Here is a 226,959-nt window from a genome sequence, read left to right on the forward strand (position 1 = left end):
TTTCAACATAATGCACTGCAATTTAGCTTGACCAAAGGCTCATCCATGAATAGTAGCTATTTTTCTGCAATTCTTCACCTCCTGCAGTTTCTAAAGGAGCAAGTTGAAATTTACAAGGTATTTTAAGTTGTTCATCACTGAGGGAGATATGCTCCCACTCCAATAGATGGCAGTATATATATTACACTCCAGGCTGACTTTGACAAACAATGTTAAAAATCACACACCACTAGGTTATAGTCCAACAGGTTTATTTGGAAACACTAGCTTTAGGAGTGCTGCTCCTTCATCAGGTGGTTGGAGTATAGCGAAAGCTAGTGCTTCCAAATAAACTTGTTGGACTATAACCTGGTGTTGTGAGATTTTTAAATTTTTGTACACCCCAGTCCAACAGTGGCATCTCTGAATCTTGACAAACAATAACCATTATTACAAAAGGAACTCAAGATCACAACAGCTAGTTCAATAAAGATTTCTTTTAAAAAAAAAAAGAATTCTGTTAACTGGACATATAATTGCACCGTGTTTCTTAAGGCATATCATCCAAAAAGCCCCTGAATCACTTGGGCTCTGTCAACTTTCCCCGACTGCATAGACAACTGACCTCAGTTGCACCAAGAATTGAAATTGGAGAAACATCTGCTCATCAACTCATACCTCTCCCTCTCAGTAATAGGCCATGCATTGTTTCTTGCTAAATGCTCATAATAAAAACTGTTCTGACCAGAGGATTGGATAGATACCTGAATGAACAAAGACTTGCTGATTTGTGGGGCATATCCCTAAGATAGAAACAAGAGGAACATGGTGCATTCCAAAATAGGGAATCCATAAATGCTTTGTCCCTCACTTGAAAGCAAGACTTGGGATGTATGTAGTGATTCTCCCTTCCAGGAAGATTTTACAATTATGTTGCAGATCTTATAGAAAAGGTTTGTCAAGTTAGCAAATTCAGTTCATCTGAAGTGGGAGTACCAACTCTTCACCATTACATCAAAAGAGCCAGCAAAAGTCCAGAAAAAAAAAGTGCCCAATTCCTTTCACCACTCTGCTTGTGCTACATGACTTGGCACGCAAGTCATCTGACCTCCAAACCTTAAGTTTTGCCAGCCTTTTCAAATGGCTTTTGAATCTGACCAGCTAGAATGTAGACAGCATATTTGGTACTGTGCATAATCTTGAACAAACCTTTTACAAGGGCTCATGTTTGTTGAAATTATACCTCAACAGTCAAGTATCTATAAGTCTAACAATAAAATGGACAGTAAAGTTTTTAATGTTGACACTTAAATACACAATTAAAGTCAAAACTTTCACCTCAATTCTTTAATAAGGTCTCAGTGAAGTCTGTAGTAATTGGAGATGTGCATTTTAATGAAGCAATTTCCTTACAGGAGTTGCTATGAAAATTAAATTTCAGAAGTCATGTTTCAGGAACATAGGATTGTACAAATGCTAATATAGCTGTTTATCCATCTAGCTGGTTTTAGCATTGAGCTAAGTTTAAACCCATTGAAGTGTTCCTTTGAAGTTTGAGATTAAATGCATGACCTGTTGTAAATCACAAAGATGGTACCAACATCCTAAACTATGCAAGTTATCCCATTTCTGCTGTAGTACTTATCCTTATTCCCATTTGTTTAAGATTTTACAGCATTGGAGGCCATTTACCCACAGCGTGCCTTCTCTTCAAAGAGCTAATTAGTCTCAACTTTCTACCCCCATTCTTAGTCAGTGACGCAACATTTCTCTCCGACATGCCCAATCATTCTCGAACACCAACAAATCTACTTGCCTAGCCTTTCATATTACATCATATTCATGCCTTTTCATTCAGATCAAACTGTTGAACAAATGCCCTGTCTAGATATTTTCACCAATCTTTGATCTCTGGCCTTTGGTTACTCACTATTCTACTAGCACAAACAATTCACTGGTCAAAACCCCTCACAAACAAATCTCCCCTCAACTTCTCTCTGAAGAGCAACAATTCCAGTTTCTCTAATCACTCCACAAAGAACAGCCACATGGATGGAGCATGAGGTGACTGCTAGCACCCATGACATTAGACTGGAATTGAATAGTGCTGTATGAGGTGGTTATTAACTTTCTCAAAAATATGGCTGATACTGTTGTAAAAGCCAGCATAACTCAAGGTTTTGACTGCAGTGTCACCACTGCTGTGACACAACCTGAACTGACGCTTTCAGTGTGCTTTAAGCAGTGGATATCTTACCAGTTATGAAAGACAACAGATAGATACTTTGGTCATCATATTCAAATATACAACTTAAGGCACATCATCCCAAGGTATGAAAAACAGTTCCCATTTAAGACAAGCTAGGAATTATTCCCCAATAAACATTTATTCATTCATTCTTTTTGTATCCGTTCCCATTCGTGCTACATAACCATAGACCATTACTTCATTCTACCTGACTGCAAATGAATCCTACCAGATTTTATTGAAGGCAATGCCAACTGCAACAGATAGCAAGAAATAGTGAATTTCTGTACAAAATTTTCTGTTCTGAGTCTTCAAACTCTTGGGCATGACAAATCAGAAGCTCGCTCAACTGTAGTTTGATACAGGAGGTTGTCATTTAGTTCATGGTGCCTGTATCTCCAATTAAAAAAGCTAAATAGTTCCACAATCCCTCCTCTCTCCTTGGAGGCCTGCAAGTTTGCTCCTTTTCCAAGTTATTAAATCTGCTTCCGCTAACTTTTCAAGCAGTGCATTTCAGATCATAACTCAAGCGGTTTACCCTAAAATTGGATCCCAATTTACACAGAAATATTTAAGATGCTCTAAATATTGCAAACTTGCATTCAATTACTAATGATACACAAAAGAAAGTTTACCCTTTATTACGTCTAATTACATCCAGCCTCAAAAAAAATTAAATTCTTTATTTAAACATCTGAATAGCGTTGTCCAATTCAGCGACAGCCAAGGAAATAAAAACACTTCAAGACAGTGTGAAGAATTTACAAAAATACATTGCACAAAGTCCTATGTTACTCTTGAAAAATAAATAGTTATTCACAAAGTCCCTTCCCAAAATCCCTAATTTTGCTTTACAGGAGGAAATATGCCTTGTTTTGTTTTATATCATAGTTTGAAATATACGATTGCATTTCATATTCGAAGTCTTTCTACATAGGCCACAGGTCTAATGTTAATATTTAAATATATGGATTATATTGGTTAATATAGTTTATATTCCGAAGTATTCTCTTTACAAATGAGGACTGTTGTGCAATATACAAATAAACATTATCAAATGTCCAATAAAATAGTCTGTACATCAATTTCTTTCCATTTTTCCAAGTGGAAAGGCATTCAGTGTTCCTGTTGCGCAAAGCAAATACGAGCCATTTACCAAAATAAAAACAAGACAAAAGGTTTTCTAAAAACACGAGGAAGCCATTAACCAATCAGTAGGCAGTGTTCTTAAAGCATCCGATAGGTGATTCAGCAGTACGTTATTCATGCCACAATCGAAGAACAAATTCCAGTGTCCAGAATTAGTCCCAGTTCTTCCAGTATTTACAACTTTTTACAATATTAGTACAGTCCATGATTCATTGTTTTCTCGGGTTGCCGTGCACTCTGAACCGATAGAGACAAGTGTACTCTGGGTGACCCCAGTTGGAGAATATCCGGAGTTCGACTATTTGGTAGCTTTTCAAGCTTTCATTCTAAAGTTTGGATAGAGAAGGGTAGAGCACAAAGAGAGGAACAATTACATACTCAAAAGACTAATGATTATCTGATAGTATTACCTTGAATCATGTCACTCATGAATTAACTTGTATTTATACAGAACCTTGAATGTCATGAAGGCTATTTCAGGCTATTTCACAGAAGCAAATAAAATGAACTCTCAGGACAGGTGACCAAAAGGAACAGTTTAGAAGAAGAAATTGCAGAGCTTAGACCCCAAATGAGCTGATGAATTAACGGATCAAAATCATTTAACTTAATTTTACAACTAATACTGTTACTATCAGTTTATCAGTTTATGGGTGGGATTGATAACATTCCAAATAACCTGTATATACATTCTACAGTTTTCAGAAAAAAACTGGAATAAACTATAAATTGAATATAAAATAAATCAGCAAAACTGTATTAGAACAATCTAAAATATGTCCAGAAAAGTTTAAAATAACTAAACTGACAAATATTAATTTGAAACTAAATTACCCTGACGTGGAAAGTCTGTATTGCTTCTCCTTCTTGGTCGTATGTGTACTTGCCAAAATTGGTGCCTTCTTCTTGGTACTCATCATCAAGACCCTGAAAGGAAGATGCAAGTCATTGTTATTGAAAATTTATCAAAAACCTCTTAAAATGTTATTATTCAGTTTATTTTTAAATGTGATTTCTTTTCTTAAAAAGGTTTTATAAATGCAGAGAAAGTCTGTGTAGAGCTAACTTCAGCAGCAGTTTCCATGTCTACACATACTGCCAGATGAGCATTTCTAACATTATTTATCTCAGAATACCAACATGCAGTTTTTTTTTACATTCTCACTTTCAATAAAGGTATTGCTTTTCAATGGTGTGGAAGCAGTCAGCAAAAAAGCCACAAAGCTCTAACAGTAGGTACACACGTCCCCAAAAGACTTGCGTATCTCCCCAATTGTAAACCTAATTTTTCTCATTTCATGAATGGACATGGCGAATGAGATCAGCTCACTTCAGCTGAGCATCACTGTCCATCCCTTTATTCTCCAACAGTCTGCTGCTGACACTTACATAAACACCAAAGTCCTTTGGCGCACTGCTGATATTGCCTGCTGGAGAGAGAGACTTTGGTACATGCTCCAAGGTGAAAGCTGAAGGATAAATCTCCACAGAAAGGCGAATAACCAGATATCCTTGGGATCCTTTGAATGCCCAGCAATTTCCAGGGTAAACATCTGGCTGTAACAGAAAAAGAATAAGAAACATTATAATAACATCACAATATTTCTTAAACTATAGCAATTTTAAGATGAAGAATTTCTGAATTTTCCACTTTCAGATCCAAAGTTTTGACACTCAAATCACAGATTTCACAATATCTGGTCACATCACCTCATGGATTCTTAGAATAGTTATAACATAGTAAATGGTCATTCAATGGATGAGTGCACAATGTTCCTTAGAGGAATAATTCAGTGCCACCTACTTGCTTTTCCCTTTACTCGTGCAAAAATCTCAGCAAGTCAAACCTCTGTCAAACTGATAACTTTTGGACAGAGGTTTTGCTTGTTTTTAATACCAGAATATTTTAACTAGTCATAATCTGAACTATTCAAGGGAGATACAGGACATAAAATTGACTACCTCAGTAACTCATTTTTTAAACTCAGTTTTATTTGGGAATGGTAGACTGAAGAATCTGGTTACACAGAGTCTGGGAATACATCGTACAATGTTCCTTCTGCCTCAACAAATATTCCACTCCTGTAGCATCTATGAATGGAGATAGCTGCTGTTCAGATTGCTCAGGAGGTTAACCATTGTGTGTGTGATAATGAGACACAGAGGGGTGACTTTCCCGGTCTGTATCAAGTCAGACGGTCTCGGCTGGGATGGTTGTAAAAACTGTACAAATGGGCTCATTGCCCAGGTGGTGATAGCCTGGCTAAAAATTCTACTTTCAATTGCTATGCAACTACCCCAGCTGGAAAGAGTTATTTATCTTGGGCCATCATAGGCCTGAGCCAGACTGGACTACAATTACTATTCAAATAGGCTATTGGTAGTCTCTGCTGAGATTCAGAACTGAATGGCCACTCAACTAGAACGCTGTTTACACCAGTGGAATTGCTCCAAGTCGAAACCTTGAATGGAGAAAGGTAAAGTGGGGAAAAAATTGGGACAGAAAGGGAAAAATTTAAGAATTGCAAGCAGATCACTTCACAAAATACCTATGCAAGCCAGCCATTTCAGAGCACTAAACACAAAAGAGATCATAATGTTCAGACTTAACATCTAACAGAGGCTAGCCACGTATTTAAAAAGATAAGAGTCACTGCACACTATTTAATAGTCACTCTCATACCTGCATTACCAAAGGAAATTTGGGAACATGGCACAGTTTCAGATATTGTCTTGAGCAACAAGTACTTAAACTGAATTGTCATAACTTTACTTTTGCAGTATGGGGCAAAAACAGAAATTTCAGAATTTTTTTGCAAACAGTGAAGCCTCAAATCTTTGCCAATGAATAATGAAGCATTAATTGGTGATTGATACAATTGGGAGTACATCTAGATGGCTGAAGTAAAAACACTTGGGATTGCTGTGCTGCAATTTGAGAACTATGGCCAAGATGCAAGGTGAATTTTCTTATAATTCATTCATGATAGAGGTATTGCCTGAATCTCATTGCCAGAGGGCAGTTAAGAATCAACCACATTGTTGTGGGTCTGGGGTCACATGAATCCAGACAAGGATGATGAATATTCCTTTAGGAAAAGAGCCTGCGAACCAGGTGATTGGTCATCAGATGCTTAATTCCAGTTGTTTTCACCCCAACTTAAGTAGACTTGAACTGAGAATTGAAACAAATAATTTGCTTTTGTTACATTTGAAAACCACCAGAAGTCACGTGGTCTAGTAGTCACTGTTTCTATATAGGAAATGCATCAGACAGTTTCACAATGCAAACTCCCACAGATAGTAATGTGATGATAAATGATCAAATAAATGCTTTTAATGATCCTGATCAAGGGATTAAAAATTGGCCAGGACACTAGGGTTAACTTATTCAAAATCCTGCCACAGGACCAAGCTGATGGTCTTGGTTTAATATGCTATGAGATATGTACTGCACACGTATTCAAGTGTCAGTCTTGATTTTGGGACTTATAACTCCGAGGACTGAATGCTACCAACCTGAGCTTGCATGAGACAGAGCAAGCAACAAATGTAGATAAGAAATTCAACATCTGAACATAAAATCAAAAGGCACCAGCTTAAAATAGCGAGCAAGTGAGGGTGATCAAGCACACATGCTCATTAGTTCCTTTATTGTGGTGTAATAAAAGGAATGTAACCACAGTCCCACAGGGACACAGGGCTGCTTTAGCTCTAGTCCACTGGTGAGCTTAACCAGAGGGTTATCACACCTCAAGTGAGGGGGAGATTCAGAAAACAGGACCTCAGCCAGTGCAGACATTGAACCTACACTCTTGGCATCACAGAAAAACAAAACCAACAATTTAGCAAACTTAACAAACCTGAATCACGTGCTCACGTACACACGCCAGGTTATTATTCAGCTAAGTTTTCCGTATGTTTTTTAAATATATATTACGATAATATTTTCAAACCCATCTTTTTTGAAAGACCCAGTTATCCTGTAGAGCTTGCATGTAAAAACAAAATTGCTTCAAAGTCAGGCAGAAAAGAAAATAAAAGCAACAAGGCAGATTCTGCCACCAGGGGGAAGAAGTCAACAGAGTCAATGGGTGGTTTGGTGATCAATAATAATATTAATAAAATAACAGATTCTGTGTAAAAGTAGTAATCAAACATCAGACTAGCAAATAAAGCCAAGATTCTTTGGGTGTGTATTTGCAACATCTCCGACTCCTTCCACAGAACAACTGTCCTATAACAGTAGACTGAGGAAGAATGACGGGTGACCTCTGAAACACAAGATTTTAAGGGCTTGACAGAGTAGATTATTTCCCTCAAATCCGAAAGCAAAACATAGGCGAAAGATATCAATCATTTCGGACAGAAGGGAAAAAAATCAGAACAAAGGTGGTTGAAGGTGCCATGATTTACTCCTGCTTCAGTCAAAATTTCAAGCAGACTTTTAAGGATGAATATTTAAGTCTTGTCTGTGGAAGACGGCTGATGGGAAGTTTCTCTTATGCAGCAGATACTGATTTGAAACAGCTTGGCAAATAGCCCACTTTATGTACAGGGTTCAATGTAATACTATGAATGGCAAGCAATTAACCCCAGAACGAACACCTTTTTTCAATATGTTGAAATTGTAGATTGAGCTTAGTTCCGCTGCTGGTCTACTCAAAATTTGCTTCCTATCATGGGTAATGGGTTTCCATCTGAAAACAGGCTTAAAAAGCCACCTTTTCAATTACCAAACAATGATGGAGCTTCAACCAAAATTTTAAAAAGAGTTGAGTAAATAAATGCATCATTATGTGTTTAATACAACTAACTTAGGAGTAAACTCTTCTGAATTGGATATGAACCTCAATACAAACAAAAAAGGACTTAATTTGTGATCAATTGGGCTGAATAGTTTTGTGTTCCAAGTTTCTTTTTAAATGATACTGTTCTTCAGAACAGAAACGTTTGTGATGTGATAAATTTGCTTACAGTTCAAGTTCTCCTTTCTAAGAACTTGCGGTTCTACTCGATCCAATACAGACAGGCATTGGAAATTAAAAGCTGGAATGGTTTTGTTTTAATGAGAATTTTTTTTGTATTTTGAAAGGCATGGAGAAATTACACTCCTTAAAAATAAACCTATGCAAGATGAACATGGCACAGCATTATAACTCCATGAGGATGATGGATTTTCATTCTTTCAAAACCGCTTTGAAAAGCATTTCACGAGAAGAGAAATTTTCGTGTGTTCCTGAGTTGAGATACGAGTTCACTTGGAAGAATTTTACCAGTGAAGAAAGCTTTTGAGTGATTTGGTTTTTTTTTTATTTATTTATTGTCACATGTACCTAATAACAGTAAAAAGCTTTGTTTATTAGTACAGGCAGATCATAACAAGGATCATAGGGTGGAAAAAACTTACAGGCACACACAGCTTACATTGTGCAGGGAATGCACTAAGCAAGATCATCAGCAACATCAACAACATTATTTGAAATTCATCATTCTAACAACAACTGGGAATAAGCTTTTCATGAACCTGCTGGTGCAATTCTTCAAGCTTCTATTAGTTCGTACAACTCTGAACACACAAATAGAATATTTGGCCTTAGTGGAAGGTGTCTGCACTTCCACATAAAACTATCTCACTGAATTTTCCAACTCCCTTCTGACCCAATGCAATTATACAGCTTTCCATTCAAGGTCACCAGAACTGTTCACCTCAACAGGATCTACCAACCTGAATTACCACTCTGGGAGATTGCGAGAAATACCAAAGTGGAATTCCAAAGAGACTCATCACAGCTGTTGCAGTTTCGTAGGTTTCAGAACAACGAGTGCTCAAGATGCTACCACCTGGAAAGAGAAGGCAGATGAAGTACTCAGTGGAGAATCCAACAGCACACAAAGTTTAATCCATTCTGACAATTTTTTGCCCAAGAACACCAAAGATATCAAATAGGACAACCAAGATAGCCATCTGCTAGGTCATCACATTCAACCTGCCAGCACTAATTGAAAGTAGCCTGAAACATTTAGAATCCTGTCTCGTGGAACTGAGTTTCAGATGAGCAGAGCTTACTGTAGGTAAAGTTGCGGAGACCTCTGAATAGAAACAATAAACATGTACTTTTTCAGCAACAGGTGGAAACGGGCAACATTATTAGAAAGTCAGATCAGAGTGAAACAGGACAATGGATGTTGAGATTAACAACAAGATGTGCCTGGGGAGAAGCAAGGGCTGAAATCACAGAATTGTATTACTGTAGGAGATAGCTGTTTGCCCCCTTGTTTCAGCACCAGTTGCCAAATGAGCAACTGATGAGCAGCATTCCCATCTTCTCCCCATAATCCTTATACTGTTCATTTTCAGACAACAGAAATTCCCTTTTGAATGCCTCAAGTGATCTTGCCTCAACCACAGTTTCCAGTGGCAAATTCCAGAACATGTTGCGTGAAAAAGATTTTCCCTCACATTGCTTTTAATCTATGCTCTTCCAATCTTTTCATGAGTGGGAACAGTTCCTCCTGATCCATTCTGTCCAGTCCTATAAAGATCGTTAATCCTTCTATCAAATTTCCTCTGCCTTTTCTTCTCCCAATACTCCAAATTTCCTAACAAACATTCCTCATTCATGGAACCACTCATGAATCTTATTTGCACTTACTATAACGCTTCAAAAATGTTTCCTGAAGTGCACCCACAACTGGATAAAATAATCCATTTGAGGATTATACAAATTTAACATAACCTCTTGTACCTTACATAATTAATCAAACTCTTTAAACTTTATTATTTGCACACACAACCTGTCCTGACATTTTCAATAACTTGGACACAGATACACTCTGGTTCCTGTACACTTGCAGTTCCTTTACAATTGTACCCTATTTCATTGTTTAGGTTCTTCCTACCATAATTATTCACTTTACATTTCTCCACATTGAACTTAACATATGCCATTCTAGCAATCAGTCTTTCAACTCACTTATTCTTTTATGGGATGTGAGGGTCGCTGGCAGGGGTGATAGTTCTTGCCCATCCTACTTACCTTTGGACTAAGTCACTTCCTGGGTCACCTCAAAAGGGAATTGAGAGTCAACCAAGTTGGTGTGGGTCTGGAAACACATGGAGCCCAGATCAGGTAAGGTCAGCAAATTTCCTTTCCAAAAAGGAAATGAACTAAAGGATGATAACTGATGATTTGTTTCATGGTCACTACTGGAATCCAGCTTTAAATTCCAGATTTTATTAATTAAATTTAAATACCACCAGCTGCCATGATGGCATTTGAAGTCATGTCCTTCGGTTATTAGTGCAGAGACATTATTAATGCACTAACATCTTCCTGGGGGAATTTACCTTTGAACTTGTCTTATAGGACATCAAAGGTCAAGTGACTGAAATCTACATTCTATTTACAGACAGCCAGATTAGAAGTGATTGGCTCAACCACTAATGCTATTCAAGCCAGTAAATGGTGATCACGTGAATCTTTCCTAATCTGCCTGAGCAACCATGATTTCAGATTATAGACAACCTGACCACCGTCCATGTGGAACATTTTAAATTATGCTTGTTGAGATGAATTTCTATCTCAATAAGTCAACCATAACAATTCCACAACCTGCTCTAAAAACAGTTTGATTAGCTCATACAAAAAATCCTGAGACCAAGGTGCATCACCCACTGCCCCCTTACCAGCGTCACCATAAATAGCTTTTGACATTATGCATTAGATCAATTCTCTCAAAACACCCCTTCTCTATTGTTTCAAACTAGAATGCTTCTGTTGGGTCCCACTCAACTATGCCATTGAAAACATCAATTCCAGAAATGGTTTCCATTCCCAAATCCTTCAAAGGATTTAATTATCCTCAATCAACCCTTTCCCCAGTAATATCCCTAATGTTCTAAAACAGACTTTTCATTCAGGTTGAATATATTTAGACTGCATTTATTTGCAACTCCTTTCTATTTCTTGCTGAACTCACTAAGGCAACCCATAGCTCAGTGGTTAGCGTTGCTGCCTCACAGCATCAGGGACCCGGGTTCAATTCCAATCTTGGGTGATTGCATGGAGTTTACACATTCTCCGTGTCTATGTGGGTTTCCTCCGGGTGCTCTGGCTTCCTCCCACAATCCAAAGATGTGCAGGTTAGGTTGACTGGCCATTTGAAGTTGCCCATAGTGTTCAGGATGTGTAGTTAGGTGCATTAGTTAGGGGTAAATATAGGGTAAGGGTATGGGTTTGGATGGATTACTCTTCAGAGGATCAGTGTGGACTTGTTGGGCCGAAGGATCTGTTTCCACACTAAGGATTCTATTCTATTCATAACCTTTTCTATTGTCGTGTCCCTATTGAAAATATCCAAATTTTAAAGAGAAACGAATACACGATTTAGGAAAATGGCACCTGCTGCACAGATGTCATGTGGCAATAAGACCTGTTCAACAGCAGTACAGGAAATACCTGTAACATTCATAACGTGTCATTGTTGTGACTATTTATGATCAACACTTCTCCAAAATAGATTAAGAAATTTTATATATGCAATCTGGAGTCATCCAAATGTTCATGTCTCTTCCTCTGCACAGGTTAAATTACTAAAATGATCGCGTTACAACTGATGACAAATCATTTGTTTTCCTTGTAAGTTGGTATGGTTGTGCAGATTGAATGAAATTTGAGTCAAAGTTAAAAGTGATGCATCAATTTCTTTTGCCAAAATGTCACCTTGCCAGAAAATTGCTGATTAAATTACTTAAAATCTCAAGCCATAAAGAACTACTCAAGTCTTAGCTAATTTTAAATCATGGCACAGTCAAAGCAAGTTTTAAGGAGTTGGGTCACAAATGTTTTGATTTACTAGCATCATTTCCAAATTAAAAGTTTGTACTCAAATATTTATTGAGCGATATTCTGTCATGAAATGCTTTATATTGTTAGTTCTTTCCATCAGAAAGTGATCAATTCTTTGTGCACTTTGTCGGTTGAAATCATGCTACTCAAAGAGCAAAGAAAATTTACAGCCCAGGAAAAAGGCCCTTCGGGCCTCCAAGCCAGAGCCAATCCAAATGTACTATCTGAACCTGTCAGTCAATTCCTAAGCATCTGTATCCCTCTGCTTTCCACCTTCTCATGCATCTGTCCAGACGCATCTTAAATTAATCTACCATACCTGCCTCTACCACCTCTGCTGGTAACGCGTCCAGACGGCCACCATCCTCTAAATTACTTGTCGTGTATCCCCCTTAAAAACTTTCCACCCCTCACCTGAAAAGCGTGCCCTCTCGTTATTGAATCCGTCACCCTGGGAAAAAGCTGGTCTCTATCTACCCTGTCTATACTCTTCATGATTTTGTAAACCTCAGTCAGGTCCCCCCTCAATTTCCTTTTTTTCTAATGAAAATAAACCTAACCCACTCAACCTCTCTTCATAGATAGCACCTTCCATACTCGGCAACATTCTCGTAAACATTCTCTGCACTCTCTCCAAAGCGTCCACTTCCTTCTGGTAATGTGGCAACCAAAACTGTACACAGTATTCCAAATGCGGCCAAACCAATGTCCTTCTACAATGTTAACATGACTTGTAGCTTTTATACTTAATACTCCATCCAATGAAGGTAAGCATACTATATGCCTTCTTGACCACTTTATTCAGCTGTGCAGCAACCTTCAAGGTACAATGGACCAGCACTCTCAGATCTCTCTGCGCATCAACTTTTCCCAAGGCTCTTCCATTCATTGTATAATTCGCTCTAGTATTAGTCTTGCCTAAATGCATCACCTCACATTCGCCTGGATTGAAATCCATCTGCCACTTTTCCACCCAACTCTCCAGTCCATCTATATCCTCCTGTATTCTTTAACAGTCCCTTATGCTTACTGCTACTCTACCAATCTTCGTGTCATCTGCAAACTTGCTGATCATACCAACAGTGCCCTCTTCCAGATCATTTATGTATATTACAAACCGTGGCCCCAACATTGACCCCTGCGGAACACCAATGGTCACGTTTCTCCATTTCGAGAAACTCCCTTCAACTACTACCGCCTTCTGTTGCTCAACCAGTTCTTTATCCACCTAGTTTAGAATACCCTGCACACCATGTGACTTCACTTTCATCATTACTCAGAATCTTGAATATTGAATTAATAGTTTATTGTAAGCAAGTGCGTACAAGTCCAGAAATATGAACTGCACAGATTTTAATAAAGAAATATTTCAGTACAGATGCTTAATTTGGGACTGAATTTAACTCGGAAGTTCCATTTGTCGGACCTGAAAAGCTAGAGGTTGGAATTACTAAGCAGCTTCCTGCCTTGATACTTCATGAAACTGTGGGAACTATTATTTAATTGCGCTGCTCAAGATCGATACAAAACGTACATAACTTGCCAGTCAGTCAGATATAGAAATTTGATGAGTTTCCCAGAAACCATTTTGTTATCAACGATAATAGATTTGCAACTTTCTAATCCACATGCTTGAAGAGTAAGTCTGCAAATTAAAAGTTTATTAGAGATTGTAATGGTAAACTCGCCATTGCCCTATCAGACCATAAGGCTGCTGTCTCATTAGAGACCACTGGTGATTTAACCAGATAGTCACGATTCCTCAGAAGGTGGGAGCGGTTAAGCAGTAGAGTCCTTCATGGTACATCACAAACATAGTAAATAAATAGCAATATCCCTTGAGTAACGAAACTATCAAAGATGGTTTCTAATAGCAGCCAGATCATTGTATCAAGCTTCATTTTACCCTGGGATGGGGGAAGTCCAGAACTACATGTTTAGGGAGCGAGGGAAAAGATATAAAAGGGACCTAAGGGGCAACTTTTTCATGCAGAGGGTGGTCAGTGTATGGAATGAGATGCCAGAGGAAGTGGTGGAGACTGGTACAATTACAATTACAACATTTAAAAGGCATCTGGATGGGTATATGTATAGGAAGGGTTTAGAGGGGTAAGGCCCAAACACTGGCAAACGTGACTACAATAGGTTGGGATATCTGGTCGGCATGGACAGGTTGGACAAAGGGTCTGCTTCTGTGCTGTACATCTGACTCTAAAATGTTCAGCAAGAACACAATGTAGATGAAACATATTAAAAATTTCCTCCAATCAGAAAATAAGTTTCCATTGCAGAAACTTAAAGGGCACCATTTTTAAAAAAACTCAAACACACCAGCTTTTAAACACAAATTGAAATTCACATATTTCTTACATCTGACTTTTCACAGGTCCCACTCTTGCTTCTTCATAGTATTTAATGCTTTAAAATACACGTTTGTTCACATAAATGTGCATTTTCATGTTCAATCCTCCCCCCACATACCCTGAAGTAATGCTGTAGTTACTTACCTCCAGATTCCAAAGCAAAATCCACCATTCCAGTTTTATCTTCATTGTACAATTTCAAAGCATTATTCACAATGACATGCACTTGCTGCATCGCAAGTAACCAGGGACAAAGAAAACAAAAGTAACATATTTATAGACTTATGAAGCCATACTTGCTTATGACATATTAATAATGACTACTAATAAGAGTAAGAAATTCAAACGAGACAAGTGCATCTTCTCTCTCCAGCATATCACCACTAAGTCTGGAGGGAAACTCTTCCACGAGCAGTCAAAAGGTTCTAAGCACAATGTCATTACATACCACAGGAATATAAATTCCTCAACAATTTGTTATAGCACAAGCACAGTTTTAAGAACTTTATTCTGCATAAAATATGATAGCTCAGCAACAATTGAGAGACCATCAAACCACGATTCCAAAGTATTCAATATTCATCTTGCGTATGCCCATGTGCATGGCATGATGATGTCAGCAAACAGAATTGCACTAAAAACGTGCTTCTGCAGAGACAGTTCTGTTGCATTGATCAGGAAGATAAATACTGGCTTGGATCACCTCAATCGCCACAGATCAAATACCATGCATTGTAAGTCAGTCTAAGGGTCCGTGCGTGTCAATTGGTGCACCAATGCCATTTGCAGCATTGACTTCCAGTTCAACAAGTTGCTGCAGCACAAGGACCTTGGAAGAATGCATGGAAGGAAAACATAATGGGAATGCTCATGCAATGTTACTTCAACTCTGACGATAATGGCATTTAATAGAGCAGGGACACAATACAAGGAGAGTAATGTGTAGGAAATACATACTGGAGCAACAACTTCAAGTGAACTTACCTCCTCTGAAATGCCACTTAACCCAGCATTAGTGACTGCACATGCAGCTACCTGCGCATCTGGCAGTTTTTTTGTTTCAATCCAATGTTGAGTGAGATTTTTCAGGATTTTCATTTCCAAATCTTTTAATAGGATCTGGAGCTCAGTTTGGCTGGCAAACTGAGAGGACAGCCAGTCCTTGAAAGAGGAGAGTGAAGTTTGCTTGCTTCCAAAAATCAGCAAGTTGACCAATTCTCTGACTTGACTGTCAACCTGAAAAAGCAAAAAAGGAAATAAATTGCTGGTTTGATTGTGCTAGTAACCAGACAAAGTAATCAACCAATTTTGAACAGATTGTCCTACAAATCACAACAATATTTTCACAATGAACAAAAAATTATGCCTACATTTCCTTGTAACCCATCAATTTTTGCACAAGATGTCTTTAGCTCCTGCATGCTTGACAATTCTGATTTGACTGTGGACAATTCTATATCAAGTCTCTGGAGTTCAGCCATAAGGTGCCGGTACTGTTCATTTTCATTGCTTAGGGAAGAAAAAAATTAAAAGTCAACACCAATGAGGAATTAATGAACTTCACAAAAAGCATGAACAAAATGGTGTATCATACCTCTCAGACTTCGACTTGGCAGATTCAACCTCTTTGTAAACTTCCTATGGAGAGAAAAACATTATTTTGACACTGCTTTCAGTCATGAATATTATCCGTAACAGATCATTTGCTTTCATAAATATATAAACAAAGCAATTTACCTTCAAAGTAGAGACAAACTTGTTAAATGTATTCAGACACAATATTCCTAAAACTAGGATTGAGGAAGTTGCAAACTTCTTGGCTTGGTCACAGTCACAAGGGACTTCAGTTAGATAGAGAAGGCAGAAGAATTTAGTTTATTCATGTTTTGATCAGAGATCATTTGGGGATTTTAGAAAGATTCAAAATTATGATTGTGACAGTTTCTCCTTATTTTCTGACTCCAGTGTAAGAAGCAGAAAAACCAGGAGAGATTTAAGCTCATGGACAAAACAGATGCAAGAGGTGGGGTTATTTTTTAAAACAGAAGTTGATTATGGTCATCAAGAATTCATGCCTGAAACGGCGGTGGAATTATTTCAAAAGCCCTTTCAAAAGGGAATTCAGCAAAATTGCTGGGTGATGGGACAAATGCAATGGCTTTGAGAGAACTAGTACACCTCTCTTCCTGTGCAACACTTCATATAATGATTCATTCTAACCAATTATTATCATTGTTACACAAGCATTATTGAAAAATCATTTTCTGTAAACTCCACTAAGTAACAGATTGTTTAAGGCAGGTCAGGCATGTGAGCTACTATCTCACACACACAAGTACAATCATAGCTTGCTTCACACACTTAGATGGCATAAGCTTTTCAATCACATATGGCCAAGCTTACATTCTCCACCTGGCAAATTACAGAAGCACAGCTGCCAATTTCAGCTACAACTGAAGCTACATGAAACCACTATTCAGGGCTTTGATGTACAAGCAAGCTTACATTTCAGCATCTTATAACAAACCTGCTGCACCAGCCTGAATAATTACAGTGAAATCTGATGACATGTTGTTTAAATCATGATCATAGCAGACGGCAAAGCCAAACATACAAGCTTTCTAACATGCATAACAATAATATTGTTGTTTGGTAATGCTTCACCAAGATGTGAAGCAAGCAATTAGAGTGCACATAAGATGTCACCAGATTGTCAAAGTTGAGTCACTAGAATACAAAGAAGTTTGCAAAACAATTAATGAATTTTATTTGGCATATGGGAATTGTGGAATGAGGGCAGAAGAGACAGAAAGCAAGAGATAACCTTTGGAGTAGCCAAATGTTAAACAAATGGGCCAATGATTAGAATAAGCACTTCATTTCAATGGCCCACTGGCTCCAAACCAGAACAAAATTACCTATAATTTCTGCATCGGTAATTAAAAATTACATTGAAGCTAGGAGGTAACAAAGATATTGGGGTAAAAGGCATATTCAAGTCAGGACACTCCTACGAAAGAAATAAAATGTTGGGGCTATAGTTTTCAAAAACGTCATTGAGTCAGCAATGGTTTCCAAGAATACACATGGACTGATTGATTTGGTCTTTTTTTCCAAGGAGATTTGCAATGGAAGCAGTTTAATTGACTCCTGTAATGAAGCAGGCTTAAGACTGAACAGGTCAGGCAGATATCCATTGGAGTTTAGAAAGTGGTGACCTTATTCTAGATTCTAACGGTAGATACAAAGAGAAAGTAGTCTTTGATTTCCCTTGATGAGAAGCAAAGGTACATAGTCTGACAATAAGTGGCCATCTATTTAAGATGGATACATGGAAAAAATTCTTAGGGTTACAAATCTTTGGAAATTTCTACCCCATTATGATCCAGAGTCTGAGCCACTAAATATATTCAATACCAGAGTAGGCAGGTTTTTCAAGCACAAGCAGCTATGTGGTAGGAACAAAGAACAAACTAAGGTCAAAATCAAATCAGTAATTATGTTGTGGAATTGTAGAGCAAACTGGACAGGCAAAATAGCCACTCCTGCTCCTATAGGAAATAATTACTTTTGCAAAATAGTGTTTTGTTTTCAAAGAGTAAAATGTATTTCAAATCATTTAAGCATACAGAGGGAAAAAAACCAAAGCCCAACATACAATACATATCTATACTTGACAATCTTATGTTACTTGGGTAACAAGAGAGCTCTGTTAAATTTCAAAGCTGCATTTTATTTCTGTGCCTAAAATCCCTTTTTGCTGATTTCATGAAACCCACAACAAAAGAACTTGTTTGACAGTTGCAGCTCAGATTGAGTTTGAACAGGGGTGTGGACAAGCTAAAATACCACTGTGCTCAAACAGTTAAAAAGTATCACATTATAGGAAATTATAGTGATAATTATACCCTATGTGGCTTTATTACCGGTAACTGAACACCATAATTTCAATCAGCTTTAATCTTGTGCACTGATCAAATGTACAATTCTTACCCCTGTTCATACACACTTAATTGGCAAGTAACATGCCTTTTAGACTTTGTTCATTGTAGCTCCACCATAATGTTAACATAAATAATCAAGTACATAACACTGCATATCATTTATGATAATTACTTGAAGAGTTTTCAGATTCTCTTCCTTTGCTCAAACCTAGCCCTCAGGATGAAGATGTTCATCTAAACAGACTCAAAGTAATGCAACAAAAACAAATTGTTTGCAAAATTCAACAGATCTGGTAGCATTTGTGAAGAGAAAGATAGATTTTGGGTCCAGCGACCCTTCTTCAGAACAACAATTTGTTTTCACTTGATTTCCAGCATCCACAGTTATTTGATTTTTTTTCCCACCAAAAGAATGCTTGTATACATCCATTCTCTCTCAAATGCATGCAGAACATGCCTCATGCTGCAGTATAAATGACAAAATAAAACAAGTTTACTTTAGTAAAGCATTTAAACACTAAGGGCACCCAAGTTCAGTAACCTGTGCCATCAGTTTAAAAACACAAGCAAGCAGCTCTCAATAACTCAATGAACATGGTTTTTGAAAACTAAACAAATTATTGCCAGAAACAAACTTCCTCAAGCAATGTAGTGCAAGTAATAAATCATCTTTTACAAGTCATAAGCCACTACAGACCTAACAATTGTCACTGCGTAGCAAGCAGTGCACCAAGTAATCGTTTTAACAAGCATTTACAGCCAGTTCCCTTTGATAGCATGCCTACTCTGCTAGCACCTCAGTAGTCTGTTTGACAGATAAAAAAAAGTCTCATATTTCCCATGTCAGGAGGAAAACACATCTATATTGCAAACTTATAGTCTGCTATCCTCAGCCAGTAGTTGGTATCTCATTCATTAGTTTAACTTCTCACTTTACAACATATTTCATTCACCTAAATGACCATAGATCACGAAATACAAAAATGGTATCACCTTGCAGATTAACTACATAGTTAAACTAATAACTGTGTAAGTGAACCGCCTCAAATTTTGAGCCCCCTCCTCTGAATGATTTACTTTTGATGGGTACTGTGCCTTGTTCAAGTCCTGACTTGCAGGTGAAACTCAACGTTCTGCATTTATTAATAATCTGATCAACACATCACTGCCAAGTCTAGCCAAGCCATGACTAGGTTACTAAAGAAATCTTCAATTATAAATGAGAACTGGGATTGATTACTTTGCTCCCCAAGACACACTCATTTGGTTAAACCTTGCATCCATGCTGTCACCATTGTAGAGACAGCAACCAGTGCAAACTGTGGCTTGGAACTAATCAACTTGTCTGGATTGCAACAAATTGTTGGCTAGGTACTTAACTGTTTATGGAGCTGAAAATAACCAAAGTGCATCAAACCACAATTAAGCTGCTGCAGCACTGCATTATGGAACATAAGAGGTTTTGACATCGTGAACCACCAGAATGAACCCAAGTGCTTTAGTAATATTTAAAACTCTATTTGCTATTTATCTGGTCGCCTAATTCAGATTTTGTTTTGTGCTGCCTCAGAGTAATATCAGCTGAATTTCACATTTTCATAAATTCTAATAGTTCTGTGCACCAACCCCATCTATTTGAGACTTTCTAATGACAAGTCACTACTTTATCGTTATAAGTTATAATAAAAATTAAACTCGCAGATGCATAGTGATATTACCACACCTCTGATCTGCTGGACAAACTCTGTAGCAGTAATTCCAGTTCAGTGATACGCAATTCATGCTTTTGTTGCAAAGCCATAAACTGATTCTAAGGGAAAAAAAAGGAAAAAATATTTTCAAGACCAATTTTGAAAATAAGTTCTGACAAGATTACACACGTGAAGGTAAACATATGTAAAACATGCAACATCAAAGCTTTACAGTCACTCTGCAATCTGACGCTAGATACAGAACAAACATTGCAAGGTGTAAAAGCTACTATTTAAATGAGTTAGCTTTCTTAAGCGTTAAGTAGAAAAGTTTCAACTGTTCAGCTCAGCTATAAATAAATTATTTCACAGTTGCAGAACAAAAATTTAAGGTTGTTAACTTAAAGGAACGAGTCCAGTGAATTCAAGTGGATCAAATCCAAAGTCAATCCTTTGATCAGTAACAGCTATTTTTCAAACAGTCAGCATGCAGATTGATTAAGCTATTCAGTTTTTTTTTAAAAAGTGAAAAATGATGAGTGTGGAAAATAAATTTCCTTTTGCCAAACCGAAAGCAAACCACTGAATTTGTATTCAAATATGGTGAGGAAGTAGTAAAAATAGTCAGAAACAAAGTAGGCAAGTGGTTTTCCTCCTCAAAACGTCCTTCTGTGATCAAAGATAATACAGTGAAGGATCATCAAATTTGAACATCTTTCTTCATCATTCCACACGTACTGTCATTTAATGTGCATCATTTAGATTTAAACCTAGGGGCTATGTATTTCATTTGGTGAGAACATTGAGGTTACCCAGGTGAATTGACAACTTTTGAACTAGACCAACTGGCAGATACTGAAAGGTAATTTTGGTTGGATTACAGTCATGTCATAGCCACGCAACACGGTGGCACAGTGGTTAGCACTGCTGAGACCCAGGTTCAATTCCTGCCTCAGGCGACTGACTGTGTGGAGTTTGCATTCTCCATGTCTGTGTGGGTTTCCTCCAGGTGCTCCGGTTTCCTGCCACACTCCAAAAATGTGTAGGTTAGATAAATTGGCCATGCTAAATTGCCTGTAGCGTTAGGTGAAGGGGTAAATGCAGGGGAATGGGTCTGGGTGGGTTGCACTTCGGCGGGTCTGTGCGGACTTGTTGGGCCGAAGGGCCTGTTTCCACACTAAGTAATCTTACTCTAAATTTTCGATGTTATTAGACCTGGTTTACATTGTGACCATTTTCTATCATCAAGACAAATGCAACTGCAGAAAAACAGCCCTCAACATTATCAGACATAACTGTGTTTTGCCACCTGGAATGGGTGCAATCCCAATTTAACAATGGGGAATTTCAAAAAGCCAAAGCATTAAAATGGGCAACATTGGTCTCATTTTTGAAATTAGCATGTTGGACATTTTCAAGGTTTTTGGGTTTCAATGAAGGATATTGTTCCTTTGCATGAACTTGCATTGTTGTAAAATGGACAATTCAATGTTCTGTCTCCTCAGAGTTGCAGCAATATTTTGAAAATGCATGAGAATTTCCAAATTACTTCTTGGCATATTGAGCCTTAAATCCCAAAACTTGTTTTTTCCTTAAAGGAATGCAAAGCATAAAAGGTGACTGAGGATGTGAATTCAGTGACCGTCTGGCAAGGTCCTCTGTAAATCCATGGAACAACCAAAGGGTGTCTGGGCAATTTCAAGCACAGATTTAAGAGGAACAGGTAAGAGGCTAACTAACTCTTTCAGTTAAAGGCTAATCACTGTGGATTATGTCCCAAACTGCAGACATATTTGAGGTTTACACTGAGGAAAGGGCAAATAAAAAAGGTTAAAGCCACAAACAATATAGTGTGTCAGAGAGTTGACACACTTGGGTGAAATGAAGGTCACAGCTTGAGGTCCAAAATTGAACATTTGATTTAGTTTTCAAGTACCATATATACCTGTATAGATTGATTTTGTGCATAATTTAACCCATATTTTGGCCAAGAATTTATTTTTCATATGTCTTACGTATAAGTCAACCCTACTATATTGCATTTATTCATTCCAGTAACTCTGTTCATCACTCAATTTACTATATCACTTCTCTATTCATTCATTACTCCACTTTGTTTACTACAGCATGTTTTGATTCATTCATTTAGACCGGTACTTATTGCACTTGATTCACTATAAATCCAAAAGTTAATATTGTTAAAAAGTTAATCATTTTAATTATGCCATTATATCTGAATAAAATGGAGATTTATTAGCTACATACTGGTGTATCTTTAAATTTTTGACAGATGTGTTAATGGTGCTGAGGTTCATAACATACAAGAGTAAATGGGAGGGAAACTGAAGAATTTGGCGGGAAAGAATGAGCAAGTGAATGACCGAGTGTAGTTTAATGTTTTGAATGAACGAATCAAGTTTGATGCATTGAACGAGTGAATGCAGTTTCATCCATAGATTGAATAAACGCATGAAGTTTGATCATTCAAGACGCTTACAAATTCAGAATTTAATAAATGTTTCATTTTAAGTGTACCATTATACCAGGCCATGACGATATTGAACAGTGCGATTTTGCAGAATTTCAATGAATCTTTGACTTTAAATTTTCATACTGGTCTCTTGCTTTTATCCGGCTATTACCTTAACCATTATTTATTGTTTTTCTTCTTTAACTTGGATCAGTCGTGCAATCAAATTGACTTTTGTTAATATGGTATTTCGAACTGCAGCATGAATATCAACCCCTCAAAACTTGTGTCCACCTATTAGTCGAGCACCGAATTTCAGCTTTAACAAACCATCTTCAAAATTCAACCTATGCACAAGTATATACGGTAAAATATATCGTCTCACAGCAGCACAGTGGCTCAGTAGTTAGTACTGCTGCCTCACAGCACCAGGGATCAGAATTCAATTCCACCCTTGTGCATCAGTCTGTGTGGAGTTTGCACATGCTCCCCATGTCTGCGTGGGTTTCCTCCCACAATCCAAAGATGTGCAGGTTAGGTGGACTAGCCATGCTAAATTGCCCAGTATCCCATGTCTGGGTGAGATGCTGCTCAAAGGGATGGTGTGGACCCAATGGGTCGAACGGCCTGGTTCCAACTATAGAGACTCTATGATTCATTGAGTAACCGGAAACTAGCCCATCTAATGGGATCACCATTAAGGAAACAGGAAGAGAAAGTCTGTCAGTGACAATCCAAGAAACATGAAATCGACTGCTTCATAAACAGTGATATTAGAACAATCCAACTCAACTGCTGCTCAGTTCCACCATTGATTCCTCAGAACCAAGAGACCTGATTTGTATATCTTTTGTTCTAAACTGTTTGCTTTTTATTAACCCTCATTTCTTGTCACTGCACATATATCGTCACTTCTCATACTTAGTAGTGAATCCTCCCTGTTTTTTAAAACTCTAGAAAGCACACTACATTTGGCTTAGGGATAAAAGGGATCCACAAGGGAAGGAATCCTTTTTAAATTCATCTTTCTGCAACTAAGAGGGAGTGAATCAAGAGGAGCTAGTTAAGCCTTCCTCATCCTGGAGCACAATGGATACTTTTTGACAGGGATATTTGTTTATGCATTAAACACCCAAATTGTGGAGCTGCTCTCCCAAGACTTATACGTGTACAAGTGAGGTACCTGCACCTACGGCTGGACACGAACACTGACATCTATAGTTACACAATGCAAATGATCAGATTTTCTAAGAAAACAGCAATGAGCTCAATGATCCACACATCCAGGTGGGATTCTGATAGGATTTTGAACTGCTTCACATATCACCTGAACAACTTGCCATGTGGGTTATTGCTCAAAGATTACAACTTGTTAACATGTGCAGTTGATTGTAAGCATGCAGATAACTTAAAATTAAAATATGGTTATCACAAACTCAAATGAATCAAATCAGTATTTCAGAGCTGCTGCAATACTGATATGCCCAACATCCACATAATTAATGATAAATCTGATCACTGACTTGCTTTCTCTCATCACGTGTTTTAGACTTCAGCAGGTTACCTGGAGATCATCAGTTTCTTCTTGCTTCACTTCTTTTTGCAATAAACTTGACTGCTGGCTGATTAAGTTTCTGATAAGGACCACAAGTGCTTCTTTATCATTCATCTTCCCGACCTGTTCCTGCAGTTGCTGCAACAAACTAGCCAGCTGATCATAACGCTGGTTTGAAGCAAGGGAGCTCTGAGAACACTGGTCATTGAGTACAATAATCTGCTTTTCCAACTTTGTCACACGAGTCCAATCAAATGGATGCTCAGTACTCTGAAACAGATAGTCAAACATTGACAAAGTTGCACTTTAGGCCTAAAATCTCAATTTTCAAACACATGTACGCTGAAAACATTACCCGTGGAAATGGCAGTGAACCAGGAATCTCCCCATTTGTCTGGATAGTTGGTACAGTTTCTTTTGAACTCTGTACTGAAGTTCTATTAAAGGCTGGCAATAGTGACCACAAGCCTGCTGGACCCAAGTACCAGAGACCAACTTTTTAAAAAAAAGAGAAGAGGCAGGTTAGCATCAAATAGTGACTTTTTTCAAATTCCTAAATTCATTTGCAATAGATTTGCTAATCAAAACCTTGCTACAGGTAGAAATTTGACAGCTGTATACTCTGTCTAGGTGTCCAGCACTATTAATTTTTTTTAAATCATTGCAAATTTTGCTTTCATTCACAAGTTTGGATTTGATTTGTTGTTGCATGTACCTTAATAAAGTGAAAAGCTTTGTTATGAACACTACAGACAGATCATTGCAAACAAGGACTTAAAGATCATGTGGTGTTTAGACACAGCAAAGCATAGATTATGACTGCTACTGCAAGTGCACAAAAGCAAGGTCAAGATTTGATCTGAAATTAACAAGCTTACCAAATAAAAGAAGAAATGGAATCAACAGGAGTAACCATCTGAACAACCTGGGTAGACATCTGAAAGCAAAGAAACAATAAATCACCAAACCAGATGAAATCCATTTGATATTCTAAAAAAAGCCACCTTACAATTATATTTTTTACTGCTAAACAAATTGAAATTGTGTAATATATACCTTGTGAGCAAATATACATCAAGGAGGGACATTAAAGTGATTAGCTGGTACCACCCAGTCCCAAGCCACCAGAAAGCTCCAGAAGCAGCCTTTCCTGGGGGAAAAACAAATGCACAGAACTGATGCATAATCAAGTATTCAAATGCTCACCCTGGGAAGTGGTTCATGTAGATGGAAATCCTCTGAAAAAATGTGTAAACTAGCCCAACTATAAACACTGATATAATATCAACAAATTCATAAAACCAGAATGCAAATATATTACACTGAAGAAAATTAAGCCAGAGTGTATTATTAATGATGCCATTTGCTTGATGTCCAAAAACATTTGGGGTGAAACCCAAGCTTGCACTGTTCTACCACTGAGTATACATGCACAAACAGAGCAAAGCATGCAAAAAAATGGAGAGATGGAATAGATGAAGAACAAAAATGAAAAATAAAAATTAAATAACCTGGAGATACAATGGCCAACCACAGAATAGACAAGACCTTCCTGGATACAAACCAGGCAACAGCACCAGCAGCCTGAACCACTTGCAGCAACAAAGAGCCTACAAATACAAAACAGATCAATCTGCAACATGTCAACTTCAAATGTTCAGGTTTTTTTTAATGTAACTTTTACTTTACTCAATAGAGTGTATAAATGCCAGTGCACCAAATATCCCAAACAAGTTCTAATAGCATCAAATATCACCATTGTTCAAAGTTTTATAAAAGCATGTGGACAAAATAGAAATCTGAAAATCAACCTGCATAAGCAAAGACCAGCCAGATGGTCCGCGTGACTTGTGAAAACTTCGTGTACTTTGTGGACCCCACTTCAGTGGATTTATATGTATCGTGTTTCATCCCCTTACAGTCATCACCTGTTGGTTGCGGCAGTACAATACATTAGTGAACCGTGTCGACCCAATTTGTGGTTAAGTGCATTTTCCCCCCACAAGCAACTGTGGAATTAAGTGGCAACATCAGGTATCAAACCAAAATACTTACACAAAGATTCCCCATTTATATTCAGATGTCCATCCCCAGTAATCAACTCTTTTACATTCATTCTTCCACAGTAACTTGAATGGGCTGCAACACAGAAACTGATCCTTAACTATCTTAGATGGGAAAAAACACTGCAGAGAAAAATCTTGACTTCTCAAACCAATGAGTAGTGAAGTCACTGTATTTGCATGTAACCAGGACGACACTTCACTTGCATGCAAATGAGCTAGCTATTAAGCGTTTACCCAAACAAACAAGCATAAAGCTAGTTACACTTTGATACCATTTCCTACTCAATTAGAAGCTGACTTTGGCCAGCCCTGAAGCAGAAGGTGCAAATAGTGGTGACATGCTGCTAAATTTAAACAAATGAAGTGAACAATAGGCAAAATCGTATGATGTTAACAAAAAGATATTCCACATGTAATGATCAAAGCAATGATTTAAAAAATGAATTTTTCTGGTATGCATTTAAGAAAAGCCCCTGAGAATTAGTGAAGTGGTAAAGCTTTCTATAACAGGGGAATAGAAGTAATAGCCTCCATCACGTAGCAATAGATCGATCGAAGAACATGCAAGCACTTGGTTCACTCCACATTAGTTGGGTACCTTTGGAGTTAAACCCAGTCTTCAACAATATTGTGTGATAAAGTTGTAAAAACCATGCGACAGCAGCTGACACAACATTTTTTGTCATGTGGACTGTATGATTCATGAATAACTGCACTCCTGAAAGATACAAAATCAGATGCAACTAATTTACAATAAAAACTTCCAAGATAGAATTACGCTATCACACTTAGGCAGAGCTGTTACAACGTTTGTGAGAAGATTTGTAGCTCGGGTGCTCATTGTTGTGGTTCTGTTCGCCGAGCTGAGAATTTGTGTTGCAGACGTTTCGTCCCCTGTTTAGGTGACATCCTCAGTGCTTGGGAGCCTCCTATGAAGTGCTTCTGTGATCTTTCCTCCGGCATTTGTAGTGGTTTGAATATGCCGCTTCCAGTTGTCAGTTCCAGCTGTCCGTGCAGTGGCTGGTATATTGGGTCCAGATCAATGTGCTTATTGATTGAATCTGTGGATGAGTGCCATCCCTCTAGGAATTCCCTGGCTGTTGTGCGTTTGGCTTGTCCTATAATAGTGTTGTCCCAGTCGAATTCATGTTGCTTGTCATCTGCGTGTGGGGCTACTAAGGATAGCTGTAGTGTCATTTCATGGCTAGTTGGTGTTCATGGATGCAGGTTGTTAGCGGTCTTCCTGTTTGTCCTATGTAGTGTTTTGTGCAGTCCTTGCATAGGATTTTCTACACTACATTGGTTTTGCTCATGCTGGGTATCGGGTTCCTTTGTCCTGGTGAGTTGTTGTCTGAGAGTGGCTGTTGGTTTGTGCGCTGTTATGAGTCCTAGTGGTCGCAGTAGTCTGGCTGACAGTTCGGAAATGCTCTTGATGTATGGTAACGTGGCTAGTCCTTTAGGTTGTGGCATGTCCTCATTCCGTTGTCTTTCCCTTAGGCATCTGTTGATGAAATTGCGGGGGTATCAGTTTTTGGCGAATACGTTGTATAGGTGTTCTTCTTCCACTTTTTGCAGTTCTGATGTTCTGCAGTGTGTTGTGGCCCTTTTGAACATCGTCTTGATGCAACTACTTTTGTGTGTGTTGGGGTGGTTGCTTTCGTAGAGCAAAACCAATCTAGTGTACAAAATCCCATGCAAGTACTGCACAAAACACTACACAGGACAAACAGGAAGACTGCTAACAATCCGCATCCATGAACACTAACTAGCCACAAAACGACATGACCAGCTATCCTTAGTAGCCACACACGCAGATGACAAGCAACATGAATTCAACTGGGACAACGCTACTATTAAAGGACAAGCCAAACAGAACAGCCAGGGAATTCCTAGAGGCATGGCACTCGTCCACAGATTCAAATCAATAAGCACATCGACCTGGACCCAATATACCAGCCACTGCAATGGACAGCTGGAACTGACAACCGGAAGTGGCAGATTCAAACCACTACAAATGCCGAAGGAAAGATCACAGAAGCACTTCACAGGAGGCTCCCAAGCACTGAGGATGTCACCTAGACAGGGGACGAAACGTCTGCAACACAAATTCCCAGCTCGGCGAACAGAACCACAACAAAGAGCTGTTACAGCTAGGAGAAAATCATGCTGCAAAGTCAAGTGGTTAAGGGATTCAATTTTACTGATTAAACTATGAAAATTAAACTTTGGTAAACTGAATTCAAGCGACCAATACATTTATTTGAATTAAACAGTAAAAATACTTCAGAGTTTTAACTCTGCAGTACTGCACAATTCATAATTTTAGTTTTTCACATCCACCATACCAGTTTTTAAATCAAGGCTTTATAAATTTAAGTAATTTCAAAGACCTCCCTAAAAAGCAGCAAGGACTCCCATCTTAATTTGCAGTAACAGCCAACAAGTTGAAATAAGTTACTCACATTCAGGGTGCGCAACATTAAAACTCATACTTTGGGACATATTTCAAAGCAACAATACAACCAAAGGAGAGATGTACCATGCAAATTTCTCATATGCCAATGAGTCAGACTCACTGGATTCACTCGTAAGGAAGCTGTCCACGAATTGCTGACTTCAAATAAAATCAGGAATTAGGTTTATCCTTGGCCTTCTATTTTACATTTCTCCTTTTCATGCACTTTGCAATTCTTTAAGTTGGCTTCCTGGCTTTGAAATTAATGTGTGGCCAAGGGTAAATTGCATACACCTCAGGGTAACAAGCCCAAGCCCAACCCCCAACCCCAATCCCAATCCCAACCAATATATTATACACATTTTTTAAAAATATTAATTATGTTACCATTGGTTATTTTTCCCATTACTTCAAGTGTGATAGACATTTGGAAATCAAATTTATGTTGACAGATTTTTAATAATAGGTTGAAGGATTATGTAGAGTGGGCAAAAAAAATGGAATTTGAGTCAGAGATTAGATTAGACATGATTGCGTTAAATTATAGAGCAGGCTCAAGGTGCTGAATGGTCTACTCCTGTTCCTAGCTCTGGTCATGTTTAAGTCTGTGCTCTTTTGTAAACTATCACTTCTATTTAAATCTTTGGTCAATTTAAATAGCGCCATCAAATCTCCAACTTGCCACCTCATGATGCAAGTAAAATCATAACTTTTCCAAGCTATCCATACAAGTACACGCCCTTACCACTAGGATCAATGCAGTAAACCTTTTCTATGCCCTCTTGAAAGCCTTCATATGCCACTCAAGTGTGTGGTGCCCAAAATCAGAAAACACCTCAGCAGCACCTCAAATCTAAGTAGCACTCATTGTCACTGCCACGCTTGCGACAAAATACAGACAAGCTAATATCTTCATACAATTTCTCGAGGTACAGCAATAGTCACTATCAAACAAGTGTGCTTCTCAAAAGGAACATCACTCTTAGGTCTTGCAGCCACTACTTTGTATGGTTACATTTCAGCCAGGTAGTGTTGTAATTTAATTATGCTACCAAATGGAGTCTTCTATATGCCAGTCACTTACTTGACATATCTTTCTTGTTTCTGCTTCTGGAATACACGGTTGAAGAGGGTGCATGGGAGGCACAATATGCAGTGAGAACATCTTTTCGGTCAGAAAGGATGCTGCAGTCATTACAGGTGTAGCCATTGAATATGGTCGTCTGCATGTCCCCTGATATAATGTCCCCATTTGCTTGCAGAAATGTTGTACTTCCTCCTAAAGAACATAGCATCCAAGATTTGACATCCAAAATCAAACAAATGTAACTTATTAGAAATTTTGGTGAATGAGTCATAACAGCTGAGGATTTATTTACCTTTGCCATCTCCATCCTCATCATCTAGACCTGTTTTGTAAAAGCAAGCGAAACAAATTTCAATATCGTTCCATTTCACAATTAGCAAAATTGTGTCAAGCCACCTTATTCAGTGGATTGAAACAAAGCAGATACTCCTTAGCTTTGATATTTCAGGTTTAATTCTCAAACAAGAGTTGACTTGAATATCAGCAGAAACAGTTTAAATGCTGATTTATGCCGAACAAAACCATTACCAAAATACAATACCTCTAAAAAGTGATAAAACTTCAATAAGCTCTGTAAAGGGGTCATGAAAGACACTATATAAACATAAATTCTTTGTTTTACCGCAACTTATACTGTTCCATTACATCATTAAGAAATCACTAAGTAATACATGAAAAATGTAAATCAGGTGGTCAGTTGTTCTTGCAGTAGAATTTGTCAACAAAGCAACATCTATCACGTATGCAATGCTTCAACGAATCACAGCACAAACTTGAACAATGCCTTCAGACTACGCATTTTACAACCTTCTGGACTAAATATTGAATTCAACACCTTCAGATTGAGAACACTCTCCCATTCTCTCTTCTTTACCTTTACTTGTTGCGCTCTCTGTCACCATGTTCTCTCTTCTCTTCCCCATTCCAGTGGGCCTATCTCTTCAACACCCTCTGCCCCAAATTTGGTAGTGACACACTTGTATTGCCATCCTCACATTGTGATATGCCTAAATACTGTCCCTCTACACTTCATGTCAGCTCTGAAAAGTCATCTCGTCTCAAACGTTAGCTTGCTCTCTCTCCATTAATGCTGCCTTATGTGCTATCATTTCCAGCACAGATTCTAAGATCAATGCTTCTACATCAATAATTAATGTTGGAGATGGAAACCATTTCTTATGCCTATACAAGATTCAATTAGACTTGCAACATTAATGTTTTAGCACCTTTTTCTAAATTGTCTTGTCCACAGGTTTAGACAGCACATGAAAGCAGGTTATACATTCAAAAGTTATCACAGCACAGTTCTAACTAGTTCTCACTTCAGCCACCTGTACCCATCTTACAACAAAGTTCAATTAATAGCTCACAGCAGTCAAAAACATGTATATTTTCCACCCTTAAACCAAAATGTGTTAAAATCACTTCTGGTACTCCTTTGTTAAGTACCCATTAGCAGAATCAAAAGTGGGATTTTCTTAGACTGTGTAACAATTCTACGCTGGACCTATTTAAAAGGAATGATCTGATTAAAAAACAATTTAAGCTTCTATAAACACTTAATAGATAGCTATTGATAGCTTCATTTGATAAAACTTAAGTGTAATAAACACTCAAATACACTGAATTCAAATGTATCAGCTTACATTTGGGAGAACATAATAATTACTGTAGCTAGGATTTAATAGGTCCCCAGCTTTCAGGGTTGGATTACATTTCATTTCCACTACCAAAGGTTAAACATTATTCAAAGAAACCAACAAAATATCAGAGTATAATGACATATTTTAGAATTTTCCAATTCTGAAAACAAAAACAAAAAAAGTGTTTAAGACTTTTGCTCCTCTTCCCTCAAAAATGAAGAACTTTTTTGAAAGACTGTACACATGCACCTGTTTTGCTGTCTATATACTTCTTGCACTTGAAATATTTGTTCAAATGTATTTAAGGCAGAGCTCTCTGGACAAATGTAGGGACAATTCTGATAGAAGCACACATCTGCTGAAATTAATTCAAAATGTCTGAGCCAGGTATAATCTTGTTTGAACAGCACGCCACATAATACTGAACTTGAACACTATTATTTTGCCCTTACTTCCCTTTGTGCGGTTTAAGCGGTTTCCTAAAAGATCTTGCTGGTGGTTTTAAGATAACATCTTCTTGCATTATGGTTCATTTGTTAGAGTCTATGATACTCCACATGCAAATGAATTTCAAAAGCAAGCAAGCATTTGTTTCTAACACCTAAAGTTGAACTTTTTAAAAAAAAATTGACAAGTTTGTGCAGGGACACTTGAGTTAACATTCACAGATTTCCATGATTAGATTAGATTCCCTACAATGCAGAAACTGGCCCTTCAGCCCAAGAAGTCCACACCAACCCTCCGAAGAGTAACCCACCCCGCCCCGCCCCCTCTGACTAATGCACCTAGCACTATGGACAATTTAGCATGGCCAATTCACCTGAACTGCACATTTTTGGGTTGTGGGAGGAAACTGAAGCACCCGGAGGAAACCTACGCAGACATGGGGAGAATGTGCAAACTCCACATAGACAGTTGCCAGAGGCTGGAATCAAACCACTGAGCCACCATGCCGCCCTTGATGTTACTTCACTTCTGACAATCAGGTACTACACATAATCCCCCAGCTCAAGTCTGATAAACAGCAAATTAATGTTCAGAATTTCAAGAAAGTTCTGTTTACGTAAAATGTCCAACTCAAATGCGCTATGTTTAAATTTGTTCTCCTAAACTAGTGATCAGTTTTTCTTCATGAAGGCAAAAACTAATTTTACTTTAATTGGATTTTAAATACAGCAAGCTCCAGAAAGAAATTCAATTACTGTAATAAGGCTCAGAAATCAGCCACCTACAAGCATTAGTCACTTTTCAAGCCCAAAATGCTTAAAAATGTGACAAGTCATGGACACATGATGAAATGTAAAAATACTGCCCAAAGTGCATCAACATCACGAAGTCTAATTTCAATACAGTAATGCAGCAAATGAAGGGTTGTACATGCATTAAGAGTACTACTATAAAGAGAAGTGGAAAAAGAAACTTCAAGGAACTGTGATTATACTCAAAAATATACTCCAAACTATCTAGGCTCAAACAATAGGACTCAATAGTTTCTTTCCATGGAAAGTAGCCAGTGAAAAATAATCCAGTATGGCCTTCTTTTGGATTGACACTGACAAAATATTCAAATTAATTATGTAAATCTAAACAATAAGAAGCAGAAGTGGAACTGATTTGCTTTCAAAGACTATTATTCTCCAATGCAACCTGCAATAATCATGAAGATACAGCACAAACAGGCAATACATCCATGTCAACCAGATAACCTAACCTAATCTAGTCCCTTTTGCACTAATCCCTCTAAACCCTTCCTGATATACCCATTCAGATACCTTTTAAATGCTGTAATTATACCAGCCTCCACCACTTCCTTGGACAGCACGCACCACCCTCTGCATGAAAAGGATCCCCCGAGGACCCTTTTATGTCTTTCCCCTCTCACCCTAAACCTATGCCCTCCAGTTCTGTACTTGCCCAGCCCAGGGAAACGACTGTCTATTTATTCTATCCACACACCTCATGATTTTATAAATCTCTAGAAGGTCACCCCTCAGCCTCTAATGTTCCAGGGAAAAAAACCTCAGCCTATTCATCCTTTCCCTATAACTCAAACCCTCCAAACCCTGACAACATCCTTGTAAATCTTTTCTGAACCCTTTCAATTTTCACAACATCCTTCAGATAGGAAGGAGACCAGAACTGCATGCAATATTCCAACAGCAGCCTAACCAATATCCTGTACAGCTGCAACATGACCTTCCGACTCCTGTACTCAATACTCTGACCAAAAAAGGAAAGCATACCAAATGCCTTCTTCACTACCCTATCTACCTGCGACTCTACTTTCAAGGAACTATGAACCTGCACTCCAAGGTCTCTGTTTAGCAATACTCCCCAGGACCTTACCCGAAATAATCAAATTATGTTTAATTACTAGTTTGACAGGTTGCTTACCCCAGAAATGGCCCAACTCTGTTCTTTCTTGAATCGAAGACTCATCCAGTACTGTAGACACCATTGATGACTCTGTCCCATAGCTGAGGACACTGCTCTGACTGGAAACTGATGATTCAACCTTTGCTTTCCTTGGAGTATGAGACACAGAAACAGTTTGTTTGCTTGCACTTTTGTGTTTTTCTTGTTGCTGTTTTACGCTTCTGGGGGAAAAGAAAAACCTTTGTTGAAAGAACCATGACAAATGTTCAGGCTTCCCTCCAAAACAGTACACTGCAGTAGATTAGAGTTTGAGTATATATACAAATTCCCAAATAACATTTTTTTTTAGATTAGATTACTTACAGTGTGGAAACAGGCCCTTCGGCCCAACAAGTCCACACCGACCCGCTGAAGCACAACCCACCCATACCCCCTATATTTACCCCTTACCTAACACTACGGGAAATTTAGCATGGCCAATTCACCTGACCCGCACATCTTTGGACTGTGGGAGGAAACCAGAGCACCCGGGAGGAAACCCACGCAGACACGGGGAGAACGTGCAAACTCCACAGTCGCCTGAGTCGGGAATTGAACCTGGGTCTCAGGCGCTGTGAGGCAGCAGTGCTAACCACTGTGCCACTGAGAAACGTTAACCATAAAAGGGGCATGGTCACCTCAAGATTACCTTCAAAATGTGGAAACTAATAATAGGAAGAGCAGAAATCAGCTCAGTTATGAAGACAGATTAAACAAGTTCTGACCGTCTCCTAAGCGAGAAGCTGGCTAAGAGAAATTTGATGGACGTTTTCAAAATAAGTGGTCTGCTTACAGTAGATTAGGAGAAGCTATTTCCCACTCAAAAGGAAGAACTAGAGGGCACAGATTTGAAATGATATGAAGAAACAAGGATGATGAGAGGAAAAATCTCTCACATAGCAAGTCATTAACATACGAAATGCACTGCTTGGAAATTTAGTAGAGACAGATTCAATTGAGGCATTCAAGAGGGCCTTTGGTAATTACTTGGATTATAACAGTGTGCAAGGCTACAGGTAAAAAGCATGAGATTGACACTAGGCAATGACACTCATTTGAAGAGACTGCAGGTGTGATAGGACAAATGGCCTCCGTGGGCATCATAATAGTTGAGATCGAGAGATCGTGAAGCAGATTTCCTGTGTCTCTTAACTTTTACATAGTTTCACAGGCTAAGAATGGTGAAGAAATCCAATTAAAAGGAAACATTGTCCATTGGAATAATTTGATGTTACATAGACAGAAGAACAAACTATAAGTATTATAGATGCACGATTAAGCAACAGAAATAATTCATGGTCAGTATCTCTCAATAGTCCCAATATAGAGTTTTTGATCTGGTCAGAAACTTTCAAATTGTAGGCACAAATGACAGATATTCACAATCATGCTGTCCCTACCTCTCCAACTCAGATTGGAAGATCATGCAAGTGAATATCAGGTGTTGACAGATGCAGTTTCTTACATCTTTTACTTTTTGATAAAGGGTCTGTGTCTAAAAAAATCCATTTACTTAATTTACTCGAAATTTTCATTAACTAACAACTTTATACTTGTCATTGTTTCATTGTCAGAGCTTGCCTTGTATCTCAGGTATCCGCAATCTTGATTAAAAAAGGATTGAACCATGACTACTGACCTAAATCAAATGCTGAAGTGCTTTGATTTTGGTTTTGGGGGAGAAGAGAAAAAAAATCAAAATATAATGATTTATCAGAAAAGGATTCTTGATGCTCAACAAGATGAGCACTTGTGGAGACATCTGATCAGCATTGTCAATTTGAAAAAAATTGCTTTGCTGATAAGCATTGCAAGGAGCAAGTGAGGACTGCAATTGCTGGAGATCAGAGGCGAGTGTATGGTGCTGGAAAAGCATAGCAGGTCAGGCAACACCGGAGGAGCAAGAGAATCGACGTTTCGGGCATAAGCCCCTCATCAGTAGTTCATTCTTGAAGGGGTTATGCCCGAAACGTCGATTCACTTGCTCTTCTGATGCTGCCTGACCTGCTATGCTTTGCCAGTACCACATTCTCAACTCTGACAAGCATTGCTGTCCTGCATTTACTGCTCACCTCCAACTGCATTTATTGGGCGGGGGGGGCCACAAACAAAAGGTGGCACAGTGGTTAGCACTGCTGCCTCACAGCGCCAGGGACCTGGGTTCAATTCCCACCTCAGGCGACTGACTGTGTGGAGTTTGCACGTTCTCCCCGTGTCTGCGTGGGTTTCCTCCGGGTGCTCCGGTTTCCTCCCACAGTCCAAAGATATGCGGGTCAGGTGAATTGGCCATGTTAAATTGCCCGTAGTGTTAGGTAAGGGGTATATGTAGGGGTATGGGTGGGTTGCGCATCGGCGGGTCGGTGTGGACTTGTTGGGCCGAAGGGCCTGTTTCCACACTGTACAAAATCTAATCTAATCAAACACCTTGGATGGCTGCAGTCAATATAGGTGCACTACATGATTATTAGAGGAGGAGTTACAGAATTTTGACCTTGTGTGAGCAAAGAAACTACAATATAATTTGCAGTCAGAATATTGCGTGACTTTCAGAGGCATTTACAGGTGGCCTTGTTCCCAAGTTCTCCTGCCCTTGTTGGTTCTCGAAGAAAGAATTTCAGAGTCTGAAGGAACCTTAAGTTGCTGCAATGCACTTCAAAGAGAGGTGTTGTACATTGCTATTACAATGCACATGGGGAATATTTTAGATAGTGGATTCAATATCATCAAATCATTTTAAATGGTGTTAAGCTTCAAGTTTTGCTGGAGCTGCAAAGTTCCAGGCAATTTTAAAACTTTCCAACACGTTTCTTATGGTGGACAGGCTTTGGAAAGTCAGCAGTCGAATTACTTGCCAAAACTCCAGCCTATTTTGTTTGTGTATTTAACAGGTTCAGTTAAGGTGCTGGTCAGTGGTAATTTAAAAGACATTGACAGTTGTTGAAGGGGAAAGCAGAGAAAAAGAATAAGGCATTGAAAGTCACCGGTAGACTGTTAAGATGGTCTTCTGAGATGCCCTTGTCAGACAAGTCACAAGTAACATTTGCACAAGTTATCAGCCCAAGCCTAACTGTTGCCCATCACACCAAATAAATCCTTACCTTGATGACAATTCCTTGTAGGATAAGAGGCTTCCAGTGAAAGAATGGTTGCTACCAATGCTCTCATTGTGCACACACTCTGTAGAATAATACTCAGTGCTAACAGGACGCAATCTGCGTCGTGACATCCTTGGTGAGTCGTATACTGGATGCAAGTGATGCCTGCTTTCAAAATCCACGGCCTCTGTAGAATAGCTAGAACTGTAACAAAATATACTTGATGAGCATTTCACTCCACTATTAATATGAACAAATGGTAACACTATTGTCCACACAGTCGCTCAAATTTAAGGAACTGCACATTATTCTCAGAATAGTTAACTAGTCACCAATAAAGTTTTACTAAAAACATGCAATGGGTACATGCAGGGTTGAGAAAATTTCAACTTCATGTCATCTTTCATCACAAATTTAATACCCAAGTAGGTTTTCTAGAATCATACCCTTTTTAAAAAATGATACAAATTCCAGTTTTACAAGAATGCAAAGATTCAGATATCACCATTAGAAAAATATGATCAGATTAGCAATATCAACAATCACGAAAACTTGAACTTGCATCAAATCATGCACTTTCCCATCCTAGTTTGTGACGCCCATCTTTTAAAACTCATCATTTCAGAATCCAGAGGGACAACGAACTTGCAAGCAATTACAGGAAATACCATTCACAAAAGAATCATTCCAAATCATTTTGGCACAAAAGTTACTTCAATTAGTTTTATTTTCCTGCTCTTTCCACCTCAACTGACAGTCAGGCAATTAGTCCCAGGCCATTCCCAAACAATGTTCTATAGCTTAAAAATGTGTTGCTGGAAAAGCACAGCAGGTCAGCCAGCATCAAAGGAACAGGAGAATCAACGTTTCGGACATAACCCTTCTTTAGGGATGAGGAGGGTGTGCCAAGCAGGCTAAGATAAAATGTAGGAGGAGGGACTTGGGGAGGGGCATTGGGAATACGATAGGTGGAAAGAGGTTAATAGGTGATAGGCCGGACAGGGGTGGGGGCAGAGGGGTCCGGAAGAAGATTGCAGGTCAAGAAGGCGGTGCTGAGTCAGAGTTGGGACTGAGAAAAAGTGGGGGGGGGGGGGGGGGGGGGGGGGAAAGAGGGGAAATGGAAAAAGCTGGAGAAATCTGCATTCATCCCTTGTGGTTGGAGGGTTCCCAGGCAGAAGATGAGGCACTCTTCCTCCAGGCGTCGAGTTGCCATGGTCTGGCAATGGATACCGGACAAGGACCTGCACGTCCTTGGCGGAGTGGGAGGGCGAGTTAAAGTGTTCAGCCACAGGGCAGTTGGGTTGGTTGGTGCGGGTGTCCCAGAGGTGTTCTCAGAACTGTTACCCAAGTAGGTGGCCTGCCTCCCCAATGTATAGGAGACCACATCGGGTGCAGCAGATGCAGTAAATGATGTGTGTGAAGGTGCAGGTGCATTTATGACAGATATGCAAGGATCCCTTGGGGTGAGTGTGAGTGTGAGTGTGTAAGTGTGTAAATTTTGCATTTCTTGCAGTTGCAGCGGAAGGTGCCAGGAGTGGAGGTTGGGTTGGTGGGGGGTGTGGGTCTGACAAGGGAGTCGCGGAGGGAGTGGTCTTTCTGGAACACTGATAGGGGAGGGGAAGGAAATATATCTCTGGTGGTGGGGTCTGTTTGAAGGTGGCGGAAATGACGAAAGATGATATGATGTATATGGAGGTTGGTGGAGTGATAGGTGAGGACCAGTGGGATTCTGTCCTAATGGTGATTGGAGGGGCAGGGTTCAAGGGTGGAGGAGCGGGAAGTGGAGGAGATGCAGTGGAGAGCATCATCAACCACGTCTGAGGGGAAATTGTGGTCTTTGAAGGAGGCGGCCAAATGGGTTGTTCGATATTGGAATTGGTCCTCCTGGGAGCAGATGTGGCGAAGGCGAAGGAACTGGGAATATGGGATGGCATTTTTACAGGGGGCAGGATGGGAGGTGGTGTAATCCAGGTAGCTGTGGGAGTCAGTCAGTTTATAGTAAATGTCCGTGTTGAGTTGGTCGTCCAAGATAGAAATGGAGGTACCTAGGAAGGGGAGGGAGGAGTCTGAGATGGTCCAGGTAAATTTGAGGTCGGGTAGAAGGTGTTAGTAAAGTGGATGAACTGTTCAATCTCCTCATGGGAGTACGAGGTAGCACCAATACAGTCACCGATGTACCAGAGGAAAAGGTGGGGGGTGGTGCCAGTGTAGCTGCGGAAGATGGACTGTTCCACATATCCAACAAAGAGGCAGGCATAGCTGGGGCCCATGGCTACTCCTTTGGTTTGGAGGAAGCGGGAGGATTAGAAAGAGAAGTTGTTCAGAGTGAAGGCCAGTTCAGTCAGTCGAAGGAGGGTGTCAGCGGAAGGGTACTAGTTGGTTCGGTGGAAAAGGAAGAAGTGGAGGGCTTTGAGGCCTTTGTGATGGGGGATGGAGGTGTATAGGGACTGGATGTCCATGGTGAAGATAAGCCGTTGGGGGCCGGGGAAGCGAAAATCGTGGAGGTAGTGGAAGGTGTGGGTGGTGACCCGAAAGTAGGTGGGGAGTTCTTGGACTAAGGGGGACATGCCCAAAACATAAGGTAATTGAGCTTTGTCAGATTTTATAATACATTTTGGGACAGGAAAGGCCAAGAGAAAGAAAATTAAGCAAAGGAAAAAATGTTAAAAATTAGTAATCAAAACAGCAGCTGCCATAGCATTCTACTACACAAGTACATATAAAGCAGGGGATTCTTGTTTATAGTTCATGTCCAAAGGAGCAATATATTCCATGGAAAAATTGGGCATGTTGGATTTTATTTCAATTTATCAAAAATTCTCAATTTAACAATTCATACCAGCTTATGATTGAAGAGCTGTTGGTTAAAATTATTTAGTTTCTTTATACGCAAAGCAGGTAATAAATAGTTTACAAAACAATGTTAACAAGGAGACATACTAGAAGATAACTGACAGCAGATTTTGTAAGTGTAGCCTCTAAATCAGTACAAAGGGCTGAATGTGTCCCTTCATACTGATGTATGTAGAAAGCAGTACAAATTGTCAGCATACTATTGGTGGAGAGAAGGGAAGATTTGTACTCCTGCCAAAGCTTATAAAGCTCCAAATCAAGTTATCAGAGCAGTATTTAATGACATTCAAACTAAAGACCAACTGGTTAAAACAGCTGGTGTTGTCTAAGACTTCCTTGATGAAGTGCTACCGAAAGCAAACTTTTGTAGTTATGCAATGAAAGTTACTTGCACTCAGCACTATTACAAAAATGGCACAAGCCCAGAGTAAAGACTGGACTGGCCAGAACACAGGTAGTTGGAATATAGGAATAGCTGTCAAGTTACTATGTAATTCATCCTTGCAAACTTGATTTGCTATTTGGTTGGATCATGACTTATTAGCTTTCTTATCCATCCACCTTGAAACTGTAACTGTTACTACTGACAAACCAGGCTACCAATCCGAATTTTGAAATCTTCAGTTAACTTAGACTCAGCTTTTTGTAGAGTTTCCAATTTCCTTAACTGCTGAGTCACCCCCGTCATCAGGTATTTCCTTTAATACTTCTTTGGACACCATTTTTATTCTGTGCAATGTAGTTTTTCCTGGCATGTACAAGAACAGTACTTATTATAGTGTTTTTGAAAAAGCAGTGAGCTCATGTTGAAAATAGTCAGGAGTTATTAGCTGGGCAAAGTAGTACCATGCCCACAGGCCAGCTTTCTTGTGAGCAGAAAATTATCTTTTGACTTAAAACTCTGGTCTGTTGACCAATAATAAACAATACAATCCTCAGATCTGTTTGCCTTTAGAAACTGCAACTTTTGAAAATGTTTCACATGCTGACATATTCGAATTCAAATACAACCCAACAAAATCCAAATGAATTTCTTGTCACAAAATTGCACATGCCATATCTCAACAGTTTAATTGACTACTGTTGTCCCGTTGCCCCTCCGTCAAAGCAAAACACTCAGACAGTTTAGTTTTACCTCCATCTTTATTCTGGGCCCTAGGAGAAGAGAGAATGATCACCCACATGTACAGGGACATGAGTTCTCGGCCTTCTCACATATCATACAGAAGTTGTGTAAGCTTTGTTGTCACAAGCCAATTAAACATAGGTATGCTTTGATAACTTTCTAAATGCTGCCAGACTTGAATGTTTTTTTTTAAATACTTGTTACTTTTATTTCTGGTTTTAGTTCTCATCTCCAACATTCACAATATCTTGCTTTCATTTAAATATTACTTAACCTAAGAAATTCTATTCATGAGCCACAGAGGATTAATCAATGCAATGTGTTTCACTCAAGGTCTCAAATGAAGAGACAGAATACTCATAACGTAAATATTTTACATATGTAAAACTCAAACCTAACAAGCAAAAAGACACGGTCAATGATTCCTGTGAGCAATGTAAATGCCTAGTTAATCTGCTTGTCCTTCTACAATACAAGACTGCAGCTTCAAATCTTTTACCCCTCCCTACTTACTACCAAACAATCCTCATTTTTATTTTCTGACTTTCATGTTTATAAAAAAACTATTTTCTAAATGTATGTGTACAGCATACTCTTAATTGTAAATGGAAGAAGTGTAGAAACAAAATTTAGGAACACATCACTGGTGGATATGCTGGAAGAAACTAAATGAGAAGTCAGCAAAGCAGAAACTAAATCAAAACAACAGGTAGTATTTTATCAAACTAGGAGGGATGATTTAAGATGAAGTAGCCTTCAGCCACAAATTAAAATACAGGAATGCCACAAAACATGGCAGACAAGCACGAAACATTACATTCACCTACTTAGGTATAAAAGGTACACAGTTTCCGTAGTCTCAGGACCAAAGAGCTGCTCTCTCAAAGACGACTGGTTAACTGGAGGGCAAGGGGTAACGGTTGAGAAGGGAACACCCTTCACAACCACCTCAGCTGGTGCAGGAACTGAACAGAGATTTGGCATCATTCTGTATTGCAAACCAACTATCCAGCCAACTCAGTTAATCAAACCTTCATTTCACAGCATCAACTATGCTAAAAAGTCAAATGCTAGTCCATTGACCAAGTCTTACACTTCAATTTCTACATGTGGCAGCTGACAGAATCTCAATGAATTGAGAAGTTGGCAAATGTAATACCAACAATTTTTTAACAATGTGAATAAAATGTTTTCATTCATGGCACTAACGAATATGCATTAGTCTGAATTAGAAGACCTAAACAACAAGCAGTTACTGACTGAAAAACATGCCTAATGCATTGATTCTAAATTAATCCAAATTCAAATTTTCCATTCATCTGTATACAGCTTTTACCAGTGGCAACTCAAATTGCACTTGGCTTCAAAGATTGAAGTGATAATTTGAAAGATAGTGCCACATATTCCACATAAAATTATAGAAGAATTTAAAGTTCGATTTCCCTGCACTTCGAACAACATAATTCAATTGCAGATCTTTTATAACAAGTGAGTAAGCAAGAACCCAGATAGCAACAAAAAATGGCTTGAGAGAACAGTGGTAACTAAAAAGTTTCACTTAACTGGCCTTTAACAAAGATAAGCAGCACTGACAATTAGTGAATTTGAAGGTAGACAGAATGGTGAAGGTAATGTTTTACTTTTAGAATACTACATACAATTCTCGTCACCTTTCTGTGGAATGAGGTCTTAAAATTTGAAAGGGTTCAGAAAACATTACAAGATGCTGCCAGGAATAGAGGGTTTGAGTTATAGGAAGAGGATGAATAAGCTGGGCTATTTTTCCCTGAACTGGAGGGTGAGGGATGATCTTCGAGATTTATAAAATCATGAGGGGCATAGAACATAACAGCGCAGTACAGGCCCTTCGGCCCTCTATGTTGTGCAAGGCCATCCCACCTACACTATTCCATGTACATCCATATGCCTGTCCAATGACGACTTAAGTGCACTTAAACTTGGCGAATCTACTACTGTTGCAGGTAAAGCATTTCATACCCTTACTACTGAATAAAGAAACTACCTCTGACATCTGTCTTATACCCATCTCCCCTCACTTTAAAGTTGTGCCCTCTAGTGTTTGCCATTCCCATACTTGGAAAAAAGTTCTCCCTGTCCACCCTATTTAACCCTCTGATTATCCTGTATGTGGCTATTAAGTCACCTCTCAACCTCCTTCTCTCTAATGAGAACAGCCTCAAGGCCCTCAGCTTTCCTTGTAAGACATTCCTTCTATACCAGGCAATATCCTAGTAAATCTCCTCTACACCCTTTCCAAAGCTTCCACATCCTTCTTATAATGCAGCGACCAGAACTGTACACAATACTCCAAGTGCGGCCGTACCAGAGCTTTGTACAGCTGCAGCATAACCTCCTGGTTCCGAACTCAAGCCCTCTATTAATAAAGGTCAAAACACTATGCCTTCTTAACAACCCTGTCAACGTGGGTGGCAACTTTCAGGGATCTGTGTACATGGGCACAGACATCTCTCTGCTCATCTGCACTCCCAAGAATCTTACCAGTAGCCCAGTACTTTGCATTCTGATTACTCCGTCCCAAGCGTATCACCTCACACTTGTCCACATTAAACTCCATTTGCCACCTCTCAGCCCAGCTCTGCATCCTATGTCTCTCTGCAACCTACTATATCTTTCGTCACTATCCACAACTCCACAGACCTTAGTGTCGTCTGCAAATTTACTAATCCACCCTCATCCAGGTCATTTTTAAAAATGACGAACAGCAGTGGACCCAACACTGACCTTTGCGGTACGCCGCTAGTAACTGGACACCAAGATGAACATGTTCCATCAACTACAACCCTCTGTTTTCTTTCATCAAGCCAATTATTGATCCAAACTGCTATGTATCCCACAATCCCATTCCTCCACAGTTTGTATAATAGCCTACTGTGGGGAACCTTATCGAACGCCTTGCTGAAATCCATACACACATCAACCGGTTTACTCTCATCTACCTGTTTGGTCACTTGGTCAAAAAACTCAATAAGATTAGTTAGGCAAGACCTACCCTTCACAAAACCGTGCTGACTGTCCCTGATCAGATTATTCTTTTCTAGATGGTTATAAATCCTATCTCTTATAACCTTTTCCAACACTTTACCAACAACTGAAGTGAGACTCATTGGTCTGTAATTACCAGGGTTGTCTCTACTACCCTTTTTGAAGGGAACCACATTTGCTATCCTCCAGTCCTCAGGCACTATCCCTTTAGACAATGATGATTTGAAGATCAATGCCAAAGGCTCTGCAATCTCTTCCCTTACTTCCCAGAGGATCCTAGGATAGATCCCATCCGGCCCAGAGGACTTGTCTATTTTCACACTCTGCAGTGTTTCTAATACCTCTTCCTTGTGAGCCTCAATCTCTTCTAGTCTAGATGCAAGTATCTCTATCTTCCTCGCCAACATTTTCATTTTCAAAAGTGAACAGTCGAAAAATATTTATTTAGTGCTTCCTCTATCTCCTCTGACTCCACACACAACTTCCCACTATTATCCTTGATTGGCCCTAATTTAACTCTCGTCATTCTTTTATTCCTGACATACCTATGGAAAGCCTTAGGGTTAACCCTGATCCTATCCACCAACAATTTCTCATGTCTCCTCCTGGCTCTTCTGAGCTCTCTTTTCAGGTCTTTCCTGACTTCCTTGTAACCCTCAAGCACCCTGAGTTTTCATATTTTGTCCTAACATAAGCCTCCTTCTTCTTGACCAGGGTTTCCACTTCCTTAGTAAACCACAGTTCACGCATTCTGTATCTTCCTCCCTGCCTGACAGGTACATACTTATCTAGGACACACAGGAGTTTTTCCTTGAATAAGCTCCACATTTTTAATGTGCTCATCCCCTGCAGTTTCCTTCCCCATTCTACGCTTGCTAAATCTTTCCTAATTGCATTGTAATTTCCCTCCCTCCAGCTGTAACTCTTGCTCGGTGGAGTACACCTATCCCTTTCCATCACTAAAGTAAACATAACAGAATTGTGATCGCTGTCTCCAAAGTGCTCACCTACTTCCAAATCTAACACCTGGCCAGGCTCATTACCCAGTACCAAATCTAAAGTGGCTTCGCCCCTTGTAGGCCCTGTCTACATACTGTGTTAGGAAGCCCTCCTACACACACTGACCAAATTCTGACCCATCTATGCTACTCATACTGTAGTAATCCCAGTCAATATTTGGATAGTTGAAGTCCCCCATGACAACTACCCTGCCTCTCACTCGATTGAGAATCATCTTTGCTCTCCTTTCCTCTACATCTCTGGGACTATTCGAAGGCCTATAGAAAACTCCCAGCATGGTGACTTCTCCTTTCCGGTTTCTAACCTCAGCCCATACTACCTCAGTTAACGAGTCCCCAAACATCCTTTCTACAACTGTAATATTGTCCCTAATCTACAATGCCACACCTCCCCCTCTTTTACCATCTTCTCTGTTCTTACTGAAACATCTGAATCCTGGAACCTGCAACAGCCATTCCTGTCCCTGTCTATCCATGTCTCCGCAATGGCTACAACATCGAAGTCCCAGGTACCAACCCACACTGCCAGTTCACCCACTTTATTTCGGATGCTCCTTGCGTTGAAGTACACACACTTCAATCCAGGTTTTCGCTTGCCAGCGTCAAATACTTTATTTTGGAACTCCCTACTCTCATCCTCTTCTGTACCTGTCCTACAATTCTGGTTCCCATCCCCCTGCTCTATTAGTTTAAATCCACCTTAATAGCTTTAGTGAATTTCCCAACCAGGATATTGGTACGCCTCTGGTTTAGATGAAGACCATTCTGCTTGTAGAGGTCCGACCTACCCCAAAAAGAGCTCCAATTATCCCAAAAACCAAAACCCTCCCTTCTGCACCACCCTGTAGCCATGTGTTCAACTCTTTTCTCTCCCTATACCTCACCTCACTAGCACGAGGCACGGGCAGCAAACCAGAGAAAACAACTGTTTGTCATAGTTCTAAGCTGTCATCCTAGCTTCCTGAATTTCTGCTTCAAGTCCCCATCTCTCTTCCGACCTATGTCTTTGGTGCCAATGTGGACCACGACTTGGGACTGCTCTCCCTCCCCCCGAAGGATCCCAAAAAGACGATCAGAGATATCACGGACCCTGGCACCTGGGAGGCAACATACCAACCATGAGTCGCTCTCGTACCCACAGAACCTCCTATCTGTCCCCCTAACTATTGAGTCCCCAATGACTACTACTCTGCTCCTCTTTCCCCTTCCCTTCTGAGCAGGTGCCCCACTGCTTTCCCCTGGTAAGTCATCCCCCCCCAACAGTATCCAAAACGGTACACTTATTGTTGAGGAGAATGGCCACAAGGGATCCCTGCACTACCCGCCGGTTCTCTTTCTGTCCCCTAACTGTCACCCATTTGTCTTTTTCTTTTATCTGGGGAGTGACTACCTCTCTAAGTCCTATCAATAACCCCCTCTCTGCCTCCCAAGTGATCCGAAGTTCATCGAACTCCAGCTCCAATTCCCTAACGCAGTTTGAGGACTGGGTTGGGTGCACTTCCCACAGATGTAGTCAGCAGGGACACTAGTGGTGATCCTTCCCACATTCTGCAGGAGGAACATTCCACTGCCCTAAACTCCATTCCCACTATTCTAACTCCTGAAGTGACTACTAAAAAAAATTAGGAAATAAACTAGTTACCTTACCTTGTCAATCTGGCTCCCACAACTTTTTTTTTTAATATGTTAGATGAGGAGGATGGGTGGGAGACACTACCCGAGTAGTGTCTCAGGTAACGCAACCACACAAATATAAACTGTTCTACTTACCCTTCCCAGAAGTCCTTTCTCGCTCCTCCTTCACTGGCCTGAAGCTAAGAAGTTTAAATATACTTACAGGCCTTCCCAACAATCACACGCTCCTCCCTCGCACCTACGTCACCTCCTACTGGCTCCCACCTCTCGCTGCTCCGAAGTGAATGGAATAGAATCAATAGCCAAGACCTTTTTCCTAGGGTGGGGGGAGTTCAAAGCTAGAGGGTATAGGTTTAAGTTGAGAGGGGAAAGATTTAAAAAGGACCTAAGGGGCAACTTTATCACAGAGGGTGATGCTTGTATGGAATGAACTCCCAAGGGAAGCAGTGGAGGCTGGTTCAAATACACCATTTAAAAGGCATCTGGATGGGTATATGAATAGGAAGGGTTTGGAGGGATATTGGCCAAATGCTGGCAAATAGGACGACATCAGATTAGGATATTTGATCAGCATGGTTGAAGGCGACAGAAGGGTACTCTATGACACTGACTATGATTATTGCTGCCCATCCTTCAGTATCTTCTCATTTACCTAACATTGTTGACAGCATCGTCAATTAACATGCACTGGTCCTCAATCCTCTACCAATAGAAATAATTTCTTTCAGTTACTTTGACAAGACCCCTCGATTTTGAGCATCTTCACTTACCCTTCTCTTCTGTGCTCAATAGTCTCAACTTCTCCAATATATCCACACAACTGAAGTTTCTCATTCCTGGATAAATACACTTTCTGCACCCTCTTGAACAATTTCGCATATTACCTGAAGTGAGATTCCCAGAAATTGTGACAACACTCTGGTTGAAGACAATAAGCATTTTATGTTGTTATGACTCACAGGAACAATGCACTGGAAATTAACCCCTGCTGTTCCCACAGTCATGACAAAAGTAAAGACTAAGTAATACATGGACAGGGTAAATAGATAAGGTCTCTTACCTGGGGTGGGGAAATCTCAAACTAGAAGACTAGGTTTAAGATGAGGGGCAAAATTTAAAAGGGACCTAAGGGACAACGTTTTCTCACAGAGGGAATTATGGGCATGGAATGAGCTGCCCGAGGAAATAGTGAAGGCTTGTACAATTACAACCTTTTAAAAGGCATTTGGATAGGTATATGAATAGGAAAGATTCAGAGGCATATGGGCCTAAGGCTGCCAAATGGAACGTCAGATTACTTTAAGATATCTGGTCAGCATGGCCAAGTTGGACTGAGGAGTTGGCTTCCATGGTGCGCAGCTCTACTCCTCTAAGTATGCAGAATTCCACAATTTACTGGACTTTCAGATCGATATTGCTGGAAAGCACAAACTAGACTTCTGTGCTCAGCACACTCACATTCAACACAAATTAGATTCTTGCTCCAGGTATCTGTTATTAAGCATGAGATACTAATTAAATCTCCTTGAAAACTCTTCCTTACACAAACAGAATGGGTACTGGAAAAACAGTTCACCAAAGTCTTGTTCACAATTAGTCTTGTCGAGATGGATATAATTTGTTCTGGCCAATACATTGTATCAGTCAGATTTCTCTGGTTGCTTCCACTGCTTGGTGAGACACAAAAGGTGGTTGGAAAAAGCCGACTTAGCAATTAAGTCACACCTGACAGCAACTGTTGCAGAAAAGGTTTTTTTTCATGTTTAGACCAAGTTTTGACTGCAAAGAACAAATCCTACAATATTTTTACTAATAGCTCAGACCCTTCAGCTCAGGTTCCACATTGAAATTTCCTATGGACCCCTTGGGTGCAATCACATTCTTCCTGTAATTTGTTGACCAGAACTGCTGTTAGGCTACAATTCATGTTTTATATAGCTCCTTGCTCTTGTCTTTATGCCACTGCTCAAATGCAAGTATCCCATATGCCTTAACCACCATATTTTCATGCCCTATCTTTAAGGATCTGTGCAAGTATACATGAAGGACCCTCTCATCTTCCGTAGTTCACTGTCCTACCAAGAGAACTCCTTGCCTCATTAGGCCTTTTCAAATTCATTACTCCAAATTTTCTGGGTTGAATTTTACTTGCCACTAATCTGCCCACTTGTGCAAACTGTTGACATCCTCCCACAGTCCAGGACTATCCTCACTATTTACCACCCAGAGCAATTTTTGTGTCATTCAAAAACTTCATTTGAACCAACACTTAGTGTGAGATTTACAGCACGGAAACAGACCTTTGGTCCAACTTGTCCAGTCCAACCAGATATCCAACCCAATCTAAGTTCCACGATTTGTCCTGAATAATTCCACATTTGCTAAACATGCTTAATTTAGGAAAGCCAAATGACTTAATTTTGGCCCCACACTAATTTCTGAAAATTTCTTCGCAACATGTGAATTATTTTCAGCGCTGGGCTTTGCCTTGTTCCTTTATTTAAAAAAAAAGGTGTAACAGAATGTGTCAAAACCAAAAAAGTTGCTTTAGTAACAGAAACATTTTAGCCAGAATACTGGCAGCCATCAATACCTTCCTCCACACCTCCTCAATCTAATCACCGTAAAAGTAACAGTGAAACTATTGTTATTCACTATAAAAAACCCACCTGGCTAACTAACATGAGAAATGTACTACCCTTACCTGGTTTGACTTGTATGTGACTCCAGAAACTGCAACATGAAGACTCTGAAAAAACTAATAAAGCTACTCCATTCAATTGGGGATCAACAACAAACGATGGCCTTGTAAGTGATACACACCCAATGAAAGAACAAATATTCCAAAAGAACAGAGGTGTGTTTTCTCAGCTGTGCTAAGAGTATTCTTTTGTGTGGCTCAAGAACATGTTGCCAAAAAGATTAACCACCATGCTTAATGTACGATGGTTTTAGGTCTTTTTAAGACATTTATATATGAGGTTAGTGAGCAAAATTAAGGTGCATGGTATTGGGGGCAAAGTACTAATTTGGATTGAAAGTTGGTTGGCTGACAGGAAACGAAGAGTAGTGATAAACGGCTCCATTTCGGAATGGCAGGCAGTGATCAGTGGGGTACCGCAGGGATCAGTGCTGGGACCGCAGCTTTTTACAATATATGTTAATGATATAGAAGATGGTATTAGCAATAACATTAGCAAATTTACTGATGATACAAAGTTGGGTGACAGGGTGAAATGTGATGAGGATGTTAGGCGATTACAGGGTGACCTGGACAGGTTAGGTGAGTGGTCAGATGCATGGCAGATGCAGTTTAATGTGGATAAATGTATGGTTATCCACTTTGGTGGCAAGAACAGAAAGGCAGATTCCTACCTAAATGGAATCAATTTAGGTAAAGGGGCAGTACAAAGCGACCTGGGTGTTCATGTACACCAGTCAATGAAGGTAAGCATGCAGGTACAGTGGGTAGTGAAGGCGGCTAATAGCATGCTGGCCTTCATAACGAGAGGGATTGAATATAGAAGCAAAGAGGTTCTTCTGCAGCTGTACAGACCGCATCTGGAATATTGTGTGCAGTTCTGGTCTCCAAATTTGAGGAAAGACATTCTGGCTATTGAGGGACTGCAGCATAGGTTCATGAGGTCAATTCCTGGAATGGCAGGAACTACCTTACGCTGAAAGACTGGAGTGACTGGGCTTATATACCCTTGAGGTTAGAAGACGGAGAGGGGATTTGATTGAGACATAAGATTATTAAAGGATTGGACACTCTGGAGGAAGGAAACATGTTTCCGCTGATGGGTGAGTGCCAAACCAGAGGACACAGCTTTAAAAATACAGGGTAGACCATTTAGGGCAGAGATGAGGAGAAACTTATTCACCCAGAGAGTGGTGGCTGTGTGGAATGCTCTGTCCAAGAGTGCAGTGGAGGCCCAGTCTCTGGATTCATTTAAGAAAGAGTTGGATAGAGCTCTCAAGGATAGTGGAATCAAGGATTATGGAGATAAGGCAGGAAGCGGATACTGATTAAGGATGATCAGCCATGATCATATTGAATGGGAGTGCAGGCTCGAAGGGCAGAATGGCCTACTCCTGCACCTATTATCTATTGAGGGGGGTTTCCACTGATTGGGCCAGCATTTATTACACATCCGTAACAGCTCTGAAGGCATTTAAGAGTCAATTGTTATTACTATGGGTCTGGAATCACGTGTTGGCCAAACCAGGTAATGACGGCTGTTTCCTTCCCTAAAGGAAGGAGTGAATCAGCTGTGTTTTCCTTTGACAAACAAAGGTTTCATGGTCATCACATACTTTTTGATTTCAGATTCCATCATTTACCATGGCAGGATTCGAACACAGGTTCCCAAAACATGATCAGGATCTCTGGATTAATAGTCTATTGATAAGATCACTCGGCTATTGCCTCCCTTTTAAAATATTTACTACAATAAAACATGAAATCTCATGCCATTCTTCCTGCCGTTAACCCAGATTTGAATTTGAGATTGTTACAATCTCCAGAGATGTTATACGATAATCAAGAGGCTGAAGTCAAAGGAATAAATGTTGGATCATGAGGAGTATGAAGATGCCGTAGATGTCAACACGTGGCAAGAGCTAGGACAATTTTTAATTTTAGGATGGAAAGTGGGATCTTGCTTGCCTAACATTTATATGTATTTCAGGTTTATTGCTTGGCAGTGAGTAATAAATCCCCAAAACCAGATACTTATGGTCACACAAGTAACATTACACCTTTCAGTTCTGTCAAGAACACTTTTTGAAAAGTGAATGATGTCACAGTTATTAAAAGTCCCACTGCCAGCATATCACTATTTCAGGCCAGACACGTTTCTTATCGAACTTTTCTGTTCAGGGATCGTCTGCTTTCCCCCCATAAAATCTACCCCTTAGCGATTCTTTTTAAAGGATACAACACTAATTCCATCTCTCCTGAGTGAAGCTGCTGAAAAAAGTATTTAATACAATGACAAATCACTTTCAAAAGGAAGTATTAAGCCTCATGCCAATCTCATATCCAAGTAACTAACTTCATTACATGATTTGTAGGTTCCGGTGTTATACTGGGAGTACAAAATTAAAAATCACAACACCAGATTATAGTCCAACAGGTTCTTTTGGAAGCACTAGCTTTCAGAGCACTGTTCCTTCATCAGATAATTGTGGAGTATAAGATCGTAAGACACAGAATTTATAGCAAAGATTTACAGTGTGATGTAACTGAAATTATATATTGAAAAAGACCTGGAATGTTTGTTAAGTCTCTCATCCTTTAGAATGACCATGCTGGGCTCATTTCTTCCATACGTAAATCCTAGAACATTTTCTTTTAAAGTTACATTCTCAATTGAACCTTAACAAGTGCCATGTCAGCTCAGGTAATGCACTGAAGGTATGAGGTGCCCTGTAAGAGGCTTTCAGACTGATTCGATTTCTAAAAAAGATACGTATACAATCTTAGATGGATTCATGCAGTTTTTGAGCAAAATAAAAAGCAATTCTGCAAGAACTGCACTTTCAATGCATTATTTGAGTTGACATGGCATCTATTATTAAAATTGACTTCAGAATGCAATTTTACAACAAGTTCGGGATTTACATAAGAACTGAAACCAACATGGTCATTCTAAAAGATGAAACTTAAACAATCCATAATTTTTCAATATATCATTCCAGTTGCATCACTAAACTTTTGCTATCTATTCTGTCTTATGATTTTATTCTCCACAACAATCTGAAGGAGCAACACTCCAAAACCGGCTGGGCGATAACCATTGTGATTTTTAACTTCATTACAACACTGATTGACAATTAGATACATGACAATTAGTACCAGACACTGACCCTGCCAGCTTACAGGCAAGTTAGCACAGTGGTAATAGCATTTTAGTAGCAAACCAAATGCGAGGGTTAATGCAGAGAGGATAGAGGTTCAAACTTTGTCATGGAAACTGACTGAATTTGAACTCAGTTAGTACACTATAGAAGGTCATCCAATTCATTAATGCATTCCCGGCTGTCTGTTGGTCAGGCTGAGGGATAGGATTTATCCACATTTGGAAAAATAAGGACTGATTAAATAGAGTCAACACGTACCTAGAAAATCCCCTCTCATGGATTTGATAGAGTCTTCTGAAGAGGAGACATAGAATGCTGATGAAGGCAGAGCAGTAGGCATTGTTTTTACCATATGGACAATGACTGCAAATGCTGGAAACCAGATTCTGGATTAGAGTGGTGCTGGAAAAGCACAGCAGTTCAGGCAGCATCCGAGGAGCAGGAAAATCAACGTTTCAGGAAACAGCCCTTCATCAGGAATATAGGCAGAGTGCCTGAAGGGTGGAGAGATAAATGAGAGGAGGGTGGCGGTGAGGGCAGGTAGCTAGAGTACAATGGGTGCATGGGGGTGGGGATGAAGGTGATAGATCGGGGAAGAGAGTGGAGTGGATAGGTGGAAAGGAAGATAGGCAGGTAGGACAAGTCATGGGGACAGTGCTGAACTGGAAGTTTGGAGCTGGGGTGAGGTTGGTGGGGAAAGAGAGGGAAATGAGGAAACTGGTGAAGTCCACATTGATGCCCTGGGGTTGAAGTGTTCCGAGGTGGAAGTTGAGGCGTTCTTCCTCCGGAGTTGGGTGGTGAGGGAGCGGCAGCGGTGGCGGCCCAGGACCTCCATGTCCTCTGCTGAGTGGGAGGGGGAGTTGAAATGTTGGGCCACAGGGCGGGGTGGTTGATTGGTGCGGGTGTCCCAGAGATGTTCCCTAAAACGTTCTGCTAGGAGGCGTCCAGTCTCCCCAATGTAGAGGAGACCGCATCGGGAGCAACGGATACAATAAATGATATTGATGGATGTGCAGGTAAAACTTTGATGGATGTGGAAAGCTCCTTTAGGACCTTGGATGGAGGTGAGGGAGCGCAGGTTTTGCAATTCCTGCGGTGACAGGGGAAGGTGCCAGGACGGGAGGGTGAGTTGTTGGGGGGTTGTGGACCTGGGGGGCTTTGCAAACTGTTCAGAAAAGGTTCCACTGGGTAGACTGGTTACTAATGTTAGAATACATTGGATCAAGGCTTTAGGAGGTAAAGCTGGTGGTACAGGGGTGTTCTTTTGGACTGGAGGCCTGCGACCAGTGTGCCACTGCGTCAGTGGTAAGTCAACTCCTTTTCACTTACATAAATGATTTGGATATGAATATAGGAGGCATGATTATTAAGTTTGCAGATTAACACCAAAATAGGTGGTGTAATGGACAAAGAAGATTATATCAGAGTACAACAGGACCTTGATCAGATGGACCAGTCAACTGAGGAGTGGCAGTTTAATTTAAATAAATTTGATATGCTGCATTTTGTAGTGCAAATCAGTGCAGGACTTGTACACTTAATTGTAAGGTCCTCGGGAGTGTTGCTGAACGAAGAGGTTGGAGCGCAGGTTCATAGTTCCCTCAAAGTGGAGTTGCAGGTATGCTTTCCTTTACTGGACACAGCACTGAGTTGGGATGTCATGTTGCAGCTGTAAAGTACATACGGGTGAGACCACTTTTAGAATACTGCATACAATTCCAATCGCTCTTCAATAGGAAATTTGTTATCCTCAAAGGTGCAGAGATTATTTATTTACAAGGATGTTGCTGAAAATGGAAGGCTTGAGTTGAAGAGAGAAACTGAATGGGCTGGGGCTTTTTTCCCCTGGAACAGAGACTGAGGGTTGACCATATAGAGGTTTATAAAATCATGAGGGGCACAAATAAAGTAAATAGTCAAGGTCTCTTTCCCAGGGTAGTGGATTCCAAAACCAAGGGCACAGATTGAAGATTGAGGGATAACTTGTTCATGCAGAGGCTGGTGTATAGAACAAACTGCCAGTGGAAATGGAGGAGGCATTTAAATTGCATCTGGATGGATATATGAATGGGAAAGGTTTGGAGGGGTATGGGTCCAGTGCTGGCAAATGGGACTAGGTCAGATTGAATTGTCTGTGTTGGCATGGACAGGTTGTACCAAAGAGGCTGTTCCATCCTCTATGAAACTATGACTAATTCAAAGTTTAAAATCACACAACACCAGGTTGTGATTTTTAACTTTGTACACCCCAGTCCAACACCGGCATCTCCAAATCATAATTCAAAGTTTGTCCACCTATTCATACAAAGTACCCTATCCTACCTGAACAATGGCAGGATTAACTAATATCAGTTCTTGTTCTAGTTTTGATGGATAAAAATACAATAAATATCCAATTTAAATGAAGAATGCTGATGTTTATCAGACCAACAATAGTCTTGCTATTTTTTTCTTCCAAGTGAAGCTTCATTTCGGTCCATGCTGTCACCTGCTACAATTCATTACAACTGAAATTATATTGAAAGAGACCTAGATTATCCATTTTATTTTGCTCAAAAACTGCATGAATCCATACAAGATTCTGTAAATCTTTTTTAGAAAGAGACTCAGTCTGAACATTGGGGCAAAGACAGCCACACACAGGGCACTTTACACCTTCAATGCACTATCTGGGCCAACGTGGCACTTGTTAAAGTTCACTTGAGAAAGTTCACTAATAAAAGTTCATATGCAAATCCTAGAAATAACTGAAACCAACATGGTCATTCTAAAAGATGAGAAACTTAAACAATCCAGGTCTGATTCAATATGTAGTTTTCAGTAACATCTCACAGTAAACTTTTGCTACAAATTCTGTGTCCTACGATCTTATACTCCACAACCACCTGAAGAAACTGCACTCCAAAAGCTAGTGCTTCTAAGTAAACTTGTTGGACTATAACCTGGTGTTGAGAGATTTTTAACTTTGTACACCCAGTTCAACACCAGCACCTCCAAATCAGGATTATCAATTTAGCTACTCAACAAAAAGCATACATAATCACAAGCCAGATGACAGCAACAGTCATTGTCCAATCTGTTCTATGTTCGCAGGACATTTAATATCAATTCTGCATCTAAGAAACGCAGACATTGATTGCTGCCAAAACAAACTGCATGTATTAACTCAATCAAATATTCTACTTCTCATATCTTAAGAGACACTCAAACATGTGGAACACTTTCCGTACACTGGTAGTTACAACTCCAAGAGGCACTTTTGAAAAGGAGCTGCAACACCGATCAGCTGCACTACCTCAAACGATAAAAGTGAATGTTTAGTGGTAAAGACCTCCATGTGTCAGCACAAGACCAAGCAGTTATCAACACCGCAGTCCTGCATTGTGCACCAACGACCAAAAGAAAAGAAATTCTACCATGAATGCCTGCACCATAACTGCGAGCTTCAAGGGGAGGACCAAACAAATGCTTGCTTGGAAAAAATCTTTCATGTTACACTCATCAGGACAATTCACAGGAAATACCAACACAAGGCAAACCCAGCATTTTGGGTTGCATAAGGCGGCACAAATGCGGTCTTTGTTGAAGCCAGCTCCTCAGGCCACATGAAAAACCAATTGAAAATCAAAAAAGAGTGAAGACTGTCATCAATCAAAAGACATTCCTTTTCCACTTCAGTTAGGTCCTGCTTCCTCAATTCTCAAACAGCTAATGTTCCAGGGAGAACAAAGAAAACACTACAGACATGTCGTCCAGCAACATGGACATTAATAATTGAGTGGACCTTCTTATAATCAAAAGAAAAAGGGACAGCTAGTCCAATAAGCTACATCATGCTCTAAGTCTACGTCTTCATACTGAGGCAAAGTGGTGGCACAGAAGGCAAGAAAACAATCCTACACCTTGGAGCAGAATACCTTTTTTGGACAGTGTTCCACGTCCCCAAGGTTTCATGTCTAGAATCAGACAAGAGTCACATGAAGACAACAGAAAAACATGACACGAAGTGAACATAATTCTCAAATGAAGGGACAAAATGTATTTGTTTCAAGATTACATTTCTCCACCATACTAGTCTGCAATAACAACTTGCAAGTGGTCAAATTAGTTTGCCTCCCACAATCAAATTTGTTTCTGCTTTACAAAAATATCATTTCAAACTGTTTCATTGGAATAAAGAGTAATAATGTTTGAAATTCAAAGTTGGTCTGCCTTGTGTTGTGCAAAGTTTTGAGGTTATGGGAATAAAAATTGGAAAAAGGCAATTCACTGTTCAAAAACTCAATGGAAGAGTGACCCTTGTTAAATCTTTGACCAGCTGGAACCTCTTATCCAGTCAGATTACTGTATTTCAAAAGCTAATTATCAGCTCAAAGGCTTTTCTGAATACACAACAGTGTGCTTTCCACATTAACTCTCCATGCACTTGTGATGTGCATCTGCCAGCCTTCATGCTCCTCACACTAAAATATTGACAGTGTTAGGTGCAACATTAGCACAAATCTAAAGAAGAAATGACAGCTGCAATCTTCTTGTAAACATGCACACCACAAGCACTCAATACAACTGGGACAGTCTTGCCAGGTCTCTTCAATCTTTACCAAAAGCAACAACTAGAAACAAAGCAGTGTTTGTGTTAACAGACTTGTGGCATCTGTTTCTGAATGTGCTTACCCATCCCAATTCCGTAACTTGCATTGCTCAAGTCAATGAATGCAGAGTTCGGACAGACTGAACAAACAACTGGTGGTTTAAGATACGATAATCAGGGTAGAGGATCCTTACAGATATAATGCCAATTATTGAAATTCTTGACAAGTGATCTTGAAAAAGGATTAAAGTAGGTCAGTACAGTATGATAATGAAAATAAACAAACTCACTAATATCAAAATCTCAAAAGAAAATTACTGACACTGTAGATCACACATCAACACTTCTACGATATAATTTGCAGAAGCCTGCACATATATAAAAAGATTAACACAAAAATCAAGAGAAACCTGGCCAAACAACACATTCAATGATATACAAGCTTTTGTTACACAAAGGGCAAATTACAAGTTCAATATTTATTCAATAAGATAGAGGTAAGTGAGGTTTGCAAGAGAACAGGAAGAAACAAAGATAATCAACATTAATGACTTTATCCAGTTTGAACAAGATCAGTTCAAGTTATTAAATCAAGCATTTATTGGTTTTCTTGCACTTGTTCAGAAGCTTAAACACAAGTGGATTTCACAGGCAAATAAAGGAAAACAGCAGAAAAAGCCAGTGTTAACGGTGCAATAAGCATAAAGTGCACTCCAAAACAAACGCATTTTAATTCACATTCAGATACTTTTTTTTATTAAACGGAAGTTCAATAAATAGTCTTACATTTACCCAAATGAATTCCAATTTTCAACACAATCATACTATACAATCCCAAGTTTGATTTAGGAAGTTGTCCTTTGACGACCAGCAAGATGCTTGCATAACAGAGATTTAAGGTTGCAAAATAAGAATTATACACAAGATTTTCTATTGGCCAAATATTTATCATTGAGAATTCAGAACATTTGTTAATTGAAAACACCAAAAACAAGTCAGTGTTTCACTCATTGTCTATGTTCCATTATCTGTGGTAACTGTAATAACAATTAATTAAATACTCAAGTCAGATGAAGTATTACTCCAAACTAGTTATAGCAAACACCATGCACTTTAGCTGGGAAAATCTCACCTGAGTGCATAGGTATAGCCAGTATTCTCTGGCACACGTTGAGGAGGAGTGTATGTGTGCAGTCGGGAAAAATCCATGCTCAACTGTTCTACTGAAAGGTGAATAATATTATGATGCAATACCTCCAAACAATACAAGACCAAGTACAGTTTACATTTTTACAGAATAAAAATCCACCTGTGTTCAACCAGTTTACCTGAGACAAGAAAACAAGGTTAAAATGCTCCGGTTAAAATTATTAAAGGTACTCATTTTGCCAATATTCTTGGGAGTACCTGTGCAGATATAACAGTCTGGATGAATCAAAGATTGAAAAGCATTTTACATCTTTTGGTCAAAGAACATCACCTAAAATATTAAGAAACTGGAAATCTTAACTTCAGCTCAGTACCTGTAGTGTGAAGCATATTCTATATCCGTAAAGCCCACATTTTACCTGCATCAGCTTTTGTTCAATTGAAGCCCATGGGCTAGACTATCTACAGGGGAATGCCAAACTCAGGATTTATGTCCATCAAAATTCTGCTTTCAACTTGAGTAATATTTGGTTTTACTAATGCAAATAAAAACTTTGACACATGATAGCCTAATGATCATTTAGGCGGTTGATGCGAACCCAAAGCTTCACAAGAAACTTTCAAATTCTAAATTTAAGATAACCAATATGATTTGAAAGGAAGTAGATTGAAAACTGATGAGCCCCTCAGCCTCCGACACTCCAGGGAAAACAGCACCAGCCTGTTCAGCCTCTCCCTATAGCTCAAATCCTCCAACCCTGGCAACATCCTTGTAAATCTTTCCAATAGGAAGGAGACCAGAATTGCACGCAATATTCCAACAGTGGCCTAACCAATGTCCTGTACAGCCGCAACATGACCTCCCAACTTCTGTACTCAATACTCTGACCAATAAAGAAAAGCATACCAAACACCTACTTTACTATCCTATCTACCTGCGACTCCACTTTCAAGGAGTTATGAAGCTGCACTCCAAGGTCTCTTTGTTCAGCAACACTCCTAAGACCTTACCATTAAGTGTGTAAGTCCTACTAAGATTTGCTTACCCAAAATGCAGCACCTCGCATTTATCTGAATTAAACTCCATTTGTCACTTCTCAGCCCATTGGCCCATCTGATCAAGATTCCCTGGTAATCTGTGATCACCTTCTTCACTGACCACTACACTTCCAATTTTGGTGTCATCTGCAAACTTACTAACATTACCTCTTATGCTCACATCCAAACCATTTATGTAAATGACAAAAAGAAGAGGACCCAGCACCAACCCTTGCGGCACTCCACTGGTCACAGGCCTCCAGTCTGAAAACACGCTTCCACCACCACCCTCTGTATTCTACCTTTGAGCCAGTTCGGTATTCAAATGGCTAGTTCTCCCTGTATTCCATGAAATACAACCTTGCTAACCAGTCTCCCATGGGGAAATCCATATAGATCACATCCACCGCTGTGCCCTCAATACTCTTTGTTACTTCTTCGAAAAACTCAATCAAGTTTGAGAGACATGATTTCCAAAGCACAAAGCCATGCTGATTATCCCTAATCACTCCTTGTCTTTCCAAATACATGTACATCTTGTCCCTCAGGATACCCTCCAACAACTTGCCCAACTGAGAAACTGAGAAATAAGAAAGGGATGATCATCTTATTGAGATTGCATTATAGACCCCGTAATAGTCAGAGGGAAATTGAGAAACAAAACTTAAGGAGATTTCCGTTATCTGTAAGAATAATAGTGGTTACGATAAGGGATTTTAACTTTACAAACAGACTGGGAGGAGGACATGGAAAATATAGACTGTAGGGAAATAAATGGTGACATCTTGCAAAATGTCCAGATTACAGAGGAGGAAGTGCTGGATTTCTTTAAATGGGTAAAAGATGGATAAATCCCCAGGACCTGATCAGGTGCACCCTAGAACTCAGTGGGAAGCTTGGGGAGTGATTGCTGGGCCTCTTTGTATCATCGGTAGTCACAGGAGAGGTGCCAGAAGACTAGGGGTTGGCTAATGTGGTGCCATTGTTTAAGAACAGTGGTACAGACAAGCCAGGGAACTATAGACTAGTAAGCCTGACATCTGTGGTGGCCAAGTTGTTGGAGGAAATCCTGAGGGACAGGATTTACATGTATTTAGAAAAGCAAGGACTGATCAGGGATAATCAACATGGCTTTGTGCGTCGGAAATCATGTCTGACGAATTTGATTGAGTTTTTTTGAAGTAGTAACAAAGAGGATTGACAAGGGCAGAGCAGTAGACAGGATCTACATGGACTTCAGTAAGGCGCTCGACAAGGTTCTTCATGGGAAACTGGGTAGCACGGTTAAGTCATGGAATACAGGGAGAACTAGCCACTCAGATACAAAACTGGCTTGAAGGTAGAAGACAAAGGATGATTGTGGAGGGTCACCTTTCAGACTACAGACCTGTGACCAGTGGTGTGCCACAAAGATTGGTGCTGGGTCCACTACTTACAGTCATTCACACAAGTGATTTGGAATGTGAACACTGGATGTATAGTTACTAAGTTTGCAGATGACACCAAAATTGGTGGTGTACAGGACAGTGAAGAAGGTTACCTCAGAATACAACGGAATCTTGATCAGATGGGTCAATGGGATGATGAGTGACAGACGGATTTTAAGTTAGATAAACGCAAGGTGCTGCACTTTGGAAAAGCAAATCAAAACAGGAATTATACAGTTAATGTTAAATGTCCTGGGGAGTGTTGCTGAAGAAAGAGACCTTGGGGTGCAGGTTCATAGTTCCTTGAAAGTAGAGTCACAGGTAGATAGGATAGTGAAAGTGCTTGGTATGCTTTCCTTTGTTGGTCAGAATATTGGGTACAGGAGTTGGGAGGTCATGTTGTAGCTGTACAGGACATTGGTTAGACCATTCTTGGCTGCAAATGTGTTGCTGGTCAAAGCACAGCAGGTTAGGCAGCATCTCAGGAATAGAGAATTCGACGTTTCGAGCATAAGCCCTTCATCAGGAAAATGCTTTATCTATTCCTGATGAAGGGCTTATGCTCGAAACGTCGAATTCTCTATTCCTGAGATGCTGCCTAACCTGCTGTGCTTTGACCAGCAACACATTTGCAGCTGTGATCTCCAGCATCTGCAGACCTCATTTTTTACTAGACCATTCTTGGAACAATTCTTTGCTTCTTCCTATTGGAAGGATGTTGTGAAACTTGAAAGGGTTGAGCAAAGAATCACAAGGGTGTCATCAGAGTTGGAGGATTTGAGTTATTGGGAGAGGTTCAACAGGCTGGGGCTGTTTTCCCTGAAGTGTCAGAGGCTGAGGGGGGACCTTGTAGAAGATTATAACACGAGGAGCATAGATAGGGTAAATAGATAAAGCATTTTCCCTGGGCCAGGGGAGCCCTGAATTAGAAGGCATAGATTTGGGGAAAGATTTAAAAGAGATCTAAGGGGCAACCTTTTCACAGAGGGTAGTGCATGTATGGAATGAGCTGCCAGAGGAAGTGGGAGGCTGATACAACTACAACATTTGAAAGATATCTGGATGAGTATATGAATAGGAAGGGGTTAAAGGGATATGGGCCAGGTGCTGGCAAATGGGACGAGATTAGGTTAGGATATCTAATCTGCATGGACGAGTTGGACCGAAGGATCTGTTTCTGTGCTGTACATCTCTATGACTGTATTTGGTCAATGTAGGGAAGATACCATCAGTAGTCAAGAGGCCCAATCGTTTAATCTGGTAGGGAAATAAGGAGAAACTTCAATGTATTGAGAACACAAAACAGGGATAGGGCAAGGGGCTGCATTTGGGTGGGATAATCTTCAAGTGTTGGTACTGACTTGACAGGCCCAATGGCCTCTTTCTGCACTGCAGTGATCTTAAGTCAAAACTACATTTCTGATTAGAACTGTTCGGTGTTTGGGGTAAGTATGCATAAGAATGGCTTTGGACTCAAAGAAAGTGTGGAAAACCTGTATTGTTATAGAATACCACCTTCTGCCTGTGCTCTTGTGCGCTTTTGGGCTTGGATGCTGCATTTTCTGAAGTCATGCATTACAAAATAGTAAAATCTTCTCTTGCCTCAGAACTGGTGGACTAAGTCCTAGGTCTAAATTACAACATGCTATCTATCTCCAACAGTGTCAAACTATTAGCTTTTATAAAATGCAACTGCATCTGATAGAAAATAATTCTCCAAATAATAATTACATCCTGGAAAAACAACATTTTAATGTAAAGTTGGCAGAAATCCTATTTGGGGCAGAGTCACGAGCATCCAATTGAAACTGAGAATAAACAATTGATCATTAAAACAGATGCAATTTTAAAAGGCACTATTTCACGTTACATGCATCATTCTAATCAAATCAAAAGACAAATTCATTTTGCAGAACAAACTTCGGCAGAAAGCCGCCCTCGGAGGTGCTTTTAAATCAGACACACCCAAACAAAACATTACTGTAACGCGAGCCTCCAGGGCATCACGTGATTTCAATGGGCAGCATTGCTTACGCTCAAGTTATATATTTATTACAAATCCCCACTACTTTCACAACAAAACCCAACCATCAGCTACTGCTTCTACTTCAACGTCTGATTTAAAAAAAACCAACTATCATTTGAGCTACATGCATTAAGCTGAACAGAAAACATCACAGCCGATTTATATTTACCCAGTCCACAGCTGAACAGGTTTAACACTTCATATGTTAAATTGTGCTTAATATTAAGACCAAACTTACATCTTCAAGCAACTTTCACCAGAAGAAAAGCAACATGTGTCCCTCAATAAGGATTAATTAGAATTAAGTTTTTCCAAGTGCTAAAAAAAGTCAAAAACCTCTTCAACAAGCTAAATTTCAACATTAGTTGAAACTTCAGTTTAAAGTACATCAGGCACAGACCATCAGTGCTGAAAGCTGTTCCCTGAAACGTACATAACCATGGCAGGTTTAGTTTAATCAGCTGGGAGGAAGTGTTTGGTTTATGACATGTTTGGTTTAGTTTAATGTCATGCTCCCTATGTGCCAAATGGCCAGAAAATGAAGTCCTTCCTTTTCCTTCATAGATGAAGGAATTCTAAGCAACGCATTCAGAATCCTGAACTGTGTGCATGTTTATCCTACCTCCCTATTTCAGATTTACCATTGGAGCACAGAAATCCTATTTTGGTGCAGACTCAAATTATCCAGCCCAACTGAAATAATTGACAGTAAAGAATTGATTATTACAAGTAATAGGATATTAAAAGGCATTAATTACTACATGCAACCATAATGCTATTGCCAATATTCTGTGTTCTTACTTTGCTTCCAAGTTAGAGAAAGCCCTTGTTCAGCAATTCAAATGGGATGAGGAATTGTCATGTGGCCAAAAAGTGCCATACCTTATTGTCAATTGTGCAATTTGTCACCAGTTTTCAGTTGTTTTCTTTTAATAACAGGCTATAATGTTTTACACAAGTAGAAGGAAGGAATTGTTTTTAAAATGGGCCATTTTCAGCATCTTTGTGTCATCAATCCTTGAAATGAAGTCCAGGTGGTTTCATCACATGTCCTCCAATCTCTGTGTCCAGCCCCAAAATACCTGCCTATGGTTGATTGGCATATGCATCCTGACTTCATGCATCTTTGTGTTGGCTTTCCAATTGACATACTTGTGTCATCACTCATCTGTGATGCTTGACTATAAAACAGCCTTTCTCCCAACTACAGTAAAATATTTTTAAGAGCAATAGCTTGAAGGAAAATAAAAATCTGTTTAATTTTTGCCTATTTCTGATATTTGAGAGATTTGACTCCAGAACAGTTTGCAAAGTCTGGCAATCCGAGAGCAATGTAAAACATGAAGTATCATATATGAGCTTCGGAGGGAGTCATTTTTCACAGGGACCAGAGATAGACAGATGTACAACATGGAAACAGAATCTTTGGTTCAACTCATTCAAGCTACCCAAATAACCTCAATTAATCTAGCCCCATTTGCTAGCACTTGGCCCATAGCTGGCCAAAGCGTTCCTATTCATGTATCCATCCAGATGCCTTTTAAATGTTGCAATTGTACAAGCCTCCACCACTTCCTCTGGCAGCTCATTCCATAGACATACCATCCTTTGTGAAAAAGTCACCCCATAAGCCCCTCTTAAATCTTTCTCCTCTCACCTTAAACCTATACCCTCTAGTTTTGAACTCCCCCATACCTGGGGGAAAAAGACCTTGTCGTCTCTTTACTCTATCCATGCGCCTCATAAGTTTATAAACCTCTAAGGTGACCCCTTGCTCTCCAATTCTCCAGCCTATTCAGCCTCTTCCTATAGCTCAATCCCTCCAATCCTGGTAACATCCTCATCAATCTTATCAAGTTTCACATTATCCTTCCTATAGCAGGGAGACCAGAACTGCATGCAGTATTCCAAAACTGGCCTAACCAATGTCCTACACAGGATCTCCCAACTCCTATACTCAATGCACTGACCAATAAAGGTAAGCATACCAAGCACCTTCTTCATTACCTTGTCTGTGACTCCACTTCCAAGGAACAAAGAAGTTGCACTCCAAGGTCTCTTTGCATGCTAACACACTCCATGATATTACCATTAAATCCTATCCTGATTTGCCCTACCAAAACGTAGCACCTCAAATTCGTCTAGATTAAACTCCAGTTGCTGTTCCTCACCCCACTGTTTTACTGAGCTAACTTTCTTTGCTGTCCACTACAGCAATTAGACCTCCTACATTCACATCCAAATCATTTATATAAATGACAAAGCAGTGGACCCAGCACCTATCCTCATGGCACACCATTGGTCACAGTCTCCAGACCGACAAGCAACATTCCACTTCCACACACTGTCTACTCTGAAAGCAATTTTGTATCCAAGTGGCTGGCTGACCCTGCATTCCATGTAATTAACCTTTAACCAATCTACCACACTGAACCTTGTGAAATGCCTTACTGAAGTCCATGTAGATAGCACCCACCATTCTGCTTTCAATCCTCTTCTTCACATCTTTGAAAAAAATTCAAGTTAGTGAGACACTATTTCCCCACACAAAACCATGCTGACTATCCGTTTGGAATACTGTGCACAATTCTAGTCTTGCTGCTATAGGAAGGATTTGTTAAACTTGGAAAGAGATCAGAAAAGATTTACTAGGATATTGCCAGGGTTGGAGGGATTGAGTAATATAGAGGTACAGCATAGTTGGAGCATCTGAGGCTGAGGGGTGAGCTTCATGAGGGGCATGGAAAGGGTAAATAGACAAGATCTTTTTCCCTGGGGTGGGCAAGTCCAAAAGTCAGGGGCATAGGTTTAAGTTGAGAGGGGGAAGATTTAAAAGGAACCTAAGGAGTAACTTTTTCACACAGAGAATACTGTGAACATGGAATGAGCTGCCAGAGGAAGTGGAGAAGGCTGGTACAATTACAACATTTAAAAGGCACCAGGATGGTATATGAATAGGAAGGGTTTGGATGGCTATGGCCCCAACACTGGCAAATGGGACTAGATTTATTTAGGATACCTGGTTGGCATGGAAGAGTTGGACTGAAGTGTCTATTTCCATTCTGTACACCTCGATGATGCTATGACTGTCATCAGTCCTTGCTTCTCCAAATACATGTAAATCCTGTTCCTCAGAATTCCCTTGATCAACTTGCCCACCACTGATGTCAAGTTCACTGGTGTGTAGTTCCCTGACTTTTCCTAACCATCTTAAATCATGGCACTATGTCAGCCAACCTCCAGTCTTCGGGCACCTAACCTGTAGCTATCAATGATACAAACACATCAGCAAGGAGCCCAATCCCTGCCCGAGTTTACCACAAAGTTCTAGGGTTCACCTGATCAGGTCCTGGGGATTTATCCAACTTTACATGTTTTCAGACACTCAGCATCATCTCCTCTGTAGTATGGAATCTTTTCAAGGTATCTCACCTCCTTCTCAGAGAGAGTGACCGCCAGGACGAAATATGCCACCTGTGCTTTTAACAGCTCAGTAGATGATCAAAATGGACACCCAGTTGCAATCGATTAAATCCAAAAATTCATACATTTTCATTGTACAATAATTGTATAACCATGCTGTGCACAATGTCATACAGCATAGAAACAGACCGCTCTGTCCAACTAGTCCATGCCAACCATAATTCCAAACTAAATTAATCCCACCTGCCTGCACTTGACCCATATCCCTCCACACATTTCTAATTCATAAGCTTATCCAAATGTCTTTGAAACATTGTAACTGTACATGTCCAACAGTTCCATTGGAAGTTCACTCAACACTAACCCACCCACCTGTGTTAAAAAGAAGTTACCCCTCGTCTTTTTCTCATCTCACCTTAAAATGTCACATTGTCTTGAAAGCCCCTATCTTGGGGAAAGGTCACATGCCATTCACCTTATCTATAGCCCTCATGATTTTATAAACTTCTAAACTCAACCCTCAACCTCCTACACTCCAGCGAAAAACACCCCAGCCTAAAACCTCTCCTTATAACTCAGCCTCCATTTTTGGCAACATTCTGATAAATCTATTCTGAACCCTCTCCAGCTGGATAATATCCTTCCTGTAGCAGTGAGGCCAAAACTGGGTACTCCAGAGAGGCCTCACCAACATCCTCCACAACCACAACAGCCAAACTCCTATTCTCAAAGGTTTGAACGATGAAGGTAAGCTTGTTAAATGCCTTCTTAACGACCTGATCTATGCAATGCAAACTTCAAAAGAATTATGTTTGTTTGGCAATTTTCAGAGTTCAGCTGCATTGCCTTTAAAGACTTTTATCTTAAAAAGTTATTTACAACATTCATCCTACCAATAAAATTACCATCAGCACCTCAGTAGTCAATGTTTTCGACATGTTTAAAATGAATAATACCAATACTCTTCCAGTACCTCAAAATTCATCTCAATGGCAATCTAAAATCTATTCTCTGCCATCACTATCACCAACATCTCAGCACATGATCAAATCCCAACACTATTTACAATCACTGAACAGGAAAGCTGAAACTGTTGGTACTTATTTACAGACTGCAACAATTAACGTGTTAGCTCATTCGAATGCTTCTCATGTTTAGTGCTAAGCAAATGGCAAAAACAAACTTCGATTTGTAACAGAGATAAACAAGCCATTATTGTACCTCATTTCAGAAACAATGTGTTGAAGTCAGTAAAAAAAATGCATTATCCTTAAGTGATATTAACATGTAGTCCAAAAACATCTTAAAAATTCATCCAATTACCCTGATTAAACGGGGAACTACACAAGTTTAAAATGGTCTTTACTGCTGTAATCCAAGGCATCGTTCACCACATTCTCAAGCTCCATGAATTGTCTGAAGATTCCAGTTCCTGTTTTACACAGGTTGAACAATATTTCAATGTTTCTATAGCCAGATACACAAAATTAATCATATGTTTTAACTCCATTTTCATTCAATTCATCTAGTGAAGTCAATCGTTATGTTTAATAAAAGCAGGTTAACAGGCTGAACACAGTACAACCACAGGCAGTGAAAAACCAAACCATGTGTAACAAATACTATACTGAAGCTAAACATTAACAGAAAAGTATACCAAGTAAATTTGTTTGTTTACGATAAACGCTATGCTCAAACAGTTTAGGCCTACAGCACAAGCAAATTACAAGTCGTATTAGTAATTTATTGACTTCTGGATATAAAATTATCTAAACACAACGTAAACGATAAGTCAGTTTTCAAAATGACTTGCCCATGCAGCTTTCGTGAAATTAGTCAGTATAATCGCCCTAACGTAAATCCATCAAGGCAGTCTACATTCCCTGTTCTGCTTTACATCTTTAGACACACTGGTGCCTTTCATTTAACACACTGAAAACAATTAATGCTGGCTGATGGCAGGCAAAGTTCTACAACTTGCCGAGGTATTTCTCAGTCAACAACAGTATTCCAAAATGGCCTCCCGTTTCCACAAAGCATGAAGGATTACGAATCCGGTCCACCTACTAACAAGTAATGCTGCCAGTCAAGAATAACCTTTGAAACTATTGGCCACTGCAGCTTCAATTCAGCCAACCATGAAGGCAGCTCACGCTTCCAGATTCCAACCTATTGCAGTAAACTGATCTCAACCAAAAGGAAAGAAAGGGAGAGAAGGAAAAGCAGGAGCAGGAGTCTCGTGCATGCTGCATTGAGAATGTTAACCATTTACACTGTTGTATACTAGTCAAAGCTGAGAGAATTAATACCTCTCTGCCAAACATATCAACTACATTTATGAATTATGCATTTGCGCTGAGCTCAAAAGCTCTAGAATTGTAGAGCTAGACAAGGGGTAATTTAATTTTAACTGAAGTTAGTCAATGACTTTCTACATTAATATCACTTTGTAAGTTCATGTTGAATAGCTGAATTTGCATGTTTGTCTTAATCAACTCGCTCCAACCTGTCATGACATTTTGGGGCAGTTAGGATCTGGTAGCTACAAGACACCCCACAAGTTGGTATATTGTAGCCATGATGTGGAGGAGCCAATGTTCAACTGGGTTGGAGAAAGCTGAAAAATCACAACACCTGGTTATAGTCCAACAGGTTTATTTGAAAGCATTAGCTTTCAGAGCGTCGCTCCTTCTTTGGGTGGTTGTGGAGTAGTAGGACCATAAGACACAAATTATAGCAAAACATTACACTGTCATGCAAGCAAAATGATATATTGAACAAACCTAGATTGTTGACTCTTTCATTTTTAAGAATGGGTTAAAGGTTTCGGTTCATTAATATATAAACCCCAGAACTCCTGTTAAGTCACACTCGCAAGATAAATTCAGGGATTCTGGGACTTACATATTAATGAACTGAAACCTGTAACCCATTCTAAAAGACAAAAGACTTAACAATGGAGATTTGTTCATTTTACTTGCATGACACTAACTTGTTGCTGTGATTTGTCTCTTATGGTCCTACTCCACAACCACCTGAAGGAGGAGTGGCACTCCGAAAGCTAGCGCTTACAAATACACCTGTAGGGCTATAACCTGGTGTTGTGTGATTTTTAACTTTGTATATTGTAAACAGACTTTTACTATGTACTTAAAGAAACATAAGTTCCAATCAGACAGCAAGTGAAACAGAATATTAAAATAGAGACGTCTTACTAAATCCCCTGTAGACATTAGACAGACCACAAATAACTCAAAACTGATTCAGAGTATGAAGGGATTGTCTTGAGAAGTTGAGTACATTAGACCTGTACTTATTGAAATGTAGAACAATGAAAAGAGACCTCATTGATGCATATCTTGGAGGAGTGACCAGCTAGAGGAGAGGTTGCTTCCTTGTGGGAGAGTGTAGGACCAGAGGGCATATTTTCAGAGTAAAGCGTCACCTATTTCAAACATGATGTGAAGTTTCTTCTAAGAGTGGATGACTTTGGTGCAGGGACATGTCAAGGCTGGGGTTTTTAAGAATATTCAGGGTCATGGAAGTCAGATTTTTAAATCAATACAGAAAAGGAAGAAAGGTGAAGTTGAGGATTACCTCCCGAGCCATAATTTCATTGAATGGCATAACAGGCTTAATGGACTGATTGGCCTACTTTCCTCCTTTGCCTTGTAAGATGAAGTTTGTTTTTCCTTAAACTTTGAAATGGTTGAGGCATTGTCACGGACATACAACAAATGTACCATTATATTCATTGTCACACAACATGTACAACTTCAAAATATATACTGTTCAATAAAAAGTGACAGGCTATCAATAACCCTTAGGATTTGTCTATGTACAAAAGTTGCAAATACCAAATCAAAACAACATTAATTTGGTATCTTCAACATTGGAAATATCCCAAAAATGCTTTATGGAGTGGAGGCAGGAATAAAAATCAGAGGACAATAAGCCACAGAGTTAGAAGAACTGAAATAGCATGATCAAAAGCATAGTTTTAGAAGTTTAAAGACAGTGGAAAACGTTAGTAGGATAAAGATACCAAATTTCTACCACGAGGAAAGCATGAACTGAGCAGATCCCTGCATAAAATCAAACATTTTCTGGATTTCCAGTGATGTTCAACTTAGATTCTAACTCACAGGTTAAATTTATTTGGTTTATAGCTTTTCCCTTGTTTTCCCCACAAAGAACTGACACAGCCACAGGTCAGATTTTTATAACACTAAACTGCAGTAGTAATGTAGATACAAACAAAACAACACTCCAACTACCTAACTTTCAGATTTAAAAGCAAAAGTAATAAAGACTTGCCTCAAAATGAAGAGATTCCATTTTCTAAGTATGCGCAGTAAAAACATTAAAGACTGCTTATTAGTATGTTAAATCATTGACTCCAAAGTTAAAGATCAGGTTTTAAGAAAAGATTCAAGATCATTCAATTCATCTCTACAGATTACAAAAAAAGGCTTTCAATGAAATATATTCTATAAATCTTTCAATTGTACATCAATGCTACTTTCCTTTATTGCTTTATGCTTTGCTGTCTTGAGTGACTCACACCGAAGAATGACAAGGCTCCCCCATCTTTTAGGAGCTTGGGTCAATTGATCCAAAAGCAAGCTGAGCCAAACCAAGCCAAATCAGTCACAGCTCAATGACCAAACTTAGCTGATTTCACTCAATCTGTAGTACAAGCACTACAATCAGCCTTAATGCCCATATTAAAATAAAGCCAACTAAGGCCCCCTGTTGTCTAGCCATCTCTCATGGAAAGGAGCTCATTACTGGTTGAGTGAAAAATCAAGGCATACTCAGCTGCGATGGATCTGGTGTCTCCAGACTCTGGCACCAACCAACATTGACAATGAGTGGGACCTTTCAGAACTTCTGCCATGACATACCATGATTCAGTTTGCTAACAGAACCCTTCGTAATATGCATCAGTTCTAACCAATTGTTCTTCATAGTAAACGTATGGTCCAATTTTTGTATTTCAATCGAGAAATGAAAGAGTGCAAATATTCAAGTGACAGTTTTGTTGTCCTTTCTGTAAACTGTCTTGTAAAGTTCCAATAATGTATGAATAAAGCATCTTTTAAAAAAGAATCGTCAAGCAGTTGAAAATGACCACATAGTGGTCAGTTCTGCTGTATACTGCCCATAACAGAGCCAACACTTCAAGAAAATGCTCAAAGGACGACCCAGTCAGTAGGGAATCAGCAAGTTCTGCTGTTGTTTTGGGGAAAAAAGCATGCTGTTTGGAACCTCAACTGCATGTAGAGCTGTTGCTATCATCACGTAGAACCAATGCCAAGATGACAACTTTGATACACTCTCTAGGCAAGTCAATAGTTGGTCACAGTGATTCACCAGGTACTGGCATCACAAACTAACAGAGCGCAACATCAGGATATCTGCCAATTCCATGTCACAATGCTCAAAAAAAAATGAAGCACCATATATTTTCACTTTGGCGCACCCGCTTCTAATGGCAACAGAGGCACTTAGGATTGAAAGTGGATATTTATGCAAAATTAAGTGACTTCGAGAGCTGCAGAAAAACCCATGATTTTGATTGAGGTTACTATGTACTCAGCAGTAACAAAATGATCAAGTGGTTCAAAGCATTACAACTGGTTTTCCTGATAACAGGTTCACAGAGCTTAATTTTCTTTGCTGCTGTCAGAACCTCCCCAGTTTTTTTGTTCTGAACACTAGAAATACGGTAAATAAGCAGGGTCCTTCCAGGCCCCCTGCCCTCATGAACTGTTGCCCATTGATGGGAAAGCCTGTCTGGTTCACTATTGTCTTGGAGGGAACAAACCTGCCATTCTTCCCTGGTCTGGACCACGTGATTCCAGACCCACAGCAATTTGGTTGACTCTGAACTGCTCTCTGGGATGGGCAATAAATTCTGAGTTGGCCAGCAATGCCATCATCCTGTGAATGCTTTTTTTTAAAAAATGAAAACAATTGGCAAGGTAGTATGTCTGGCTGTGACGGTCAGAGTTGAAGTTTCATCAATGCACGAGGTCAGTAACAAATCCAGTTTGAGGGGGCAATGGTTCGTTGCTTTGTATTCATCTTCAGACGATTGATTTCCAAATTTTTGATTTGTTCATAGAATATGGACGTTATCACCCCTACTTTCCCAGGCAGACACTTACAGAACAGAAAAAAAATAAAAATTGCTAAAGCTGGTCAGGTCTGGCAACATCCCTGGAGAGAGGTCAACATCACATTTCAAGTCCTGTGACTTCTTACAGAACTGCTTTGGCATTGTTCTCAGTACACCTGTGTCATTAGGAGACAAATTGGATTTTCGCAATTTTACCATTTTATCTGTCATCAAAGTAAACATTTACAAATTTCAAGATGTAATTCTTTCAGCCAGATTATCAATATAATTTCCATTGCATTTTCCACCCAACCTCAAGTTTGCCACTTAGACAATGTACAAACGCCAATAGCCAAATCATTATGCCACATCCTACAAAATAGTTTTAGAAGTTTTCTGCCAATACGAACTTTGTTTCAACTGAATTTGCTAGTACTGCGCAACCTTCAGGAAACTGGAAATAAAATGTCAACAACTGCATATGTCATAAATTTATGATTGACAAAGTTAGTAGATATTTTTTATTTTATTCCAAACAGTGTGCACACACTAAAATGAAATTCTTATTACAGTCCAGATTCACTGTTTGGCAGCATACTAGCTTTCATTCTAGTATTGTAAAACTAGACCTAGTGTGCAGCAGCCAAAAGTACACACGACCTGCCAGACAACCAAAAACTTCCAGTTGTAACAGCTGTCACTAAGACAGCTCATATATTGTCTCTTGCTTTCAAACAAACATCTAGTTAACAAATACTCTCATTCACTAGCAGTAACAGTTAATGTTATTTGAATCAGTCCTCCTTTTTGCCAAATACATGGAAAACATTCCAGCCACATGTTCCAACTTCTGTTCCCTTCTGCGAAACTAGAAAGAACAAAAGGTAAGTTCAAAAACTGGAAAAATCCTGAACTCCAATTTAGCAAAGGAATACTGCATGTTCCAAAAATGTTGACAACTGCTAAGCACAACACAGACCAAAAATAGCATCAACATTCAGGACCTAGCAAACAAAAAAATTTCTTGATTTGTGAAATTTGCAAGTAAAATAGTCAAGCAGCTAAAAAATTAATTCAACTAAACGAGAGTCTCATATCCCTAACTGTGGCTTCTACATGTAAGGGAAGAAAAAGGTAGCAACTTCACCAACCAACAAAAAATGTTTCATAACTTAAAATCATAGAAATCCTCAACAATTCAACTACTAAAAACATTCACAATCTGCATTTAGAAGAGTGTAGTTCTCAAATTGATAGAGGAGCGAGTGCATCTCATAAGTCCTTCAGCTACTAAACGTTGTACTGCTCCCAATTTAACGATTATATCCTAGGAGGGACAGTATGCCTCCCACAACCTTGGAACACTTGAAATATTTTTCTCCCCAGTTGCACCAGGATGAATCATAAGAGTAGCTAGCTCCCACATTGTAAAGTTGTGAGAATGGCTACACCCACGAAAAAGTGCTTTGGATATGAAGAATATCGCTTTTTTTCCAGTTGATCCCAGAAATAATATTTGAAAAATTTTTAAAGCATGAATAAAATAATTAAAACGACATTTAGCACAAGAGTTGCTGATATTCAGAGGCCAGTTGAAATAAGCTAATTGGTTCTGTTACACGTCAACAGCTTCAATACATATCTGCAATTTCCAGTTATCATCTGACTCTCCAGCTAAACTATGTTTGCTCAAAGATTGTCTGTTTCCACCGAATAGACAAGTCAAGAAACAATTTATTTTTCAAACTGTTACTAGAATACATCAGTTCAGAAATCATCAAAACTAAAATACTAAATACACATCTGGACAGTTTCAAGTTGACACATCAAGAACCCATCTTAAACACCCGTCAAACTAAAATCAGAAGGATCAGAACAGTTCAAGAGGTTTTTTTTCTCAAAAAGGTTTGTGCAAATGAATAACCCAGCCTGCCCTCAAAATTTGAGACTTACAGGGCATGGAGGGTGGGGGTGCAGAACTCACTCCTAAAGCTGTCACAACAGCAAAGGCATGATTCAGTACAGTCACACCCAAAAGTGACCAATTCTGAGATGTACAGGAAAAGCACCACTCCCAGCTTTAACCACTTCACTTTCCAGATATTTAGGATGCCCTATTACACTTAAGACATTCTGCAGCACTTTACAAGCGTAAATGAAATTTGATATCAAGCACCACAAGAATTCATCAGAAAAGATCACTTAAAAACTTGGTAACTAAATCAATTTACATTACATCTTCAAGACCATTAGAAAATACAAGATGAGGTGCCGGTGTTGGAATAGAGTGGACAAAGTTAAAAATCACAACACCAGGTTTAGTCCAACAGGTTTATTTGGAAGTACTAGCTTTCGTAGTGCTGCACCTTCATCAGGTTGCTCAAGGAGCGCTCCAAAAGCTAGCACTTCTCAATAAACCTGTTGGACTGTAGCCTGGTGTTGCACGATTTTTAACTTGGGAAAAACATAAGAGGATTGCATAGTTGAAGACTAGACATCAGACAAGAAGGTTATCAAGGACTGGGTTGCAATCAGAAGCGTACAAAAGACCAGTACTAAAAGTGTGCAAGAGATCTTGAAGGGTTTCAGGGCTGTAAGAGGTTACATAGATGACAAGGGATGAGAAATCTGAAAACAAGAATGAAAACTTTAAGATTGACAACTGTCAGGATTGGGAGTCAATGGATTGGGACCAGTGGATGGTGGGATTTATGACAAGTTATAATAGGGGCAAGAGTCAGATGTACAGCACGGAAACAGACCCTGCAGTCCAACTTGCCTATGCTGACCAGACATCCTAACATAATCTAGTCCCATTTGCCAGCACTTGGCCTATATCCCTCTATACCCCTCCTATTCATATATCCATTCAGATGTCTTTTAAATGTTGCAATTGTACCAGCCTTCACCACTTCCTCTGGCAGTTCATTCCATACTCGTACCACCCTCTGCATAAAAAATTACCCCTTAGGTCCCTTTTATATCTTTCCCCTCTTGTCCATACCTATGCCCTCTAGTTCTGGACTCCCCCACCCCAGGGAAAAGACTTGTCTGTTCACCCTATCGATGCCCCTTATGATTTTGTAAACCTCTATAAGGTCACCCCTCAGCCTCAGATGCTTCAGGGAAAACAGCCCCAGCCTATTCAACCTCTCCCTATAGCTCAAATCCTCCAACCCTGCAACATCCTTGAAAATCTTTTCTGAACCCTTTCAAATTTCACAACATTCTTCCGATAGGAAGACGACCAGAACTGCACGCAGTATTCCAACAGCGGCATCACCAATGTCCTATACAGCCGCAACATGACCTCCCAACTTCTGTACTCAATACTCTGACCAATAAAGGAAAGCATACCAAAGGCCTTCTTCACTATCCTATCCACGTGTGACTCTACTTGAGAACTATGAACCCATTAAATGTAGAAGTCCTGCTCTGATTTGTTTTTCCAAAATGCAACACCTCACATTTATCTAAATTAAATTCCATCTGCCACTCCTCAGGCCGTTGGCCCATCTGATCAAGGTCCAACTGTACTGAGGTAACCTTCTTCACTGTCCACTACACCTCTAATTTTGGTGTCAGCTTCAAACTTAAATTTTTCTTAAAGGTGCAAGAAAGAGACCAGGTAAGGGAGCATTAGAATAATCAAGTCTAGAAGAGAGGGGATAAGGATTTCAGCTGTAGCTAAGTGGAGACGAGTGTCCAAACAAATCCCATGCTTTGAAATGACCTCCTTAAATCTTTGACTCCTCTTTTGAGCTCAAAACCAACCTTTTTGTCCAAGGTTTTGGTTATTGCTTCTGGAGTCTCTTTGAACTAGAATCCAATTTTCTTTACACACCTGTGCTGCAATATTTGCTAATCCAAACATGCCAGCAGAAAATATACCACTGTCCACTCAGTATCTTTATTAAAAGAGAGGTTTCCAGCTAAGGGTCATAGAACGTCATGATGGCACCTCCAAAATTATTTCTTGACATGTATGAACAGCTGGCAGAGCAAGCTGGGCTTGCAAACCAGGCTGGAATAAAACTCTGGCCTGGAATCATGGTTAAAGCATTCTAAACCATTAGAATTAGAAATGTGGTGTATTGTCACATGTTCTCAAGTATAGGGATATAACCCTTATTATATAGATATATACATAATGATATTATGATACCCACTTCACTTCACTTCACATCAAAGCATTTGTTTGACTTGTGTATTGCATAATCATTTAATTTCATTTAAAGCAAAAACAAAGCATACATTTGCAATCCTAAATGCTACCAGTTTCCAGAGAGAACACACATTTAGATTGGAGGACTACGTTAGAGAGCACTAGGTACACTTTTCTCAGTTTAAGTGGCTTTACCCAAGTTATTCCAAATGATAATCACAAATGTAAAACATTTCTATATCGCTCTGTTTTCAAAATCTTCCATTTTCTAATTTATCAGTGCTGGCTCCCAAAGATGAGCTCCAAAGAAAAGTAATATCGACCTTGATATGTTAACCCCATTTCTCTCCAGATGCTGCCATATCTGCTGAGATTTGTCCAGCACTTATTGTGTTTATTTCATTTCCCCAGCATTTCATGCTTAGCTTTCATAATCATGGTCATCTCCTGTACATTGCACTTTCAAAATGGATCTTAAATAAATGTTCAAAAATAATTTGCCAAGGTATTCCTTCAAAATTCTAAGTTTGATCAAACAACACCAATGTTATACTGATCTTTGCAGCCCAGTTCAGAAACATTTCACATTTCCATTCAGATTCATTTTCCAAAATAAAGAACAGCTACTCACTAATCATTTTAGCAAATACAGGTATCATAGAAATTACAATGACAGAAAACTTTGCACTGTCACAGTCTAGTCTGTATGCTAAATACTAAGTATAGCAAGATCATAAAAAAAATAATGCAGGAGGCAATTTTCAACTGAATTACAAGATTGGGCTGGGAAAATTATTTATGAAGAACTCTTTAAAGCCAAATTTTAAACTACAACAATACATTAATTTCAAAGGCATTTTCCTAGTAGCGAAGTTCTTAGGAAGTCCAGAGATTATGAAGGACATTCTGTAGAAATGTAACTGAAAAATACTACTTTTCATCCTCACTAGGGCCACTGGTGCAGTTGACTACTCAATACTTGACAATTGCCTGCCTGCAATTTTCCACTGATCTGGGTTGCAAAAGAAAGAGTTAAAAAGTGAACAGCTCAAAATGAACACTTGGAAGCAAATTCGTGATGGAAAATAACGTATTAAAACAAGGAAACGGCCTAAATTCTGAGAGGGGTGGAGAAAATGAGAAATTAAACACACTGTAATAACGACGGTTAACAGGAGCTGAATGCCAACACCCAGAGTTTGGGGCTGGGGCTGGGGCTGGGGGAGGTTGGGAACTCCGGCGGGTGGACACAGTTCTGCTTCCCACCCTCGGGAACTCGGAGTGAGGGGAACAAGGGCGGCCAAGCAGAGAGGCCCCAAGGCCGGAGTCACTGACACTACCCCGCCCTCCTCCTCCGCCTTCACAATCACTGAGAACCCGCCATTTGTTGACAGTCTAACCGCATCGTGTCGGTTAGTCCCCTGAGACCTGATCCGGGGCGATGGGGGGGAAGGAGGAGGATTGGTGTGAAGCCGCTCACAGCGCCTGCCCCCACCGACCTACCCGAAGAGAGGTAACAACTGTCCTTCCCTCCTCCAGCGCCTCTGTCCCGCCGCCTCGGCCACTCCGTTTGAAAACTTCCCGCTCGAGCCCTCACGCTGTTCACGTGGTCGCGCGGACTGCACGTGCCGAGGGCGGGCCCTGCGGCTGTCAATCATCGCGAAAAGGCTGGGGACCCTACAGCTGTCAATCACCGCGGCCCGGGGACCCTGCAGCTGTCAATCATCGCAGCCCGATGACCCTGCAGCTATCGATCATTGCGGTCCGGTGACACTTCAGCTGTCAATCATCGCGGCCCGGGGACCCTGCAGGTGTCAATCACCGCAGCCCGGTGACACAGCAGCTGTCAATCATTGCGGCCCGGGGACCCTGCAGCTGTCAATCATCGCGGCCCGGGGACCCTGCAGCTGTCAATCACCGCAGCCCGGTGACACAGCAGCTGTCAATCATTGCGGCCCGGGGACCCTGCAGCTGTCAATCATCGCGGCCCGGGGACCCTGCAGCTGTCAATCATTGCGGCCCGGTGACACTTCAGCTGTCAATCATCGCGGCCCGGGGACCTTGAAACTGTTAATCATTGCGGTTCGGGGACCCTGCAGCTGTCAATCACCGCAATCCGGTGACACTGCAGCTGTCATTCATTGCGACCTGGGCACCCTGTAGCTGTCAATCATTGCGGCCCGGGGACCCTGAAGCTGTCAATCATTGCGGCCGGGGGACCCTGCAGCTGTCAATCTTCGCTGCCCGGGAACCCTGCAGCTGTCAATCATTGCGGCCCGGGAACCCTGCAGCTGTCGATCATCGCTGCCCGGGAACCCTACAGCTGTTCATCACCGAGAATCCAGCAGCTGTAGAATAACTGGGAGCAGGTTATTGTGTTGTGCAATGGCAGTGTCCTATCTCTGAGACGGATACGATGAGTTCATGTTCCACCTGTTCCAGAGGTCTCTGAACAGGTTGATCAGAAAATATCTTCCTTGTGAACATTGATTTTTGGCGATGACGAACCATATAAACAAGAAAACCAAGAGGAAAGTGTTGGAATAATCTGGGACGCAGGCCGTATACGGAAATTGACGCAGGGAGGTCACGCGGCCAGCTGTGAAAACATCCGCAAACCACCCAAAGGAAAGAAAGTGGTTTCTGCAGCTTCCTCTCGGTATCAATTGTAAACACTAGAAATTGCACCATCCGCAGCCTCTGCAAACCTTAAGGATCGGGGACAATGAAGTTTCTGCAACTGCCCTGCGAAAAAATCTGCGAACACCAGTGGGTGACAGATTCTTTAGACGTTTAGAGCAACATGTGTAAACATCAGAATCTGGAGCAATCCTATTAAAATGAACTGAAGCGCCCCGCGACACCACGCGTAAAAGGCAGGGTGTGATAAACCTGGAGGTTAGAGTAGGTGAACTTTCCAACATGCCCATGCAGGATTTGAACCTGGCTCTGTGGATAAATAGTCCAGCGATAAATTCGCTCGGCCATCGCGTGGGCCTGCAAGGGAGCGAACTTTAATCAGCGCCCCAATAAATGATCTGAGTTTAGCTGATATGCATTGCAGCAAATCCCTCCCAATCAATCAGCCCATCGCCAGCTTCATTAATAAGAACGACAATATAATAGCAACGTTATGTAGATATCCCCATCACCCCCCGATCACATATATTCTTGTATCCTTATTATTGGGCTGAAATTCGCAATCTTACATGAATTGCCACATACACTACAGCGGACCAATATCATCAATAAATACTGCTGTCACCAAAATCTTGGGGATTAAATACAGCGTCACGGAGGCTGGCACTATTGCCTGTGTGGAGTGTGCACATTCGCCCCGTGTCTGAGTGGATTTGCTCCGGTTTCCTCCCACCATCAGGTTGGGTGAATTGGCCATGCTAAATTGCCCGTAGTGTTAGGTTCATTAGTCAGAGGTGAATGTAGGGGAGTGGGTCGGTGTGGACTTGTTGGGCCGAAGGGTCTGTTTCGACACGATAAGGAATCTAATAAAAAAAGTGAAAGGCGGAAGCATATAATATTTTAAAACCTATTCACAAAACTGTCGACAGAAAAGATTAGACTAAAAAGTTGTTACTATCTTCACTGACAGTTAAAAAGGTTATAAAATTATATAAAACGTGATGTGGTTGTTTTGGGGTGGGCAAGTTAAATGGCGAGCTAAATAGAGAATTTAACAATGTTCATCCCTTTTGGACTAATGTTTGGTGTTCCATTTTTGTGCAGTACATTTTCTTTAAAATAAAGCATAATTCTTCAGGTGAAGTGAGAAAGGTTGCCATAATATTTTGGGGAGCTGATTTACACCACACAATGATCTGCAAATATATTTATCTTTCTCATGCAGAACAAAGTTCAATTGAAAATTGTGGAAACGCTGACTGCTGAGTGACAGCAACCCCACCCCCACAAACAGCCCAACAAAATGTTACCAATAAGAGGCAACAGGCAAAGAGACCCCAAATCTTAAATCACTGTCAACTGCATCATGTCAGCGAGCACAGCTTGAATGTTGTTGACGATGTATTGGGTTGCCTAGCAACCAGCAGAAACTAGTTCAGTGGTTGCTGTTTCAAAATGGTTTATTTTTGAACCTTGAGGTCATTGGCTGAGGTTCGAGTGTTTCCCTTGTGTGTGAAAAAAAAACTACAACATTTCGTAAGGGATTTTGTTTTGTGGCCGGCGGTCCTGAGATTCTCAAGCCTAAAAATAGAATGGTCAAGCAATTGAATTCGAGTCAATGTGCGAGAGGTTATTTTGCCCGTGCGGTTTGAATATTTATTCCACACAAGCCGGATGCATCAGTGCACGCTCTGAGAAGTGTATCCAAAGGAGGGGGCCTTAAACGCCAGCGCGTCCAGTATTATTTTAAAAAAAGCAGTTGTAATGACAGGCGGTCTGCACATAGAAAGCTCATACAAACATACTTGTGACTTCTTAAGGATAAATATTGGTCAGGACACACTCGGAATGGGACCATGGAATCTTCATCCACCTGGGTGTGGGCAGAGATGTGATTTTGCCTCCAACAAATGCTTATCTCTCCTAACATTAGAAACTATGACGGTGTTGAAGGATCCAACATTTATTACAGCTCGCTATTATATGTTTTATGGATAAAGTGAGGACTGCAGATGCTGGAGAGGCAGAGTCCAAACGCGTGGCGCTGGAAAAGTACAGAGGAACAGGATGCTTCGAGTATTAGACCTTCAGATAGGAACAGGGATAGAGAGATGGAATGATGGGAAACTGGGAGGGTTAGTAACAAGGAGACAGAGAGAGAGAGGAATAGTAACGGGGTTGGAGGGGTGGAGAGAGAGAGAGAGACAGGGTGGGAAAGAGAGAGAGGGATGGAAACAGATGAAGGGGTTTATGACCAAAACGTCGATTCTCCTGCTCCTGGGATGCTGCCTTACGTGCTGTGTTTATCCAGGGCCACACTTTTTGACTTCTATATTTTATACCTAGCAGAGATCTAAGTGTCTGGACTAACTACAAGCTATTGCTTTACTCAGAACACCACGCTTCCATTAGAATGTCATGTGGTCCAATGTAAAATGGAATATGTGATCTATATACCCTCAGGTCTTATTGCTGTGTTACAGTGATGATATCATAAGAATGTCTCATTCAGTGTACTAACTGTGAGACATAACACAAAACACAGTGCCCCAGTTAGCACCTCTGACAGTGCAGCATTCCCTGAGTACTGCCATGGAGTCTGAGCCTGGAATGTTTGCACTCAGGCCTCTGGAATGAGACTTGATACCTCAATCTACTGATTCCATGGCGAGAAAGCTACTCAGTGAGAAACATCTAAAGTTCTTGCTGCTGATCACTTTCAATGAATGACTCTGTGTGTGGACATTAACCAATGGAAAAATTGAACTCAACAACGATATCCTCCACAGTCAAATAGCATGTCCCACACCAAAATGAAAAGGAAGGATACCTGCTTGCTCTTCTTTGATCAGAAAATTGGGATCGTACATAGAAAGCACCTGGACACTTAATTCAACAATTCATCTGAAAGGTAGCATTACTGATAACAGAGCAAAATCATATTTGTGTATCTGCCACTGCTCTACATCGTGCAGGACTTGTGTGAAACACTGTCTCCTGTGGAGTCACATGCCACCAATGAAATCATCAGTTTTAGGAAAGGACTGATGACACAATAGAGTCATAGAGATGTACAGCACGGAAAAAGGCCCTTCGGTCCAACGCGTCCATGCCAACCAGATATCCCAACCCAATCTAGTCCCACCTGCCAGCATCTGGCCCATATCCCTCCAAACCCTGTACCAGCCTCCACCACTTGGTCTAGCAGCTCATTCCATACTCGTACCACCCTCTGTGTGAAAAAGTTGCCCCTTAGGTCTCTTTTATGTCTTTCCTCTCTCACCCTAAACCTATGCTCTCTAGTCATAGAAAGAAACTACTTGCATGTTTCATATTTATTCATGTGGTGCAGCAAACCCAGCATTATTACCCATTCCTAATTCCCTTCAACTACCTTCTAGAACTGCTGCAATCCCTGTGACATGCATACACCCACAATGCTAATGAGGGAGACTTTTTCAGGATTTTGACCCAGTAGCAGTAATGGACCAACAATGTATATGAAGCTTGGACTGACATTGATGATGTTCCCATTTTCTGGCTGCCTTTATTTTGCTATATGAGAAGGGTTGCGAGTTGGAAGATGCTGTCAAAGAAGTGAGTTTCTCCAATGGATGTTATAGATGGTACACACACTGCAACTGTTATGCACCAGTGAAGGATGTGGTATTGATCAATCAAGCTGAGTTGTTGTGGATGGTATTGAGCTTCTTGAATATTGTTTGAGCTGCATTTACATAGCCAAGTATTTGTTCACAGTCCTGGCTTTAGCTTTGTAGATAGTGGGCAGGCTTTAGAGAGACAGGAAGTGAGTTACTCATTGCAATTTTCTCAGGCCATGAAATGGTCTTGGAACTACAGTATTTATGTGACTCATTCAGTTAAGTGTTTGTTCACTGGTGACTGCCAGGACTCTGGTGCTGGCAGATAATAATGCCAGTGAATATTAAAGGGAAATGTTTAGACACTAAGAACATAGAACAATACAGCACAGGAACAGGGTCTTCAGCCCAGGATGTTGTGCCAAACATGATGCCAAATTAAACTAATCCCTTCTGCCTGCCCATGGTCCATATCCCTCCATTCCTTGCATATTCATGTGCTTATCTAAAAGCCCCTTAAATCCCCTTTTCGTCTCTGCCTCCACCACACCCCTGACAGTACATTCCAGACTCCTACCACTTGCTGTGTAAAAACCTTGCCCTGCATTTCTTATTTGAAATTGTCCCATCTCACCTTAAATACATGTCCCTAGGATCAGATATTTCAACCCTGGGAAAAAGATTCTGACCATCAGCCTTAGCTATGCATCTCATAACTTTGTAGACTTCTATCAAGTCTCCTTTCAGCCTCTGCTGCTCAAGAGAAAACAACCTGAGTTTTTCTAGCCTCTCCTTGTAGCTCATACCCTGTAATGCAGGCAGTATCCCAGTAAACCTCTTCTGCACCCTCTGCAAAACCTCCACATTCTTCTTGTAATGTGGCAAATGGAATTGAAAGCAGTACTCTAAGTGTGGCCTAACCAAAGTCTTACAAAGTTGCAACATGAAATCTTGAGTCTTGTACTTAAATCCCCCACCAATACTGTGGGTGGTCCGGTGGCGCAGTGATTAGCACTGCTGCCTCATAGTGCCAGGGACCAGGGTTCAAATCCTGCCTCAGGCAACTGTCTGTGTGGAGTTTGCACATTCTCCCTGTGTCTGCGTGGGTTTCCTCTGGGTGCTCTGGTTTCCTCCCATAGTCCAAAGGTGTGCAGGTCAGGTGAATTGGCCATGCTAAATTGTCCATAGTGTTAAGAGTATAATCAGGTGTAAGTGTGGTGGGTTTCGCTTCGGTGGGTCAGTGTGGAATTATTGGGCCGAAGGGCCTGTTTCCACACTGTAGGGAATCTAATCAATAGAGGCAAACATGCTATACACCTTCTTTACTACCCTATCTACTTGTGTGGCCACTTTCAGGGAGCTATGGACCCAAGATCCCACGATACATTAATGTACACATTAACTGTGTACTTTTTCTTAACATTTAATCTCCTAAAGTGAAGCGCCTGATGCATAATCAGATAAAACTTCAGCTGCCATTTTTCTGCCGATGTCTGCAACTGCTCCATATCCTGCTGTATCCTTTGACAACCTTCTACACTATCTACAGCATGACTGAGTTTTGTACCATCTGCAAACTTACTACCCACACATCTACATTTTCATCCAAGTCACTTAAATAAATCACAAATAGCAGAGGTCCCAGTACGTAACCCTGCAGAACCCCACTAGTCATGGACCTCAGTCTGAAAAACACCCTTCCATCAATATCCTCTGCTTTCTATGGGCAAGCCAATTCTGAATCCAAACGACCAAGTCACTGTTGATCCCATGCATCTTAATCATCCCTAATTAGCCCTTATTTTTCCAAATGTCTTATCCCCAACAATTCTCTCCAATAGCTTCCCAACCACTGATGTGAGACTCACCAGTCTATATTTTCCTGGATTATCCCTATTTCCCTTCTTGAACAGAGGAACAACATTAGCTACTTGCCAGTCCTCTGGGACCTCTCCAGTGGCTAGCAAAGATACAAAGTTCTTGATCCCAGCAATGTCTTCTCTTGCCTCTTTCAATGACGTGGGGTAAATACCATCAGTACCTGGGGACTTATCCACCTTAATGTTCTCCATGAGATCCAAGATCACTTCTTCCAATGTCTCAAAATGCCCCAGCATGCTCCACATAAATCTCACTATCTTCCATATCCTTCTCCTGAGTGAATACTGCTGCCAAATAGACATTTTGGATCTCGTCCACAACCTCACCCAAAATTGTTGTGGAAGGTCATTAATACCACATCAAATGTAGGGCAATGTTACTTACCAGTTTCCAACTCAAGCCTGAAACTTGCCCAGGATTTAGTATAATTACACATGGACTGCTTCAGTTCCTGAGAGTTGCAAATGGAACCAAAACTCTCCAATCGGCAAAAAAAATCAATTTTTAGATTATGATGGAGGAAAGATTATTGACAAAGCAGTTGAACTACCCCAATGAACTCCTGCAGAGATGTTCCAGGACTGAGAGGACTGATCTTCAACAACCACAACAGTTATGACTCTGAACAGTGGAGAGTTTTCCCTGTAATCTTCAAATATTTCAGTTTTGCTCCCTAATGCTACATTTAGTCATTTGCTGCCTTGGTGTCAAGGGTAATCAGCTCAGCTCTGGGGTGTAACTCTTCTGTCCTTCTTTGGACAAAGGCTACAATGAGGTCAGGAACTGGAAGATCTAGGTGGAACCTTAGCTTGATATCAGTTAAGTCTTCATCTCCTTGCTGATGTATATCTCCTTTGACAACCTCAGGCTGCAGTAAAGTGCTTTCCAGCCCACAAAATACTTCAAATCACAACGTAGGAAATACAGCAATCAATTATTGCAAATAATAAGACTTCAAGATATTGGAGCCATGATTACCTGCTTAATCATATTACGTATTTCTAAATGCTCTGCTATTACATCCCTTATAATAGACTGTAACATTTTCCCAATAATAGGCATTAAGCTAATTGTCCTAAAAGACCATAAGATACAGGAGCAGAATTAGACTATTCGGCCCATCAATGGTCTGCTCTGCCACTTGATCATGATTAATTTCTTTCTCACCTCCATTGCCCTGCATTCTCACTGTAACCTTTCACCCCCCTACTAATCAAGAACCTATCTACCTCTGTCTTAATTACACTCAATGACTTGGCCTTCACAGCTTTCAGCAGCAATGAATTTCACAGATCCACCACCCTCTGGTTGAAGAAATGCCTCCTCATCTCAGTTCTAAAGGGTTGTCCCTTCACTCAGAGGCTCTACCCTCAGGACACAGTTTTTGAAAAAATTGTTCATGGCATAAGGGTATCACTGACTAGGGCAGCATTTATTACTCTTCGTAGTTGCCCAGAGGGCAGGTAAGAGTCAACCACCTTGTTTTGGTCTGGAGGCATGTGTTGACCAAACCAGGTGAGGACAACAGTTTCTTTAAAGGATGTTAATGAACCAGATATTGATAACGGATTCATAGTCATCATTAGTTTGTTAATTCCTCATTTTTTAAGAATTTAATTCAAATTCCACCATCTGCTGTGAAAGGATTTGAACCCACATCCCCAGAACCTTACCTGGGTCTCTGGATTAACAGCCCAGCAATAATGCCACTAGGCCGTCATCTTCCCTTATCCTAGTCTCTCCTACAAGTGGAAATATTTTCTCCATAATCATTCTCTCCAGTTTCATTGAGATCCCTCCTTATCCTTCTAACTTCCACAGACCCAGAGTCCTCAACCGTGCCTCATGTGACAAGCCCTTCATCTCCAGGAGCATTCTTGTAAACTTCCTCTGGACTGTCTCCAATGCCAGCACATCCTTCCTTCGATGTGAGACCAAAAACTGCTCATAGTATTACAAATGCAGTCTGAACAGAGCCATTTGATGACCAGATAATCTGATTTTGTGATATTGGTTGAGACAAACAGCAGCCAGGTACCAGGGAGAATGCCCCTGTGCTCTTTGAAATTGTGACAGGGAATCATTTACGTTCACTTGAATGGACAGGCAGAGCCTCAATTTGACATTTCATCTGACGATGTGTTCCCTCAGTCCTGCACTGGGCATGTCAGCCTGGGTTAGATATTGGTGACAAAGACATAAGTAGATAAAATGGAAAGAAAGAAAAGTATAATTATCTACTTGGCTAAAGAACATAGGAAAAAAGGCACAATGCTTTTGATTATACAATTACATTGGCAGCAAAAAGAGACAACATTGGAAACACTCAATAGATAAAGCAGAAATGGACAATCTTCAGCCAGAATACTAAGTAGATAATCCCGTCTCAGCCTCCTCCAGTGTGTCCCAGCATTACAAATACTAGTCTTCAGCCAGTTGGATTCAATCCTCGTGATATCAAGTAATGTTTGGATGCACTGGATACTGCAAAGACTTTGGAACTGACACCATTCTGCCAATAGTACTGAGGACTTGTGTTCTGAAATGTGCTGCTCCCTGAACCAAGCTCTTCCCATGCAGTCACAACATTGGCTCCTATCCAACAATGTGGAAAATTGCACATGTATGTCCTCACAAAAAGCAGGACAATCCAAGGCCAATTACCGCCCCATCAGTTTACTCTTGATCATCTGTAAAGTGATGGAAAGGGTCATCGACAGTGCTATCAAGCAGCAACTGCTCAGCAACAACCTACTTGGGTTCCTCCAGGATCATTCGGCTTTTCACCTCATTACAGCTTCATTTCAAACATGGACAAAAGAGCTGAATTCCAGAGGGGAGGTGACAGTGCTGCATCAAGGCTGCATTCAACCAAGTGCAGCATCAAGGAGTCTGAGCAAAACTGGAATAGATTGATATTGGAGACAAACTCTTCACTGGTTGGAGTCATCCTGGAACACAGGAAGATGGTTGTGGCTGTTGGAGATCAGTCATCTCAGCTTCAGGATATCACTTCAGGAATTCCTCAGGTACTGTCCTAGATTGAACCATCTTTAACAACTTCATCAATGATCTTCCCTCCATCATTAGGACAGACGTGGGGATGTTCACTGATGATTACACAATATTCAACAGCATTTGCGACTCCTTAGATACTAAAACAGTTCCTGTTAAAATGATATGGACAATATCCAGGCTTCGACTGACAAGTGATATTCATGTCAGACAAATGCTAAGCATAAGACCATCTCAAATAAGAGACAATTTAAACAGCACCCCTTGACATTCAATGGGCTTAACATCAGAGAATCTCTCTCCCCCTCCACGCCCACCACCACCCCCCCCCCGCCCCCCACCGTGCACCACCCCCCCCCCCCCCACAACCCACTCTCAACATCCTGGAAGTTACCATTGACCAGAAATTCATCAGAACTCGCTACATCAAGACAGTAGCTACAAGAGCAGGCCAGAGGCTAGGGATATTGCAGTGAGCAACTCACCAAAGCCTGTCCACCATCTACAAGGCACAAGTCAGGAGTGTGATGGAATACTCCCCACTTGCCTGGATGGGTACAGCTCCAATAAAACTCAAAAAGGTTGACACCATCCACGGCAAAGAAGCCCACTTGATTGGCATCATATCCACAAGCATCCACTCCCTTCACACTCAGTAGCAGCAGTGTGTACTGTCTAAAAGATGCACTGCCAAACTCAGCAAAGATCTTCAGAAAGCACCTTCCAAACTCATGACCACTTCCATTCAGAAACACAACATCAGCAGATTTTCCTGTCTAAGAATTCTCTCCCTAAGGGCATTGTGGGTCAACCTACAGCCTGTGGACAGCAGTCGCTCAAAAAGCCATGTTATGGAGGACATGGTGTTGGACTGGGGTGTACAAATTTAAAAATCACACAACACCAGGTTATAGTCCAACAGGTTTATTTGGAAACACTAGCTTTCTGATGAAGGAGAAGTGCTACAAAAGCTAGTGCTTCCAAGTAAACCTGTTGTACTATAAACTGGTGTTGGTGTGAGTTTTATCTGTGGCTCAAGAAAGCAGCTCACAACCACCATTTCAAGGACAGATAGAGTTGGGAAATTAAATGCTGGCCAAATTCATGAACTGCAAGTGAATATTAAAACGGATACTTGGAACACCACTATCTGCAAACACCCCTCCAAGCCACTCACCATCCTGACTGGGAAATATATCTCCGTTCCTTCACTGTCACTGGGTCAAAATCCTGGAATTCCCTCCCCAATAGCATTCTGGGTCAACCTTAAGCGTGTGGACTGTAGCGGTTCGAGAAGGCAGCCCACCACCACCTTCTCAAGGGCAACTAGTGATGGGCAATAAATGGTGGCCCAGCCAGTGATGTCTTTATCCCACAAATGAATAATAAATAGAAAAACACAATAACTAATAACCTGAAATTTAAAAGCTGTAGCTTTCTCTCTTAGCTTCCAAAGTTAGAAGAAAGGCTAGTTTTAGTTAAGGGAAATTGATCTTCAGCCATTCGGTGAAAGGATCACATACCACAGAGTTATAGTGAAGGCTGACAGTGTGACTAAACCCAGGCCATGCAGTGTTAATTGGGTTGCTGCTAGTGGGTTGGGTTTAGCTAGACAAGTGTACACACTGAGTTCCTGTGCCATCAGAAGAAATTGCCAAAACAAACCCTGCAACTCCATTAAAGGTTGAGTCATCCCGGGCTGTTCTCAGATATCTCATCCTGAGACAAAGAAGCAGCTTGTCAGGGGTGTGACTGCAGACAGATGAAAGCAAGATAATTACATATAGCTAACAGTTCTCATTCTTTGAATTTCTGAATGCTTTCCTGCCTTTTCCATGTGTAACATTATTCCTGTGACATGCTGTGGAACAATAGACAGTAGTGTTCAAATTATACAGAAAAGTAACATTTCAAGTCAAATCTATCAGTCAAATAATATTATTTTCAATTCATTCACGGGTTATGGGTGTCTCACACCAAGCCACATTTATTACTCATCCCTAGTTGCCTCAGAGGGCAGTAAAGAGTCAACCCTATTGCTGTGGCTCTGGAGTCACAGGTAGACCAGACCAGGTAAGGATGGCAGATTTCTTCAAGGACATTTGTACTGGAACCTGCAACTGGCAGGAAAGAGAAATTTTCCAGAAATTGTTAAAGTGTTGCAATGTCCTTCAGACATGATTTGGACTATCTTCCAGCACTTTTTACAAATGAACTAATAATGGACTCTTTCTTTCATTAGATATACAGTGGAAATCATATGTGATAAAATTAAACTACAGCTACTTCGTAAATTGCACATACTTCTGATTAATGTAGATCACTTTCCAACTTTTGGATACTCATGTCTCCCTCTCAGGCAGATCATCAGGATTGACTGGTTTTCCAATGGGGGTCTAGATTAGAGTGGTGCTGGAAAAGCACAGCAGGTCAGGCAGCATCCGAGGAGCAGGAAAACCGACATTTCAGGCAAAAGCCCTTCATCAGAAATGATTCATTCCTGATGAAGGGCTTTTGCCCAAAATGACGATTTTCCTGCTCCTCGGATGCTGCCTGACCTGCTGTGCTTTTCCAGCACCACTCTAATCTAGACTCTGATTTCCAGCATCTGCAGTACCCACTTCTGCCTCGTTTTGCAATGGTTAAGTCCAAAGAGTGAACTACAGTCACAGCCAAATGCAGGGAAGTGTCACTTTGATAAATTAGAGATTTGTGTGTTCTCTCTAACACATAAGCTTCATCGCTGCCTGTTTCCAATGAAGACTCACTGTGTTTGATGCCTCCCTTAATTAACATTCCCCTTTTGGGTCAGTCACAAGTCAGGGACTCTGATTCGTCAGCTGTAATATTTAACCTCTTCACGATACCTTAGGGATATTCTTACAGTGTTTCTCTTGGGTGTGTTCTGCTACACAAAGTTCTGAGCTGAGCAATAAAAATAAAATACTATGGATGTTGAAAGTTTGAAATGCAAACAGAAAAGTTGGAGAAATTCAGCAGGTCTGGCAGCGTACATAGGGAAAGCTAGAGTTAATGATGAGTCAAAAGACCTTTCTTTGGAACTGAAGATGGTTGATAAAATATGTCTTTTATATTTTTAACAAAGGTGAAGGAGAAATAGGTGGAATAATTAGAGGAGGTCTAGAACAAAAGACAAATGGAATGCTAATGGTGGGAAGGGAAAGTTTGAGATGTAAAGTGAGTTTTATCGGTTGATGTGAATGGGAGAAAATAACTCAGTGACGTACAAATCGTCTCACACAGCTGTTCCCACCACATCCTGAGGAGTAGATTCAGTGCCATGTACCAGCACATGCACATTCTGCCAACACCGCCACCTGCTGTCTCAAAGCTGAGCTGGTCATTAAGTCAGAGAGTCAGACAGCATGGAAACAGATCCTTCGGTTCAACCAGTCCATGCTGACCATAATACCAAACGAAACTAGTCCCACCTGCCTGCTCCTGGCTTATATCCCTCCAAACCTTCCCTATTCATGTATTTATCTAAGTGTCTTTTAAACATTGTAACTGTGCCCACATCCACCACTTCCTCAGGAAATCCATTTCACACCCGAACCACCCTCCATATAAAAAGTTTGCCTCTCATGTCATTATGTGTCTCCTCTCACCTTAAAAATATGGCCCCTAATCTTGACATTCCCCACCCTAGGAGAAAGTGAGGACTGCAGATGCTGGAGATCAGAGCTGAAAATTCCTGAATTCCTGAATTCAGGAATTCCTGAAGAAGGGCTCATGCCCGAAATGTCAATTCTCCTGCTCCTTGGAAACTGCCTGACCTGCTGCGCTTTTCCAGCAACACATTTTCAGCTCCGATTCCCCACCCTAGGGAAACAATACCTACCATTATCCCTATCTATACCCCTCATGATTTTATAAACCTTGATGAGGTCACTTATTAGCGATCCTCAGTTTCATTTCATACTTTGTCTTATTCAATGCTTCTGAGAAGAGAAACATTTTCTCGTTGTTTCAAGGAAAAAGCTTCAAAAACTGTCAGGTACTGATGTCCCTCTGGATTCCTTCTCCCCTTCATTTCCATCTGACTCTATCCCTTCTCCCAACCCCACTTTTTATCGTATATTGAACTGTAGCCCTGATTTTCCCCTCTCTGACCAATCTATGCTCAGCAAAGGAGTCAGTTTTATCCCTTTATGGCTCCACCTGAATGAATTTTGGGTGCACGATGTCAAACTCTTCTTCCATCACCTTTTTTTTCACACATACTTTTTTCCATCACACTGACCCTTTCACCCATCTCTAGTACTTTTCCCTAACCTGGACTCCTGTCTCTGACCTCCTACCTGCGTTTGATCTCTTCATCAAGAAATGTCGACGTGACATGAACCACTCGAGTTGTCTGTTCCCTCATCCACTCTAAGCTACCTCCCTCTGAACTTGCTGCATTCTATTCCCTCACCCCAATCTTAATATCAAACTTACGGTTAAGGACAGTACAGTTGTCATCTGGTGTTCTGGCCTCTACCTGGCAGAGGCTGACTGAATACTCTTTGACACCAGAAGGGTAGCATTGTGGTTCAGTGGCTAGCACTGCTGCTTCACAACGCCAGGGACCTGGGATCGATTCCTGCTTGGGGCAACTGTCTGTGTTGAGTTTGCACAATTGCCCCACGTCTGTGTGGGTTTCTTCCGGGTGCTCTGGTTTCCTCCCATTCTCCAAAGGTATGCAGGTCAGGTGGATTGGCCATGCTAAGTTGTCCATAGTGTTAGGTGCATTAGTGAGGGGGAAATGGGTCTGGGTGGGTTACTCTTTGGAGGGTCAGTGGGGACTTGTTGGACCAAATGGCCTGTTTCTAAACTGTGGGAAATCTATTCTAAAAACCTTGTCATATCTCCCCTTGGATCATAAGGCCACCACTCAACATCTGGTTGAAACTTCCAGAACTGTCATTGACCTCATCTCCTCTAAAACCCTCCCTCCTAGTCCATTGGACTTACTTCTTTCTATCTTGACTCTATTTTCCTTCCAATATTCAGTTTCTTCCTATTTATATGGGTGATGCTTTTCACCAGCTCGATTCTTTCCAGTTTCCTGACCCCAGCCTCTCCTTCAGTGTGACACGCAATCTCTCTACTGAACGATGTCCCATTTTTCGTGATTGAAACAAGGTCAGCCAGCTGGATATGACAGATTATGAGTTCCTTAATTGGACCAGATTAGCAGCACGCCAACTGGGAGCACATGCTGATATATACAAAGGGGGGTTATACAACGGATGTCAAAGAGGTTGGCACTACGGTAGCTGACTCTGAATGAGGCAGGACTGAAGTCAAGGACTGTTCATGTATAAATAAAGGGTTACTTGGTGATATATATCAGCCTTTGTAGAGTTATTTCATCATCAACATGGTCTGAAGGTTCTCCATTTCTTCCTTGAAAGGACGCCTGAGTCGTCTCTGTTCACCACCAGCCTCCTTGGCCTGGCTGAGCCAGTTCTCACTTGGCACAACTTCTCATTTAACTCATTTCACTTTCTCCAGGGCAAAGGTGTGGCCATAGGCACCCACTCAGGTTCCAGCTATGCCTGTCTCTTTGTGGGGTCTGTGGAACATTTCTTGTTCCAGTCCTACTTGGGCCACAACTCTTTTTCTGACACATCAACGATGCCATCAATGTTTCTTCCTGCTTTCATCTGGAATTGGAAGAACGATTGACTTTTACTTTCAATTTCCATCTTTCTCTCTCTGAAGCAATATACACAATTGGGATGAGTTACATGTACAAACAAGAGTGGCAATCTCTCCCTGCCATTTCCATGAAACAATATGAATTCTCCAAGCACCAGCTGATCAGCACACCATGTTCAGTAGGAATGTGATTGTATTTTTTTACTTGTTAATTTTAATGTAAAGACCTGATCCATCTCTGACACTTTCCTTCCCCTCCTTGACTTCATTGCTTCCATTTCTGAGAATAGATTGGCCACCAGTATCCATCACAAGCCCACTGACACCTCATACCCTGCTTCCTGCAGGTACTCCATTCTATTCCCTGAGTTTCTCCATTTCTGTCATTTCTGTCCCAATGTTCCACAGAGTTGTCTCTGACATGTTCTCCTTTTTCTTCAGTTGAAAACCCTGCCCCACCGCCATGGTTAATAGAGCTGACAGCGGTGTCTAACCCACCTCCCATACTTTGGTCCTCACATCTTTCCCTTCCGCTCAGAACAACAATCAAGTTCTTCATATGGATAAGAATGGAATATTGTAGGTTAGAGGGGCAGCAGATTTATATCACAGGTCAGCACAACATCGAGGGCCATAGGGCCTGTATTATACTGTAATGTTCTATGTTCTACTTATCCTCACTTGCCGCCTACAAGTTACATTTTCAAAGAGTCTTCTTCCATCATTCTTCCAGCAGGATGCCACCACAACCCACATTCTCCCCTCCTGTGTCAGCATTCGCAGAGACAGTTCCCTCTGTGTCACTCCTCAATCACTCCTCACACTTCCTCATTCCCTCATGGCACCTGACTGAGCAATCACAGAAGGTGCAATACTTGGCCTTTGCGTCCTCCACTCCCGCATCAGAATTTTGCAGGGAACATTTTTTTTTAAATAGCTTGGTCCACTTCTCTGTCACTTCGAACACTTTCTCACTGCCCCATCCACCATGTCTTCTGAAGACTGTTCCATGTAATCTCAAAGGTGAAGTACTGATTTGCTTGTACTTCTTTGAATCTAGTCTACTCCATTCGCTGCTTCCAACATGGTCTGTTTGCGGTGGTCACTTTGTGGAATACCTCCACTATGTAAGTAAGAATGACCCCCACCTTTCACTTGCTTGTTATTTCAATACACCAGCTTGCTCCTTTGCTAATATTTGTGTTCTAAGCCTGTGGCAGTATTCCAGATATTTTGGGGCTGTTCCAGCTATATCTGGCTGGGTCATCCTCCAACTCCTTTTAAGCATCTAACAACTGTGGATACTCCAGGGCAAACATGGGCCCACCTCTTTCTGACTCAGTGATTCCTAAAGTGTACAACACCCTTTGGTTCCCATCGGCCTTTTTGTTTTTGGCAAATACGCGCTCTGCTTCTTCAGAGTACTCCCAAGACCCAACTTTAAATCTTGGCAGATTTCTCTATCTTCCTATTTCCAAGTTGTTCCTGCTCCAGATGTAAATTGCTCATGTATTTGAGTGAACACAGATCATCCCAAAAGGATAGCTCCTTCCAACATTGTTCTTAGAATATAGATATGTGCCGACATACATCATGGGTGACACACTCTGGTGCAGGTAATAATTAAAGCTGGAAGTTCTGGGCCAGATACGACCACTGAGCCACAAGACTGCATCTGTGCAATCTGTGGCCATGGTCATGTTGCAGCCTATGACATCAGGATCGTGAAATCAAGGGTTATGGAGATAAGGCAGAAAGCGGATGCTGATTAGGAATGATCAGCCATGATCATATTGAATGGCGGTTCAGGCTCAAAGGGCTGAATGGCCTACTCCTGCACCTATTTTCTATCCCAGATTGCGATTTTAACTAATTAACTTCATTTTGATTTCGTAGAGTCTGGCAAATTCTCTGGTTCAACAAAGGTCTGGTTCCAAGGCTACTTGATCAGAGGAATACATGATGAAGCACGTGCCAAGTTTATTTTATAAAAGTTTATTTATTTAATATGAAGATCTTGTAATTTTTTTAGTTGTGTGAATCCTCTGCAATCTTAGAATGAATTACAGAGAAATCCAATCAGATGGAGTAAGGTCAAAACTTTTGTTTGATAATTAGCAACCGCTCTGCACAACAAACACTTGAAAAAAGCTCTGCAGTCGAGAAGTCCCCTGCTGTTAAATTCAGTGCTGTCCCTGATCCAGCCAGTAAGGAGAAATTACCTTTTGTTAATATCCTTCAAATTAGGAATAATTCAGCAATTTGGCATTGTTCTGTCAAATTCAGACAGCTCCTTATGGCTAGTATCAGTAAAAGATGTGTTACATATTCAGAAGATGAAAACCACAATAATGAACGAATTTTAAATTGCAGTTTCGATTTATTTCAAGCATTTTATAGCACTGGAGTTGAGGGAACCACTGTCGAGATTGCAGAGACAAAGGTGAGAGCAAAAGTAAAGATTGCACTAATATGTCACAAATAAAGATTTTGAAGAACTCTCTACATCCTACAAACATTAAAAGGTTTCATGAAACGTGCAGTTTGGCAAAGGGACAGTGTCAAGGAATATGAAAGATGAAAAATAACCAATAGCTGATTAAGAGAAGAGGCCATTTGAATGGTAGTTAGCAAAAGTTCAGTTTAAAACAACAATTAATTCAAAATCAAATGAGATTTCTGTTAGACAATTCCAAGCTTCTACCAATCTTGAGGTGAAGAACTAGTACCTAATGTCACCCCTGGAACATTTAGTCCTAATGTTTTGACTGTACTCCCTCATCCTAGATTCCCTAACCACTAGAAATAGTTTATCTCTGTCCTCCTGAACATCTTGAAAACTTCATTAAAATCACCCCTTTGACTTCTAATTCCAGAGAATATGACACTTGTTTGTGTAATCACTCTCTGTAATTTAATCCATTGGGTCCAGGTTCCATTTTGTTAAATTTCCACTGTAATATTTTCAAGGACAATATATGCCCCTCAGGTGTGATACTCAGAACTTTTCACAGTATCAAGATGCTGTCTGTCAGGACTACGTATGTTCAAATTATGTAAAGGCATTGCTTTTGACTATTTTCTATACAAGCACAAGGAATGTTAATTATCTCTGTCTCTGATTCCCTTAATTTCTTTGAATCTTCACCATTGTCAGTGTTTCATCATTTTGGTAGAGAGCTTGTTTTGTCCTTTTCAGGTCTAAAGTGGTCTAAATTGACCAACATATAATTTCCTTTTTGCCAGCTTTTCCCACTCAGTTAGGTTTGGGTTATCTCTCAATATAACTTGTTAAAGTTATACTTACAATGCTACCTATCTTCTGTGATTGGTAAATTAGGTTATGTGGCTTTCAATCTGAAAATCCAAACTGTTAACAAATAGTGAATAGCTGAGATTCCCAACACTGCAGGATATCACTAGCCTCATTCCACCAATTGACCTGTGTACCCACAATCTGTAATCTCCATCTCCTGCCACTTAGTCTATTTGCTAATCAGGACAGTTCTTTGCATTTTATTTCAATAACTTCAAGGATTTTATTGAACATCTCCTGGACATTCATAATCGAATATTGTTGGCAAATTCCTGGATACTAGCACTAGACAGGGATTTAAAAAAAAGGTTCTCTGTTAGCAAACAGTTGCAGAGGCTCACAGAAGATAATAAAGGAAATGAGAGGAACTGAAGCAAGTCATCAGTGCAGACTTGGTGTCAACCCATGTCTGAGAAGTTGTGGAGAGTAAGAACTGCGTGTGATTTACAAACTATTCCTTGGTTATTCAGTATTCCCTTAATAATGAATAAACCCTTTTACTTTATTACAAGGAAATCAGTATATGCCAACACTTTATCACATCCAGCAGCAAGGGGACCAGGGATTTCTGGCCTTAGCCCTGGGTGGTGGGACTGAGTGCCAACTTATAGTAATTATGTCAGCAGTGGGTGAGAAATGCTGGACAGTTCTGCCTGTACTCATCTTTCAATTGAGCTGGAGCCAGTTTAGATAGCTCTAAATTCAACCAATGATTGAGGGGGGTTTCTTAGCCAACTGTGACCAGACCTAAATCACTGCCCATTCCCACAGAAGATTGGAGTCAATACACAAAAGTGCTCACTGTGCCAATTTAATTGGACCTCACTCAAAACAGCTCATGTGTTCACTGACTTTGGGTGTACTTTTCCACTGCAAAGAGCTGTGATAGCAATAGTGAGAACGTTGGGAAAGTACAGCAAAACTGGAAAAATCTGATTGTCCATATCAAGAAAAACAAAGTCTACTTTTACCCTATGGTTTAAAGGCTGAATTCAGAATCTCATCATGAGTGGCAAATATTTTCTTTCTGTAATTTACATCTTATTATTGGTTAGCTATTGGCTAATTTGATCTTACTTCTGTGAAGCTGCCAATTCTCCCTTGTTTCACAAGGAACTAAACAGCACCAATGACCAACATGGAAGTCAGAGCAGTAACCTGGAGGCAGCTGCTTGTCCCTTGCTTCTCCAGCCCTTCATTTGACCTCTAGAGGTCAAGGGGGGGGGGGGGGGGGGGTGATGGGCAGTCATGGAGTACCACCATAATCAGTCAAGGGGCTTGTCTAATTCCAGTCTAGGCTTGGCCACACAGTTCTGCAGGTCAGGTACAAATGTGTAGGTGGCAATTCTTCCTGCAATGAGACAAAGAGAAGGACTGAGTATGACCAGTGGATCAAACAGTAGTTAGTGGGGATGCATAGCAGGTCAGGCAGCATCTGAAGAGCAGAAGAATTGACATTTCGGGCAAGAGCCAACCATCCTGATAGACTCTTGCCCAAAACATTGATTCTCCTGCTCCCCGGATGCTGCCTGACCTGCTGTGCTTTTCCAGCACTCCACTCTCGACTCTGTTCTCCAGCATCTGCAGCCCGCACTATCTCCTAGTTAGTGAGGATGCATGAACTGGAAAGATTATAAAATGCTCTCTGAGTGAGTAGTGAACACAGAGAGCAGGAAGGTTTAATAATTTGTGAGAATGAGTTAGGTAAGAACAGTTGAGTAGACATGATGCATGCCTCAGTTGTAATGAGAGCTTTAGTCTATGCAGACATGCCTCACGGTTCTCAGACCGGTGGCCTGTGAGTATGAAGTACCAGAGGAAGATGGTGGCACTTTGTTTCTGGAACAGGAATGGCACAGTGGCTCATTGGTTAGTACATAGAAGGATACAGCGCAGTACAGGCCCTTCGGCCCTCGATGTTGAGTATTGCTGCCTCACAGTGCAAATCACCTGGGTTCGAGTCAAAACAGGAAATTAGAATTGAAATCACTGAATAGGTGGAACATGCTCAATGGGCCGACAGCCTACTCCTTAATCCCTTGTTTAAATCTCACTCCAGTACTCAAACAAAATAACAAAGGCTTCAAAATCACAGTGCATGCTGTGCTGGTGGAGGTAATGGTTATTGAAAAATATGTTAAACTGAAATTGTCAAGTCAAATCAAGGTAGAAGTTTCATGGTGAATAGCAGAGCCTTAAAGATTATCATGGAACAGAGAAATACCTTAGAGTTCAGGTGCACCGTTCTCTGAAAGTGGAGTCACAGGTAGACAGGGCAGTGAAGGAGGCTTTTGGCACACTGGCCTTCATCAGTCTGGGCATTGAGTATAAAAGTTGGGAAGTTATTTTGCAGTTGTACAGGACATTGGTGAGGCCACTCTTGGAGAATTCTGTTCAGTTTTGGTCACCTTGCTATTGGAAGGAGGTTATTAAACTGGAGAGTGCAGAAGAAATTTACAAGGGTGTTGTCAGAACTCAAAGGAGAGGTTGGACAAGCTAGGACTTCTTTTCCTTTAGAGCATAGGAGACTGAGGGGGGACCTTATAGAGGTGTATAAGATCATGAGAGGCATTGGTCGGGTGAATGGACTGTCTTTTTCCCAGATTTGGGGAATTGAGGACGATGGGGCATCAGTTTAAATATGGAGGGGAAAGAATAAAAGGGAATCTGAGGGACAACTTTTTTTTAAACAGAAGGTGATATGCATATGGAATGACCAGCCAGTGGAAGTAGTTGAGGTGGATATGTTAATGACATTTAAAAGGCATTTGGACAAATATATGGATAGGACAGATTTAGAAGGAAATGGGACAAGTGTAGGGAAATAGATGATGTGTGGTGACCTTTTTCAACAGCATGGACCAGTTTGGCCTGTCTCCGTGCTGTAGGACTCTATGAAGCTTTGGCTGTCGGACCAATATTTATCACTCAATCAACATCTCGTAATCAGTTCTGTTGAGAGTATCTGTTGTGTGCAAGATGACTGCTGCTTTTCCTGAAGTACACCACTTCCTACACTTGAAAAGGTACTCTATTGGCTGGAAACAGCTGTTAAATGTCCAGTAGTTGTTTGAAATAATAAACAAATGCTTGTCTTCCCTTATTCCTTTTCATCTAAAACTGACATCAGAAGCTTGATAAGAGGAAAAGCTACAGGAGCAGCAAATAACAGTCTACACCAAACAAAGAACCTAACTGTCAATCTATGTTGGTGGGGAGCAGGGCTAAAGATCGAGGTCAAATGAAAAGAACCTTTAATGTAAATCAGATAAATGCACTATATTATTACTTTGCAGAAATTCAACTCTTCAGTGACACCCAGTGATAAACATCAGTATTACAAGTGAATAGTTTGGGTGACTGCTGGAATTAATGACACAGACTAACAAGATCGTTGGGTATTCAATGTTGACAAATCTACTCAGCAATGACATCATTGCTCATCTGATAATCATTAACTCGACTGTCCATTACCCCTACTACCTCTATGATAAAAATCTGTTTGTCTCAGCCTTGAATGTACTTAATTTCAGAGTTAAGTCTCGTCATCCTTGATAAAATGTTGGTTTTTAAGCAAGGTCATAGTCATAGAGATGTTCAGCACAGAAACAGACCCTTTGGTCCATTTCGACCAGACATCCCAACCCAATCTCGTCCCACCTGCCAGCACCTGGCCAATATCCCTCTAAACCCTTCCTCTATTCGTATACCAATCCATGATTTGGAGACGCTGGTGTTGGACTGGGGTGTACAAAATGAAAAATCACACACCAGGTTAGAGCCCCACAGGTTTAATTGGAAGCACTAGCTTTCGGAGTGCTACTCCTTCCTGATGATTTTTAACCTTATACCCATCCAGATGACTTTTAAATGTTGCAATTGTACTAGCCTCCCACATTTCCTCTGGCGGCTCATTCCATAATTATACCACCTTCTGAGTGAAAAAGTTGCCCCATAGATCTCTTTTATATCTTTCCCTCTCACCCTAAACCCATGCCCTCTAGTTCTGGACTCTCCCACACCAGGGAAAAGACTTTGTCTATTTACCCTATCCATGCCCTTCATGATTTTATAAACCTCTATAAGGTCACTCCTCAGCCTTTAAGATGTGTACCATGGGCATTTGGTAAGGGGAATATCCAGTGACACGGTGCCTTCTTGGGCGAGAGGAGAAACCAAGGTGGAGAGGGATAACAGTATGGTGAAGAACTAACAGTGAAGTATTGAGGCACCCAGCATGGACAAAACACTAACAAGAGTTTGGATGAGCTAAAATTTATTGCAGGAGGAGGATGAGATTTCTGCCAAGAGACTGAAATCGTCAATTTAAGAGGTGTCAAAACCTTTTGTACAAAAACCTCTTTTCAATGGTCACAGTTAAAAGACAAAGGGGAGGCCATTTATGACTCAGCTGAAGAAAAATGCCTTTACCTAGAGAGGAATAGATCTGTGAAATTCTCTGCGATTGAGGTTAAAACATTGAATGTTTTCAAGAGGAGTTGGATATAATTCTTGGGCTAAAGTGATCAAAAGTTATGAAGAGAAAGTGGGAACAGGGAATGAGTTAGATGTTCACTTCTACTGCATTTTTTGCGTGCAACACAAGTGGGTTTCAGCAGCAGAAAGAGGGGTAGGGACACAGACATGTGACTTTGAGTATTGCTTTGAAATAGTTGTGAAATAATTTTGTTTTCTTTCAATTCTGCTTCCCCTTCAGATTTACACAGATTATTTTCACCATTTCTCAATACAGCACAAAACTAACTCCATCTGTGTGCAAGTTACAGACTGTTCTCGATTCGGAATATAAAACATTTGAAAAGCAATATGCAGGTCAAAAGAAGAAATGACTATTTAGCCCATTTAGTTAACATAGAACAGAATTATCATCCACTACATTGATGGAAACAGACAGTGGATTCACATTGGCATTCAACTCTGTTGAAGTAATTCTGTTGGCCTTGCTTCAAGTATGGAACAATCTTTTGAGATCAAAATCCAGGTGAGAGAGCAGAATATAAAACCAAGCTTGTGTAGAGATGCAGAATAACGTCTTTGCTGTTATCTTGTATGTCCTGCCTAGTCAATCAATGAAAATAATCAGAGAAACATTGTTCCTTGGATGTTTTGGTGAACAATAAGGCAAGTCATATCATCTGTTGTGATGTTGCGAAGAACAGTTTGGAGTTCTTCCCAAATTTATAAAGCTTAACTACGTGGGAGCGATTGGATGTGTCTAGTCCAACCACAACTATGATTTTTGTCCCTTTGGATGAGTGGCTGAGGGAAGATCAAGACCTGTTTTCTGACTGATTCCTGGCACAGCCAGATGCCTGAGGCTTGAGAATATCTGAAATATTGCAATTTCCATTCTTTTATGCAACCATTTGTAGAATTTGAAGGAAACATCAAATCATAGGTGAAGGAGAGTGAGTCATGGTGGGGAAAGCACCAAAATCACCAGAGACCGTCAACAAACAGCACTCCTACCTTCAAAGTAAAATTTGTGAACAAGCCTTTTAACACAAGTGTCAGAGAACTTTTTTTTAAAAATCATGTATTAATTGAAGGAAATATTTACACTCTACAACCCATCGTTTAATACTGGTTGCAAGAAGTGACTTGGGTACCCTGATAGAATGCAGAAGTACCTAATACTCATGGTAGGACAGGAAAAGAAGGAAATAACAGTTCAGTGAATGGTGCAGTATACAGGGTCCTTGGGTTCCAGCTGGAAATTTTCAAGAATGGAGCTTTCTTTTGATTTTCTCAAATTATTGTATTTTGTTCTGATTTGTGTGGGCTATGTCAAATGAGTAAGGAAACTCACACCAAATGAGTGAGGAATACTTACTGCCCTAATTCTCTTATTTGGCATTATCCACAGTTTGAAAGCAGGTGCATGTTACTAACAGAATTCTTTCTGTTAACAACCTCGGCTTTTGTGCCAAGAGGTTTTTTTCCAAAGCAAATACAAATATAAAAAGGTACTCAAGCTCATATTTACAAGATAACACATGGCTTGGAAAGGGTGGACGCTAGGAAATTGTTTCCATTAGGCCAGGAGACGAGGACCCATGGACACAGTCTTAGAATTAGAGGGGGTAAATTCAGAGCGGAAATGCAGAGACATTTCTTCAGCCAGAGTGGTAGGCCTGTGGAATTCATTGCCGCAAAGTGCAGTGGAGGCCGGGATGTTAAAAGTCATTAAGGCAGAAATTGACAAATTCTTGACGTCACAAGAAATTAAGGGCTACGGGGAGAATGTTGGTAAGTGGAGTTGAAATGCCCATCAACGACGATTGAATGGCGGAGTGGACTTGATGGGCCGAATGGCCGTACTTCCACTCCTATGTCATATGGTCTTATATGCATGTGAGCAGCTTAGAACGACAATTGGTGTAGCAAATTTTATACGAAGTGAATAATTTCTTTGATGCTCATTTTTGCTCCATGTGCTGTCATTCCGCAACAGAATTTCTCCCAACCAACTATTAATTCAACAGAAAATGTATTGCACAAAATACAAAAGTTATTTTAGTTTTATTGAAAAGGTACTCAAAAATCTCAACCCTTAGTTGAAATCTTCAATCAATTTTTTGTGTATTCTAAAGATACTGAAATATCTGTTAATGTAAATTATAAAATTCAATGTAAAAATGTAAATCTGACTTAATATTAACACTGCAAACTGTTATGATATAGCAGTAAACATAAATACATTCAAGCCAAAAGCCATGTATTACAAAGATCACAAAATGAGGAAAATTATAATTCAGGAACAGCAAATACCATATTTGCTGATTGATCTTCATTGCGGAATAAAATAATCAGAAATCAAAAATCAAATTCCAGAAAATATGCCAAGAAAACTACAATTGTTTCAAAAATGTAGACACTAAAAATGGAGCAGCAGTCAAACAATCTCCAATAAACAAAATCAATAACAATAATCTCTAAAAAACAAAAATACTGAATAAAAACGAATACATTTACTCTGCATTTAAGCAAACCCTCATCCCTCCAAAAAAAGGCAACACATTTAGAAACAGGGAAATGAGAGAAATTGCCAGGTATTATAAATAAAATAGTCAAGGGTTAGAAGTATATAGCAGCCCAGTTAAGGGAGAAAAGATGCATTTGGAAACATGGTCAAAACAGCTCTCGTATCTTCATAAAATGTCAACTGGCTTGCTGTGTATTTTAGAATGCAACATTCTTGGCTCCAAAACAGCACCAACAGTACGTTCCTGTGCTTCACACGTTCTTTTAAACAAACGGAAAACAAAGTTTGAAAATTATTATGTGATTTCAAATTGCTCAGAGATTAGGACTGCATTTGTAATAGCCATCAGCAATTTGACAGATGATGTTCTGCAGATATCCCTGAACCTTCTTTCTGAAAAGTCTGAGAACTTTAGCAAGATGAAAGATTACAACCCAATGTTTCTCAGCTAACTTCTGATAGTTGTCAATGCCATTCTATCATCAGTTTTTTTGATACTAAAATATCCACTATTAAATATCATGTTCAACTTTAAGTTTTTTCCCCTTTCATCCATACCCTATAAATATCATGTGCATATTTTTTCCACTATGATTCAACATGGCATCTGTATTACATCTCCAACTGAAGAGTCAGGTTCCAGGCTTAGCTGGCGTCTCCACTGACTGCCTGAATATGTTGTAGCAGCTGTTCACAGTAATAAGGGCTGCGATGTTTGTGCTTCACTGCCTCGATCTCTTGTGTCAGTAATGATGGAGAAAGAAAACTTCCTACTTTTAGGACATCTGTGGAGAAGAAATCAGCAGAACATCATTTTTAACATGAAAATATATCTTGTCAACATGAAACATATAACATGAAACATCTTGTCAAAGTCAATCCAGAAGTCATTAAGACTTGCATTTTGTCATTTACAAAATGACACTTGCATTTATATCATATATCTCATGATTCCCACAAGACATTCAAATTTGCTTTTTAGCCATTGAATTACTTTTGAAATGTAGACACTTGTGATGTGTCAGGAATACAGCTGCCAATTTGTACATAGAAAGCTCTTACAAACAGCAATGTAACAATGACCAGATAAGCTGTTTCAGTAATTTTGGTTCCTGGGTAAATATTGAATGGAACGGAAGAGACAATACCCTGCTCCTCTTCAGAAGAATGCCTACTGTGAACTATTTAGTAGGTCACATCAGGCACTACCATTTCTCAGTAGATTACACTGGGAGTCTTTTGAGATTAGAACCACTCTTCAGCTAAAGCTGTATTCAATTTGTGTATTTTAACCAAGTTAAACCAATACTGACCAGGAGAAGAACATCGGTAAATTAGTATGTAAACAACGTTTAAACAGACAATGTAATTAGTTATAAACCAACAAGATTCAAATCAGTTATAGCTGAACAATTTTCATTAATGACATTATAACTGTGCTGAACTAACATTTGGATGAACATCAGGAGATAATGTAATCCTATTTTGTAGAGTTGGCATTACAATGATGAAATCTTTTATTTAAAAGAAAGTTTTACATTTAGAGATTATTTCCAAAAAAAACAGCAATGCAAAATATGACAGAAAAACATCCAATTTGAATCTTGAATAATTAACTAGAATAAAGGTTAACTTTCCAAACTGGGCATCTCACATAAACGGGCAGTTGGGACCTTGGTTTAACATCTCATCTCAAAAAACAGCACATCAAACACTGCAGCAGCCCCTTAAGTACTGCACGAGCAAGTCAGCTTTCACGTTTCACACCCTGGAATGGGACTTGAACCCAGAACCTTGTGAGTTAGAGATGAGTGTTAATGACTAAGTCATGGCTGAGACTCTTCTATGGGAAAGTCTACAACAGCAGAAGTAGGCCATTCAGCCAGTCAAGTCTACTTTGTCATTCAATGAGATCACTGCTGATCTGATAATCCTCAACTCCACATTTTTTGTCTTTCCCCATAACCATTGGTCCTTTACTGATTAAAAATCTCTCAGCCTTCAGTTGGTAAAGAGTTCCATAGATTCACTATTTGGAAAATAAATCCTTCATCTATGTTAAATGGGTGACTCCATACTTTTCCCTCTCCGTAGATGCTGCCAGCCCAACTGAGCTTTTCCAGTACTTCCTGCTTTCATTTCAGATCTGGCAAAGAAACACCAGGTGACTTATGTCTTACATGGCTGTTGTTAACCAAGAGTGTATCAGGAATCTAACTGCAATTAGTGATGGGCAATTATCCTTAAAAAAGGGAAGGCCCTGGAGGATTGTGCTTCCTATAGGCCCAGGACTAGACTGGGTTGGGATATCCAGTCGGCATGGACGCTGGTCTTGCGAATGACATTCACATCCGAAGTCTGTGAACAGCCAATTTCTAACTGTGTTTGCATTATCACATATTCCACTAGATGGCACTGGAGATGCTTTCAAGATCACATGCACAATTCGAGTTCTCTGCAACTTGAAGTAAACATACAAAGAGCTCAGCCTTCCAGTATGCTCTAACCTACAACAGCCTCGTAGCCTATCTCTCACCAGAATATAACATACCATTTTGCTGCACCACTTTCTCATCAGACCACAGAAGTTTTCACTGAGTAAGGTCCTTTGAATCTGATCATTACTCCCCTTTTTTATTCCAAAAGCTCTCTTTGATCATTCTGATCCAATAATCAATTGTATTTTGCACAAGAGCTGTCCATATTAGGTCTTAACTAATTGATAGAAAACACAAGATGAATATTTGGATGATGATTTCTTGCTACAAAAATGTTAGTAATGTTGTGACTTGTGTGTGATTGTAACAAATAAATCATTAAAACATGAGCATGTGGAAGCAATTCTCTTTCCAACCAACATGTTTTAAGCCCTCTTGTGGCAGAGTGATACAGTCTGTACCCCGAGACGGGTTGATTAGAAACTAGGTCAATACAAAATGTTTTATTACCAATCAATTATCAAACTGGTATGAGAATCAGAACCTATTGAGGGCTAACCATTTGCTTCCAGTTTGAAAAGGGATGTTGAGATTGAAGGCAGCAAATAGGAAAGGCAAAAACTGTGGCCAATATTGCACTGCTTATACTCATATTGCTCGGTCTCAAACTGGAAGTATGGAAAACACACATTTATCAGTTAAAATGCATTAATAAGTTTATTTTATCTGAAAGCATGTTTTCTATAAACTACAGAGTTGCTTGAAAATAGATCCAAAGTCCATAAATCTTACGATCTTAGATGCTTTTCATGCTGGGTCACTTGGCAATGCTACAGAAGTTTTGATTTGTTCCAAGCAGCTAACCATAATAAAGACTGGTGTTAGCGTGTATCTGCTTTCACAAGTGTAATATAGGATAACACTTTGACTGCAGTGTTCCTGAAACATTGACCCAGTCACATTCAAATTCAATGGAAACCTTGCATGAACATGCCCAGAGTTGTCTGCAGCAAACCATCAAGAAAGAGACTATCCATTTCCCTGACAGTACTGCTACTCATTGCTGGCAAAAACTCAAAACAAGAGAACTGAAGAGCTGGCACACATTCAGGGGACGGAAGGAAAAAATAAATCAATGTCTTCTGTAGTTTCAAGTCAAATTAAAACTGAACTTGTTACTCAAAATGTTTTAAAGCTTACCCGACAATGTCAGAGACGAGTAACTCAAACAATTTCTTGAGCAAAGCGTTACGTCAAACATCTTAGTTTTAAATGGCAGGTTTATAATGAACAAATGAAGCAAAGTTCAGATGAAGTGATAGATGTAGTTGTCTGCTAGGTAGTCTCAGCCTTCTTATTATGCCACCCACGAGTTACACAATGCCATGTAGCTATCAGAAGACATTACACACATTTTGGGGACACACACATACACAGTAAAATGTGTATATTCACATTGTATTGAGTTATGTAAATGCTAAATATAAAAAATAAAGGAAGAAAGGAAACCCAGCTTACCACCAAAAACTGCAGTCAATACTGTTGCTGTTCACTTACTGCCACTTTGGCCAAAGCTACATTTTACAGTTTGCTTAAGTGAAACCTGGCAAACCCAACTTACAGCTAATCATGCTGCATGAAAAATATTTTTAAAAAACCCTTCATTCAAAACTTTTATATTTTTATTGGAACAAGTACTCATGTGCAGACATTTCAGCAAAGTGTAAATATCAATTGTGAAAGCAAAGAATTTATGAAAGGATTCTTCAATAGATCCACCAGTTTTCATTTTAAAGTTCCTTAACTGTGAACTAGTTCTCCACGAAGAAAAACACCATCAAGCACTATAAAATAATTCATGTTATTTTATTTATGCAAATGCACTCAATGAGCACATTGAACAAATCTATAATGAATGGATTTTTCACATAAGTGTCAACCATGCTGGGATGAATGCCCTTGCACAGCATCAGGACTGCCACCAGAATTTCAAATATTCTCGCATGGAGCAGAATGCAAGTTTCTGGAGGAGTTACGTTCTGTTTCTCAAGTCAATGATGGTTTTTCCACCACTTCACCAAGCTGACTGTTCTCATGTCCAATATTAAATTTGGTAGATTATTGATTAGGCGAGTCACCAATGTAGAAATTGTTTACTTCATCGAATGATGAGCATCTTCCAAAGGCTGCTGGAACTGCAACTGTCATTGAATTTCTTTCCTCATTCTAGGACACAGCAGCACTCTTTATTGCCAGACCAGTGGAAATCAATCAATCAATCAATCAAGGGCAGAAAAACAAATCTGGGCTAGCCCATAGCCCAGGACATGGGTCAAGGTAGATAAGCCATTCTGCAGGACATAGTTCTGGGTGACATCGTTTTCCCTTGGGACACGGGGAAAGGGTCAGCCTGCTCCACAGGACAATATTAGTCCTGATATTAAACAGTCACCATGCTATTAGCACATAGAGATCATCACTACCTCAAAATGAGGAAATACCTGGGGTTCACTCGATGCTTTCTCAAAAAGGATAACTCACACAGCTCCCACAATGAAGTTAATTGTCAAAGATTCATAGTTTTGTCTTTGGTACTGTGCATTACCCTCCCCTTTGTTTTGGGCTTTCATTGGTTGGAACAAAATAAGCACCAATGGTACTAACAAAATGTCTTAAAATAAATTCCATATGGGGGTTTCAATACTGAACAAGAGAAAATGTGAAACCAGACAAGCACTCTCTATGTGAAAAGAAACTCTGTTACCAAATACCTACTGAACCTTCACAGCTTGACAAGGGATTAAACTGCTGTCAAGAGAGCCAAATCCAATTACTTCCTGGGGGCAGGAAGTCACTCACAGTATGATGAAGAAGCAGATAAAATAGGCATGAAATGACGAGGGTGACAGTTCAGTACTTGACATGTCCATTCTCAAATGCAACACAAACTTAACTTATAAGCTCAAGCTTTTCTGCTTCAACATTATTTGATTCTATTTACTTGGAGAAATCTAATTTCAGCACTCAAGCAATGAGCACCAAAGAGCAGAGAGATTCAAATCAGATTCATTAGAACAGCTCAACTTATGTTGTAAACATGTATTACTAGCCAAAAAGCTGGGTTTTCTAAAACTGGGCTGGTCAACTTTGCTTATAATATTCTTTACTAACTTTTAAGTGTTAATCATTGGATACACTTAAAACCAGGAAAATATCCACACAAATGAAACTTAACACAATGCTGGTGTATCTTATTACAAACATTATAGTCATTAGAACCTGGAAAAAAAGGTCATCTAAGATTACGAAGGGATGCTATCAATTGGGCCAATGGGCTGATGAGTGGCAAATGGAGTTTAATTTTGATAAATGTAACATGTTGCAGTTTGGTAAAACAAACAAAGGCAGGACTGAAACAATTAAAAGGTAGGGCCCTGGGTGGTGTTGTAGAACAGAGACACCTCGGGGTTCAAGTACATAGCTCTTTACAGTTTGAAGTTTGTGTCACAGTGTGGCTAAGAAGACATTAAACATGTTTGCCTCCATTGCTCAGATCTTTGAGTATATGATTTGGGGTGTCATGCTGAGGTTGTAAAGGACTTTGGTGAGGCTTCTTCCAGAGTACTGACTGTGGTTCTGGGTGCCTACTATAGGAAGGATATTATTAAAATTGTAGATGGTTCAGAAAAGATGAACCAAGATGTTACTGGGATTGGTGAGTTTGAGTCACAAGGATAGGCTGGGGACTTGTTTCACTGGAGAGTAGGAGGGTGAGGGGTGACCTTACAGAGGTTTATTAAATCTGGAGGGACATAGAGAGGTAAATAGTTAGCGTCTTTTCCCTAGGGTGGCAGAATTCAAAACTAGGGGCACACTTTTAATGAGAGAAGAGAAAGATTTAAAAAGGATATGAGGGGCAACTTTTTTCATTTTACAGAGAGTGGTTCGTGTGTGGAATGAATTGCCAGAGGAAGTGGTGGATGTAGGTACAATTAGATTTAAAAGACATTTAGGTAAGATCATGAATAAGAAAGGTCTGGAGAGATATGGGAAAATACAGGCAAGTGGCACTAGTTCAGTTTGGGAACATGGTGGGCATGGACTAGTTGGACCGAAGGGACTATTTCCATGCCGTATGACTATGACAATTGATGGATCGAATATCAACTGATGCTCCAGTTTAAAGAAAAAGGAAATTAGAAAATCAAGGAAATGATCTGCACTCTTACCAAGAAGCTGTTTTTGGATAATACTCTCTGGATCATCGAGGTGAACCAAAAGTCCACGATAAATGAACTCAAGGTGGCTCTTGAACAGTAACTGATCATAATTATTCCCAGCGCACTGGAACCAAACACTTAAAGCTTTGGCAGCTGCTATACGCACTTCATCCAAACCATCATCCAGACGCTTTAGAAGTTCTTATTTAAAAAGACAGAAAATGCTCATTAGTGGTGCACACAATCTGCATTAATGATTAGAAACCAAACAAACTGAACATTTCTAAGACCTCCAGCAGTAATACTCTGGAATGTGATTCTAAGAGCAACTAAACTTTAGGCCCAAACAAACATTTCTTTGAATTCAGTACGATTCAGGAAGCATTCATATCTACAAAATTTCCAATTAACTTTTCTTTTGCCATTTGTAATGCTCATTGTCAAAGAGATTGCAAACATCAAACCTGTTGAAAAGGATTAACAAAATATCTGAAAATGCAAGCATTAATGAAAGTTACGGAAGAAAGTTACAGTGATACAACTACAGCATTTCAAAAGAAAATAACTATCCTGGTATATATATTACCTGGATACAATTTATTCAGCTTGTCATGATCCAACTGATTCCCGCAAACTTTTAAAACAGCACTGATAATTTGACAGGCCAGTAATCGAGTCATTTTTGAATCTTCATCCAATACAGCAATCACTTTTGGCATCAAGTCTTCATATACTGCAAGACCCTAACAAATAATTACAGGAAACATGTCTGACTTTTCACACAGTCATCAAAACTAAAGAGAAACAAAGTTACAAGACTGAAGGTATTATATAGCAGGCCCACATGAATTCAATATTGTGACATAGCAGAGTTATCTATAAAAGTAACCTCTTGCAAAACACAATTAAAGTTCAGTCTAGTTCGAAAATTTTAACTTTTCAAAGAGCAAAATACGATCATAAGTTAGTCATTGCTACCTTACTTGATCAGAAATATGTAACATGGAGTTGTAAACAGGGTTCAGCCTTTTCATTTAAAACTCTCAAACTGTGCACAGCTCTAAATGCCCTTCAGGGGAAAAGCAGATTCTGAAATCCGGTCTCACTGATCCCTTCTCCTCTATTGTATATGAGGTTATCCAGGTGTTGCACTGAGTTAAAAACTACAGAAGAATCACAAATGAGTTTAACATTAAGGTGAAATATTCAAATTTGAAGAGAAACGTATAAAGGAGAGCAGAGAAGGCTCCGAGGCGATTTCATGAAGGTTGTTCCAAATCATAAGCAGTCTTGATAGTTTCACCTTAATAACTCTGCTTACAGTAAGTGCGTCAGTGTCCAGTGGAAACAGATTTACACTCGTAAGCAATACAACCAGATGTGAAATAAGGAAAGTAAAATCATCCTGCAATTTGTTTTGACATACAACTCAGAGATGTGAAAGTAAAATTAACATTTAATTAATATTCTTTGACTAATATTTAACTAACATTCTTTTAGAAAGTTATGATCAAGAAGGAAAAACAAATGATGGACAATTAAAAATAACAGAGAAGTGGGACTAAAGGCACAGGCACAGGGCCAAATAGGGTTCTGATATATTCTATCATTTTGTGACTTTGAAATAGGTAAAAAGGAAGTACATTAATTACAATGCATCTAATCTCAGAGTGAGACTGAAATAGGAAGACAATGGACAATAAAGTACTCAAGATCGTGAATGATTAAATTTGGCAGTGGTACTGACATAGGTTCAAAGGTGCCAATGTCAACTTTTGGAGTTATTTCAGATACCTAACACACTGTGATCAATATGTAAAAGAAAGGTTTTCTCGGTAATATAGTGGAAGCTAAAAGCCTGTGATCAATTTAGGAAAGAGCAGCACATAATGAGGAAATCAATGATCTTCAAACTAGATATACTGCACTCGGACAAGTTGAATGGCTTTTCTCATCCATCAATATTTTGTACTGTGTTAACAACACACAATCCCCAAATACTTTAACATACTAACCAAGGGTTTGTTCTGCCTGGGAAACACTTAACACATAATCAAGTGAAAGAAAGCTATAATTTGCATTTGCCTGCAATGCTACAGTTATTATTTTATACATGATAACTGTGTTGTTAAACCAGTTGATGAACTGAAGAACAATTAATTGCTACTCTGTACTCTTGCACAACCACTATTAAGGTTGGTATATAGCATCTGTGCTCATCACTAAGATTTTCTGCTTCATTTTTGACTGTGTAGAACTGATAAGGAAATTACTTGGAGATACGAAAGAAATTAGCAGAAACACTAGAAACTCCTTCAGCTGATACATTTACATTCTTGAATAAAAGCAAAAACTCTTCAAGGATATATGTGAAGTAAAAATTCATCTGTGAAGTATATGTGGTGCACATTTGCATCAGGAGTTGAAACAGGAATCATATGGCTTCAGGTAATAAAAATGAAGTCTGAACTTAAGCCAGGAATTTGACCAAATTCTTGTGAAGTGGTTGCACAGTCTGATGTTGGCCCATTTTAAAATGCAACTTTGCAATGGGAATTTTCTTCTTATGCCAAATGGTTTGATCCATATTCAAAAACCATTACTGACATGCATATTAGAAAGCCCAGCTGCTTAAACTTCAAACTAGGAACACTGGCAGCAGGAAGATGCTGCTTCAGATGGACATTTATGGTCGAAATGTTTGATTAGGAATTTATACAGATTTTTGCCTCACAATCAGATTTTTCAGATATCACTGTATTCAAGTTCAGAAAGCCTATTTGCCTGATTCTTACCCTGGGAATTCTCATTTTATATTACCCAACAAAGTCCAGGACTTTCCCAGTGGGATGAATCTAAACCTGCCTTCAGTAGGCACAGATTACATGCAGGAATGAAAACTAAGTCCAGTACTGGAAATGAGATCTGGTACTATGGCATGCCCCTTGGCTGCTTCGTGAATGGAACATCTATGGGGACCCTTAAGGCAAAGCAAAGACAGGAAAATTAAGATTTTTTTTGTACAGTCACATTTATTTGCAACCTTTTGCAGATGATCCCTATCCCTCATGGACAGCTTACCAGAGCTGCATTCTTGAGGGAGAGTGACAATTCATGTCCATTTTACAGGCAGCCAGGGTGCTCTTCGAATGACTCAGAAAAGGAATTTACCACACACCTAATCTTGCACAGTGTGCAATGTATGCACAAGTTTTAATCGGAAGGGATTGAAACTAAAAGGAGATTGGAGCAGATGGAGAATAACGGAAAGGTCGTTGCCAAAATGTCCTCCAGTCAGAAATCAGTTACAAGAGATCTTCCTTTTGAGGAAACAGTATCTGAATTCACAATTGCGAATGAGAAAATAAATGCATACACAAAAGAACTACACTCTCTTCCCTTCACTGGTATATGAGAGAATATGCTTTAAATTTTCAAGTAATGCCTTAAAAACTGGCCTATATTAATGTTGTATTCATAGTTCTTCAGCTGCAAAAGTTAATAGGAAAAAGAAGAGAGATTCTTTTATTTACTATTTTTTATGCAAGTGTCAAATGTTTGGAGCAGCTGATTTATTTTGACATATTGAATTGCTAAATTATTCCACATAAGATGGTGTCTGAAGGGAACAAATAGAAAAATACAGGCATCAAAAACTGAAAAATGACAAGTTGTTCCAGAAGAGCAGAAGGGAAGAGAGCAAGAGAAACAGAAAACAGCAATATAAAAATAAAATGACAACAAGCACACACTGGTAATACTTAATGAGATAGTCATTAAAGAATGAAGGAATGTGGAGGAAGATTTGACATACAAGCTCCACTGGAATTATCTGCTCCAAAACAATTAAATATTTGAAATTAATGCAATATGAACATTCTGAAATGAATAGGTGGCCTGTCTACCATTTTCCTGACAGGATTAGTTAACAATAGTCTGGATTTGAGATGGCTCGTCTTTGAATCTTTGACCCTTCTGGGACATACCTGCTCCAACGTAATCATCTTGCTATGCAGCAGAGCCCACAGACAGGATACAGCAGTCGTGCGGATTGCAGCTGCTGTCCTCCCAGCATGCCACAGCAGATTAGGCACCAAAATATCTCTTACAAGCATCTCCAGGTAGCTACTGAAATGCCTGAAGCAAAACAGAAGACACTGCAGTTAGCATTGGAAAACAGAGGCAGGATTATTAACTTGTACATGTGGAATTTTTTAATTTTAAAATGCTGTGGGTGGGAAGTCACTGAATTTCTGAACAAATAATTCTATAGTCAAGGTCCAGTAGGACGTGAACAAGGTTTTAGTTTTGCTCAGCTGACTGGCTTTGCTCATTAAGAAATAGATTAATCTTACCAAACAAATTGACCTGCTAAATGATGGAATATTAATCAAATTATGGCTTGCAATTGTGAGTTCAGCATTTTTCTTTGTAATTTTTTTTCTAAAACACACCACATGCTGCGAGCAGCTTGCATTAACAAAAACAGCAGGCTGGGGTGTGGGGGAGAAAAGGTTGCCCACAACTCTGAAAGATTACCATTGTTGTATTAATAAAATGCTTCAAGTTCACAAAAGAATCAACTGAACAAATGGTGACTGTAGAGAATAATCACTAGAATGGCTGACATGTATAGCCTTGTGGAGAATATTACTTGGTGTTCACAAGTTCTAATCACAATTACCCATTAATTGTGGAGAGTTTGCCTTTTTAAGGCATCACCATCAAGAATTATTTCTTCCACCTTTACACAGAAAATTTCATACAATTGTCAGCACTAAGGCAAACCTTGCAGCACTCAGAATTTCAGGGCAAAGGTTTATTTTTCCTCCTTCTCTTTCCCTCCCAATATTTGACCACTCCTGAGTACAGGTACTCTGTTTTGAATCTATTGTAATTTAATTTGTCTCGTGAAGCACCTACTGTTCATTTCTGAATCTAGACAAAGGAAAAGAGCTTGCCAATTTGAAAGTGGATATGCTATGTTTAATTTCTGTGATTAAGATAACCGGAGATGATAGCATTGCAGCAATGCCACTTTGGGCTAGTTATGCAGGTAAGTAGGCTGAAGACATGGAGTAAAAATCACACCACTGCAGTGACTGTGGCCATCCAACCATCATCAATTGTTTAAAACAGCCATCTGATTCACTAATGTCGTTTAGGGAAGGAAATGTGCCATCCTTGTGTGTTCCAGCTTCCAAGTGACTCTAGACCCACAGCAATGTGAGAACTCAGTGGGCCTCTGAAATGGCCAAGAAAGCCATTTAGTTCAAGGGCAATTAGGAATGGGCAACAAGTGGTAGCCTGGGCACCTGTGAGAAACAGTAAATTTTAGCCAATAATTAAAAACCAAAGCATAATTGCTTTACTTCCACATTTCCTAATTATCTCCACTGTAGAAGGTGAGCAAAGGTCATGCTTTGATCTTTTTTTAAAACCTACATTTCTAAAACAAATGGGCAAAGTTTAAAAACAAGTAGTACAGATGGACTGCGGCCTTCAAACTGCTTCATTTTAGTTGAAGATGTTGATCAGGATCCTGTTAATTTAAAAAAAAATTATCTATTGGCAAGGGGAAATGGGATGACTTGTTAAAATAATGTTGTAGATTATCTTAGCTACTGTAAATTTATCATAGCTGTCAAAGTTAGCAGAGTTTTCAGAGGAGGTTATCAAATTCTGATTGGCCTGAAGTCTCCTCAGTTGAAATAGTAAGTTCTTCATTAATTTTTTCAGCTTTGTAGCTGCAGAATATCAGAAAGTCAGGGAAAAACCTCAGGGAAGTGCTATGCAACTATAATAATTGAGTTAGCAGAGTGAGCGAAGGTTATGTACTCAACTCAGAGCCGTCCTCAATTGCAATCTACTGTCTGGCAAGCCATTTATAAACACATTCAAAGGTCCACAGAACTATGCATCAGCAGACCAGAGTATGCTAGCCTATGGTGATTACATTTTGAACATTATTTGCAACAATTGCATGTCTTTCCTCTCACCCAATAGATCTATGGGCACATTATATAGTTATAGAAATAATTACAGGCAAAAATTATCAAATGTTGTTGACATCATTTTGCTAAGTGCCCTGATACTTGAGTCTGAACACTCCCAGACTCCTCAAAAATGTTAAAGATATAGTCTAAGTGCTTGATGTCTCCAATTAACTTCTTTGAAAGTTTCAGGTTAAGAGAAAGCAATCACCAGGTTTCTGTACTTAACAAGAAATACTATTTATTACAAATAAACCAGTTCTAATTGCAGGAAATAAAACAGGAACTATCAACATATTATTGTATGAGTTGAAACTCTAACATCCTTCTTAATCTCCTGCACACACAAACAGGCAGATAAAGATAAACAAACATGGACATTATGGAAAGAGGAGAAGAATCAGTTCAATAGCACCAGTCTTCAAAACTCAATGCAGTAGCCACTTGGACTCCCAAGACATCAGTTGTCCGAACTCCTTATTTCCAGATTCTCTCAATTCTTTGAGGAAGACACAGAGTGGATGGCACACCAATTGCAGCTCACAAGTTAGAGGCAACAGCGCACAGCAACTAACCACTGATGACAAAGATCTTCCAGTATTGTCTGCGATCTAGATTCTACTCTCTCTGTGAACACACAAGCTGCTCTCCTATTCAGGAGTCAGAGAGCTGTTGTCATGCTGATAACTCTGGCATCTACAACTAGTTCCAACTGCACAAACAAATTTGCACATTGTTGCTAGCTGATGCATGCTCTGCAAACGTAATTGCAACTGGACTTGGTGCAAGTTATGGCATGGGCAGAGGTCAGGATGGCTTTAAGTTTACAGGGGAACAGAATGTAAGATGCCAACCATTGGAATGGTCAATTCTAGTGTCAACAAACACAAGAATGAATTCTTTGGTAGTTGAGATGGTGAAAATTAGTAGTCAGAATGATGGTGTGAATGTGATCTGTAATTCATTTCAAAGTCACTAAGACAGATTTGCTGAATCTCTCACTGCAGTTTGGGAGAGAGACAGATTTGGGGTTAGAGAACAGAGTTTGGATAGGGACCAAAAAAAAGGTTTCAGTCTTTCCAATATTTAACTGGTGGAAATGTCTGCTTATTCAGCATTGAAGTCAAGATAACCAATCTGAGAACTTCATAACATTGAAATAGTCAAGAAAGGTTGTGATATTGTGATATCATAATACTGGCTGTTGCCACCAAGTAATCTGAAACTAACTCTGCTGTCAGATTTTGCTGCAAAGGGGCAGTATATAGATGAGAAATTGGATGGAGGCATCAGGGGTCAGGTTGCAAGAGCAGGAAGAGAAACAGTGTATATGATTCTATATGTACAATCTGAAATATAAATGGAGCCACATGAGAGCAATTTCATCCAGTTAGAAGACATGGTGAAAGAGATGGCTTCGTCAATTATGTCAAAGGCTGTAGAGAGAGGTCAAGAAGGACAAGGGGGGAAAGTTTATTTGAATCACAGAGTTGCACAGGCAAACAGTTACTTTGATCAGATTTGGTCTAGTACCGCAGCAGGGGAGAGGAGGAAATCCAATTGCAGCGATTCAAACATGGGGTTCTGGGAAAGATAGGAACAGATCTGGGAGGTGAAAATACATTCAAGAAATTTGACAAGCCAAGTGAACAACTGGATAAGAAGCAAACTGACCCATAATCAATGCATCAATTGTAAATGCTGTGGGCACCTGAGGATTTCCTGAGCTGAAGAATTAAAGGGCAGAAGTAAGCGAGTTTTGACTGACATCAAATTTCTGCACCTGACTTATCAAGATAAATCCTGCTGTGTATATAATAATAAGCAATTTTATGTACAATAGGAGAATAGTTCTTCTTTTGACAGCTGGCATTTTCTTCAGGAAAATAGGTTGTGGGGAGGGTCTCAAGATATGCTGTTTCCATGGAGGATTCCCATTCAGGTCAACTAAAATCATATAAACTCCAGCATAAAGGAAATCATATACAACGGTTTCCTTATTATTAAGGAGCTGTCAATCATCTGCTGCTCTGCTTCCTTCAACAAGATAGGCGTGGTGCAGAAAACCAGGTTTGGGTCATTGAAAACATGCTTGTTGACTTAGGTTGCTTTAACTTAACCTTAACTGTTCCCAATTTCTTTTTATTTCAATGTACCATTGAAGACTGAGTCTTTGATGTTTACTTGGAGGATTGTGGTCCAAAGGGCTGGATTTATTGGCTGCCCTGAATGATTCCTTTGTTTGAGTATTTCTCAACTCTGCCTGGATGGCAGATAACAGCTGAAGCCTCCTCTATGGGAAAGGTGTACAGATTTAGTGTAAAGCAAGCTCATTTTAAAGAAGGTAGAATACACTTCTTGCCCATCTTAAAGAAGGCCGAACACACTTCTAACCATAGGCAAGCGAGAAGACACAGCTGCAGTTGATGCAACAAAGTTCAATAGAAAACTTCTGAACTTTCAGACAAATACTTCAAATTTGAACAGAAGCGCACTTAAAAATAAGATTATTAAATACTGCACAAAAAGAATTTCCTTCTGTTAAGGAGTATTCATAACAATAATTAGTAATATTAACAAGAGGTTAGAAAAAATGATGGATTCTGATTCTAAAGCACATGAACCCGTACAATATATGCAAACCATGCTTGGCTATAACTGTCAATGCTAAAGTAAAAGCTATCCTGTGAGGTAATATAAAGCAACAAAACATGACTAATCATTGCAAAACATAAAATAAACAGACTGAAGGGCTTATCAATTAATGTTATAGACCAGATTGGAGAGATTAGGAGAGTGGCAGTGATCAGGGGGTCATACGATACCAAAGGTAGTTTTTAATCTTTTGTTTCCTAGCTCATTTCTCCCACTTTTTTCCCTTTGTACATACCATGCCTATTTAGTGAAGCAAGGCAGACATTATAAATGTGAAGAAATTAAGACGTCAGCAATACCATGCAACATTTTAATGTGAGTTTTGCTACACCTCATCAATAATGTACACATTTGCATCAGAAAAATGCAATCAGGATGTATAGTGGACTGTATAGTCAGAACATGCCTGTTAAAGCTTTAGCAGCCTTGGCTGACAAGGCAAGCGAGACAAAAATGATTTCTACTGTGTTATGGCCAGTACTGTCCAGAAGATGGCGCTCCCTTATTACAATTGTGTAAGTGACCACAGCTGCTGGCAAAACTACAACTCACTCAAGTTCCATCCAAAATAGCATGTAATTAAAAGTAATTTCTTACAACATAATTAAATACATCATGTGTGATTGATGTAGGATTATCCAGAGAAGGAAACGTTGAATTTAATCCGGTTAATAATGCAACTCCAACTAATACAATTCTACAAGGTGGTCTACATTCAATGACCCATTTCCAATTTTGTCTGTGTGTTTGCATTGTTCAGAGAAACCGTTGATAGGTAAAATGTCCACATCAAAGCACAATATTTGTTTGGCTTTAAACATTTTTCCAACAGGATTTGCACAAGGAAGAAAAACAAAAATGCTTTTTATTTAAGGCCAATCATGTAAAACAAGAAAAAAGAAAACAAAATGAGAGAGAAAACAGAACAAGTGGGTGGGCCACTCAGAAATCATATGATGAACACTTGGAGTCTGGCAGTCTGCACGGCTAAGGAATATCCAGCACCATTAGCATTCATTTGAGACAAAGAATGAGACAGTGTGGCCCTTAGCCATGACAGAGAAATTGTGCACCTGTCATCTGAATCATAAGTCTGTAAAATTCCACAGAAAAGTTGAAAACATCCTGCAGTGACCAAGTCTATTTTCTGTCCCATGGTATGGTTGTTCTCCAATAATGATTTTGATACAGTCATTGCAAAGAAAGCATCAGAAACCTGCTGTCTTTCATGCCAACCAAAGCTGGCAGGCACAATGAAACAATTATACATAAAAATCAACAAGGAAGAAGCAAACTTTTCAAAGTGGAATAGTGTCTCATTGCTTTCATTTCATGAATTAGCTTTACACTGTCACACACCGTAAATTGAAAGCTTGCAAAACTGCTCTTTCAAATGACAATTCTTGGTGTAGAAGGTTGTTTCTTTTCAAGAAGCCATGATGTGGAGGTGCTGGTGTTGGACTGGGGTAGACAAAGATAAAAATCACAGAACACCAGGTTATCGCCCAACAGGTTTATTTCAAAGTACGAGCTTTCGGGGCTGTGCTCCTTCATCAGGTAATGAGTGGGACAGGATCATAAGACACAGAATTTATAACAAAAGGTTAGAATGTCATGTAATTAAAATGATACACAGTATTGAACAAATCTAGATTGCTGTTAAGTCTTTCATCTTTTAGAATGGGTTGCAGGTTTCATTAATATGTAAATCCCAGAACTTCTTTCAAGTCACATTCTCGAGAAAACTTCAGGATTTATAACGAAAGGTGACATCTCAGCTCAGACAATGCATTAAAGATGAGAGGTGAGAGTTACCTGAATAAGGAGCAGCGCTCTAAAAGCTAGTATTTCCAAATAAATTGTTGGACTATAACCTGGTGTTGTGTAATTTTTATCTCTTTTCAAGAAATGCAACCATTTGTTTAATGGCACATCATCATCTTGAAAGAAATTAGCTTGTTGGAATTCCCATGATCAAAATCTCTGACGAGGTGCACACTTCTGAATGAGGTGGTGTGTCTGGCTTCAGAGGAACAAGGGTCTTCAGCTTATTCAAAATCTTAAGATGAGAATGCTGTTTACTCACCTTAAGATTTTCATTGCTTTTTCAACTAATCAATAAAGAAGACATGTCATTGAACGATATCCAATGATTTTCAAGGGATGAATCTAATAATGACTAACCAGACATAAATTTTTCCTTCTCCAACAATAGAAAAAAAACAAAAGTTCCGAATTGACTTAATTCTTACTCAGAAATTTCAAATTTGAATTTAAACATGCTTTTACAATATACCTACCCTTGAGAATTCAGAGTTTCGTTGGCATTAAGCAATAATTTTGATAGCATTGTGAAGATTTTTAAACGCATCTCAGGATCTCTGCTGGGCTGAAGGCAAGTTTTCAAAACTGGAAAAACTTCATGTAATGATTCCCCAAGCACAGGACCTACAAAACACAATGCAGACAATCTCAGTCATTGATTCCACAGAAATAGTGTTTTCAGAGATATTTTGAGTCTACTGAAAAACTAGATAACCACTTTTTTGTGCATAATGGCTACTTTGAAGTAAATGTCTACAAAACTGAAGTCAATTTTATCCAGTTAGCTTTATGTATCTTGAAGCTACTTGAAAACTTAAATTACGGAAACCATGACAAAAAGAATGTTCGTTTTACTTAATTCATTATTTGCTCAACTGTACTAAGTACCTTCTGTGTAACAAATAATCACAGATTTCATTCTGAGTGGTTTTGAAAGTATCCGGTTCCATTTCGGAGCATTGCTAAGCTCAATAGAGTAAACTCACATCTGTGATAAAGCTGTCAGTTTTCAGAGATCCTATCAGTTTCTCACCTCACACAATGACTGTGAATTCTGGATTGTTCTGACCAAACTATAAACCTACAATATAAACAGTGCCAATTGGCAATTTTGTTATTTTGAAATAAAAACTTCCAACTACAGCTTAGCAGGTTAACAAGTGCTTACAAAGAAACTGAATATGAATTCGGCTAGAGGTAAGCAGTTTCATTTAAACCCCTACTCGGCTCCAGCCCTGTGGCAATGCATAGATCATGCAAAGAACTTGTCTGGAACATGCTTTACATAGTGTATTATTATTACAAAACTAGGGCATCGGATTTGATTCTGCAATGAAACAAGTGCAACATTATCTGCATGGACTAGCTACTTGATAAGATGATTTTAAATGAATCCAATTATAAACTATCTTTGAATGTTTTTTGATGGTGGTGGAACTTGTCTAGTAATAAATTCAGATTAACAATATTAAATATTCATCAACTGCACATTGCCGCTGTTAAAGATTAGGCAGACCCTCAAAACATTTTTAAGCAGGTAGGCCAGATTGTAACTTTGTTATTTGTTTTAGGTAAGTATATAGTGGATATTCCCTGACTAAATTAGCTGGTTCAACTGCCAAGTTTTAAACATATAAAATTTATTTACAAAATAATGGAATGAAACACAAAGAACAGAAAACTGAATACTGGATAATTTATCCTATCCAATACCAACTTAATGATGCTGTTCCGAAAATACTTGCAACAATCCCAGTATACACACCCCATAGCACAAAGAGTAAAAATGAATTTACAGCTTACAGTTTTTGAACTCAGAGGGACAGAAGGTGAGAGAGAAGATCTTGCAGCTTTTCCACACACAGCTGCCACTGAACTCCCTGAAGTTCTGAACTGAATTTAAAAAAAACTCTAATCTAAATGAAAGCTAACTAAACAGCTAGCTGGCCGCTCCCCTTTGATTATACTGTTTTTTAAAAGACATGAAAGTCTTAGGCCGGAGGTATTATCTGTTAGGATAAACAAAACTTTCAAATCCAGCTGAGTTGGAACTTTGGGTCATTAGAACTTCTCTGAAAAAAAACTCAAGGACATAGTAACCTAGTAAAAAGAACCAGTATTGTGACATCACAATCTCAGGTCAAGTGTTACTGCTGTCCATTACCTTGCATCACAAGTAACAAAGTACCCAAAAGTAGGTTTTTGCAAATACTAATTCCAGGACATAGGTGACATGAGCTACAATTCTGCACCAGGGACAACTGTCAATAATGCACTGTTCAACTTATTTGTTAAGAATCTTCACAAATTGATCATCACTAACTCCCAATGGAAATTAACATATTCCTTTTGCTTTGAGACAGCAAAAAAATAGTAATTTCAAACACATAGGCCTGAGCTCAAAACTCCACAAATATCCTTTCAACAGTAGCATACAGAACAGGAGACTTCGACTTAAATCAACAGTAGACATACACAATGTACACTGGATAGTAGAAATCACGTCACAACCTTACCAGATGGTAAGTGCTTGTTGAACTTGCCACCTTGTATTAAGTGAATTGGAGAGAGTTTCTATCATCATGGATAGGCCGAAGAAAAGAAATCTAAAACGGAAAATAAAATAGAAATTTCCAGAAAGCTCAGCATGTCTGGCAGCACCAGTGAAGGAAAATCAGAGTTAACGTTTTGGTTGAATTACGCTTCGTCAGAACTGACGGTAGTTAGGAAAACATCAGTTTATATGCTGAAGATAGGATAGGGGGAGGGGTTAAGGAGGAAATGATAGGTGACGATAGCACCCAAAGAGAGAGAGGAGCAGTCTGACAAAGGAGTGGATAACAATCTGGCTTAAGAGGGTGAATAACTATTAATGGGGACTGTTAATGACTAACAATGGGTGGTCTGTAATAGCAGACCAGGTTGTCAGGTGAGGACATGGGAGAGGTCAGGCTCTAAATTTATCGACTCGATATTGAATCTGGAAGACTGCAGGGTCACCGGGTGGAAAATGCTGTTCTTCCAGCTTACAATGAGTTTTGCTGAAGCACTGCAGCAAGCCTGAGATAGAAATGTTGGCCAAGGAACAAGGAACAGGGCACTGCAGCAAGCAACTGAAAGCTCATACCTTTTTGGTGATCAGAACACAGGTGTTCTGCAAAGCAATCACCCAGTCTACACTTTATTTCCCCCATGCAGAAGAGACCACATTGTAAGCAGCAAATACAGTTGACTAAATTACGTGAAGTGCAGGGAAAGCGCTGCTTCACCTGGAAGGTGTGTTTGGCCCTTGGATATTGAGGAGGAAGGAAGTAAATGGACAGGTGTTACAATTTCTGCAGTTGCAGCAGAACGTGCTGAGAGGCTGTCAGAGCTATTGGGGGTGAAAGAAAAGTGGCCCAGGGTATCCGGAGGGAACAGTCCCTGCAGAAGTCTAACAAGGGAGTGGAGGGGAATATATGTCTGGTGGTGGCACCTCGCTTGAGGTGGTAGAAATGGTGGCAAATGATCCTTGGATGTGGATGCTCGTGGGATGGTAGGTGAGGCCAAGGGGTGGGGAGGCGCTGGAGAGAGAGACCCTATCACTTTTGCAGGAAGAAACAGAGAGGGTGAGAGATGAAGTGCAAGAGATGGATCAGACCTAGCTGAGGGCCATCCACAATGGTGCTGGGGAATCCTCAGCTGAGGAAGAAGGTAGACAATTTGGAGGCTCCGAACCTATCCTCATCTATCATTTATTCCTTATCCCCTCCCCCTACCCTATGTTCTGCATATAAACCAATATTTTCCTAGCTTCCATCATTCCTGAGGAAGAGTCACTTTACCCAAAACATTAAGCCTCATTTCTTTTCACTGATGCGGCCAGACCGGCGGAGTTTTTCCATCTGCAGTTCTTTCAGTTTTCATAAAACTAAAAGGACATGTATTTTAGGTTAACAAAATGCAAAATAATTCCAAGTTTCAGAGTGTGGGTAGCAAAATTCTAAGTTAAGAAAGGTGGGGTATGGTCAATCAAATAGAAGGTGCAAACTAGAAAGAGTTGAAGGAGATGGTTGGGAGAGGTGAGAGAAGGATGTTGTTACTTATGGAAACTGAGAAACAGATACGGTAGAAAATACCACAAAGAAACAAAAGACCACCATAAAGCTCAAATCTGACGTTTGCATTTTTTATGAATGAAAAGAAAGAAACTTGCTATCATCATCTGCTCAAATACAAAAGAAATAAAAACGTTACTTTGTTCCTCTATCAAGGGAGTAGATTAACTGGCCCCATTTGCTGTTATTTACCAATTTAATATAATGATGGCAAAATATTCCAAATATGATAAGAGTTGGGTTTGGAGGAGGATATGGAACTCCAGGCGTCCTTTATCCTTTCAGGTGATGCACAAATATTTGCTCTAATTTTAGATCTGAGAACACAGTTTTTGTTTACTTCATTTACACATTGTCTCAGAAGCTTGGTTATACGAAATATCTGCTGTAAACTGTGAAATCATTTTGACTGCATTTCCAACAGGCCACAAACAAGTTATGAAGTTATTCAATTACTGGTCACATCACCAGCACTTCAGCCCTCATTTTGCTTTAACAGCATTTAGTCTCGTCAGTGGAGTACATTGGTTTGCAACTTCAGGTAAATGCAATCGTGCAATTAAATGCAGAAATTTGGGAACAGTTGGCCAAGTTACCCTGCCCCCTACTGCTCGAGTTATTACAAATTTCACTGATTGATTCAATATTGAAACATACATAACATATGAAGTTGAGGGACATGCCCAATAAACACATAGAAGAGTTTTGAGCTGATGCATTCACAAGTAAATAAACTTATGGCGATGTGATACATACTTCAAACAACCTCTCTGAACCAGAAAACTTTAATTTAGAAGAAGTGCAGAGTCTGGTTTCTTTCCAAGTTAGCTTGTGTTCAAAATTTGTAAAAATATTCAATTCTTCCCTATTTTTCCTGCCCGTATCTTATGAATCTTTCTCAAACACATATTTTTACAACCTCTATTTTGCTTTCTGTTCATGATTAGAATCTAATTTATTATTCTTGGTTCATATGTCTCAGCAGAGATTCTTCATATCTGAAAGAGGAAACTTGAATCTCAAGGCCCTCGCTGTTTTGTGCCTTTCTCACAGATGCTACCAGATGTCCAGTGGACAGCGTCATATTGGATCAGACACTGGATTAAACTAAGTCTGTGCTCTACAGCTTGCAAAATATTTGTGGGCAGCTGTCAGTGGGGGAATGGTGCGCACTATTCCTCAACTGCTGACCACAAAATCCAAAACTATTAAAACTAAGAGGCAACAGTTCGTAGTGCTCTGCTTCAGAAGTCCACAAAGGGACTGACTAACATGCTGGATAAGATCTGAAAGTTGGCTAAGACTGATGGAATGAAAACATTCTATCTATGTCAACTGTGAAGGTGCTAAATGAAATGGAAGTTGAAAGATGCAGCTCTTCCAAAAGTCGGCTGCTCAAACTGTAGAAAAAGGTCCCAAGAGCGCACACATCTGTGAGTTAACAGGTTTTCAAGCAACAGCACAGAGTCCTACAGCACGGAAACAGACCCTTCAGTCGAACCAGTCGATGCTGACCACATTCCCAAACTAAACCAGTCCCACCTGCCTGCACTTGGCCCATAGCCCTCCAAACCTTCCCTATTCATGAACCTATCCAAATGTTTATTAAACAATGTAACTGTACCTGCATCCACTATCTTCCCTGGCAGTTCATTCTACAGAAAATCAAGTTGCATTTATAGTGTAGAAAAAAAGACCTTTCGTAAATACATACAGGACCATTTATATATGGGGAGACATGTGTTTGTGTTTCCTGTGATCAGTAAAGTGGTGATGGGCACCTTCATATCTTCATCACAGAGGGGAGAATTTGTAACAGCAGCACAAGCTTATGTCAAAATCAGTAACCAGGTTACTGCAATTGGTGCAAGTGTTATCTAGGGTACAGAGTTTGGTAAGGATTGTGTATAAAAAAGATACAGCTTCTGGGATGCAGGAGTTAAGATTTTCCTGTGGACATTATTGCAACAAGGATCATTGTGCTGCATCAGTTCTATTATATACTTGCCATGGGACAAATAGGTACTCATCCAAGATGTAAAAGAGTAGAAAAACATTTCATGCTCTCAGCAGTGTCTCTAAATTAAAGGAGCAAATAAAGTGCTGTTAGCTTGACTTATTAACGAAAAATAAGTTTGTACATGAATTAGATAAATATTAAACACTTTCTCTCCCTTGCACTCCACGCAAGTATCATAATTGCAAAGTTTACTTTTCTAGTGGTTAGAATTTACATGGGATGCTTAGCCCTGTTTCACTTCCTTCTCCACACATTTCTTTGGTAGCTACTGGGTAAAGTTATTCCCAAGAAAATCTCCAACATTTTACTTAATACTGGGATGCTAAGGCAAGCTTCTTCGCAATATTCTTAACACAGAAATTGCACTACAATGCATTTCACTGCACTGCAATAATAATTCCACTCTTGTTACTGGTTAAAACATACTTCATTAATCCATACCTTTAATCAATGAGAACAATGATTTCCCATTTTAAATGCCTAATTAGAGTACAGAACAGTGTTAGTTGTTTATAGCCTTCAGCATTTAAGATTTTCTGTTTTTGTTAAATTTAAAATCTAAAGTCTCTTTCAGGCTTAGAACAGTTTAGTGCAGTTACTTAATTGGAGAGCTAGCTAAAACTAATTTCTTGAACAACAGGAAAGCAGAGCTGACTCGCTGAAATCACCTGGAGTATAAATATCAGGTTAGGAGAATGCAAACAGCAACAAGTGCAGCTGACAGACTGGAAGCCTCAAGAGATCGCTAACTGTGGGAATTTGATGAATTTAAAGCGGGGGGGGAGCGTTTACAGACAGTGTCCTGTATTTCCTTTCTTAGTCGTTGTGGAGGACACCTAGCTGCTAGGAACCAGCACAAACTAATTTTGAAAATCAGTGCAAACACAACAGTGACGTAATAGGCATGTGGTAAGTGCTGCCTAAGTATGCTGGGGTCACCCAAGTGAGACTGCTTCTAGAAATAAAAAAAACTTGAACATAGATACGTAAATTAGTTCAGAAGAATGGTCACTTGACATGAAATGAGAACTTTGCTTTGTCTCCACAGGTGCTGCCAAAACTGCTGAGATTTTCCAGCAAATTAGGTGTTTGTACCTAAACTAGTTACCTATTTAATTAAATAGCATATAAACACTGCAATTGTAAGTACAGTAGTGCTTCGACTTACGAACTTAATCCGTTCCGGGACCCGGTTTGCAAACCGAAAAGTTCACGAACTGAATCAATGTTTCCCACTGTTCAGATACCGGAAGGATGCTTGGACGTAGCAACGAACGCTGTTTACAGCGTACGCGCCAAAGACGAACTGAATGAGATCACGTGAGGCCAGAGAGCTTTTGCGTTCAACAAGCGCGTAGCAAAGCAGAACAATGAAACCACGTGGTCGCACACGGGCTTTTTGTGTTTGTACCTTGAATTTCGTACGTAAGTTGAAGCAAAATTTTACGTACAATCCTGTTCGTAAACCGATTTGTTCGTGAATGGGGTCGTTTGTATGTCAAGGCGCTACTGTATTTGTTTTAATCACTCACAGATGTGAGTGTCATGGTCAGAAGGCAGTTAAGAGAAACCCCCATTGCTGTGGGTCAGGATTCACACGTAGGCCAGACAAGGCCAGGATGGCAGATTCGCTTCCCAAAAGGACATGAGTGAACTCGATAGATTTTTCCCACAATTGACAAAGGTTTCACATTCAATTTGACTCGTTTCCAGATCTTTTAAAAATGAAATCAATATCACCACTTGCTATCTCTCAGAACATTACCCGAGTCTCTGATTTCATAGTCTAGCATTGAAACCACTAAATCATCACCTCTTTTATAGACTTGATAAATAACAGCAATTAAATAGGAACATAAAATTTTGGAGGACTAGGCCATTTGGCCCTTCAAGCTGGCTCTGCTACTGAATATGATCATGGCTGATCATCCAATTCAGTACCCTGCTCCTGCTTTCTCTTCCTACCTTTTGATCCCTTCATACCTAAAAACCATATCTAACTCCTCCTTGAAAACAATGTTTTGGCCTCAACGGCTTTCTTTGACAGAGAATTCCAAAAGCTCACCACTCTCTTGGTAAAACCACTTCTCCTCATTTCAATTTTAAATGGCACATCTTTAAATTATGACCTCTGGTTCTGGACTCGCTGGTCATCAGGAACATCCTGACTGCAGTTACCCTGTCTAGTATGGTTATATTGTTTTAGGTTTCTGAGATCCCCCCCACCCCCCACCCATCTGGTTTGGATGGAGATGAGGAATAGCAGGGAAAGGAAATCATTTGTGCAAGTAGTCTACAAGTCCACAGTGTCAGACTAAGCATACAATTAGATAGATTGGATGTTTGTAGTTCATAGAATGCTTTCAGAATAGTTTATTTGAGCAGCACATTCTGGAAATAGTCAGACAGCAGGTTATACTAGACGTGGCATTGTGTAACGTGACAGGATTAAGTAAAGACAGCCATAGGAAGCAGCAACCAAATTATGATTAGATTTTGTATCCAGTTGAGATGGAGAAGAGGTGAAGACTAGCATTTTAAACTTAACAAAGCACACCAATGTGGGCATGAAAGCTCAGCTCACTGAAGTGCACAGGGATACTGGACTACAGCATAGACCAACAGAGGAGCAACAGCAATTATTTAAGCATATATTTCATGGTACTCACAGTAAGCATATTCCTACCATAAAGAAAAATTCTAAAGGAATGACTCACTATCCATGGTCCTTGAGTGAAGAAAACATCAAACTTGAGAAAAAAGCTTATACCTGTGCACAGGTGAGTAGAAGATCAGATGATTGTCTGTCATTCTTTGTTTGCTCAATGATTTAAAAAAATCATGAGAAAGGAACTAGGAGTATGACAGGAAACAAGCTAGACATGAGCAAATGAGTAGAATAGGTACAGTTGGTTCTGCAGTGATGCATGTTTCTTCAACACAAGTCTTCTTTAAAGCAACTGAAGAATTTAGACTGCTATTTGTAGAACACGACCTTTCCTTACCTAGGTTGGCTACAATGTAATTCCAGCCACATTAGTTTAAATTAAGCAGCTATTGCATAATTTTCCTATAATGTGGAATCAAACGAAAATGGGACTGTCGCATTATGTCAGAACTAACTGTATGTGAAAAGGCGAAGATTAAAGTTAGTGCATGTTGGGTCAAGAATGAGAATGGAGAATTAACAGATAAAAAGGAATGGAAAACAAAATGAACAAATATTTAGTTTCTGTTTTTATTATAGTTCCCATATAAAGCATTTCAGTAATAGCTGTTAGGGGAAAGTGGAAGGAAGAGAAGAGCTCGATAAAATTACAATCACCAGGGAAGTGGTAATGAGCTAAGTGATGGATCTGCAGGCTGATAAGCACCGGGTCCTGATGTCAAGAATGTGGAGCTGGAAAAGCACAACAGGTCACGCAGTATCTGAGGAGCAGGAGAATCGCTGTTTTGGGCATAAACCCTTCATCAGGCTTACGCCCAAAACGTCGATTCTTCTGCTCCCCAGATGCTGCCTGACCTGCTCTGCTTTTTCAGCACTACACTGTCAACTCTGACCTCCAGCATCTGCAGTCCTCATTTTCTCCAACCAGGTGCAGATGGACCTCATCCTTGGATCTTAAAAATGAGGCTAATATAACAAGCTTTGGTGTTCACTTGCCAAAATTTCCAAGATTTTGGAAAGGTTCCAAAAGACGAGAAATGAGCAAGTAACACCCTCTATTCAATGAAGTAATGCACTAATCAGGAATCCCTGGCCCATTTAGCTTGACATCTGGTTGTGGGCAAGGATTAGAATTGTTTATTGAAGAGGCAAGAGCAGGGCATTTAGGAAAAACTCAGCGTAATTGGGAAGAGTTGGTATGCAATTTTCTAAGGGAAATCATGTTTATCCAATTTATTGGTGTTCTTTGAAGGAGTAATAAGTGCAGTTGGATAAAGGGGAACCTCTACATGCACTTTCCTTGGATTTCCAAAAAGCATTTATGAGATAACACTTCAAAAGGTCATTGCATAAATCAAAACTTCGTGGTGTAAAGCACACCAGATCAGCATGGATAGATGATTAGCTGGCTGGCAGGTTGGCAGAAAACAGAGTAAAATGGGTCTTTTTCAGATTGGCAGGATGGGATGACCCTGTATTGGGGTCTCCAATTTATGCGATTCATTACTGATTGTGATTTGGGGAGCTAAGGTATGGTAAATAATTTTGCAGATGACAAAGTTAGGTAGAAATTGCATTGTGAAAAGGTATCAGAGGTTGCAGATGGTAATGTAAATAGTTCAATTGAGCAAGGAGGCAAAATCTGGCACAAGGAGTACATGGCAGAAAAATATAAATTGCTCAATTTGGTAGGAAGAATGAAACATGGGACATTGTTCAATTTCTGCTGTGCTTCTCCATTTATTTAATAAACAGAGGGATCACCTGCGCTTCTAGCATGTCAGGAAAAAAAGTGTACACATACAGCAAGTAATTAGGGTAGCTAATAGAATGCTATCCTTCATTATGAGAGGAATTGAACTTAAAAGGAAAGATATTATGCTTCAGTTATAGCTGTAAGACAGTGGGTACTTCCATAAACCTGGAGTGCTATAATATTCTAGGCCAACCCTCCATGAAAGAGGATATTAGACAGAGAACTACCAACCTGAAGGCAGCTCCTCAGATCTGTCACATTTTGTCTGATGGTATTAGCCCCATCTGCCCTCTCTCTCTCCCTTTAGTGTGACACTATCATTGCAAGGGCTGCACTTTCTCTGTGAGTGAGCTGCTAGTGTGATGAGATGGACAAATACAAACACCTCCCTACGAGCCCTGCAAGACACTGAGAGTTACCTCTCAGGAGGACTTTGCTTGTGCCACATACTGAGAATCCCTGGCTTGAGTATGTAGACCCCAGGAATGGGGAAGATGTTGGCTCTTGTAAACCCTCGACATGACTTCCATGATTTGTCAGTGCAGGGCAGACTGTGTGACTGTCTCAGGCCTGATATCCTGCCGCTGAACAGATGGGACAAAATGTGCATTCCTGAACATTGGAGTTTTTACTACACTGCTCAAAGACTACTCCCATGGTTGGCTAGGTCACAAGAGGGAGTACAGGAAAACACATTACACTGATGCAGTGGAGAAACAAACATCCTAAAGGAACAGCAGCATCTCATTGTGAGTGAATGAAGAGTCACTTCAGAGGATCATTACATTTCATCGTGGAAAATGACACAACATCAAACATAACATTGCTGAGGCCTCTTTTGGAGTATTCTGTCCAGTTCTAGTCACCCTAATATAGGAAGGACATTACTAAATTAGAGAGGGCTATGAAAAGATTTACCGGGATGTTACTAGGAATAGAGGGTTTGTAAAAATAGAATGGGGGGATATGGACTAAATGCAGACAGATGGGAGTAGTTTAGTTTGGGAACATGGTCAGCATTGACTTGTTGGATAGAAGAGTCTGTTTCCATGCAGTATGACTCTACAGCACTGGTAAGATCATATCTCAGATATTCACTGAAATTTTGGTATCTTTACTTAAGGAAGGATTGATAAATGCAATCAAAGTAATGGAATCAGGTGATCATACAAAATTTTGTTTTTTTGGCACAGGGGCAGAAGAAGGTTACTAGATTGATACCTGGAACAAGCAAGTTGTCTGATGACAAAGGATTGGACAAATTGGGCTTGTTTCTGCTGGAGTTCAGAAGAGCAAGTGGTGTGACTCGAGACTAAAATCCTGAATGGACAAGGTGATTGTGGAGAATGCTTCCTCTTGCGGTCGAGTGAGTGAATGAAATGTGTGTTTGGAGGAGGAGGGGTAGGGGCGGTTGGTTGGTTCACTACTTAAAAGCAGAGGTTGCCCTTTTAGAACACAAATGAGGCAAAATTCTCTCACATGACTATGTAGCATTGGACCATTCTGCTTTAGAAGGCAGTGGAAATGAGGTCTTTGAAAATTTATTTAATACGAAGATATAATGATTCCCTTGACTAACATGAAGCGAAGGCTATCGAGGGTCAGTGGAAATGTGGAATTCAAAACAGAGATCAGTCATGATCTTACTGAATGGCAGAGCAGCCTCAATGGGATCAAGTTGCTTATTTCTACTATTAATAGTTTTACGTGCAATTAGGCTAACTCGTTCCTATGAAATCGGCTTTTCAATTCAAGAACACATTAAATTAAAATTAACCCAATTGTTCAATTAGGATTGAATTGAAGAGGCATGAAATATTGTGATTTTTGGCTCATCAGAAGATCTGAAAAATAAAGTCAAACTGAATGTCAAGATACGGGATTTGTTTGAAAATAACTGCTTTGGTTCTGGAAAATGAAACTAGTAAAAAGGAAATCTTATCACAAACCATATGAAAAGAACATTGCTGGTGGATACTGGAAACAGGAGAATATTCAGGTGATCATACAAAATTTTGTTTTTTTTGGCATTATAGCAATCTAGGTAGGGGCAGAAATACTAAAGGCAACTGAAAACCAGTCTTTCTTGGATGCTGTAATCATTAACAAAGCCCAACTGGAAAAGAGCATCCTTTAGTGTTGAACACTAAAATAGAGGCTCTACTTGTGGCATATATAGACTAGTCCCAGTTCTGCAGACCCATCCCTGCATCTGCTTTATAGTTTTTTTAAAAATGAACCTTTTTTTATATTCAATGTGTTCAGACATGTGGGGAATTACACAACAGGTAGGATTTGTACCTAGGCCTTTTGGTCCAGGGGTAGGGACTCTATCTCTGTGCCACAACTGCCCTAGGTCTGCTTCCTAAAGGGGTTCAGTTGATGAGTTCCAGCTAGGCACGCCATTGCCAGTTACCAAGGAAATCAACACACAGAGCTCCACAGGGAGATTTATTAGCGATTCCCTTTGGGCCTTAAAGGGGTTATCACAGATGTGATGTTAATTTATTTCAAGTAGGAAAAGATTGCAGTTGAGAGATTAAAACATTGAGATTTTCCCATCTAAATCCCACTCCCCATAAGAGGTTTGACAAATAGTTTGGAAAGGAAAACAGTTAAGTTGTAAATAATAAAGAAAATTATCATTTTATTTATATAGGACTCTGATCAGTATACTAATTCCTGAAATGAGAAAAATATCTGATGAGGGAAGGTCAAACAGATTCAGCCCATATTTTACACAGCTTAGGAGAGCAAGAGGTGATCTGATTGAAGCATATACAATTTTTATTTAAGGATACAGCTTGACAATCTAAAATATACTCTGCTTTCTCAAGTACACAGGAAACTTCACATGCAGCAAATGTAATAAAAGATGTCTCTGTAATATATCAGTGATGTAAAATGTAAAAGACTGATATTTCTTACCTGATTGAGTTATAATAGTTTCAAACTGCAAGTGCTGCACAGAGTAGTTGGTCCACTGGTGTTGTGTGTCAGCCACCCATCCAATCAGTTGCTTTATGTGTTGTCTGTACAGATGCAAAAAATTGTCGAAGTTCTGTGCTGCAGCCAAGGAAGCCAAGGTCTTTTCTACCTGCAACCAGTCCACAGGCTTCATTTTGCAGTATGTAAACAGCTCACTGTAATGGCATAAATAATTCACAAAAACAGAGTAGAGTCTTTACAGGAGACTGTCGTTTCGGGCAAAAGCCCTTTATCGTCGATTTCGCTGCACTTTGGATGCTGCCTGAACTGCTGTGCTCATCCAGCACCACTAACCCAGAATCTGGTTTCCAGCATCTGCAGTCATTGTTTTTAACCTCTTTACAGGAGACTTCTCACTGCAGAGCCAATTTGCCTACAATATCTGATATCTATTGCCAGTAAACAAACTGGGTGTGTCAAGTCTCAGTATTTGAAGAAATGATGCCAAAGCTCCTCCTTGTGACAGTTGCAGAGTCAACAGATCAGCATAAAAGGGGATTTCAATAAAGAATCAATCCTGCATTATTTCAGAGAATAGAATGAAGAAATGAAACAAACTTATGTCTGCACGGACTACAGTTTACCTAGACAAAGTAGTTAAGGACAGTCTTAAACTAAAAGCAAAAGCATTTACAGATGCAAAACTCAGTGACAGCCTTGAAGAATGGGATAAATTCAGAATCCAGCAAAGGCCAACTAAAAAGAAAAAAAAGGGAAAAAAAGCCTATCACAGCAAACTAGTGAGGAATATTAAAACTGGCAATAAGGGTTTCTTTAAATATATGAAAAGGAAGAGAGGGGTGACCAGATGCCCCTTAGAAAAGGATCTGGGAAGAGAATTATGGGAAACAAGGCGATGATAGAGGAGTTAAATAGATAGCTTGCAACAGTTTTTTTTGGTGGATGATATTTCGAACATCCCATTAATCCCAAAGAATACGGGGGAGGAATTAAGTACCATCACTAGAGAAGTAAAATAGATAACTAATAGGGCCAAAGGCAGATAAGTCCCCTGGCCTGATGGCTTACATAATTGAATCCTAAAAGATGTAGCTACAATGATAGTGAATGAGTTGGTTGTAATTTTCAAGACATCCTTGGACTCTCCAGAAGTATCAGTGGATATTTGGAAAATTGTCTGTAATAAGACCCCCTCAAAATGGGGAGGCAAAAAGCTGTTAACTATAGGCTGATGAGCCTCACATCTATTATTGGAAAAATATTGGAATCAATTATTAGGACAGGTAACAGCGGAACATTTGGAATATCATAATCTAATCAAGCAGAGTCAGCATGACTTCATGTAAGGGAAATCATGCCTGAGAGCTCAACCAGAATAGATTCAGGGGAAACCAGAATGTATGTTGTACTTGGACTTAAGGAAGCCTTGATAAGCTAACTTACAAAAGTCATAAGATGGTGTTGGGAGGTAGCACACTGCCACAAACAGTGAACTGGTTAATGAGCCAGAAACAGAGAGTGGGGATAATGGGATCTTCTTCAGGTCCATGACCTGTGACAATCCACAGGGATTGTTTAAAATATATATTAGTGACTTGGAGGAAGGAAACAAATGTTCTGTAGCCATATTTGCAGATGACACAAAAGTAAATGGAAAGGCAAGTTGTGAGAGGGATACATACAAATTACAGAGAGATATAAATAGGTTAAGTAAGTGGGCAAAAAGTTGGCAAATAGGGTATAATATGGCAAAATGTGACATTATTCATTTTGGAAGGGAGAACAAAAGCACAGCGTATTACTTAAATGAAGAAAAACTGCAACAGACTGCAAGGGACTTGGGTGTACTGAAGCACAAAACACAAAGCTAGGACACAAGTGCAATAGGTAATCAGGAAAGCTAATGGAATGCAGGCTCCTATTTCAAGGAGGTTGGAGTAGGAAAGTCTTGTTGCAATTGTACATGGTGTTGGGGAGGTCACATCTGGAACATTATGAGCAGTTTTGACCTCCTTATTTAAGGAAAGATATTACTTCATTGGAGACTATTTGGAAAAGGTTCACGAGGATGCCCTGGTATGGAGACTGTCGTATCAGCAAAGGCTAAACATATTGGGGCTCTACTCATTTAGAAGAATGAGAGAGGATCGCATCAAAACATATGAATGTTTTCAGGGGCTTAACAGAGTAAATGCAGGGAAGATGTGTCCCCTTGTGGTGCAGTCTAGGGCCAGATGGTATAACCTCAGAATAAAGGGATTCCAAGTGGTGTGAGGAGCAATTTCTTCTCTCAGGGGGTCTTTGAAACTCCTTTTCACAGAGAGCTGTGGGGCAGAGTCATTCTGTATATTTAAGGCTGAGATAGAGGAAGCCCCATCAGTATGGAATAAAGAGGTATGGGAAAAAGGCAGGAAAATGAACATGAGGATTGTTAGATCAGACATGATCCTTTCAAATGGTGTAGCAGGTTTGAGGGGTCAAACAGCCTACTCATGTTCCTATTTCTTGGGATCTTATGGTCTCAGTCCATTGAGAGAAAAAAAGTGAATTCTACATGTACATTTGGCTGATATATGGAATGGACTGCTTCAAAAGGGTGGAAGTAACACATTAATAAAATTCAAAAAGGGAATTAGATGTATGCATCTAAAAGAAAAAAAACTGCAGTGCAGGAAAAGTACAGACAAGTTAGACTAGTTGGACTACTCTTGCAAAGAGCCAGTACAGCCATGATGAGTTGAATGGACCCTCTGTGCTAAATGATTCTATGCAATACATTTTATCAGACACAGTGATTTATGCTTGTGCTGAATGCATTGTTTACACCTATCTCAACAGCCGTCTGCTCCAGCTGCAGAAAAAGCATCAAGGTTGAAGTTAGATAATGAATTACAACATGCTTAAGAACAGTCGAGAAACATTTTACTGTATGTACATGTACTTTAAAAAGCTTGATTTTAAAATCATAACCTGCGCAAAAAGGAATTTATGTTCATTAAGTGCAGTGTTGACATTCAAAATACGTTTCTTCTGTCGACATGAAACATTCCTGTTACAGATACCATGTTGTGACATGAAGCATAAAACTCTCACAGTTCTTTTTTTGACATGTGCCTTCACTTTGAAGTCTCATAATGATCACCAACTATTACACCAACGTACTGCTTCTACTTTCCACACCATCCAGCCTCACAGCTTTTCAGAGACAGACTGCCAATTTGTGCCAAATTACACAAAATTTTGTGCTGTGGCCGTGTTCCCATTAGGAAATAGATGGAGACTGCCCAAAATTATTTCACTTCCAAGCTCTTACAGCAGGTACAAAGAACAGACTTCCACCTCATCTTTACGGGTTGGATTCAAAGATGAGATGAGAATGTAACAATTGTGCTTCTGAAAACCTCAAATGCTCAAGTGTTTCAAAACTTCGATTTGCCTCTGATTTCCCAGAAGATTAAACCATTCTGCGATGTAGGCACATTGCTTATATTCCACCAAGTAAGAGATTACAAACCAACAGACCTCCCCCATTGTCCCAGAATGCACTTTTCACCCTGTTCTCACATTAGGGGAAAGAGATTACGAGAATTAGTAGAAAGGGCATATGCCCAAAACATTGATTCGCCTATTCCTCGGATGCTGCCTGACTTGCTGTGCTCTTTCAACACCACACTCTTGACTCTGATCTCCAGCATCTGCAGTCTTCACTTTCTCCGAGTTGATTTTAACCCTATTGTGATGCCTCTTCCAAGGATGCCTATACCTTGAAGAAGTTCTCCTCCTCCCTCTAGTAGGATCTCAGTGGGTTTCTCTCTCACTGCAACCCCCAGGTCATCTGCTCTGCTCTGAAGCTCTTCAGCCATGTCCTGAAGCAGACTCGCTACCACAGCCACATCTCCTCAGTGCCTGCCTATGGAACCGACTGATTCTGGTTTGTGAGACAGAAGGATGCAGGTTTAAGTCCCACTCCAGGGACCTGAGCACAAAATTTAGGTCAGTATTACGCAACCACTGCACTGTCAAAGGTGACGTCTTGTAGATGACTCCGGTACTGTGACAGATGTTAATTCAGCCATTTGTGGGAGACCATTATGCAAATTGGCTTTGTTTCCTGCCATTTTAACAGTGACTAGACTTTAGAAAGTATCATCTGGCCGTAAAGTACTTTAGAAAGTTCTGACGTTAAGAACATGCTGTATAAATGTAAGCTTTCCTAATTAAAAGAGGCATTAAAATCACACAGAATCAGGAAGGTGGGAAGGAAGAAACATGGGAAGTAACAGTGAACAATGCTCATTAGAAATTTGATTGCTTCAAACTCATTTCACATTGATACCAACTGCCTTTTGCACCACTTATCTGGGTTGGATTCAAAGTCAGGTTCCAGAGTTCAAATGATTTTGCACTAACTCAAGGGCACACACAGAAATTCGTTTCTGAGAATGCTATCTGAGAAAGGTTGGTACATTGAGGACTACAAAGGCAATACTGAATCTTAACAATTAAGGCAGATCAGCGCTGACCTCCTGAATAGCAGTCAATCTAAAGCTCCTGCATACATAAACACTTTGGTGTGACATTTCAAAACAAGGGCATAGTTTTTCAATGATTTGAGAAAAGTCGGATTAATATATAACCCAGGTGGGACAAACAACCTCCAGTTCATGATAAAGGACAATAGATAATAGACAATAGGCGCAGGAGTAGGCCATTCAGCCCTTTGAGCCTGCACTGCCATTCAATATGATCATGGTTGATCATTCCTAATCAGTATCCGCTTCCTGCCTTATCTCCATAACCCTTGATTCCACTATCTTTGAGAGCTCTATCCAACTCTTTCTTAAATGAATCCAGAGACTGGGCCTCCACTGCCCTCTGGGGCAGAGCATTCCACACAGATGAAAATTATTCCGAAGATATTTTTCAAGATTCTCTCCACGCAAATTAAACAATTACAGAGCAACCAATGTGGCAAGTTAAAGGTTCAAATGTCCAATTCTACATAACTGCCACAATTGGTCGTGTACACCAAATCAATGGTTGGATATGGCAATGAAGCTAGTCAACTGTATTTTGATGAATGGGGTACAGTAGCACCCAAGAAAAGAGTGAGCAAGAACCTTAGTGTTCTCGTACGTTGTTTTTTCTGTCCCTGATCAAGTGTCTCCTTTAAACAACTAGACCAAAAAGAGGTCAGCCCCCCTCTTGCACAAAATCATTTCAATTCAACATGAAAAACTCTGATTTATTCCATCCATTCTTCAATCATGTCAGGAAACAGAACAAGTTGAAAATAACTATTTCTTCTCAACCCCTCCCCTTGCCCAAAGCTAAATAGAAACTGAGCACTGTTGCTTCACTTTTTTAAAAAAAATGAATATTGAGAATCAGGAGCTACAACTATTGCTCGGGATCAGTGAATACATCTTTTTTCTGAAATACTTTAATGACTACATGAATATACTCATTGGATGAGAAATCAAACATAACGTTCACAATCAAAGAAATTCAGAAAACATTTGTAAATAGTAAAAGGTGCCTAAATATTAATTATTACAACATTTTGCATATGCTGTCGAAAAGATAAACACTGAAATCCCAAATCACAAACAGCTGCAACTCTAGAAGCTACCACTGCTCTATTTCAATCCTCAGAATAGTTGAAAACTTAGGAACTTTACGTAACCATAAATGCACATAATACACCCTCTGAATTAATTTGAGGATTTCCACCAGTACTAATTTGTCAAAACCATTCAATTGAGATAATTTGGTCTAGTGTCTAGCACTGATTTTGCATTACTCTTGTATGAGAAGTCTTAACAGCGACATTGTTCCTCTTTATATTTTGGGTAGGTGGGACATCTACGAACAGGATAGTGTACACCTGAACCAGAGGGGCACAAATATCCTGGGGATGAAATTTGCTAATGCTCTTCAGGAGAGTTTAAACTCATTCAGCAAGGGGATGGGATCCTGAATTGTAGCTCCAATGTCCAGGAGGTTGAATGGTGAGGTCAGAAATATAGTTTCAAGGTCACAAGAGTGCACCAGTAAGCAGGAAGGTGGTTTGAAGTGTGTCCAATTCAACACCAGGAACATCCAGAATAAGGTTGGTGAAACTGCAGCATAGGTTGGTATATGGGATTTGGATGTTGTGGCCATTTCAAAGACATGGATAGAGCGGGACAGGATTGATTGTTGCAAGTTCCAGGATTTAGATGTCTTAGTAAGATGATAAAAGAGGGGGAGGTGTGGCATTGTTAGTCAAGGACAGTATGACAGTGACAGAAAGGACACTTGAGGACTCATCTACTGAGGTAGTATGGGCTGAGGTTAGAAACAGGAAAGGAGAGATCACCCTGTTGGGAGTTTTCTATAGGCCTCCGAATAGTTCCAGAGATGTAGAGGAAAGGATTGCAAAGATGATTCTGGATAGGTGTGAGAGTACTAGGGTAGTTGTGATGGGGATCTTAATTTTCCAAATATTGACTGGAAATACTAAAGTTCAAGTACTTCAGATGGGTCAGTTTTTGTGAAATGTGTGCAAGGGCGGGGGGTTCCTGACACAGCATGTAGACAGGCCAACAAGGAGAGAGGCCACATTGGTTTGGCACTGGGTAATGAACCAGGCCAGGTGTAAGATTTGGAGGTAGGTGAGCACTTTGGTGAGAGTGACCATAATTCAGTTATGTTTACTTTAGCGCAGGACAAGAGTAATAATTGGGGCAAAGGCAATTATGATGTGATTAAGCAAAATTTAGGATGCACTAGATGGGGAAAGAAATTGCATGGGATGGGCACAATTGAAATGTGGAGCTTCTTCAAGGAACAACTACTGCATGTACCTGTCAGGCACGGAGGAAGTGGTTGATTGAGGGAGCCGTGGTTTACTAGGGAGGCCGAATCGCTAGTCAAGAAGAAGGTGATGGCTTATGTTAGGATGAGACGTGAAGGCTCAGTTAGGGCAGTTAAGAGTTACAAGTTAGCCAGGAAAAACCTAAAGAGAGAACTAAGAGAAGCCAGGAGGGGACATGAGAAGTCGTTGGCAGGTAGGATAAAGGAAAACCCTAAAGCTTTCTATACATATATCAGGAATAAAAGAATAACTAGAGTAAGATTGGGGCTAATCAAGGACAGGAGTGGGAAGTTGTGCATGGAGTTTGAGGGGATAGGCAGCGCTAAATGAGTATTTTTCATTGGTATTTACATTGAAAAAAAACAAAGTTGTCGAGGAGAATACTGAGATATAGGCTACTAGACGAGACAAGATTAAGGTTCACAAAGAGGAGGTGTCAGCAATTCTGAGAAGTGTGAAAATAGATAAGACACCTAGGCAGTATGGGATTTATCTTAGGATTCTCTGGGAAGCCAGAGAGCAGAATGCACAGACTTTGGCTTTGATCTTTATGTCATTGTTGTCTAAGGAATAGTGCCAGAAGATTGGAGGATAGCAAATGTTGTCCTCTTGTTCAAGGGGATTGCAGACAACCCTGGTAATTATAGACCAGTGAGCCTTACTTTGGTGGTTGATAAAGTGTTGGAAGAGGTTACAAGAGATATGATTTATCATCACCTAGAAAGGAATAAGTTGATCAGGGACAGTCAACACTGTTTTGTGATCACTGCTTAGGTCGTGCCTCACAAACCTTATTGTGTTCTTTGAGAAGGTAACCAAACAGGTGGATGAGGGTGAAGCAGTTGATGTGGTGTATATGGATTTCAGTACGGCGTTTGATAAAGTTGCCCATGGTAGGCTATTGCATAAAATATGAAGGCATAGAATTGAGAGTGATTTAGCGGTTTGAATCAGAAATTGGCCAGTTGTAACAAGACAGAGGTGATGGTTGATGAGAAATGTTCATGCTAGAGTTCAATTAGTAGTGGGGTACCACAAGGATCTGTTTTGGGTCTGCTGTTGTTTGTCATTTATATAAATGACCTGGATGAGGGCATAGAAGGATGGGTTAGTAAATGTGCGGATGATACTAAGGTAGGTGGAGCTGTGGACAGTGCCGAAGGATGTTGCAAGTTAAGAGGTACATAGATAAGCTGCAGAACTGGGCTGAGAGGTGGTAAATGGAGTTGAATGTGGGAAAGTATGAAGTGATTCATTTTGGAAGGGGCAACAGGAATAGAGAGAGTACTAGGCTAATGGTAAGATTCTTGGCAATGTAGATGAGCAGAGAGATCTCGGTGTCCATGTGCATAGATCCCTGAAAGTTGTCACCCAGGTTGATAGGGTTGTTAAGAAGGCATACACAGTGTGTTAGCTTTTATTGGTCGAGGGACTGAGTTTCAGAGCCACAAGGTCATGTTGCAGCTATACAAAACTCTGGTGTGGCCGCACTTGGAGTATTGCATACAGTTCTGGACACCGCAGGTTGACAGATGATTTATTAGGACATTGCCTAGTTGGAGGGAAGGTCTTACGAGGAAAGGCTGAGCGACCTGAGGCTGTTTTCATTCGAGAGAAAACGATTGAGAAGTGACTTAATTGAGACAAATACGTTAATCAGAGGGTTAGACAGGGTGGGCTCTGAGAGCCTTTTTCCTCAGATGGTGATGGCTAGCACAAGAGGACATAGCTTTAAACTGAGGGGTAAGAGATAAAGGACAGATGTCAGAGGTAGTTTCTTTACTCAGTAGTAGGGCATGGACGCCCTGCCTGCAACAGTCGTAGACTTGCCAACTTTAAGTTCATTTAAATGGCCATTGGATAAACATATGGATGAAAATGAAATAGTGTAGGATAGATAGGCTTCAGATTGGTTCCACAGGCTGGCGCAACGTCAAGGGCTGAAGGCAACACTGTAACGTTCTATGTTACTGAGAACAATTTTGCCTGAGATTGACGTCATTTAAGAGGCGTAACATAATTTTATAGTGTACAAAATTTTAGATTTCTATAAGCAGGAAATGCCTTCCATCCAATTCAGCCACTGCATTGCCAGAGACAAGACCTATCTGATTTGTCCCCTAAATCTCTCTCAAAAATGTCTTCAAACAGTCTCTTAAACTTTGAAACATTTCAATGTCATTGTCATATGAATTTACTCCGACATTACACAGATGACAACAAAAGTATCTTTAATAGTATTTTGGGATATTGTGAGCTGGTGAAAAGCGTTACACAATGCAAGTGCTTTTTGCTTATTCAGGTGCTTCATCACCCTTTAATATAAAGTTCCATCTCTTTTCTTAGAGTACTAACTGTTTGTTAATATAAAGAATTTGGATCAATTATTTTTCCAACACCTCTCAATCTTGAAAACTTCAAAATAAGATCACCTCAAAAGGATTTCCCTTCCCAAAGTAAACAGTCCAACTTGACCTCAATTGCTGATCGGCATAAGAATCTTCACTGCTCACCTCTCAAAGACAAATAAGTTAAGAAAACCTGACCAATGCTTTTCAGGGGATCACGTTCAAAGCATTCCAAAATCTTGTTACCTTGAAATCTCTATTCTAACCTTTACTAATCCAACCAACTAATGTTTTTCATCTTGTCTTCTGTGTTTGGTGCGACTTCATAAATCTATTCACAACAAAAAGAGCCAAACTTGCAGTAAGCTTACTGAATTTAACCTAAATTTCCCATGTGACTCCACACTTCCACACTACTTCACAGCAAAGTGTCTGATCCTCTCCCAATATCATCAATAAGAAAATATGAATCCTTTTGAATTTGTCATTAGCCAAATTGTCAGTTTCATTTGCAGTGTCCTCCACCAAAAGTTGTACATTGAAATATGTGATCTCCATGACTATTCCATGAGATAACCTGCTCATAACTACTTAACTGAATATTGCCAAAGGCATTCTGAAAATCCATCAACATATTAACACATGTATCCAACTGGCCATACTGAAATCTCTTGGAAATTTTGCATTTGAGTCAAAAGTGGCCTTTTATCCCTCAGTCTACACCGAGTGTTGTTAAACTAGCTATGAAAGGTGAAGTTCAAATTCAAGCAAACCGATGGCAAAGTGCTGGACGACAAAAGCAAACTAGGGTTTCAATATCCCAATACAATCAACAGCAACTTGAGTGAACCTTTGCTGACATGACAAGGCCATTAATCATAGAGTTAGAACCAGGCCAGATAAGAAATGAAATGTTAAAATTAAAGCACATATAATGATGCAAGTGAAAGAGACAATGCACAGAGACAAACCTGATTCTGGGTGAGTGACCAATGTAGAATTTGTCATTTGAAAAACATAAAAAAGGTTTTGCCTTTTAGGACTAATACATTCTCAAAGCTCTTCACAGTCAATTAAACGTTTTGAGTCTAGTCACAGTTTTAATTTAGGAATCCGAACAGTCAACTCTGCACAGCAAACTCCCATACACAACAATGTGACAATGACCAGATAATTGCATTGTGGTGTTGTCTGAGACATATATATTGGCAATGACATCAGGGATAGCTCTCTTAATCTGCTCAGAAATTGTGTCATGTAATATTTTACATCCACTTGAGGGGGTAAAGGGAGCCTTGATTCAATCTCTCAACTAACTGCAGCACCTGCAACAGTGCAGCTTCACGTCTGCATTGGAATATTTTCTGATTTTTAGATTCAAGTCCAGAAATAGAACTTGATGTTGCAACATCTGACCAAGAGACAAGAATGCAATAGAGGTTTATAAGATGATCAGGAGAATAGATAGAGTAGACAGTCAGAGACTTTTTCCCCGGGTACAACAGAGTGTTACAAGGGGACATAAATTTAAGGTAAAGGGTGGAAGGTATAGCGGGGATGTCAGGGGTAGGTTCTTTACCCAGTGAGTGGTGGGGGCATGAAATGCACTGCCTGTGGGAGTGGCAGAGTCAGAATCATTGGTGACCTTTAAGCGGCAATTGGATAGGTACACGGATAGATGCTTAAGCTAGGACAAATGTTCGGCACAACATCTTGGGCCGAAGGGCCTGTTCTGTGCTGTATTGTTCTATTGTTCTATGTTCTAATCTACTGGGAAACAGCTAACATTCAGTGTATCTTAGTTTTATACCTAATACTTGAACTTAATTCAATATATACATCTTCAATGTATGTTCCATTTAAAATCATCTCAACAACAAGAATCAAACATATTGCAATGTGAAACTTCAGTTATAAAATAACGTGTTCAAAGTTAAAGCTAAAGCTAAAAAGAGGGCGAATGCACTCAGCAGTTAATTTTTGTTTGAAAGCGCGAACCATTTCAAAACCTAATTTACAGACAGGCTATTCAACTAGCTGACCTAGGTAAGTTTCACTTGGTAATACCTTGTTTTCCAGTTCTTGGTCAGACGTTAAGGATGTGATGGTCACCAGCACTTTAAGCAGATGCAAATTTATTTCACTGCATTGCTTTCCACATACCGTAATTAAGATCTGCACACAAAGAAGCAGCTGTTCCAAATACTCAACCTACAGTTTCATAAAGAAGGAAATAAAATAATCAACTCACATTTTTGCACTATAAATGCACATTTAATTTCATTCTTGTACATATGACTAGAACCCAAAAGTAGATTATTTGTCTTGAATAGAAATATATTGCAAATTTTGTTTCAAAGATATATTTGAATGTTTTACAAATTATGTTTTCATCCATTCAATAAGGTGCAACTCCTCTGGTGGAACAGAAGTGAAAAAAAATGCACTTGAGGTTTAATATTGGGAACCTACACATTTTCTACAAATCATCAGCTGCTTCATCCAGATCAACTTGTTTCTGGAAGCAGAAGCAGGCACAAGATAAAAGTTAAATAAATAAGCTTGCTGGTAAAAGATTGCTGGTTAGTATACAGTTTCAATCATGGCTAGCAAGGACTGATTTAACGTAATTTTGGGATCTTTAATTTTTGCCTCCAAATTATTTTGTTGATATACTTTTGATTTCTTTGTCTCCATTTGTTTGATTGCTGGTGTTAGAAAACTGCCAAATATTGGCTGCTAATTTAAAACGAGATCAAAATTGAGTATGTATGACCTCAATGTGTGCTAAAGTGCTGCTCCTTTTGTACAAGCACAAAAATTTTCTCCACAACTTGTTTAGACAAAAGACACAAATCTATTTTCTCATACCATTTTCTCGCAGGTTGTCATTAATGCAACAGATTTCAAAGACACGGATCAGATTTCATTCAGCTAGACTGCCAGGTGCAAAATTTGGCTGAGAACACAAGGGCAAATACCTCCAGAGAAGACGCTGAACAATTTTTGAAAAGAGTGAGTTCCCTTCCACAACAAAGAATCCCAATTTGCTGTTGGGCTAATCATCATATATTCTCTTTCGCCACTACTATTAACACCTGGCTCTAATCAGGAAAAGAAATTTGTTTCCGGGTCAATTCTATACAAACTAATGGAAGAACAGAAAAATTTCCCTTTGCTACTCAAAGAAGCAGTGGAACAAATATCAACATTTGGCAGCAATTCATGTTTTATCTTGAGGCAGCTATTACACTTCCACTCATTAACCATAAAATTAGCAACTTCAAGTATTTCTAACTGCAATCAAATTGTGACTGAAGTGCAAAATATTTGAAGGTCTATCAATGAGAGAAAAAAAGAAAAAACTAAAACTAGAAATTTTTTTTCAAAAACCACAGTAGTAAAGATATTGAATCAGTGGCAACAATCTTTTCTTTAATGGTGGCATCCAGTTACTATTTGCGAGTGGTGCCAAGTGAATCCTGACAAAGGCACAATATTAACAAGTGGAAGGAGGATATGTTGACAACAGTCTACCAAGGATACCAGTCAATACTAAGTTGAAGAGAAATAGTGTACACTTGCCAAATGACTTTGACCATTATCCCTAGACCAAAAGTAGTCCAGACTGCATGGGAGATCAAAACCGGGATGGTAGAACTCTATATGAAGACTTAAGGGGCAAACCTACAGCAGGCAAACAGGTGGTTGAAGACAAAATGTGATTGTGAATGTGAGGTGTCATGCCATTAACTATGTGATGATTGATCAGCAGAAATACAAACCTGACCATGTCTCAGTACGGTACTATTACATTACCCTATTGAAAGGAAGGGGACTTACGTCTCAACTGAAAGATATGAGTGTACAAGATGATATTTATGCATTAAATGGATTGATTTACACCCAAATAAGAAACAATGTTTGTTCTGATATAAAACATCTTTCATTTTCATGAGGGGAAGTTATGTCATGTTTTTCAAACGGAATTTCCAAAATCTAAAACACTGTAAAGTGGCCTTGTGCAGCTCTCCAACACAAATATCAACCTATTCCTTAATAATCAACAAGTGGATCAGCCGCTTGAGCTAAGTAATGCAGTTGATGAGCACCTATTAAACTGATCTCTATACAAGACAGTAGATCCAGAAAAGGCAAGGCAGAGGCAAGGAAGGCAGGAATCCAAACTAATTTCAAATTAAAAACTGCAAGAACAATCAAAAAATGGGAAGTCAGCAAAGTAACAATGCACTTAATGTATTTTAATCATCAGTAATACAAGCTGTTATAGCAATAGAGATATCTGAATGGCATCGTTACAGTAACAGCATTACTACTTTCAACGTCACAGCTTGGGGCTGCTTCAGTAAATCTGTACCCCTGTGAAACTATTAAGTCAAATAGTTGACGTATAACTTATAAACGTACTTCAGGAATGATTTTACTCGGTGAGTAGTCGTCCTTGGATAAAAATCTTTGGTGGGGTGGGGGGTGCAAGAAAGAGGTCGTTGAGAGTGCGATAGGTAGATGAAGAAGGGGGGTGCAGGTGAAAAGGTGGAGAAGGAGTTTGGAGTGGGTCGGTGGGAAGGAAGGTGGACAGGTAGGGCAAGTCAAGAGGGCAGCGTCGAGTTGGAGGGTTGGATCTGGTACAAGGTTGGAGGAGGGGAAAAGAAGAAACCGATGAAATCCACATTGATCCCATTCGGTTGGAGAGTCCCAAGGCGGAAGATGAGACATTCTTCCTTCAGGCATCAGGTGGTTAGGGTGTGGTGGTCGAAGAGGCCCAGGACCTGCACATCCTTGGTGGAGTGGGAGGTATAGTGAAAATGTTCGGCCTCTGGGCAGTGGGGTTGTTTTGTGCAAGTGTCCCGGTGATGTTTTCTGAAGCATTCCGCAAGAAGGCGTCCTGTCTCCCCGGTGTAGAGGAGACCACATCGGGAGCAACAGATATAGTAGGGACGAGTGTCGAAGTGCAGGTAAATCTCTGACAGATGAGGAAGGGTCCTTTGAAGGTTTGGAAGGAAGTAAAGGGGAAGATGTGGGCACAGGTTTCCCCTCCCATGTAGTCAATGATACCCTCCAGTGCATCTCCTCTATCTCCTGCATCTCTGCCCTCGAATCCTACTCCTCCAACCACAGCAAGGACAGAACCTCACCTTCCACCCCACCAACCTCCGCAAAAATTCCATTATCCTCTGCCATTTCTGTCACCTACAAGCAGACCCCACCACCAGGGATATATTTCCCTCCCCATCCCTATCCGTGTTCCATAAAGGCCTTCCAACTGCTGTTCACTTGTTAGGTCCATGCACTTCCACATGTCAGCTACTGTACCTGTTGCTCCCGACTTGGTCTTCTTTACATTGACTGAATAGACTGGGGCTGTTTTCCCTGGAGCGTCGGATGCTGAGTGGTGACCTTATAGTGATTTATAAAATCATGAGGGGCACGGATTGGGTGAATACCCAATGTCTTTTTCCTCGGGCAAGGTAGTCAAAAACTAGAGGGCATAGATTTAAGGAGAGAGGGGAAAAGATTTAAATGGGACCTAAGGTACAACATTTTTATGCAGAGGGTGGTGCGTGTACAGAATAAGCTGCCAGAAGAAACGGTGGAGATGGTACAATTATAACATTTAAAAGGCACCTGGAAGGGTTTAGTGGGATATGGGCCAAAAACTGGCAAATGGGACTAAATCAGATTGGGATGTTTGGCTGACGCAGATGATTTGGACCAAAGGGTTTGTTTCCATGCTGTGAGATTCTACGACTCTAACTGCCTACTGTTTGGAACATTATTTCGTCTTTACCATTCCACCTTCTAATAATCAACAGATAAGTGAGTGTTTTTGTACCAACCATGCATAGCACTAACCTGCATATATCATCATTAACAGTGGCTCAGTGGTTAGCAGTGCTGCCTCACAGCACCAGAGTCCCAGGTTCGATTCCAGCCTCGGGTGACTGTCTGTGTGGAGTTTACACATTCTCCCTGTGTCTGCGTGGGTTTCCTCTGGGTGCTCCAGTTTCCTCCCACAGTCCAAAGAGGTTCAGGTCAGGTGAACTGGCCATACTGAATTGCCCGTAGTGTTAGGTGCATTAGTCAGAGGGAAATGGGTCTGGGCGGGTTACTCTTCAGAGGGTCGGTGTGGACTTGTTGGGCCAAAGGACCTGTTTCCACACTGTTGGGAATCTAACCTAATCCAATCCAAATCTGGTACTGCTAGCATCAATAAATAAACAGAGAAACATGCAACAACTAAATTACAGTTTCAATATTGTACTGTTTTTCTGTTCACCAATCCCCCTTCTTTTGTTCTGATCAAATGTCAAGGATTCAAAGCCTTAACTATCTTTCTCTCCACAAATGCTGCCATTATAGCTGAGTATTTCTAGAATTTCCTGTTTCTGTACTCTGTTTCTTTATTGTAATGTTTAAGGTGATTAAGACAAAACTGCATTGTTATCTCATACAAGTTGGTCAGGTTTCCTAACCAAAAAATAATTGTCTTCAGAGTCAAAGTCAAAAACACATCATACATGCTTCCATCATATGACAGACAGCAGAACGAGAAAAGGTCTCACTTCCATGTTTACTCAGTTTCTCTTTTGCTTATATGAAAAATGTAAGTTATAAAAGATAAAAAGAGGAAAAACAGAAAACATTCTAAATATTCAGAGGGTCAGAAATGATCCATGGATAGAAATCACATTACATATTGAGACCCATGGATAGAGAAAATTCAAAACTTAGATGTGTAACACATACACAAGAATTGAGACAGGGAGGTGGGGAGTTGTGGTGGTGGTAGGGTGGTGGGGGTGGGAGGGTTGCTATCAGAGGAAGGAAGAATAAATAGCAAGGCTCTGCAATAAGGTGAAATACAAGAGACCCTCAGCTCCTTTAAAAGGAACTTGGATCTGCACCTAAAGCATTCTAACTTGCAAGGTTACAGGCAAAGTGCCAAAGATTGGGATTGGAATGGTTCCTAGTTTATTCGCCAGCACACATATGACGGACTGAATGCCATTTCCTGTGCTGTAACATTTCCGTGGTCATATGGTAATGGGACTAGAAAAGAAATAAAAAGAAGGTCTGGGGGAGCTGTAAACAGCAGAATCAGTAGCGTGCTAACTTTATATTTCGCCCTTGCCCTCTATACTTGTTTCAAGACCACAGCATTTCAGTTTTTCAGCTCTGATACAAGATTACTGACCCAAAAGGTCAGCTCTGTTTTTCTCAATACAAATGCTCCCTGATCTCCTGGGCATTTAAAGTATCTTCCATTTTCATTTCTGATCTGCAATATCTACAAGGTTTTGCTTTTGTTGGAAAAGAAATGAAATGAAAGAAAAATACATTGCAAGAGTTTAGATAACAAACCTTAACTTTTATTAGCATTTACCTTTTGGGACACTTGGCATATGTCAGGAAGAGCCAGGGTCTCTCCAATTCTCAGCAGATGTGGGTGCAGCGCTTGTTTTGAGGTACCTTTAATGACTGCACTAAGAACCATCAGGTGAGCAGTACAGGCTGATTTCTCGAGTGCTGTCAGAATCAATTTCAAAAAGACCTCGGGATCCACAAATGTTCCAATCAGTTCTGCTGCCTTTACAGACTGAAATGACAGAGGTATTAAGAAGTCAAAGCTTGGAACTGGAAACCTTTATCCAACCACCTGGTGGATTTGAAGTACATTATTGAAAAGTATTCAATTTTCTCAAAACAATCTGCAAATGTCATAAAATTACTTACAAACGCCTATGGCCAGTGAGTGGCAGATGGAATTTAATTTAGATAAATGTGAAGTGTTGCATTTTGGTAAGGTAAATCAGGGCAGGACTTATACAGTTAATGTTACGGTCCTGAGAAGTGTTGCAAAACAAAAAGACTGAGGGGCACAGGTACATTATTCCTTGAAAGTGAAGTCACAGGTAAACAGGGTGGTAAAGGCAGCATTTGGCACGCTTGCCTTCATTGGTCAGTACACTGAGTATATGAGTTGGGATGTTATGTTGCAGCTGTACAAGATATTACTGCAAGAGATAAGGGAAATAATAACTGGGGCATATCTTCACATCCCCTTTAACCCAGCCAAGGTTCCAGAGGACTGGAAATTCGCCAGTGTTGATCTTTTCTTTAAGAAAGGAAGCAGGGATAATCCAGGAAATCACAGGAAGGGGAGGCTGATGTCTGTGGTGGGGAAGCTCTTGGAGAAGATACTGAGGGACAAGATATATGCACATTTGGAAGAAAATGGGCTAATTAGTGACAGACAGCCATGGCTTTGTAGGGGCAGGTCATTTCTCACCAACCTGATTGAATGTTTTGAAGAGGTGACAAAGATAATCGATGAGAGAAGGGCTGTCTGTGTGTAGATGTAGTTTATATGGACTTTAGTAAGACATTTGATAAAGTACCAAGTGGCAGATTGGTACAAAAACATGGGATTTAGAGTGGGCTGGCTAGATGAATACATAACTGGCTTGGTCACAGAAGACAGAGGGTAGTGGTGGCAGGGTGCTTTTCAGAATGGAGACCAGTAACTAGTGGTGTTCCATAGGGATATATCTTAGGTCCTCTGTTGTTTGTAGTATATATATATATAAAAAGTATTTAGAGGAAAATCTAGGTGGTCTGATTATTAAGTTTGCAGATGACGCAAAGATTGGTGGAGTTGCTGGTAGTGCTGGTGATTGTGAAAGAATACAACAGGATATGAATAGATTGGCAACGTGGGCACAGAAATGAAGGTTAATTCAGACAAATGTGAGGTGATGCGTTTTGGAGGATCAAATTTAGGTGTGCATTACACTATAAATGGCAGAACCCTGAGGAACATTAACTTCAAGATGGATCTGGGCATGCAGGTCCACAGTTCTCTCAAAGTAGCAACACAGGTGGCCAAGGTGATTAAGAAGGCAAATGGCATGCTTGCCTTCATCGGCTGGGGTATGGAGTCCGAGAGTTGGCAAACCATGTTGCAGCAGTATGAAACTCTTGTCCGGTTGCACCTGAAGTACTGTATGCAATATTGGAGACCACACTATCAGAAGGATGTGGAAGCTTTGGAAAGAGTGCTGAGAAGGTTCACCAGGATGTTGCCTGGTCTTCAGGGCATTGGCTATGAGCAAAGGTTAAAAAGATTAGGATTGTTTTCACTGGAAAGACTGTGACTGAGGGGAGATCTGATAGAAATCTACAAAATTATGAGAGACATAGGTAGTGTAGATAGTCAGAGGCTTTTTCCCAGGGTTGAAATTTCAATTACAAGGGGGCACAGGTTCAAGGTGAGAGGAAGCAAGTTTAAGGGAGATGTGCAAGAGAGGTTTTTCATGTAGACAGTGGTAGAAGCCTGGAATGCACTACCAGAAAAGGCTTTGGAAACAGATAGGTTGGCAACATTTAAGAGCATCCGGATAATTACACAAATTGGGAGGATATGGGCCAAATTAGGGCAGAAGATTTGATTTTTTTTTAGTTTAGGAAGGGCATGATGATCAGCACAGGCTTGGAAGGCCAAAGGGTCTGTTCCTCTACTGTATTTCTCTTTTGTTCCTTCGATAGCAGCCACTTTTGGAATATCGCATACAATTCTGGTCGGCCTTTTATTGGAAGAATGTTGTTAAACTTAAGAGGTTGCAGAAAAGATTTACAAGAATGTTGCCAGGACTGGGGAGTTTGAATTGTATGGAGAGACTGATTAGACTGGGGCTTTATTCCTGTCACAGGCTTAGGGATGACCTTACAAAGGTTTATAAAATCATGAGGGGTATGGATAGGATGGTGAATAGTCAAGGGTGGGGGTCCAAAACCAGAGAGCATAGGTTTAAGGTCAAAGGGGGAAAAGATTTCCAAAGGACCATCACATAAAGGATAGTGCGTATATGGTACGAGATGCCAGACGAAGTGATGGAGGCAGGTACAATTACAATATATAAAAGACACCTGGATGGTTACTTGAATAGGAAGGGTTGAGGGGGATATGGGCCAAATGCTGGTAAATGGGACTAGGTAAGATTGGGAGATCTGGTTGGCATTGATGCGTTGGACTGAAGGGTCTGCTTCCGTGCTATATGACGATGACTTTATTCACAACTCCTCAAACACTGATGATGTCTTTGTTCTAATGCAGCAAGACCTGGACAATGTCCAACTTGTGCTATCAAGTGACAAATAACAATTACACCATACAACTGCTAGGTAATGGCCATCTCCAACAAGATAGATCTCAATTACTAACCCTTGACATTCAACGTCATTACCATTGCTCAATCCTCCACTATCAATATTCCATGGGGTTATATATGCTCAGGAGCAGCAGTGTGTACCATTTACAATATGCACTGCAGCAATTCAAAACTTATGAACACTGACCAGACCAGACGCCTCCAAATATTTTAAGAAAGTAGCTTATTTTCTTAATTTGAAGTTAGATGTGAAGTGCCGTGTGCCAGATGCACTGCGACTGGTCAAACTACTTGATGTTAAGCAAAACACAGGTAATTTAAACACTATAGTTACAATACAAACAAAAGAGGAATTTAGAATAACTGAATTTTTGGAAAAAAAACCTAACCAAAAATAGCAGCAGTACCTATTACAAATTAACTGTTCCTACATCGTAACATTCCATGAAGACACCCCTTGGCAAGAAGACAAATTCCGACACAGATTATTACATGCATTTCTCAAATCCAGGAGGAAAAAAAATCAAGAGAAATTTCAGAGCAAGTAGCAGCTAGGAATCATTCGCTAAAGCTTCCAACTCTTTTGAGACCCCAATAGCTACAGACGTTACTGAAAAAAAACAAAATGTGGATCTGAGAGAGCTGGCCACACGCATTCAGGCTGCTTCCATTGTTCCAACTTTAAAAAAAACCTAAGGCCTCATAAGTTGTTTATTAAGTCAGTGGCCAGTTTGTCACCTCTGCCTTACAACCTCTCTTTAAAAAAATAAAAAAGCATTACAAAACTACCATCTAGAAGGATGAGGGCAGCACATACATGGGAACACCACCACCTCAAAGTTCCTCTCCAAATACTTCACTATCTTGACTTGGAAATATGTAATCCTTCTTTCACGGTCGCTGGATCAAAATCCTGGAACTCTTTCCTCAACAGCACTGTGGGGCTATTTACTCAAAATGGACTCCAGGAGTTATAGAAGGCAGCCGTACCACGCTCTGAAAGACAACTAGTGATGGACAATAAATGGTGGATCAGCCAGCATACCCACATCTCATGAATGAATTTAAAAATATCCTATTTATCTTTAATATTTCATAAAAATTAGATTACAAATTGATAACAGTATATAATGCAAGATGTTGAGAGTAGCAGACTGCAGTCCAAAAACACATCTACATAGTTAATCAACTATTGTTAATTGTCAAGGCTGGTGACAGCAGTGTAGAATTTCCTCTATTTTGCTTTGAGCAGGCCAAAAAAAATCAATTTCACCCAAGAAATAAATAAAAAAAAAATTATTTCTAATATGGTCATCACTCCTTCAAATCAAAACATCTTTTCCAGTGTGTGTACAGACGTTAAGTTGTGTTTGTGATTCACAGTGAATTGCACAATTCTCAAAAATATAAAAAAGTTACCCTTAAGGAGATGAAAGCCACAGTTACTTATGTTCCAAAAAAACAAACAATATTTTGCTGCTTTAAAAATTAAACAGAACAAAACCTTTAATCAATCTAACTACCTATTCAACATCTGTTCTGTTACTCTCAATGGCCAGCACAGAAAAGAGATGCTACTCCTTCAAGTGAAATTACTTTGAATGTTTGAACATAGTTCCTTCCCTCTTCTTTGTAACAATATTCATATAAGTTTTGAACAGCCCTACCTCTGTTAATGCATCTACTTTGAAACCTTAGCAATGTGAGAATAAATGCCCCTTAAAATGAAGCATTTAGCAAAAAAAACTTTTCAATAACTTTTAAGTTCTTGCAAAAAAGCTTAACCAATGAATTTCGGTGGGTTCATCTCCTTGAAAACTACTAGAAGAACCAAATTTACAATAACAGAGAAGTACAAACAATAAAATGCAGATTAATTCAGCAGGTAACAGATTGCAAACATGGCAATGCAAAATGGTCTGTGTATGTAAAAAAAGACATCAAATTAAAGACCTGTCATGAATGAGGTGACAACGATTCTCTCTCTATGTCAGAAGTATTTCTATACAAAAACCTTTCCTGGTTAAATTTGAAGAATTATCCTCCTCTGTCGCTCTATCAGTAATAAGTAGGAAATGAACCAGGCATTTGATGTGACATCGTCTTTGGGATTTGAGCTATAGGCAGAGGATGAACAGGCTGGGGCTGTTTTCCTGGAGCGCGAAAGGCTGTGGGGTGACCTTATGGAGGTTCAAAGTTTGTGCGAAGATTTGTAGCTTGGGTGCTTGTTGTAGTGGTTCTGTTCGCCGAGCTGGAAGTTTTTGTTGCAAACGTTTCATCCCCTGGCTAGGAGACATCATCAGTGCTCTGGAGCCTCCTGCGAAGCGCTTCTTTGATGTTTCTTCCGGTATTTATAGTGGTCTGTCCTTGCCGCTTCCGGGTGTCAGTTTCAGCTGTCCGCTGTAGTTGTTGGTATATTGGGTCCAGGTCGATGTGTTTGTTGATGGAGTTTGTGGATGAATGCCATGCCTCTAGGAATTCCCTGGCTGTTCTCTGTCTGGCTTGCCCTATGATAGTAGTGTTTTCCTAGTCAAATTCATGTTGGCTTGTTGTCTGAGTGTGTGGCTACTCGGGATAGCTGGTCGTGTCGTTTTGTGGCTAGTTGGTGTTCATGTATGCGGATTGTTAGCTGTCTTCCTGTTTGTCCTATATAGTGTTTTGTGCAGTCCTTGCATGGTATTTTGTAAACTACATTAGTTTTGCTCATGTTGGGTATTGGCTCCTTTGTTCTAGTAAGTTGTTGTCTGAGCGTGGCTGTTGGTTTGTGTGCCGTTATGAGTTCTAAGGGTCGCAGTAGTCTGGCTGTCAGTTCTGAAACGCTCCTAATGTATGGTAGTGTGGCTAGTCCTTTTGGTTGTGGCATGTCCTCGTTCCGTGGTCTATCTCTTAGGCATCTGTTGATAAAGTTGCGCGGGTATCCGTTTTTGGCGAATACCTTGTATAGGTGTTCCTCTTCCTCTTTTCGCAGTTCTGGTGTACTGCAGTGTGTTGTAGCTCTTTTGAATAGTGTCCTGATGCAGCTTCGTTTGTGTGTTGGGGTGGTTACTTTCATAGTTTAGGACTTGGTCTGTCTGTGTTGTTTTCCTGTGTACCCTTGTGGTGAATTCTCCGTTCGGTGTTCTCTGTACTATCACGTCTAGGAATGGGAGTTGGCTATCCTTTTCTTCTTCTCTCGTGAATCGGATTCCTGTGAGTGTGGCGTTGATGATCCGGTGTGTTTTTTCTATTTCCGTGTTTTTGATGATTACAAAAGTGTCATCGACATATCTGACCCAGAGTTTGGGTTGAATTTGTGGTAGGGCTGTTCGTTCTAACCTTTGCATAACTGCCTCTGCTATGAGTCCCGAGATTGGTGATCCCATGGGTGTTCCTTTGATTTGTTCGTATATCTGATTGTTGAATGTAAAGTGTGTAGTGAGGCACAAGTCCAGTAGTTTAAGTATGCCGTCTTTGTTGATAGGTTCCGCCTCCTGTTTTCTGTTATGTATGTCCAGTAGGTTGGCTATTGTTTCTCTGGCTAGGGTTTTGTCAATCGAAGTGAACAGTGCCGTCACGTTGAATGAGATCATGGTTTCTTCTTTGTCTATGTGTGTATTCCTGATGGCGTCCAAGAATTCCTGTGTTGATTGTATGGAGTGTTTGGATCCGCTGACCAGGTGTTTCAGTTTCTGTTGTAGTTCTTTGGCCAGTTTGTATGCTGGTGTCCCTGGTAGTGATACTATGGGTCTGAGTGGGATGTCTGGTTTGTGTACTTTGGGTAGTCCATAGAATCTGGGGGTGTTGTTGCTTTCCCGTTTCATTCTTCGTAGGTCAGCTTTGGTTATCTGTCCGTTTTTTTGTAGATTCCTTAGTGTGTTATTTATTCTATTGGTGAGTTGTGGCGTGGGGTCAGAATCCTTCATTTGGTAGGTGTTGGTGTCTGCTAGTAGGTGTTGTGCTTTTTTGATGTAATCTGATTTATCTAGGATGACAGTCATTCTGCCTTTATCTGCTGGTAGTATGATTATGTTCTTATCATTTCTTAGTGCTTTCAGTGCTTCCCTCTTCTGGCTGTTCTCTGTCTGGCTTGCCCTATGATAGTAGTGTTTTCCCAGTCGAATTCATGTTGCTTGTTGTCTGAGTGTGTGGCTACTAGGGATAGCTGGTCGTGTCGTTTTGTGGCTAGTTGGTGTTCATGTATGCGGATTGTTAGCTGTCTTCCTGTTTGTCCTATATAGTGTTTTGTGCAGTCCTTGCATGGTATTTTGTAAACTACATTAGTTTTGCTCATGTTGGGTATAGAAACATCAAAGAAGCGCTTCGCAGGAGGCTTCAGAGCACTGATGATGTCTCCTAGCCAGGGGACGAAACTTTTGCAACAAAAACTTCCAGCTCGGCGAACAGAACCACTACACCTTATAGAGGTTTACAAAATTATGAGGGGCATGGACAGCATAAATAGACAAAGTCTTTTCTCGGGGGTGGGGAAGTCCAGAACTAGAGGGCATAGGTATAGGGTGAGAGGGGAAATATATAAAAGAGGCCTAAGGGGCAACTTTTCACGCAAAGGGTAGTGCGTGTATGGAATGAGCTGCCAATGGAAATGGTGGAGGCTGGTACAATTGCAACATTTAAAAGGCATTTGGATGGGTATATGAACAGGAAGGGCTTAGAGGGAAATGGACCAGGTGCTGGCAGATGGGATTAGATTGGGTTGGGATATCTGGTTGGCATAGATGCGTTGGATCAAAGGGTCTGTTTCAGTGCTGTACATCTCAATGACATTCAATCAGCCATGACTGAATGGCGGAGTGGACTTGATGGGCCGAATGGTCTTACTTCCACTCCTATATCTTATGGTCTTATGGACTCTATTATCTTGTGATTGGGAAACTGCTCTTGGAGAACAAAATGTTTATATCTGGAACCACTTATGGCTACTGGGTTAGACTAGCATTTATTACCAACACTGATTACTTTTAAAAAGCTCAGTAGAAGCATTTTAAAATGTAGTGTCAAATTAAAGCTTGACTGTTACTGTATATCGTATTTGTTTGTCATCCTAGAGAAAACAAACTCTGCAGTACTAAAAACTACCCTTTAAGAAGGCAGAAAACATTAAGTTGCAAATGCTAATAAAAGACACCAGCTTTCAAAATAAAAGGAACAGTCAAACATAAGTTGCAGTTTATTCAGCAATTAAATTGTCATGTTAATGTCTCAACTGATATCATACAGCGAAAACAAGGTTTGAGAACTGTACCCCAGATTTTCTTTGTTCTACCGTTGGCAGTCATGCTCTTGGCTCTGAGCTGTGGAATTCCACTCCTAAACTTTTCCACCTTTTAAATTATAACACACTTCAAAACTTGATTCAATGCCAAATTTTGTTAAAAACACTGAGACACTGTATGTAAGATGTTTTCAAGGTATTCTTCTTGATTAGTTCAATTGGCTGGATTGCTGATTTGTGATGCAGAGTGTTACCAACAGCATGGGTCCAATTCCCACACCAGCTTCAAGTCAGCATGAAGGTCCTGCTTTCTCAACCTCACCCTTCAACTGAGGTGTCATTATCCTCAGGTTAAAGACACCACCAATTGTCTCTCTCTAATGAGAGAAAGCAATCCTATGGTCCAATGGGACTATGACAACTTTACCTTTATGCTGATTAATTGTATAGAATAATACACCCACAGGCGGCTTAACTATATTAAACTTGCACTAACTGTTTCAAAACAATAACTCATTTCATCCCAATATCCCCATTTTTCTTTTACCATGTACATGCTTTATTTTCTTCAAAATATTTGTCCAATCTTCCATTAAAAGCCTGAATGTATATCCATAATCCTCTCCAGCAGTGCATCAGAAAACCTAACCATTGATGTTAAACTGTCTTTCCTCCTACCCCATCTAATCATGTTAATCATGTTGCTATTCATGTTAAATCTGTGATATAAATATTAGTGAAATATTGTTCATATAGGAAAGCAAAAGATAACAGCTACATACGTTCTGAACCACAAGCGTCTCTTCATCAGAACATGATCGATACATGGTACTGAGAAGCAGCTCCATGTGCTGTGTGAGGTGATCTTCAGCATGGAGCAGCAACATAATCAGGAGCTGTGATGCTTTAACACGTGTTGCAGGAACCCAATCAGTCATGTCGCGACTAACGGCCGGCAAAATTTTGGACAAGTTCCGAAACACCAGTTCTCGGCATCCAAGACAAGGTCGTTCCGCTAAAAACAAAGAACAAAAGTCCAGTCTAAATGACACAATTAGGATACAAACTGCAGGGGTCAAATAATGGTCAACTTTTATACATAAAGCATGGATGCACGTGTGTCCAAAAATGACAATAATAGTTCCCCTTTCTAACTAAGGCAAGAAATCAATGCAATATAATTGGCAGACCTGAGGTTTTCATAAGGAAGCTGCAGAAATTAACAAATACAACAGTGATACAGTCCACAGTATCCCACAGTTTTGAAGTAGCACTGCGCAGTCTTCAACATAAGCTATTGAACAGAAGCGCTGACTGCCTCAAGTTTATGAAAAGGACACTATTTAAAGAGACGCATTATTTCCACATGCCCAAGCCAACACTGGTCTATTAACCAACATTACTAAAGCAAATTATTTCATTGCTGTTTGAAAGGAATTGCTGTATGTCATTTGGTTGCCACGTTTCCTATATTGCAATAGTTCTACTCGGCTGTTGAGAACATTGTGGGAAAGGGTCGGTATGGGGGCTGTGGTAGGTGCTAAAGTTACCACATATAAAGGCAAATTAAATTTTAAAATCTAACTGTTTAGGCATGCGATGACACACCTCAGCGGTCATTGTATCCCAAAGTGAAACTTGAACCTGAACCTTCCGGCAGAGATACAGACCCAATCATTGAAATACAAGATCTTCCAAATATAAGTTCCTTTACTGCAATAAATGAATTTACAAACATAAGCTTCACAGCACACACCTGGATTAAATATATTTGATTAATTTCAGATGTATACCAACCCTGCAATTTTTTGAGGTGAAGAATTGTGGAGCATGCACCCACAAACCCAATAATGGGTTGAAACTTCATATCCTTCGATGACAAATAACAGACTACAGCACTCAGACAGGGCAGGATCTTCTGTTTAATGTTTTGCGGCTCTATAATTATAAGTTACATCAACACAATGAAAGCTTTCCTAGCACCATTCATGGCTTTAATACACAGACAAAGTCACATCAAAACTCAATTCACTAAATTCCAACCACACCATTACTGTTTACTGACCTCCTGCTATTTCGAGGCAATTCATTACAAGCCCATCTGTAATACTGTCCCTTTTTCCTGAACAAGTAAGTTGACAAAAAAATTCAATGGATATGTGACACACAAAAGACATAAAGGCTGATCAATTATAAGTAAAACTGTGGTATGATTTTCAGTGAGCCAGAAAGTTCTCGTCCTTTTACACCATGTGCAACAATCATTGAAATGCAATTTAATATTTTCTTCATGATGAAAAGTTTCAAAGTATCCCAGTTGTTAAACACCAGGAGGCAGCAGTTCCTGCAGCAAATAAAATGAGAACAGAAATACTTTTGAAAACTTGAGTAAAATGTTCATTCAGATCATCGAGCCTCTTCCACCATTTGATGAAATCATGACTGGTCCGTATTTCAACCCCAGCTACCTGAATTGCCTCCAAAATTATTTATCCTCTTACCTTGCAAAAATATCCAATTTGTAATCAAGGTAGCATCTACTGATTTTTCTTTCGAGTATATTCTACACTTCCATTACCCTTTAATTAGGTGTCTCCTAATCACTCACCCGAATACACTAGATTTAAGATCCCATCAAATCTTCACTCAAAGTTGTGGCAGTGTTCTTGAAAATCTTAACGTTAAGTGCAAAGATTAAAACTGGAGTTAGGTTCTGTACAACCTGCCTTAGCTGAAACAAAAGCATGACAATTTTTTTACTTGTACCCTGCACGTTCAAATATTATACTTTAAATGGTAAAATTCCTACACTAGTAAATAAACTAAGTTAAAACAAATATATTAAAATGTTGTATGCAAGTATAACCTTCTGTGTATAATATCTCCAGTAATATATCCTGAGAGTGGAGTGTAAGGCATTGCTGCCTGAGATCTGTACTGGAAGGCCTTTGCTCAACAGGCTCCAGGCTGCCTGCTGAGGCCATTGTTCATTAGTGGTCATGTCACAGACATTGCCTGGTGGTGTCTTTTTGGGGGATTGTGGCATCTCTCCCTGTTGGATGCCACCACTTCTAGAGTATGCTTGGGTCCCATTCAAAGGGGCTATTCCTTTTGGCTGGTGGTAGGGCTTTGCCAGTCAGTCATCCTCCTCATTGCTTTGCTGTGGATGGGCTTGGTGCCATTTTCTTCCTCTCTTTCTGGCATGGACCCTGGAATGCCTGGCTCCTGTGGCAGGTCATGTTTCACAGCCAGTAGGATAGATAGCATTGTCAAATGGACCACTGGATTTGTCTAGTCTCATGGATGGTTGAAGTGGGATGGCCACTCTCATCCAGAATGGAGTACAGTAGTTCCCCTTCTTTATTCATTGCCTTTGGATGCTGCGACCCAGAAGTTCTGGCCACTATCAGAAGGCTGGGTTAGGTGAATGGCCTACTCTGGTCTGTCCAGGTGGATTCAGGCAGCAGTGGCAGTCTTTGGGGTGGGATCATGGCATCATGCTACTGGTGCCAACTGCAGCATGGTTGGTGATTAGTGGCAGGTTGGCCAGCAGTGTGGCATGGTCACAAGTCACGAGGCCAGGCACTGATAGCAGCCTCAAGTCAGACAGCTTGTGCCAAAGTGTCACCAATCAAGTCAGATACCATAAATGACATTTAAATAAATTTTACAATGCTGAACAAGTTTTCAGGCCAAAATAACAATGACTTTAGAAAGTTAAACAACACTATACAGGGCATGTTAAATGAAGACTGCCCGTATTTTTCCTTGCACAAGTCAAAAAGTTCTCCTTAGCTATCCCAGCAATTCCAATCAATTGCTCACGTAAGACAGCAAAATCATTCAGAAATCACAGTCAGTTTGTAAGTGGTGAGGTCAATGATTTTCCAAGTTGCAATTATAATTGCTCATTACTAACAGTCTGCAAATCATTGAGCAAAGTTCTGAGGATGACCAAATAGCACACCACAGATAATGTAGAATGGTCTACTGCAGTCTACTTTGATTCAGCAGTATAATCATTCGAGTCCAAGAATTTGTCAGCTGCAGCTCACTGGTGGCAGTCTTGCCTCAGAATCACAAAGTAGTAAGCTGAACTTCACTTCACAGGACAGAGTCAAAATCAAGGCCGACATTCCAGTCGAGTGGTCAGGAAGCATAGCAACGCCCAAAGCTTTCGCAGTTCACATTGAAATGATAAAACCCTTTTCACAGGACTTAAAATATCCCATAGCTATTTGGCATGAAGGCAGGGGATTTATACTTGGTGCCCCAGCCAATCTTTGCCACTTCATTGACATTACAAAAACAGATCTGACCATAGTAAGTTTTCCCGACATTACATAAGTGATTACACTCCAAAAAAAATTCAAAGCATTGTAAAGTGCTTTCAGATGTCCTGAGTTGTGAAAGGCACTATATAAATGCACATTTTATTTCGTTTGTAGGAAATAGCTTCCAGGTGAAGAAGTGAACGACAAGCTGAGCTTCCAGCCTCACATCCACACCCAGACTGTCTAAATACTGCTCTGCAATATCATCAAATTTCACCTCTGCCTTGTCCTTCTCTGCTACTGATAGCCTTCATCATATCTTTGTTACCTCTCAACTTAACTATTTCCATGCACTTGGTACGGTTCCGATGTTCTACCATCCCATAAGCTCATCAAAAACATGGCTGACAGTTTCCTACGACGTGCCAAGTTCATTCATCATTTCTGTGCTCATTTGATCTACACTAGCTCCAGATCAAGCAACATCTTAATTTAAAAATTTTCCTCCTTCTTGTTAAATTCTTCCACTTCTTCACCCCTGTATTTAACCACCACCTGAAGAAGGGCTCATGCCCAAAACATCAACTCTCCTGCTCCTTGGATGCTGCCTGACCTGCTGTACTTTTCCAGCAACACATTTTCAGCTTTAACCACCACCTGCCTGACAACCCTCCTAACATAGAGGTTCTCCAATTCTGGAATCTTAATCATTCCACTGTTGATGGCATTGCCTTCAATTGTGGAGACCCAAAGCTCTGGAATTTCCTAAAATTCTCTATTTCTTTCCTCCTTCAAAACCAATGATTTGAACAAGCTTTTTATCACCTATCCAAACACGTCTTTCAGTGACTTGCATTGTAGTTTACTGCATAATGCTCCCCTGAAGTATTTTAGGTTGTTTTATTGTATTTACATTGTACCATTAATCTAAGCTGCTGTTGAAATTTAGTTCCTGTTAAGTGCACAGATAATTCAGGATTCAAGATTTATTGATGGAATGCTGCAATTCAGAAACAATCTAAAAGATTACTTTAAAACTCCTCGCAGTCCAGCCAGGACAAAATCTGCATGTACAAAGAGGTAAAGTGATAAAGTGAGGAACCGGAATGGACTGGGGAGGGAGAAAGAGTTGGGCAGAAGAGATTGTCTTGTAAGAAGCTAAACCTCGGTTTCTGGAGTATGCTGCCTGGCAGCTGGTTAGAGCAGCACAGACAAAAAGTTAAGGACATCAATTTTTGATTGCAAAGTGATACACAATGTTAGAAGGTGTCTAACACTGGGGAGACATAATAAATGCTGACAACAAGAATGAGTATGGGAATGAAAGAAATTGGGGGGGGGGGGGTGGGAGAAGAGAAGAGAGGTGGTTGGCGGTTGAGAAGAATTCTAACAAAAACAATTGTACTGTATAATTACATGCCAATAGATGCTAAAAGGTTGTGTAATAACCAGGGCTTGAAAGAAAAATTTGGAGAGGCACACCTCTTTTGTCCTAAGGCAGGATTTTTAGATTCTGACCATTCTTTTAAACATTTTCTTCACTTCAGTCCACTTGTTTAGCCATTTGCCTCGCAGCTACCTGTTGTCAAAGACTGCACCTATTAATTGTCTGCACCTGTATCTCAAGGCGATAACTGCTGTGCTAGAGAAAAATCATTCCATTGCCTGGCTACAACTAAGGACTAGAGCTGACTTCACTTTTCCTCTGACCTTCTACAGCTGTCACCCTGATCAAAGAATGGGAAGGCTAGAGTGCCAGGTTCATTAACTTGAAAGCAGGCCACAGTGGTCAATGAAGAATTATTAAAAGCCAACAGGTGCCTCAAAGTTCAAAAACATTCTTTCATTTGGAGAATAATGTAAAACTACTAGGTCACACACCTATATTCCTTGTTATTTATCGAACATTACATCCACACACAAAACCCACAGTTAAACTAGCACACCACATCCAAACGTACATTAAATATCAAGGGTAATTACAACATTCTTCACAACAAAACCTTCATCCTAATTGTGCCTCAAAAGAAAACAACTGTCAAGAAGTTGAATAAACTTAGATTTAGAAGATTTAAACAACTTCTCGAGCAATTCATTAAAAGGACTGTAAACGCTATCAATTTAAAACAAAGGTGTGAAAATACAGCAGCTGCCATTTTTGCCTGCTCTCAGCAGGTCATGTCACAGTTGATTCTAAAGATCTTACACAAAGCTGGAATCCAATGCTTGAATCTGCTGATTAACTAAAATTGTCCTGGAGAAATTGCTACAATATTCCAACATGGCAATGACATGCGTTACAACAGAGGATGGAGCAGCACACTGTCACTTGGAAGTCAACAACACAAAATGATGGGGGCTAGGCAGTGCTGAGGGAGCAGAGAGGCTACAAACTTGTACAGACAAGGAGAGAAATGGCAAATAGAATATAATGTAGGCAAGTGTGCGCTATTGCATCTTGTATGAAAATTAGAAATGTGGACTATTTTCTAATCGTGGACAGGTTTCAGAATTCTAAAACACAACGGAAGTCCGAAGTTCTAACTCAGGATTCTCTTAAGGTTGACATGCAGGTGAATTTGGTAGTTAGGAAGTAACATTAACATTCATTTTGAGATGGCAAAATACAACAGCAATGCTGAGGACAAGGCTCTGGTCAGACCACATCTGCAATATTGTGGGAAATTTTGGGCCAAGATAGGATGTGCCAGTATGGAAGAGTTCCAGAGGAGGTTTACAAAAATGATCCTGGGGATATAAGGAGCAGTTGAGGACTCTGGGTTTGTAGTCATGGGAGTTTATAAGGATAGGTGGATCTTATTAAAACTTACAGAATACTGAGAGGCATAGATAGAGTGGACGTGGAGAGAATATTTCCAGTAGTAGGAGAGACTAAGACCCAGGGGCACAGCTTCAGAGTGAAGGGTCGACCCTTCAGAACTGAGATGAGATGGAATTTCTGCAGCTCTTAAGTGTCAATCTGTGAAACTCATTGCTGCAAAGGGTTGTGGATGCCAAGTTATTGAGGTCACTAAAAACACAGCAAGATAGATTTTGATTAGTCAGGAGATATGGGATTACAGGGAGAAGTCAGGAGAATGGGGTTGAGAAACACACCCATCATGATCGAATGGTGGAGCAGACTCAATGACCTGAATGGCCAAATTCTGCTCACCTCTTTATGGTCCCTCTATGCCATGGATCAACATTGTGAAATAAAAATACTTAGCCAAATTTTCAAAATGGCCACAACATCTTCACGAATAAACACAATTATTGGTTTATGATCAAAACAAAATATGTATTCAATAAAGATATCATTCAATAATATAGAATAATAAATATGTCTTCCTCTACATATCCCTGAAACACACATAGCTACACACAAATGCACAAGCTTTTAAAGGAAAAAAAATATTTTTTTTTTGCAGAGGTTGTCTTTCTAAAAGAAAGACTTGGCCACGGTGTCCGAAAGTCTGACTTTCTGACGTACTCACAGATGTGGTCAAGTCATTAACCTCACACAACTCTCTCTTGGACTCTCATATACAACTTGCTCAGGACAAACAACATTGAGAACTTTGTCCATTCACTTCCTTCAAAAGAAAAAACACGTTTCATCCTGAACTCAACAGGAGGGTTTGATTTTCAGAAACATAAGAGATCAGCTGGGCATTCTTCCTTGGAGGCTTCATGTTCCCCAGCTGAAAACCAAATAGCAGAGTATTCTTGATTCAGTCACTTTCAAACAGCTTAACCAGTAAAGTGATTGCTCAAAAAACTTGTTTAAAAAGAATTCTCCAATTTCCAACATTGAATAACTGTTTTTAAAAGTTAAAATTGCTCAATTCAAACTACAGGATAACTTGTTTCCTCCCCTACTCAGCAAAAATTCACTTTGAATGACTAGACCTACACTGCAATAATAATTTACATAAATAAGGTTTTGGTGCCCAAGGCAATATCAAAACATGGATCAATTATATATTGCTATTTATAATCAATATACATTAATCCTATTGGCATCAATTTTGGGTTATTATGGTTTCTGAGTTAAGAATGATTTTGTTACTCGAAAGTATAAGACTTGAAAGGCAAATTTTCATAGAGTCATATAGCACAAAAACCGATCCTTCAGTCCGAGTCTGTGCCAACCATAATCCCAAACTAGACTAGCCCCATCTACCACCATTTGGCCCATGTCTTTCCAATCTTTGCCTATTCATGTACTTATTTAAATACCTGTTAAACATTCTAACTGTAGCCGCATCGACCATTTCCTCTGGAAGTTAATTCCACACACAAAGCACTCTTCATATTGCCTGGCCTGTCTTTTTCAAAATCTTTCCCCTCCCACCTTAAAAATGTGCCCTCTACTCTTGAAATCCCCCATCCTAGGCAAAAGACACCTGCCATTCATCTCATCTATAGACCTCATTATTTTACAGACTTCTAAGGTCAGCTTTTAACTCCCTATGTCCAGTGAAAAAAATGCATTCAAAGCGTTGGATCTGGAAGTCTAGGTGTTTGAATGCACAAACTGATGTGAACATTTTGCTATCTTACTTTGAGAACAGTAAATTGGTCGGTAGGTAGACTGTTTAATGGCTAGAGCATTACATTATGGGAGAAGAGCTGGATGAATATTATCCCCCTGGTATTGAACATAAAAAAAATCCATCAGGACTGATTATTACAGCCATATAAGAGAAAGTGAGGACTGCAGATGCTGGAGATCAGAGCTGAAAATGTGTTGCTGGAAAAGCGCAGGAGGTCAGGCAGCATCCAAGGAGTAGGAGAATAGACGTTTCGGGCATGAGCCCTTCTTAGGAATGAGGAAAGTGTGCCAAGCAGGCTAAGATAAAAGGTAGGGAGGAGGGACTTGGGGAAGGGGCGTTGGAAATGTGATAGATGGAAGGAGGTTAAGGTGAGGGTGAAGAAGAAGGGCTCATGCCCGAAACATCGATTCTCCTGCTCCTTGGATGCTGCCTGAACTGCTGCGCTTTTCCAGCAATACATATTACAGCCATATACAAAGATGTCATGGCACTACTTCAAAAATGGCCACGTCTACCCTTTAACCATTGTTGGCATCCTCCCACCTACAAACGAGAATGGACAAGAATCATTAGTCTTTCTATGGCACGCCTTTACTGATGGCTCATGATCAAAGTCCTTGAGAAGAAAGTTCTGCCACAAGTGCTGCACATGGAGCTGCCATTTTGTCTTTTTATTTGCAGGATTAACAAGTTAATATAGGTACAAGCTATCACAACCGTGCATGCCAGCCGACAGAAAGCATCACCATATTCCTCTTCCTTTAGACAGTGACTTCCAAATGTAATAGTCAATGCTTCAGCCTTTGAGTCATGTTTGCTCGTAATCTTGAACTACAAGTGATCTTCTGACTCCAGTTGCAATACCACAAATAGCCTTCAGTATGTGACCATCTTCCATTCTCAGTCAGCCCCAAACCAACATAGCCATGTGTTTTCTGAACGCGAACAACTTCAATTATTTGCTTTTCAAAACCCTATTGCATATAATTTGGTCTGGCCGGCATCTGCCCATAATTCACCACTGACAGCAAAGATAGAAATTGTGGCGCCTCATTTCTTAATAGTTGTAATTCAGCCATGTTTCACAACCATACACATGAAGTACAAAGGCCAAATTAACTGTCAGCTTGGTCCCAAGGGTCAGCATAATATAATTCATGTATGTTGTTAGTTAGTCAACCAAAGGTTGGTTTTTGCTATGCTTGCACCAAGTTCTGTGTCAAGGGACAGACTGCCACCTTGGATCGGAGGTGGCAGAATTATCTAACCACTTCCAGGAGGGTGTTCCTGAATGTATTTGGGGCAGAATCACAAAACCTATTGTATTACAAACCTCTTCTCCTTGTTGCTCATAATCAAGAAGACCTAATTAAAAGGCATGGAAGACACACTGCCTCTTGGCAGTTGGATTCCTGTTTGGGTGATGAGTGCAGCATCAGCAGCTGAGAGGAGCTCTCTGATTAATGCAAAGTTAAAAATGCAGTTTTAATAGATTACAAAGCATACCATATGACCGATTGTAAAAGAAGTGTCCTTTCACATCTACAGGAAGGTCAAGAGTATGGAAATGATGTCAAGTATCTTCCTTTTGTGGGGGCTTTCAATTCCATGCTTCAAACTGTGCATTGCATGCTGTTGTGGAAGGACTGGATGAAACCAAGCAGCTTCAGCAATCAAGATCTTCTAAAGCCCTACCTGCTCTGGTGATAACATTGAGTGCTTTGGTGAGATCTACAGAAGCAAAGATGCCTAGTCTGTTCTCCATACTTTCTGTAGCTGACAGATGGAAAACATCATATTCACAACAGATCTGCCAACAAAGGTATGACCGAACCTATACTGTGCTTCTGGGTAAACTTGGTCTGCAAGTATATGGGGTCCTTTAAGTGTGACCCATGTCAAGCCCTTCCCCATAATGCTAAGGAGTGAGATGCCCTTGTAGTTGTCACAGTCTCTTCAGTTGTCTTTGCTTTTATATATTGAGTGATTTGTGTACATTTGTACCTCTTGCAGGATGTAACCCATTTTTCAGCAGAGAAAAATAAATCAAAGGTGCAGCAAGAGGTAACATTTTATGCTTGTGCAGCATAGCTGGGTCTTCATCCTTGCAGAGTGTCTTTCTGCTTGCTAAATGATCTAAAAAGCCTTTTGCAGCTCAACTGTGGAGGATTCTGCAGATTCATCAAGCAGATTCTTGGGGATATCTCATGTGGAAAAGGTGAGCAAGTTGAGCCAATATTCTTCTAACTTTGAACGAATGAGGTGGACCTAATTGAAATGTGAAAGATCCCGAAGGGTTTTGATAGGGTAGGAACCCAGAAAATGCTTTTCCTTTATGGAGGAAAATAAAACTGAGGGCTATCCCATTTTAGACTTTTATCAGCGGCAATTTCTTTTCTGACAGCCAACAGTATTCAGAGCTCTCTTCCACAGCGAGCAGAGGAAGCTAATTCATTGAATATATCCAAAGTTAATTTAGTCAGATTTTTGATTGACAAGGGAATTAATGGTAGTTAATTAATTAAAGAGGACAGGCAGGAAAATAGAATTATAGTCATATGATCGTAGTGAATGGTCGAACAGGTTTGAGGGGCGAAATGGTTTACTCATGCTCTGATTTCTGGTTATGCTCCGACATTAGAATTATGTCCTTCACTTTACCCATTTGTGACAGGAAGCTACAGTAAAGCATAAAGCACAGACTGAGAAGTTCATCACTTGGGGCTACAATTTAACTGAGGTCACTAAACAGGTAACCTGGTTATTTGTATGCATGGGACATTTCCATATCGACATTAATTGCTGTCTTTCTTAGTGATTGTTCTTTAAAAGTAATTAACTGGCTGTGAAGTGTTTAGGACAATCAAAGTCTGTGTATAGCATTATCCAGATGCAGATTCTTTCTTTTTCATGAATTTAAATACAAATAAAGCCGACTTTTGTTTGAACTTCAAATGACAATATGCAGATGTGTTTATCATTTTTTACTATCATGAGGTCAATGGTTTTTCTCTTCTGCTGCCCCAGTCTCAGAGAAAATCCAGAGAAAAACATAAAATGCGCCGGAAATCAGCAGCACGATCACTACACTCTCATCAAAAACACAATAATTTTTATAACTTGGAAATGTTTTTTTTTCACAATTGCATTTAATTATATGTAACAGCATTCATCTTTATTAATTTACAGCAAATCTGCTTTGCCAAGATTGCTTACAAATTCTTAAAGTTTGAAAAGTCTTTAAGCACTCAGAGTTAATTAATCTTCAAATATGCTCATGTAAACAAGAGCTTAAGTTACCACACACAGCTGTGAAACAAATTCTCAGTTTACAATGCATCTCAAATGATCCCCAAGCCTCAAATATGAACAACTACATTGTAACTTCCCATCAGACTGGTTCTCTGGATGGATGCCTAATTCTTTAATTGCTCAATCAGTGTGGTTCTCATGCACTCCCTCAAACTAGCCAAATTTTGATACTCTAATAACTCAATATTCATAACATACTTCAACACATGTTGCAACCATACAGAGAACTTTGAAATTGATTAAAATGGCCTACAGAAAATGAGTGGATCTGGTCACCACTTCAAAGTTGAGAAAATAAATTAATTCAGTCAAATGTCTGTGGTCTCAGCCAATACTTTGCAACTTTCCAAAGAATTTGAAAAACATCTGGGGTTATGAACATTACATACACACACCCTTAACTTATTTACTTTGAAAGCTATTTGCACATTGCAAAGCACTCCTCTGGATATTAAATGATCAGTTTCCTCAGAAGTTCCATGCCTCAAGTTATTTTTCTGGGAAACTGATGCAAACTATTGCCAAAAAAAAATCCATCTTCCTTGCACCAAAAGATGTTACTCTGTGCATGAGAAATCTTCAGCTACTGGTTTGTCAATTCCATTAATGGATCAATTTAAAGAGTCTGGGAAGAGTAGCATAAATAACAATATTTTCAATACTTGTTTTCAAACTAATGAGTAGAGGTTTACAAAAAACATCTTTTCATTATGCCGGCGATGTACTTCTACTGCAAAAATCAAAAACTTGAAGCAGTATGCAAGATTATATCAATAGGAACGCAATCATCTGTATTCATCAGCTATATTACACAATTGGTAGCAGAGTGCAGTTCATATTCAAGCCAGGATTTTTATGCTGCTTCTTTCTTGCTCAGATAGAATTACAATAATGCCAATGTGCAGAGGTCCTTTCCTTACTGTAATATTTGGCACAGAATGATGGTGTGTATGTCTGTGTCTGTGCATGTGCGTGAAACTCTATGCTCTGCAAACATTCAGCAAGTACAATTTAAGAGTGTTCTGGTATTCATTTGAACCTGGAACTGGATTTGATGTAATACTGAATTTACATTCCAGGTTGGCTCTTGTAATGATTCCACTGATGTTAATACAAGACGGGACATCGCAGAATGAAACATGGCTCATCAGATCTTGGCTTTATTTCACTTTTAACCATGCAGGTCAGTTAATGAGCACATTGACAAGAGGCTGCGGGTGTACTTTTAACAAAAAAATTTTCCCAACACAGCTGCTGTGATCTGAGAGTGCCCAGTTGCCCATGACATCACACCAGCGTAACATTAAAGCTTAAACTAGTTGTAAGATCTGGAAAACACAGGAACAATTATAAACAGACTGTAAATTTCTTTGGTAGGAGGGTCCTGATTTCAAGGAAAAGGAGGATGATTGATTGTCAGCTAATATCATGCTACACCTGAATGGAGACCAGACCAATTAACAGCCAGCAGAGGTGCTCATTTGCAAAGAAATTTACAGACATAATTGTTGCTTTTTTTTCTGGATCTTATAACTAGTTGAACATTTAATCTAAGAAATTGTTGTGGTCTGATTTGTTTCCTGTTTGGCAAGAATTGTGGCACAACAAACACAGTTGTATTTGCCTCAGTCACGTGCAGCTCTCATCTTTTGCACTCACAGACTGCAAAGCTCCACTCAGTTGTAGCATCGCCCATAAACTCTGCCAAAATTAAAATGTTTATTAAACAAGAAAACCATAGAAAATACCATACTAGACAAAACAAAACACTGGGAGGAGTTAATTAAAGATATCAGAGAAGGATTGAACTTCAAACTTGAATTTCTTCAAGTTCCTTGCTCAAACTCTGGTTGGTACTGCTGCAATCAGTTTCTTTCAACGAATTGCTGTCCATTCACTAAATGCTATTTAACTTTAGCAAGGATTTCTCCTTCAGATACCTTAAACAAACCACAAACTAAACTCGTCATTATTTGAATTTTAGAACAACTGCACAAGTTCCCTCAACCTAGTGTCCATTGGTCCTTCCCTCTATACTGCACTCCACAACGACTGACTTGCTGGATTGTTCCACCTTTCTCTGCGTCACTGGAGACCTACCAATAGGCAGCACAGTTTTTCCTCTACATTTTCTTTTAAAAAAAGCATTGAACTGTTCACCTCAAAGATTTAAAACCTTGTTTAAGTACACATAAACAACACAGACCTCCATGTTTCTTGGCACCTGATTCCCAAGATCACAAATTAAGTGGTCTTTGTAACCTGGAGTACAAAGTAGGAATAACTCAAATTAAGTGAACTAACTGCACAAATGTATCCTTGAGAAACATGTAGGCAGATTGCTAACATCTGCAGCACATGAATAAGTCAGTTCAATCAGAACCACTGAACCAGAAATTGACAAGCTAGTCGGTGCAAGCCTGTTTCTAGTATCATTAACTACCTCCGCCAAATGAAAAGTTCCATCATTTAAAGCAAAGCACATTTTTTGCTATTATTGGAAGTTGAGAATATATCAAAACAGAAATTTTAATTCTTCAGCAGATGGAATGGTTCTCTCTGTACGCCCCGTCTCTCAACTTTGTTGTCCACTCTGAAAACTTTTAAGTTGTTATTCATGTGTGTGAGAACAATGACTATCTTGTAGGTGGGAGCTATCAGTGACAGCATAGACAGGCACATCTGTTCAGTTAATTACAAATAAAGCCAACAGTAATGTTATATTGTTGCTGTTAACACTTCATACACAGCCTAACATGCAAGGTTTTACAGCAAACATAATAATGTTGATACATCGCTAATATATATTAATCTGGTATTGAAGTGATTAATTGGACTGAATGATCGATTAGATTGGAAGAGGTATGAATGAAGAAAAAAAAATAATTCGAAGTTAAATTGCTAAAAAATTGCATAGCTTTAATCAACAGCTTAAAAGACTAAAACTGCCAACTATTGTTAACAGTGTAGAGTGTAAAACTATTACCCCCACGCATGGCAGGAAAAGAAACTTTCTATCGTACGGGGGAGAACAATATCCTGTGTGAACGGGATGCAAGTTTTCTTTTAATTATTTGTACCAGTCAATCCTCAGTCCACTGCCTTGGTTATCCTGGAAAATATGTTCAGGCACAATCATAATTCAAGGTAAATAATTAAATCTGCAAAGGGGTACATGGCTCTTAACAGTTAGGTAGCCATTTGTGATTTGCACACAAATATCAGTCAATAATTAAATATTTAAAGCATGATATGTATAAACAGAAGGGATGAATGCCAGGCAATAAAACAAGACGAATGCAGCAACTGGGATGAGGAAATTGACAATAATGGATTTCCAAACTGGTGTAGGAACAGAAATACAAATCTATGTTCAATAGGAGGTTTATATTGCCTCTGATCTGATCAATCCAAATAAGGTATGAGTATAATACATGCCCTGTAGGTGAGGCAAAATAAAGTGGTATCAAGGTTCTGAAACATTTGCAGCTGAAGTGAAGACATGCCGATCATTGATGACAGGTTGTCAACCCAGTGGGTTGAGTTGCTTGTCAACAAAATTCAACATGATTTAACCTTTTTGCTCTTCTTCAGGTTTGTCTTCATGAGTTCTAACAGCAAATTCTTCTGCACATTCACTGACTTTTACTGGGGGTTTCCATTTCTCTAAACTTAGAAATCAGATTATAAATTAGCCAAGAGGCATTAGCAGAGACAAAATGACTATGGAAAAACATATTTTTGCACAAGAGAGGTAACCTCAAAGGGAACTTAATTAGCACAAAATCCTTTTTCACAAATTCTTTTTTTTTTCAGTAGAATCCTCATTAGAGGAAGGTAATAATTGCACTCTTAGCTAATGAAAGATTATTTGATGATACCCAGCTTGCTCACTCAAGCTTCTAATATACAGCATACATGGAACAAGAGATAACAACAAGCTATGTTCCAAGACTTTTTGGTAAAACACCTATGATATTTCTAAAAAGTAAGGCATGTGAAATTTGTAACACAAGACACAAGACACAAATGTAACACATTTGTGGGCGGCACGGTGGCACAGTGGTTAGCACTGCTGCCTCACAGCACCTGTAGACCCGGGTTCAATTCCCGACTCAGGTGACTGACTGTGTGGAGTTTGCACGTTCTCCCCGTGTCTGCGTGGGTTTCCTCCGGGTGCTCCGGTTTCCTCCCACAGTCCAAAGATGTGCAGGTCAGGTGAATTGGCCAAGCTAAATTGCCCGTAGTGTTAGGTAAGGGGTAAATGTAGGGGTATGGGTGGGTTGCGCTTCGGCGGGTCGGTGTGGACTTGTTGGGCCGAAGGGCCTGTTTCCACACTGTAAGTCTAATCTAATCTAAGACATTTTTAAACAGTCAGATTAGGATTTGGTAAACAAACATTGAAAGGGTTTGGATATCTTGGATGTCACAAAAAGTATTGACTGGTAAAGCTGTGTGGCTGAAACTTGGGAGATACTTCAAATGTTATCATAGTTAGGAGGCAAGGTGAGATAATTCTGGAACAAAAATTTCAAACGAGTGTGAATAATTTCATTTCTGAAAATCACAAACAAAGTGTGACTGTGTGTATGCAATATATGCTCAGGACTTCTTAATGCCTTTGTTCATCGAAAAGCTTGTAATGTCCCAAATTAATTTTATTCCTTTAAAATGCAACAAAAGAATTAAAATCGTTAAAGACCTCGTTCCAATGTGCTCTATAATCTATGAGGTAGTTCTTTTGTGGAAAACAATTGGCGACCAAGACACAAAGTGAATTCCAGCACTATTTGTGGAATTTTACCTTGCGATCTACTAGTTATCCAAAACAAATGAGATAGTCTCTGAAAAAGAGAACCTCAGATAATGCACTGACAACAGGCTCTCAGTACTGTACAGATGTGCCAGCCTCAATTATTTATCAAGTTTATTGAATGGCCTGAATACAGAACCGAATGATTCGAAAACAGAGGCCAGAGCATGAGTTTGTTTCTGATACTCGCTCAGAAAAATACACCCAAGTCACTTATATTTACTTTAAAACAACTTGAAAACACCCACGATTAGCAATGGACAAGTTCATTATAGCTTGAAAGCTTGAATTAGTCAGTCATGCACTTTGAAAATACATAAATTTCGAGACGAGATTAGATTTTACAGTGTGGAAACAGGCCCTTCGGCCCAACAAGTCCACACCGAACCGCCGAAGCGAAACCCACCCATACCCCTACATTTACCCCTTACCTAACACTACGGGCAATTTAGCATGGCCAATTCACCTGACCCGCACATCTTGTGACTGTGGGAGGAAACCGGAGCACCCGGAGGAAACCCACGCTGACACGGGGAGAACGTGCAAACTCCACACAGTCAGTCGCCTGAGTCGGGAATTGAACCCGGGTCTTCAAGCGCTGTGAGGCAACAGTGCTAACCACTGTGCCACCGTGCCGCCCACAAGAGATCTGGGTCGGTGGTTAATTAAACAACATCCTCTTCGAGGATCATGACTTTGTGGTGGTGGAGAGGCTTGTGCTTACCTTTGAATCCATGAGCTAAGCAGTCAGGAACACAGCTCCTGGCAGGGTCACTCATGATGGTAAGGTCAAGGGAGAAGTTCCAGATCAAGCGTGATACATGAGAACTTCAAAGGCGGAGCAGATGGAGGATGATAGCTGAACTTTAATTGGAGCATCATAACGGCTTCGAAGGTGAACAAAGGCTGCAACAGAGAAGGACCGCCAGTCATCTTGGTCTCCATGCCACTGGGCTTGAGCCCCTATCTGCCAAGATCTGTCTGTGGCTGTCTGTGCACCAGCCTCTCCATATTAAGATGTCATGCACAGGCGTCCTTTCAAGAATAACCAGATGTACTTACAATCCCCAACAAAGTCCTATAGCAACCAGCTAGTGGCCAAGGAGACAGGATCATGATATATCTGTAAGATCCTAATCTCAAACTGACACATTAGATGGTGGGTATCAAATTCAGTCATCTTGCTCCTTGAAGAAGCAGACAGAGCATTTTGGCAGCTGCACCCTGTTTAGGATTTGCTCAGGGTAGGGGAAGGGGCTGGAAGAGGTGCCCTTAAAATAGCTTGCCTCAAAACTGACTGGATTACTGCATCCGGCGGGATCATCCATGTGGTCAGAAATGAAGAATAGTAAACTTTGAGGCCTGGAATCTAAGCACCTTGATGGACCAACCTAACTGTGACTGACCTGAGAAAATAACTGCAATCACAGTCAGAGAACTGAGCAGATGCCAGATTTGCCTAGCTGCTCTTTCCAAAACCCGCATTGCAGACAAAGGTCAATAGAAGGAGATGGAATTCAGTTACACTTGCTTTTGGAAAGGGGTGGCTGCTGATGAACCCAGAATTCACAATATTACAATTAACAATCAGTTGCCTCTCTGAACTTCTTGTGAGGATCAACGATTGACTCACAACCAGGTGGCTTTAGTTTTGAGCGCTTGTGCCCCAATAATTGATTCAGAAGAGCATGTAAAGGAGAGTTTCTATGCCAACCTTGACACACTGCTGTCAAGCACCCTCAAAGAGGGAAAATAATTCTTCTTGAAGACTTCAATGCCAGGGTTGGTTGAGACCATAATCTTTGGAATGGCACCACATGAACTCCAGTGGAATTCTTCTACTCACAAAATGCAGTGAGTCAACTTCACCATCACAAACACTCCTCTGTCAGAAAAACAAATTCAAAGCACACGCGCTTGAAGTAATGGCATCTTTACCATTATGTCATTGCTTGCTCCAGGGACCATCAGGCTGAGAATGTCAACAGGGCTATGATTGGCTCAGATGCCTGCAGGACTGATCACCACCTTTTCTGTTACACCATGTCCATCAGACTACGCAGGAAGAGGAGGGTTCAGAAGAAGCAGACCCAGCCAAGATTCAACATCAAAAGCCTGGGTAATGACACAGAAATTACACATCTACTGGCATCGGTTGCTAAAAACCTACCTCTAGAATACCTGGAGAACAAAGGAGGACACTGAGTCTGCTTAAATCAACCATTCTCTGCTTAAATCAACCATTCTCAGTACCCGCAATAACACCCGCAATGAAACCATCAGGTCTGGTTCAATGAGAATGACTCAGAACTAGCAAAATGACACCAAGTGCAAGGCCAAAAGGAAGGCCTCTGCCAAAGCTAAGGTTGATGTCCAGAACAGGATAAAGGAGCTCAAAAACAAATGATGGACTGAGGAAGCCCTTGAAACTCTGCAGTTGGCAGATGCCAGTAACACAAGAGGCTGCTTCAGTGCCACCAAGGCAGTATAGATCCAAACCACTATGGTCTAAAACTTCCTGCGCTTGAAAGAAACAAAACTTACTTATGGATGAGGTAATAGACACTCACTGGAGAAAGCATTTCCAAGAACTCCTCATCCTTAATACCAACGTTAAATTGGAGATCAAACAGATCTCCCAGAGACTCATGCAAGATGACGTTGGAGAACCTCCCCGTGCAACTGAAGTACAAGATGCCATAAGGAGCTGAAAAAGCAACAAAGCAGCTAGTTCTGATGGAATTCCTGCAGAGATCCTAAAGGATGGTTTCCCATAGCTCCACGAAGACATACATGCTTGAAGATGTAGCTCAAAGAAGAACTCATCTCGGAGCTCAGGGGTGCATTGATTGTGACCACATTCAGAAAGGGTGACAAGGCCACCCGTGGGAATTAGAGAGGCATCTCCCTTTGTCAACCACCAACCAAGTACTTGCCCATGTCCTTGCCAATAGACTTGTGCCATTATCTGAGGAAATATTCCCTGAATTGCAGTGTGGCTTCTGACCATTCAGAGAAACAACAAACAAGTCCTTCACAGCATGTCAATTACAAGAAAAAATGCCAGGGACAGCAACAACTGCTTTTCATGGCCTTTATAGATGTAACTAAGGCCTTTGACACAGTTCACCATCAGGGTCTCTGATGGAACCTGTCACAAAGTGGCTGCTCTGGTAAGTTCATCAGGATGCTGTTTCATAATAACATATCTACGCCAGTGCTTTGCAACTGCTGACTGGAGTGAAGATGGGTTGGGGTCAAACAGGGCTGCATCATCACACCAAATCTGTTCACCATTTCCATTGCCGCCATCCACAATCTCGCTGGCAAAAACCTGCCCACGAAAATTCAAATCACTTACTCTATGGATGGCAGGCTGTTTAACCTTAAAAGGTAATGATCACAGACGCTCACAACCGACTGCACAAATACAAACAAGAAATTGCGCGCCAAAAGTCGTTAATTTCAAAGACTGCTAATCATGAATGGACCCGGACCATAGAACAGGCTGTCACTATAGGACAGAACAGGACAACACATCACAAAAAAACGGCACTAAAAGAAAAACTGGCCAAACTAACACACAAAAAAAGAGGACACTACAACACACACCTGGGTTAAAAACCTCTCCCACAGACAGCTCACAGACATGGAAAGAACTATACGGACCAAGGGACTCAACTACAACCACAGGGACGCCAAGACAGCAGACTTCCTAGCAGTACTGGAATGCACACTCAGGAACAATGGACTGACTGAAGAGACACAACAAACAGTGAGACAAACGGTCGTACCTATGATGATAAGAAAAAGACAAACACATAACCTCAACACCAAGGAGAGGGAAGCACTGAAAGCACTAAGAAATGATAAGAACATAATCATACTACCAGCAGATAAAGGCAGAATGACTGTCATCCTAGATAAATCAGATTACATCAAAAAAGCACAACACCTACTAGCAGACACCAACACCTACCAAATGAAGGATTCGGACCCCACACCACAACTCACCAATAGAATAAATAACACACTAAGGAATCTACAAAAAAACGGACAGATAACCAAAGCTGACCTACGAAGAATGAAACCGGAAAGCAACAACACCCCCAGTTTCTATGGACTACCCAAAGTACACAAACCAGACATCCCACTCAGACCCATAGTATCACTACCAGGGACACCAGCATACAAACTGGCCAAAGAACTACAACAGAAACTGAAACACCTGGTCAGCGGATCCAAACACTCCATACAATCAACACAGGAATTCTTGGACGCCATCAGGAATACACACATAGACAAAGAAGAAACCACGATCTCATTCGACGTGACGGCACTGTTCACTTCGATTGACAAAACCCTAGCCAGAGAAACAATAGCCAACCTACTGGACATACATAACAGAAAACAGGAGGCGGAACCTATCAACAAAGACGGCATACTTAAACTACTGGACTTGTGCCTCACTACACACTTTACATTCAACAGTCAGATATACGAACAAATCAACGGAACACTCATGGGATCACCAACCTCGGGACTCATAGCAGAGGCAGTTATGCAAAGGTTAGAACAAACAGCCCTACCACAAATTCAACCCAAACTCTGGGTCAGATATGTCGATGACACTTTTGTAATCATCAAAAACACAGAAATAGAAAAAACACACCGGATCATCAACGCCACACTCACAGGAATCCGATTCACGAGAGAAGAAGGAAAGGATAGCCAACTCCCATTCCTAGATGTGATAGTACAGGGAACACCGAACGGAGAATTCACCACAAGGGTACACAGGAAAACAACACACACAGACCAAGTCCTAAACTATGAAAGTAACCACCCCAACACACACAAACGAAGCTGCATCAGGACACTATTCAAAAGAGCTACAACACACTGCAGTACACCAGAACTGCAAAAAGAGGAAGAGGAACACCTATACAAGGTATTCGCCAAAAACGGATACCCGCGCAACTTTATCAACAGATGCCTAAGAGATAGACCACGGAACGAGGACATGCCACAACCAAAAGGACTAGCCACACTACCATACACCAGGAGCGTTTCAGAACTGACAGCCAGACTACTGCGACCCTTAGAACTCATAACGGCACACAAACCAACAGCCACGCTCAGACAACAACTTACTAGAACAAAGGAGCCAATACCCAACATGAGCAAAACTAATGTAGTTTATAAAATACCATGCAAGGACTGCACAAAACACTATATAGGACAAAACAGGAAGACAGCTAACAATCCGCATACATGAACACCAACTAGCCACGAAACGACACGACCAGCTATCCCTAGTAGCCACTCACTCAGACAACAAGCAACATGAATTCGACTGGGAAAACACTACTATCATAGGGCAAGCCAGACAGAGAACAGCCAGGGAATTCCTAGAGGCATGGCATTCATCCACAAATTCCGTCAACAGACACATCGACCTGGACCCAATATACCAATCACTACAGCGGACAGCTGAAACTGACACCCGGAAGCGGCAGGGACAGACCACTATAAATGCCGGAAGAAACATCAAAGAAGCGCTTCGCAGGAGGCTCCACAGCACTGATGATGTCTCCTAGCCAGGGGAAACGTTTGCAACAAAAACTTCCAGCTCGGCGAACAGAACCACTACAACAAGCATCCGAGCTACAAATCTTCACACAAACTTTGAACACTTAAAAGGTTCAAGGGAAAAGTCTCCAGTGGCTCCATGTTGGATCATCAATATGCAGACAACAACGCTACAGCAGCACACTCTTCAAAGGATCTGCAGTGCACGTTGGATGGCTTTCTCAAGGGGATAGAAGTTCCGAGACCTTACCCTTAAAATTAAAAAAGACTGGAGTACTCCATCAACCACCACCCAACAGTCCTTACTCCCCTCCGACAATAAGGATCAACAACCATATCCTTAAAAATGTGGATCACTTTCCATACCTCAGCAGCCTTTTCTCCTTCAAGGCCAATGCAGAAATACAACACCGTCTGACCTGTGTCAGTGGAGCCTGTGCCCGGTTCAGAAGAAGGGTATTTGAAGACAATAACCTGCAGCCTGGACTAAACTTCTGGTCTACAAAGCCGTTGTCCTTCCCAAATTGCTATGTGGAGCTGAAACGTGCACTACATTCAGCAGACACCTTAATGCACTGGCACAACATTACCAGAGATCCCTGTGAAAAATCCTGCCAATCACCTGGGAAGACAAGTGACGAACGCCAGCATCTTGGACGAGGCCAACATAGCTAGCAGCACCACCAGCATAATTCAACAACTGCGATGGAGTGGCCATGTCATCTGACTGTGCAACTCATACCTCCCCCAACAGATGACGTACTCCTAGCTGAAGGAAAATCAGCATGCCCCTGGTCACCGAAAGAAACACTTCAGTGATAATATTTGGATCAACCAAAACAAATTCCATACCAACATCAAACACTAGGAGGACATGGCTACAAATCAGAATCACTTGAGAACATCATCCCACATGGAACCAAATGCCACAAAAACAATCTCCGCCATACCACTGAATAGAAGCAACTCTCGTACAAGGAGATATAGAACATCAAGAAGGCCCATCCACCAATACCCATACTGCAACAGAATCTGTGAATCCCGGATTGGCCTCTTCAGCCACGTGAACACCACATGGAGGACAATCATGCTCAACCCAAGTGATTACTGACAATAATAAAAAAAACAATTTATTTACCTCTGGGACATAAGTACAAATCTGGTGCAACATGTTAAGATGAAAGATTCCATTGTCCAGTTGGTAAAAACTTCCCAAGTAAAATAACGGAGGTCAATTTTTAAACTAGTTCTTACTCATCAGGGATCTAAAGCATAAATCTGTTCCTAATTCAATAATTTTGCTCAAAGGGGTCATAAGGGAACATCTGATGTTCACACTTGATTCCTGAACTAACTTAATTCCCCGCACAGCCATACTTCGATTTGAAAAGCTGAAAAAAAATGGTACCCAATCAGCTTTCAATTCTGGAAGTCACGAGCACTTGCATATACACTTTTTTTTGTGTGCACATCTTGTAGCTCTGTAAATGGTACCCCAGCTACTCAATCAGAACCTCTACAGTTTAAATCCAACTCCAAAATGTGGTCATGGAAGGCTCGATTCAAACAGACTGATGAGAGGCCAGCTAATCTTCAAACGCGTGTCTATTATTTCTTTAAAGGGATCAAATTGCTGATGACAACACAAAACAAACCTTTTTGTTCTATAATACAGATTAAATTCTGCTTACACCTGAAGAGTAACATAATAACAAGCCAATACAAAACGGTACTTTACTTGTTATTTAGATTAGATTAGATTCCCTACAGTATGGAAACAAGCCCTTCGGCCCAACAAGTCCACACCAACCTCCAAAGAGTAACCCACCCAGACCCATTCCCCGACCCTACATTTACCTCTGACTAATGCACATAACACTATGGGCAATTTAGCATGGCCAATTCACCTGACCTGCACATCTTTGGATTGTGGGAGGAAACCGATGCACCCAGAGGAAACCCACGTAGACATCGGAAGAATGTGCAAACTCCACATAGACAGTTGCCGCAGGCTGGAATCAAACCTGGTTCCCTGGCGCTGTGAGGCAGCAGTACTAACCGCTGAGCCATCGCACTGCTCTGTCGCATAGTTATTCTTCTTGTGCTTTGGTGGAAAAGGCAAATTTAACCCAAACTTTCCTTGCATTCATCAGGACAATTCACAAAGATACCAATTTAAGAGAAAAGCAAGATTTTTATTCTTTGAGAGGAGCTGACTGGTTGGCATGTGGAATTTGGCTGGTAGAGACATTGCCACGGAAGTTTTATCAGTTTATACTGTTTCACAGGAGAAACTTCAGCTTCGCCAAAACGTTAAATTGGACAGGTTGACTTATTGATCAAGGTATTACTCAAAGAAATGTACCATCACTTAGTTTGTTGCGTTGAAACAAGTGCTGTGCTTGTACATTTATTTTTGCCTGCAAAGAACACGGGCCTGTTGATTAACATGTACAGCTTCCAATATTCTCAATTGTACCACACTATGCGCCCAACTCAAAATTCTAAATTGGTTATACAATTCTCACACACACGGGATTAGCCAGTAAATGACGTTAAAATACAGAAACACACTTCATTTTGTAGCTTCCTGTACACACAGCTCTCTCTGTTATTACACAGGCTGTTTTTTCCTGTTTGCAAAGAACATCAACACCCATTGCATCTGCTGAACTCAAGAAAATAGACGACAGCCATTCATGGATAATTTCTCAGGGCAATACACTGACCAGAGCCAACCTGCCTTGTTTAAAACTTAAGACAAAACCGGTCAGTTAACTGTCAAACATTAACAGGTGGATTATCCATGTTAACACCTCCATAAGAGCCCACTTGCCAGCTATTCAGCATTCTCTTCTCATGCAGTATAGATTTGGTAAATTAGTATGAAAGTAGCATTCTTTGAATTGTCCTTATGAGCACAAGGTGAAAAAATCTTGACAAAACATGTCTTTCTTAGCAATACGCAGGTTTCTGTATTACAGAATGATTATTAGGTATCTCGTGCCATTCAAAGCAGGTTAGCACATATTTCACAGAACATCCACTGTAAGAGAACCAACTGATCATGCACTAGCTTTAAAAAGCCAATTCGTTTCAAAGGTGTAATTAGCAGCTTTACTACCTCACTGGCAAACCTTTAATCAAAAAAAAAAGCCGTTAGCCTATTTGCCACAAGATGAATCTCTTCTTAACTTCAAGCCAAAAACTGTACATGAGTGAGTGTGAGAAAAGGGGGTGACTATAATCTCGGGAGCTGCTGTGGGTGTCTATACTGTTGGAGATAGCACCATCCCTTTGTAGGTTTTGAAACATGGTCACTGCAAAGACGATACAAGCAGCAGTCGGGACTTGTTTTCTTGCACTTGAATTCATTACTCCTGAGTTTTGATTGAACCCAAGGTCACAGAAAGGTGTGAAGGTTGCATGATGTTTCCCAGAACGGTGTCAGGAGTCCTCAGTACAGCATAGAAATGGGGTGCAAGACAAGTGCATAGAGATGCTCTGCAACTATTTTGGCCGCAATGAAATATTGATGACTTATTTGCTGATGGAGGGGTCTGTGAAGAATATTCCTGGAAAGTTTCATAACTGCACTTCGTCCGGCGTTTTCCTGGTTTGATCCATTAAGTAAATGTCAATTTGAGACTTCCACAGAGATCGTTCATTTCCTTTGTCAGAAGACAGCACAAAAAAATTGAAAAGCAGATTTCATATGAAACAAACTGCTTCTGAAGCTCACTTGCGTCTCAATTTAGCAACAGATTTTCATTGCCAACTTGCCTACATTTTTGACTCGGTGCCTAAAATTTCTCATCCAGCTGCTACCATCTCGTTAATTCACAGCAACCTGTAACGTTCATAAAAATGTTTAGCTGCAATATTTTCCTCCTCATAAACATATACATTTCTAAGATCCAAGTGCTTAGAGACCAAATTAACTTTTTGTTGAGGGCTAACAGCTGAAGCTAACTGTCAAATAAGCAAAGAATAGGAACGTTACTACTTACAATCAAAAAAAAATTATTTTGTTTTTGATTAATACCCACTGAAAAATATGGTATATTCCCCATGGCTAGATGAGACACTAAAGTGATAGACTATAAGCAAAACTGTTATCGGATACCCACTGGCTTTGTTTAAGAAGTGCATGCATTAGAATTTAACATTTTCAGCAGATATTATTACAACCGTCAAGTTTGCATTTGGATGAGTTCAGATTTAAAAGGAATGGCATACTTTCATTGGTGTTGTTGCCAACAGAATTTTTAATATTTCCAGTAGGAATCTATTAAACTGGCACAGAATAAGAATCTATTAAATCTATTAATCCTACCATTTGTAGCTCATCAGCATGCAGCTGCACATCGGCGGCCACCTGTGCTATGAACCCATTTCCATCATTGCAAAAACACGAGCACTACAAAGACTGCAGTGGTTCAAGGAGGCAACCCATCACCATTTTCTTCGGGCAATTAAACAACAAGTAATAAATGCACACTTGGCAAGGTTTAACATTTAATAAATATTTCTTGCAACATGAGCTCTGAAAAGAAGCTTTTAAAAAGACATGATATCTATCTGAAAAAAAAATCAATCTTCTATCTGGACACTCTTCCTTCAAAGACATAATCTGTTGGAGCTAGGTGGAAATCTTTTTGGTACCTGGTCAAATTCTTCAGAGATCAGTAAGTCCAACAAACGATTGTACAAGAAAGTTGATCCATCAATTTTTCACTTAACTGTGCTGCAAGCCTACAATGAATTCTCAATATTTTCCAACGACCAATATTTATATAACCTATCAAGGGAACAATTAATTTTTAAAAAAATTACAGTAGGGTAATTGCAGGGTGAAGAAAAAAAAGCAGGAAATTTCCTCCTTAGACCAATCAAAAACAAAACGAAGCTAATTAGCCACAAAACACATCACCTAACATTTAAAAACTTGAAGTCTTCAGTGTCAGAACTAAAAAAACGAAATTGCTCTCACATTAAGGTATAGAATCCACAAGAGAATTCATAATCCAGAATTATCTTGCTCTTTCGAGTTTCTCTACTGATCACTGATACAGAAATCATGAGTGAACTTGTTAATTTCAACACTGGTAGTGTGTATTGTCAGCTGCAGATCCAAGAAATTTCAAACTGCTTTGAGTCTCACCTCCTTCTTCCACAGGAATATCTTCAGATCATAAAAGTTCAAACAATAACCTTTAAAGACCTGTTCTAACAAAATCTCTTCAAAAATGACCAACTTGTTTGTAGAGTAGCCATCAAATCACATTGCACTAGCTGAACACAATTTCGAGATTTTCTTCTGGTTGGAGGGTAGAGCAAAGTGGAAGAAAAGAACCAAAAAAAGTGATAAAGTCCTGGCTCATGGTACTTCAGAATAAGAAATGAGATGGACTATCACTGCATTATAAACTGGATGGACAAAATCAGAAATGGGTGCCCATTGTGACTGCAGAAAGGACAAGAAATGCAGCAAGTGGCCTGATACGCATGGGTCTTGAAAGAGCTTTTGCTCTAACAGGAAGCCAAAAAAAAATTCTCGTGCGCTTACTCACGACCAGTACAGAACTGGAAAGATTAGTATTCACCCTCTCATTTGGTGGAAAAGATGCGAGTATTAAGAAAATCTAAAGAGTGTTCTGGTGTAAAATGGAAATACACTTTTATAAATGCAACACAGCATCTCAAAACAGAATTTTAGCAGACAAAAATAACATACCATTCATAAAAAGCAAAACAATTCTTCCCATTCCTACTTTAATTACAACTCTAAGGATGTCATTGAAGCTTTCTAATCATCAGTTATAAAGAATGGGCTATGTTAAAATGTTTTAAGTTCATTTCTGATTAAATCTACACTTTATGGCGTAATTTATGAACTGAGCAAGCCATCTTTTTTTTCTGGAAAAAAGGGAGGATTTTATGAAAGGCAGCAAATACACACTAAAATTTAACAAAGTTATCACTGGGCTTCTCTACAGTGGTTTAAAAAAACACCTCCTTGTACTAATACAGGTAAAAAAGGTAAAGTAGAATGTTCACTTTTGAGATCATTCATACGGGAATACTGTCAATCGCCAGAATTTTGCAAAGTGGTCAGCTGACTCATTTGCTAAGACAATGAAGAATGCATTCCCTCAAGTGAAAAATTATAAAATGACACATTCAAAATTGCAGAGTGGGGAAATGAATACAAGATTTGAGATTTTTAGCTGTAAAGCTATCTGATACAGACAGAAATTAAACATTTTTCAATTTAAGACATTCTTTACGATACTGCAAATCCAAAATGAATCTTCTGCAAAATCCCTTGGCTTTCTTGAAATACACCAGCTTGTAGAAAGCAGAATATGCTTCTAAATCTCCAGGGAAAATACCAGCCCAAAACACACATTATCATTAACCAACTACAAAAAGGAAAACATTGGCCAAGTCACAGAAAATTCTGAAGTATGCAGAATTTTAGATAGGAACCAAGGTTTGATGAACTGCAGCACATATTTTTTGTCCATTTATAGTCGCAGAAATTTTGAGAGTTAGTTGAATGCAACAATTCAGGGTCATTCAACTGTGTGGCTAAGCATTGATAAGTATTTTACTGTGAAAGGAACATTCCATTGAAAACCAAGTAAAATTTTTATTTAGTAAGATTTTCCTGTAAATCTGGCACTTGCTGAGATCAAAAGAGGTATGACTTATTTCAGTTTTCTTTATGAACATTCCAGCAACTAAATGTTTCCTAAGCAACCTGCTCCGGGAGCAGGTGGAACTTGAACCCAGGCCTCCATCGCCAGCTTAGAAGTAGGGATAGAACCACTGTCCCACAAAATTTCTCACATTCCAGTGGCTATCTGTGTCTTTAATAGCTAATCTCCAGGCTCCTTTACACAGTCAAACATAATGTGGGATATCGAGTAGTGAAATCATTATTCATTCAAATTACGTTGCTGCTTCTGTTTTCATCAGGTATCCTTCAATTTGAGGACAATGTCTATTCAGGATCATGAATTTCTTACCATGCGTCTTCAAGCAACTGTGCAGCCCAATTCTAAGTTTGCAGAGTATGAAAGGCAGGATGACCCCATTATTATGGGGTCTCAACTACAGCATTTTATTCTTTTACTTGCCTTATCCACTTTCAAATTATTTCGTCATTGAATTGATTAGATGCAAATCACAATGCATTTTGGAGGACAGTTTTGCACCATTTTGAGCATCAAATGGGATCAGCTTGGACAGCAATGTTAATAGGGCAGAATTAGAGGTGCTCTATCTGAATGCACAGAGCATTTGCAAAAAGGTTGATGATTTGAAGACATGAATGGAGATGAATGAGGATCATTAAACTATCATTACAGAAGTACAGCTACAGGTGACCAAGACTGGAAACTGAATACCCAATGATGTTTGGTAATTAGGAGGAAAAGAAAAAGAAAATGATCTGGGGTACAATAGTGACAAAGGATCTTAGCTTGAAGGATTAAGATGTGAAATCAGCTTGGGTGGTGTTAAGAAACAGGTGCCGCAAACATTGGTGTAGCTACCAAATCCTCGTAGTAAGGTTGGACATAGCATTAAAAAAAGGAAATTAAAGATGCATATTATATGAATAATACAGATAGAGACAACTTCAATTTACAAGCTCAAAAATAACACCACACCAGGTTATAGTCCAACAGGTTTATTTGAAATCACAAGCTGAGCACTGTTCCTTTGTTTGACAGCAGACAGGTATTCACTTGTCTTTAAACAACTACTATAGAGAAGAATTAATTGCAGATTAAGGTTAAAAGCAAAGATGAATTCACCATGGCTTACAAAATAAATTTGAAGACTGCAGTAGAACAAAAGAAAGTAGTTTATAAGGATACCAGAAAAAAAAGTAAATCATAGGATAAGAGTCAATTTAGAATCAATCAAGAAACTGATTAAGAGGGGAAAAGAAATGCCAAAGCTCACTAACAAACAACAAAGGTGGATTCTAAAAGCTTGCATGTGGATGTGAAAGTCTAGCTGGGACAAATGTGGATCCTGTCAGGTGGGGGCAGGAGAACTTAAAAGTAGAGAACTTGGAAGTGATACAGAAATTAAATAATTAAATTTGAGCCTGTCTTCACAGAAAAAGATACAGAATGCGTCTGAAAATATAAGGAGACCAAAAGACTTGTGAAATTGAGGAAGTGAAATAAATTTATATTTGTAATGAGACAGCACTTGATAAGTCCCCTCAAGGTGGCTACAGAGATAATGGATGCGTTGTGGTTCTCCCTCAAAATGCTACAGATTCCAAAATGTTACAAATGTAACCTCACTCTTTAAAAAGGGAAAGGGAGATTGGATAACTATAGACTTGCTAGTATATCACATCAGTGGTGGAGAAAATGTTAGAATTTATTTTCAAGAATGTGAAAAAGGATGGGAACATTTGGCAAACATCAAGTTTTCAGAACGTTATTTGTAGCATAGATAAAGAACTCCCAGTGGATGTTATGAAATTGGATTTCAGAAATGTTTTTACAAAAGTATCACATCAGAGGTTAGTCAAAAAAAATTAGAGTGCATGGGATTGTACTGGAATGGATTTCGAAAGGGTTAACAGTCAATAACAATAAATGGATCATTCTCAGGATGGCATGCCATTATCATGGAGTACTCCAAAGATCATTGCTAGCTCCACAGTTTTCATATAGGGACCAATCAGAACAGGACCAAATTTGCTCATGTCATAAAACTGGATAGTACAAAATAAGTGCCAAGGAGGATTTCAGGAAGCTTCTAAAGCACATAATTGTTAACCACTTTGCATTTGAGATAAAATCAGGAAATTAAGTTAAAGCAAGTTGGTTCAGCTTTGGCAACGGGCATAGAGAAATATATGAATGTAACACTTCATGTGAAGTCATAGAGATGTACAGCATGGAAACAGACCCTTCGATCCAACCCGTCCATGCCAACCAGATATCCCAACCCAATCTCGTCCCACCTGCCAGCGCCCGGCCCATATCCCTCCAAACGCTTCCTATTCATATACCCATCCAAATGCCTCTTAAATGTTGCAATTGTACCAACCTCCACCACATTCTCTGGCAGCTCATTCCATACACGTACCACACTCTGCGTGAAAAAGTTGCCCCTTAGGTCTCTTTTATATCTTGCCCCTCCCACTGTAAACCTATGCCCTCTAGTTCTGGAGTCCCCGACCCCAGGGAAAAGACTTGGCCTATTTATCTTATCCATGCCCCTCATAATTTTGTAAACCTCTATAAGGTCACCCCTCAGCCTCCGACGCTACAGGAAAAACAGCCCCAGCCTGTTCAGCCTCTCCCTGTAGCTCAGATCCTCCAACCCTGGCAACATCCTTGTAAATTTTTTTCTGCACCCTTCCAAGTTTCACGTCTTTCTGATAGGAAGGAGACCAGAATTGCACGCAATTATTCCAACCGTGGCCTAACCAATGTCCTGCACAGCCGCAACATGACCTCCCAACTCCAGTACTCAATACTCTGACCAATAAAGGAAAGCATACCAAACACCTTCTTCACTATCCTATCTACTGTGACTCCACTTTCAAGGAGCTATGAACCTGCACTCCAAGGTCTCTTTGTTCAGCAACACTCCCTAGGGCCTTACCATTCAATGTATAAGTCCTGCGAAGATTTGCTTTTCCAAAATGCAGCACCTTGCATTTATCGGAATTAAACTCCATCTGCCACTTCTCAGCCCATTGGCCCATTTGGTCCAGATCCTGTTGTAATCTGAGGTAACCCTCTTCTGCTCGCATCCAAATCATTTAGGTAAATGACAAAAAGTAGAGGGCCCAGCACCGATCCTTGTGGCACTCCACTGGTAACAGGCCTCCAGTCTGAAAATCAACGTTGCACCACCACCCTCTGTCTACCTTTGAGCCAGTTCTGTATCCAAATGGCTAGTATTCCGTGAGAACTAACCTTGCTAATCAGTCTCCCATGGGGAACCTTGTCGAACGCTTTACTGAAGTCCAAATAGATCACATCTACTGCTCCGCCCTCATCAATCCCCTTTGTTACTTCTTCAAAAAACTCAATCAAGTTTGTGAGACATGATTTCCCACGCACAAAGCCATGTTGACTATTCCGAATCAGCCCTTGCCTTTTCAAATACATGCACATCTGTCCCTCAAGATTCCCTGCAACAACTTGCCCACAACCGAGGTCAGGGTCACCGGTCTATAGTTTCCTGGCTTGTCTTTACCGCCCTCCTTAAACAGTGGCACCACATTTGCCAAACTCCAGTCTTCCGGCACCTCACCTGTGACTATCGATGATACAAATATCTCAGCAAGAGGCCCAGCAATCACTTCGCTAGCTTCCCAGAGTGCTCAGGTACACCTGATCAGGTCCTGGGGATTTATCCACTTTTAACCGGTTCAAGACATCCAGCACTTCCTCCTCTGTAATCTGGACATTTTGCAAGATGTCATCTTCTATTTCCCTACAGTCTATATCTTCCATATTCTTTTCTACAGTAAATACTGATGCAAAATATTCATTTAGCATCTCCCCCATTTTCTGAGGTTCCACACAAAGGCACATTGCTGATCTTTGAGGGGCCCGATTCTCTTCCTAGTTACCCTTTTTTCCTTAATATATTTGTAAAAATCCTTTGGATTCTCCTTAATTCTATTTGCCAAAGCTATCTCATGTCCCCGTTTTGCCCTCCTGATTTCTCTCTTAAGTATACTCTTACTTTCTTTATACTCTAAGGATTCACTCGATCTATCCTGTCGATACCTGACATATGCTTCCTTCTTTTTCTTAACCCAACCCTCAATTTCTTTAGTTATCCAGCATTCCCTATACCTACCAGCCTTCCCTTGCACCCTGACAGGAATATACTTTCTCTGGATTCTTGTTATCTCATTTCTGAAGGTTTCCCATTTCCCAGCCGTCCCTTTACCTGCGAACATCTGCCTCCAATCAGCTTTTGAAAGTTCTTGCCTAATACTGTCAAAATTGGCCTTTCTCCAATTTAGAATTTCAAAATTTAGATCTGGTCTATCCAATTTTGAAAGAACAAATGTGATGCCAACTTTATTTCCTTGAAAGAAAAATCAAGCATTTAACTTTAAAGCTATTAAAGTTATTTGTTGGTTCATCTTTTGTTCAACGAATTTATTTGATTTAAATTAAAAGTTACATGTGATATTACAATGTTCTACCACTTGTCAACCTAGGAAATGTGCAAAGGCCCAGAGTAATCCCAGTAGCGAAGAATTAAAGAAGAGCTTTCTGTTTATCTTGGACACTTCAACAAAGGCCTATTCAGATTTCAGATTTGGGAAAGATACACTGGAGTTATGGGGTATTGGGACTTGTCCAACAACAATATAAAACATGGATGCTGTGAAATAATTCTGTAAAACCCAAAGACAATTTTCCCAGTTCAGAAATGCCAGAAGTTATCGAACCATTTTTCTCTCCTTACCTTATCAAGTATTTGGGAATTTAAGTGTCATCATGGGGGAGATGGAGTACCAACAGTAGAATCCTCTAGTTGAATTTACCTAGTTGAGTACTATTAACTTCTTTTTCTAGCTCTTCCCAGCTGTGAGCGTGTTTCTCATATGTTGATGGCTAGAACAAGTCAAGCATTTTATAGCTCCAGATCAGCTGAATAGGCTTTCTTCAGTCTTTTTTCTACTATTTAGATACACAATTAAGCTTTAAAAAGTCAAGATTTCATGAATCTTCCCCCTTGGTTGCTGCTTTTAGAACCAAAATGCATACGCACATCTGCTGATTGTAACTGAAACCATTTCTGGATCTAACTATCTCTTAAAACTCAATATCACATCATGTTTGTGGCTATGGTGTGACTGAAACACAACTGGAACAGGTGTCAGTACCCATTATGCTAATTGGCCTAAACTACTGACATCACTGTGATCCCTGTCATGCTACTCATCGCCTGTTTAGGTCACTGTCTTGCTTCACCATGGCTCGATGACTCTACTCACTGCACTACCCCAATGATCCGAGATCTCATGATTAGAGCAGACACACATCACAGGTGCAACACACAAACTTGCACACCATTTTTATATGTTGTCTCTTACACTGGGCTACATTTGACTCATTAACTGTTTAAAAACTCTTGAAACATGGGTACTACAATGAGTTTCTTCTCATAATTTGAGTGACAATTGATTTCTGAAATGTAATAGCGCACTCACAGCATCCAAAGGCACCATCACGCAGCCAGCATAAAATGGGTTCTTCCAGTTCTGCAAATCACTTCTGAAAACAGATGTCATTAAGAAAAAGCATTTCACCAAATTGCTTTTGAGATGGAGTGACAGGTATTGTGTGTAAACCAGCCAACATAACGCACAGAACATCCTGACATAGCTGCACCAAATAAATCTTCAACATTGTAGTCAAAGGCACATTTGCCAACTTTCAGGATTACAGAGAACAGTCAGGTCATTTATAGAATTCCACTGCTAAATTTGCGATCTCCAAAATCATTTCAAGGCAAAGCAGATGTACAAGTAGCTGCTTCATGTTAAAACAGGTTTTGCACAGAGAAACAGGTGTGCTTTTTTGATCCTATTTGTAAAAGGAATGGTTATAAAAACCTTATGAATGTGACAGCTGCTTTTTAAAATAAGTTATTTTCAGAATATGGATGATATTTAACAGGTTGGCATTTATTCTGCAAATCTGGTTGACTTGTGATGGTGATGGTGAATTTTCTTCTTGAACCAAGTGTTTTGATAAACCAGACAGTTAGTGGTTAAACTGGGTAAGGAGAGCAACTTTACCAGCTTTTGGTTCTCACATCTTTTGCAACGCATTGAAGTAAAATTCTTGCATGCACAATTTGAACTCACTGCAAGGTGAATGGTCCAGTAACATGATCACCATGCTCCAGTATTCATGCAGGAAAGAAAACTCTGCAGCCTCAATTTCTGAAGTGTTGAACCATTATTTTTTTTTCAATGTACATACCAAATATTTATACATTCTATTTCAACTGGGTGGAATGCAAATATTTAGCCATTATTACCATGGATTTATATTGCATTGAAGACCACTTAGCCCATTGTGCTAGCTTTTTAACAAGACCATTAAATATGCCCCAGTCCTATTTTCTCCCCCATAGCATGGCAGTTTTCACTTTTAAGTAGTGAGAAGCACTAAATCATAACAATGGTTGAAGCAAAGAGAGGTTATTTGGTCTATGTGTCAGTGCCAGGCCTTGGAGGTGCTCAGCTGGCCCCATTCTCTCACATTACATATCCAACTCTGTTTTGAAAAGTAGTTTTGAATCTGCTTAGACCATCTTTTCAGACCTAGTCCGTTCCAGATCACAACAATTAACTGTGTAAAATTAAATTCTTCTATATCTTGACAGCAATCATAAATTCTTACCAGCTACCAATTCTCCTACCAGTAAAGAGTTTATTGAATATCACTTGCATTACATATACACATAACCTGTAGGATAATTCCTCTCAGTCAAAATTTTTTCTTTGTCCATTCTTTTGTCTCTAGGTCAGAAATCCCACCACGGAGATATTAGCGAATCTATGAACTGGTTATCATTTTACTATTAACCTTCCAAAGCAAAGACTATCAATAATTATAACAACGTGATTTCTATACAGCCAGTTATCCCTCAAATGCTGCAAACTGCTAAACAAGACAGTCTTAAGCTATATAAATGTAATTCAATTGTTAAGTTATTGGAGATTAGCAAACAAGCCCAATGATTTTCCACAACAGCTGTGTGAATATGGAACATCCATGAAAACAACTATGGAACATTATACAATCCCAACCTTCTAGGATGACACTGGGTCACTTATCTTTGCTCCTTGCCCACAGAGAGTTACAGAACTCCCAGAGCTTTGCTGATCAACAATTAATCAATTTGCTTCCTGTTCTCTTCAACAACTGGTATAAAGTGATTTTAGGCAGGTAACCAAATGAACTGAAAAAGAAAACAAACATTGTAATGCTGCCTCTTATTCATAAAAAGCTGCAATTTCTAAATGTCGAGCTTTTCCAAAAGGCTAACGTTTCTAACAATAGTCTATAAATTCTTCAGTAAGGGAATTAAATACTCTAGATGCCAATTTCTATTTATTACCCTTGATGAATGAACAAGCTGCCCAGCTCATCTTCCATTTCAAAACAAAGAGGTTTGACCTGGAATGGTATAAATCTTGGTCTCTGATTTGAGAGTAATTAGCTTGCACCTGTTTAGTCTCAATGACCATGAGGTCTAAGCATTTTTTTTGCATGGTTAGTTTTGAGTGTTTTGATTTCAAATTCCAGAAAAGAAAAAGACAACAATTTCTTATTCTGGATGAAGGCAAGCATATTTCCTTATCCAGAATGGACTACTGAAAAGTGATGCAAGATAAACATTTCTTGAATAAAGTTATTTGTCCTCCTTTCACTTTCAAATTTTTACTCCCTCAATCGCACATTTACAGTTCCCTGGTGCTCTTGCAGATTGATCTACAAGAATTCGTTCTGCAAAATCAAGATATTCATGTTTGTTGGTGTTAATCTCCACAGTACAATAGTGCAGAAACGAAGTAGATTAGTTGAGAAGTTGAAACTATGCACTTTATCTTCATGTGCAGCACAGAAAAAGGCCATTTGGCCTAACTGGCACATGCAATTACGGATGGACAACAAACATAGGCTCAGCCAGTAATGATCCACATCAAATGATATTTCTGCTGCACAAAAGCATCTCCTTACCCCGCTCCATCAAACCCAGCCACTCATCTGCTAAAAACCATTTTGGCTTGGGAGTACTTTACCACCTTCCCCAGCAAGCCATGAGTGACCCTCCTCCTGTGCTTTGACAGCTTGTTGAAGGGGGTTAAATAAAAGAGAACTCAATGATTTAGAATCCAAGATTCACAACAAGTTTAAAACTAGGAATTCCCCAACAAAATCTCTCTCAGCCATCAAACTAAATTTGAGCAAAATTCTTCAGACCTAGTGCTTAGCTGTTCCAGTGTTTTTCATTCATTCACAGAACGTGCATATCACGGACCAGACCAGCATTTATTACCCATCGGTAATTGCCCAGAGGGCAGTGAAGTGTTAACCACATTGTTGAGAGTCTGGAGTAGTATTTCGACCAGACTGGATAAAGATGGCAGTTTCTTTCCCGAAAGGATATCAGTGAACCCAGTGCTTGCTCACCAGATATACCTTGTCACCACAAAAACCTAAGTTTCTAACATTATCAAGCTGTCACCAGAATGCGCCTGAGTCAAGCATTACAATAACTCGATAGCCATTTTCTCTTCGAGTGAAAGAAAGTTATTAAGTTTACATAAATTTAATGTTCTTTCTCAAAATTGTGGGATGTTGAAGTCACTGACAAAGCCAACACCCTACTGCTCACCTTAATTGCCCCAAGTAAAAAAAAATCACACAACACCAAATTATAGTACAAATTCTGTGTCGTTAATTCTGCCCCACTCGCTACCTGATGAAGGAGCAGAGCTCAAAAACCTTGTACTTCCAAACAAACCTTTTGCACTGTAACCTGGTGTTGTTTGATTTTTAACTTTGTCCACTTCAGTCCAACACCAGCACCTCCACATCATGCCGTCAAGAAGGCATTGGTGATTGATTATTTGAGTCATTTATTGTCATGTGCATTTTGTTACAAACTAGTGAAAAGTGTTATGGTGTCGCCACTTTCTGGCATCATCTTAAAACACAAAAATAAGCCAAAACATAGAATATAAATCCACCTTCTTCAACAGCTGCAGTCCATCACTAATAGATATACATGCAACATTGTGAGAAACGCAGTTCCAGGCTCTTGACTGTGCAACAGTAAAGGAGTGGTGACATACTATACTTGGATGTCAGAATGGTGCTTGACTTGGAGGGACCTTGCAGGAAGTGTTGTTCCCTTGTACCCACCTGACTTGTTCGTTTCGGTTGTGGAGGTTAGAAAGCTTATCAAAAAAAGCATTGAAGAGTTGCTGCAATACATCTTGTAGACACTATACACTGTAGCCTTTAATGACTGAGCTTACAACTGTCCTTGAAAGCGCAGGGATTCCATCACAGTCCCAACATGTGCCTATTAGATGATGGACAGTCCTCGAGGAATGAAGAGAAACAGTCAACAGCCGGTCATAGCCACCATCTTCATTACTAGTTACCTGACTTGCATCACCTGTTGTGCCATGTGAACTTTAGGGCAGCACGGTGGCTCAGTGGTTAGCACTGCTCCCTCACAGTGCCAGAGACCCGGGTCCGATTTCCGCCTCAGGCAACTGTCTGTGTAAACTCCACACATTCTCCCAGTGTCTGCGAGGGTTTCCTCCGGGTTTTCTAGTTTCCTCTCTCAGTCCAAAGATGTGCAGGTCAGGTGAACTGGCTACGCTAAATTGCCCGTAGTGTTCGGTGTATTCATCGGGGTAAGTATAGAGGGGGGTGGGTTTCTCTTCTGAGGGTCAGTGGGGACTTATTGGGCCGAAGGGCCTGTTTCCACACTGTAGGGAATCTAATCTGAATCTATAAAATTACTGGTGGTCTCTTGCAGACAACAATAACTCTCTTCCATTCTCAGGCTGAGTCCATAGGCGACTGTATTGACCAGTGCAGCTTCTGGTGTGGCAGCGAGCTCATTATACCGTGTTGACCTGGCTTCCACAAATCTCAAGGTGCTCACCACCTTACAGGATGCTCCGCCTCCATTTTGGATAGTCTTGAGCCAATGATTTTCAGGTGTTTGGGGGAATGGCGCATTTCATCAGTAAGGCCCTGAGAGTATCACTGAAGCACTTCCTCTGTCCATATGGGACTCACCTGTTGTTTCGAAGCTGGGGGCAGACCATCTGCTTCGGGAGTCATGTCAGCCATGTGGACAATGTGCCCAGCCCTTCGCAGCTGATCAAGGGTGGTCAGTGATCCGATGCTGGCACTGTTGGTCTGGTCAAGGAAGTGGTGTTGGTGCAATGGTCGTCCCAGAAGACTTGCAGGAACTTGCGTCGGCAGCATTGGTGGTACTGCTCTAGCTCTTTGAGGTGTCTGTTGTAGGTAGGCAAATTGGAGGCCTGGAATCATTACAGCTCTTTACACCATAAACTTGGTGTCAGATCCTGGTCTTATTGGCCTGGAACACCCTTCTGTTCAGGCCGCCAAAGGCTACTCTAGCACATGGAGGTAGTGCTGAATCTCTTCATCAACAGCTGCTGAAGACAGTCCTGAAGTATTCAAAGTGGTCAAAGTTTTCTAAGGCTGCTCCATGACCTTCATAATGGGGGGGGTTTGGTCTGCAATGCTGGGCCAGGTTGCTGGAGGACTTTTGTCTTGTGGATGTTCAGAGTGAGACCTATGCTCTCATATGCCTCTGTAATGATGGTCTGGAGTTCATCCCCTGAGATTGCACATACGCAAACAACATCTGCGCACTGCAGCTTAGTGACACTGGTTGCGGTGACTTGGGTTCTGTCTTGAAAGTTCTGGAGGTTGAATAATTTGCCATTGGTTCTGTAAGTTAGCTCCACTCCAGCAAGGATCTTATGGATAGTGAGGTAAAGCACTGCAGCGAGGTAGATAGACAACAGTGGTGGGGCGATGATGCCATCCTGCTGGACACTGGTCCAAACAGGAATGGGCTGGTGATGGAGCCATTTGTCATGAACATGACTTTCATGTCATCGTGGAGTAGGCGAAGAATGGTGACAAACTTCATGGTGCAACCAAAGTGGAGAAGGATGCTCCACAAGGCTTGACAGTTCAAAGGCCTTTGTAAATTCGGAGAAGACCATCCAATAATGGTAGGTTCTTTGTCCGATATTTCTCCTGCATCTATCACATAGCCAAAACCATGTCTGTTGTGTCCTTTTGTGGCCAAATACCACACTGATTCTGGAAGGAGTTCCTCAGGCACAGGGAGGAGAACTTTGTTGATGACTTTTCAATGATCAACAGCAGGGAGATTCCCCTGTCGTTACTACAGTCGGACTTGCTCTTTTCACAGACACAGAACACTTGGCTGACCAAGTTAAATTTCTCTGACAACCCAAAATGTCGAAGGTGGAGAATGGATTAATGGGGATGCAGCACAGCAATGGTGAAGCTTTTGAATTTCAACTGAAATGGATGCATTTTGTCGAGTTGCATATGGTCACTGCATGGTGGTTGTGCAACATGAATGTATCTTGTCACTTATCAGCACAGATTCACATTTTTATGCAGATAGTGCAAGGAGACAAGGGCTGCTTCATTATCAGAGTACTTGTGAATGAAAACTGTGCAATCATCAGCAAGTATTCTCATTTAGAATTTAATGTCAGGGCAAAGACAATTGATGAAGCACTTGAAAATTGTTGAGTGCAAGACAGCCCTGAGGAACTCCAATAGTGATGAAATTCCACAATCACAACCATCTTCGTTTATCCTCGCTCTGCCCTAAGCCAGGGTAGTTTATTCCCCTGATTCACATTGGCTTCAATTTTGATCGAGCTCTGATACCATTTTCAGTTAAATATTACTTGTATATCAAGCACAGTCACTTTCACCTCCTCTCTGGATTTCAGCTTTATTAACTATGTTTCTACCAAGGCTACAATGAGGTCTAGAACATTTGCCTCAGGGAAACTCAAACTGAGCATCATTTAGCAGGTTATTGTTGCATAAGATCATCTTGATACGACTTGCAATCAAGGTTATGTCTAAGCTGTGCAACTGTTGAGAAGATCTACACGTTTCAATCAAAGTGTTCATGGAAGTCACCTTGTATGGCCTATGCTTTTGATGTTTACAGTCAGGAGTCAAAGTGACCGAAATCTGGCATCAGTGCTGATGGGGAAGCAGAGACAGATCATCCATTGTTCCTAGCTGAAGTCAGCTGCAAATACTTCTGCCTTGTCTTATGCATTGACATGTTGGGCTCCTGCTATCATGGATGTCAATGTTGGATAGTTGCATCTGGGCTGAAACAGATTTTGCAATTTAATCGTCGAATACTTCAGCAGAATTACATGCACAGCAGTCGTTGAATCAGAGGGTGTTTCAGAACTATACTTTAAGTAATCATGTTGATGATTTGAGAAAAATCTACAAACAAATCACTTCGGCACAGCAAAATTACATTTTGTGCCTGTCTTGCCTGGAGATTCTGGTCTAAATATAGGCTTGCTCAATTAGCTCTTTGCTTCCCAACTTGATATCAAGACTGCACTTCACAAAAGTGACCTAATGTATCACAGAATGTTGGGTGGAAATTACGAGATCCTTTGCAGAATTATTTGAATCATCTATAACTACAGATGAGGTGCCTGATAACTGGAAGATGGCAAATGTTGTACCTTTGTTTAAGGAAGTTTGTAAGAATAAGCCAGGGAACTACAGACCTGAGAATCTGACTTTGGTTGTGGTTAAATTGTTGGAGGCGATCATAACAGATTGGATTATGGACATTTGAGGCAAAAATTGATTACGGTTCATCAGCATGGTTTTGTGCAAGGAAAATAATGTCTCACAAACTTGATTGAGTTTTCTGAGGATGTTACACCAAATGGCAGAGCGGCTATAATTAGATTAGATTAGATTACTTACAGTGTGGAAACAGGCCCTTCGGCCCAACAAGTCCACACCGACCCACCGAAGCGCAACCCACCCATACCCCTACATTTACCCCTGACCTAACACTACGGGCAATTTAGCGTGGCCAAGTCACCTGACCCGCACATCTTTGGACTGTGGGAGGAAACCGAAGCACCCGGAGGAAACCCACGCAGACACGGGGAGAACGTGCAAACTCCACACAGTCAGTCGCCTGAGTCGGGAATTGAACTCAGGCGCTGTGAGACAGCAGTGCTAACCACTGTGTCACTGTGCCGCCCAATGTTTATTTGGATTTTAACAAAACCTTTGACAAGGTTCTGCATGGTAGACTAAAGTTAGGTCACATGGGATTCAGGGTGAATTTGCTAATTGGATGCGTAATTGTCTTAATAGCAGGAGACAAAGAGTAACGGTGGCAGGTTACGTTTTGGACAGGAGGCCTGTGACCAGAAGTGTTCCACAGGGATCGTTTCTTGGTCTTCTTTTGTTTGTGATTTATGACAATATAGAAGGCATGGTTACTAAGTTTGCAGACAACACCAAACTTGGTGGCACAGGAGACAGTGACGGAGGTATTCTAAGATTACAGAGGAATCTTGATCAAATGGGTCAATGGAGGTCAAGATTAGATTAGATTCCCTACAGTGTGGAAACAGGCCCTTCAGCCCAACAAGTCCACACTGACCCTCCAACCCACCCTCTATTTATCTCTGACTAATGCACCTAACACTATGGGCAATTTAGCATGGCCAATTCATCTGACCTGCACATCTCTGGACTGGGAGGAAATCGGAGCACCCGGAGGAAACCCACGCAGACACGGGGAGAATGTGCAAACTCTACATAGATTCACCCAAGGCAGGGATCGAATCCGGATCCCTGGTGCTGTGAGGCAACAGTGCTAACCACTGGGCCACCGTGCCGCCCACACAAAATACACTAGCAAAAAAGATAATCTGGATAAATGCCCGGTGTTGTATTTTGGTACAACAAACAAGATAGGACTTATACAATTAATGGTAGAGCCTTGGATAGCTTGTAGAACAAAGGGAGCTAGGGGTGCAAGTACATAAGTCTTTGAAGTTTGCATCACATATAAACAGAATGGCTAAATAGGTGTTTGGTACGCTTGGCTTCATTGCTCAGTCCTTTGGGTATAGGAGTTGCAATATCGTATTGAGGTTTGATAGGACATTGGTGAGGCCTCATCTGCAATACTGTGTCCAGTTCTGGTTGCCCAATTATAGGAAGGATATTACCAAGCTGGAGAGTGTTCAGAAGAGTTTTACCAGGACGTGGAAGGTTTGAGTTATAAAGAAAGGCTGGATATGCTGGAACGCTTTCACTGGAGCACAGGAGGTTGAGAGACAATCTGACAGAATTACATAAAATAATGAGAGGTAATAGAGAATGGAAATTGTCTTTTCGTTCGGATGGGTAGTTTCAAGACTAGGGGGCACAATTTCAAGGTGAGAGGAGAGAGATTTAAAAAAGACATAAGGTAAATGTTCTCCACTGAGGGTGATTCACATGTGGAATAAACTTCCTGAGGAAGTCGTGGATGTGGATCCAATAACAAAGTTTGAAACACTTTTGGATAGGAAAGGTTTGAATGGATATGGGCCAGGGACAGACAGGTAGGACTAATTTAGTTTGGGATTTTGTTCGGCATGGACTGTTCGGACTAAAGGGTCTGTTTCTGTGCTCTGACTCTACGACTCCAAGTCATAGGAAAGCCATTTGAAAACTCAGAACAAAGTGTAAGGAAAAGAAAAAGGTCAAAGAGCAATAAAAAAGCAAACAAGGATGCAGGAGAAATGGCATTGTATTTATAAACTGCAACAGATGATTTTTAAAAACGTTTTGCGAACTGTCAGTCCAAATACTCTCAGCGATGACTGGACATGGTAGACACAAACAGACTTGTTTTCAAGTTAATCATCCTTTAAATTCAAATATATACAAACTTCTTTGATCATAACAGAAGGGTTATTATGTAGAGGACTACTCAATAGTTGAATATACACAGCAACATTTTTCGATTTTAATAATCTGATCACTTCAAGATTCAAAGTGAAAACATTTATATGGATATACTTTAAAGCTAATGGGCTGTAATCATACACAGAAAAAGAAAATGATCGTAGAACAGAAATTTTGAATTTTCACTTCACAATTAGGTGTTAATATTGCTTAGACATACAACTACAGACCAATGGTTTATTTAAATCATTTTGGGCAAGGCGATAAGTAATCACCCAACACAATTCCCCCTGTAAAGTTGGTGGTGAGTCAACTTCTTAAACTACTGCAGTGTGGTGCAAGTGTTTTTCTCCTGTTGCAGTTTGAAATGTCAGAGTGGTCTGCTCAAACATTTCCAACAGCTGTGAAAAGTCAACCACATTGCTATGGGTCAGTCACGCACATTCATCTGTGGGCCATGTTGGATAAACATGTCATAGTTCCTTCCCAGATGGACATTTGCAGTTATAAAATTGAAAATACAGCTCAGATTTTATTCTGGATTTATTAATTTAAGTTAAGTTTCCCTAATAGCCATGGTGGGGTTTAAATTCATGTGCCCAGGCTTCTAGATTAGTTGCCCACCAACATTACTATTTTCTTCTTGTGAAATGTGCTGGCACATCTGTAATGTGAAATCAGGTAACGTTAAGCTGCTACTTTCCAGACAGATACATAGTCCGTGGCATGTAATAATGCAGAATATATTCTATGTTTAAGACAAAATCTCACCTTGGTCAACAACTTCATTTTGTAAACATTTTCTCTGATATAGTACTGTGAAGCTTTGTATCCACAATATTTTGTGGAACATTTCAAGATGCAAACTTCAAATAGAGCTTTTCCAACCAATAAAGAGTTACATGCAAATACAAATTATGCACCTACCACCTGCAGGATAGCGAACAGAGAGTTGGGCTTGCCAGTCAAGTTTATCTTTAAGATCGTCTTCATTCTCCTTTTGCCACTGGAGTCCAACTTTCTTCCAATAATCAGAGGCTAATTCCCTACATTGCCAACACAAGGTGAAATAAACAAGATCAAAACACATTTTTATTAATGATGTGTGTGCATTAATAAAGTTTACTTTCAGCAAGGTGGCAAGACATAGTGTACAACTTAGCTTTCATAGGTCAATTAGGGTTGAAAATTCCATCTGATCAAGGTCTGGAAAACAGTACGCTTTGGATTTGTGCCAATGCAAAAATGCCAATGAAAGATCTCCTGAATGAATGGGAACACTGTGAGATCTCAACTATTACTTGTTCCCACCACTAGAAGCTGCTAGTGTTTACATACACAGTTTACTCCTCACCACACTCTTCTTTCTCTAAAAATACATAATTACTTTGAATGTTTTTCCTTACTCATCTCATGCTTTTTTTCCGCTGGCTAAATCTATCTCCCCACTGAGGTTTCAAATCATCAAAGGTCAGGGTAAAGAATTAACAGGAAGTAAGCTGATATCAGGTGTTTAACATGTATGTCAAAATTATCCTCAATTTCTCATAATACTTCAGTGAATTTCAATAACTTTTTTCAAAATTTTTGAAAAAACAAAAATATTGCAATTATTTCGAATATTTCTCAGCAGTGAGAACATTCTTACTGTGTCCCTCAAGCAGCAGCAACATTTTGGTTTGACTTTTGCATACAGTATCATACAGTAGTATCATAAACTACTAATTATTTTGACAACTGCTACAATTTTATTCATCAAGTTTTCAGACCACAGATCACATAGATGGAGTATCAAATATTCCTCATGAACATCACTTGACTAGAATCTTACTTCAATGTCCAGAAAACACTTAAAAGTATCCAGATCAGAATATATTTCAGATCTCTAATGCCAAGACTTAATGAGATTAAGGTATTATTTAATTATTGGGAGAAATAATGCACTATCAATAGTTCTTGGCTACCATTTCAAAACATTGAAAAATCAAATGAAAAAGTACAGGGTCTGTTGAAAATACATCAATAAAATCATCTGCCTCCAGATATTTTAATGAATATTTGAACAAAAGTCTGAACCACTTAAAAAGAGTTATTCTGTGTTTTTACCTGATGTGAGGAATCTCATCACTGCAGCTACTCAACAGAAGTGGGATGAGCTTGTAGAAGTAAGAGTACCGATCTCGGAGCTCCAGCAGCCATCTCCCCACTACGTCTGTAACAGCTTGACGTACCTGATTCAGTTACAAGAAACAAAATTTTCTAGTGCGATTCAACATATTAATGAGAATTTCATAACATACAATAACATACATATATTTTATTTCCCTGTAAATATTCACCTAACTAAAATAAGACCTGCATCCTACCGAGGAATATGCCTAACAGAACAGTCACTTAGCCCACCAAGATAACACCCAACATCTATCCTATTGTTTTGAAGTTGAAAGTATGTACTATACCTTGATGAGAGAGTGAATGCTGTTATGAACTAAGAGCTTACAAGCACCCGTGTCTGGGATGGCAGTCCCAGAGCATACTGGAAAATTGCAAATCTGTAACATTTAGCTGTGAAATAGATACCTAGTTTTGGTTGCTATTTTGACAGCAGTTTGATTTTAACCAGATTAAATTATGCCCCAGGAAACCAAAACTTAATCAAGTTTGAATTTATTCTTTTACCAACATTGAACCAATGAGATAATCAGAATTTGGAATTAAAAAATGCAGCCATTTTGAAAGTTGCAGAGAGAGCAATTGCCATTGCGTGAGATCCAAGAAATTAGGAAACATCTCTTTCAAAAGGTACCTTTTCACATGAAAACTATTCACAGTAAAAAGACAGACAACGAGCCAGGGAAATCTTCAGCTGGAAGAAGAAAGACCGAAGATGAGAGCAGTTGTGTGGTTTTGAATAGGTGTCTTCTTGGAACAGCATATTGTTATAGAGTTGGAGGCAGATAATGAGCAGTTAAGAGAAAGAGGGACTTAGAGTTGTGAATAGTTGTTGTTTAATGCTCACTTTTAGCATTAAAAAAAAAAGATGTTATTTTCTTTAAATAGTGGAATTTGCAAGTTCTCTGTCACTCATTTTTTAAACAGATTACAGGATGACTTGAGCTTTACTGAATATTTGGTTTAATTAACACAGGTATTTAACGCAGAATTAGAGAAGATAGTTCTGAAGGAGGGTTACTGCACAAGAAACATTAATTCTGCTTTTTCCTCCAGAGATGCTGCCAGACCTGTTGAATCTATTCTACCAACACTGTTCGATAGAGTAAGACACAGATCAGCCAAAACGTCACTAAATGAAACTTGTCCCAAGGAGCTGAACGGCCTACTCAATCAAACTTAACAGGCAATTTATTGGCTGACTTGACAACAAAGTCAAATATTAACCACATAAAAATAGTTTCAATTCCAAACACAAAACACTGCTTCACTGATACATTTTACCTTGTAATCCGAATTTGTTTTCCCAACTCTGTGTAAAGCAAAAGTATTCATTACTGGAGTTGCAATCGAACAGTGAGTGACAACCTGGTGTTGACCACAAATCCAAATTGGAGATAGATTTCAATTTAGAAATTATCATTTGTATCATGTCTCAGGCATCTTTGTCAAGGTTGCAAAGGTTATTAGTACCCTATCTTTGCGGGACAGGTGGAACATTCCTTGTTCCAGTCCTATTCTGGCCCAACTAGTCTTTCTCCGATATATCAGTGCTGCTTCCCTCTCGCATCCAGAATTGGAAAGGTTTATCAATTTTGCTTCCAATTTCCACCCCACCCTCAGTTACACCTAATCCAACTCTGACTCCTCCCTTCCTAGACATCTGTTTCTATTCCTGGGGTTAGACTGGCCACCAATGTTCACCACAAACCCACCAACTCCCACAATTACCCGGACAAGACATCCTCGCACCCTGCTTCCCGTAAACAGTCTATTCCATTCTCCCAGTTCCTTCATCTCTCTCGCATATGTTCTGATGATGCCAAGTTTGACAAGGGAGCCTCCGAAACGTCCACCTTCTTCCTCAACTGGGGATTCCCCAGCACCTCAACCAGGTGTGACGCATCTTATGCACTTGGGCACTCATTCCCTCTCTTTTCTCCTGCAACAGCGATAAGGTTCCTCATGCCACTACCTCCTCACCAGCATCCACATCCAAAAAATCATTAGCTGCCATTTCCACTATCTCCAGCGAGATGCCACCACCAAATATTATCCTCCACTCCCTTATCTGCTTTTGTCAGGAATCATTCCCTCCGGGGCCCCTTGGTTCACGCTTTCTTCACTCCCAACACACCCCACAGCCCCATGGCACCTTCCCCTGCAATCGCTGAAGGTCTAACACTTGCTCATTTACCTCCCCCCTCCTCAGAATCCAGGGGCCCAAACATACCTTCCAAGTGAAGCACTGTTTTATCTGCACTTCACACAATCTAGTCTACTGCATTCACTACTCACAATGTAGTCTCCTCTACATGGGGAAACGAAGTGTAGACTTGGTGACCACTTTGCAAAACTCCTACATTCTGCCTGCAAACAAATTGCTTACTACTTCAACACACCACAGTGTTCCCCTGCCAACATCTCTGTCTCAGATTTGCTGCTGTGCTCCAGCGAAGCTTGGCGTAAGCTGGAAGAACAATATCTCATTTTCCGCTAGGGACCCTGCAGCCTTCAGGACTCAATATCTTGATATCTTTGAAGAACTTTAGAGCTTAAAGTCTTCTATGTCCCAGTCCCCATCCCCACATACCAAGCTGTTTGATCACAGTTTGCTATTACACACAACCCACTGTCAGCCATTAACGGTCTCCATCTTCCTAACCAGTTCATTATCCACTCCCTTGCCTTCTCTCTGTTTGGACTCTATCCCCACCAATTGTTGACTCCTTACCCCCTCCCTCCACCCTATCTTCGGCAGAAAAACTGACATCTTCCAAGCTACTTTCAGTTCGGAGGGTCATTGGACCCGAAATGTTAACTCTGATTTCTCTTCACAGAGGCTGCCAGACCTGCTGAACTATTCAAGCAATTTATATTTTTGTTTCTGATTTACAGCAACAGCAATTCTTCGGTTTTTATTTGTCATTAGTTTTATATTGGTCATGGGCTTGTAACTTGAAGCTGCGATAAATGATATTGTTGATCGTCAACAACGGTTTCTTTTGCTACGCAATGAAAGTTACTTCTAACGTTGAACAGCAAATCATGATTGATCAGCACTGTCAGTAGTAGACATCACTACTTTACCACAATTGCAAACCAAGGAAAGAATAAGTACTATAACGCAAACACCCAACATGAAAAACTGTACGTGTTTCCTGATTTCAGCCCTTTGTTCGAGTGCAGTGCAACAGACAAGCAGAACATATAAGTCAGGTAGCGATAAAAATTATTGCAGGTACAAGCTGCAATAAATTGATGCAGAGGTTTAGTTGCAGTTCGACAAGTTTATTGAGATGCATTTGTCAGGTAAGAATCTGTACGCCTTTGTCGTGGGAAGAGATACAAAGGATACATGATGATGTTCAATAGAAATAGAATTACATTTGCATAATTTGGTCGAACTATTTCTTACCTTTGTATCCAAGATCACTTCAAAAATACACACACCCACCTCGGAGAAGCAACGGAATGTGAAATTGACATTTTACTAAATCCAGCCATTCATTCCTCTGCTTTTGGGCTTCCTTTTCCACTTGCTTCTAACACCGCCTTTTTGGCCAACTATTTTAAGAAGTTCCATGTACTGCAATCACAGAACGACGATGGTAAAGGAAGAAGCTGATTAAGTGAAGAAAAAGGATTGGTGCTGGGTCCACTGTTTTTTTGTCATTTATACAAATGATTTGGATGTGAACATCGGAGATATGGTTAGTAAGTTCACAGATGACATCAAAATTGGAGGTGTAGTAGACAGCGAAGAAGGTTACCTCAGAGTACAACAGGATCTTGATCAAATGGACAAATGAGCTGAGAAGTGGTAGATGGAGTTTAATTTGATAACTATTTGCATTTCATTGGGCAAATCAGGAGAGGACACTTAATGGTAGGGCCTTGGGCAGTTTTGCCGAATGAAGAGACTGAGGGATATAAGTGCATAGTTTCTTGAAAGTGGTGTTGCAGGTAGACAGGGTGGTGAAGAAGGGACTTAGCACACAAACCTTCATCGGTGTGTGCATAAAGGACAGGAGTTGAGCAGTCATGTTGCGACTGTATGGGACACGACTGATGCTACTTTTAGAATACTGCGTTCGGTTCTGGTCTCCATTCTACAGCAAACATCTACAAGAATAGTGCCAAGGTTGGAGGGTTTAAGCTACAGGAAGAGGCTGAATAGGCTGAGACTGTTTTCCCTGGAGCATCAGAGACTGAAGGGTAACCTCACAGAAGTTCATAAAATCATGAGGGGCATGGATAGGGTGAACAGGCAAAGTCTTTTCCCCAGGGTAGGGGAGCCCAAAGCTAGAGGACAGAGGTTTATGCAGAGAGGGGAAGGTACAAAAGGGACCTAAGGACAAGTTCTTCACGCACAGAGTGGTGTGCGTATGGAACAAGCTAGCAGAGGAAGTGATGGAGGCAGGTACAAGTACAATGCTTTAGAGGCATCTGGATGGGTGCATGAATAGGAAGAGTTTTGAGGGATATGGGCAAAATGCTGGCAAATGAAACGAGATTAGTTTAGACTATTAGTTCAGTATGGACGAGTTAGTCTGAAGAATCTATTTCTGTGCTGTACATTTCTCTGAATTTATAAGTGGAGATATGGACATAGAGATTAAAGAACAAATAAGGAATGCCTGAGCCCACTATATGTAGTAGGATGTCACTTCATGCCCCTTTTTCATTTTAAAATTAAAAAAAACTAACTTCAGCTGACTTTGTGAGCCATTATCTGTTCTTTAAAAGACAGATTCCAGAATACTCTAGGATGAAGGAACAGAAATAGGCCATTTGGCCCATTGAGTAGGTTCCTCCATTCAGTGAGATCATGGCTGATCCGATATTCCTCAATTCCACTTTCTGCCTTTTTCCCCCATGAATCATAATTGCTTTACAGATGAAAAAGCTGTTTATCTCAGACATGGAAACATTTAATAGCCCTCTGCAATAAAGAATGCCACAGATTCACTACCCTCATAACAAATTCCTCTTCATCTTTGTCTTAAATGAATGACCCTTGACTGAGATTATGCCCTCTGGTCCTAAACTCTCCTCCAAGGAGAAACAAGCTCTCCACATCGATCATTTCAAACTTCCGAAGAACGCTCAATGTTTCAAATAGGTCACCTCTCATTTTTCTGAATTCCAATGAATACAAGCCTCAGTTACTCAACTTCTCCACATGAAGTCTTTCCAAACCGAGAATCAATCTTGTCTCGAGAAAAGTGACCAAAACTGTTCACAATATTCCAATTGTGGTCGAACCAGCATCTTCTATAGTTTTAGCATGGCCTTCATATTTTCATACTCCACTCCCTTTTTAACAAATGCCAATGGTCCACTTGCCTTCCCGATTAGCCATTGAAGTTTGATGCTGACTTTGTAACAAGGACCACAAATCCTTCTGCACCTTTCTGCACTATTTCCTCATGTAAGGAATATTCAACTCTTCTATTCTTCCTGCCAAGAAGTGCATTATTTCATACTTTCCTACACTACATTCCATCTGCCAAGCTATGCCTAGTTGCTTAACCTGTCTATAGCCCTCTATCGACCTGTTGTGTCATCCTCAATACTTGTCTTCCCATTTTTGTATCATCCACGAACTTAGCAATAGTACATTCACTTTACTCATCCCAGTCATTAATATATATTGTGATTAATTGTGGCCCCAGCATTAGTTCCGGTAGCACTTCACGAGTAACAAGTTTAGTCTGAAAATGCCCTTTTCATCCCAACTATTAGTTAGCCAATCCTATATCCATGCTAATTCATTCCTCGTTTATCTTATCAGGTAGCATTGTGTGGTACTTTATCAAACACCATTTCGAAATCCCAAAATATAACATCTACTAGTTCCCTTTTATCTACCATGCTTGCTACCTTCACACAGAACTGCACTAAATTTGTTATGCAGGATTTCCATTTCAAAAAAGGCATGATCAAGCCTCTGCTTGATCATGATGTACATTTCTAAATGCTTTGTTAGGATCCTTAATAAAAGACTCAAGCATTTTCCCAGTGACAGATGTTAATTTAAAAAAAATGCTTTTTTCTAAATCAAGTATTTAACTTTTAACTAAGATGAACACCCAATCTTGTCTATCTTGTTTAAATATGCTAAGACAGAAGGCTGGCCAGGTGGGCCACTCAAAATGAACAATACATGAGGCATGCTGGGAAACTGAGACAAACCTTGACCAAGGTGACTATGCTAATAAACATCCTGCAAAATCCAAACAGGCTGTAGCTACAGACAAACAGTATGTAATTGACCCAGCAGCTGCAGACAATATGATATACACTTGAATTCGAATTGAACAGAATCAACCTGAATGCAATCCACAAGACAATCAGAACCTTGAGTTGTTTGCCAGACACAGGGGCGCCTCACACCCTTACTTGGCGATGGCTACCTGACTTACATGCAGCTCACACCTCCCAGATCGGAAGCCAAAGGACCACACTGCCCATCGACATGTCAATGTCTGGTTGGGTCCGATCGATCGGGAAGATTGAGCCCTCATCAATTTAGTGGAGAACACAAGACCTACCCAAAAGGACTGGTACAATTACTATGCATAAGAATCGCCACAACATGATCCTTGGGGCAGTAACCTGAAACCAAGCAACGTTAAAAGACATCCCTGGGACCACTGGGAGAAGACAACCAGACAATCATCACCACGTGGATCAAGGCCAAGATATAGTGTAATGGCATACGGTCGTCCAGAGTTAAGTTAAAGCACAAGATACTTGACTAGATTTATTGTGTAAATTGTTGGTTTATCATGCATTTTGTTGTTATAGTATCCATTGTGTTAAATAAATAAATCTTATCTTTTACTATTATTGAGAGTCGACTCGCAGTTTCTTTGTTAAATATGAGTTAAAACACATTGACAGACATAACCCTGCAAATCGTATAAATGCAAAGAGTATGCGTGCACAAACATAAAAAAAATGACATTCGTATGCAGCTGCCTCATCTGGATTTGACCCAAGGCAGAAAGCATTTTTTTATTGAGGGCTTGAAGTCAATCACCATATGACTATGAAGATACTTCACCCACAATGCCACTTCAAATACTCTCCTGCGCTGGCTTTCTCTCATTAATTGAGTCATTGAAATGACTGCACCTTCAAAACAACTGCATCACCTTCAGCACATGACTGGCACATGCTCAATGTGTACAGTGGTGAACTGATGACATCAGTGACACAAGTGGCCAGATCGTGAAGTCAATTGGCTAATGTTACTGTTAATATCTGCACGTGCATTGGAAGCCATTTTGGCATTCAGAGTAATCACTCTGGAAACAGAATGTTTCGCCAATAAGGTGAACCATGTTTAGAAGTCATCAATATTCAGAGATGACTCAAATATATGGCAGCCAATGTGCTGGAATAAGCTAATGACGAGATGATCATTTTTTGCAATGTTGCAATGCTAAGAAATAAACAGTGGCCAGTACATTTGGGAGAAATCCTTTGTATTCTTTTTGAAAAGTGCAATGAGATATTTCACAGTGACCTGAGCAGATTCATTAATTTATCACAGACCGCTCAGTACTGCTCTGAAGCTTCCTATGGACTACAGTTTGAATCCACAACGTTCTGACTCTCAGGCAAGAGCACTGAAAACCGAGCCTAGGTGACATCTAATCTTCTGATCTATTTCAACACATGTAATTTGTTGTAATGGTCATTTTACAACTAGCTAGCTTATGAAAGTTGGATGTCGCACTTAAAATTGAATCAGTGTTATTTGGTGCAACACAAGGACAACAGAACAAGCTAAACCAGCCTATCAGAACATATGCAACACATTGAAATTGAACCAATAACCCTCAAAATTGCTTAATTGGTTATTTGTAAAGTCTGGTTAGGGGTAATGTTGAACATCAAGATTATAACTCAAAATTAATTTATTACTAATAACACAAATTAGATTGTAGATATTAAACAACAAGGCAATCTAAGCCCTAGTTTTCTTTGATTTAATTCCCGAGCTCTCACAGTTATAAGTCACACAACACTACGTTAGAGTTTCAGGTTCATTTGGAAGCACGAGTTTTCAGAGCACTGCACCTTCATTAGGTAGCTTTGGATGAGGTTAGGATTATAGCCCTCTTCCAAAGCTACCTGATGAAGGAGCAGCGCTCCGAAAGCTAGAAACTCCAAATAGACCTGTTGAATTATAACCTAGTGTTTTTGTGATTTTTAACTTTGTCCAACCCAGTCCAACACTGGCACCTACACATCACACCTCTCACACAGTCAGAGATAAGATAGATTTAGTCAAAGAAATGCATTTTGCCAATTTGATAATTCATTTCAATGACAAATACCAGGCTTTGGTGAAAACTTCAAATGATGGATTTGTATTATAGGCATGTAAAACTGTATACCTTACTCAAATTCGCTTAATGCAAACAAATTGCACAAATGTCAAGACTTTTACGTATTTTGTACTAACATTTCTCAGCACTGATAACTAAAGAGAGCAAAAATCAGAAATCAAAAATAGTTCCAGTCAGGAACTACTGCCTGTTCCTCAACACTCAAACAAAAACACTTTACTTTACCTAAGAACTTAAAATATAGGAGCAGGAGAAGGCCATTTGGCCCCTTAAGCTTGCTCCGCCATTCCATAATATCACCGCTGTTCCTTTTGTGGACTAAGCTTCACTTTCCCACTGCTCACCATAACCCTTAATTCTTTTACTGTTCAATATCTACCTTGCCTTAAAAAACATTCAACGAGGCAGCCTCAAATGCTTCACTGCGCAGGGAATTCCACAGATTCACAACCATTTGGATGAAGACATTCCTCCTCAACTCAGTCCAAAATCTGCTTCCCCTTATTTGGAGACTATGATCCCTAGTTCTAGTTTCACCTGCCACTGGAAACAAACCCCCTGCTTCTATCTTATCTACTCTCTTCATAATTTTGTGTTTCTATCAGATTCTCCCCCTCATTGTTTTGAATTCCAATGAATATCATCCAAATCTACTCAATCTGTCCTCAAAAACAAACCCTCTTAACTCCGGAATCAACCAAGAGAACCTCTGTTGCACCCCCTGAAGTGCCAGTGCATCCGTTCTCAAGTAAGAAGCCCAAAACTGTACAGAGTTTGTAGTCTCGCCAGCACCCTGTACAGCTCCCTGTTTTTAAACTCCATCTCTTTCACAATGAAGGACAATATTCCATTTGTCTTCTGAAATACCTGCTACATCTGCAAACCTCCATTTTGCGATTAATGCACAAGGACACCCAGGTCCCTCTGCATAGCAGAATGCTGCAATTTTTCACCATTTAAATAATAGTCCATTTTGCTGTTATTCCTACCAAAATGGCTGATCTCTTATTTATCAACATTGTACTCCAAATGACGGCCCCTTGCCCATTAACTTAACCGATCTATATCTGCTCTTTCAACATTCTGTACTCGTCTTCCTTTGATTGGCCAATTCAACATCCAACCAGCTGTCAGTCTCTGAGCATGGCAATATTACAGTGCTAAATCATCTACAATGGTATTAGAGCAGAAATTATCATGCATTGTATTTCCAGGCCAGTTCCCCCAGTAAACATGTTTTTTTTTCTCTCAGTCTTAAATCATACCACATAGAAACAGACCCTTCAGTCCAACCAGTCCACACAGACCATACTCCAATTAAACTAGTCCCACCTGCCTTCACTTGACCTGTATCTCTTATTCATGTATTTCTTATTCGTGTATTTACCCAAATGACTTTTAAACTTTATCTGCATCCACCATTTTCTCTGGAAGTTCATTCTACATATGAACCACTCTAAAAACAAAAATTGCCCCTTGTCCTTTATAAATCTTTCTCATCTCACCGTAAAAATATGCTCCCTAGTCTTGAAATCCCCCACCCTCGGGAAATGACACCTGCCATTCACCTTCATGATTTTAGAAACTTCTGTAAGGTTACCCCTCAATCTCCTTAACTCCAGGAAACAAGTCCCAGCCTAGCCTTTTCTTGTATTTCAAACCTGCCATCCCCACCAACATCCTGGTAAATCTCTTCTGAACCCTCTCGATCTTAATAATATCCTTTCTACAACAGGCAGACTAGAATTGGATATCACAAGATGCATCACCAATGTCCGTTACAACCTCAACATGATGTACTGAGAGGTCTGAACAAGGAAGGCAAGCGTGCTAAATGTCTTCTTAACCACCCTATCTGTACATGATGCAAACTTCAAGGAACCCCTGGCTCTCTATGTTCTATCCTAGGCACTACTTTTTTTTAATTGTCTAAGTTCTGCCCTTGTTTGTTTTATACACTACGTGTTTTGTTTTAAAAAAACAAGTTGAATTTCGAAGTTCAATTCTAAACTTCAAGCCACAATTCCAAACCAAAATTAAAAAATAAAGAAAACTGAGATGGTCACAACCCATTTATTGTATAGGAAGAACAACAAAAGCTTTAGATTGGCTGTTTGCATCCCAAGTCAGTATTTTTCCTGCAACGTGCAAATGTGGGCACTTCAGATCGTACTGAGATATCTGTACTGTTCCATCACAAATTTGCCCAGTTGACAAGCAACTTGAAAAAAAATCATACCTTTTCAAAGTAACCAGTTGAAAAGCTGGTTAATATTTATGGAAACGTATCCTAGAATGAATCAGCACTTTTCGAAGAAAATGGCAAATCCTTGGAGACAAGGAAATTTAATGGAGGAGATATGGTTAAAACAATAATGCAATCATGTGCATATCCAACGTTCACCTATTACTGAGGAATAACAGTGGTTCCATTAACTGAATTAATTTTTCAAGAGGTTAAACATGACCAGGACCAAGCAGCCCACTCATATTCAGATCCACCATCTCAGTCATTCCTTCCCCCACTAATACAGACTAACTACAGTGTGTTATATCTACAACAAGCACAACAGCAATTCACTGAGAAAACATCTTCCAAATCCATGACTTCTCAAAACTACTCTGACCGCCAGATATGTGCAAACACCATCAACTGCAACATCTCCCCAAAATCACACACCATCCAGATTTAAAAATATATTTAACTTGCTAAGCTATTTCCTAGTCAAAATCCTGATACATGCTTCTTAACAAAGCTGACTGAACCTACAGAACAGAGACTGCAGATGTTCGATAAGACAACTCATCACCACTACCTTCTCAATGGCAATTATCGATGGGCAATAATGCTAGCCTAGGTAGCAGCAACTACATTCCACGAATAAATAAGTTTTAAAAACTCAAAAGCAAATACAGGACTTTAATTAAAGAGGCTGGAAGCAAAGCTAAAAAGAAAACTTAGAAACATACTTTGCTTTAGCTGTTGATTTTGGGTAAAGCAGAAAATGCACCGTATCACTCTGAGGCAGAAAACAATGTTTCTGAACACAATCTGCAAAATGACATTTTACTTTTTGACATAATAACAGTTACATATACATTTAAATACTGAAAATGGCATACGGTAGACTTTCTCCTCACCAGTGGTGCATCGTCAAAAAGTCGTTGTGCCAAATGAGAGAGAACATCATCGACAGATTTTCCATTGCCATGTTGAATGACTGTTCCTGTTGCCTGTATGACTGCCACACGGACCTTTGAATGCTGGTGAGATATGGTCTGCATCAGCGGTTTTATTAGAGATTCGGACTGCATGTGAAAAGTTTCTGAAAATAGTAAAAAATTGAGTGAATTTAATCCAATTTTATTCACAAGTCACTATATAGCAAAATTGTCATTTACCATCTTTTCCCTTCATTCTAAGTATGATGGATGAGAGGAAGAATTCTTCTCAATGTCTGACCAGAAATCAAATTTTCATTTTGTCAACACTCTTGTTTATTTTTACAGAGATTAATTTGCAATGGATTTTTTTTTTAAAAAAGCATTATTTCTTTAGCTACTACACGAGTAAAAGCGAAGTTTTTCACAAACATATGGGCCCACTTCCAATGAATGGTCTACTTACTTTTACTTGCAGTATCTCATAATGAGCTTGGCAGTTTTCAAAATACAACAGCAGTATCTGTGGCATCAAACCACACTATTAGTACTGAGACAAAAAGAATCAAGATAGAATCCTCTTGCAACTTACGGATTATATTCCTGTCAGGGTGAAAGGAAAGGCTGGTCGGTATGGGAATGCTGGATGACGAAAGGAATTGAGGGTTTAGTTAAGAAAAAGAAGAAAGCACATGTAAGGTATAGACAGGATAGATCAGGTGAATCCTTAGAAGAGTATAAAGGAAGTAGGAGTATACTCGAGGGAAATCAGGAGGGCAAAACGCGAACATGAGATAGCTTTGGCAAATAGAATTAAGGAGAATCCAAAGGGTTTTTACAAATACATTAAGGACAAAAGGGTAACTAGGGAGAGAATAGGGTCCCTCAAAGATCAGCAATGTGCCTTTGTGTGGAGCCACAGAAAATGGGGGAGACACTAAATGAATATTTTGTATCAGTATTTACTGTGGAAAGGGATATGGAAGATATAGACTGTAGGGAAATAGATGGTGACATCTTGCAAAATGCCCAGGTTACAGAGGAGGAAGTGCTGGATGTCTTGAAACAGGTAAAGGAGGATAAACGCCCAGGACCTGATCAGGTGTACCCTAGAACTCTGTGGGAAGCTAGAGAAGTGATTGCTGGGCCTCTTGCTGAGATATTCTTACCATCGATAGTCACAGGTGAGGTGCCAGAAGACTGGAGTATGGCAAACGTGGTGCCACTGTTTAAGGAGGGTGGTAAAGACAAGCCAGGGAATTATAGACCGGTGAGCCTGACCTCGGTTGTGGGCAAGTTGTTGCAGGGAATCCGGAGGGACAGGGTGTACATGTATTTGGAAAGGCAAGGACTGATTAGGGATAGTCAACATGGCTTTGTACATGGGAAATCATGTCTCACAAACTTGAATTGAGTTTTTTGAAGAAGTAACAAAGAAGATTGATGAGGGCAGAGCAGTAATGTGATCTATATGGGCTTCAGTAAGGCGTTCAACAAGGTTCCCCATGGGAGACTGATGAGCAAGGTTAGTTCTCACAGAATACAGGGAGAACTAGCCATTTGGATACAGAACTGACTCAAAGGTAGACGACAGAGGGTGATGGTGGTGGAGGATTGTTTTTCAGACTGGAGGCCTGTGACCAGTGGAGTGCCACAAGGATCGGTGCTGGTCCTCTACTTTTTGTCATTTACATAAATGATTTGGATGCGAGCATAAGAGGTACGGTTAGTAAGTTTGCAGATGACACCAAAATTGGAGGTGTAGTGGACAGCGAAGAGGGTTACCTCAGATTACAACAGGATCTGGACCAAACGGGCCAATGGGCTGAGAAGTGGCAGATGGAGTTTAATTCAGATAAATGCGAGATGCTGCATTTTGGGAAAGCAAATTTTTGCAGGACTTATACACTTAATGGTAAGGTCCTAGGGAGTGTTGCTTAACAAAGAGACCTTGGAGTGCAGGTTCATAGCTCCTTGAAAGTGGAGTCACAGGTTGATAGGATAGTGAAGAAGGTATTTGGTATGCTTTCCTTTATTGGTCTGTAGTACTGAGTACAGGAGTTGGGAGGTCATGCTGTGGCTGTACACGACATTGGTTCGGCCACTGTTGGAATATTGTGTGCAATTCTGGTCTCTTTCCTATCAGAAAGAGGTTGTGAAACTTGAAAGGGTTCAGAAAATATTTACAAGGATGTTGGCAGGGTTGGAGGATTTGAACTATAAGGAGAGGCTGAACAGGTGGGGGCTGTTTTCTCTCGAGCATCGGAGGCTGAGGGGTGACCTTATAGAGGTTTACAAAATTATGAGGGGCAAGGACAAGGTAAATGGGCAAAGTCTTTTCCCTGGGGTCAGAGAGTCCAGAACTAGAGGGTGTAGGTTTAGGGTGAGAGAGGAAAGATATAAAAGAGACCTAAGGGGCAACTCTTTTACGCAGAGGGTGGTACATGTATGGAATGAGCTGCCAGGGGAAGTGGTGGAGGCTGGTATAATTGCAGCATTTAAGAGGCATTTGGATGGGTATATGAATAGGAAGAGTTTGGAAGGATATGGGCCGGGTGCTGGCAGCGGGGACGAGATTGGGTTGGGATATCTGGTCGGCATGGACGGGTTGGACCGAAGGGTCTGTTCCCATGCTGTACATCTCTATGACTCTAAGTTTCACAACCAGAATTGCATATAAATACATTTATAAGTTGTAACAACTGCACAGAGGCCAGTGTTCCATCATTAAGTCACCCCTTATTTACATGTGCGCAATATATAGAGTCTGACGAGCCAGATCAGAGCCAGTACCGAGAATGAGGAGAGTCTCTGAAACTCCTGTTTTATCTGTCAGCCAGTTCTCCTCGATTGCCCAGGTTAACAGCCTCAGTCAAGGATCTCACAGTTCATGAGATCCACCTCGCCTTTGTTCCAATCACCACTGGCAGTAATTTTTGTCCTGTTAGCACTCTGGGAACAGCCCCCCCAACGGCAATTATGTCAACATCCAATCCTGGCATCCAAACACAACTTCTTGCCAACAGTTTCATTTTCAAAACCCCTGGATGACCCTGGAGTTCAACCAGCTTTTGGCGGCAACCTTTACTTGGGATAAATACTCTTGCTCCCCATTAGTATTATGCTGTGTGAGAAGCTCTGGAAGTCGCTACTCAAGCCGTGTCCCCCAGTTAATTGGACAGGTGAGGGTGCCCTTTCTGGCTAGCATACTCTACAGCTCACATGCTCCACTTTCTCATGCTTGAAGTTCAGTTGGGCTTCAGCCAGTAGGTGCTTTTGCATGGTTATGTCATTAATTCCACGAACCAGTCTCTCAGCATCTCATTCAGGGTTAACCCAAAATCACATGCCTCTGCCAGTTGTCTTAACTGCGTTGAAACTCCCGACATGGCTTCCACTTGTTCATAAAGTGCTGAATAAAATCTGCAGCATCTCAGAATTAGGGGAGGCTTGGGGACATAATATTCCTTAGCTAAATCTGTCAACTCTTGTAAGTTTTAGTATCTGGTGCCTCAAGGAAAGTTAGGTTCCAAAAAAAAATACTGAAAATGCTGTGGGTCCGCAAGAGGTCAGAAGAGTTAACTCATTGCTTTTCATCTGCCCCAATATCAATTGCCCAGAAAGAATGACACATTCTTTCCACACACAGGGCCCAGACTCTGACGGCAGGATCAAACAACTCCAACTTCTCAAATAAAGGTCTGATGCCAGCAATGTTTAACCCAACTCAAAGACAACCGGTGTGGTCCAATTTTCTTCAGGAAATTACAATTTTCTCTCGTTGCCGCTGAAATGATTGCACAGAGGCCAATATCCTGTCACCAGGTCACCCTTTATTTATACGTGCATAGTACGTGGACTTTTACCAGCCACGAATCTCAGAGGCAATTCCAAGAATGAGGAGACCCAATCTCCCCAATCAAGGATCTCAGTCACTCAGATCCACCGGCCCTCATTTTAATTGCTACGCAAATAATCAAAAGAAATCTTACTAAAATGCTTACATATGTCTATTATCTCCTATGCATGTATGCAATGGACACTGCAAGTTTATCAGGATTTATTTGTAAATTAGATTTTTTGTGCTATAATAGAGAAGCTTACAGGATACATAAAATAAACAGCAAACTAATTTATTTAATATCTATGTGGGACAAATAGCATCATAAAATTTGATGTACGAACAAAACTCATTTGTGTGCGAACCTAAAATCCACTTATTCTACAATAGGCTTTGAAAATATTGGTAACATTTTAATGTCAATAATCATAAACTTGGACACAAATGCAGTTCAACTAAATCCAAGTATTCTAAAAGTTCTCAAAATTTGCTGCCAGAAGTCTCATAAGGATGTGACAGAATGTTTTATCGTTGCCATGCTATTGCAGGCAACCAGAAACAGGCAACACAGAAGCTGCATTGCATTGCCATTTTACTGGCACAGGTCCACAAGCTAGAAATGACAATTACAACAATAGTTATGAGGTTAAAAGAATGTGTGTCTTGGGCTTAATGCTTAGAATTAAATTTATCTGGCAAAAGTGTGCAGTTTGTCCCAGTTACAATAAAAAATTGCTTTCTAAGTTTCTCCAGGCAGACAAGCAACATTGTGCCAAGCCACACTTCTTTCAGAGTTTCAAAGGCCAGAAAACCAAGACTTTGGAAGCATAGTATTGGTTCTGGCACCAAGTGGAACTGAAAGACTTATCTTCTCATTGTTAACAGCTTGGTCAACAGTCACCCCTCGAATTTTCACATCAATGACTGGGTGAACTGCCTATTTCCAAAGGTAAATGGGAACGCATTTATGTCTGCACTAATGAATTCAATCTCAAAAGCCTCTCAAGATGTTTATGAACTATATGTTTGATGCATCATTTACTTCACATCATAATGCAATCTTATGAGAATGATTTTTTAAAAATAAAAAACAAAATATATTGGATGCCAGAAACTGCAAATAAAAATGAATGTTGCAAATAGATAGCAGGTATGACAGTAGTCCTGGAGAGAGATTCAAATTTGAATATTCAGTTTGGCAAAATTTCAAAGTTCTGTTGAATGGTCATCAACCGGAGTTGCTCACTGTTTCCTTGTTAGATTCTTTTCCCGAGGTTTCACACACGAGATGAAATTTGCACACACCAAATTCTGCAAACAGCTGAAGTTTATTAAAGCCTGTACAAGCTAGGTGACCCACTTTGACACTCCCCACAGGCGTACAAAGTCGAGTTAAAAGAGGCCCGAACAAAGGAAACATATCCCCTTTATACAGGTGAGGTGGTAATGCTTACGGGTACCCTGGCCACTTGCTACCCCCCACTACCACGTTACCCCAGGTACAATGGCAGGATGAGGTCATCCTCGGGGATAATGTAAATGCAAATGCCATAATCTTGGGAATCATTATGCAATCAATTTCCTGACTCTGTGATTCCCAGGACAATGTAGGTGTGATACGCTTCAGCATCAGGGGATCATCACGCAAACAATTGTTATTGCCTGGGGATGGCTATGAAAGCATTTCTCAATGGAACAGACTGAATGAGAGTTTAATTTGATAAAAGCAGTAGAATAGTAACAAATGGCTACCCAAATGAAGTGTGAGTCATCCACATTCCTGCATACATGTCCCCACAACCCACTTCCAGAATGTTCAGCTTCTGGAGAAAGACAGTACAGTTTAACCCTTAAACATTAAATTGTACTATTTCTGTGGACATAAATGTAATCTTTTAACATTATATCCCCTGCCAAAGCTGCTGGGAGATCAGATGCTATATTGAGAACTTTTTTGAAGCTGTTTAAAGGCACTTAATCTGCATTAATATTTTGCCCCACCTTCCTCGCATAAGCAATCCTCAAATGTCATCATGTAGGTACACTTCCCATAATAATTCAGCGTTTCAAAAATAAATGCATTTTATAGATGTGAACACTTTCTATGCCAACTGCTTTTACTTTATCTGTTTCAAACTGCAAATGAGTATTATAACTAACAATGTTAAAATCACTGATATGAAACTGAAAGAGATGTAAAGATATTATATTCCACACTTAAAAAGTCCAATCAATAAATAATAACAGCATGGAAAACCATGATGCCAAACAGTAAATATTCATTGTATCTGAAGATAGTGAGGGGTGGTAGGCAATAGATCCATCAAGCCAATATCTTCTAGACATAGTGGAACAAAATGTTAACATTTAAATATATGTCTCCATTCTGTGGATTTACCTTCTGATGTCTCATGATCAACTTACATCATGCTATTTCAACAATGAAAATGACTCCCAGGCGTACTTGCATATTGTTTCCCTCCCACAGTTTCAATAATATCTACCCCGTTGTTCCTCCACTCGTGCGAACAGCTTTCTTCAGTACATTCCGCCTTAGCACCTTCCAACACACAATGTACATGCTAAAAAGGTCATATAGCAGACCGGTGTCACTACCTCTCCATTCAATCTGATCTTAAGTTACTGGACCAGCATTCACACACAATTAACGAATACTACGAAATGGATTCACATCCATTGATATGGAAGTCCACTTCCACATGTACCTTCGGAAGGACATGAGAATAGAACAGGCTGGAAGAACAAGGAGAAATTTTGACGCAAATGAATGAATGAATGTGGCACCTATTAAGTTTAAAACCACCAGGCTCTACAAAAACAAAGAAGCACATTTGAGGAGAGGTAGTGGTTGTGGTTAAGGAGAGATGATGATGCAACTTATGTCAGAGCCCAGTGTCTTCCTAAACCCATGTGGAAGCTGGACCCATGTCTAGAGACAACATCACCAAGAAGCAGCAGGTACAGGAGAAGAAGGGCATCTGGTAGATCTAGAATGCAAGTGTTGGGAAAGGAAAGGCATCATTGCTGTAAATGCTCGGATGCATTCAGACAAGGAGTGACAGCACATAAAAGTGGCTTCCAAAAAGGATTAATAGAATTTAGTAGAGGAGGACAGTGTGGTCCACAATATCAAATGTGCGAGAGTGAAAAAAATACTGTAATCAGAGTCTTTTTAATGCTATAAGTGACATGAAAGATAGATCAGAAGTTTGGACAAATGACTGGAAGTTTTCATAGAAAAAAGGTTGCGATGAGTTTCCAAGGAGTGAAACAATTAATGAGCTTATCCAACTAAGAGTTAGGAAATTCAGTTTACCGATATGACAAAATCAGAGATATAACAGAAAGTTGATTTCATACAGGAAATAACTGGTGAGGGGGTTTGGGGAGAAGGAGTCATGAGGAATCAAAGATTAGAGTGCATGATGGGCTTATTAGTGTTAGAAGCAGGCTGCAAAGAAAAAAAAATGCTAGCAGATCAAAATTCAGTCACAAACACAAGAAAATGCAAAAGTAACTCAGTAGATCTGACAGCACCTGTGGAGAGAAAAACACAGCTAATATTCCAAATCTTAGTCAGAATTCTTTCGAACTGGTTATGAAATCTCCAGTGAAATGGGAAGAGTGGAAGGACTGGCTAACAATTTGAAGAGAAGAAGCATAACAGAAATAGGAAAAGAAATCAGCAAGCCCACACAAGCGCATGTTGTGATGAATAGTAGTCAGAGACCAGAGTGAGACTTAAAGGAGTTTTATCCCCTATGAGATTGTAACACACCAATGGTAACCATGTCTTCAAGAATCAGGAATTCTGTCCTCTGAAATTAAAACTCATTTCTTTCAACTACAGGGGGACCACAGTACCCGTGGAAGCATTTTTGACAGTTTTAGTTACCCACGGTTTTCCATGGGCCAAACTCACTACAGGCAACCTTCTGGAACCAGGGACCAGTAAACTTCTGGGAAGGTGAATTTCCCATTGAAATGAATGGGCTTGTGACTATTCGCAGTTGGTCGGGGACTTTTCTATACTTTTAATCATCTGTCCTAATATATCATGTGGTTTAGTGTCATGCTTTGCTTTAAAGTTCACCTGTGAAGCATTCGGACATTTAATTCTATTGAATGTAAACATAAAAATACATGTTGCAGATGTGATGGGGAATATATCACAGAATTAAGTAGTTCTCAGTAATATTTCAACCACACTGCATCAACATCACTAGTTTCCGAATCTCCCCCCCATCCACCTCATCCAGATCGAACCTTCCAACTCAGCACCGCCCTCTTGACCTGTCCATTTTCCTTCCCACCCATCCACTCCAATTTCCCCACCAATCTATCACAAATACCCCACCTGAACCCACCTATCACTTTCCCAGCTGCCTTCCACCTAGTCTCACCCCTCCATTTATCTCTCAACCCACTTCTCTACACTCCTGATGAAGATGCCCAAAATAGGGAGAAAGAAAGGACTGCAGCTGCTGGAGATCAAAGTCAAACATTGTGGTACTGGAAAAGCACAGCTAATGAGGCAGCATCGGAGGAGCAAGTGAGTCGACATTTCGAGCATAAGCTCTTCATCAGGAATGTTGGGGAGGGGCCCAGGGGGCTCTGAGAGCTAAACGAGAGGGGGATGGGCTCGGGGGAGTTAGCCAGCAATGTAATCGGTAGATGAAGGTCAGGAGTGATGGTGATAAATCAGAATAGAGGGTGGAGTGGATAGGTGGGAGGACAGGATGGATATCCTCTTCTACCCCCCCCCCCCGCCAACAATTCCTGATGAAGAGCTACTGCTCAAAACATTGACTCTCCTGCTCCTTGAATGCTGCCTGATAGTGTGGTGCTGGAAAAGCACAGCCTTTTTTTGATTATGACCAAAGTGTGGACACTCCTGCTCCTAGGATGCTGCCTGACCTGCTGTGCATAGTCACATTTGTCGACTCTGTCCTCTCCTTCTCAGTAATGTTCTATGTCTTGTGACGTGCAGCCTTTTCCTGAAGTTTCACCAGCATCCACGCAGACAGGGTCACTGCACCATGTTCCTCTTCCTGAGCTTGGTCAAAGTGAGCAAACTCTGCACTTACCGGGGGTACATTTCGCATACTTGGCCGCGCACTCGCAGCTCTTCTTCTTAACTTCCGGAAATGGGTCCACGATGGTTCTCTGCAGGATCCTGACCATGTCCTCCAGGTAAGGGGCCAGCTGCCGTCCGCACACTTCGACGGTCAGCACCAGCAACTCCAGCAGGGTCAGGCGCAGCTCCTCGGCCGGCTCGGTGATCTCCTGCTGACCCAGGCGCTGCACCAAGGCGGGGATGAGCTGAGGCAGGGCCTCCTGGGGCCGGGGGACGGCCCGTATGAAGTCGCTGAGGGTGAGCGCGGTCAGCTCCCGGCAGCGCTCGGCCGGATCGGAGAGGGAGCGGAGGAGAGGCTGCAGGAGGGAGGTCAGCAGCCGCTGCTGGACCCCGCTCGACAGCTGCTTCTGCTCCACCGTCCCAGCGCGGATACACTCCAAGGCCCGCCGACGGGAACTCTTACTCTCGTTGCTCAGGCAGTTGATGTATCGGCTCAACGCCTGACATGCGGCTGCCGCCTCCTCCTCTTCCATCGCCGCCATCTTCTCCGTTGCTTATGGCAACCAGCCGCTACTTTACGACCGTTACTAAGGATCCGCTTGATGGCACTTTAAACAAAACCAACTTTATTGTCATTCCCTGTTGTTGCTTTGGGTATATAAATATTTTAAATCACGCTTTTGAGGTATCTTCTGACACACCAGAATCAGGAGGAAGAGGCTGAAATGTTACTAATGTTAGCAGCCCCCAAACATCAGAGTTAACAATCACACACCAGATTATAGTCCAACAGGTTTAATTGGAAGCACTAGCTTTCAGAGCGCTGCTCCTTCATCAGGTGGTTGTGGACTATAAGATCATATCACACAGAATTTATAGCAAAAGTTAACAGTGTGATGTAACTGAAATTATAAATTTAAAAATATCTGGATTGTTTGTTAAGTCTCTCATCTGTTCGAATGACCATGATAGTTTTACTTCTTTCATATATAAATCACAAAACTTTTCATTGTGGCACAGACAGGAAACACAGGGGACAACACATTTTCGTACCTGATGAAGGAGCAATGCTCTGAAAGTTGCATTCCAAACAAACCTGTTGGACTGTCACCTGGTGTTGTGTGATTTTTAACTTTGTCCAGCCCAGTCCAACACCAGCACCTCCACATCACAGATTGTGCTATAACACACCTTCGGAACAGGTGGGACTTGAACACTAAAATAGGGAAATCTCTCAAGAGCTGCCCTTTAGGCACATATGCTGCAAGGTACTTAGATACACAACAGGTTATTTAATTCTGAAATTCGGGACAGGTTATCAAAGGTGAATGT

The 226,959-nt window shown here is 40.2% G+C and overlaps 2 protein-coding genes across 4 annotated transcripts; both read right to left on the reverse strand.

Annotated features, from left to right (window-relative positions):
- Nucleotides 1-2,852: 2,852 nt before the first annotated feature.
- LOC132825370 (SUN domain-containing protein 1-like) lies at nucleotides 2,853-68,213 on the reverse strand. 3 transcript variants are annotated; one of them, XM_060840558.1, is made up of 23 exons: nucleotides 68,002-68,213; nucleotides 58,258-58,348; nucleotides 37,016-37,216; nucleotides 33,897-34,096; nucleotides 30,152-30,181; nucleotides 29,857-30,051; nucleotides 26,916-27,035; nucleotides 26,307-26,390; nucleotides 26,063-26,179; nucleotides 25,763-25,861; nucleotides 25,308-25,401; nucleotides 25,130-25,188; nucleotides 24,607-24,746; nucleotides 24,261-24,521; nucleotides 20,259-20,345; nucleotides 16,186-16,229; nucleotides 15,962-16,100; nucleotides 15,576-15,827; nucleotides 14,736-14,820; nucleotides 9,105-9,220; nucleotides 4,766-4,933; nucleotides 4,211-4,303; nucleotides 2,853-3,702 (listed from the first exon to the last, which is right to left on the reverse strand). In XM_060840558.1, exons 1-23 carry the CDS (start codon nucleotides 68,003-68,005, stop codon nucleotides 3,586-3,588), a joined length of 2,796 nt encoding a protein of 931 aa, XP_060696541.1. In that variant the 5' UTR covers nucleotides 68,006-68,213; the 3' UTR covers nucleotides 2,853-3,585. The 3 variants fall into 3 exon arrangements, with proteins under 3 accessions (XP_060696541.1, XP_060696540.1, XP_060696542.1); XM_060840557.1 differs by having other exon boundaries at nucleotides 33,897-34,099; XM_060840559.1 differs by lacking the exons at nucleotides 58,258-58,348; nucleotides 68,002-68,213 and adding an exon at nucleotides 57,209-57,226 and having other exon boundaries at nucleotides 33,897-34,099.
- A 35,287-nt stretch (nucleotides 68,214-103,500) lies between these two features.
- On the reverse strand, nucleotides 103,501-226,170 carry LOC132825165 (dynein axonemal assembly factor 5-like). Its single transcript, XM_060840189.1, has 13 exons — nucleotides 225,638-226,170; nucleotides 216,668-216,852; nucleotides 205,095-205,219; nucleotides 203,916-204,034; nucleotides 159,616-159,848; nucleotides 150,837-151,049; nucleotides 145,499-145,642; nucleotides 134,204-134,372; nucleotides 121,211-121,358; nucleotides 114,249-114,399; nucleotides 110,849-111,005; nucleotides 110,272-110,463; nucleotides 103,501-104,389 (listed from the first exon to the last, which is right to left on the reverse strand). The coding sequence occupies exons 1-13, from the start codon at nucleotides 226,167-226,169 to the stop codon at nucleotides 104,250-104,252; spliced, it is 2,508 nt and encodes an 835-aa protein (XP_060696172.1). The 5' UTR covers nucleotide 226,170; the 3' UTR covers nucleotides 103,501-104,249.
- Nucleotides 226,171-226,959: the final 789 nt, after the last annotated feature.

Source organism: Hemiscyllium ocellatum, chromosome 20, assembly GCF_020745735.1.
Source record: "Hemiscyllium ocellatum isolate sHemOce1 chromosome 20, sHemOce1.pat.X.cur, whole genome shotgun sequence".
Classification (NCBI taxonomy): domain Eukaryota; kingdom Metazoa; phylum Chordata; class Chondrichthyes; order Orectolobiformes; family Hemiscylliidae; genus Hemiscyllium; species Hemiscyllium ocellatum.

Excerpts from the sequence above, each read along its gene's own strand:
- LOC132825370 (XM_060840557.1), bottom strand. Across the intron at positions 37,217-58,257 it reads GGCTATACCTATGCACTCAG|TTCTAGCTATTCTACAGAGG; the intron begins GTGAGATTTTCC and ends ATTTTGTTACAG. Across the intron at positions 24,747-25,129 it reads TCCATTTCTTCTTTTATTTG|TTGGTCTCTGGTACTTGGGT; the intron begins GTAAGCTTGTTA and ends TTTTTTAAAAAG.
- LOC132825165 (XM_060840189.1), bottom strand. The coding sequence starts at position 226,169 with ATGGCGGCGATGGAAGAGGAGGAGGCGGCAGCCGCATGTCAGGCGTTG. Across the intron at positions 216,853-225,637 it reads GTATGCGAAATGTACCCCCG|AAACTTTTCACATGCAGTCC; the intron begins GTAAGTGCAGAG and ends TACTATTTTCAG. Across the intron at positions 114,400-121,210 it reads GAAACTCTGAATTCTCAAGG|GCATTTCAGTAGCTACCTGG; the intron begins GTAGGTATATTG and ends GTTTTGCTTCAG.